The following is a 243,793-nucleotide window of genomic DNA, read 5'->3' as shown; positions in this document are numbered from 1 at the left end:
GCAGTCGCTGAATGTCACTGCTCCCTCTTCCTCCAGATCAGGGTAGAGACAGCTTCCGAGGCATCCCCTACCCCAAAACTGCCGCGATCGCCCGAGGGTGCAAGGCCCAGTCGGAAGAAGTTTGGGGCCCACAACAGCGGGAGGGGGGGCGCGTTGGCGAGGACCGCACCTCACAGTCCCAGCCCTGGCGAGCACACTCCCCGCCCCAAACGGCCCAGGCGTCCCCATCCTCTCGCGGACACCGGCATCCCCGCCCTCGGGGCGGTGAGCGGAGCCCCCCAGGGCGAGGCAGGTACCCCTGGGGCGGGGACTGGGGCGGGCGGGGTCCAGGCTGCGCCCCCGGCCGGGCCGGGCGGGCTAGCTGGCGGCGCGGGGGGAGCGGGGCTGGGCGGCGCTGCCTCGGGCTCTGTGCGCTGCAGCCCCGAGACGAGGAGGAGGAGGCGGAGGAGGAGAAGGAGGCGGCGGCGGTGGGTCCCGGGCGGGGGGAGCGCGGCGCTGCGGACCCGGGCGGCTGGCAAAGAACGAGGCGGAGGCTGAGGAAGGCAGCGGGGAGACCCAGGCTGCAGCAACAAAGGGCAGCAAACGATTGGCCGGGCTGCAGGCGAGGTTAGCCGGGGACCGGGGTGGCTGGAGGCAGCGGCGAACGGTGCACGTGCTTGCAGACACGGGCGAGTGTGGAGCCGGGGGGTGCACGCCCGGCGGGTAGGCGCTTGCTCCCCTTCGGCATGGGATGGTAAGGAGGCTGCAGCGATATCGCCCTGCCTGCATTCGGCCTGGGGCTTGCAGGTTAGGGGATGTGTGGGGGGTAAGGATGCGAGCCAGGGGGCGGGCGACTAGTCGCCCGGGACGGGACGGGGTAGGGTGGAGGAGGGGGCGGGATGGAACGCTCCGGGCGGCGCGCCCGTCCGCGCGCTCCACCGCAGGAGCTGACGATTGAGAACCTCGAATTTTAACTTCGCGTGCCCGCCCGCGCGCGCCCGCCCGCGCCCACCCCTAAATCCTGCGGCCGCCGCCAGCGATCAGCTCTCACACAAACTTTAGCTGCGGGCTAGGGGGTTTGGGGTTGAGTGGGGGGGGGGAGAGGGGAAAAGCCGCCTGATTGGCGTTGTCTTGCAGCCAATAAAGCCAAGTGCCTTTCCTGCGAGTAGACCCAATCCATTTCTAGAGGTAGAGGGGGCGGGTAGGTGGAAGTAGAGGTGGCGTGGTGTCTTGGAGAGAGAAAAAAGGCTGGACCAATAAGTGCCCAGAAGAGGCGGGCCCGGAGGTCTGTCGATCGGTACTGGCTGTGAGCCCTCCCCCGGGGTGGTGCCGGAGGGGGGGATGCTGGGTCGAGGGGTGTGTCTATGCGGAGGCGAGATGACTGGCAGGAACCTGCCCCAATGGGCTGCAGAATGGTTAGTGTATGGGTGACGGACAGACCCGTAAGCCAACGAGTGGCCTTAAGTGTCGACGGGCTCGTCCAATGGAACAGCGCAGGGGCGGAGCTACGGCCCGGGTTTAATGAGACTCCATTGGGCTGTAATCAGTGTCATGTCGGATTCATGTCAACGACAACAACAGGGGGACACAAAATGGCGGCGGCTTAGCTCCTATCCCTGGCGGCGGCGGCAGCGGTGGCGGAGGCGACGGTACCTCCTCCAGGCGGCAGCCGCAGCTTCTTTCTCAGGCAGCGGCAGCGCCCCCGGCAGGCGCGGTGGTAGTGGCGTGTGGCCAGGTCTGTCACCCACTCCTCGCGTTCCCAGGGGGTGGAGACTGAGCGGGAGGGGGCCGGAAGGAGGGGAAGAAGGGTACTTATGCCCCTCCCACAGGCCTGTGCGGGAGGGTCACCACGGGGCCGCTTGGGGTCAGGCTGCCCCTGAGCGTGACGGTAGGGGGCGGGGGAAAGGGGAGGGGGAACAGTCCCCGCCCCTCAGCGGGGCCTCCAGGGCAAGGGGCGGGGCTCTAAGGTAGAGTGGGCGGGGCAATATCAGAGTGGGGGTGGGGCTCCGGTGGTCGGTAGGCGGGGGCTTGGAGGGGTTTTCTGAGTGGGAGTGACTTGGTAGGAACCGAGCGGGGGCGCGGCTACTGCTTGGGAAGGACTGGTGAGGGAGTGGTTGGGAGGGGAAAGTGGAGGTGTGCAAGCAGGTGCAGAAGGGAGAGTATGAAGAAGTGCAGTATTGGAGATGTGGAAAGGAGACCGAGGGCTATTATGTGAGGGCAGGTGAAATGGTGCAGAAGGGTGAGATTGCAGTTATCTGAGGCCAGAGTAAAAGTGGGTTTGGGTGTGGTGGATATGGAGTGGAGTTGAGAGAGCAACGCAGAGTAAACACTGGATTGGGAGAAGTATTGAGGGAATGTGAAGAGCTGGTACAGTTGCTGTGGTGGGCAGGTGTTGGAATGAATTGGCATGTTGGAATAGAAAGGTTTGCTAGCTTTGGAGTATATGAAGCATTAAAAAAAACATGGCAGGGTGGTATGGATATGCTTGGGAGAATCTCAGAAAGATGGTAAGGCAGCAGAGCTGACATAAATGTGAAGGGAGGCTACTTAAAACTTGTAAAATATACTTATGGCAGAAAATCTCATGGGGATGGGGGATTCAGGAGAGTGAGAAGAGGCAGAGGTGTGAAGAAAGAGGAGTGGGGTTGGGCAATAGGTCTGGGTGAATGTAATTTGGGGGACTGCATCAGGAGTGAGGATGGGGAAAAGAAAGGTGTTAGTTTGGGAGACAGGGTTGTTTGATAGGCTGGATTTCTTTGGTGAAACCTGAGCTGGAGTCTTGAAGGTGGGGCAGGAGAAGAGGAGCAGGGTGTCTGTCTCAGGGAGACTTTGGTATAGCAGAGTGCAAGGAGTGCTGGGAGACTGCGGGTAAAGGCAGAGGAGGGGCTACAAATCCCTGGTGAAGGAGTTTAAACCCTGCAGATGGGAGGGGGTTTTGGGATATGCTAAAGAAACCAATGAACCAGGTATGTTTGGGGTGGAGGTACCAGGAAATTCAAGGTAAAGAGTATATGAACACTCTTTCATTATGGATAGGAGGTGGAAGTAGCATATGGGAATTAGTAACGGTGGGATAGAGTTAGTTCTGTGACACTCAAAAAAAGGTGTGTGTGTCATTAGTTTGTTTTTGGTATGACTATGAGTAAAGTGCACTCTTTCTGTCTTACTTGTGTACCCTAGATTTTCTGGGGTAGCCCTGAAATAAAACACCCCATTCTTTTGCTACTGATAAATTCTTTACACCTGTATCAAAATGAATTGGGACAGTCTTTTTATGTTTTTAAGAAGGAAAGATTAACATTACATGTTTTAGTAAAGGATATGATTTTTACCTGTGAACTTCTACTTACAGTTGAAAGTTGGGGGTGGTGAAGGGATGGTTAAAAAGAAAAGAAAAGATAGAGACAGAGGAAGGTTTTAACATTAAAAGAGGAACTAAAGGGAATGACTGGCTGGTCAGTAGAAGTTTGCCTCCCAGCCATACCCAGGACTCAGTAGAGTGGATATTGTGTCATTGCCGTTATACCAAATGTTTCTCTCGAGCTATTTGTGAAGATAAGGTGGAAACTGTCAGATGTGAGGCAGAACGTGAAGGAAAGCAAATAGAGTGAGTATTGGAAGATGGTTGAGAAAGTTTGATAAATAATTTTAATGTACTTCAGAAACTTTCATGACTTTCTAATACTGGTTGGAAGAAGATTTTACTAACCTGATTTTGTTAAATGCCAGGATTCCTAACAGATGGCTTTTCAGTCTTTTAGATAGTTCTTTGCAAAATACCTTCAGTTTTCCTGTATACAGATGCCTGTATTAGTATAAAGTGAGAGAAAAAGAAATTGTTTTATGAAAGTAGGGATGTTGTGAGCTGTAGGGGTAATTAATTTGCTTGTAGAATAGTAAATGATACATGATGGGAGAAGTGTGATGGAGGGAAATTTCTTATAATGCTTTAATTTGCATTTCCAAAGCACCTTTAAGCATCTTTTTATAGGACTCTCACTGTCCTGTACAACTTTTGTATTATCCATTCCATTGTTGCTAGATGTTTGAGTTTTTCCTGGTTTGGGGAAATTGTGAACAAAGCTGCTATGAGTGTTCCCATACCAGTCATCTGGTGCACATGTGTATGTGTTTTTCTAAGTTGCACACCTAGGAGTTGGAATTGCTGGTTCATAGGTAGGGTGACCATTTATCATGGCTTAAGCCTGTTGTCCTAGTGTAACCATTAATATAACACCCTTAATTCTCAAAAATATCTGGATTTGGATGATGCGTTGTATGGTCTCCCTAGTCACAAGGTTATGCATGTTTTCGGTTTTACTGCATACCAGTGAAACTTTTCTAAAGTGTTGTATCAGGTTAGATTCCCTCCACTCATATATGATAGTTCACATTGCCTCTTGTCCACTCCAACTCTGTCTTTGAGCTCTGTCTTGTTAGCTTTTCAAATTAGCTGATCTGGTAAACTTTGCATCTGCCTGATTAATTATCAAGTGGAACAGCTTTTCATGTATTTGTTGGCTATTTGAGTTTCTTCATTTGTGAAGTTCCTGTTCAAGTCCATTATTATTTTTTTAATCAGGCCATGTGTCTTTTATTGCTATTTAGAAATTCATTATTTACTCTGGAACCAAATCCTTTGTCATGTGTGTATGTTGCAAAATGCCTTCTTCCATTCTGTGGTTTGCCTTTTCACTCTCTTTACAGTCTCTTTAAATGAACCGAAGTTCTTAATTTTAATGGAGTCAAATTTATTGGTCTTTTCTTTCTGGTTAGTGCTTTTTGTGTCTTGTTTTAAGACTTTCCCTACCCTCAGGTCAAGTAGATATTCTATATAGTATTATCTTTTAAAAACTTCATTGACCTTAAAAGATGTGTGATTATGAGTAAAATATACTCTTCTTGACCCCATCCTCACCTTTATAAATCTATTTTTATTTTTCCTCACTTTCTTCTGTTTTCTGTCTTGATTTTTTACTTCTCCACAGCTATAACTAAGAACTACGTGCTGACTTCTGTCTCTTAGGAGAAAATGGTCACATAGACAAGTTCAGCCAGATTAGATTTTACAGGTCTCCAGCTGACTGTATTGCCCTTTTTCCTTTTATGAACTAGCATTTTATTGTGCTCCTGCTATGTGTCTGTCACCATCCTTGTTTCTTTCATATTTGTTATCTCAAGTATTCCTCTTATACAGTTCTGCAAAAACAGATGGGAAAACTGAGACTTAGATTGCTTAAGTAATAGGTCCGATACCCACAGCTTAGGTAGATAACAAAGTGAGGACTTAATCCCTGAACACTCTGAATACTTCCCATCATAGCACACATCCTTGTGGAATAAGATTTCAGAAGCTTATTTGATAACACCCCAAATCGATGGGGCCCTGGCTGGGTAGCTCAGTTGGTTAGCCCATCGTCCTGATGTGTCAAGGTTTGATCCCCACTCTGCACATATAAGAAGCAAGCAGTGAGTGCATAAATAGGTAGAACAACAGATTGTTGTTTCTCTCTTTTCCTCCTTCTCTCTAAAAAACAAAAACAAAACCAAAGCGATGAAAATAGTTTTACTTTTAGTGTAACGTGTCCTAATTAAAGCACATAGAGATAATTATGTATTGTAAAACTGGATAAAATTATTGATCTCTCTGTGTATAAAAAAAATAAATTTAAAATGGGTAGTTAGTGTAGACAGTGGACCTCAAGGGATCCTCTTGGATGGGCAAGAGAGGTTCTGAAAGCCCTTGAAATTGTCTGCAAATGTCTGTATGTACATGTGTTCATTTAAAAAACTAGATCCGTAATTTTCTTGAGAGTCTCAAAGGGGAACCCTATTTTGTTTCCAGGCTGTACTGGTTATCCTGTTTGAAGACATCTGTGATAAAGTTAAATGATCTGTGTTTTCAAGATCATCTTTCACAAATTTAGATGTTAGATTTTTTTCTTAATATATTCTCAGTCCTTGTCACTAAAACCCAGCTGAAGCTAATTTGTGATGAGGACAAAATCTAGGATTGAATGGGAATTTTGTAAATGCCAAAGGAAAAAAAGACTGTAAATTTAGTTGATTATTTCTTAAGCGAAAGTGCTTAGTTATAATATCATCATTACTAATCAGTGTATCCTGGCTCCAAAGGCCTGATGACTTTAAATGACTTTTCATCTTGCTTCTAAAATCCTCTGTTTTACCAGGGATCAAATTTCCTGTGAGGTTCCTAACAGTGTGATTAAACTTTAGAGACAAGCTATTGAGCACTTAAATGCAGGGGTGACTATGCAGACCTAATTCATGGGCTTCACTAGGAGATTTGGGACATGTCTGTACTAATTTATGATGATGATGTTGAAACTAATCTTTGCTAGGGATTATAGAAGCCATAATAGTTTATTGATGGTTCAGTTATTGTTTGTTGAAGCAGATTTACACAATTATCATTTAATGACATAACAAGGATATTGTCAACTAGGAGAGCATGACATGAAAAATTAAACTTCCAATTAATATAATATGTATTAGTTGAAATGATAATTTTCATGGTGATTTAGCCTTTTGGAAATCCTTGGGAAACATTATTAGCTTATGAATTAAAAAACTCTTTATGTTAATGAGTAGTGAGAAAGAATTTAGCATTATTCTGAAAAGATGGGGAATTAAGGATTCAATTTAGCTAACATTTGTTGAGTGCTTATCCTGGGCTTGCTGCTGAGTTAGACTTACAAGTTGAACCAGATTGATGTTTGAAGAAATGAAATACTTGTTGCTTTTGTTTGTTCCTTCAGTTATCCTTTCCTCCAACCTGTACTGGGTGGGCACCAGACCCAGAGCGATTCAAACGTTCAATAGTGTGTGCACCTGCATGCATGTGCACTTGTGTACTCCATTATGTCCTACTGTGTCACTGCTCCTGCAGTGGCTTTTTATCACCTCATCCATTGTGTTCACATGCCTCAGCCTAGCTTTTGTCATGGCCAACTTTGTTTCTTACTCACCTGTAATGCATACCCTCGGTAGGCATGCACATGGACTTAGTGTCCCTCTGTCTGACAGCTCATTCTCAGCTTCTGTGCTTTCTAGATTTCCTTCATTCATTCACTGATTTGTTCATTTAACAAATAGGAAATGAACCCCTCTTACATTCAAGTTGTGGGCCTGGGAAATCTTGGGACATACAAAGATGAATCAAACAGTCCTTTTTAAAAGAATTTTATATAGTCTAGTAAGGGAGATGAGGTCAGTACACAAATAAGCATAACACAAAGCAGAAAATAAATGCCAAAATATTAAGAAAGCTAAATTCCTATTTAGCTTCCTATTAGACAAAGAACACTAGAGCTTCTAAGAAGGTGTTGTCTGCGTTGGGCCATAAAGGATTTGAATGTGGGTGAAGAGACCAGGCTGCGATCCAAGTTCTGCCTTGTCTTTCAAGGTCCAGTTTAAGTCCCATCCGTCCAAGGGGTGTTCTCCTCATTCACACTGAGCAAGGTAGAGTCACAGTTTTTTCCAGACTTTTTTCCTTCTGTAATCAGAGGAAACTTTTTCTTCAGAATAAATTTTATGGAGAAGCCCACTATAGACAGAACAGGTAAGGTGGAGGTGCTTGCTTTGGTGCAGGGGTGGTGGCCCCAGTGTTTATCCCACATGGGGCACTTTCTCACAAGAGATCCTGGGATCCCAGTTTGAAAACCAGTGGAGAGAGGGGGAAAGTGTAGGTTTTAACATCTGAATCATAATCCTTCAGGACTCAGTGGCCTGGTGTCCATTTTTCTTTTGCAAAACAATGCTATGCAGGTACTGTTACAATACAACTGAAGTGTTTTATTGTCGTTCCCCCTCTTTAAAACAATTGATGCATAACTATCTCTGTCTAGCACAATTCCATAGCAAGACAGAGATGCTTGGTCTCAAACATTTGTAAAAAAAAATGCTACCCCACAGGGTTATTTTAAGGTTTATTGATAGTATATGGAAAGTAACTGGTCCACAATACTTGTCAGAAAATGGTTTGTATTATTAAAATTTAGTGCTTCTTAAGAAAAGTAACTTATTGAGGCAAAATTCATATAGCATAAAACTAGCCTTTTTAAAGTGAACAATTCAGTGACATTTAGTATATTCAAAGTGTTTTGCAACCACCATCTCTATCTAGTTCCAAAACATTTTCATCAATCCCAAATAAACCCCTCCGCCTCCTCCACAGGCCCCACTGATCTATGTTCTATTTATGGGGTTATCTCTTCTGGATGTGTCATATAAATAGAATTATATGGTTCATAACCTTTTGTGTCTGACTTCTTTCACAACATGTTTTTGAGGTTCATCCACATTATAGCATGTATTAGTGTATACTTTATTCCTTTTTATGACTGACTAATATTCCAGTGCATGGATCTATCTATCTATCTATCTATCTATCTGTCTGTCTATCACATTTTGTTGACCCGTGCTTCTGTTGGTTGACATTTGGGCTGTTTTGGCTTTTTAGTTGTTGTGAATAGTGCTGTCATGAACGTGTGTACTTTTACTATTTGAGTACCTGTTTTTATTTCTTTGGGTTGTATACCCAGATGTGGAATTGTGGAGTCATGTTAATTTTATGTTTAATTTTGGGGGAAGCCACCAGACAGTGCTTAGTTGTGCCTCATCCCCATAGCAGCTACCGTGGGACTGCCCTCCAGACCAGCATCTCCAGAGGTATTTGTTGGTTGTTTTGATTAGTGTTTATGACCTTACCTCCCAGTTCACATGTTCTGGGCCTCGAGCAGTAATTTTAGGGAAAACAGATGCATCTAGGACCCGAAAGTTAACAGCTATCACCTATGGATGTTTGATGTTGTCCGACAGCAGATATTTGTTGAGAGAGGATGCTGTTTTGAGCAACTGCCAATAGTCTGTACTAGATGGTTATAGAAGCAGTTAATGTCTTTTTCCTTAAGCAGTGTATTTTCTGTTTCAGAAGATACTGTTAAGATTTGTGAATCCTCACTCAGTTACATAATAGGCTATGAAAAAATCCAGGAGCATATAAAAGTGAGAGCTAAAAATAACTTCTAGCAAGTACAACTTGGGATGAAAAAAAGTAGACTCTTATTAATCTTTATTTTTTCTACCACTGTTTTTGGCTCATCCATAATCTCATGACTCGAGTGTTATGACATTGGCTTTGAACAACACATAGCTTTAGTAAAAGCTTGGAGTAAGCTTCACATAATATTTATGATCCAGGGTATTTTGACTCTTCTTATGCTGACATGAATATCTCTGAATAGTGTTGATATTTATATAATACTAATGAAGCCAAAAGCTTAGTGTTGGACTAAGCATTTCTCTAGATCTGTTTAGAATGGTTTCTAATGAGTGGTGTAAATAGTGTTTTATTATAAGGCTGTATGATACAACCATATAATTTACTGATATTATTTGGTAGTTAAAAATAAAATGATTCACAACCTCAGAAGATAGAATAATTTAATTTGATGTAGTATGAGTCCCCAGAATTACTTTGGAATGATTCACTCCCTTTTTGATAGCCTTTTGGTAAACTTTCAAGTTTTTATAGAAAAATGAAAGGAGAATAATGATTTTTGGGGTTGTACTGATAGAATATCCTGTCTACATGTGATACAAACCCTAGTGCTCTAAAAAGAGAAGCCGTGTAGATGATTCCAAATCAGGAGGAAAAAAAGCATTTCTGTTTGTCTTGTAATGAATTATGCATTTTCTTTCCTGTAGATTTGTCTTTCTAGTTAGATACTGCTTAGACCAAAATTAAATTGGTGTTCAATCTCTTTTCTTAGGGTACACCAATTTACAGTGGAGCCAGTGGAGTCAGAAACAAACCAGCCTAAGATTAAAAAACTTGCAGTGGATGATATACATGTGTTTAGTTGAGAATTGGCTACAGAAAAGAGACTTCTGATTTTGCTCCTCTCCTAAGTAGGTGTGTGTGTCTTTAACACTGATTCTGCTTGTAGCAGAGAGCTGCTGAGTTACATCTGCTTCTGCCTAATTAGCTGTTAGTTGGTGTCAGGTGAGAGCTAATTTTGAGATTAAATTGAGGAGTGGGGTGTGTGCCTGCGGCTGGGGGAGGGGAAAGGAGGATCTGAGGTTGCTTGGTTTTGTATAAGATCAACATGCAGTTATTCAGTGTTGTTTTAAACTTATTCACAGTGTTTGCCTTTGAAGTAAAAATGATCACTGTCCTCCAATGGAAACTTGTGCGTCCTTCTCTTAGGCTCAGCTATAGGCCTGTTCTTGATATCAGTCAGTACCTAGATGCCAGGTGACCTTTGGGACAAATAGTGAAAATTGCCTGGGAAAGTTAATACTGACTTTTAAACAATGTTTGACCCTCACCTCCACCCCTCCCCACTCCAGATAAAATGTTATACTTGCCTGGCTATTTGAGTAACAGCAGGATATTTTTTTGCTTGGTGAGATTCTTTCTTAGGCTCTATCATAAACTGATTTCTAACATTTGAAGAGCAGGTCTGGCCTTAAGAACAGAATTTATGTTTTTAGTCACTTGCTTTGGGGCTTCATTTCCTTTCCCGAATTCCCTGTTCTTAATTATGCTTTAGTAATTGGAAGAGTTAATGCATCACCAAAGGTAGTGTATTGGGTTGGCCAAAAAGTCTGTTTAGTTTTTTCTATAAAATAAAAGACTTATCTTTCATTTTTTTTTTACCAGTAACTTCATTGATTTGGATATTTTGAGTGCATCAGCTATCTCCTGCTATTGCCTTCTAATGGGTAGAAGCCAGGGGTGCTACTAAACATCTTCCAGTGCATAAGATAGCCCCACAGCAAAGGATTATTTGACTGAAATGTCAGTAGTACCAAGAAACTTTGCAAACCACTTTCAGCACATTTGATCAGTCACAGCACCTTCTCCATACGTAGCACAAGTCTTTTATTTTGCATTTCAATTGCATTTTTACCTTACTTGAAGTAATAAAGCATAATACACTGAAAATGTGTGTTTTCTTCCATCTTATGTATTACAATGGCTGCACAAAAATTCACCAATTTCGATGTTTTTTAAAAAAATGCATGCTAATATAACAGCTGTCACAATACAGTCTAACAAAATAGTTTTGCATGAAGTTAAAGACAACTAAGCACTACTAGAGCCATTGTTTGGAAAAAAATAAATTGACTTCTTGGTCAACCCAATACTAATAAACTCATTGTAGCTGAGTATATTGAATAGTTGTGGAGAGCCATAGTTGGTTGCTGAATTTAAGGGATGTCCTTGTGCCCAAATTAACATTTACTTTTTTTTCTTTTGGCAGATTTTCCTGAAGATCTGGACAATCTTCTTTTTCTGTCATGAACTATTAAAACATTAGGAGTTCCAATTCTGGTATTTTCCCTTATTTTCTTATATTTTTCTATAAAATGTCAGTCTTACTGAAATGTGTTGGTAATGGATATGAATGATACTTTTGATTGTGGGTAAGGACTCTGGTAACAGCTTGTCATGAAGGTATATTCTGGGTATTTATTAGTTATGGTCTATGTTTTGTTTTAATCTGTGTTCATTTGCTTTTGTAACCAAGATGCCTGAAAGCAACTTTGCAGTACTGAATACTTTTCTGTGACCGCTTTTCCTGCTCCTCCATTTGTATTTTTGTGCAAATTATTTTAGTTGATTCATCCTGAATTAATGATGAAAGATAAAATAATTACTGGGACACAGTAAAATGTCTTCTGATGAAATTTTGCCCCAAACCATTTTACTTCGGAAAGATCGGCTTCCTGTTCTAAGCTTTCTAATACAGAATGATTCTGGTGTTTTTCCATGAAAGTGGTTGCACTGTGATTTCATTCCTAGACACACCATGTTCCAAGTCTGTGATTTATACAATGGCACAGAGGGACGTGCTTATTATATTTGCAGATAGACACTGATGATAGGATCAAACAAAACAGTCTTTAATAGGTTGGAAGATAGATTCAAACTGACAAAATGAACTTGAACTGTAATAAAATTTAAATCTCAGCATTTAAATTTGCAAAAGGAAGGGAATGGAAAGACTCAGCTTGACAGCAGTTTTGAAAGAAGATTTGGGATTTTTAGTTGGGCTGCATGCTTAGCATAGCCAGTTGTATGGCATGCCTGTTAAGAAAGTTCCTGTAACCTTGGATTGTATTTATAGTTGGATAATGCCTGAACTGCCAGATTTTGAGATGGGCATGAGCCACTAGTGAGCAATAAAGAAAGAGGTGTTTGGAAGCCATGTGATATGTCGAAGTGGTAAGGAACTGGGATGTGAATGGTCTAAAGTGAGGCTGGAGGTAGAATTGGTTTTGGTTGTAGTGGTTTTCAAAAGATACTTGTTTTCAAATATGTGAAGGCCTGTCATATTAAAGAATATTAAGAATTCTTGAGATCGTTCCATAGGAACTAGGACTACTGGGTAGAAATTACAGGAAGGCAGATTTTTGGCTCCTTTGAACAAGAAATATATTACAACTAGAGCTGTCCAGTAGTGGAGTGAGCTGCCTGAAAAAGTGAAAAATTCTCAATCACTTTTGAGACTTCATGGTCCATCTGTTGGAGATATTAAACAAGGGATCTTCTTACGGGATAAGTAAAGGTTGGGCTGACTGACCTCTAACAGTCCCTTCAGCCACAAGTTTCTGAATCTGAGGGGGGGGGGGAATGAAGTGGACATACAGTCTACTGCAAGGAGGACAGTCCTTTTTAAATGGCAGCTTTCAAGCTGACTGAATAAATATATGGGTCAGTGGCTCAGCTGTTATTCAGCAATAGAATCTTTGCGAACAGATGTTGTATTTTTCAGGATATCTGGCTAAAGTTTTGAGGAAAGCAGTAATTTTCTTTTTAAGGTACATTAAATCAATAAATAACCAGAGATGACTTTAATTTTATATATTATGAGACATTTTTCAGTGTGTAGATATCACATTTGATGGAAGTGATGACTGTATATCAAATATTAGATACTATGCTCACTTATTTTTCTCAATAGTTCTGTGAGAGATATGTTATTATTACCCTACAGATGAAGTGGCTGAACCGTAAGTCACTTACCCAGGGTTTCTTTCTTAGACATTGGTAGAGCTGGCATTCATTCGGTTAGTCTGATGGCAGAGGAAGAACTAGCTAGAGCAGGCAACTGTGGCTCAGTAAAGATAGTGCTAGACTTAGAATAATGGCGTTTGAGCCTTAAGTCAACTATTGACTGTTACCTTGAGTGAATTCCAGCTTCCCCTTAGCCTCAGTCTCTCCATAGTGTTGTCCTGGAGACAAATGATAAGTTATATGGGAGCACAGCGTTAAACTTTAAACTATAAAAAGAGTTAAGATGTGGATGGAGCCCAGACTTGACCCAACTCCTAGGCCAGGTGCTCTTTGCAGGTACACTTAAGACGAGATTAGAAGTCCAGAATGGTTCTTGTGTATACCAAGCGGCTCTCACAGAGCAGCACCACTGTCTGCCTGGAATCAGATTTGTGTGAACCTTGCATGTACTGAGTTTCATGAGTTAACTGGGTAGTAAGGTACCTAAAATGCTACATTATTTAAAAGGTAAAGGGTTATGTTACTATATTCATTTCAGTTTTCCAACCTGTGGGTTAGAAAGTGTCACAGACTCTTTAAAGGGATGGGAGGATATGATTCTATAGAAGTGGCTAGATGGGAAATTTTCTTATGTGTGAGGCTTGAGAAATATCTAGTTGAAATAGAAGAATCAGGATTATTGTTCTTTTTTATATTTAAAATTTCTTAAAGTTAAGTTTAAGTTACTTCCATCAGACTTTTTGTATCATAGACTTATTCTTGGTGTTGATTTTATGTTTATGATAGATGTATTTTGAACCACTTTCGTGTAATTTTATTACTTTCAGTAAAGGTTATCCATTAAACATGTAACTTAGTTGTGATCTTTCAAGTGCCCCATAAGTGACCTCATGTAAATAACAAGTGAAAAGTCTTAAAAAAAGTTCTTTCTCAGACTGAGACCCAATTTCTGTTTGGAAAATATTGTCAGTGAGAGTTGGTTACATAATACTTGCCTGTCATTACTTCTGGGGTCATTTTGCATTGGAAAAAGTAATACTGTAGAGTCTTTTAATTTATTTTTAGAAGTCCCTTTATTAAGAGCCTTCTCCCCTTTTTATTCTTCAAGGTCTTGATTTCCTACTTAAAGATGTTCTTCACCCAAATGCAGTCTTTCCTGTTGGTCAAATAAGACAACTATCAACATTGCCTGTTATATCTCTTTTTAATCTCTTAAGGATGGATGGATGTTTGTAAGATGTTGCTTATTGTGTTCTGGAATACTCTGCCCATTCGTTAAATTGTAAATGACTTTTAAATGTGCAAGTTCTGTTAAATACAAGGAGAACCTCTATGGGTAACTTTTGTATTGAAGAAGTCATTTGTCAACCATGGTAAAACTTGCAAACCCACTTTATACAGAGTGGATTCTTGAAGCTATACAGAAAATTAAAAAGCAAAAGCAAAGGCCCTCTGAGGAGAGAATCTGCCATGCAGTCAGTACTTCCCATGGGTTGGATAAGAAGACAGTCTCTGAACAGCTGGAGCTCAGTGTTCAGGATGGCTCAGTTCTCAAAGTCACCAACAAAGGCCTTGCTTCCTATAAGGACCCAGACAACCCTGGGCGCTTTTCATCAATTAAACCAGGCACTTTTCCTAAGTCAACCAAGGGGTCCAGAGGAACATGTAATGATCTCCGTAATGTGGATTGGAATAAACTTTTAAGGAGAGCAATTGAAGGACTTGAGGAGCCAAATGGCTCCTCCCTGAAGAACATAGAGAAGTATCTCAGAAGTCAAAATGATCTCACAAGCACCACCAACAACCCAGCCTTTCAGCAGCGGCTGCGACTGGGGGCCAAACGTGCAGTGAACAATGGGAGGTTACTGAAAGACGGACCGCAGTACAGGGTCAATTATGGGAGCTCAGATGGCAAAGGGGCTCCCAAATATCCCAGTGCTTTCCCATCCTCGCTTCCACCTGTCAGTCTTCTTCCCCATGAGAAAGACCAGGTAAGTGAAGAGAGAATGTTAATGCATTCTACATATTGCCCATTTGACTTGTGTAGTTTCAGTTAAATTTTATGTGGACAAAAGTTCTGAGTAAAGTTTGATCAAATCAAATGTTTTTGCCTTAGAGCAGGGTTTTATATTTTAGAATGTATATATTGTCTTACAATATAAAGTATTTTATATTATTTTACGATGTATTGAGGGCTTCCTCATTGTTTGATGAAGAACTTAATGTGGTGATTGTGTGATCTGTTTTTTAAACTCGAATTGCTGACATGCTAGCTGGAGAGTGCGTGGAGTGACCGGGGAAGATAGCTTTGATCCTCCACCCTCGAGGCAGGGTCACATGTGTTTTTAAAAATGTAAGGAAGGCCACTGTATGTTTTTCTTTTTAATTATTTATTATTTATCTTCATTTTCAGCTTTATTGATGTATAATGTATATTTTCCTCTTTATTATTATTTTCAGCAAAGAATTTATAGAATAATTATTTTAATACTGATAGTCTATGCATTCCTGTAATTGTTTTAATATGTGACATAAGTCCTGCCTGTTTCAATTTGAAGTCATTTATTATTGCCTGCTTCTCAGAGGGTGTTTATTTTGAAATTGAATGTTTATTTTGTTGCATAATGTTTCTTTTCTTATACTCTTTGACTTCTCTGGGCCTTATGTAATTTCTGGAGTATTTATACATATATGGCAGATTTCTCCATAAGTTACTCTTTCAAAGCTACTGAAATTATGGTCCAAACTACAACCAAAGTAGAGCAACAGCAAATTGTTTATAATAATCCAGATCCTTAGTTTTGGGGCTTGTTGTCTGTCCTTTGGGCAAGTGGATACATTTATATGAGTTAACTTTACATCTTGTAAACATGTATCATTAATCATTGTTGATAGAAAGGGTGGTTGTAACATTAACTACATTTTTCAAAGTGATAGAAACAAATGTACCGAAAGTTGTACTGATGGCGTACTTGTCTCTTTGGATACTGCCAGCCTTTAAGGTAGACCCTGCTTCCCTTAGTGGTTTATGCTGATAGGAACCCAGCTTGAGAAACTGGGTGGGACCAGGTGGTTTGCCTTCCCATGGACTAATCTGAACCCTAGCATTTATATCTTAACTTCATTTTCATTTTATCAGCTTTTCTTAACATTTATTTTATCCTTTGGTGGTATTTGTCTTTGTCTTTGTGTAAGCAACTCCTAAGTCTTCGTGAGAGAATGTGGGCATAAACAAAAAAGTTAACCTATGAAAATTTCTTTTTAATAACATTTGTTTAAAAAACACAGCAAGTAATTTAAATACTAATTCCTGTGTCTGACACAGCCACAGTAAGCACTTCTGTTGCTCATTAAATATTTTTATAAAAACTTACAACATTAGGAAATTCCTCAAGGGAGTGTAGAGCCATTTCTTGATGGATTTGGATATCTTTGTTTTTAAAATATATACATTACCCTAAGGTATATTAAGGTTTTATAGTGATCAGGTATGTGGACTAATTCAGGCAGCATTAGGCAATTTGATAGTATGTTTCAATAGTTTTGTCATCCAGGGGATATTTTTACTCGTGATAGAGGTGTCAATACAGATTTTCCATAGTTCCTTTTCTGTCCTTCTCTTTCACCTTGCCCACCATTTCTTGCCAACCTTATCATATTTTTTTCTTACAGCATCTGTACCAAAGTATTTTTAGTCTAAAGGAAAATTCATCTCTGAAAGTGTCTTGGATTGAGAACAGTGTAATTTATTGCTTAGCATGCAATTGCTACTGCTCTTTTTGTGATGACGATCTTTAAATTGTCCGGTTAGCACCATCATATAACAAGGAAAGCTGAGAAAATGTGTCCTAGAATTTTTGCTTGATCAAATTCGGAGATCAGTTGTATTGAATAGTTATAATCTACTTCTTAAGAATAAAAATACATGAAAATGAGGTTAAGTCATTGTGGCCACAATGTATTATGCTGTTTGTATTGTATGATACCATTTTTCCTTAACAAAATAGAATAAAAATTACATCATAATATATTGCCCTTTGAGATTGCAAGTGGTAAATAGTTGAAAACCATGCAAACTTGAGAAGTAAATGAAATAAAAATTCTTAACCTGGTTCTGTGAATGAGTGTGGGGAAGGTATACCACAAACCTCCTGAAATCAAACAGTTATGTGTATCTACATGTTTGTCTAGGGTCAAGGTCTAAAGTTTTTATCAGATTCCCAAAGGGATCCAAAGTGTTAAATAGCCAGTGTGAACATTTTCTTATACTGTAGAAAATATTTTGAATTTCTTACTCTAAAACCATAATACGCTAATGATTATCTTGCTTTGGCTGCTGAACTTGGATCTGTATTGGTTGGTTGTACTGTAGTTTCTTGTATACGGGACTTTAATGTATTTGAAAGACAGATTATCATTGTTTTTGTGCTAGAAGTCTATAGAGTTTGCATTGTGGGAGGACATTTATGATATAAATAGCAGCTGTTTGTACAGAAAGAGTAATCTCAATTACAATTTAGTCAACTGATGTCTTTTGGAGAAGCTGTTATTCTAGTTACTTGGCTGAGCAGTTTCATTTAACTGTAAAAACGAATAAAAAATAGTAAAAAAAAACCATTTCTTAAGGTTTAAATGCCGGTACTATTTCGAGTGCTTTATATTTATTATCTCCTTATCACAATAACTGTTAGGACTGTAGATTATTGTCCTTACTTTACAGATGAAAAACTGAGGCTAAAAGCCTAAGTAATTTGTCCAAGGTCACTCAAAGAGCTGGTGGGTAGTAAAGCCAAGATTCTAATGAGAGTCTGACTCCAGACCTCTTTACCGCTGGGCTGTATGCTGGTCCACAGCAGTGACTTTTCACTGACAGTAAAAGTATCTCTTCTAGTTCCACAGACTCTTAGAAGCAATTTTCCCTGAACAAATAGATTTCTGGCATTTTAAATTTGGTAGCTGCAAGGAGCCTATTACAGTTTTTAAAGCACGTATTATTTATAATATCAGCAATATGGGAAAGCAATAGGGAAAATAGTAAATCTGTGTCTAATTAGATTTAACATCATCATCATTCCTATGCATGACTGCTAGGAAGAATACAATGCAAGTTAAAATAGAAGGCTGCTTTCCTTTCTGAAATGTAATTGCACATCTTCTGATAGAGAATTCAAATTGGATATTACCACACTGGCTTCTTAGTGGGACTTCTTTGTATTTATTTAAGAAAGCTCTCTTTGGTGAGGTGATATAGAAATGAATTAAACCACTGAAGATAACACCCTATCTTTGACTTCGTGAGGGAACTCCTAAAGGGTAGTATTAGTGTTTCTCATTAAAAGTGGTAAAGCTCAATTAGGTCAGATTATTAGGACTTTGGAAAGTCAAATATTCTAAGAGAGACTTCAGTTATCACCACAGACTTTGTAGCATTAAGGTTCCATTTGAACATTTGGGCTTTAGCATTTTTATAAAATCGACTTAGTTCAATTTTAAATAGATTCCTTGGTATTTCACTTTATTGGGAATACCTTCCTAAAATTTATTTCGTGTCAAATCTTGGTATGTTTCTAGTACAGTACTTAATAAATGGGACCTTTCATTCTAGACTATGTAGGAAAAAGGGAGATACTTCTAATATCAAGTGGGGCATTTGATTTTTTTAAAGAAATGAAATGACTTACATTTTACAAAAACATTCAAATATAATTACAAAAACAATGATGATGTCAATAAGAAGAAAAGATGGGTTTAAAAAGAAGCACAGATGATCAGAGGTGAGGCTAAGAAGCAAGTGTGTTTCATTTTTTGTGATCTTGGCTTACTCAGTTGTTTATTGTAGTTGTCCCCACGCTTTTTAGGGTTTTTGGCAGTGTTATTAGTATGAAATATTTCCATAAATAGAAGATGAATGTCATCATGTGTCAGTTTCTTGTGTTGTAGAAATGTCATAAATTAAAGAAGTTTAGATTTTCCTTCCTTCACTTTGCTCCATTCGTCCTCTAATCTCTCATCCCATTATCTTTGCCCTAGAGAGAACCTCCTAATCTCTCTGGGAATTTTCCAATTGCCTGTGCTCTCTGCAGCACCATTCACTTGGCCATACTGTTCTTTGATAGGGCAAAGGCTTCCAGAAGTCTCTCAGCCCTAAGGGGAATTGTTCCTAGTTTCAGACAACTCTGCATCTTTTTGGCAGAAATGTGTGGTATTTTTTACCTGCTAATTATGTAGAGTTCAAATGTCCTCTCAGTTGTCCTTGTTTTCCTTTGAATTGGTGTCCTTTGTATTGCAGATGTCACATTTCTCAGAGAATGCTTAGCTAAGTGTATTCAACTGAAAGTTGGATAAAGCCCTGAATATTACAAAATATATTCTTCCATATGACCTGAATTTTGGAATTGGTATGGATGGAAGTCAGTTTTAGAATGACTACAGTCAGAAACGTATTATGATGTGAAAGAATAGGTGAATCAAATGCTTGCTATTCCAGGGTCAGGGAAGGAAAAAGACTGGTTCGTGTTGCTAATTAATTTCCTGAAGTTCCTCAAAATTAGCAGAGTATCTGAGGACAACTTTTGTGAGCAGATAGTAGTAGTTGTGGAGGCATTGTTGAGAGAGCCCTAGGATTGTCTCAAACTAGTTAGTTGAGTCAGCGGAAGATAAAATGAAGAGTGAATGAGTTCTCTGTTGCACTCTGGGGCATGACAGCTTATTCCACTTTAGAGCTTTTATCAAGATGGGACTTGCCTAGAGTTCTAATGAAATAGGCCTCAGGTAAACTAGAAACATAATGTAAGAGGGTTTTGACTCTTAAAATGAGTGTTAAACATTCCTTTTTACTCTTCGGATCTTAGATGTATTTGATACTGTAGTTGCATTTTCTACAACATGGAATCCTGACATGAATGATCAATCTGCTCTCTGATTTCCTAATGGTATTTCCTTGCAAGCATTAAGGATGCAAAGGGTGTGGTTCCTTGACTAACTTTGGATATTTTCAGCAGTTTTCAGGAATTTACTATTGTATTCCATATACGTATTTGGATTACTACAGCTACATTTGTTATACTTTCAGTCAGTGCCAAGAAAAGCTGTACTGTATAGCTTCAAAGTTATGTAACAGTTAAGTGCTATTTGCTAGTTTGTTCTAATTGTATTTGAGTGGCAAAGATATTTACCCTTTCCTTTCTAGCTTTATTTAATAAATAGCACATTTTAATGTTTCTTAGAGTGAAAAGGTGTTTGTTTTATGTATTCTATCTTTGTATCATGATAGCGTACAAAGGATGCATAAGAAAATGTTACTATTTTACCATTGCAATAGCAAACTTAGCTTTAAAATTCATGACTTTTTGTTTTGCTTATAAACTTAATTTCTTGGCCTCTACATTAAACTACAATAAATTTGATGAAACTATTTTCTTTAGTTAGTTTTTTTAAATAGTGTTGTAACTACTATTTAAAATGTGAATTTGCATCTTCATATATAACTTTGATCTCTCCAATCTATTAATGTTTCTAAGTACATAAACATCAATTAGCTCACTAAATTAAAGTCAGCAAATGAGTCAGCCATGTAATTTGTGGCAGGTTGAGTTAGCAGGGCCATGAGGAAAGTATGTTTTATTTGTGTGTGGGTGCTCTTATCGCATTGTCTTTATACATGTAAGACAAGGAGGTATGTAGTGCACTTGGTGATATGCTAACCACTGTTGTTATGCTTCTGCTTGGGACTGGACTGCTTTCTCAGAGCAGTCTTCAGGAGTTCCAAATGTATACTACTGTTGTTCCTTTCATAAGTGAACCTTTAATTAGCAGGATGTTAATGTAGACTGTAACTGTTTGGGTTTGTTTTATGAAAGGTAATATTTTGAAAAATCTGCAAAATGAACTATATAGACAAAGTTCTAGAGTGAGTGCAATTAGAGTTAAACTGTGAGGCTGGGCTCTACAAAGCTATAAAATAAATACTAATCAATGGTCTAAGTAAAATCCAGGAAGGATTTGTGTTAATTTGACAAATGGGTTTAGAATTCTTTAGTCATTATTTTTTAGAAACCAGCTTTGTTCATACATCCTTTCTCTAATTTGCCTCACTTTTGATCTTTGATAAAACCAGCTGCAATTTTGTTTCATTAACAAACTTAACTGGTTAACAGATGTTTGTTTTGGCTTGATTGTGTCCTTTCTATTAGAAACAGCATAGCACACACAGAAACCATGCTGGGCCTTTTCCTGTCTGAGGTTAGACAGGAGTTTCAGAAGAGCAACTTAATTTTATTTACAAGTTCAATTTTTGTGCCTCTGTACTATTATTGTAGGTATACTGTTGCTGTATATGCACATATTTTAGCTCTTGTTCCCTCTGTCAGGGAGGTCTTTTGTTCTTAATCCTCCATCTGTTAGTCCACTATATTCCTTCCCTGCTCCCTGTTCCCACACAGTTTTTTAGCATTGCAAAATCTTAGCATGCACGGAAAAGGTATTGCAAAAAAGGTAATTGAGATATCAATGACTCTTCCACAGTTCTAGGGAGGGAATGGGACCAGCCTGCTGAATTTAGATAATTTCTTCCATCTTCTTTGATGTCAGTAAGCTACCATATGGAAAGCAATGAGGCCTACAGGAAAGGGGTAAGCTGTGGTCTGGGCTGCCTGTGATACTCAGAGTGATGTGGGCTGGGCGCCAGAGGCGGCACTTAAATGTTTCTGTAATAGTTTCTGATGCGGCTGGTCGTGCTTTTTGCCCATGGTTTATGGCCATGCTTGTGACCCTCAGATCATGAAAGGGAGTGATGAAGTTCAAAAACCAAAGATTATATGAGGTAAGAGAAACAATAGTAAGAAAAGCAAAAAATGCCCAGATTAAATGTCAGTATTAAGAACATCAAATGATGATTCCTATTTGATATTTAATCAACTTGTTCCCCCAAACTGGTATTTTAATACCATGTAGAAGCTTCTACCTTATAATCAAAACCCATCCCTAGCTATTGAGCTTTGAGATGTGAGTAAAGCAGCCCCAAACAGGATCTGCTAGTAGAAGAGTATGGACTGTTTGAAAAGCATAAGCTCTTTCGTGTAGTTAGACTACTGAGATGTGAGGCGAGTGGGAAGGGCAGGCAATGGAAGGAGCTAGGAAGATATTTCCCCTTTAACTTCGTAATTTACGAGATTGTAATATTTCCGAAAAATTGAAAGAGTAGTTTAATAAGTGTTGTGTTTCTTTTACCTAGATTTACTAGTTGTTAACATTTTGCCGCATTTGTTCTCTTCCCTGTGTGTATGTTTTCATGTGGGTATTTACACACATACACAAATATACTCATATTTTGTGGCTGAACTATTTGAAAATACATAGCGAGCATAATGATATTAAGATATCATTGTATTAAGTTATAATAACTGTATACGAGGTTTGTCCATAAAGTATCCAGCCATGTAATATGAAAAATAGAAATATTTATTGAAGAAGATAGAAGATACAAGAAACATTGTACATGGGACAATGATGCCTCAGTCCCCTTCAAGGTAGGCACTTTGGGATCTTACACAGTTCTCCCAATTGCCATCAGCTGCCCTATCACATTTTCCTGAATCTCCTTGAAGGTCTGAAATCTCTTCCCTTTCAAAGGTGATTTTGGTTTTGGGGAAAGCCAGAAATCACAGGGCGCCATATCTGGGCTATAGGAAGGCTGAGTCACCTGGGTGATTGGATATTTTGCAAAAAAACTCTGCACAAGACATGATGCATGAGTGGCCACATAATCGTGATAAAGCTGCCAATCACCAGTTGCCCAGGGCTGCAGACTTCTGAATCATCTGAATAGTTTCTGTAGAGGAGTGTTCAAGCTTAATGCAAAATTTGATGCAGATGCGTTATTCTACTCGCTCAGTCATTTTGAATGTCACAGCCACACAGTACACATGCTCACTCAACATGACATCTACCTCCCCCACTGCCTAGGACAGTAAAGTCTTATTGTTCACACATGCGCATTCCAGTCCATTCTCCTTGACTGCCAGGTTACACAATGTTTCGCAAACTGTTCTCGTTATATTAATAATGGCTGGACTTTTTCCAGACAGACTTTGAAACATTCTCTTGTATAACCACAATACTATTATATCATGTGAGAAATTCAACAGTGAAACAAGAGTGTTATCTAATACTCCATATTGCCCCAAATGACCCCAAAATGTCACTTCAAATTTTTGTTTTTGATCAAGGGTACAGTTAAGGATCACACATTGTATTTGGTTTTCATATCTCCTTTAATGGAAAACAGTTTCCCTCTTTATTTTGCTTCTCTTGTCAGTCACATTTTTGAAGTCTTTAGGCCAATTGTCTTGTAGGATGTTCTACAACACAATTAGTGATTGCCTGATTGTGTCCTCATGATTGGATTCAGGGTAAACATTTTGGCAAGAATACTGCATAGGTGATGTTATGTATTTCCTCTTTTATCATACAGGGAATACATCTTTTTAGGTTATTTTGTTATTGGTGGTGCTTTTTCATCAGTTGGGTAAGGTGGTAACTGCCAGATCTCTTACTAAAGACACTTTTTTTCCCTTTTGTAGTTAATAAGTAATCTGTGCGGTGACACCTTGAGGCCATGTGAATAGCCTTTTATCCACTGTGTATTAATTTCCTGTTACTGCTGCAAAATATTACAATAAGCGAGTGGCTAAAAACAATGCAAATTTATTGTCTTACAGTTCTGTAGGTCTGAAGTACTACATGGGTCTTACTTGGTTAAAATCACAGTATTAATAAAGCAACATTCTTCTGGAGGCTCTAGGAGAGAATCTGTTTTCTCATCTTTTCCAGCTTCTACAGGCTGCCTGCATTCCTTGGCTCCTGGCCCCTTCCCTCCATCTTCAAAGCTAGCAACATCACATCTCTCTGATTTTCCATAGTCACATTTTTTTCTAACCACAGCCCGTACAGCTTTTAAAGAATTCTTGTGATTAGGTGGGGCTACTTATACAATCCCAGATAATCTCCCCATTTCAAAGGTCTTAATTGCATTGGAAGGTCATTTTGCCATGCAGGGTGACAGATTTATAGGTTCTTGGCATTAGGAAGTGGACATCTGTGTGTATGGTGGAGCGGGGGGCAATATCCTGCCTGTCACACAGTGGTTTCAATATCCTCATCTAAACCAATTTTTTTGCATTGGGGGTTGCAAATCTCTGAAGATTTTGGGGCTGTGGCATACACTGTCTAAGTCTGCTTAGAAAGGAATGAATCATAGTTTATGGGAGTAATGCTAGTTGAAGCTGGGAATTAAGAGGCCTGAGTTCTAGTTTCGATGATATATCCTCAATCATTTCCATGGGGGCAGAAGCAGGGACTACCTTTTGCTTCCATTTTGAGTCTATTTACTCATCAGTCAAAAGAAGAACTTAAAAATGGATTTGGCATGATTAGCTTGAGAGTTTTTAACAACTGGAGTTTTGATATCCAAAATGTTTTCTGAGAAGTGCCCATAAAGTTGTAGAGGAGGGTCTTTCATTTAAATGTCCACAGATGCATGTAAATATCTAAGACAATTTAATAAGGTAAGCTCTTTGGTGACATTTTAATGATTTAAGTAACATTTGAAGAATTTTATGTCTATTATTTAAATGTGAATAATCTTTAATTAGAGAACTCTAGGTAGGCTGAAAAATAAAGACTTATTTGGAAAAGAACAATATGCTTACAATGTTATATGTAAATTATATCTCAATAAAGTTGGGCAAAAAGGAAAAATATCATGCAGGTGGATGTATATGACATTCTTTCAGCTCTTAGTAAAAACTCAGAAAAACATAAATATCAAACCAAGATTCATAAAAGCAGTTAACCTTAAGAATCCTCTATTCCCTTTCATTTCACAATATTTTAGTAGGATCTTTTGCAGTAGCTGCAGTTAGTTGGAATGCTTTGGAATACTGTTGCAATTGTTAAAGAATAACTGTTTAGTTATCAGTCCATAAACATACTTTTTAGAGCTGATAAAAAAGATGATCTTCTCATTTGATGAGCTCTGACCCTCTGTAAACCTTCCATCTTATCTCATTTTCCACCAGCTATGAAATATAACACGAAGCCAACAATTACATCCTCACAAAACATTCATACCCACTTATAAAATCACCTCTTTATTGGAAAATTGTATAATATCTTGATTTCAATTTACCACGACATGTTGTGCAATAAATCTTGTTTGGATATGAATACAAGCCTGCAGGCAGTTTGCAGAACATTGATCAGGTGCAAATTGTATGTATTTTTCTAGCATCTAAAGATTTCACAGCAAAATAAAATAAATTGTTATTATTGAGACCACCTCTTTATAGGTTGTTTTTAAATCTGACGTAGCAGAAGAGCACCATGCATCTTATCCAAAGTGCCTTGACTCTCCTGAAATCCATGATTTGTGTTTGTGACCATTTTAGTTCACCATCTCCTCTTTTGTCATATCAGGAGATGTGCTATACAACAAAAAGCAAAAGAACATGTTAAAATATGTACTTGTGTCTTGTAAATGTGTGTATGAACAGTGCATATTAGACTTGAAGGCTGTACCAAAGACATGAAAATAGAGCTATTAGTATCATGTTAACCTAGTGCTTCTGATGTATTAAGTAGTGTTTTAAGTATTTAATACATACAAAACAATTTTATATAAAACCTGAGATATAGTACTGTTACTAATGGAATTTTACAGATGAAGAAACAGGCCAGATAAGGTACCTTGCCCGAGAGAGAGTACACAGGAAGTGTTGGGGCTGGTATTTCAGTCCTGGCACTCGGGTTGGAGCACAGCCACTTCACCACCCCCTAGGTGTCTCATTTATTTGGGTGAAATCAAAGCATGTCTGTTGAATTCTTGTAACATATAAAAGCACTATACTGAGCACTTTAGAAGTTACAAAATATAAACTATATTTAAGTTATAAGTAAAATTACCATTTGAAACATACCAAGATCTGCAGCTATGTGATTCCTCCTTAAATGACCAGGGCAATGATCTTCTTTTTCAGGGTGAATAAAACGTTCTTTTTTTAGGAATGGGTAATAACAGCCAGCATTTATATAATGCTTACTATGAGTCGGGCACTACTTAAAATGCTTCGATTATGATAACTTGACTGTGAGGTAGTACTTCTTTCCATTCTTGGTTTGCAAAGGAAGGGACTAAAGCACCTGAGGTGAAACTATGTGCCCAAAGGGACACAGCTGTTGTGCAGTAGAGCCAGCATTCAAACCCAGGCATTTGGCTTCATAGTCTGTGCACTTAACCATTATGCTACCTGGCCTCTTATTTTTCTCCTGAAGAAAAAAATTTTAAAGATAAGAATTACACGCAGGTTCTTATAACCTGGACCTCTAAGTGACTAAAAAGTGTTTATAAGCCCTGGCTGGGAAGGTCAGTTGGTTAGAGTGCTGTCCTGATATGTTGGGGTTGCAGTTTGGTCCCCAGTCAGGGCACATACAAGAATCAACCAATGAATGCATAAATAAGTGGAAAAACAAATTGATCTCTCTCTCCCCGCCTTCTCTCTCTCTATAAAGTAATTTTTTAGAAAGTGTTTTTAATAGGACTCATTGAAAAAAACTTGTTAAAATTCATTTAAGGTGGCTTTTCCTAAATGGTGTTCTGAAGTGTAGAAGGAAGTAAAGTTTTCTTTAAGATGTTAATGGTGCTGCCCTGGCTAGTGTGGCTTAGTGGATTGAGCATGGGCCTACAAATGGACAGGTCAGTGGTTCAGGTTCAATTCCTGGTGGGGTCACATGCCTGGGTTGTGGGCCAGGTCCCCAGTAGGGGGTGTACAAGAGGCAACCTGTCTATGTTTCTCTGGCACATCTATGTTTTTCTCTTTCTCCCACCCTCCTCTCTGTCTAAAAGTAAATAAATTTTTTTTAATTGACCATCATAGGTCTAGTTGTCTGTCCTAAAAAAAAAAAAAAAAGATGTTAATGATGCTGATAACATTCTGAGATTTCAAGTCCCAGAGACGTTCTGAAGTTTAGCTGGCTTAGCCCACACTTTCCCAAGATGATTCAATGATGGGCCCTCTCCTGTCCCCTTCTCACAACAGCCATTCACGAAATTTTTGCATTTGGTAACATATTTTGGATTGTGTTGTGATATAAGATTATACTGCTAAATCCCTTTCCTCATTTCTTCCAAATATACATCCCAAAGAAAATGAATACACATCCCAAAGAAAACAATTGGTTAATTGAACTTGGTGCTTGTGCTTCAGAATAGAAAACCAAAAGTCATCAAATCCATACCTTGTCTGTAATGAATTAATTTAATAAATGTTGAATGATCATTTTCTTTTTTTTAAAGATTTTATTTATGTATTTTTAGAGAGGGAAGGGAAGGAGAAAGAGAGAGAGAGAAACATCAATGTGTGGTTGCAACCCAGGGCTGCAACCCAGGCATGTACCCTGACTGGGAATCGAACCTGCGGCACTTTGGTTCGCAGCCCACGCTCAATCCACTGAGCTACGCCAGCCAGGGCTATATGATCATTTTCAACTGGAGAATAACATTTCAGTTGCAGGTGATTGTTGAGGTGACCAAGTTCAAGAGTTTTATGCCGATGTCCGATGACTCCTCAGGGGTTTGTGAACCCCTGAAATTGTATTCAGAATGCTGGGCTTATATATTTATGAGTATTTTTCTGGACCCTCTAGCCTCTCCCCTCCTTTAACAGGTCATTTGACTCAGACCAGTGGTTCCCAGACTTTGCTGCACATTTGAATCATCTGAAGAGCTGTTAAAAATTTCAATTCCCAAGTTAACCCTTACACCCATTAAATCAGAATGTATTAGAATTTTTTGAATATCTTGGGCAGTGCCACTGTGCAGCAAAAGTTTGGGAATCACTGCCTGAGGCTAACTTTCATTTTTTATAGATGAGCAAACAGGGTCTGCTTATGTGGTCCAGGAAACAGTCTAGATGTGTTAATTGGGCAGGGCCCTAGTTCTTGCTAGGGATCTTAGAGATCCTTGTAAAGGAGGCTTATGAGGAAGTGGCTCTGGAGCCAGAATTCTTAGGTTCAAATCCTGACATTTCCCCTGGGCAAATATAGTCTGTGTCCTAGTTTGCTCAGCTGAAAGACACATGGAGATAACAATAGCACAGCCTGCATAGGGACAGTTGGCTACAACCACATGGGCCTGAGATAGCAAGGTAGTGTGAGTGAGCTTTTTCTGAACCCCGGTAAAAGGGCAGCTGAGCAGAGTCCAGGGCTCTGGGAAGGGCAGCAGACCCTGGCACCCTTTCCCTGGCCATCCTGCTCTTAAAAGTGTAAATTGATGTCCTTATCACTTGCTAATGAAGACTTCCTCTCCTGTTGAAGACTTGCTCTGATCACAGACCCCATGAATGGCTAAAGTCCTCCTTTCTGTGTTGTTTTTTCCTTCATTTTTTGTTGCTTAAATAGTCAGAAAAAGAACCTGTTTTCAGAGTAACACATGCTCGTTGTACAGACTGAAAAATACAGAAGGGTTCAGGGGTGATAACACTATGACTGAAAATTTCACCCCAAAGATGCCTACTGTTAAAAGTTTATTTATTATATTTGTTATATTTAGATAAAAAGAGGAATATGTTAGCTATATAACTTTGTAGTTTGCTTTCTTATACTTACAATCTGTTGTGAGCCTTTCCCCATATTCTTGATTATTCTTTGAAGTGTGATGTTAAATTGCTGCTAGGATTTCTCATGTCTCTGTTTAACATTTAGGATGTTCCTACTTTTTTAACTATTACAAATAATATTGGTACTAAAAATTTGTGTATGCATGGGTAATTATTTCTTCTTGGATAGATTATTAGAGGAGGTATACTGGGGCATAAACATGAACTCTTTCTTTAAGACTTTTGGAACATACTGTCAAAAACTGGTCCAAAAGGTAGCACCAATTTGGTACTCTTGGGCAAAAGATGAAATCCTTGGGCATCTGCTTGCTTCTTAGCCCTTACTGTACCTTGCTAATGGGGTAGAGAGAAGAGTGCATTCCTGTTACTTTCTTTACTTTGCATTTCTTTGATTATGAATGACTTGAACATTTTTAATGTTTAATTGTTGTTGCTTAGTAACTATAGTTTTGTAGTTATCTCCCATCCTTCATTCCTATGTCCCAGAGGCAACTATGTTCAACTTTCCAAGTATATTTAGTTATTTTTTTCTGGAAGTTAGAGTTCTGTTGTTTTTTTTTAATCGTCACTTGAGGACATGCTTTGAGAGGAAAGGAGAGACAGAGAAAAAGAGAAACATCAATATGAGAGAGAAACATTGATCGGTTACCTCTTGCATGTACCCAGACTAGGAGCAAACCCACAACCCCAGACATGTGCCTTGACCATGCATCTGACCTGTGTCCTTTTGGTTTACCGGGTGATGCTGCAACCAACTGAGCCACACTGGCCAGGGCACAGTTCTGTATTTTTAAACAAGAGTCTTATAATGCTGTTTCCTGAATTTAATTTTGGATATTTTCTATTGACTTCTTGCCAGGAAAAATAAGGATAAAGTTCTCTTATACACATAAACCCTTTTCTTTCCCATTTCCCTTCTCATCTCAGTGTAATTAAGTCTTCATTTTTGCTTAGGTCAGTATTTTATTGTGTTGATATTTTTGGGAATATGCAAATAATCAGTTGAGCCACGAAGTATACTATTATCAATTTTTGTGATTTTTCTTGGTTATTTTTAGAAAGATCTTCCCCATCCTTAGTTTAGAGAAGCATCTACTAATATTTCCTTTTAGTTTTTTTTTTAAGATTTTGTTTATTTATTTTTAGACAGAGGGGAAAGGAGGAAGAAGAGAGAAACATCAGTGTGTTGTTGCCTCTTGTGTGCCCCCCACTGGGGATGTGGCCTGCAACCCAGGCATGTGTCTTGACTGGGAATCAAACCAGTGACCCTTTGGTTAACAGGTGGCACTCAGTCTACTGAGCCACACCATCCAGGGCATCCTTTTAGTTTTTTGTTTGTTTTTAGTGATATGTTTAATCCTTAAAATTATCTGCAACTTTTAATTTTGGTAAATGGTGAAAGCAGTTTTTTTTTAGATAGCTGACTGATTGTTCCAAGATCATATATTAAAATTCTTACTTTCTGCCCTGGCTGGTGTGGCTTGGTGAATTGAGTGCTGGCTTGCAAACCAAAGGGTTGCACGTTTGATTCCCAGTCAGGGCACATGCCTGGGTTGTGGGCCAGGTCCCCAGTGGCGGGTGTGCGAGAGGCAAACATTGATGTTTCTCTCCATCTCTTTCTCTCTCCCTTCCTCTCTCTAAAAATAAATAAATAAAATCTAAAAAGAAAAAAAATAAAATTCTTACTTCTCCCACCAATTTAGAATGCTTAAAAAAATTACGTAACTCTATGTCTGTTAGAAATCTGGATCTCTCTTAATACTTGGTTTTACTTTTGCCTTTGAAATTTTAATTCATTTAACTTTCCAACTTTTATTTTATTTAACCTGATTTAACCTGAGGTGGTGTCTCCAGTTTTGCTTTGGAGTGTAGGGAAGGAGGAAGGGAAGAGGAGGGAAGGGGGCAAGAGGCAAGAGGCAAGTGGCCTCCCTGGTACAGTATTCCCATTCCCCAGAATTTCTGGATTCTATGCAGACCACTTGAAATTATTTGCCCCCAAATTCTGTGGGTCTCTAGACAGTCTCACCTAGCTATATGTCAGCCTGTGTTTCACTAAGTTCTTATGATCATTTTATGAACCTGAGGTTCAGAAAAGGGTTTATTTTAGCTGATTAGCTATTGGCTTTAATGGCATAAAAGTTCATTGTCAGACATCCTTGCTTTATTAAACCTTACACAGTTGGAAGAGATTGGGTTACCTGTTAGGCATGCCTTAAGCTGTTGCCCATCAGACTTTGGTCAGTACTGTGCTGTCTGACCTCTCCAGCCACCTGCTTCTCATTCAGTATTGACCAGAGGTTTACACTGGCCTGTGAATTTCCTAAATTCACTTCTGTTACTGGTTTGTAATTTCATTCCATTGTGGTTAGAGAACAAAGTTTGTATGATTTCAGTCCTTTTACGTTATTGAGGCTTGCTTTTCGGCCTAACATATATGGTCTAGCCTGAAAAATGTCCCATGTGCCCTTGGGGAGAATGTGGATTCTGCTGCTGTTGGGTGGACACACAGAAATGTTTGTCAGGTCCAGTTGGGTTTGTAGTGCTGCTTGAAACTTCTGTTTTCTGACTGATTCTTCTGCTTGGTTATTTTATTATTAAAAGTGTAATATTGAAGACTCCAGCCATTACTGTTGGCAATTGTCTGTTTTTTCTTTCAATATTGACTCTTTTTCTTAATGTATTTTAAGGCTCTGTTTCTAGGTGTATATATATTTATGATGTTATGTTTTCTTGATGTATTGATGCTTTCCTTATTACACAGTGTCCTTTTTTGTTTCTAGTAACAGTTTCTATGTTAAAGTCCTTTATCTGATGTAGTATGTCCACTTCACCTTTCTTTGGTTACTGTTTGCATGGTATATCCTTTTTACTTCCGGCCTATTTATATGTCTTTGAATCTAAAGTGTCTTGTAGACAACACAAACAATACTGGTATGAACATGCATGAAAAAGTGTTTGTTGGGATATGTGTTTTTAATTCTTTTGAAGATAAACCAAGAGTGGAATTGTTGGATCATATGGGGATTTTTAACTTTTTGAGAAACTCCCTAACTGCTTTCAACAGCAGCTGAAGCATTTTATATTCCTACCATCAATGTATGCGGGTTCCAATTTTTCCATGTTCTCACCAACATTTGTTACCCCCCTTTTTGGTAGGCTAATGGGCCCTTGTTTTCTTTTTCAGATTCTTCTTGACTAATTGTGTTTTCTTGCTTTTCCACATAGATGTTAGAGTCAGCTGACTAGTATTCAAAAGATTTTGTAATTTTATTGGAGTTTTCAGTTTATAGAATGGTATTCTTGTAACAGTGAGTCTTAAATATTGAAGAAGAGGTATATCTTTCCAATTTTTAATCTATTATTTTACTTAAATTTTTAAATTATAACACATTTTAAGCATATCTAAAAAAAAATCAAGAGCAGTGCTCACTTTCACCATCTGTGACAATAATTACCTCATGGTAACTGAGTACCCTGCTTCAGTCACACCCCTACCCTTTCCCCCAGCCCCTGTCACTACTGAATTGTTCTGAAGGAAATCCCAGGTATTACCTCATTTTATTTATAAATATTTTTGTAATATAACCATTATCATTCGTTAAAATCTTTTGTATGCGAGTGTAGGTGTATAGAGTGTGGGTAGTGTGTATTGAAAGATTTAAATTTTCTGTTAAATTAATTCCTAGGTATGGTTTTTTGGATTGCTATTATAAATGGACTCTTCCATTATACCTTCTAATGGCTTTTTTTTAATACAGGAAAGTTATTGATTTTTGTATATTAATTTTGTGCCTAGCCACCTTACCAAACTCTCCTTTGATATATGATACTTTTTAGTGTATTATCCTGGGTTTTCCAGGCATGTATGTAATGCTGTGATCTGTAAATAATGATCACTTAAATTTTATTTCTCCTCTCTTACTTATGTGTCTTAAATCTTTTTCTTGTCTGAGTTTTATCTGCTCTAGTACCTCCTTAATGATGTAAAAGAATACTGATGATAGTGGGTATGTTTTGAGGGAATTCCTCAATATCTTCCCCACTAAACATGATGCTGGCTTATTTATTTATTTATCATGTTAAAGTTTCATTAGGTACAGATTTTTTATTTTATCAAATATCTTTTCAATACTTATGGAGATATAAGATTTTTCTCCTTTGATCTTTAATATGATAAATTATAATAACTGGTTTATTTAAAATTTTTTTTTATTGATTTTAAGAGAGATTGGGAAAGGAAGGGAAAGAGACATGAGTTTGTTGCTCCACTCATTGATGCATTTGTTGGTTGATTCTTGTGTGTGCCCTGATGGGGGATCAAACTCACAACCGTGGCGTATTGGGACGACACTCTAACCAACTGAGCCACCTGGTCAGGGCAATAACTGATTTCTTAATATTCAACTGTCTTTGCTTTCTGACTTTGAATCCCACAGTTTCATGGTGTATTATTTGTTTAATGAGCGACATCCCTTTGAATAGATTTTCTCAGCATATTTAAAAACTGTAGTCTTAATAAATCCACCTACAAAATTTTAGAAGCCTGTCTATTCAGTAAAAAAGTGTTTGTAAGTTATTTCTTGTTGTCTGTCCTTTTGTTCTTATGTTCACATTAGGGGACCAGATTTGTGTGTGTGTGTGTGTGTGTGTGTGTGTGAAAGAGAGAGAGAGAGAGGGAGAGAGAGAGGGAGAGAGAGGGAGAGAGAGAAAAGGAAAGAAAGGAGAGGGGAGGAAAGAGGGAGAGAGAAGACAGTCTTGTACAAATGACATAAAACACATTATTGGATTTTAGGAGCTATAATGTAATACATTTAATGCATGGTATATCCAAATTTTTATTGTAACAAGTTATAATAGAATGTTTTTTTTAGTAAAACAATGTAGACAGTATTTTTTACCTAAAATTAAAACCAAACATATCTAGTGGTTGATAGTACTTGAAACATACTGGTGGCAGCGTGATTGAAATAATATGGGCATTTTAAATTTAAAATTTGCATTTTTGACTTTTACAAGAAGTAGTAAGTCATACATGCCTAATGTCAAGAATTTAAACATATAAAGTGAAAAATAAAAGTTGTTCCTCATTGGCTGTGCATGTTCTTCCCCTAAAACATCTTTCCAAAGACAGTTATAGTTAGTAATTTGTATGTATTCTTCCAAGATCCTTTAAAACACTGGTAAGTAAATATCATACAGATATTTGTATACACATTTTAAGAAATAACAGGTTTATACTTTTGGTACTTTTTCTTTTGAAATTTATTTTTTTAGATATATGAGAAATGTATGAACCTCAGCTGGTGTGGCTCAATTGGGCATCTCCCCACAAACCGCTGGTGCGATTCCCGGTCGGGGCACATGCCTGGGTTGCACGTTTGGTCTCCAGTTGGGGTGTGGATGGATGACAACCAGTTGATGTTTCTCTGTCACACTGATACTTCTCTCTCTCTCTCTCTCTTTCTCCTTCCCTTCCCCTCTCTCCAAAAATAACCAAAAATAAAAATAAAATTAGCGAAAGAAATATTTGAGTATATTCTTCTTGAAAAAATTCTAGTAGAAAACAAAGGGCCATTAAACTCCTTGAGCCTCAATCATCTCATCTGTAAAATAGAAATAATAAAATATATTTCATAGGCTTGTCAATTAAGAGTTAATGGGATAATGCATTTAAGCACCTAACACAGTCACTGGTCACAGTGCCTGTTCAACAAAAGAGACAAGCTAGTTATTTGAACTCTGAAGCACATTTTGGCATATATTTGTATGGTCTGACAGTGATCTTTAGACTTCATCCCTTTTAAGGCCCTGTACACAAAGAGGTCTTACATGTTTTTCATCAGAGTTTCGTGTGCTGTAAATGAGTTCAATAGCAGAGGTGTTCTTTGTTAAGTATTTAGATGATTTCCCCCATACTTCCCTTAAACTTTTAGTTAGTTTGGTGTTTTTCAAACCAAAGTGTACCTCCCTCACAATTTTTGCCAGTTTATATAATGTCTGTATTAATTTTTTTCCAGACTGTTCTAGTAAAAAGGCAAAACAACCAAATGCCATGCATGGACCTTGGTTGGATTCTCTACCAGAATTGGGGGGGGGGGGTCACTAGGCATATTTGAATTTGGACCAGATATTAGGGGATGTTAGTGCATTTATGTTAATATTCTTTGTATAATGATGGCATTTTGGTTACCTATAATTATGTCCTTGTGAGTTAGGAAATGCCCTCTGAAGTATTTTAGTGGTGAAGTGTCATGCTGCAGCAGTGTACTTTCAAATGGTTCAGCAGAAAGCATAGCCAAAAGTGTGCGTATAAATATATGTGTATAAATAGACACAGGTGTAAAGATGTGAGGCAAAAGTGTTAACAATTGGTGAATCTGCCGAAAGGGAACTGTATCATCACCATAAGTGGTAATCAAGTATTCGTTGTCATAAACAGAGGTAAGTGTAAACATTACTTTAAAATGTTTTATTAAAATGTGGCTGGATACTGTTACTGTGAAGGTTTAGAGCCTGAAGTCTGCTCTCTCAAAAGGAAGATCAGCAAACATTAGAGAGGTGTTAAAAACACACCAGCACCAAACCAAGACTTTCTCCTGAGAGGAAATCAGAAAGGGAACAGCTTTCTTACTCTTTTTCAGATTGCCTCAAATATCTCAAGTCTCACCTCAAAGCTTCTTGAACCCCCCCCCCTTTTGGGAAATACCACATCTGCTGATTTAAGTGTAATGTGTTTGAAAGAATATGAACTTCTGTAGTAAATTGTGTTTATAGTGCCCATTTTGTCTTTTTTTAAACCTTCGATGTTGAATTATGATCATTATTATTATTTGGTAGTTTTGATCACTACAGCATGTTTAACTGAATGGTATCCTGGCCTAAGGTAGATGTCAGATTTTGCAATTTAAATTGTTACTGATTTCTTTTTCTGAAGTTGCTCTAGTATTGGGTTTTTGCTGTTGTTTTTCCCCCTTTGTCTCTTTTCTGCCACATTGTTCCTGCTGTTATTTAGAAGCCACTAGGTCGCTTTGCCTTTTGAACAATGAAAGGATCCAGATCGTGTGTGTGTCTCACATTTTGTTATCTCAGGACAAGACTCAATTGAATTAAACAAATAACCCATCTGGCCTGGAAATCTCAGTAGCACTAAAAATAACTTACTAACAAGTTGTTGGATCATGATATCTTGAAATTTTCTGAAAGTTCAGCTTCTTTTTAGCCGTTGCTAAGAGAGAAATTTCATTGTCATGAGGGACATTATATTGACATGAGGGACACAAGGACATGTCTGTATGCTGCCAGTTGTTTTATAGACATTTGGCTCTGCCGCCTTGCAGATGGTTAGACTCTGGGTGGTGGGTAAATGTGTGCTGATTATCTTATTGAATTAAGGTAACCTTTTGTCATTCAGTGAGTTCTGCAGACCAGTTGGTCAGTGAGCAGCTGCTCCAAGTGAGCTCGTTTGGGTTTCGGAGTACACAAAGACTGTCTTAAAGGGTGGTCAGTCTAATCCAGGTATTCAGCACAGCAACAGTGAAAGTCTTCCTCTTTTCACACTGCTCTCTATTCCTATGGAACTCAATTAACAGAAACATTTTTACTTTTTGCCCATTTAACTGAATGACTTAAAGCAGTGATTTATTGAGTGTGGATGAATGCTTGAAAAAAAAATTTTTTTTACGTAATGTTTAAGTTGAAGAAGATAGCATAATATTTAATGTTAGAAGCATTCACATTTTATGACAGAGTCTGTGTTTAAAGATGTATGATAGACTAATGGAGTTGTTGTTTTCTTAGTTTATTTTTTACAAATACTCTGGAAGCTAAAAGCATGCCTTCGTGATACGATCTCTTGGCAAATTTCAGCTGTATAATTTTTGTTTGTAGGGCTATTTTGTTTTGAATCTGACATTCTTTTTATATGTATTCAGTCCTAATTTCTGGAAACTGTTTCAAGAGGTTTTATTTTAATAAAGAGGTTCTTAACTGTTTTCAGTAAATTGCCAAATTGTGTGGCTCATTTTTCCTTTAGTAGAATTTTTCTTGGACTGGCCTTTTTGGTTTTGCTCTGGGTACAGAGTAGGTGGCCTCAGAGAAAATGACTGTAGCCATTATTTGATTTACTTATTGTCATAAAGAAATAATTTAACAGTGATTGATGAGGAGCCATCTAATTTCTCTAGTTCGGTCATCTGTTTGTTCCAGGAGACTTTTGATTCAAAGCCCACTTTTTTATCCAACTTTATATGCTAGTAATGATCATAATGTTTGCCTAATTTGATTATGCACATACTCTGTGCTGGCCACTGGATTTGGCCCTTCACAACAACTTCACGAGGCAACAAGTCTTGTTAGCTCCATCTCAGAGGTGATAAAACAGCCTTCCAAGGTGGGTAAATAGCTTGTCCAATATCACACAACTAGTTAGTGCCTGGGCTGTATTGTAGTCAAGGGCTCTCAGTCTCCAAAGCTCACACTCCATTCTGCCATGCTGTTACTTTAATGATGATTGGCCTTGTTACTAAGCCACAGTTCTTCGGTCAATCTTAAGAGTAAACTGAAAGTTTTGACCTTCAGATTCTATGTCCATGCTTGTCTTAATTATGGTAAAAATAATATAATAGGCAGTTGGGTTTCTTATACACCTGAAGTACCTGATTTATTTTAGATCTTACTAATAATCAATCTATATCCCACAGGGTTATGTATAATACACACTCTCTTCTGTTAACCAAATTCCAGCCTAAGACATCAGATTCCATGTCTATGCTCGTCTTAATTGTGGCAAAAATAATATAACAATATTAAAGAGCAATTTTGAAGTGTGAACACTGTCCATAATCTTAACCACTCTTAACAGCTGTTTCGTTTTTCTCTTCCAGATTTATGTGTATGTCCTTTACATTAACTATAGTCTATAAAGCATATAGATTAAAGCATAAAATATATAACTGCAAAGCATATCTGCAGCTGTGCATTCTGCTTTTTAAAAAGCACACTATTATTTCATCATTTTGATGACATCAAATGTCATCAAAAATGACATTTTTGAATGTCATTTTTTGAAAAGGCTTTCCCTAATTTCCTTGAACCTCTCAATCTGAGTGATGTACCTTTAGTAATTCCAACAAAGTATGCTATACTGCTTATTAGCAGTTATTATAGTTTATAGTTACGTATTTGTCTGGTTATTTTTTAATTTCAGTTATCCCTTCTAGATGGAAAAGTTCCACAAAGACAGAGACCTTATCTCTTTGCTCACCTCTGTTGAATTAGTACAAGTGGTTATGTTATCAGCTAAAATTAAGTTTCCATGTATTACTCCATCGCAGAAACATACAATCTGTCCAGAAATAGTTGGACAGATTTTTATAAAACTTGGAGAGTTTTTGGATGATCGTATGTTTCTGATCCTTTGTTGAGGGTAAGAAATGTACAGAGGTTTTAAACATGAGACTGAAGTTGAAAGTCCAAGGGCAGGTTACTGGAATTGTAGACCTTGGTGTGCATTTTGCAGTTGAGTAGGTTGGGCTACTCCATATTTCCATCTAGGATGAGTGGAAATGAGAATCTACATATTTACTGATCTCCCCACCAGTTATTAGCTAACTTCAAATAGAACCATGCGATCTTCTCATTTTCGTTTTGCTTGTTTAATCATAAATTGTCTATTGAAACAGATAATTTTAATTGCTTTCTCTTCTGTGAAACACTTTTGTGAGCTAATGAAAGAAATTAAACAGTGCAAATGTTTGTAATGGAAGAGACATGATCTATCGATGTCTTAGGCTAGCATTTGGTTAAAAGAAGAGCCTATGTTATATAACCCTGGGGCAGATACTTGAGGTATATAAGAAAGCCAATCACCCAGTATTATAAAAATATTCCTAAGGTAATCTGTAGACATCTACAGATGCAAAAATGTAGAACGAATCAAATAAAAACAAAATTTGTTTTCAATCTCTGGCATTTTAAAAACTAGTTTTGCACTTCTTAGGGTTACATAATTTGCCTTTGAGTCCTTGGGGAGCAAATAGAAACTGGAGTTAATTCCCCAGTCATTTCCCTCTTTAAATCTGCAGTCTTCGTTCCCTGTACACTCTGCTTCTGGAACCTTATTGTTTTTCCTGCAGGCTCACCCCTCTCCTCCAGCTCTCGTAAGGGATTCTTCCACAGTCCTTCCTGTCTCCTTTGCACTATCCCATGTTATCTTGCTCTTTGTAGCACAATTTTTGCCAAGTAACCACATGCCTTTGGAGCCTTGTGGTGGACATTAAAGCAATACTTAGATGTGCTGTCTGTCCTGGAGATGTCACTTCATGGCTGTGTGTGTCACGGCAAGGCCAGATCAGCAGCAGCAGCAGCAGCAGAAAATTACCACGAATGATAATTAGCAGAGAATACACTCTTCAAGTAGGTGTGTGTTACATGGCCTCCACATCCTGGTGGACTTTTCACCTCTTCTTTGACAGTCTCCTAGCCTCTAGTAATTTGTCCTCTTCTGAACCACTACAGCATTGTGATCTTTATTGTCTTCTTGTTCATTGGTACTATGTGTAACTCTTCTGTTCTTTGGGCCTTGGCATTCTAAAGCTGGTTGTAAGTTCCTTAGAGATAGGGGCAAGATCTTAAACATATTTATATTATTTATACTGCCTACCATAGGGACATACATAATTCAGTTAAAAGAGTTATAGAATCTTAGCCCTGGCTGGTGTGGCTCAGTGGATTGAGTGCTGGCCTGTGAAACAAAAGGTTGCTGGGTTGATTCCCAGTCAGGGCACAAGCCTGGGCTGCAGGCTGTGTCCCCATTTGGGGGCGTGTGAGAGGCAACCGATTGATGTTTCTCTTGCACATCAATGTTTCTCTCTCTCTCTCCCCTTCCTTTCCCCTCTCTCTAAAAATAAATAACTAAAAAAAAAATTATAGAATCCCAGAGTTGAAAGAGACCTTAATGGGTCATGAGGCTGAGCCCATGCTTAAATTGCTTCTGCGGAATTCTCACAATGGTCATGCAGCCTCTCCAACCACTGCAGGGATGGAAACCTGTGTGCCCAGAAGCAGCTTATGTCCACAGGTTTTGTTAGCATTTACTTGCTTATTTATTTATAGTTAGACACTTTCTTTTTGTATTATCAAGGGTATTATTTTGCATACGGATATCATTGTTGCTTTCTAGAGTTACACTTTTAACACATAAGCATAAATAAATGAATTAAAACATCTATGAAATTAGTACTATCCATGTATAATGTACACCCTTATTTTTCCCTCAAAAATTTGGGCAAAAAAGTACGCATTATGCACAGCAAAATATGGTACCTAGTCTGTGTCAGACATGATACCGGGCATTTCACTTAGGTTATTGTTAAAAAGAATAATTTATTATTGCTCAATTTTGTGCCATAATTTACTTCCTCCTCACTTCTGTTAAGAAGCCTGTTTTCCTTTCAGTTTTAAAGGGCCTGCCACCCACTCTTTTTCTTGCAGCAGTTTTTCCTCTTAGATGGGTTAAGAGGTAGGCTTTATCCTTATGAAACATGAGGAAACTGGGGCCTAGAGAGAGTGAGAGGCCTACAGATGGGAGTCAGATGCTGTCTTCTGACTCCAGAGCCACTTCTTTATAACACTGTGGACTTGTCCTCTTTTGAGCTAAGAGCGTAAATCTCTCTAGCACACTAAACCACCTTGTTTGGCATGCTAAGCCATCTTGTTCTTACTCATTTTTGTGGCCTTCACAGTGCTTACCTAAGGGTGAATGTTAATGTTGAATGTAGCCGGCTGTGATTGTGCACTGTACTGTCCTGTGGAAGAGAAGGGGTCTTACTGACTTGTGCCTCTCACTGTGCAGCCTTACACACTGATGCCCTTGACATGGCCACTTGTTGTTTTTATCAGTGTGTTTACTTATTCTTTCATTTGTTCATTCAAAAATATTGAGTGCCTACTCTGGGTCAAGCACTGTTCTCACAGACACCCCTGCTTTCATGGAATTTGTATTCCATTGAGAGAGGTGATGATGATAAGCAAATAAACCAACAAGGTAATTCCAGTGTTAAGTGATACAAAGGAAATTAAAAGTGAAGCAAAGAGAGAGAGAAACCAGGTGTGAACTGTACATGGTGCTCCGGACAGTTCCTGAGGAGAGATGAAAGGGTCAGAGAAGGGGTCAGCTGTGGGAAGGGCTGATGGGCTCAGTGAGGAAGGGTCCAGTACTGGTGTTTGTGGGAGAAAAGGGAGGTCCATGTGGCTAGAGCAGAGAGAACCAGGTCAGAACAGCAGAGAGTTTAAAGTCGGGGAACAACACAATCTGATTTGTGTTTTTAACATCACTGAGAGACATCACAGCTGAAGGAAATGTCTGATCCTAGTATTGGGGGGAAATTGCTATAAAGGACAGTATTGGGATAGATGGTAGAATTTGAATATGAACTGATTACTGGATAATAGTATTGTATCAGTGTTAAATTTCCTGCATTTGTTAACCATTATGGTTATGAAAAGAATGTTCTTTTTCTTAAGGGGGTAAGGATCTTGACCTTTGCAGCTTCTCAGATGGTTCAGAAAAAAAGAGAAATAGAAGATGGCAAATTGTTGAGGTCATGTGGGTGTTAATTGTACTATTTATACAACTTTTTTGTAGGTTTAAAAAATTTTCAAAATAAAAACTTCAAGGTCACTGAGGCTCCTGTGTGCGGGAAGGGTTATAGGGGATGAGAGGAGAGGCAGGCAGGCAGGCCTTTGAGAGGAGACTTTTGCTTGGTCTGCTGCTTCGGCTTGGAACATTCTTCCTGGAAGCAAAGATACATCTTCAGTTTCACTCAGGTCTGAACTCTGATGTCACAGTTTCAGACAGGCCGTTCCAGACTAGTACTGTGAAATCTTTAGAGCACCTATCACTTAATAAACTGAAGCGATCATGGTTTCACTTGGTAACATGTTTAAATGTAAGCTCTCAAAGGGTCATGTTTGTTCTACTCACTGCTAGTGCCTAGAAAAATGCCTGGCATACAGCAGGCACTCAATATGTTGGCTTCAAGACTGGACGTAGAGGGTGACTGAAGTCATTTAAGTGTTTTCTTAATGATTGTAGTCTATCAATCATTAAAGACATAAAGAACACAGGACAGCCATCAGTAACCACCCAAGTGAGTTTATCTTTTGCTTTCTCATTCCCACGGGGACTATAAGACCACTGGTTACAATACTGTGCATGTCTGCCTTTCCAAGTTTTGATGGTAACTCAAAGTAAATAACATATTTTACATGGCCTAGAATGTACATATATACATGTTTAACTAAAACAAGTTTCAGGGAGAGGTGACTCAGTTTTTGAGGCCCAGACCTACCAGTAGTAAGTGAAGTTACTTATTTCAAGAATTTACTTCTCTGTGTGAGGTATATGTACTTTTAATTTAAACATTTTTCATTTGATAAATTGAGGATAATAGTACTCATTTCCCAGAGGTGTTTGGTACATTAAATTAGTTGACACACACAGGCTGCTTTGAGCAGTCCCTGGCACATAACAACTAACTGTTGGTTGTTTGTGATGGTGGTAGTTAGTATTAGAAATCAGTTCAGGCTTAAGGTCTAGATTCCAGATTAGTACAGAAGTAAACAGTAGCAGTGGCTGTTCCTCTATTTTGTTCAGCTAGTTGTCTGAGTAGCATATTAAAACAGTGAGGAACTTCCGGCCAAGATGGAGGCGTAGGTAGACACACTGTGCCTCCTCACACAACCAAAAGGAGGACAACAACAAATTTTAAAACAAAAAGCAACCAGAACTGACAGAAAATCGAACTATATGGAAGTCTGACGACCAAGGAGTTAAAGAAGAAATATTCATCCAGACCGGTAGGAGGGACGAACGGACAGGACTTGCGGGAAGGCAGTGGTTGGAGGCCTGGGGCAGGCGAGGTGGTGGCTGGTGGACTGGGTGGTCCCACATTCACATGCAGATAAACCTGGAGGAACAACTCAGGAGCGAGACAGACCACTCAACTCAGGGTTCCAGTGCGGGGAAATAAAACCTCAAAACCTCTGACTTAAAAAATCCTGTGAGGGTTGAGGCAGTGGGAGAAACTACTAGCCTCACAGGAAAGTTCGTTGGAGATACCTACAGGGTCCTAGAACGTACACAAACCCACCCACACTGGAATCAGCACCTGAAGGGCCCATTTTGCTTGTGGGTAGCAGATGAAGTAACTGAAAGCTGGTCAAGAGCTGAGCAAGCAGCACTGTTCCCTCTCAAACCCCTCCCCCACATACAGCATCACAATGCAGTGACGTGGGTTGCCCCACCCTGGCGAAAACAAGGCTCTGCTCCTTACTACGTAATAGGCATGCCAGGGCCAAAAATTGCCCAAATGAAAGAACAGATCAAAGCTCCAAAAAAAATAAGCAATAAAGAGAAAGCCAAACTATCAGATTCATAGTTCAAAACACTAGTAATCAGGGTGCTCACAGAATTAGTTGAAAATTAGTCACAAATTAGAGGAAAAAATGAAGGCTGTGCTAAGTGAAATAAAGGAAAATGTACAGGGCACCAACAGTGGCGGGTAGGAAACTGGGACTCAAATCAATGGTTTGGAGCAGAAGGAAGAAATAAATATTCAACTGGAACAAAATACAGAAACAAGAACTCAAAAAAAAAAATGAGGAAAGGCTTAGGAACCTCCAGGACATCTTTAAATGTTCCAACATTGGAATCATAGGGGTACCAGAAGGAGAAGAGGAAGAGCAAGAAATTGAAAACTTATTTGAACAAATAATGAAGGAGAACTTCCCCAATCTGGTAAAGGAAATAGACTTTCAGGAAGTCCAGAGAGTCCTAAAGAAGTTGGACCCAAGGAAGCACACACTAAGGCACATCATAATTACATTACCCAAGATTAAAGAGAAGGAGAGAATCTTAAAAGCAGCCAGAGAAAAGGAGACAGTTATCTACAAAGGAGTTCCCATAAGACCATCAGCTGATTTCTCAAAAGAAACCTTGCAGGCAAGAAGAGGCTAGAAAGAAGTTTTCCAAGTCATGAAAGGCAAGGACCTACATCCAAGATTATCCAGTAAAGTTATAATTTAGAATGGAAGGGCAGATAAAGTGCTTCTCAGTTAAGATCAAGTTCAAGGAGTTCGTCATCACCAAGCCCTTATTATATGAAATGTTAAAGTGATTTATCTAAGAAAAAGAAGATAAAAACTATTAGCAGTAAAATGACAACAAACTCACAGCTGTTAATAACCAAACCTAAAAAAAAAACCCCCAAAACAAACTAGGCAAACAACTACAACAGGAACAGAATCACAGAAATGGAGATCACATGGAGGGTTATCAGTGGGGGAGTGGGACAGGGAGAGAGGGGGAAAACATACAGAGAATAAGTAGTTAAGAATAGTATGGGAAATGTAGAAGCCAAAGAACTTACACGTATGACCCGTGGACATGAACTAAAGGGAAGGAATGGGGGTGGGGTGTGTGTGTGCAGGGTGGAGGGGAATAAAAGAGGGGAAATGGGACATGTAATAGCATAATCAATAAAATATATTAAAAACAAACAAACAAAAAATCAAAACAATGAGGGAACCTTGTTACTAGATTACCAGTATGGTGATATCAATTAACCCTAAAATCAAAGTAATGAAAAATTGTCTTCCTTTTTCTCAGTTTGCTGTCTCTTCATCATATATCATTCTTCCTTACTTTCACGGTCGGGGGAGATTAATTTTTACTATACTGCAACATATTCTTGCAAGTTATCATCTGAAGGAGCTCTTACATTTGACAAATGAAATCTTATTTCCTTCCCAGGAGGAACTTGGTAAACCAATAAATTCAAAATTTTAATTCCCATTTCTTTGGAGTATGCACCATTTTATGAATCTCAAATAAATATACAACCTCAAGCATTCTACAAGGTAAATAGATTCCTTTTTAAATAATGGTTCTACATATAGAATTTTATCATCATGAAACTTATAAACCAAGAAGGGAACAAATATTTGTATTTACAACATCATGTCAACATTGCCCACTATTTTAAAAGTTCTGAAAATGTATATCACATTTTTTTATGATGGCAGTGGAAAAATAGGGTTCCATATCTTAGGATGATGTCTGTTCTGTTATGTATAGAATGCGAAAGATAATAATATGTGTTCTTTGTGACTGACATGACATTTTTTCATACAAAGACTTGTTATATTAAACGCTAGTCTTCTTTGTGCTTTTTGGAGTACTATTTCTCAGGCATCTTTAAATACTAAGGCAAAATTTTATTTTGAGGAGTTATGCTTTAGTAGTTATTATACAGAATTATTTCACATTTAAGTAAACCTTTTATTCCAAGGCAAAATTTAGCCAACCACAAGGGTATCTGGGAGCAGAATAATGTAGAGCTAAGGTTTTGTGTGCCTGTGTGGGCAGTTGAATACTTTACAAAAGAATATTTTTAATGATGCTTAAATATGTGATGGTTTAAAGACCCCAATTGAAATGAAAAGCTCGTTAAAATACATTGAAAAAATTTAGAGGAGGAGGATGATTTGGCCAAGATTGGAAGATACGTAATTTTTTTCAAGGCTTTACTGCAGTTTTGGTGTTGCAAAAAGTGTCCCTGCCTAATTTAAGCTGTTATAGTTGGTGGTTCTACAATGCCCGCATCCAAAACTGATTTTGGGTCACTCAGGTTATTAGGATATATTTAATACACTAATCTTTTTTAAACTTTCAATTACAACTGACATACATTGTTATATTAGTTCCAGGTATGCACCCCAGTATTAGACATTACATAACTTACTAACTTATCATCCTGATAAATCTCACACCCATCTGATATCATGCATAGTTATTAGAATAGTACTGACTATATTCCCTATGGTGTACTTTATATCCTCATGACTATTGTGTAACAACCAACTTGTACTTCTTAATCTCTTCACCTTTTTTCACCCATCCTCCAAACCCCCCTCTAATGTGGCAACCTGCAGAACATTCTCTATATTTATGAGTCTATTTCTGTTCTGTTTGTTCATTTTGTCTTGCAGATTCAGTTGTTGATATATATTTATTGCCATAAAAAAAAAGATTTCATTTATTTATTTATTTATTTATTTATTTATAGAGGGGGAAGGGAAGGAGAGTGGGAGAGAAACACCAATGTGTGGTTGTTCCTCAAGCACCCCTACTGGGGACCTGGCTTGCCACCCAGGTAAGTGCCCTGATTGGCAATCGAACCAGTGGCCCTTTAGTTCGCAGGCAGGTACTCAATTCACTGAGCCACCCCAGCCAGGGCTTTATTGTATTTTGTTGTTCATGTTTTTAAACTTTCTCTTCTTAAAGAAGACCGTTTAACATTTCATACAATACTAGCTTGGCAGTGATGAACTCCTTTAACTTTTTCTTGTCTGGGAAGCTCTTTATCTGTCTTATGATTCTAAATGATAGCTTTGTTGTGTAGAGCAATCTTGGTTATAGGTCCTTTGCTTTTCAACTCTTTGAATATTACTTGCCAATCCCTTCTGGCCTGCAAAGTTTCTTTTGTAAAATCAGGAAACAGTCTCATGGGAGCTCCCTTTCAGGTAACTGCTTTTCTGTTGCTGATTTTAAGATTCTCTATCTTTAACCTTGGGCATTTTTATTATGATGTGTCTTGGTGTGGGCCTCTTTGGACTCTTCTTGTTTGGGACTCTGTATACTTTTGGAGTTGTATGTCTATTTCCTTCACCAAGTTAGGGAAGTTTTGTGTCATTGTTTTTTCATATAGGTTTAATTTTTTGCTTCTCTTTCTTTTCCTTCCAGTACCCCTATGATGTGAAAGTTGGTATGCTTGAAGTTGTCCCAGAGGCTCTTTACACTGTCCTCATTTTTCTTTTTGGTTTCTTTTTTCTTTTTGCTGTTCCGATTGGTTGTTTTTTGCTCCCTCATGTTCCAGATCCCTGATTTCCTATAATGTATTCTTTTAGGTTTGAGTATCTTTCATTTCTGACTGGTCCTTTTTTATGCCATTGAAGTATTCACTAAGTTCCTTGAGCATCCTAGTAACCAGTGTTTTGAGCTCTGCATCTGGTAGATTGCTTATCTCCATTTTGTTTAGTTCTTTTTCCATAGTTTTGATCTGTTCATTCATTTGGGCTATGTTTCTTTGTCTCCTCATTTTGGCAGCCTCCCTGTTTATTGTTATGTATTAGATAGAGCTGCCATGACTTTGCCTTGGTAGTGTGGCCTAATGTAGCAGGTTTCTTGTAGGGTCCAGTGGCACAGCCTCCCTCTCACTAATGTTGGGCACATGAGGTGTGCTCCCTGTGTGGGCTGTGCACACCCTCCTTTTGTGGTTGATCCTTGATTGCTGTTGGTACATCAGTGAGAGGGATTTATCTGCAGGCCAGTCAGCACAAGGACAGGCTGAAACACTTGACCACCAACCTCTGACGACTGTGAAGGATCAGCTAAGCAGGGGACCACCCCGCAGAGCAGTACTTAACTTCAACAGTGATCTGGTGCCTGCTGCATCCACCCCTTGAGTGTATTGCTTGTGGAGGTAGTGCTTCAACACGTTCTGAAGCTCTCCACTGGGTACACTGGCTCTGTTTCTTCTCAGGAGGTGCAGGCCAAGGTCGGCTACCACCTTTGTTCTGCTTGGGGCTACAAAGCAATCTGCAGGTGGCTGCTACTTGTGCCAGGCTTGGAGGTGCTCAGTTGAAGCCAAGCTGTGAACCAAGGTTGTCTGCTTCTAGCACCAGACAACCTTGGGTCTACTAGTGAGAGGTACTGGGCATGCTGAGGCCAGATGCTGCTTGTTTGAGAGATTTTAGGAAAATCTGAAGCATGAGCCAAGACGGGGCATTCATATGGAAAAGCTACTGGAAACAGCTCAAATGGACCCAAAAGTTGGATGGGACAGGGCTTCAGGGAATCACAGAGTAGGGCAAACAGTATGAGTCAGGTTGATGGAGTCTCAGATATGATGCTTGTCCGCCCGCTCTGCATGGAGGGCTCATGAAAGGAACAACGGCCTCTGCTAGCACCTCTGGCAGAAAACTATCTCCCACACCACCCCCCACCTCTTGGCTTGATGCCAGAAATTTCAGTTCCTCCTGGTATATCTCTGGTGCCTTTCAAGCTGCTACCCCCATGCTAGAGCTCAGAGGGAGTGAGTCTGAGTAAGTTCATGTGTGTGTCCTTTAAGAGGAACTGCCTGGGACTTCAGAAGCCTCCATCTCCCTCGGCCTCAGTCTCAATCCCTGTTGGTTTTTACAGCCACAAGTTATGGGGACTTACCTTCCTGGCACTGAAACCCTGGCCTAGGGGGCCTTGTGCAGAACTGGGATCCCCACTCCTTGGGGGGACCTCCACAGCCAAGATATCCCTCCCACTTTTTATCCACATATAGGTGTGGGACCAGCTCATTTTCTCTGCCCCTCCTGCCAGTCTCAATGTGGCTTCTTTATATCCCTAGTTGTAGGTCTTCCATTCAACTCTGTTTCAGATGGTTCTGAATGATGTTTGTACTGTAGTTTAGTTCTAAATTTGATCACTAATTTTTTTTCAGAGCAACAAAAATAATGTGATGAAAGCAGACAAATCCTACGTTTAGAATGAATAATTTAGTTCTAAAACATCATGGAAGCCAAGGAGAAAAGGGAAAGTTTGGTTTATAAGATTCTCACTGTTAGATATGGAAGCATATAAGTTAAAGTAGGGATAATTTTTAAAAGAAAAAGTATTTATTGATTCAAAATGGGATATCTCCAAGAAAGCTGCATGAGATTTTGAGGTCATTTTAATGTAGACTTGCCATTCACACATATTTCCTGTTTTGGAAAACAACCTGTTAACCTTTCAGCTTTTAAAAGATTACCTAGTTACGCACCCAGCAACTCCCCATCCTGTGTTTCGCTGAGGCCTTACTCCATCCTTGAACTTTTACTTATTTTTTGGTAAAATACATATACTTGCTATTAAAAAGTGCTTTAAAATATGACAATAGTTTATTCTTTTTAAGTTGTTTCCCATGGCTACTTTTAAGCCTGGAGTGGCCTTCTGGCTCTTTCTTAAGAAGTTTCACAGATATTACAAGTTAGGAATATGTTCAAGTCAAATAATAGAAAGCTTCAGCGGAGATTGGACAATTAGCAAGCAGTTCTTTGTCTCCCACAGCAGTTAAGAATAGGCGCTGCAGCCAGGGCTGGTGTAGCTAGCTGCTCTTGATGCCACAGCACCATCGGGACTCAGGGTCTCTGCATCTTTTTGCTTCACCATCCTTAGCATAGAGGCCTTCATCATGCTCTTCTCATTCTCACAAAATCACTTTTCCATGTCTAGGCATCACTTCTTTGCACCAGCAGGGAAAAGAGGGAGGCAGCCAAGGGTAGGCCAAAGCTTTCCTTTGGTGAGGTGTTTTCTTTTTATTCAGGAAGTGGCAGCCCTATTCTCCCCAGGGGCTTCTGCTTGTATTTTATTGCCTTGAGCTGAGACACATGGCCTCACTAGCTGCCAGTAATCTGAGAGGTCAAGAATTTAGCTTTTCAGTCTGTTTGGTTAGAATGCAAAGGAGAAGGCAGTGGCAATGAATGGGTTTGTATTAGTCAGCCTACACAGTGCCTTCCCTTGTTAGGATGTCGTCTTGGTATAGCTAACCAACTTTGGGATCTTACATATGATGACCACCTGTTTTGGTTTGCCTGAAACTGAAAGATTTCCCTGGATGCAAGGCTTTCAGTGCTATAACCTGGACAGTCTACTTTTCTTCTTTCAAAACACAAGAACCTGGCTTGTGTGGCTCCGTTGGTTGGAGTATCTTTCTGTAGACTGAAAGGTCGCAGGTTTGGTTCCTGATAGAGGCACATACCCAAGTTGTGGGTTTGAACCCTGGTCAGGGTGTGTATAAGAAGACAGCAGATCGGTTTCTGTCTCACATCGATGTTTCTCTCTCACATTGATGTTTCTCTCTCTCTTCCTCTCTCAGAGCAGATGAGAATAAAAAAATCCACAAGAATCTGGTATCATTCACTGATACTTCTGATTAACTGATTAATTATACTAAAAACAACTGTATGTTGTCTCAAACAGAATTTACACGTTAAATGCTATGTTGCTAGCATGCACCATCTAGCACACATATCACACCAGGCTTCCTGTTGAGGAAGCAGTCTTGACCTCGAAAGCAGTCTCGATCTAGACCCTTGATGGGTGACAAGGGATGGGGGAATGGGTCAGAACTTTCTTACTCATTCCCTACTCATTTGCCTGAAGCTGTGACCTGAACAGGATGTGTCTGCTGGGGCTGTGGAAATGGGGATCCTCTTCACATTACTTAGAGCCTGGAGCTCTGCCCCTTCTTTAAGATTTCCTCTTCTGACCCCCTTCCCTTTTTGAACACATTCCTCTTATTTCTCCTCTTACTGTTAAATTAACCTAGCTCACTGCCTCTTTTCCTTAACTTCATCCTACAGCTGTCTGGTGCAAATTTTATATTTTCTTACATGTTTAACATTTAGTCAATATTTAACAATAATTTCATTCTACACTGATCCTCTTATCTGATATCCTGGAACTCATCCCTGTGCCTTTCAATTCTAGTCTTTGATAATTAAATTTTGTTAAAAGAAATAAAAGTATGATATTTAGACATATTCTCTTATTAGTAAAAGTATTACTAAATATGAAACTAATGCTATGCATCTATAACAAGTTGTTCCACTTTATGAATACTGATAATTTAGAAAGAAACCTTTCTTTGTTAAAGACTTTTTCTACCTGGGCCACATGTTTCCAGACCTGTTTCATAGTAATTTGTGGTGTTTGGGTATGTCAACAGAGATGCTGTGCCAGTGTGCCTGGATTCTGTTACATAAACAGTTTGTAAGATTGCTTACTTTTAAAAATTGTCTGCGTTTAAAAAGTTCATTTCTTTTCTAATGTCCTGATAAAGAAGTTTTTAGTAAATCTGATAAATTCTAGTTAAAATATTTTGTTTTTAATGTTGTAAGCCTCTTTTCTGAGGGTTAATATGGTAATGCTTTTTTGGCTTACATACTTTCTTCTGAATTTTAAGAAATATATACCAACCCTGACTCATGTGGCTCAGTGGGTTGGTCACTGGTTCGATTCCTGCTCAGGGCACATGCCTGATTTGCAGGTCAAGCCCCCTGTGGGGGCGGGGGTGGTGGTGGTATGAGAGGTAACTGATTGATGTTTCTCTTTCTCCTTCGCTTCCCCACTCTCTAAAAATAAATAAATTTTAAAAAGTCTTTAAAAAAAAAAAGAAAAATCTGTACCAGAATCTGTAACATGCTTATAATATACTTTTGATGATCATGTGGGTTTTCTTTATTAAAAACAGCTAAATCAAAATTTCAGTGAGTTATAGTGTGCATATGGTAATGTATTCCTCATCATTTAAATACTTTCAAGAGAGTGACTCATGCACTGTTTTCATTTGAGTTCCTGAGAGTTTATTAAAAAAAATTACAAGCAATTGGCAATAGAGTCGAAGTAACGAATGTGTAGAATGGAAGGGGAAAGTTTTCTTATTTGTTCCTCTCTTACCTTGATGCAAGTTTTACCACTTAAAATTTTCAAATAAACTCAAGGTCAGTATGTGAGCCCAGGATTGTTCTATCCACCATGGTCTAAGGATTCCTGTCTTATCACAAAACATGTATGTTCCCAAAGGAAAAATACAGTTTGATTTCATGATGATGAATAGCTCTTCAAGGACACTGGAGTCAGGTATGAAAAGGATGTTCATTGTTTTTGGGCTGTGAGATGGTGTGGAGGGAAAAGGGTGACATCACCGAGTTCCCACTTGTTGGCTGCCCTTAATATCTCCAGCTGCCCTCCTGGCAGTATTTACTGATGTCAAGTTGTTTGTGACCCACTTGAATGTATACCTATGTAAGGTAGAGCACATCTCAGTAAGAACTGGCGAATGACTGTGGGTGATTAGAGCTCAATTTATTAGACAGTTTGGTGCACCTCCCAATAAGAAAAGCACATCGGAAACATCAAAAATGTGTGAAATTTAGACCTTAATGCGCTGTTTTATACCTTGACACTCCTGAATAAATTATCTTTATCTTTTACCTCCAGGCTTTCCTTCTGTCCTTCATTATCCACCTGGGTTTTTTATCTATTTTTTATTGTCATTTATACCTCTCATTGTCTCACTGTGAGGGGAAGACTTTTCTGTTGCAGTGGTAGAACTTTTCTTCCTGGACTTTTATCTTAAAGTCTCAATGTTCCTCAAAGTCTATAACAGAAATAGAAAGATCTCTTTTCTCTCACTCCTTATATGTGTTTATCTGTTAAGGAATGTTGTCGTTTAGTAGGGGAGGGGGATGCCTCACATAGAGTTTTCCTTTGTTCTGATTTACATACTTAATGTATTTATTGTAACTTTTCTCTTAGCTTCAAATTATGAACTCTAAGAAAACTTAGATATTTTTGGTTTTGTATGCATACATTTTGAAATCCCTGGATTGAAAAGTTTCTAGATGCTTACATGCTGTATTTAAGAGTTATATAAAAATTAGTTACCTAAATGTCAATTAACCAGATTTTTTTTTTCATCCAGAAAGAGGATTCATGCAGCTCCAAGTATACATTGCCTCCTGCATAGCATACTAATTTTGGTGACCAGAGATAGATGAGAATTATTCTGTGTTTAAGTTTTTCATTGTGATGAGACAAATCTATAAAAGCTCTGCTCATCTGTGAGAGTGTTTCCTTTTGTTGTTTTAAGTAAAGGAGCAGTGTATTTTTCAATTTAATTATGGCACTTTGATGATCTGATATTTATTGGCTACAAGCTAGGAAATTTGGGGTTTTCAAGATTTATAGTGCATCCTGAGCAGTGCTGACCGAAAGAATGATGGAAATATTCTGTATCTGCCTGTCTAGTATGGTAGCCGTATGTGGCTGTTGAGCACTTAAATGTGGCTAATGAAGCCAAGGAATTAAATTTTGAATTTTCTTTAAAATTAAAATTTAAATAGTTGCATGTGGTTGGTGGTTACCATATTGGATAGCACAGATCTAGAGATTGTAGAAAATCTCTGTTTAGTATAGTGGAATCCTTGGCTCTCAAGTTTTTAGTTGGGAAGTTGAGGCTGGTTAAATTTGAAGTGAATAGTAGATAGTGTTCTGTTAGACACAGGGAGAAACTCCTTTCACAAAGATCTAAGTTTATCAGAAGTTCATTAGAAATGAATTTCTTTGAGAAGGCAGGTATTCATTCCAAAAATAATTCCGGTATAATTAATTAAGCAAATGTTTAGAAAACGTTTCCTATGTGTAAAGAACTGTACTAAATGTGAAGGCTAGAGGTGAACAGAGCTTGGGTCATCCCTCAAGGAACTTTCTATTCGAGTCTTCTTCGGGACTCTTTGATAGCCCGAGAGACGAGCTCTGTCCAAGGGGTACCTTTTAGAGCACAAAATGCCTAGTGGGGGTAATAGCATCAGGCTGTTAACATCAGGATGTGGCTTCAGTACTTTGCAGGATGGCTGGGGCTGTTACAGCACAAGGAGGAACTGTTCGAATCTGGGGACATTGAGTTGTGTATCAACTCTGTCTTTCAAGATTAACTTGGGGTGGGAGAGGATTGGGGTGGGATTGGGATTTCCCAAGGTGTGCATTTCGGGACACTTTGTTGAGAGTTCCAGATGTGTTTGAGCACACCCCTCAGTCTTCACCACTTCTGAGAGGTGGACTTTCCCAAGACTCTGGAAAGCTGGAGGTAGAGACCTTGGATACGGACTCTCCCCCCAGATACTTCCTCTCACCTAAATAAGGAGGAATTCTTGCTAATGCTGAGTTTGGCTCAACAAGCAGGAGTATCTAATGTATATAAATATTCTGTTAAACAGAGATTGTTAGGTAAGTCAGATTTTTAAAAAGTCGCAACAAGAATTCAGCTTTTTTCAAATTGGCAAGACCCCTCCTGATTCAGTTGTCTCTGTTCTTAGTTGGAATCCCAAGGACAACAGAAAAGCCACAGAAAACAGGTTGCATTTTCTCCTGCTCTGTATAGCCACCTTATTTACCACTGTGTTTTGTGTTTTTTGCTAAGTATGAACTTGTAGCCCCTTGTCTTCCAACCAAGCCACTAATTGGAGGTCACTTCGAGCTGCTTGGAGTCAGAGAACTCAGAGTCTAACTGTCCTGGGACCTCTTTCTGGCAATTGAGTGAGTTATGAGGACCTGGATGATAAAGCCTAGACAGGCGAGGAGCAGTAAGCTATGGAGTTAGAGAGAAGAGCTGGACACAGGAATTCATGATCTGATTTTATGGTGCATGTGTGAAGGGAGAAGAGCTAGCCCTTTTTTCCCTTTGGTTCCCTGGGGACAGGGTATTGTGTCATGTGGACTGTGTCTTGACAGCGGGGTCTGTCAGGATCTAGTCACCAGAGTTACCCAGTGCTTGGGGTTTGTTTTTCCCTGTTGCATTGAGACTGAGGGAGGTGGGGGAATGGGCTGGCAGTGTTCACACAAGGTGTCCAGACTGTTATGGCTCAGGAGCTCAGCCGTGGGTGGCAGCATGCCATGCTTGCCTCTCTCTGTGCCTGGTCCTTGGTCTCTGGCCTTGGGCCACAATGTCAGGCTGACCAGGCTGGTTCGGTACACATAGCCTGGAACAGGGTAGGCTTCTGTCTAAGACATTAAGGAAGGGAACTGGCTAGTCCTTCCTGAAATAGCGCTCACAGGTTGGCAGAGCACTGGCTGGCACCTGTCGTTTTTAGTGGTGAGCTGTGTGGAAATTCTCCAGTGTGTGGCTTATGGGAGTATACAGCCATGTCCCCCCAAGCACAGCCAGAACCCAGTGGGGTTTGCAAAGAACGGGTCACCTGTTAGAATAAAACATTACCTATATGTGAGTAATCTTGGGTACAGATGGGAAAGGGTGAGTAAAGTTGACTTTCTAAAGATTTTCAATGTCTGTATTATCAAAGATAAAACCGCAGATATAATTAAAAGACAAACAGGAGACCAGGAGAAAATAGGTCATGTGAATAGACAAAGGATAAATATAGAGAGAACATAAGGAACCTTCTGCAAAACAATCAGGTAGAATATTCTCCCATTAGGTTGGCAGAAATTAAAAAGATCAATAATACTTTGTTTTGTCAATAGTGAGGAAAAATGGGTGTACTTTATATATAGTGAGTATATACATTATTCACACCTTTTTGGGGGCAGTTTGGCAGTATCTGACAATAAAGTCATATACTTTGATTATGTAATTTTGTGTTTAGCAAAATACATATGGAGACACACTTATTCCAACATTGTTAGTAATGGTGAACTATTGGTATAACTACCTGCATAATGGTACAGCCAACATGTGCAATATTGTGCCATACCTGGAAAAAGTGTGGTAGATCTATATGCAACTGCTGTTGGAAACTTTGTCCCAGATACCTTTTTAGTAAGAAAAAGAAGTTAAAAAATTATCACATTTGTGTAAAATAGAAAAAGTTCCTCAAAACTAGATATGTTTCTTTCTAAATGTATTGCATTTTATAGAGTCTATATGATTATGCATTGAAATCTATTATAAAATAATTTCAATTAGATATATTATACAATACAATATATTTCATAGATTCTAAAACTTTAACATCTTTAAAATCAGTGTATTTAACAATTAGTGACATAGTTTAGTAACCTTTTTTCTTAGTGAAGCATAAACATAAGCTACAAGATTTTAGATTTAATGAAAAATGATATGTAAACAGAAAGCTGTACTTGAACAACTATTAAAATAAAACTTAAAAAATGATATGTAAATATATTGACAAAGGACTCTAGGAAAGCAATGGGATGGGACTAAGAAGGTGTCAGTAGAGACTTGATTTCATCTATATCATCTGTATTAAAATTTTAACGGTGAAATTGTATTCACTTATTGTGTAATGAAGTTTATCTGTCTATAAATTTATCTATGTTAGAGGAGATATAGTTGGACATCTGTGTAATCTGAACCATTTTTCTACTTCTGCTATTATACTTGATACTCAGCTTTGTCTGAGAACTTTAAGGCCTGGATGCCTGAGAGATTGTTCAGCTCCATGAAGAAGTTAAAGTAGCTGTGAAGATTCAATGGGAGAGAATTGAGCACTGAGATCTAAGAAAAGAGGGAGCAGCACTTGAGCCCAGGGCCAGTTGCTCCATCAGTTATTTTCAATGTGAAGAAATTGAAAGTCTCAGTCAACAAGGTGGCACCAGGTCAGCCAGGGGTAATTACTGCAGGATTACCCATTCACCAACTCAGGGTCCCCTGGGGCAAACGTGTTTGGTGGTGCCCCTTCCACTGTTTGGACAGAAAATTGTATGGTGAGGAGAAAATAGGTCCAATCAAGTAGCATTAGCCAACACCATTAAAAGGAAAATGTATTGTCTGGATAGAGAACTTCCCCTAATGGGGAAGAGCCAAAGGAGTAAATGGGCTTTTAAATCTGAGGGTTGTAGCAGGCAGGTAGGACATGAGGTTGGAGGCTGGGCCGGGTCTGCCCTGCTCTGGAGACCTGATCATTGTGTGTAAACAGAGCACAGTGTGGGTGTGTCTCCGTTAGTAAGAGTACCTTTGGAAGACAAACACGGAGAGTTCAGTGATGATGCTATAAAATACAAACAAAGATAACTATTAAAAAGGTACAGAGTGTATCTCACTGTAATAGGACTGCCAGGTCTGTGGGAGCTGGAGGAAGGAAAGAATGCTCCCTGGGAAATCCAGAAAGAATTTTTAGCTAAGATATCATTTTGGGTGGTAGAATTTGGACCTGTGACTTTTAAGAAGGGATGTGGAAGGAGAGGAAGGAGGATTCACCACTTTGGACAAAGGCACAAAGGACAATGTGTGGAACTGTGGACAATACAGCCATATAAACAGGTTCATAGAACAGATATGGAAAGGGAAAGCAGTAGGAAGTATGGTTTGAAATGGTGGGTGATGGGCAGACCACAGAGAACTGAGAATGTCAGGTTTAGGAGTTTGACTTTGATTCGGTAGGCTCATGCTTTATGTTTAATTGTTTGGTTACCAGGTATTTTTGTACCATCATTAGTTTGATTAAAAAAATTGGTCACTTGAGGTTTGTTTTCTAAGGGTTTTATGATATATATTAAAATCTTTTGTTAAGTATATAGAACACTGGGCTGGGTTGTGTGGGGGTTTTTTTTTGGCACATAAATGTTTGAATTTCAAAATTACCTTTATGCTATAAACTTTTTTTTTTTACTATATGCCTGCCAACATTTGCAAATAACTACTTCTCTTTCAAAGGAGGTCAGTAGGAGGTCCTAGTATTTATCCCCATGCAATGGATGTAAGGAACCGAGCCCTGTATGAAGAGGTTAAATTGAACATGAAAGATTTATTGAGTAAGATTAGTGGGAGGTGAAAATGGGTGAATTGTTTAGGGAAAGCTGTGGTCCTTGTTGTGTTTGCTATGGTAGGCTTGGAACAGCTTTTCTTGTCCTGGCACTCCCTGACAGCCTTGCTTTTAAACCTGGCCACCTTTCCGTTGCCAGCTTGACCTCAGTGTTAGCTGGTGCTGCTGCTCCAGTGCTGCCTTTGGCTGGAAGCCTGCAGTCAACTTCTGGGTTCTGGTTTTGGCTGCCCAGGTGCCTTGCTGAGCTGAGCTGACCTTAGGAGTTTGTAATGCAGAGGGTCAGTTTGGGATAGGGAAATGTGGCAATTCTTGTCTTTTCTATCATAATGTAACTCATCAGATCCTTGTGTTTTGTCCTAAATAGTAGAAGGGGTTGCACTAAAATGATGATTCATCTGTGTCTGTGATGCTTTAAGAAATAATAATTTCACTAATGTTACAATATGTATTATTTATTTTAGTAAATTGTTTTTGAACAAGTAACAATTTATAGATTTAAACATGACAATTAAAATTATTTGATATAAAAAATTAAATAATCTTCTGGTGTTATTGGCATCAGCATTGCATTAATGATTTTAGCTCTTCTGAGAGCTTTCATTTTTCTTTTGTTGACTCTGACTGATGATGGCAGATTGCAGTAGTGATATGCTTTTATAAATTATTTTTTGTCAGGATGATGCCGACATGCAATGCGGACTGGCAGAAGTAACATTGTTTATCATTGTCAGTGTTGTTTTGACCTAGATGCTGCGTTCTTTAAAGATGATAGGGAATGTCTATAAGTGGACATTTGCTGTTCACTGTAGGTTGTCCACTCGTGGGCAGTGGTAGAGTCTACCTTCTGCTTGGAAGCTGGTGCAGGTCAAATGGGCATTTCCTGCTCTTGCCTCCTAGGGTTGGGCTCACTGCTCAGCTCAGCTTGCTGATTGCTTTTACCCTGGAATTTGAATCTGGAGGGGGGCAGTTAGTAATGGCAGCAGAGTTACTAAAACTACCAAGATTTCCTTCCCGGAGAGTTCTAGTTGCACACATCAATATTAATACAGGTGAGCTTAGCCTTTACTTTTGTGCATTTTGCACTGATACCTCTAACCTTTTGTGCACATAACCAGAACTTTAGGCATTGGGTGACATATACTTCAGGCTGTTGTATGGTGATGCTGCCTACCGACCAACAGTTTGGGTTCAGACATCCTTTCCTGTGCAATAGGGCTTATTTGCATAGTTATTTAAATGTTTAATGGAGTTGAATTGCAAGTTGTCCTCTGAGGAATTTTAGACTTTGTGGTAGTAGCTTGGACACCTGATAACAGCACCTCAGTTTGATGTGCTCATTATTTTATCCTATTACTGTACAAATATATACACTAGGTTAAATTGGAGTTGTCCTGTTGTCTAAAATTTTGACCAGCATCCCAAAGCTGTAGTCAATAGGTGGTAAGTACCCATACACTCTGAAGAAAGGTTCTAGAAGCATCCATTGTAGGACTTGTCAAGAGATGGCCAAATGGGTCTAACAAATATTGTACCTTCCATCCTTTAACCTATCAGTGTCATGAAAACTAGAAATGGATTCCATGCAAGGAGCTCCTAGGAGTAGAGTGCTCTTCCTTCCCTCTATCCCCCCCCGCCACAGTCATTTGAGAAAGGCTCCCAGAGAATAACACAGAGATTAGAGTTGACTGCAGGAAAGGAGAAGGATATCTTTTTGAACTGCAGGCACCAGCCAGGTGATGCTATGTGTTGCTTCTGGAGTTTGGAAACATCTCCACACACAGAGACTGGTATCTTCCCCTCACCTGAAAGTGTGAAAACAGCCATGTGGCTGCTGGAACTGGGAGTGGAGATTGTGAGGAGGGGCATTGTGTGACTTGACATTTTCTGCTGCCAGCAGGTCTGCCTGAGGGCAGCAGCTGTGAACCATCTTGAAAGACTTTTCCCTGTCTCCCAAGACTGGCAGCCAGGTGTAGGAAAGAGGCTGTAGGTGAACCACAGGGGCAGGAGCTGATAGGAGGCTGTGAGAGATGAGCCAGAGGACCCCCATTGGCAGTATCAGGCAGCTTGGGGGTCCCAGTGAAAAGGACTCAGCAGAGAGAACCAGCTATTGGACTCCTGCAATTGACAGATATTTTATAGACCAGAGGGCTACAGACAAATGGATAGACTTTTCTCTGTCCTTTTCCTCACATTTGCCTCTTTTTATGCTCTGGCCCCTCCCCCTTTTTTCACTGTTGGGCTCAGGGGAAGAGTTTCATATGGAATGAAATTAGTTTTGATTTGGACTTTTTTAATACCTGAAGGTTTGGCTTTATTTATTTAAGATAATGATTTCTTTTTTAAACTCTAGTTACTTATCAGTAGTTCTAAGTTACTGAGCCTTGAAATATCCAAGATGGCATAGTCACCTTAGCACCAGGTAGACTAGAGCTCGCTTTTATAACTAAGGGCAGTTTCACTTATTTTGTACCCTGTAGATTTCAAGTGTACAGCTTGCCAGCAATTACTGTGTCTTCTTAAGCTGAAATTTTACTATAAGCTAAACACTGTAAATTTGCTAACTCAGTACACAGCTAATACAGGATGTGTCTCCATCCATCCTGGCATTGGGGACCGACCCCTCATCGTTTAGCCTGAAACTTTGCAATGTTTAATTGTAACTTTTTGGTTTTATTGTTACTGGTATATTTGTATGTTTATATTTATTTATTATGGTAAAAAACAACAGAATTTACCATCTTAACCATTGTTGAAGTGTAAAGTACACTATGTGTTAAAATGTATAGTACAGCAGTGTTAACTCTGCACATTTTTGTTTCCCCTCCCCTCTTCCCCATCCCCCAAACTCCTAGAGACCACTGTTCTACTCTCGGTTTCTAAGTGTTTGATTACTTTATAGATACCTCATATTAAGTGTAATCATGCAATATATGTGTTTTTGTGACTGGCTTATTTCACTTAGTGTAATATCCTCAAGGTTTATCCATATGGTAGCATATGACAGGGTTCCTTCTTCCTTTCAAAGCTGAATAATATTCCATTGTATGTATATACCACATTTTCTTTACTCATTTTTACCTATTGATGGTCAGTTGGGTTGCTTGTACCTCTTGTAAAGAAGGGTGTGCAAATATCTTTTTGAGAACCTGTTTTCAGTTCTTTTAGATACATTCCCAGAAGTGGAATTGCTGGATAGTATGATCATTCTACTTTTAATTTTTTGAGGTTCTTCCACCCAGTTTTCTATAGTGGTTGCACCATTTTTCATTCCCACCACCAGTGTACAAGTGTTCTGATTTCTCCACATTCTCACCAACACTTGTTATTTTCTGTTCTTTTGATAGTGGCCATCCTGATGGGTGATTTCTCATTGTTGTTTTGATTTGCATCCTTCTTGAGATTAGTAATGTCGACCTTCTTTTCATATGCTTGTTGGCCATTTGTATATCTTCGAAGAAATAACTATTCAAGTCCTATGCCCATTTTTCAATCGAGTGTTTTGTCATTGTTTAGTTGTAGCAGTTCTTTACATATTCTTGTTATAACCCCTTATCAGATCTGATTTGAAAATATTTTCTCCCATTCATAGGTTGCCTTTGTACTTGTTTTTTAATCATATCTTTTGCAGTTAAAACATGAATTATAAGCCCTGGCTGGCGTAGCTCAGTGGATTGAGCGCAAGCTGCGAACCAAAGTGTCGCAGGTTCGATTCCTAGTCAGGGCACATGCCTGGGTTGCAGGCCACGGCCCCCAGCAACCGCACATTAATGTTTCTCTCTCTTTCTCCCTCCCTTCCCTCTCTAAAAATAAATAAATAAAATCTTTTAAAAACCCCGTGAATTATAATGATCAAATATTTGGAATACTGAAAAGTCTAGGAAATAATATGGCAGATTTTGATTAGGTGTACGGTAGCTCCCCAATAAGCCCTATTGCATAAGGCATAAAGCTTGAATTAATTCCCATAGTGTGATTGAAACAGTCTTTTACAGTTTTGCTCCCATCTTCCTTTCCAGCTGTAGGTACCCCATCATCATCCCCCATCATCATTCCCGCTTGTCCTCCCCCACTCTTTCCCTGTAGAAAGATTCCCTACAAATATTTTGTTTCATCCCCTTGAATCCTTTCACACACTGTTGGTTTGTTTTTGTTTTTGTTTTTTTAACCTGGAATATGGAATGCCTTACTTTCCTGCATTTTTCAGGCTCATTCTCCTCCTCCTTTAAGACTCAGCTCAGATGTGAAGATTTTCCAGTCAACCAGCAGTTTCTTTTTCCCACAGCTTCTTACTTCCAGGCCAGGTTAGACCTCTTCTCGGAGGTGTTGTGAGAACTGTTGTAACCCTGCTCTCCTCCACTCTGGCAGTCTGGCACTCACTCTGGCACTCTGTAAGCTTCTGAAGCACTCAGCTTGGTCTTTTCTTTTGATTTCTTCGCTTCTGTGGACCTACCACAGTATCTGGCCCATACTGTTTGTCTGCTTTAAATGATTATGGGTAGAAAGAAAGAGCAAATGCCTTTTTAGAAATAACTTTTTAAAAACCAATTGTACTTCTAATATCCTTTCTCTTCTAATTTTATCTGGTAAGATTTTGGCAGCTAATTGTAGATTTTATGAACTTACTTTGGGTTGCCTTTGTCTTCTGTTATAAAAGCAATAATTAGAGGAAATGATCCTTTTGAGAGGTTGCTTAATGAATTCTGCTTCTTTTAAATGTCTTCTTTCAAGTAAACTGTACTAATGCCCAAATTATTTCACTGTAGATCAGTATTGAACCAAAGTATTATGATGATTAATTTCCTTTTGTTAAATTCCTTAACTGCCTTTGGTGGTGGTTGGCGGGGGTGGGGGACTCAACAATCAAAACAGAAGTTATTGACTTTACATTTAGTGTTGTTTACTTAATTATATTGTTCAAGTGTGAATTTGTATGTAGTATAAGATTGTGCAGTATTGGAATTCTATTTTCTGTTAAATTACTTTGTGTTTTATTAACTACCAGTGTTCAAATTTAATGGTTTAGGATTTCAAAAGCCTTTTTCACAAGTATTCAAATGATTTTATTGTAATCCTGCAGCCTGACCTTCTGGTTTTACTGCATCCTTCTCCACCCTTGAAACAAGCCCAGGCACGGACCCACACTGTGGCACGCACCCCAGCAGGTCGTTCCTTCCTTTTCCCTCCTCCGAACCCCAACCTGACATAAAATGTCTGTCCCCCAGGTAGTCTGACGTGTACCTAGTGTAGGGCACCCACACCAGCGGCCCAAGTCTGTCAGCCATGTGCTGCAGCTCCCCTCCTCCCTGGAGGGTCCCACAAGCAGACCTCTTATCGCCCATCCTACTAGGTTGACTAGTTACTTTTACTTTCGTTAATCCCTGTGGGCAGGGGAAATCCAGTAAGTCCTGACTACCTAGAGACTGTTGTTTTCTCTTACCTCCTAACAAGGCATGTGCTTGCATCCCACAGAATGTGAAAGAAGGCTAGCATCTATTTTGTGTCTTAGTGATCTTCCTCCAAGGTGGATTTGATTTTTAAGTGATGTCAGCTTGCATCAGGATTTAAATCACAAGTCAGGAAGTTTCTGCTTTTCTATTAAAAAATCCTATTAAAAATTTAAATGAATTCATCACAGTTTACATTCAGTAAATGAACACTATGAACCTATAAGTAGGGATCTGTGTTGCTGTTATTGACACTGAAAATTGCAAATTTTGGGGCTATTTTGTCCTTTAGAACTTGAAGACTTCATAGCAAAGGCACTATAATTCAGTTGCAGATATTTTTGCCATGTTAAATTAGGATTTTAACCGTACCAAGCATGGCAGACAGATACTCTAAAATTATTTTCCTCAACAAAACACAATAACCCCTTGTGTATGTTTGCTGGACAACAACATAGAATGCTTATTATAGAATTTTTATCTTTCGACAACATGAAATGCATTTGTAAAAAAGGCAAAGTCACCTAGAGTTAGTTTCCTTGTGAATTAGGGTGTGTAGCTTCCTTGTCCCTCAGTTGGCTCATTCAGGGTTGGGACCGGAAGGCTGTGGGCTATGGACTGACCTGCTTCTTGTCCCTGCCCTGTGGCTTTGTGGAAATCAGGTTTAACTCTTTTGAACTTGGTTTTCTCATTTATAATCCTGGAAGATTAAGAACATGTTTGTACATAGCACATGATATTCACTAATTTATTTTCTCTAGACAGCAATTTTTATTTGTGTTTTGCTTTCAGACCATGCTATCTTTTTAAAACTTCATCTCATTGGGTCTTTATTACCCACTTTTAAATCGTGGGTAAGGCAGGCATTACTCTTGTGCTGCTAGGACAACAAGTTCCAGAGAACTTGTGCCTTGTGCCTTGTCTGTTTTATCTTCACACAGCCAGTGAGTGACAGCAAGAACTCCAGCCAGGGTTCCTGGCTCCATGTCCCATGGTTGTCTTACTGAAATGCTATTTAATATTGTACTGTGGCAGAAAAAAGAAACATAAACAGTTTTCTGCTTTTGGTCAACTTTATTTTCCAGTGTAATTGTATCTTTAGGGAAACAAATGAATCTTTGATTTGTCACATCTGAAATCATTCCTTTATATATAGTCAGTTCGTCTCAAGAAAGAAAATGTTTTCATATATTCATGGAAGCAACTGCTATTTCTATGAAAAGTTAGAATATATTGCTGTCCTAAATGGGTTTTAATAACTTTATAATCCAATAAATGGTTCTTGAATAATTTTTCCTTAGCCTGAATGTTTAAGTTTGATTGTGAAGGTTTTATTACTCAGGACTATGCATGTCACACACTTGCTTGGGTGTGAAATTGACCTCTACTCCGAGTGAGTGATCTTCTCTTTCCTTGAACATAGACCTGATTATGAGTTATGGCAATATCACAATGAGACTGACTCTACAAGTATTTGTGATCAAATACTGCAAAGCTAGAATTTATCAACCTTATTCTAATGTATATTGAACTAATTTAAAATATCTTCTATTTAAGCAGCCTTTATATTCTTTTTAATATGTAGCAGCAAGAGATTTAAAACTTTAACTCAGTTATACATATGAAACAGTAAGAAACCAATGAAAGATAAAATCTCTAAATAATGTAGAAGTTGAAGTTCTGGAGAACTTCAGAAGCAAGACATCAGTAGGATCCTTAGAGGAAGTATGAGTTTAGCTGCCCTTTATGTTATCTTATTGCTAATATCTAACCACAGATAAGTCTAACATTAACTAATGTTAGTATAATCTAAAGATACATAATGTTCAAGACAAAGTAGAAGTGGATTAGGTGCAGTTGGCTCCACTTGCTCAGAGGATGTGATCAGCGCTATTTCTCTGCATCCTGACCTCTGCTCCCTCTGTATATGATGTATGAGCTTGTTTGAGATATTGGCTTCCTCCTTGGGAATGGCAAGATTGCTGCCCATATATCCTGCTAGGGGAGCAATTCCATCCCCCACAAAATTTTTTGCTTCTAATAGGCATATACAGACAGCCTATCTGAGGCATGTGCCTAGCCCTTAGACCAGCCACTGTCACAAGAGGCCTGGGAGCCGTGGTTTGGAGGATGTGCCCATCATTTGGCTAGGGGTCAGTGGTACTGTTATTGACAGTTCTCCAGGACCAGGGGTGGAAGTGGGGTTCCCCAGAAGAGAGGGGGTGATATACTAGAAGAAATGATAAAATGTACATAGCAGCTACCAATAATAGCTATTTAGCTCACAACATAGATAGTATTGGGTTGGCCAAAAAGTTTATTTAGTAAAATAAATAAAAGACACATTTTTTAATTTTCATCAATAACTTTATTGATTTGGATATTCTGAGTGTGTCAGCTCTGTGCTGTGTGGTATAACATTAATTGTTCTCATTTAATATCTCGATTTGATTGCTATCAACTTCAACTGGTCTACCCACTGTGGACCATTGTCCAGCAAGAACTCTCCAGCACAAAATTTCACAAACCACTTTTGACACTTTTAATCAGTCACAGCACCAACTCCATACACTGCACAAATCCTTTTTGTGTTTCAATTGAGTTTTTACCTTTCTTGAAATGATAAAGGTTATTTTCTTCCATCTTTAATATTAAAATGGCTACATAAAAATTCACCAATTTTGATGCTTTTTTTAATTGCATGCTGATATGATAGCTGTCACAGTACAATCTAACAAAATTGTTTTGAGCGAAGTTAAAGACAACTAGCTGCTGCTAGAGCCATCTTACGGAAAAAACCAAAGGAACTCTTTGGCCAACCCAATACTACAAACCAGTTTTAAAATTGTTCGCTGGATTCAGGTATGGGGCCATTAAAAACAGAGAAATACTCTTAAGTACTTCTAGATTGTCCAGGTATCATTTCCTGTTGTAGGAGTTTTTAAAGTACCAAATCTTCAACTACCCTTTTACCTAACATACCGTGAAAGTATATTACTCTGATTGTCCCAAATGTTTGTGCTTTGAAATATTTATATATACCTTTATATCTGTGCTTTTGTAAGTTAAAAAATGCAACAACTGTGGCCATGCACCATTTTTTTTAGACTATAAGACGCAGCCCCCCCGCCAAATTTGGGAGGAATAATGGTTGTTAATTGCTGCTGTTGAGTTCTGTTTACATTTATATTCGTGAAATGTTATGTTATTTATGTTATTAAATATTTTACCACATGTTTTACTTCAAAAATTTTTCCCTATTTTCCTCCTCTAAAACCAAGATGTGTCTTATGGTCCAAAAAATACGGTACTTAGATGTGACAACCCTCTATTTTATCAAATAATTACTGTTGAATCAAAATTTTTGCTCAACATGTGCTATCAAGTTACCTATCAAAGCCAGCTGAATGAATGATTAAAAGGTTCAGATCAAAAGCAACTGACTGAACTTCATGAAGGTTTTCATCCTTTAAAATGTGTCTATGTCTAACTGATTATCTCTCACATTTTATAAAGAAATATTGACGACCTGTAAAGTATGCAGTGACCTTACTTCTGGCTGTGTGGGCAGATTTTTACTGCACGCCTCTGAAATAGTGATATTCCTGCAACCTTTGAGGCACGACGTGTATATCGTGTATTAATGAGCTGGTTGAAGTGATGTACAGTAATTTCATCCTTGGGTAAAAACAGATGTGAAAGATTCTGTTTTAATATTTAATCAGCCTCCAAGCCTCTGTTGGCTTGTTTAAGTTGACCCTATAGCATTATACCTGGAAACACTTTGAATTAAACTCTGAGGGCTTGACCTTGTTCAGACTGTTGTAATTTAATAAGGCTACTATCTTGGTGGAGATAGTGTGGCTAATAGGCAAATCCTTTTCTGGCTAGGATTGTTCTGTTTGTGAATGCTGGGGGGATGGGAGGGGGGCAGATTCTGAGATTCCCAGATTCCTACCAGCTTTGGGGAGGAACTAGATTTGAAGAATTAAAAAAGAAAAAATTGAGAAATCACCTTGGAGAAGATCTTTAAAAACTTGTGTTTTTGTTTTAATTTTTAGCCTTATGAAAGTAGTGTTTTTAATGTAATTTTACTTGGGCTTATTTTTTGTTGAATGAAAAGTCATTTATTACAAAGGGGGGCTGGAAAATCTTCAGAAATTAGAGGAGTCCTAGGAGATGCTAGCCTTGGCTCTCTCTGTTTGTCTATTCATTCCTTTGTGCATCCTCCTTCTGCACACCACCTAGTCCACCGACCCATCCTCCCACCTACTCATCCACTCTCCTCTTATCCCCGCTGGTCTCTCTCTCTGCTTGCTCTGCTCTCTGCATTCATCAGTTAGCTTCCTCACTCTCCATTCCATATCTTCTCCTCTCCCCCATAGCTGCTGTGTACTGGTCATTTCTGTTCTTTCATGCCATTAGTTTGTCTGGCCCTTATTAGTTTAATTTTTCTTGTTTCTGCTGGTAACAAGTTTGTTTCCTCATTCGGATTCCACATAGCAGGGTCTCCACTAATGTTTTTTTGCTCTGTGTCAACTTGCTTGTGTTTCTTGAGCAAGGGGCTGTGCACAGAACAGGTTTTGGTTTGAAGGAAAGATTGGTTGAACCCAATACCATGACTTTCCAAACACACACACACACACACACACACACACACACACACACAGTCCAGCAGAAGTAAGGCCTGCTTGAGTGTGGTTGGCAGGGTAATAATATGGGTGTAATAATTTATAGTTTTAATTTGAACATTTTACCTAAAATGTCATATGGTGTGCTTGAGTGTGATATTGTCCTACTACAGAATTACATGCTTATGATTTTGTAATAACAAGATTTTATAATAAAACAGGGATGTTATTTGTGCTGGACCCTCTATGTACGGCTGTGTGTGTATATATTTATAAATACATATGTATAAATACACACATACATTTATATATAATTATTTTTCCAGTTATAAAAGTGCTACATGCTTATTGGAAAAAAAAGAAATTTTAAAAAATAATAAAAATACAATTAAAATCTGTAATTCCACTATTCAAATAGCTAACCACTTGGGTATATTTCATCTTACATTTTTTCTTGTTTACGCATAAAAATTATATACACATTAAACACCTCCTAAATTTAAAATTGGTAATATTTTAAATATCTTCATACCTACTTTTCATCAGTGACATTTATAGGAAAACTCTGTCTTTGAGACATGTATTAAAAGCTATGCAGTTTGGTGTGAATATTTTATTAATTCTTAGCCTTCTGACTAATATTAAGTATGGAACCATTACTCATTTTATATTATCTTCTCTTTGACTTGCATTATTTATCAATCCCTTTGAGAGGAGTTAACTTGTATATAGTTCCATCTTTCACAGTACTTAATATAGGGCCTCATGCTAAGTAGATGTCCAGTAAATATTTGGTCTGTGCTTTTTGCTTAATTTTTGTGAAACTTAATTTTTATGCCTTCAAAATGCATTGGTGAGGTTCCAGTTCAGAAGAAATAAAAAGTAACAATATGTAGCTTTATGGAAAGGAATCGGGAAGTACTGTAATTGCTTTAAAATTAATGGGAATTTTGACAGCCTGTGTGGTCTATGAGCTTGTCTCCTGTAGGCGATTGAAGCTGGCTGGTTCTTTTCTCTTAAGAGCCCTTCCAAGGTAGCCCTCATTATCTTGTTGCATATGTCAGTGTCCATTGCGGTAGGCAGAACTCTAAGAATGACACCCGATGTGTCCTTGCTCCTTGAATTACCTCCCTCTCCTTTGAACATGGTCAGAACCTGTGAATGCACTCAGACAGCACTCATTCCCATCATGATGTTGCCTTGTATGGCAAAAGGGAGAGTGTCCAGGTGGGCTAATCAATCACCCCAGCTCATTAAAAGTGATTTTTTTCTGGGTAGTGGGAAGAAGATGAGATTCAAAGTATTAGTAGGATTCAATTCAATGTATCATTGCTGTCTTTGATGATGGGGCGGGGGACTGTGGGCCAAGGATGGAGGTAGCTTCTAGAAGCTGAATGTAGCTCCCAGCTGACAACCAGCAAAGAAATGGGGACCTCAGTTCTACAACCACTAGGCACTGAATTCTGCCAACAATCTAAATGAGCTTGGAAGTAGATTCTTTCCAAGAACCTTCTTGTAAGAGCCCATCCTGGCCAACACTTTGATTTTGGCTCTCTGAGACTTTAAACAGAGGCCCTAGTCGAGTCTGCTTGGATTGCTGACCTACAGAACTGTGAGCCAGTAAGTGGGCGTATTTTTAGCCACTGTGGCAACAGGAAACTAATGCAGTCAAGGAATTGGATGATTCTTGACTTCATCAAAGTTTATCCTGATTTTCACTGGGTATCAAGGGCGGAGCTCTCAGACAGACAGACAGACAGACAGGCTCATAGTAGCCTAGCTAAAGAAACTGATATATGAAATCAAGAGACCACTATATTTATTTGTTTATTTGCCTGAGAAGTACCATATTTTGCCATGTATAATGTACACTTTTTTGCTTCAATTTTTGAGGGACAAATAAGGGTGTACATTATACATGGGTGGTACATGAAATACCTTGTATCTGTTCTTGTGTTTTATAATTATTAGTTACATAAAATTTCTTGTGCTGTAACATGTTAAAAATAAATGCTAAAATTCCTTTATAATACAAAAACAAGTACCTAAATATAAATAAATAAGTAAATAAGTAGATGGATAAATAAATAAATAATTGGATTGAAAAATTAAAAGAAAAGGTATTTTCCCCTGAAAGTTTGGGCCAAAAATATGTGTGCACACTATACATGGAAGTGCATTATACACAGCAAACTACAGTAAATTGTCCCAGTTACTGAGATGATCAGTTCGAATGGTCAGTGTATTTTCTCTTTAAAGGCAGACCAATGTAGAAAGCCAAGATTGTACTATTGAGCATGGTATCTTAAAAAGAATTAGATGTTTACAGTATCTCTGTCTTGTAACAGGAATAGCCTTCCCTATGACAGTATTTAAATTGGGCATTTGCCAACTTGTCTGGAGGCTCACTGTATTAGTTTTTAATTTAACAGTTTAAAACAGTGCATTTATTATCCACAGTTGCTGTTGAGTCAGTGGTCCAGGCTGGAACTGGTGGGTTAGTGGGGTCCTGTGCTCGTGGTCTCACCAGGCTATAATTAAGATGTCACCTGGGGCTGTGATCTCACCTGAGGCTGGTGGTCCTTTGCTGAGCTCACTGGCTGTGGACAGAGTTCTGTTCCTTGTTGTAGGACTGTGGCCTTCTGCTTCTAGAGATGGGCCTGTGACAGGGCCCCTCTGAACAGCATAGCTTTTGCTTCTTCAAGGTCAGTTTGAGAATCTCTTACACATTTTCTATCTTTCTAATCTCTGATCCTTTCAAAAGAGTCAGTCTGATTAAGTCAGGCTCACTCTGGATGATCTCTCTTTAATCGGCTCAAAATCAATGAATTTGGGAACTTATTTGCATTAGTAATACTTCCCCACCTTTGTCATGCATGTAACATAACCTAATCATGGGGTGAAATCCTATACTCTAGGTTCTGCCCACATTCTAGAGGAGGAAATTACATAGGAGGTGTATACAAGACTTGGGGGCCATCTCACCTTAGTCCCTGTGTTCGTTACTGACCTTTGCTCTCTGGTACCCTTCTTTAGCTGTGTTAGTATTTCCAGCATTTGGAAGTCCAGGCTTGGAAGCTATTTTGCATCTCTATAGTGACTACATAGTCTACTATAAAGTGGACTAATTATAGATCACTATATTTAGTATGTATTAATTTTAAACTTTCAATTTTGAAAGGAATTTTGTTTTTCTTATCTCTTCCCCTTTAGTAGTTGGGGGATAGAATGGGGGGTGGGGATGTTTTCCCTGTAGTTTCCAAGGTCCTGACTGCAGTGGCCTCTGTTTGTAGTTTTATGGCTTGAAAATTTTAGATTGTTAGAGAAATTCTACCCTCACTGAACTTTTGAGGATTGTTACTTAACATTCTACCTAATAGATGGAGAAGGTAAGAGAAATGAGTTACTCACAGTTAAATTATTAGCCATTGAAGAAATGCCAGTTGTTTCTTATTTATCTCCTGCATTCTCTCAATATGACTTTCAGTAAAAGGTGTAGCCTAAAGTTAAAGCAATTAAGAAAAAATCTTCTATTATGGGAATTTTGACGGTACATAAACATGCATGCCCTTGCTTATTAAAATGAAGATTAAGGAGTCCAGAATGTTTTTATAGGGTAGCTTTTTACCCTTGCCCTTGTGTTGTGAGAGATCATTGCCTCAGGCCACAGTGGCCAGGGATATGGCAGAGTTAAATTGTCTCACTCTCTAGGGAAACTGTCAAGAAATAGGCAATGAATTAATAGGTAAAAAGTATTCTCTAAGCTATAGGCAGTCAGTTGGTGATTGACTGATGGAAAAGGTAGGAGGTAGGCTAATGGAAGATGACATTCAAACTCAGCTGTTGACTCTCTGAGCTGAGCTGAACTGGGGGTTTCTGCTGTTTTTTGCTCATTTTCCCTGAGTAGTAGTAGCTTTTAGGTTAAACATGCATGCCTGGGAATCAGGCTGCCTGGGGTAAATCTTCATTCTGCCATTTACCTCAGTCTCCTGTGTGTCTCTTTTCCTGTCTGTAAAACGAGGGTTAAAAGAGAGTATCTGTAAAACACTTAATATGATGCTGAGCACCAGTACTAGTGGTGGACCAAGGAGAGGTGGCTGTGATGGGAGCCATCAGCCTCAGCAGGGAGGAGTTAGAATTGGTTAGAATTGCCAGTGCAAAGGGATAATAAAAAGCAGACTGACTTTTAGTCGGTTTATTACTGTTTTTAAATTCTCTACAAACAAATACCCCCTTATTGCCTGCACCCTAGGTAGACCACTCCTTTCATGCACCCCTTGAAATGCCACTGCCTTACACGTAAGTGCTCAAAAATGTATGCTGTTATTGCTCTTCTCACATTTGAGGTGAGGTGCATGTTTTCATTGGAGAGGAAATAATAGGTAAACCTGGTCTAATAACATTTGTGATAAAGTGTATAGAAAAAATTGGTGTAGTAAAAATAATGAGACATGTTTAGTATGGTTTATAAACCATTAAGAGTAAAATGTAGCAAAATCTGACCTAAAAAATAGAAAAATGAAACAAAACTGATTGTTTAAAAATGTTTTTGCTGTTTTTGTCTAGATCTTAAAAACATTGTGTTATTATTTCAAACAAATACATGAACATATGAAATATCTCCTTCACTTTTCAGCCTTCCATTTTGTCTGTAACTACACTTAAAAAACTGTAGTGAACAAATTTACAGTGTAAACCTGAGCTGGGAAATCAAGATGATTCCCAGCCTTGGCCTCAGCCCACTTTCCCTGACTCATCACCCAGACTGTCTGTTCCAGCTAAATTTATTGTCTCCTGCTCCTGCTGGGCTTCTTGAGCTTCAGCCCCTGGAGTGCTCTTGCTATGCCTGTTCCAGACTAGCCATCCCAAACCTATCTGATCGCAGTTGTGCAGTTTAAGTCCCTCTAGCTCAGTGATGCCTTCCATTCCAGACCCATTTACTGCATTTTAGTGGTGTTAAATTCTTCCTTTACATTTACAGCACTTACATTTCAGGCCCATACTTCCTGCTGCCTGCAGATGTTGGCTGAGCTGTCACTTTGATAAAGGCAGGACTCTGCAGAGGGGGAGCTGAAAGTGGCAGAAATGGTCATTCTTTTGCCTTTGTGAATTTCTCTTTTCCCCTTTCTTTTCAAGATATATTTCTTTCATATCTACCTGTATTATTTACTGTAATTACAGACCGAATCAAACCCACCAGAATTTGCTTAGACTAAGTGGACATAGGGTTGGAGGAGGAGGAGTTCTAACTTCCAGTAGACTTTCTATTAAATAGTCATTCAGATATATAATTCCTGTATCATGAATCTATTTATGCAAAAAGTTCGGCCATATGTCTTGTATTTAGTGCTCTGCCTATATTGTAGAAAGGTTATTTATTATGTGAGCATTTTGTTTTCTCCTATTTCTCTTGAACAACAGTTGTAACAGTGGTGAATGCAGTTTATAATAGGGGCAGCCATATCCAGTTTTTAGATTTTCTAAATTCCAAGAACAAAGGGGGCTATGATATATTGTCCTGTTTTTTTTAATACACATATTGGGACACTTTCCTTCATGTCTTATTTTGTGGTGTTGCCTAATTACAGTCAAGTTCATTAATGACCCATGTGATTTAGTGTTCTACCTCATATCCGTGTTTCTGTGTTTCTGTGGTGGAGCAGAGTGATCTTGTCACATTGTGCCAGCCTGGCAGGACTCTCTAACATGGTTCCCCAACGTCAGCCCCAGGGGAGCTAGCAGCTGGAGCAGCTGTCTGCTTTTGACAGCAGAGTGTACTTGTTACTATTGATTGGGTTGTTCAGTCAAGTGGGGAATAAAAGGGTCTAACCATAAATGGTAGTTACATGATAATCCTGGGGATAAATAAGTGTCATGTGAAGTATTACTTGAATTTGGGTGTGAAGAGAGGGATAGGCGAGCAATTGGAGGGAGAAATGTGGTGTAACAAGCTATTCAGTGCAGTTATTTTATGTGTTAGGGAACTCTGCAGATGTTTTTTGTTAGGGAAATCTGAAGTTAAGCCTCCCCCTGGTAAACTTTGAAGTAGATTTTTAAATATTCTCATAAATGTTCATTGCTTCTAGAATTCACAAAGATTGAATTAGACTTGGATCTTGCTAAAGAAGCACATTACCTGACATTAGTCAAGCAACAACTTGTATTTTAGAAATTTGCCCTTTGCAGAGAGAGTGCACAAAGGTGAAAGAAAACTTGTATGCCCAAGGCCCGCTGACAGATCTGCTTCCACAGACAGGAAGCAACGTGACCTGCAGGAATGACTTTGGGCTTCCCCCGCAGAGAGCTGTGCCCAGTACCTGCATCTCCTGCTTACCCGTTTTTTGGGGGGAGTACAGTGGACCTGTCCATAAGCCAAGCAAGAGCTTTAAGCGTCCTTTATTTAGCAAGTCTGTAGCATTCTCTTCATCTAATGTTCACTGTGCTTTCTTAAAGTATAATTAGTTAATCCAGAAATTAAAAGTCTTGTGACAGAAAACAGATGCTCTTCTCACAAAAAATGAGAAACTAAATACAATCATTTATAATTTGAATGAATTCTTTTTAAATTGAAGAATTATTCTGTGGGTAGCTTTCAACATAATTTTCTCAGTATTAGATGCTTAGAACTAATTTGGATTTAGTTAATTTCATATTTATCATTTAATTCTTATTTACTGCAAAGGTTAAAGTAATTTATTTCTTCTGGAAATTTTTGGATCTTATGAGTGAGGGACTTGAGCCAGCTGCTTGAAAAATTTGCCAGCTTTGGCTGAAGAAATTAGGAATTTCTTTAATAATGAACCATCTTTTTAAATTCAACAATTTAAGAGGCCCGCATAGTTAGTTAGGTTATGATTCCAGTGTACACTCAGTGCAAATTGAATTTTTCTGTTGACACATTCTACTTTGTTTTCAAAGTCTAGTTTATTACAGTTTCCCTAAAAGCAAGGGAAACATCTTTTGAAATACAGCTTTTCATTAAAACGCTCCTACCTTGGCAAAAGTAGGAATAATCATAATGATAAACTATTACTATATGTGATCTATGGGAATAGTTGTCTAAAGGATCTGTGTAAGTCTGTACATGGATGTTTGAGGATCATGCTCCATGTACTTTCAAATCTTCCTTCACACGGTGCTTCACCTGCCAAGAATCCCACGTTGTACCTCTACTCCCTTATCTAGCTTACTCCCTCCCTCATCCTTTAGACTTAAGTTTAAGTGAAAGTAGACTCTGGGAGGCCCTCTCTGACTACTGTGTTCTGAGATTCCTTCCATTGCCTCCTATTTTTCACTAAAATAACATCATTACATTTATTAGTATTACCTCAATGGAAAACCCAATGAGGCAGGAACTGTATCTCTGTATCCCCAGCATTACCACAGTACCTGACACATTAAGTTGCAGTGAATATCTGTAAAGAATGAGTATTTCCTTATATTGGTCTTTTAGGTAAAGAATTATCCAGTTACCTTTGTCTTAAATTAAAACAATTTAAAAAGGTTACATGTGCTGATGGATCAATTCAAATCCATAGCTCCAGCATGGCTGTGCATAGCCACTGTTACCAGTGTTCCAAAGATTATTTAAAATCCACTTACATTGCTTATAATGATAGTATTTAAAATCTATTATTTTTTTTACATGTATTGCCATTGTAGTAACTCTGTGAGACATCATAATACCCTAAAGGTAACTTGTTTTGCAGATCACTTTTGTGCTCTTCACTTGTATCTATAGTTCTCAATGTCTTATTGAATGGTGCTTTCTTTAAAAATTCATATTTTTTTCTAAGTTAAAGTGACCTCTCACATTTGTATTTTTACAATCTCAACAATTTTATCAGAGACATATTTTTTTATTCTATTCTTCAGTGTGTCACAGTACTTCATATAGAGCTTGATTTCAAGTACAGCTGTATGTCAGAATGAAATACCTGTCCAGTAGTACTGGATTTCATGTGTTATGATTTACATGTTCTTGTGTATGGCACGGACTTTACATTATCCAGAGAGTGCTTATAGTGTTGGCTTAGAGCCGTGTGTCTTTATTGACTGCACTGCCGTGGCCACACTTGCACGTATATTAAATTTGCTTTGTACTCTTCACATAATTTATTTTTTTGGCTTTGTTTTTCTTTTAAATTTATGTATTGATTTTAGAAAGGGAGGGGGAGGAGGGAGAGAGATTTGTTGTTCTTTTATTTATGCATTCATTGGTTGATTCTTCTATGTGCCCTGACCAGGGATCAAACCCACAACCTTGGCATATTGGGATGACACTCTAAGCAACTGAGCTACTCAGCCAGGACTTGGCTGGTTTGTTAAATTATACTCGATACATGTTGTATATGAATTCATTCTTGGTAAAATTGAGATTCTTTTGACTGTCCCATTCTTTATTTCATTGCATATCTGAGCACTTTATATAAAACTGAACATTTCTTTGTGATATTTTTACAATTTGATAATTCAAATACTTTAAAAAATTATTTTGAAAATGCTATAGAAAAGTTATAAAAATAGTTACATTTATATAAAAGGTCTGTCTGGAAAAAGTCCAGTCATTATTAATGAGAATGATTTGCATGGCATTGATGTAACCTGGCAGCCCAAGGAGTGTGGACTGGAATGTGCATGTGTGAACAATGCTGACTTCACTGTACTAGTCAGTGGGGATGGTAGGTGCTGTTGAGTGAGCATGTGAACCATGTGGCCATTGTATTCAAAATGAGCGAGTGGAGCAACGAATCTGCATCAAATTTTGCATTAAGCTTGAACATCCTCCACGGAAACTATTTGTATGATTCAGAAGGCCATGGCTATGGGCATCGGTGATTGGAGCGTCATCACAATGCTCATGAGTCATGTCTCACGCAGTTTTGGTGAAACAATCAGATCATCCAGGTGACTCAGCCCCTCTACAGCCCAGATTTGATGCCCCACAACTTCTGACTGTCCCCAAAACTAAAATCACCTTTAAAAGGGAAGAGAGTTCAGACCTTCAAGGACATTCAGGAAAATATAACAGGGCAGCTGATAGCGATTGGGAGAACTATATGAGGTCCCAAGGTGCCTACTTTGAAAAGGGAATGAGGCGTCATTGTTCCTTGTACAGTGTTTCTTATATCTTCAATAAATGTCTCTATTTTTCATATTACAAGGCTGGATACCTTCTGGACAGATCTCGTATACTTTTTACCCAGCTTCTAATAACATTAACCATTTAACCATAGTACAGTAATTAGAAACCAGAAATTCATTGGTACACTACTATTTACTAAACCACAGTCCTTACTTGAATTTTATCAGTTTTTCATCTACTATATTTTTTTCTTTCCCAGGATACAATCCAAGATCCCACATTGCCTTTAGTTGTTGTTTCTTCTTTGTTTCATCCAGTCTGTTATACTTCCTCATTCTTTCTTTGTCTTTCACCATCTTAGCAAACAGGTTTGGATATTTACTATGTTATAGTCACTATAATTGGTACTTAAGGGTAGGGAGATAAAAGAGTGGAAGACATGGCCCTTATTTTCTAGCTCTAATGAGGTAGACAACACGTATACAGGGAATGTACACACTGTGTGATACATTCTGTAAGTCCTTTGTAATTGAGTAGAGAGGAGAGAGTTACTAAGTCACTAGTTGACAGTGTTGAGGCAGCTTTTACAGAAGAAATGACATTTGATTCTGGGTCTTAAAGAATGAGATTTTTTGGTGGGGGAGAGAACTGGGTTGGAAGAGAAGGATGTTCGACAGTATTTGGCGTGAATACACAAAACACTGGTGACACTGTGGAGGGGTAAATTACTTAGTAGGAATGGGGCACAGTGGTAGAGAATATAATGAGAGATTAAACTAGAAATGTAATTAGAAACCAGCTTTTTTTCATTGCTCTTTTAATAACTACATCCTCATTGTATAAGGTAAGTTTTGGCTTTATTTTTTTCAATTTCAAGTTAACCATACTTGTGAGCATTTAATTTGTAGTGAATGTTTCTAATTTTAGAATGTACATCAAGATTTTCTTAATGTCCATTCTTTTTTGGAGAAATAAAGGGAACAAATAATTCTGTTCACTTGTTATATTATTGGGTTGGCCAAAAAGTTCATTCAATTTTTTTAGTAAGATGGCTCTAATAGTGCTTAGTTGTCTTTAACTTCATTTGAAACAATTTTGTTAGATTGTATTGTGACAGCTGTCATATCAGCGTACATTTAAAGAAAAACTTAACACAAGTGGTAAATTTTTGTGTAGCCATTTTAATATTGAAGATGGAAGAAAATAAGCAACATTTTTGGCATATTATGCTTTATTATTTCAAGAAAGGTAAAAATGCAACTGAAATGCAAAAAAAAAGATTTGTGCAGTGTATGGAGAAGGTGCTGTGACTGATTGAATGTGTCCATTGTGGTTTGAAAAGTTTCATGCTGGAGATTTCTCACTGGACAATGCTCCACCACAGTGCAGTTGAGGTTGATGGCAATCAAATTGAGACATTGAGAACAAACACATTATACCACGCAGGAGAAACCCAACATACTCAAAACATTCAAATCAATAAAGGTATTGGTGAAAATGAAAAATGCCTTTTATTTTATGGATAAGACCAAATGGATTTTTTTTGCCAATCCAATAATAGCATTAGTAGCTTTTTATTTCTGTTAATAATAAGAATATGAATTTATTTTATAGTATCTCTTGAGCACCTGTTATGTGACAGACACTCTTTAGGTGAGATGGAAAGCAGCAAAGAAAACAGAAAAATTCCTGCTTTTGTTCTAATACATTCTAGTGGTTCTAGTTGTAATATATTTGCACTGATACAGCAATTCAGTTCAGCAAGCATTATATCCAGGTTCTCAGAGAATACAAAAATGAATACATATATGACTGGGTCATGGAGGAGAACAGAATTTCATTCAGTACAAGTTTGCCAGCACAAATAAGTTTATCTTTATTTCACATTCATGGTTGAGGATTAGTTTTGCAAGGTATGGAATTCTGGGTGGTTGTTTTGTTTGAACACATTGAAGATATCTTGTTGTCTTCTGACTTCACTTATCAGGCTAAAGCAACTGCCTCTGGCTGATATTTATATTATTTTCTTTGGTTTTTATTTTTGAAATTTTGCTGTGATGTATCTAAGTATGTTTGTCTTTTTATTTATTCTGCCAGGGACCTGAGGATTGTAATCTTTAAATAGTTCAGGAAAATCCTGAGCCCTGATTTCTTCACTTATTATTCCTTCTTTACCCTCTTTCAACTGTCTTTTTGAGTTTCCAATTAAACATGTTAGAATTTATCACTGTGTGACCTATGCCTCTTACCCTCTCCTGTATTTTTTATTTTTATTCTTTCTGAGCTATACTCAGAATAATTTCTTCTCAGTTGCAGTTTATCAATTCTCTCTGCAACTATATGTAATATGCCATTAAATTCATTCATTGAGTTCCAATTTCAGTTACTGAATTTTTATTTAGGTATTTTTTTAAATTTGTCACATTTTATAGTTGACAGTTTCTTGCCAGATTTATAAGCTTGTTTTTTAAAAATCTCTGGATATAGTAAAGGTAATTTTAAAAAATCTTTGCCAGTATTTTCAATATCTGAAATTTCTGTGGGTCTGATTGTGTTGATTATTGTTTCTGCTGCTTCTGACTCACATCTTATCTCTTCATGTGACTGATTATATGTTGGATATTGTTTATGAAAAAAATTACAGAAATAATTTGAGGTCTAGAAATTTCATACACTTCTTCCTTCAGCTTAGTTGAGCAGTTTAAAGCCTCTTTAAGCTGGTTCATGATTCAGGTATTGTGAGTTGGGCTGCAAATCCATGGTATTGGATTGGCCAAAAACTTCTTTCAGTATTAAAGTAAAAATAAAAGATACATTTTAATTTATTTTTTAAAAGATTTTAGTTATTTATTTTTAGAGAGAAGGGAAGGAGAAAGGAAGAGAAAGATTGTTGTGTGGTTGCCTCTTGCTTGCCCCCTACTGGGGACTTGGCCTGCAACCCAGGCACGTGCCCTGACTAAGAATTGAACTGGCGACCCTTTGGTTCACAGGCTGGCACTCAGTCCACTGAGTCACACCAGCCAGGGCCAAAGGACATATTTTTAATTTTAATAACTTTAATGTACAACATATTCACCATTTTGTTCTACTACCTTCTGCCATCTCTCAGGCAACTTCACAATTCCATCTTCCCAAACTTTTTTTATATTTCTGAGCAAAGAAGTGTCCCAATGTACCTCTTGCAGTCTTCCAGAGAATTGAAATTTTTTTCCATTAGGATAATTTTGTAAACACCAAAATAAATGGAATCCAAAGGTGCAGTGTTTGATGAAAACGATGGATGAATCAGAACTTCCCAGCCAAGCTGTAACAGTTTCTGCCTGGTCATCAAAGAAACATGCAGTTTTACATTATCCTGATGGAAGATTACGTGTTTTCTGTTGACTAATTCTGAATTTTCATTGAGTGCTGCTTTCAGTTGGTCTGATTGGAAGCAGTACTTGTTGGAATTAATCATTTGGTTTTCCAGAAGGAGCTCATAATAGAGGACTCCCTTCCAATCCCACCATATACACAACATCACCATCTTGGATGAAGGCCGGTCTTCACTGTGGTTGGTGAAGGTTTATTTCTCTCTTCCCATGATCTGTTCCGTTCCACATTATTGTAAAGTATCCACTTTTCATTGCCCGTCACAATTTGTTTTAAAAATGGGACATTTTAATTGCAGAGGATTGTATGCAGAAATACAGCCAAGAAGGTCCCCCCCTGCCCCCCACTTAACTTATGTGGAGCCCAGAAATCAAAGTGATTAACATAACCAAGCTGGTGCAAATGATTTTCAACACTTGATTTGGATATTTTGAGTATGTCAGCTATCTCCTGCATGGTGTAATTATCATTGATTGTTCTCAATTAATGTCTTGATTTGATCGCTATCAACTTCAACTAGTCTGCCTGCCCCACTGTGCAGCATCGTCCAGCAAGACATTTCCAGCATGAAGCTCCACAAACCCCTTTTAACATGTTCAGTCAGTCACAGCACCTTCTCCATACACTGCACATATCTTTTTTGTGTGTTTCAGTTGCCTTTTTACCTTCCTTGAATAATAAAGCAGAATATGCTGAAATGTTGCTTATTTTCTTTCATCTTCAATATTAAAATGGCTATAAAAATTCACCAGTTTTGATAAGATTTTTTAAAATCCAGGCTGACAGTTGTCACAAATACAATCTAACAAAATTGTTTCGAATGACATTGAAGACAACCAAGCAAGTGCTACTGGAGCCATCATATGGAAAAAACCAAAGGAACTTTTTGGCTATCTCCACCTTATGTGAGGCCCAGCTTATGGTAGGGATTGGCTTATTAGAGACCCCAATTTATTAGGCTCCAGAGGCTACCAAAACTTCATCTCAGCTTCTCTTCCTGGGTTGGTGAATAACCTCAGGACCAACTTGGCTCCTGAGTGTTGAAGTTACATCTCTGGCCTCCTGTCCTCACCAGTCTAAGATAACTCAGCCCTATCTCCTTAGATCTTTGGTGCTTATATAAAGATATATTTTATATTGTCTCCATTGCTGTTCCACCCCAAAGTGGAGTAACCTGAATCAAACTAAGCACTAAAACCCTGGCATAAAATGACACCCAGAGATCTTTCCTCAATTTTAATGTGTAAGTATTCTAAAAGCAAAGACGATTTAGATGTTTTGGAAATCCAATTCTGGTAATGAAAATATTCATATTATGATTTATTTTGAACTTGATTTGCTTTGTATTTATTTTTTTCCTTGCATTATGTCTTAAGATTAAATGGTTTTCTAATGTAAATGGATTACTGTATTCTTAAGTATTTTAGAGTATAATTTTTAAATCTTTTAAAAATCAGTTTTAAAAGGAATTCCCAAGCATAAAGTGCCCCTTTCTCTTTTTTGTGTGAATCTGTCAAGTATGTTCTAGTCACTCATTAAGAAGGGTATCACTTAGGAAGTTGTAGAAGTGCTTTTCTTCTTTTATCTTTTGTAATGGACTGGCTACCTGATACATTAAAAATGGACTTTCTTATTATAGTCTCACTCCCCTTCCAAATGCATGTTTGCTTTACAAGGGGTGGGGGAGTTCCTGTAAACTAGGACTTCAAGACCCCTGTAACTCCTCCTCACTATTGGTTCTTCTGTATTTTTGGCAATTCTCTAGTGGCTGCTTGAACTATTGGCTGTCAGACTGACCTGATTTGTTTCACTTGTAAACAAAATGGCCTACGCCGCTGTTGATTTTTGTGGCAGCTCAGTTGCTTGGAGCAAGGTGCTAATGAGACATGGGTCATAGGTCCAGGCTCTGAGTGTGTTGGTAAGCTTTGCTCTGGCCCATGGCCACAGACCCTGACTCCCCCTTGCCAGCTGTCATGCACATTTATGCCATAGCTCATTATGGGGACAGAGCAGGGGGTGTAGATAAGACAAGGCAAATCTATCATCTCTGCCAGAAAAGACAATTCCTGCTGATAGGTCAGTGACCTTTTCATTGGAAGAACAGCACATTAGTATTAGCTCTCAAAGACATGTCCATCTGAGTCTTTTAAAAAAAACTTAGTTGTGTGGGTTGCTGCAGTTAGTTTAGAATACTGCTTACATAAGCAGTATTAAATTAAAACATATTTGAATATGAGGATGGCCTTTTAGTTTGTAAAAGATCCCTTACTGTTCTCAGTAAGAGATTCTTAATATCATTCTCTAAAATAGGAAAGTAAGCTTTAGAAGTCAAATTTGGTAAAGCACTGGAAATAAACTACAAAATTGCTATTATGAAGAAACCTATCAAGTTTAGGAAATGTTTCTCAGGTCCCTTTACCCCAACCAGCCCCCTCTTAAAAGCAAGGAAGAAAGAAGGGAGGAAGGAAAGAAGATAGACAGACAGACAGACAGACAGATGGATAGATAGACAGTCATATGGATGGACAGATGCTCAAAAAAGCTAGGGGCTCAAAAAAAGAATTTTTCTTGAAAAGCACACAAGTTTGTTCTTTGACATAGCATTTTAGCTAATATAATCTTGCAAAAGGACCCAAAGCAAATTGAACAGATTTTTCCCTTAAGAGCTTAACTTTGGCCCTGGCTGGTGTGGCTCAGTGGATTGAACGCCGAACTGGGCAAAGCAAAGGATTACTAGTTCGATTCCCAGTCAGGGCACATACCTGGATTGCAGGCCAGGTCCCCAGTAGGGGGTGCCCAAGAGGCAACCACACATTGAAATTTCTCTCTCTCTTTTTCTCCCTCCCTTTCCCCTCTCTCTAAAAGTAAATAAATTAAATCTTAAAAAAAAAGATCTTAGCTTTGGTGATCTAAATTAATCTTACGAGGAATTTAGACAGTTCTTACCATGTAGGTTGAGTCCTAGAGGATGTGATTCTATTGTGACTTGAATTCTTAATTTACATGGTATAAAGCAGAGAGAGAGAGAGAGAGAGAGAGAGAGAGAGAGAGTGTGTGTGTGTGTGTGTGTGTGTTACTTCCTGAGGGTATTGCAAGTCCCATGGTGAACTTTCCGGCTTCTACCAGTGAGTTCCAGAGTATGGTATTATACCATTGGTAGTGAACTATGGACAAATGATTTGTTTCTATAATCATACTTTTGTTTTAATACTAGAGAGAAAAACCTGCCCCGGACCTTTCATTTCGTGGATGTTGTTGCTTAAAATGAGATTCTTTTTACACATATTTTTAAAAAAAGAACAAAAGTGAGCCAAGTTAAAAAGTATTTTAAAAGTAATAGCACAGATTAAGCAAAATTGCTGAGGATGATCTGGGAATGACTGAGAATTGGGAAACACTGCCTAAATTTGTGCACTGTGGCAGGAGAAACTGCAGGTCCTCAGAAGCAGACAGAAGATTATTGGAAAGAGTTAAGTCTCTAACATTTAGCTAGATGTTAATTTGGTTTTGTAAGTTCCCATTTGTATATGGGTGTGGGCTCAGGTAGGTTAATGAGTTATGTTTAAAACATATTTGAGAAATAAACTTAGGAAAGCTTTACTGATGAGTCATGGGCAAATTATTCTGTTGTTAAAAATTGTACGGAGAAGAGAAGGAGATGTGAAAGGGAGAAGTCTGGCATTCATTCATTTATTTACTGATTAATTCAACCAATATTTTCTAACCACCTGCTGTATGTCAGGCACTATTGTAGGCATTGGAGATAAAGCATGGAACAAAACAGATTTCCGCTCTCATGAAGTTAATTTATATTTTAATGGGAAGAGACAATAATAAACAAGTGAGTGTATAGCATGTCAGCTGGTGATAAATGTTATAGAAATAAAACAGAGGTAGGGAGTGACAGGCTTGGAGAAGCAAGATTGCTATTTTAAATAGTGTGATTAGGAAAGGCCTCCTTGAAGAAGTGACATTTGATTCTGAAGGAAGTGAGGGAGCATGGCCATGCACCGGAAGGAGTATTCTAGATGGAGAGAAAAGTGCAAAGACCCTGATGGACAAGAGTGTGCTCTGACATGTTTGAGAAGCAGAAAGGAGGCCAGAGTGGCTGGAGCACAGTGAGGGGGAAGTGGTAAGAGGTGAGGGCAGAGAGGGGAAGGCTCATGCAGGGCCTCAGAGCCCCTGCAAGGCCTCTGGCTTTGCTGGGAGTAAGAAGAAAAGCTGTTGCAAGATTTTGAGCAGATGAAGGACATGAGCTGACTGACTGATATTTTAACAAGATGTTTTGGCTGCCCTGTTGAAAATAAACTGTAGGGCGGCACCAGGGAGGCTGACAGGGAGGGTGTTGCTGTAAATCAAGCAAGAGATATGATGACTTACACTAGGGTTGGTGGTGGAAAAAGTTGTGACAAGTAGACAGATTCTGGATATATTTTGAAGTATAGCCAACCAGATTTTTAGACTTTAATGTACAGTCTTAGAAAAAGAGAAGACTTTCAAGGTTATTGGCCTGAGTAACTGCAAGGGTGAAGTTATTCTTACTGAGATGAACAGAGATAATAATAGGAGAGTAAGGGGCAAGATGACACATGATAGAAGGTACACTGTACCTTTAAATTTTTTAAGCTTACTGTTATTTAAAGTAGCCCAGTTCTCTGCTTTGATGCACACAAAGGACCTGTACTTGCTTTTATTCTGAATTTGTTACTGTAGATTTCCTGGAATACTTAAAAAAAAAACACACCTATAAATAAAGTAGTAATAATATAGGCTGTTTTGCTCAGTTTCTTTTTTTAACTTCCTTCGTAAACTGTTGGCTTCTAAATAGCAATGTATTTTGCCAATTTGGTGACTAACTGGGTTATAGGTTAGTAATAAGACATTCTTATAAACATCAATAGGAGTGATGAAAGCTTATATTAGGCAAAGATTCAAAGAATGGAAGGACTAAAAAACATATTCTAAGCCAAATAGATTTTAAGAGGTTTAACTTTGAAAGGAAAGGACATTACCCTTGGTAATGACTGTCTTAGTTGGACATTTCCTACTTAATTCTCATGTTTTTTTTTTTAATGAAAAGATATTTATTACCATCAAAATATCACTTCTTAACCCTGAAATTGACTTTTTAAAATTAGAAATTCTGTGACTTGCTTCCTACTGTGCTGATCAGACAGTCTTTCTTTTGCCAAAACAAATGGAAAGCTGGAGTTTTGGCCTTCCAACCCAGGGAACCACTCTTGTCCTCTCCGTGGGCCAATAGGTGCTCCCTGCTGCTCTGGGATGGAATCAGGCCATGGGACCTGCCAGTGGGTTCTATTGAATTATTTTTTTCAACTTTGTTTTAATTGAGCCTTTGGGCCATAAACTATTTCTAAACATCCGAAAGGTAAAGGTCTAATATTGAATTTGTGGGATGCTAGAGACTTTCTAGTCTCTGTATCCGAATCAAAATGTTAAATCTCTTTCTTAATTTTTTAAAAAAGATTTTATTTATTTGTTTTTAGACAGAGGGGAAAGGAGGGAGAAAGAGAGGGAGAGAAACATCAATGTGTGGTTGCCTTTCATGTGCCCCCTACTGGGGACCTAGCCCACAACCCAGGCAAGTGCCCTCACTGGAAATCGAACTGGCGACCCTTTGTTTCTCAGGCTAGCACTCACTCCCACCAGCCAGGGATAATCTCTCTCATTTTAAAAAAAAGTCCTCACCCAAGGATGTCTTTATTGAGAGGAGAAAGAGAGACAGAGACAGTCAGACATAGATGTTGACGTGAGAGAAACATCCATCAGTTGCCTCCTGTATGTGTCCTGACCAGGGATCAGACCTACAGCCTAGGCATGTGCTTTGATCTGGAATTGAACCCAGAACTCTTTGGTGCACCAGATGATGCTCCAATCAGCTGAGCCACGTAGCCAGGGCTAAAATCTCTTTTTTTATTGTGGAAGAATCATTCCTCAATTCCCCTTTTTCTTACCTTCCATCCTCTCCCCATCCACAAAATTTTCAATAAAGTGAATTTCCTAAGTTAGTCTTATTCCAGTCTTTCTTTATAATAACATTATTTTTTTTGTAATTATACAAAGGCAGTGGTAATCATAGTGGCTGGCAAAGAATAAAACATTTTTTGAAACCTGTACCTGGAAATTGAGTCAGTTTTATTGCTTAAATTTCCTTCACAGAATAACATAGGTTCTGTTGGATGAGTATTTGTTATAAAAGCAAATTAGTAAGGGGCAGTATATCTTAAATGGATTATTTGCTCCTTTGTTCTTTGAAAGCTTTTTAACAATAACTCATAACACTATGCATTGTTATTATTAATACTAATTTTAGGTGTCATTTTATTCTGTAGAGTGGGAATTTTTTTGTAACACAATGCCTGATACAGTACATTCAGTCATTCATTGAAAGAATGTTTTGAGTGTTCATTATTTGCTGGACATGGACACAGCATGTGCTCAGGAGACAGAGCGATAAGCAGAACAGATGCAGTTCTTACCCTATGGAGCTTGTAGCCCAAGGCAGGGTAGAGAGCAGGGAAGCCAGTAAACAAATAATCACACAGATAATCATGCAGTTACAATGGTGATAGGTACAAGGTGTAGTGAGTAATTGAGTACCTAATAGGTATATTAATATGTATTTTGTGAACACTCAGGGAGCTCTGGATTCTCTCAGTAGCTAATCTCTCTAGTCTCTCACCTCTCACCCTTCTTTAGATTTCTTTCTCATGACTTGGAGTGGATACTGTTTTTCCCACCCACTTGCCTTTGTTGAAGTCCTGTGCCGTTTACAAGTATCCAGCACCACTGCAATGCTGTCAGGGAATAGTCAGCTTCCACAGTGATCTTTGCCCTTCTTGCCAGCCCGGGAAGTATGCACACCTTGTGCTGCTCTCCGTGCTCGTAGGCAGAGGAGACCCTCTTAGCTGTCCTAAACTTGAGAGGACCCCACAGGCCTATGCAAGCTAACCCAGGTAATGAGCCAGACATCTGAACTTATTGGCAAAGAGCATCCTAGGAAAAAGGAATGGTCTTACCTGGCATTTTATGATTTGGAAATTTCTTTTAATTGGCAGTTCTCTATTTCATCAAGGGTAAGGGTATACAATGCAAAATTTAAGGAAAAGTAAGTTGTGCTTTGTGTAGCTGTAATACCACTTTTTTTACTTTGCTCACAGTTTGTGAAATTGTTTATCCTGCTTTATGAACAAGGATATTTGAATAATGCAAATATTGGTTGTTTGTGCCAGATTCAAGAGTATCCTTTCTTCCCTGGTTAAATGATCACTACTTGATAGACACGTCATTTTTTGCAAGTCTATTGTATCCCGATGGTACATTAGGCCCTGAAGAGGTATTAAAAAAATGTGAGACCCTTTGTCAAGAAACTAGTGGTGTGATTGGATGACTGACATTTATGCACATGAAACACTGCTAGATATTTTGAGCGGTAAGGAAGTATAGTGGTGTGATTTCAGTTTTAAGTGGTATGCATGCAGGAAGATAGAGAGATAAAAAAGTGATGGCATTTAGCAAAATCCACTCTTACAGAAGAAATATGTATTTGTAATATTTCTATTCTGTCAAAAAAAAAAACAACACAACTTGAATCACTGATTTAAGTGCTGGTGGAAAGCCTGGTAGCCTGGTTTTTATTTTGTATTTTAAAATTCTTAGCTCATTTATGTTATTTGACATGAACTTACCTTTTTGGAGAAAGAAGACATAGTTGTTAAAATTTTAAAGGTTTCTTAGCCCTTTTCTTGAAAAATTAAGACATCAACTCAACAAGTATTTATTGAGCACACTGACCTTGGGCCAATGTACATACATTTTTTCCTTTCCAGACAATAGTAAAGTAACCCTGGAATAATGCATTTTAAGATGACTTTGATAAGTACAAGATGGTGAGCTGAGCTTTTGGCCAAGAACCATTTTTTCCCCTTGCTGAATATTTTCCTCTTTTGTTGTGTAGAGTTTAGAGTTAGAAATATTCAGACTGTCCAAGCTGCATTTTCATCACTGTCAGGATTTGTTTAGTGATTTATAATTAATTAGATAAAAATTTGCCAAGCTTTTGGGGCTCTGTAATGGGAAATGCTACATAATATGAGGTGGTAGTGGTTTGGGCCTCGTCTCCTGTATCTGATTTGTCTTTCACGATGTTATGCCTACCTCTGCCACGCAGAGATTTTCTCCCTGTAGTGGAATTTGAAAGTAATACTTTATTTTGAATGAAATTGGTTTCTTCTACCTATTGCGGGGGAATTTAGTTTTCTAACCAGAATGTCTGATCTATTTTATGTGCCTGCCAAAAAATATCCCCAAATACTGGCCGCCTGAGTCTGGCTCATGTTCCCAGGCGCTCTGTTTTGAAAACATTCCGTTTCTACCCTGTGTTACAGATGCTCTTGCATACAATGAAATCCTGTGATAAATATTTTTCACTGAACATAAAGTATTTGAAAAATAAACGAATGGCAGTGTTATCATTAGTCATACATTGACTGCGCGCCACCAGTGTATTCATCATGTACAGGACGCAGTCCAAGACACAGTCCCTATTTAGTGGTTTTATAGTCTAACTACTTGTGTAATGGTCATGTCAAAAAAAAAACAAGGAGCCATCAGCTGGGCAAGTGGTTTGCAATTACGACTAATACCCTGATCTGGGTAATTAATGGGAAAACACATGTGGCTTCTACTGGGCTGCTGGTTCCGGATATTTAAGCAGTAATTGTGTATTCAGAATAATTCACAGTAAATAAAATAATTCTTATTAATATATCCTAGGTTTAGTTCTAATGTGTGTTTTAAGCTCTTGAGAAAAAAAGTGAGCATATCTACCATTCCTTATGGTAATATTATTTTAGTCTTAAAATTGATTAGTAGTAGCCCTGGCTGGCGTAGCTCAGTGGATTGAGCGCAGGCTGCAAACCAAAGTGTTGCAGGTTTGATTCCCAGCCAGGGTACATCCCTGGGTTGCAAGCCATAACCCCTAGCAACCGCACATTGATGTTTCTCTCTATCTCCCTCCTTTCCCTCTCTAAAAATAAATAAATAAAATCTTTAAAAATTTTTAAAAAATTGATTAGTAGTAAATTATATTATTTAGGAAATGATTGCTTTTTACAGACTGATTATTCTTGCAGTTTTTTTTCCTTTCTTGATTGTTTTAAGATACTTTGAAAATATTCACTATTTAGACTTTTGTACTCGATAGAAAATGTATAAAATATTTCATTTTGGATTAGCTAAAGTGAAAATAATTAAGTTTGGGTCTACACAATGCAAATGTCTATTTATATTCAGTAGTCATATTGGAGTCTTGTGGGCGCAAAATATTTAACAAAGTTTTTATTTAATTATTTTGACTCATAGGCTTAGCTGAATTGAAATATAGTGTGTATAGATGATAAAATTTATATATTTGAATAAGATTTTCCACCTATATGCAGGTGCAGTTTTGGGTAATTTTCTTTCAAGAATGATTGTACAGTCTACATAATGTCATTATAATAGAAGCTTTTTAATTTGATGTGATAAAAATTGATTAATAAAAAAAGTTGGTTAAAAGTAAGGAATAAAAATGATACATTAACTTTTAAAAATATTTTAAAATAAGGTATATATCAACACTTTCTGTCTCAGTTTCTTTAAAGGCACTTGTAAAGCAGTTGGAATGCAGAATTCTTCTAGGTTGTAATTTCCTTTAAATTTTGCACAGTTTTTTTGTTTTGTTTTGTTTTTATTGTTAGTCAAGTCTGCCTCTAAACATCCAACTAAGTGTCCATAGAGACTACAACTCTTTTTTTGTACACATGTTTTATTGGATGTTGGATAACAGTACAATATTTAATTAAGGCATTTAATTATAGTAACAGGCATAACTGACATAAACAGATTTGAAAACAAACATAATTAAGCATAGAACTCAACAGGTGGAAGCAGAAGTACATGGACGTCCTAGACAATAGCCTATTAGCTACTCGTGGTGAGCATTTTGTAGGGAAGTAAAGAGCTCTGGGCTAGTGAGGGTGTTATACGGCGGTCACGTAGGAGAGCTTTGTTGTTGTTTTTTAATTTGAGGCTCTTGCCAAGTTGGCTTTCCATCTAAAGAACTTCCTTTCTCTTTCTCTTCCTGCATGAATCCTTGCTTGAGTCCATGTCCTTTAATCTTCACAGTTGTTACCCCTCCCCTTTCCACCCATGTCTACTACTGCCCTTAACCTCTGCTGGTTGTTTCTAATTGAAATCTCTCCTGTTTTCCATTTTGACATTTGCATCAAAATTTACCTTCTTATGGAAGCCCCATGGATTGACTACCCAGCTTTTATACTTCTGTTTATACTTTATGTTCTATCCACACAGCTTTGAAGAAATAAAACTTCAAAAATTTGAAATTTAGTATGATAGTATCCTGTACATAAGTGCTCAAATATTTCTTTAGCCATATGAAGTCATGGAAGAAAATAGGTCATTTCTTGTTTTTCCAGTTTCATTGAGATATAACTGATATGTGAACAGTTCTTGAGATGCTTCATTTTCAAAACTGTTCACCATACCCTTTTAAAAGGGGTAGAGGAACTGGCTTTTTAGAATGTGAGTTGCCAACTTTTCACAGAATATACTATTGAAGAAAGCAAGAAACACAAGTGATTATGGGATTATGTCACCTGAAAGCATATTCCTAAATTATATATATGTGCTCTCTCCCTATGTAATTTGTAAACTCTTCAAGGCATGGGTCATGTGTTCTCATTCTTTGAATATTTTGTGGCATCGTGGATAGTGAATCTGCCCTTTGCAGTTTAAGTAGTAGGTGCTCAAAAAATGTGGATTGGCCAAAGTATCTACATCAAGTATAACAATAACTCACAGCTGCTAACCTCTTTTGAGCAGTTACCACATGCTACATACATCATCTTCAGTGCTCTATGTATGTGATCTCATGTAATTTGCACAACTATTGTCATTCCCATTTTACAGACTAAAGGAGTCAAATATGTGACTAAGGTTACAGAACTAGAAAATGGTAGAGCTAGGAATCAAACCCAGGAAGTTGGATTCCAGATTCTGCCCCTTAATTCCTTAATTACTACAGTGTGGGTCAACAACCTTTTGGATACTTTCCAAAATGAGTTCTGAAAACTTACATGAATTATGAATTTTCTCTTAACTAAACTAAATGGAAAACTAAAAAATAATCCTTAGATGAAATGAATTTATGTTAAATAGGAGGCCTTGGGCAGGCTTCATTAGAAAACGAGAGAATAGGAGACCAAGCCTGGTATCGTCTGCCACTCAATGAGAAGAGTATCTACTTATGCTGTGAACACTTTTATTCTATACATGTAACACCTGAATGAGAATGTGTATTTATCAGGCTCTCACATCTCATTGCTGGGTGACATGAGGGAGCTCTTTCTTTTAGGACAGCTGTCCATCTGTTCTCCTCCAGGAACTCCTGGACCTGTGCCACACCGCCACTTGGCTGCTGGCTTCAAGAGAGCCTGAATCAGTGAGTTGCTCACACCACGGAGAACAAACAGGCTCTTCTCCTTCAAGTGTCTGTAATTATATGACCATAATTAGAAATAAAACATTCTTTGTATAATTTGTAACTCATGAGAAAAGACTTTCTGCTTACACACCATTTTCCCCAGTATTGTTTCCCACGTTGATAGGCAAACTGCTTACTTGGAGTAACAATAGACCATTGAATCCAGTGGAGAGATCCAGAGTCCCACACCCCCTAATTTTGTTGTGGGGCCTTGGGCTTATCCCTTGTCCACTGCCAGCTTTTGGGTCATATGTGCATTACTAATACAACAATATAGGAAGTGTTGCATGTGACAGCCTTAATTCCTGCTATTACTTTTCTTGGAAAAAAACAGATAACCTAGAAAGAAGTAACTTTTAAGTAGAGTAGAGACCCTGGTTTTGGTACATGTGGTTAGGGTTTGAGTTTGTTGTCATTATTGTAATGATAGTTCATTATTTGGGTGGTTCTACAGTGTTCACAGGACATGTAGGTCACTGTTCATTTTTGCCTGATGGCTTGAGAAGATGTTGATTATCATGAGCCCCAACTACAAGGTAGGGATGCTCAGTATTGATTAGACATACTCCCCTGGTTGTTTGCTGTTAAAAAGGACTCAGTTCTGAAATCTAAATCAATAAATAAGCCACTAAAGTTGTTTTCCCCCATAAATGTTTGTGTTTTATTACTTTACCTAAATGAGGACTGTTAATGCTTTCTGTGACCTAGACTGTTAAGAAAACTTAGCTGTGTCTTTGGAACAGTATGGTCATATGTTAACCATTCCAGGTGAGTATAACTTACTCATATGTCCTTTTTAGCTGAGGATAACCCTGGTTTAATGAAGGAGGCAATTTAAGTTTTCTTTGAAAAAGTATCATCTTTGTTTTGGTGATACAGCTAGAGATCTTTGCTTAGAGCATGCCCAAATACTAATAAAAATTGCAAGGGTTTTGAGGTATAGTTCCTCACAGTATAAGAGTTTTAAAATGTCTACAGTGTCTGTTATCATGGCCAGTAAATGCTAAGCAATTAGCTGTATACTAGGAAGTTTTCTGCCTTGGCAATTTTTTCTGAAGACTTCATTGAATTTAAAGCTATTTCTGGTTGACTTTTTTCCCCTCAACATACAGATTTGTCCAGAATAATATTAGCCTTTATGAAATCCACTAAACTCAGTAGCTTCTAGGCCTGTTGTTTTCCTCTCCTTGCCCTTTCTTCCAAGGTCCTAGAATGGGCTGCTACCTCCTGCTGTGTGGACTTCCTGATCATGCCAGGCCCTTTCTTAAATCTTTACAGTGGTCTCTCATTTCCTTTTGCATCTACTCTAGCTGTTCGCCCTATACATCAAAGCCAGCCACCAGCAGGCTCTGGATTATCTCATTTCCCTCATCTGCTGTTTAGGTGCCCAACGCAGGAGCTCTCGCGCCTGCGCCGGCGCGCTCTCTCTCTCCATTCATTTTAAGTCTCCCTAAGTAGCACCTTCCTTGTAAACTCATTAGTCTTTTGGGCTATCTCCCAAGCACTGTCGCTGTCTTTGACTCACTTCTCAACAACCTGTCCTTTTTTCTTCTGTTCTAAACAATTTCTGAAATACCATCTTCTGTAAAAGTCATTTTGAATTAAGCAGAGAATTGCTGATGGTCTTTTTCTCCATGTACTCTGACATAATAGACCTCCTGTGACTTTTTCCTCTAATATCCACCCCTATTATAAACAAACCACTTCCCACTCCCAGAATGACCCTTGCCCTTGACTTATGTGTAATATGAGTATGTCCCATCCCTGTTCTGGTTACTGTTCCTAATTTAGAGACTCACACAGGGGTAAAGAAAGCAGGTACTGAGGTCAGCCTTCTGACTTGGAATCTGAGCTCTGCCACTTGCAGCTATGTTCCTTTGGGCCCATTATTTAACCTATGTCACAGTTTCCTCCCTAATAAGACTGAGATTGTTGAAATAATTCAAGCACTTTATACAGTACCTGGCACATGGTAAGCATGCAATAAATATGACCTGTTATTATGGGGAGAGAGGATGAAGAGCACACTCATATGTTTTATACACACAAACATACAGATACATGTGTACCACACAGTTATGTGGTTTGGAAAAACATTCAGAATTATGATATAATTTCTTTTTTGGAAAATGAAAAAATGCACTTTTTAAATGCAAAACAGTAAAGTTGAGCAAAATCCTGGCTGGTGAGGCAAGGATTTAAACAAAGGTGAGAAGCACTGTGCCAGTTTTTTCTACACACCTACTAGAGATCTGGCATTAGTGGTTTGTTTTGGTCTTTTGTTTAAAAGCACCAGAGCCCCTTATGTATGTAGAGGTGCTAGTGCTCTGTGCAACCAATTTTCCTTAGGAACATTTCAAAAGCAGGCAGCAGTCCACCCAATTTTAAGGGAAATTAATTAAAAAACAAGTAGTGGGAAGAACATCCTTTGAAACAATGACGGTAGAAGGAAGACTGTTCAGACAAATCTGTCATGAGTTTATGCATAGTCCTTTAAGTCTGTTTTCCTCAGTAGAGCATGAGGGTAATTAATTGTTTTCTAAGCTTTGTTACTTGTAAATATTCTGTTAAGGAATTTTACAAGGATGCTAAAGGTAATCCTGGATGGGTAGGTTTATTTTCTAAATAGAATACTTACCAGACTTATGTTGATTATTTATATTTGAAAATGTGGACTGTAGATATCAGTAGAGTGCTTTCAAATTAATCACTTATTCCTGATTTCTCAGGGATGTATCAGTGAAGCATTTACTTAGAAATAGAAGTAATTTTAGATAGGAAAATCGAATCTTTTATAAATAATAATAAATGGTTTAATATAGCAATGTTTTGTGTGTGTGTGTGTGTGTAACAGTGGAGGACCCAGAAGTATGCAGTGTACATAAGAGTTCATTATGTGTATTTTTAGTGCCATTAATCATATCTTAGAGGTTGTTACTCTTGTAAATGTAAAATTACTTCGATTTTTCCTCTTTTAATTTATTTATGCAATTTAACAGCTTATATCATTTTAGGTTGTTTTACTAATGCCAGTTTTGTGAAATAAAATTATTAGAAATTATAAGGGAGGGTGGCATGAAAGAGATGACCAGAGTTTTATACTGTTTTATGCTTGTAACTTTCATTTCTTTTCAAGTGTAGATTTATTCCTAGTGATACAAATTGCTGTTTTCTTTGGCAGGCATTAGAAGCAAGTCCATGTGAAATTATGTAATGTCTGAAAAGTTATATTCATGATTAATTGGCCTATCCTAGAATGGTATTTGTATGTGTGGAATAAGGCGATCATGCTTTTTATTTGGCAGGGAGTTAAAGTACCCCTGCTCAGATCAGGTTACACTACAGGGCTTTGTGACTGAGAGCTGTATATTTAGCTTCATCTCTAAAAAGCATAAAATGTTGCATCAAAGCCAGAAATGTTGGAATTAATATTGTAACCAAACTTAGTCTTGAGATAACTTCAAAAGCAAGCTATTTCACTCCAACACACCTTAGTTAACAAATAAAGCCATGAGATTTATAACATTACCATCTCTGTGGCTCTGAACACGTAGCAGGTCCTGATTATCCAAGAATAGATTGTCTGTATTGTCAAATAATAGTTTTAAATTCTTCCTGACTTTGACCCAGACTGATCAGTTACAATGGTCTGTTTAGTTATTTGTCTAAGCTGGACTTTACAGGAGCTAGATTACAGGAGCTAGAAAATAAGGCTGTTAAACAATTGCCCCTCCTATGTGTACTTGAAAAATGATGACATTAATTGTAAACAATGTAGTAGTAGTGAACTTGATAACCAGAGAAAAAGTGTAGCAGTGATCCTGAAGCCTGATGTTTTGGGAAAGGTAACTTCAGTTTTCTCATCTGTAATGTGGAGATAATAGTAACTACCTTCTGGCATCTTAATGATTCATTAAGTGCTTACCTGAATATCATAAGTGCTCCTCAAATGTTTGCCCCTGTTGCTACTACTGTTACATATGTTCCCACACTGTTACTTCTACTATTATAACAGCTCCTCCTGCAGGACATTGACTCCAGGGTTTTTCCTCTTCGGTGAATCATTATATTGAAATTGTAAAGCATATCCCAAAGTTGAATGTGGGTAATTTTGGGATTACTTTTTGTGGACCAGCCATCAACTAGCAGCATCAGTATCACCTGGGAGCTTGTTAAAAATGCAGAATCCTAGGGCCTCATCCCAGAACTGTTGAATCAAAGTTTGAGAAGCACAAGTTCATCTACGTCATTTCCTAACCACACTACCCACATCCTCAAAATCATCTGAGTAATTTGGAGGTTACTACCAGCTTTATTCTTATTATCATACATTAGAAGATAAGGAAAATTCTGTCAAAAAGGAAAAAACTCCTTTTGATTCAAAACATGACCTTTGAATCCATTTTTTAAAAGTTGATTGGAAAAACAAATTTAAGTTAAAATGTGGTATAGTTTTCAACTATTAAGTTGACAAAGAAAAAATTTGATAAAATATGACTATACAGTGGTACAACCCCGTGTAGATAAAAATGCCAGTGTTCTGAAACCCAGCAATCTCATATCTAAGAATTTCTCCCAAAGGTATTGTAACCAAATAAAAGTAGGGCTTGACTGTCCGCTGCCACATACAGACATAAGATAAAGGTTGGTGGGGAAAGAAAAAGGTCTTTATTAAAATTTTGTACCATTTGAGGGGACAGGGGATACCCTGACTCCAGGCCACTGTCATACAGACACACCCAGCTGCCTGCAGAACCAGAAACTGTGTCCAGAAGTCCCGGCCCATCTTTATCTGTAGTCGAAGGCTGCTGAGCTGACAGCTCCATCTTCAGTCTCCCTCTCTGTAGTCCACACATGAGGGGCCTCCACTGCCATTATCACTCTGTAGCTTCCCACTCTGGTAGCCCAGGGCCACTGCCAACCATGTAGGGGCTCTGTCTGCTGGCCCTTACCCCCAAGGCAGTGAGTACTCTGGCCCACACGTGCTTGCATCCCAGAGGAAGAGAAAGGACAAGTAAGGGGAAGAAGAAGGCACTTATTTCTTTCTTCCCTCTGTGTAAATCTCCTGGCCCAAAATTCCATGTGCTTCTGACCAGTCCACCTCCCCAGCCAATCACATCCTTTTCAGGCTAGACTGGCAGGCCTGCACCTCCCCCTGCCTCCACAGTCCACAAGGGACTAGGGAGCCTTTTCACTTAGTCCATCACCCTTGCAAGCCCTCGAAGACTCTGTGCAGTCCTCTCACCACTTCTCAGGTCGGGGTGGTAGGGAAATCTGTCACTCTAGCAGCTAGCCTCACCTCCACTGCCTTACGCATTTTCTGCGACCCCTCCTTCACTGGTTCCCTCTTCTGCCCCGAGGTCTGACCAGGTCTGATAACAGATCTGTTAGTGTTAGTATATTTGCACATGCAAATGTACCTCTGTACATTTTGTAGAAGCAACAGAGTGCCAGTAACCTCAATATCAATTAGAATGAAACTGGTTTCATGTACCTCAACATTTTTTAAAGATGTTGCATGTTTATATGTGCCAGGTCTATCAATGAAAATGTTTCAATGAACCTTTTAGGAGATTTGAGTGTCCAGGAGTTAGACATAAGAAGAAGACTTATTTTCCATTCTGTATATCTTTGTACTATTTGAATGTTTTTTTAAAAAACGAAATGTATATATTATTACTTTAAAATCAACAAAATAGCCCATGCATTGAAGAGATTTAAGCCATATCTTTTACACTCATGCTTTTTCCCCTCACTTTTGAAGTATGTTTTTGTATAGAAACTGATGTCTCTGGAGCCATCAGACCCCTTGTTACTAAAAGTAAACAAAAAATTCTCATTAGCCTCATGCTCTGTATTGCCTCTCCCATTCCTTAGATTCTCCTGAGCATAAACTGCCTGATGTCCTAATTATTCAGAGCTATGATTTTCAACACGGGGCACCACTACAATCTCCTTGAAGCTCTTAAAAATTAAGATGCAGCCCAGGCTGGTGTGGCTCAGTGGATTGAGCATGAGCTGCGAACCGAAGGGTCACTGGTTTCATTCCCAGTCAGGGCACTTGCCTGGGTTGCAGGCCAGGTCTCCAGTGGGAAGCATGCTAGAGGCAACCACACATTGATGTTTCTCTCCCCCTCTTTGTCCTTCCCTTCCTCTCTCTCAAAAAATAAATAAATAAAAATTTTAAAAAAATGAAGATGCCTAAGCCAATTTCAGACCTATTGAATCAAAATCTGTGGGTGTGGCTTAGGCATATGCATTTTTAAATAGGTGATTCTGATGTTCATACCTAGTTAAGAAATACTGTCTGGAGAGCAGTTCTTGGTAGGGGTCTTCTGCTAAAGTATTAGCTGTTCTGCCCTCTGCTGCAGGCTCCCAGGAGTGATGTAGGTGTGGCATCAGATTAGAATGTGTGGATCCTCTACTCCATATCAAAGGAACAGGGAGTGTTACTGAATAGCCACATGGCTGTTATATTAGAATAACAGTGATAATGATAGTGACAATCATAACAAATCATAACAAATCAGGTTTCTGCATTAAAATTAACATGTTATGCAAATAAAGAACATTGAAAGTAAATAGAGGAGATTAAGAGCCAGTTCTTTGAAAACATTAATAAAATTCAGAAATCTCAAGCTAGACTGATTTAAAAAGGAAGGAAACCAAAATTATAGGCACCAGGAATTGGAGAAGAAATATAGAACACATAAAATGAATGTAAGGCCCTGCCTGGTGTGGCTTAGTTGATTGGGCACCCTTCCACCAACCAAAAGGCTGCCAGTTTGATTCCTGGTCAAGGCACATGCCTGGGTTATGGGTTCAGTGCATACAAGAGGCAGCCAATCGATGTTTCTCACATTGATGTTTCTCTCCTTCTCTTTCTCCCTAAAAATAAATAATAAAATCTTTAAAAAAGAATATAAGGAAATATTAGGCAATAGGAATATAAGGCAATTTTATGCCAATAAGTTGGGTAATTTAGATGAAATAGGAAAATTCCTTGAATGCCCATATCACTATAACTAACATGCAAGATAGATAACCTGAATAGCTTGTATCTATTAAAGAAATTGAATTCATAATTTAAAACTGTGCTACAAAGAAAACTCCAGGCTCAGGTAGCAGACAGTTTTAATGGTGAAATCTATCAAACATTTAACAATACAAATGTTAGGTAAGTTATTTGAGAAAGTTGAAGGAAACACATCCCAATTCTAAAACTAACCAAAGATATTATTAAAAAGGGAAGCTATGGAACAATATTTCTCCTGAATGTAAGCATAAAAATCTTTTAAAATATTAGCAAGTCAAATCCAGAAACATATAAAAAGGAGAATATATTACAAGATTTATCCAGAAATACAAGCACAATTAGTTTAATATTCTAAAATGAAGACAATTTATGATCATCTCAATAGATAAAGAAAATGCAATGGACAAAACCAAAAACCCATTCATGATAAAAACTCTTGCCCTAGCGGAGTAGTTCTGTTGGTTAGAGCATTGTCCCAATATGCCAACGTTGTGGGTTCAATCCCCGGTCAGGGCATACACAAGAATCAACCAATGAATGCATCAGTAAGTAGAACAACAGATTGATCTCTCTCTCTCTCTCTCTCTCTCTCTCTCTGTCTCTCTCTCTCTCTCCCCCCTTCCTCTCCCCCTCCCTCCCCCCTCTCTCTCTCTCTTTCTTTCCCTCTCCCCTCTTTCTCTCAAATACATAAATAAATAAAAATCTCTCAGCAAACTAAGAATAGAAGAACTTGTCAGCCTGCAAAAGCATCTAAAAAAAGAAAAACCATAGCTAACATCGTTAATAATGGTGAAAAATAAAAAAAAATTGTAAGGTCAGGAATAAGACAAGTATGTCCCCTTTTATTATTTCTAGTCAATATTGTACTTGATTTTCTAGCCAGTGCAATAAGGCAGGAGGAAAAAAGAAAGGGGGGGAGGAAGGAAAGAGACATACAGATTGGGAGAAAGAACTAAAACTGTCTATAGTTTCAGACTACATAATTATTTATATAGAAACTCTTAAGGAATCTTTAAGAAGGCTACTAAAACTAGACTGAATTTTACAAGTATTCAAGGTTAATATACAAAACCCAATTGTATTTCTAGATAGTAGCAATGAACATTCAGAAATTAAAATACCATTTACAATAGCATCAAACAACATGAAAATTTATAGGGATAAATTTAGCAAAATATGGACATAATGTGTCCTGAAAATTTTAAAGCATTGTTATAAGAAATTAAAGAAGGCCTAAATAAGTGGAGAAATAAGTCCACTTTTATGGATCAGAAGATTCAGTAATGTTACAAAGTAAATACTCCCTGAAATATCTATACAGTCACCAACAATCCTAATAAAGATCCCAACTTGGGGTGATCACTTTGCAGTGTATACAGATACTGAATTATAATGTTGTATACCTGAAACTTACATAATTTTAAAAAAGAACCTAGCAGAGATTTTTCTACAAATTGACAAAATGATTTAAAAATTTACATGGTGATGCAAAGGACCTAAAATTGTCAAAACAAATTAAAAAAAAAAAAAGACCAAAGTGGAAGGATTAATTCAGTGGGAAGAAGAAAATCTCAATAAGAGGCCCTGGAATAGCTCTATATACATATGGAAAACAATGAATCTTGACCCTCATTCCATATACAAAAATTAACTAAAAATAGATAATAGACTTATTTAAAAAAACTAAACCCATGAAACTAGAAAAAATGTAGGATAAAGCTTTTGCAACTTTGGAATGGGGAAGATTTCTTAGATTGGAAAAAAGTAAAAAAAAAAATAATGAATGGGACCTCATAAAAATTAAAAATGAATGCTTTTCAAAAGAAATTGTTAGGCAGCCCTGGCTGGCATAGCTCAGTGGATTGAGCGTGGGCTGTGAACCAAAGTGTCGCAGGTTCGATTCCCAGTCAGGGCACATGCCTGGGTTGCAGGCCATGGCCCCCAGCAACCACACATTGATGTTTCTCTCTCTCTCTTTCTCCCTCCCTTCCCTCTCTAAAAATAAATAAATAAAATCTTTAAAAAAAGAAAAGAAAAGAAATTGTTAGGCAAATGAGACAAGCCACCAAATGAGAAAAATATATATTATAACTCAATAATAACATGAGCAACCCAGTTTTTCAAAATAGGTGTTATAGGTTGTGTTCCTCAGGAAGCAGGCACTGAGATGTCTTGGTATCATCAACACCTAGGGAAATCAGGGCGACAGAGCAGCTCTGGGCAAAGGGAGAAGCTGAGCAGTGGTACAGCTTAATAGCAGCCTTGGCTAACTTCATACATAGCCCTGGGGTTAAAATGACCCTTCAGAGTTGAGGGGAGATCTGGGCCAAGAGTTGGGCCAAGATGACCAAACCTTTATATTTCTGCATCACTCAGTGATCAGGATTATACCACTTCAACATGTGCCACTCCAGGAAAGGGCCTGTCCTTGGGTTGACATGACTTTCTGTAGCTGAGGCAATCCCTGCAGGGAGAGGCAGCTTTCAGTGTTCTGAGGAGCTAGGGCAACAGCACTGTTCTCGCTGAAGCAGGTCTGGCAATATGTTGCAGTGGACCATGATGATGTACAGAAGAGTCTTACAGAAACTGTACAGAAGAAGGTATGAGCACATGAATGGCTATAAGCACATGAAAATATATGTGAAATTGTTAGTCATCAAGGATATGTAAATGAAAACCACAGTGGGACACTCCTACACACTCCCTAGAATGGTTACAAATTAAAAAGATGGGAAACACCAAGTGCAACTGACAGTTTAAAATGGTGCAGTCACTTTGGAAAAAACTAACAATTTCTTATAAAGTTAAACCTTCACTTATCATTGACCCAGCAGTGCCACTATTAGGTATTTACCAAAGAGAAATAAAACACACATATAAGGACACTTGTACACTAATGTTTAAATTAGCATGATTCATACAGCTCAAAACTAGTTAAAGAGTTGCAAATGTCCATTAACAGGTGAATGGATAAACTAATTTAGATATACTGATATAATATAAAACTAATTTGGGTAATATAAATATACTATGTAGCATTAAAAAGAATAAACTACTCACACATGAACAAGGATGAATGTCAAAAAGCATGCTGAGCATAAGGAAGCCTGAAAAGAGGAGTGTATCCTGTATGATTTCATATGTGATGTTCCAGAACAGACAGAATAATCTGCAGTGATAGAAAGCAGATAGGTAGTTGGCTAGACTGCAAAAGAGGTAGAAGGGAACATTTTTAAAATCATCACTCTGGTAGATGGTTATTGATTTTAGGGGGGGAGAGCAAAACATCAATGTGAGAGAAACACCAATCAGTTGCCTCCCATACTTACCCCAGCTGGGAACCCAGCAGCATCCCAGTTCCTGTGCCCCAACCGAGAATCAAACCCTCCGCCTTCCTGTGTGTGGGGACAATGCTCCAACCAACCAAGCCACCTGGTTAGGGCACTAGAGGGAACGAACTTTTGATAAAAGGGTTCTGTTACTTGTTACATTGATTATATGGGTATGTATGCTTGTACAAACTTTAAAAGGGCACTTTTTATTTTATGTAAATTGTACCACAGTAAAGTAGATTTTTTTAAGTAAAATTTAAGAGGAAAAACAAATAGGGATTTATGTTTATGAGGGATATTGGTTGTTCTTTTAATACTCTCTTTTTGTAATGTTTTTGTATCAGAATTATCCCAACTTAATGAAATTAGTTGAGAAATATTTCCTCCTCCTCTTCTGTTTTTTGAAACAGGTCCTATAAAATTGGTATTGTATTCTTCATAAATTCGACAGCAAACTATCTGGGCCTGGGGTTCTTTGTAGGGAGGTTTTAAATTAGGAATCATTTTGTTTAATGGATAGAGTTATTCAGATTTTCTGTTGCCTCTTGTGTTAGTTTTGTTAATTTGGTTTCTCAGTGAAGTTGCTCATTTTATCTGAGTTGCCTAATATATTGGCATAAAGTTCTTTATAATATTTCCCATCATTTAATATCTTCAAGATCTGTAGTGATATCCCTTCTTATTTCTAGATGTTGATAATTAGCATTTTTTAAAATTAACCTAGCTAGAAGTTTCTAGTAAAGTAAAGCATCTACATACCATATGACCCACCAGTTACACTCCTAGGTATTTACTCAAGAGAGATGAAAACACATATCCAAAGAAATACAAGTATTTCTACAAGAATGTTCTAAACAGTTTTATTCATTTTAGTCCTAAACTGAAAACAACTTAATGAAAGAATAAATAAATGTTTGTATATTTCACAATCAAATCCAACTCTGTAATAAAAAGAAATGAATTACTGGTATGTGTGATGGTATAAATGACATCATGGTGAGTGAATATGACAATATGGTGAGTGAAAGACACTCATTTAGTGTCTGGTGGCATTTATGAAATTTGAGAACAGACAAACCAAAAGCTATGGTGGTAGAAATCAGAGCAGCGATTACTTGGGAAGGAGAGTAGCAAAGGATTGACTGGGGAAAGGCAGGAGAGAACTTTCTGGTTATGGAATGTTCTTGGTAGAGGTGTAGGTTATGTGACTGTATGCATTTATTCAAAACTCTTTAAAATATACCTTAACTTAGTTGTACAACAGTGTGAATGTACTTAGTGCCACTGAACTTTATACTTAAAAATGGTTAAAACGGGCCCTGACTGGTGTGGCTCTGCTGGGCATCAGCCTGCAAAGTGAAAGTTTGCTGGTTCGATTCTGGTCCCGTACCTGGGTTGCAGGCTCAGTCCTAGTTGGGACACATACAAAAGGCAACTGATCCATGTTTTTCTCTCACACTGATGTTTTTCTCCCTCTTTCTCCCTCTGCTCCCCTCTCTAAGAATAAACAAAATCTTTTAAAAGGTGGTTAAAATGGTGCATTTTATGTTATGTGTATTTTACAATTTAAAAAATATAAGTAGGTAGATGTGAAGGTCCTAAATGGGCAAACATTTAAAGTGTTTATTTTTCTTCTAACCATGTGCTGTTCTATTATTTCTTTACTGTTTACATGCTAAGGTAGAATATAATTTAGAAAATGATGAGAAGGTACAAAGTATGAGAATTAATATCACTTTTATTGGGTTGGCCAAAAAGTCTGTCTACTTTTTTCTGTAAAATAATAGACCCATTTTTCATTTTCACAATAACTTTGTTGATTTGGATATTTTGAGTATATCAGTTATCTCCTGCTATTGGCTTCTAGTGGGTAGGGGCCAGGGCCAAGATGTCTTATACATCTTCCAATGCATAAAACAGCCCCACAGCAAAGAATTATTTGGCCAAAATGTCAATAGTACCAAGAAAAATAGCACACCACTTTTAACATGTTTGAACCTTCTCCATACACTGCACAAATCTTTTTTTGTGTTTCAGTTGCATTTTTACCTTTCTTGAAATAGTAAAGCACAATACACTGAAAATGTTGCATATATGATTCCATCTTCAGTATTAAAATGGCTGCACAAAAATTCACCAGTTTTGATACATTTTTAAAAAAATACACCCTGATATGACACAATATAATCTAACAAAATTATTTCAAGTGAAGCAATTTAAAGACAGCTAGCTCGTACTAGAGCCACCTTATGGAAAAAAACACAAATGAACTTTTTGACCAACCCAATACATATTCAACAAATGTCAATCAAACATTTAAGGTTGTGTATAGTTCTTTTTTATATGTGGTGAAGAGAAACCAGTCATGTATCTCCTTCAAAGACCTCACAGTGTTGTATTAAGCTTTGACTTAAAATATGCCAAAAAATAAATGATTTCACAAAAATAAAGAGCTTTCTTTCACCTACTATGTACCCTTTAGTAGGCTTCTCTACATTCTTACAGCTCTGGGAAATTGAGCTTAAAAATCCTTGCCCTGGCGGGAGAGCTTCTCACCTCTGGTGTTTCTTTTCTTGACCTTGCTCTTGCATTGCACTAGCAGGAGAGGGTCTTCTGTGTTGTGCAGCTCCCACACTGCCTGCACCAAAGAGCAGTGTTGCCACCAACAATGTCCACTTAAGGGCTGGGATGGCGCCTGACCTAAAACTCTTTGTAGTTCTAGAACCTCCATCTACCACAAAGAGGTTTAGGGTAGAGTCCAAATAACAAGGTCTTGACATTCAGGCAGCAATCATCCAAGCAATCCTCTTTTCCTCCTGCTTATGACTATTGTAATGGAAAGGGTCAAAGGTAGTCTGAAAGTGAGGGAAACAAAAACAGAAAGGTCAGGGGCATGGGAATTCTGTATATCAGAGGTTTATGTGGCCACAGAGCAATTGAGAATTAAGGGTGGTAATGGAATTTCACTACTTTTACTGGTTCTGTGAGGGCAAGCACTTGGAGTACCAATTATATTCTACTTGGCATACTTGGGTGCTGAGTCAATATTAGTAACTTATTGAATAGTGCATGCATTTCAAATGTCATGTAAATCTGTAAATGCTGACTATTGTCAGGGGTGGTGTGGTATTATTGAGAAGGTAAGTATGATGTGACTTTTCTAGCTTATTAATAATGTCCACCTACCTATGTCTCAACTCTTCATTCTATTGTACTTCCCTGTATGGATATAATTACAATCAAGTTGCCCAGGTCTCCTCTGAGTGGTTAATGGAACTTTCTCTTGGTGGATTTGGTAATGAGAACGTGTGCATTCACATCATGGCCAGGTGGGCTTGTAGGCACCACATCTAGGTTAAAACAAATGCCTTGGGGCAACCATGGAGGCCAGCTATATGATTCTATGTGCCATTCTGGAAAAGGCAAAACCTATGGACACAGTAAAGAAATATCAGTGGTTGCCAGGGGTTAGAGAGTGAGAGGGAGAGGTGAGTAGATGGAGCACTGGGGTTTTTTAGGGCAGCGAAAATACTCTGTACGATAAAGATACCATAATGGTAGATATATGTCATCATAGATTTGTTCAAACCCATAGAATGTACAATGCCAAGAGAGAACCCTAGTGTGAACTGTGGACTTTGGGTGATCATGGTGTGTCAGTGTAAGTTCATCAGTCCTTACAGATGTACTGCTGGCGGGGGGTGGTGACAGTGGGGGAAGCAGGTATATGGAAAATTTCTGTACCTTTCTCTCAATTTTGCTGTGAACCTAAAATTATTCTCTCAAAAAATAAAAAAAAGAAAAACCATTACAGATTTGTGACACTTGAATATGAGTTGGTTTAAAAATTTTATTTTTCCAAATCTAGAATAAGGTTTATATTATTTCCTAATATTGTGACATGCTTGCCAAAGAGAATAGTTTATAAATCCTAAACAGACTTAGTGTGACCATGTGTTGAATTTCCAGCTGTGTTGAATCAGACTTTGATCCCTTTTAAGAAGATAAATGCAATATCTACAGTTTCTAATGGTAGGGGTGGAAGAGAGGCTTTTAAATGAAATCTTAAAAAGCCAAGTCCCTATCCAGATAAGAAATTAAAGACCCTGGGGGAGGCAGTTTTGTCTCATGATCTCCCCACCCCCCCCACACACACACACACTCCAGCCCTCTAAAAAGAACAGATGAGATGTTATTGTTAAGTGCAGTATACAGGGCTTAGGTTTGTTTCCTTCCACGAGAAGAATCACTTTCTTTAATCAGCACTCTTATAAATGGCACACCTGCCTAATTAGAACAAGTTCTAGACTATAGGATACAATGCGAGCATTTTAATTAGCTCTACAAAATTGATAACTGTTGTGGCTGATGTTCTCAGAAAGTCTTCCTTCTCTTCTTTTTCCTTTGTGGCTAAGCATTTTTTGTTTTATACTTCTGAACCAGCTTTTGATTGTGGAAATTTCCTGGTATGCAGTCATTGATACTGTTTTTGTTTCTAAGTGATTTTTTAAGTGAAAAAAGAAGTGACATATTTATTGATATGGGTAGGAATGCTTTTAAATATTTTTATTTTATTAGATTTAATTTACTCATTGTCACTCTTAAAATACAAAGATCCCTCTTCACTGTGACAAGGAGGTAAAATACAGCAGCCACATTCAAGATCTCCATACATTAGCAATAGTAAATCCTTTTACCCAGAGCAATACAGAAACTCAGTTCAGAGCCAGTGGGAATGATGTAGTGCTCCCTCACAGAACCAATTACCCACAGAGAAGTATAATGAGCAGGGAAGGTGATACAATAAAAATCTATATGGTGAGAGTAAAATTATTGTAAAATTGTTGCCTGTGAAAAGCCTTATAATAAGTATATCTCCAATTATCTTCTGGAAAAAATTATTCAGGCATCTATTTAGGTCAAAATTCATGACAGAATGGTAAGAATAGCCTTGGAATAAAACAAAAGCATACATGAGTGTAGAGAAAATGGCGATGGGCATGCTGTAAACAGAGTTCTGTTGTGCCCTGGAGGATATGAGTAGCCCTGGGTGCTGCTGGGAGGGCTGCTGGTCAGCATCCCTCCTGTGGAGGAATGACTGCACTGACCACACTTACAGCACGTGCCGAAGGGAACAAGAGAACACTCTTGAAAAAAATATGATGATTTAGATCATCACAGGAAGTCTCTACTTTTAGAGTTAGTGCATTTCCAAAGACTGCATATCAGCAGATTGCTATGGAGGAAAATCCTGTGTGTGCATGATCTCTGTCCTAATTAGGAATGTGCTTGATCTGTTCAGACAGAGATCAGTTGAATAAGTGGGTTAAGTGGCAAGAAATGAAGTCTAGTTCTTTATTAGATACGTGTCAAGTGTAGTGCTGAAGTGGCAAACACACACACAGTGTTACCGTGAAAACAACTCGAACAGTTTCAGCCTCTGTTGTCCGGTGCTATCAGTTGTGCAGTTCGTGGAAAGTGATTCATTACGGATAACAAAGCACCAAAATTTGTCAGATGCTTTTAAAAAAATAGATTTAAGAGATTTGCGCTTCTGTTATAATTTTGTTACTCTCACTACAGTGTATTTATCTTCCTTGACTTCTTTTATTTTTTATTTTTTTTACTTGTATTCTTTCTTGAGAGGGAAAGAAAGGGGTCACAATTAGGTACTGCTGTTAAGCGTGGCCCCAAATCTCATTTACATGCAGCCTAAAGTGACTATTACTGAGAAAGCCCTAATAGTTAATACTTGTGGTAGTAGAGATAATTTTCCTCCCAGCTGATTTCACATTTTTAATTCTATCTTGTTAGAGCATACTCAGGGGAAGTGCAACTATGTCCAAACATAAGTGTCACTCATTATAAACAGAGTAGAATAAAGGTCTTCAGATTAGACAGCGATGGAACCCACCCAGCCATTAATAGTTGCTTCACACAGCATCCCACAGTCATTAAGGATACTTAAAGTAAAGAAAGTAGCCCTATTTTGGGATCTGTTGAACCAGAGGAGCCAGTTCTTAACCCAAAAGCAGTTTATTAATTTGTTCATTCATTTATTCAACAAATGTACTTTGAGGCTGCAACTACAGCATTGAGCAAAGTACCCTTCTGACGGAGCTTTTATAGTTTAGTTAAGTGAAATAAAATAGAGAGATAAATGATACATAGTATGTAGGATAGTAGTGACTATTGTACAGAAAAGTAAAGCAAGACCTGGAGGATCCAGAGTAGTGCTGGTGGAATGCAATCTCAGAGGGAATGGTAAGGATAGCCTCTCTGATAAGGTGCTATCTGAATCAAGCTCCAAAGGAAATGAGGGGCCACCTTGGGGAAAGTGAAAGAGCAAAGGGCTTGGAGTCAGCAGGCTGGGGTCCCTCTGTCTTAATAGCTATGTGACCCTATGGAGGATTTAACTTACCTGTAAAATGGAGACAGAACCACCAGCCCTGTCTCACAGAGTTTGTGTGCAGCACAAGTGAGACACTTAAGGAAAGCATTTTGGTAAATGGCACAGCATTACTTAAACTTCAAATGTCAGTGCAGAATGATAAAGGGGTACAAATTAAAAAGAGACATACAGAAGACTCTTAAAACAGTCCTTTCAAATAACTTCTTTTGGAATCATTTAATTGAGTTGTCTGAGATCAAGTGTAGAAAACATTCTACACTTGTTTGATACTTGAGTGTAAAGGATTTATATTCTTCTTTGTTCATTTTGTGGTATTATTATTCATTTATGATTTTATATTTGTACTTTTCTTTCTTTGACCTCTTTTTCTTTTACATTGAGCTTTCCTTTTATTAAATCAGTTACAGGCCTCTTGATTCTCATTGAGGCATTTTCTACCCTGTTCCTGTACTCCCTGATTAATTCATTAAAAAGAAAAAAACCCTTTAAGATTAATATTTATTATGGGAGCTCACAGAATCAAAGTCTTTTATGGAGTAATTCAAAACTCCAGAACAGTTCATTTGTGCTGATCTTTATTTATTAAGGACTTGAAGTGGTTTATTTGCTCTTTTTGTTTTTATAGCTAAAGTGAATATTGCAATAATTGTAACAATATTTGGATAGAACTTTATAGTTTACAAAGTACTTCACACACACATTTGAACTTTAGTAGCCCTGGAGCTAAACAACCATGGACTTTATTGTGCCTTTTTACAAATGAGGAAATCTAGATGATACAAGTAGGAGTAGATGAATGAAAAATGCTGAATTATTTTTAACACTTGCAAATACTAAAATGGTACTTTTTATAAGTAGATTCGAGACCGTCGTGGTGACTCAAGATGAATCCATAGGGTGACACCCGTGTTCACTGTGAGTGGAGGCCATGGAGACAGAACCCCTTCTCTGGGCCATCGTCAGGAAGAGAATGTGAGCCCCGACTCCCCCGGCTCTGATGGAGTGCATGGGCTTAGACTATTTTTGTCCAGTTACTTTGACTAGCAAGACTAACAAACATGTTAGTTTCCTTCATGGCACAAACAAAAGTTAACCATAAACAAATACGTAACTTCTTAAAAATGCATTGGCTTGAATTTAAAGACTGCTTCTCAGAGAAGGCTATTTTATTTTGAGATTGAGGGTCCTGAAGACTCTTTAAAATATCTTTTTTAAGTAGAATCAATAAAAAAATTACAGCTGAGCTGGGAAAATCCTTAGAGATTATCCAGCCACGAAACCATTAAAATATTTAATCTGGATAGGATCTTTGAAGGGCCCCAGGTCCCCAGTTTGTGTGAGTGTCCTTTGCTGCGTCATCCTTACCGCCCTGGAGGGGCCATTCAGCCTCTCCATGGTCTTCTGATTACTGGAGCCTGCAGGTGCCTCAGGAATCATTTATTCCAGAAAGGCTGTGTGATTCCACTTATATGAGGTGCCTGCAGGAGTCAAACCCGGAGACAGAATGTAGAAGGGTAGTTGCCTGGGACTTGGGGAAGTGGGGAATGGGGAGTTAGTGTTTAATGGGGACAGAGTGTCAGTTTGGGAAGGTAAGAAAGTACTGGAGATGGATGGTAGTGAGAGTTGATGATAGTTGTACAATATATGAATAGGCTTAATGCCACTGAATTGCCTCCTTAAGACTGGTTAAGGTGCTAAATTTTATGTATGTTTGGCTGAAATTTTTGAAGTGAAATAAATACATTAATAAAAGAGACAGACAAAAACTATCCATTCTATTGCTGGAAAGTTCCATTGAAAAGTTTAACTCACTTCAGTAACCTCAGTTGGTCTGTATTTTGTGCTCTGGAACCATGGAGAACAAATCTGACCCTTTCCCCTGGATGAAGACATCTAGCTTGTCCCCTCCCAGCAGCCTCTCCAAGGCTGACTAGTCCCAGTTCCCTCAGTAGGGCATGCAGTTTTGTTTACTTTTACAGTTTATTTGTAAATTATCATGATCAAGATAAGGACTATTCATTATGATTGCCTGATAAGCCTTGCTTACTCACTCTGTCTCCCTTTTAATTTATTTGTTGATGAAACTGGGTCACTTCCCTGGAGAGTTTTGGTTCTCATACCCCCCCCCCCCCATAAACTAGATAGACACCCTTCTCTGTCCTCTGTATTGCTTGTGAATTGGTAATTGGATTATTTTATAAATGCTTGGAATCCAACTACATAATAATTTGTTCTAGTTTTTGTTTTTGTTTTTGTTTTTGTTTTTACGGGGGGTAGGCAGTGGAAAGGGTAGGCTTTCTTCCTCAATGTTTTGTCTGGAAAGTTGCAAACATTGAGAGAATGGAAAAATTTATATAATGAAAATACCCAAGTACCCTTTACATAGACTCACCAGCCATTAACATTCTGCCATATTTGCTTTCTCTCTCCTTTGCGTGCGCGCGCGCACACACACACACACACACACAAATACACACAAATACATAGTGTTTTCCCCCCTGCATCATTTGAACTTCAGTTAATAGACATCATGGCACTTCACTTTAAAATATTTCCGTACTCAACTCCTCTGAGAATGCTTGCTGTAAGACATTCTCCTATATAATCACAATTGTGTTGACTCAAAAAAGTATTATATCTAGTTTATATATTGTTTACTATTTAGTGCATATTTCCACAATTATGTAAATAACCTCCTTTATACCAATGGTATTTTTAAAATTCAGAATAAAAAAAATAAAATAAATAAGATTCAGAATCCAAGCAAGAATCATGAATTGTATTTGTTTTTTGTTTGTTTTGTTTAAGATTTTGTTTATTTATTTTTGGACAGAGGGGAAAGGAGGGAGAAAGAGAGGGAGAGAAACATCAATGTGTGGTTGCCTCTCACATGCCCCCTACTGGGGACCTGGCCTGCAACCCAGGCATGTGTCTTGACTGGGAATCGAACTAGTGACCCTTTGGTTTGCAGTCCAGTGCTCAATCCACTGAGCCACACCAGCTGGGGCTGTATTTTGTTTTCATGCCACTGTAGTCACCTACATAAATTTGTTCCAAGCTTTTTTGGGTCTTATCTGACACTGACATTTTTGAAGAGTCCTGGCCTGTTATTTTACAGAATGTCCCTAGATTTGGAATTGCCTGATTGTTTCCCTATGATTAGATTCAAGGTAAATATTTCCAGGAAGACACTGCATGGGCAGTGCTGAGTCATTCAGTGTAATGCTCTGGAGGCACATGATGTCTGTCCCATATTGGTGATGGGTTTGATCACTCGGTTAAGGTGATGTCTACCAGATTTCCTCACTGTAAAGGTCCCTTTTCTCCGTTGTAATTAATAATCTATTGCATATTAATAGATGCTTTTAAAATAGTTTTAAAAGCTTATGCCATTGGTAATGGGGGAAATTAAATGGAAAAGATTATGAGCATATTAGTAAAGAGTTATTGTTGCTGATGGAAAGATAATTTTTAAGTATTTTCCTGAGAGAAGACAAGGGTGATGGTGGGTAGTACAGGTGAGGAATGGTCTTTAGAGAAGACTGACGTGTTCAAATCCCAGCTCCGCATATGAACCTGTGCAATTTTAGAAAAGTCACTTAACTTCTCAAATCCTCAATTTTCTGACTAAAATGAGTGTAGTAATATACATTCCTGGCAGGATTGTTAAAATGATTAAACGAGATAGTGTATGAGTGGCCTCTAACCTTGCAGCCACCCCGTGACCATATTGTGGGAGGTAAGCAGGGCGTCCTTCCTAAGCAGTCTTCGGAGTTTAAACCTATCCATGGGTGTTCACTCTCGAAATTAGCTTGAAATATTCAAGCATGTTGATAGGAAAATGTGATCAACAGGTTAGGTGACTTTGTGACATTTCAAAGAAAGGAATTAAGAATTGGCAGATATTTACAGGCTTCTTAAATATGATTTGTCTGTGGTGGACTTGCATAGACTTGAGTTGCCATGTATTCAGACCTGTTTCTGATTGCAGTCCATTTTAATCTATTGCCACAGATTATTTTTGAAACAGTTTATATGTAGTCTGATTGAGAATAGTGAATCAATAATTCTGTGGCCCATTTACATTCATTACTATAAAAATTTCATTTCATACAAGTGACAATTTTTTTAAGTTAATTGACTTGGCTGTACTGAGGTTAGCAAAAAAAGTGCTTTGAATTATCAATAATTCAGCAGGGCAGACATTTCTGTATAATGCAGTGGTTTTATAGAATATTGTGAGATAGTTATCCCTAAAATAAATGGTGGTGAGCATTCATCAGCGTGGTGGGGTTCACTTGAATGTAGTGCAAAGTGATAGTATCTATGCTTTCTATTATTGGGCAGAGTATGGGACATCAGTCTTTCTGGTCATGAACTACTAGCAACCTTTGTCCTTTGTGTTACCTTTAGTTAAAAACGAAAAATGAGCATGAATGCTGGCTGATGGCCATGTCTTTCTTACAGCTAAAAATTCATCTGGGAAAGAAAAATGGGATTGCAGGTTTGGATTTGTTTCATTGCATGAATGATATGTGACATTTTGTAAATTATTTATCACTGTAAGGATGGCAGCAATGGCTTGAGCATTGTTATATCAAATGAAAGCAGGAATCCCATTAGTACAAGGACTTGGCTTTAGCTAGAATCTATCAGGGGAATGTTGTCATTTTAAAACCAGATTGTTCTTTTAATTGCTATTTAAAGGAACAAAAGTGTTCCCAAGGTACTGCAGTTGAGCAGTTGCAAGTAATAACTATGGTTCCATAATTATGCAGTGCTGATTATCTGGCATTTAAAAAAATTGTGGCTGGAGTCAGTGACCAATTTGTTGTAGCTTGTCTTTTTTGGTTTTTCTAATACAAAGTATTTTATACTCTGTTTTTTAACTGGGGCCTCAAAAAGACATTTGCATAGCTACCTCAGAAAGTAAAGCCTGTGCATATTAAAAGAGCACATTCTACTAAAAATAAGGGCAAGATAATGAACACAGATTGTATGATGAAATTAACAGTCATATTCAACAATTTTACAAATGCTTGGTCATAAGACAGATTCTGGTTTTTGATGATGTGTTGTCACAGCTAACCAAGACATTTGTTGGAATCATAACCATTTGAAATATCTTTGAGATGAGGGTTTTTTTTTTGTTAAACTAGCATATGTTTCTTTCATTTATTCAGTTAGCAAATACATTTTGAGCGCCTACTGTGCATCAGGCAATGCATTAGACATTTGGGATAGAGTAGCTGAACAAAGATGTTTATTCTGTACTGATGTATATTTAAAAAGACCTAGCAAAATCTTGTTTTAGATTTACATTAAAAAAATTTGTGATTATACTAAGTTTTCTTGCCTTGAATTTTTGATTCATGAGGTTCAAATATAAATACATTATAGTTGCATTCAGATGGCTGGCAGACAACATGTGTGAAGGCTTGGAATATGCAAAAAATTTTAGTTTTCATACAGTTTTGGTGGTTCAAAATAAATGTGACCATATCTGTAGGCACAGTCAGCTATTCATATGGATGGGAATACTAGCATTGCTGGTAGTCATAAATAACAGCGGAGACACAAAATGTATGCAGATTTAGGCATTGTTCACAGCAATTTCCTCAGAGTTAAAAGGTGCTGGGGGGTTAGGCAAATGTTTTGTTATTCTTTTATTAAAGTGGGAATGTCAAAGACTGAGAGGTCGTGTCCTTTGCATGGCATGATGTGGTTTACTTTTGAGTATCTCAGTGCCAGGAAGGCCTTGTTCATGATCTTTGATCTTTTCAAGTGATGCTACAGAATTTTAAAGTTCTTGCTTAGTTTTAATTCTATTATGTCATCTCAAAATACCAATATTTTCTATCAAGTGTTTGATAGATGAATAATTGTTTTTTGATAATTTTGATAAAGTTCAGCTCAACAATGTTGCCTAAATAGAGGATATTCATAATCTAGAATACTGAACATGTAGATAAATCAATTATCATAAGCAAATAGATTGCGGGAACTATATGAGATTTCAAGTGAATCCTTAATGTTCATTAATGGAAAGTTATACAATATATAGAGATTTCATTGATTTAACAAGAATTCTGAATCTCATTATTATACTTAAAAACATTATTCAGGTAATAAATAGTATTAAATAATTTAAGAGAGTTTTTATTAGCAGAAAATGTTGATTTGAATATCTTATTCAGCAGTTTTTCTTTGTTAAAGAAATAGGTAAGAAGCTTTTGACTTTAATGTTTTGTTTTTAATTTTGAAGTGGAAAACTAACAATATTTTTTCATTTTAATTTTCATAGCCCCGTGCTGATCCCATTCCAATATGTAGCTTCTGTCTGGGGACTAAAGAATCAAATCGTGAAAAGAAACCGGAAGAACTCCTTTCTTGTGCAGATTGTGGCAGTAGTGGTGAGTTGGTGTTTTTTGTGTTTGTACAATGGCTCCCCATTGTAGCTACAGGCTATTTCTCTATCAGAACTGTGTTCTTCAAAGCAATTATTTGGTAATAGCATACATTTTAAATTTTTAAAAGTAAGTACAGAAATGGAGAAAGAAGTATAAGTATATTAGCACTGACATAAAAATATGTATGTTTATATAACACTTTATATTAATATTTATAATTAAGCTTTGATTTCATACCAGCATTGGTAATTCATTGTAGAGTATTGTACTTTGCAGGCAGATTCAATGAGGAGAAGTCTAAGTTTTCGAGTTGGACACACTAGAATCACGTGTTTTCTATAACCTGAAGTCTCAATTAAGAGATATTTGAGTTGGAAAATATAGTGTTTCAGGTCATGACACCTACTGGTGAAATATAATATTACATCACAACTCTGTGACTGAATGAAAGGGACAGTCTTCTGGAAACTGCAATGATAGAATCAAGAAATCATCAGGCATGAAAGAAATTCAAATTGCCTAGAATTAGATAGGAAGAGTGGTTTGTGTAGAGGGTGATGTTGAAATCAAGGAATGCTGGGTAGGGACACTGGATCTCTGGCAAATTGCAGTACCCCCAGATGCTTTCAAGGTAGCTGTCACTTCTGCCACTATTTCTCAACATGACATTTTAAGACCACACCTCTAGTTTTATAATGGAAACTAAAGGTCAAATTGCTTACATTAAAAGAATTTGTCTTACCAAGCCAGTCTTCCTTCTTCTTAAGCAGGTGATAGTTGTCTAGCTGAGATGTATATATGGTTGTATGTTATGTATCTGTGTATGCACATATATACATACTCATTTTTTAAAGATTTTATTTATTTATTTTTTAGAGAGAGGGAAAGGGAAGGAGAAAGAGAGGGAGAGAAACATCAATGTGTGGTTACCTTTCTGTGTCCCCTACTGGAGACCTGCCCTACAACCCAGGCATTTGCCCTGAGAATCGAACCGGTGACCCTTTGGTTCGCAGCCTGTTCTCAATCCACTGAGCTACACCAGCCAGGGCACATACTTAAATACACACATATCAACAGATTGAGTGGTATTTATTGGATTTTTAAAGTTAATCTTTGTATATTAATCTTTAAATTTTCCCCCTCTCAGCTTACTGAAATTTTTCCCCTTAAATTGTTGTTTTAAAATTCATAACCAACTACTATTTTTGTAGTGATAGTTATCTTTAAAAACACCAACAAACCTGCAAAACATCAAGGAAATCAGTGTTATATAGTGGTTTAGAACAAACTGGAGAGCCAGCAACAGCCCAGCCCCTTTACCTTGAATTAATTCATTAACCATTCTGAGCCTCAGTTTTTTAATTAGAAAATTAGCACCTACCCTCTTTCATTTTGTGGGAGTTAAATGTGAGGGCACAGGGTCCACAGCAACTTTGGTAAGTGTATTGTAAATGCTAGCCAATTATTTGGCATGTTTGATATTGTTGTCCTTAATTGCTGCAGGTAGTTCAAAATCTTATTGCCACTTCTGACAGCTGCTCGCTGCTTGAGTGGAGGGAATGTCTCACGCTGAGGCATGGCCGTGTTGTGTAAGAAGGTTTTGACTGGATGGGCTATATGTGACTTCACAGCTCTCTGGACCTGACTCGAAGGGGAGAGCCTTGGAAATAAGACATTTCAAACTCTGCTTGAGAAATGCATTCTGACAGTCTTTTTGATGGGCTTTACAGATTCATTAAAACTCTTTTACCTGCCCCTGTTATCATGGGTAGTGACAAAAGGGCAGGGAAACATTATCTGTATGTTCAGTTTAATAAATTTCAACCCTACAATCTCCCTCTTTTATCCCAGTGAGGTAGTGCCTCACTCATCAGTTCTGACTCTGTAGCTATCTTTTGGGTTTTCTCATGAGGCTCATTCTGAATGAATTATTCTTTTGTTTAACTGCCTGATCAATTGAGTGGTGTTCACTTGTCCAGGATCTACCCTTTGTGATTTTTAAGGTGGTACTTTGAAAACACTCTTCACTGTTGAATTTCATGAGTATGTATTTGGGTGCTTAGACAGATTAAAAACACTCTTAAGTGTGGGAAGAAAAGTTCCTTTTATATATTTCCTTACCTCTGGTGATACACTTACTTGAGTTGATAAGGAATTCGAGATCATTATCTTCTAGATCATAACTTCAAGGCCTCCTTCACAGGGTATAAAGGTGTAATTCTAAACAGGTAGATCTTAGATTTTCTGATGTAATCAATCTCCCTTTGTCTTTCCCAGGTTTGAAGACCTGCCAGAGGAGAGGTTTGATCTCCCTTATACTTAGAGGTCACTGAATTTTTTCCCCCTAAAGCTTCTTATTTTTCTAGGGTTGTAGGTGTAGTGTTATCTCTTCTCAAAAATACCCTCTTGTTTTCTTTTTTAACAAATGGAGAAGAATGGACTGAGGATACTGTCTAGAAGGTGTACATAGCTAGAGTCATTTTGTAAGTCACTTTCCCCCCTCCCATCAGGTAGAAAGAGCCAGAGCCTTCAGAGATGAGGTATAGGTCACAGCAGAAATTCAAGCCCTGGGGTCATCATCTTCCTTTGTGTGGGATAAAGGATGGCTCAGAGTGCTTCTCTGGACTCTGCAATGGGATCCGGCTCTCCTGTTGAGGTTCACTTAATCTCCCCTTGAGTGCTGTGCCAGTCTGGATTTAGCGACGTTAGTCAAAAAAACTATTGTTCCTAATTCGGGGACGTGCATTGTAGGCATTTACTTCTCTGGTAGATCAGATGAGTGGACTTTGTTATTTGGTAGTCTTTAAATAGAAGGATCAAAATAAAATATGGTTCTTCTTAGAGGGCTTAGGGAGAATCTTGTAGTTATAATGCTCTGTTGTGACCCCTTGATTATTACAGGAAAAAGGAATCAAGTCGGCTCGCATGGCTCGACATTGCCCTTTGACAATGGTGGGAGCCCGTTGTCATGGTGCAGCCCAGTTTCTCGAGTGGGAGTTACAGATTGGTTTGTACCCCTAGTTAGTCTTATGGAAATGGCCACTGTCTCACACTCAGAGGAGTCCATTGGTTCTAGGATTGAATTGAGACCGTTTATAGTGATCAAAGAAATCCCTCCTATAAGATGTTTATGTGAAAAAAAAAATACCCATAGCAGTATAAAACCAAGAAAAGGAAATAAAGATGGCAGCCCATAAGGATTATTCTTAAATGTGTTTCCCATATGTGCCTGTTGGTGTTTAGCCACCTCTATCTGAAGTACCATTTGTATGATGTCATATTTAAACTCTGCTTAGATTTCATAGGCATGAGTAATAAATGGTTCTTTCTCCTTACATCATAAAGACAATTAGAAATTTTTTATTTTTAAGATGGCTCAGTGCCAAAATGGGCAGTGTTTTCTTTAACTTGTGTGTGTATGTTTTTGCTAAAAGTTCTTTTGAAACAATGATTCAAATTTACAGGTATTAAAAATATAAGGTGAGGTGCATAGTGTAAGGAGCCCCAAATGTGGTTGTCCAGTTCTCTTCTGCTTGCCAGCTGTGGAACTGCGGTTTCCCGTATCTATAAAATACAGAGGGTAACATCTGTGCCCTGTATCCACAAGCCTGTTGTGAAGATCCAGTGAGATAATGATGTGAAGATTATCAGTAACTATAAAACATTCCACAAATGTGAAGGATTATTCTAACCACTGATGTGAATGTGGGAATCATCAAATAGTCTTCAGGTCTATGGGAATGTTGGGACTAGAAAGTGATTTTACTTGACTTTCATGGATCAGCCTATTTTGAAATTAACACTGTTATATTCTCTTTGCCTCATTAAGACCAAATTATCTTTAATTAGCTTCACATAAGTATTAGATATTATACCAAATGAAATTTTGTGTCTGCTGCTCAGATTGCCGGGTGGTTAAATCTTACTTACAGATGAGTTGTGTGCATGTGTGTTTTCAAATTAGCAAATCTAAGATAAGTGTACAGTTCAAAATTACAGCATCATTCTAAGTGGAAGCTCATTGAAACTAGAGACAAAGAAAGGCTGCTGTGATGTAGCTGGGAGAGTAAAAAAAAATCACCTTTGTACATTAAAGGGGTCGAGTATCGGTCCACCCTGAGGACACCTGAAATCTCTCCTGGCTTTGTTGCCTCCGTGTAGCAAAATCTAAAGGTCACTTTTTAGTCTTTGTCAAATATCTAATGGACATCTTTCAGTTCATACCAAATACTCCTCTCAGCCATGTTTGACCTGTCGAGAGTCTTTTTCTTTGAAGTTTTTTTTCTCTGGCTTCTGTGATATCATATTCTCTGTGTTCTCTCTCTACCAATTCCTTCCACACTTTTGTTAGCTCCTTGGCTTTTCCCCATCCCTTCAATGTTTCTTTAGACTCTGACTGTGTTTTTTACTTTGCTTCATAGCTTCTCACCTCCAGACCCTTAGATGTAAATGCATTGTCCATAGCTTCTCCATTTGGATGCCCCATAGGCTCCTCAAAGTTAATGTCCCAACAGCTTATCAACATTGCACTGATCCCTCCACCCAAAAACAACCATCAAAGCAAGAGCAACAGAAATATCAGCAAACATACACCATCTTGCTTTTCCTCAGGGATTTACCATTTTAGCCAGTGGCATACACCAGCCAGAAATTTAGGGCCATGCTTTATTTTATTCTCTTACACCAAAGAATCACCAAAAATCCATTGATTGTTGTGCACTAATACATATCCTACATTTTCAGTATATCCACACACTCCCACCAAATCAACTCAGATCTGCTATTATAATAACCTAAATCTGCAGCCTTAGTTACCTTTTAAAATTATAAATCTAGTAACAGAATTTTTCAGTGACTATCAATTACACTTAGGGAAAAAAATCCAAAATTTTTAAATATGTTCCCAAAAAACTCTTCTGGATTGGGCTCTTAAATGTATTCCGCATCACTGTCACCTGTTATGTGTACTAGTTATATTGAACTTCTTTCCTCTCCTTGAATGTAACATGTTCTCCTCTCCCTCTGCATGTGCTAGCTTCTCCCACCCTGTCCCACCTCTGGTCCCATCCAAGCTCACTCATCCTTTGGGTCTCTTCTTTAGGAAGGCCTTTATCTAACCTCCTGCTAGATTCTTGCATATCTTTAAGCCATCCCATTGTCATGAGTTCATTCTAATTCTTGCTTAATTCTTGTCTGTCTTTTCTGCTAGATTACATGGTCTGAAACATGTGTTCTTTTTTACACTGTGTCTCAAATGGACAGGTGGTTGGTAAGATAGCTAGTTCAAGAGACCCAGTGTTTGAGTTTTTATTAGTTTTCTATTGCTGCTATAGCAAATTCCCACAGACTTGTTGACAGAATTCAGTTTCTTGTGTTTGTAGGACTGAAATTCTGCCGCCCCCTTCCTTTTTTTTTTTTTTCCCCCCAGCTGTCAGGTAGATGACATTCCCTGCTCCTATAGGCCACCCGGATGCCTTGCCCTTTCCCCCACCCCTCTTCTTCCATCTTCAAAGGTATCAAAGTTTGATGGAGTCCTTCTTGGCTTTGAACCTCTCCTCTTCCTTCTTTCCTCTCATCTCATTAACCCAGCTGGAAAAGATTCTCAGCTTTTAAGTACTCATGATTAGATTGTACCGGACCAGATAATCCAGGATAATCTCCCTATCTCAAGGCCTGTACCCTTAGTCCCCTCCGCAAAGACCCTCTTGCCACATCAGGTGATGTATTTACAAGTCACTGTGATTATGGCCCAGACATCACTGGGGGCCAGTACTCTGTCTACTGCAGAACCCACATTTTCTCCTCCCACAGTACTTCCTCCAAAAACTATTTCTACCGGTTTGTGGTTTCGTTGTTAGGAAATTATTTAATTTTAAGCAGTATGCCTTTGGTTTTGCTGGATAAAACTATTAAAAGCTTAATATGTTTGTAATAAGAATGAATAGCTGAATAAATATATGTATATATATTATGATCTCAAATCTGATAAATTGCAAATCACAATACTAAACCAGTCTCCAAAAAGACACCATCATGACTTGTGTCAGCAGAGAGAACCTGAGTTTTAAAGGAAATTGTTGAGCAGAATGAGTAAATCGGAGATAGGAAATTACATTATCAACTGCATTGTTGTGCTACATCTAATTACTATAGATTATGTATTAGTATATCAAGACTCTGATATTTTAAAGTTAGCCATGAGAAAATAAAATGGAAATATTTATTCATTCCTCAGCATCCCTTACAAATTTAGAGTTGGCAGGGATCTATGGCCAATTCTCTTGAACTAAATAAAGGTAAAATTACTGTCTAAAGGAAAGACTGGTTAAAGATTTTACAATTTGATAGTGTAGCTTAAGTGGCAGTGGTTGAGATATAATATTGCTTGAAGTGAGTGAAATAAGAGGAAGAATATTCTGTACTCTTGATTGAAAGTGGCTGAAATCCATTAATTTTTAAAATATATAATTATCAAAAAGTTTTCATGGATATCTGTGAGAATAGTAAGCTATAAAATGATGTGAAATACTTTAGTTGCTGAATATTAAGCTACAAAGTACAAAAGCAGATTTTAATGTAGAGAAAAATTTAGGGCATGAAATTGAGGTCATATGTTCTAGTGATGTATGACTTACAGGAAGTAATAAAAGGGGGAAAAAAGAAGTAAATGGTATACTTTTAGCTGATGGGACCCATTTTAAGGGTGGAATTTAAATTGCTGTTCTTTAAAACTTTAGTTTTTACCCCCCTCACTATATAAAGGGGGAGAAAACCTTGATCAAAGTAGACCTCTTCCGTCCTCCTTCAGAGTACACTTCTTAAAGTCGACAAGCAAGTTGCCTTTGTTTGCTGCTCCTGAGCAGAAAGAGGTGATTGATACCATTTTTATATATTTAAACTTCTCCCCGGCGTTTGTTTGAATGAGAGAAGCCCTTGTAAAAGAATGGTGTCGTAGGTTAAATGCATCTGCCTGGGTGCCTCTCCTGCCTGAAGTCATACTCCTGTGACAACATTTTATTTGCTCAACATCTTAAATACAGATGTTTAGAATTTAAAAAAAAAAAGCCCCAGGAATAGTATGCTTTTATTAACGGTATTGATGATTGATTTTGAATGTCTTTACTTCAAAAAGCTAAATCTCCTGGTGGGTGGAATTTTATGAAGCACCTGTTAAGCTTTAGGGAGGAGGACCTTTTTGGCAGCAACCCAAAATATATATTTAAACAATGAGCCTGCCAAAGTCAGGAAATTATAAAACAGTTTTGAAATTGCAGAATCTGCTTTTTTTTTTTTTATTACCCCTCAGGTTTCTTTTGCAGCTTGGTTATAAGTTCTTTCACATGGGATTTACCAATGTTCTTAACTATTTTAAGACCAGATTTAGAAAAATAAAATTAAGTTTGGATATGCCGGGTTTACATGATAAAAGACCATCAGATTTTAAACTGAATTGCCTTCTCCAGGATATAGGCTCACACTCCCCAAACCTTTTGGAGGAATTTATTGTTTATTATCGAGTGTAGCCTGTCTGGCTTCCTTGAAAGGTGCTGCCCCTCGGGGTCTCAGGTTTTCCTCTGTGCAGGGAGAGCTGCCAGATGAAAAGTGTGCCCAAAACAGTATGGAAAAGCTGAACGAACACTCATAAAAATGGGGGAAACCTGCTGAGGGTATGCTTCTTGGTGTATTCAATTTGACCTGGATCTTTCAACATCTTAACTTTCAAATTCAAATCCACTGTTTCTGTTCTTACTTATAGAATTTAAATTAAGAGACTAGGGTCAAGATGGCAACAGTATCTTCTCTATACATTCTAGCAATGGGATATTCTTTGTATAGTATTGGGTTTTGGGGTTTTGGTTTTTTGTTGTTGTTGTTTTTTTTTGCATTTGTAGTTGTATTATGTTAAGCAGCCCCAATTTTTTATTTCGCAAACACTTGGGTTTTATGATTCCATCACACAGAGAGAGCAGGAATTATTTTAACTTCAGTCCTTCCCTCACAGTTTGGCAAACCAGAAAACACGGGGTAAGTGGCAGTTGATGGTGATTCCGAGGGCAGGAGACTAACCAGAAGGCACAGGAGTGAGAACACAATCTAAGCATAGGTTATCTTCAAGTTCTCCAAGACTCGAGATTAGAATTGGTGTAAGTTTTCCCAGTTTCTCTTAGGAGAGACCTTTGTACAGTCACTGTTACATACAGAAAAAGGCAGACAGGAAAGTGTAATTTGGATTCTCTTTTTGTATTTTCAAGTTCTTAAGGTTCTTGGCTGGTATTATTACTATCTATTAAATGTTAGGGAATGAGAGTTTAAAAATATGCAAGGCGGCACCATTTCCATAAAGCAATTTGCTTTCATGCTTGTAGGACACCCATCCTGTTTGAAATTTTGTCCTGAACTAACAACAAATGTAAAGGCCTTAAGGTGGCAGTGCATCGAATGCAAGACGTGCAGTGCATGTAGAATCCAAGGCAAAAATGCAGTAAGTATGGCTCTCCGTATCCCTCCATCTCCAAGTAAATGGTTAGTTTTCAGTGTTAAGGTTTTTATTTTCTGTAGACTGTTGCTATATTCTTTTGAACTTTTAAATGTACAGATGCCAAATTTCAACATTGATCATAGTGCTCCTTCATTATACTTTATTACTGTTGATTGGATAACATAAGAATTTGTGGCCTATTACAGTCAATTTCAGTCTCAATTAGTCTCTAATATGTTACATTACAGGATAATATGCTTTTCTGTGACTCCTGTGATAGAGGATTCCATATGGAGTGCTGTGACCCCCCACTTTCCAGAATGCCAAAAGGTGAATTTTTAAACCATATTTAAAATGTGCTTTATTACATACTTATTAGCTTTGCCCTGCTATCTTGACAGCTCAGAGGTATGCTGGTTCCTTAAGCATTTTTGCATTTCTCCCACCTTCCTCGTACTTACAGATTTGACACAGGTTATAACCAGAGGAATGTAAAAGTGTTTAGTTTGAAGGTAACATGTATAATAAAGACTCTAATTCAGACACAGGTATAAAAAGACCATTCCTCTCCTGAAACTATTTCTTTATTAAAATAGGTTTAGATTAGGTAGGTAAAAAGTTAAAAAAACAACAACTCCCTATTATTGGTACTGTGTTCATAGGTAAGACATTACCTGTTTTCAATGATGGAGCAAAAGCTGTCACCATTTTCTTGACCCTTGGCTGCTATTTTGAATGTGAGCCTCTGAACTGTTTTATATGAATATATCCGTACAGGATCAGGGTGTTTGGTTTTTTTGTTTGTTTGTTTTGGTCTCTATTTATTGTGTGAATAAGCCTAACTCAGTCTTCTTTTCCTCATTTTGTTTATTTATGTATATAAAACATATATTTTTAAAAAGATTTTATTTATTTCTTTTTAGAGAGAGGGGAAGGGAGGGAGAAAGATAGGGAGAAAAACATTGATTGGTCGCCTCTCGCGTGCACCTCCACCAGGGACCAGGCCTACAACCCGGGCTTGTGCCCTGACCCGGAATTCAACCAACAACCTTCGCTTTGTGGAACGATACCCAACTGGCCACCGCAGCAGTCAGGGATCATTTTCTAATATATTAAACATTAAAAATAACTTTGCCTTCTTATTACAAAGTTTGTACATTTTCATTTTGAAAGATTTAGAAAAGACAGATTGACAAAAAGGAATAAAAAGAACCACCAATTAGAAATTCCTTCTCTGCCCCCACATGCCCTTTTAAAAAGAAATAGAATATTTTATGTATGTTTTTGTAACTTCCAGCATTTCCACATTATTAAATGTTCTCCTAAACATAGTTTTTAATGAATGTGTAGAACTCCATCATATATAGAGCGGGGGTTACAAACCCCATGACTGTGAGCCATAGATATGCTTTGTTGGCTATAGACAAATAAATACAAATATTTAAGACTTCTCTAAATGCATTACAGAGGAGCTGGTATGATATTTTTTTAAATTTGAGTTCTTTAGATAAGTATGCATGCTCCAATTTGCCCACTCTCACTACTCTTTGTTGTGTTACATTCCAGCTTGCTTTAGTCACATGTATTAATACCTGGGTGGCTCCTGAACATACTTGATTTTGCAACCCCATGTATAAAAAACCCATAACTTATTTAACCAATCCCCTATGGTGAGCATTACAAATGTTTTCAATTTTTCCATCCACAATTATTGCCTTAAGATAGATTCCTAGGGGAGGAATTGCTGGATCAAAGGCTATGTACATGAAAGGTTGTATCAGTTTTCAGACCGACCACCAGTGTATGAGAATACCTGTTTCCCTGTGTTATGACCACACTCACCATTACTTTATTATATCAAGTCTAAGACACACTTAAAGAAAAAAGACATTTTAACATCTTTGAAATCAGATGCATCTTTAAGTTAGTAGTGTCTTAACATTCAATGAAATAGTGTTCTTATTGAATACTTTAAATTACCAATTTGGTAATAGAAAAAAGTCTGATCATTTTCTTTCTTTAAGTAGTGAGTCGAACATTTTTGTGTTTGATTATTGGCTGTTTGTATATCATCTTTGTAAAGTGCCTGTTTTATCCATTAATCATTGTTCTATTGGAGTTTTCACTTTTTTTTATTTGCAGAAGCTCTTATATTTTTATTGCAGTTAAACCCATGGTCTTTTTCTTTATGGCTTCAGTCTTAAATGTTAATAATGCTTTAGATGATAGAAATATCCATGTATTTTTCCTGGTACTTATAATATTTAATTTTTTCAAGTTATAATATTTACTTGCCTAGATAGACAGCTGTGTGTTCCATTGCCATACTGAATCATTTCATCCATTTGCCACCGATTTGAAATAAAACCTTTTTGAAATGCTGACCGTTCCTATAGGCGTCAGTGTTCTGGTCTTTCAGTGATCTATGGACCTCTTTCCCTATGCCAGATGTGCAGTTGTAATTATTATAACTCCATACCACTTAAAATTTTTAAGTTTTAATTCAAATATTTTTATACTGATAGTTTTTTTAGTATGGAAAAATTCTAGAAAGAGATAAGATAAATATTTTTTTCAGTTGTTCTAAAAACTGATTAACTTGAAAATGTCTTCCTCAAATCAGAAGATCTATAGTATCTGACAGGATCCATTTCCCATGTGTGTTTAGGTAGCGGGGGGAGGCTTTGTGGCACGTTGGGAACGCCTTATTGGAAAGGTTTTGAGACAGGAGCTGCCCTCTGTTCTCACCACCTTGGCGGGGAAATTGACCTTTGATGATGGCCTCCTGAAGAGACTGACAGAAGGGAAGGATCCACCTTTTGGAGTTACATTCTGTATATAGGCATCCTTGGGCAGCTTTTAAAGCTATAGTTTATATTTCATACCTCTCCCAAAATGAAACATTAAAATATTTTTTCATATATGTATCAATTCAGGGATGTGGATTTGCCAAGTCTGCAGACCAAAGAAAAAGGGAAGAAAACTACTTCATGAGAAAGCTGCACAAATAAAACGACGATATGCAAAACCCATTGGACGACCGAAAAATAAATTAAAGCAACGATTGTTGTAGGTTGAGATCTTATCAAAAAGAATACTTTATGTTGTGCTTTAAAATATAGGTGATTGTCACCCCCTTAGGTTCCATGAACTTTTTGCCATTATTTTTACAAACTCAAGGGATGGGGAATATTTCTCCTTTTACATATATAAGCTGTGGAAATTTGTTTGAAAATAACATTTTTAATTACAATTGGCGTTTTGGGGTCTTCTGTTGGCAGTATCTGTGATGTGAAGTGACATTTTCAAGCAGCAGGATGGAAGCAGAATGTAAGAACTTAAAACAGTTGTTCAGCTACTTTGTTACTGGCTGAGCATTAGAAGAGCTTAAATACATGAATATTTATATTGGTGTTTTAAAACAAGAGAGGGATTTGTCTATAGTGAATTTCTTTTGTTGCTCCAGATAACGTTTTAGAAAAATACTTCTTTTTTCTGGTGCTAACTTAGTATTATAACTTTTAAAGATCTTTTTTATGAAATATGACCTTCTGAGAAACCTGCTAATGACTGTCTTCATGTTTGCCTCCAAAGAGTTAGACAGCACCATTTGGCATGTGCATATGTGTGCAGGTGTACAATGCACACAAAAATAACAATTTGCTGTGGCCTGCAGGTCTGCTGTGATAGGCCCATAGTCCCGTTTCCACTAGCCTTTGCCACATTGTTGTGCATGACAGCCCAGTAGAACATTAGCAGGAGTTACTTGGAAAGGTAGAGAAAAGATTAGAAGTGGATTCATGTGTTTTTATAGAGTAGGGGTATATTTTCTTTTAAATGTATATTTTTTATTTTTCAATTACAGTTGACATATATTAATTCCAGCTATACACCCCAGTGATTAGACATTACATAATTTATTAAATGGTCATCCTGATAGATCTCCCATCCAGCTGACACCATACAAAACATTACTGACTATATTCTTGCTGTACTTTACATCCCCATGACTGTTCTGTAACAACCAATTTGTACTTTTTTTTAATCCCCACCTGAGGATATGTTTATTGTTTTTTTGGGGGGGAGGGGGGTGAGAAGCAGAGAGAGAAACATTGACATGAGAGAAGCATTAATCAGTTACCATCTGTACACAGCCTGACCAGGGATCGAACCTACAACATAGGTGTGTGCCCTGACCGGGAATGGAATCGGATACCTCCTAGTGTAAGGGATGATGTTCCAACCAACTGAGCAACCCAGCCAGACCCAATTTGTTCTTCGTAATCTGTTTACCTTTTTCACCCATCCTCCCAACACCCTCCCTCCCACCCAGGGTTTTGACTATCAATATTAAATAAGGTATTTAGAAATGAAATCAGTAGACCTGCATATTGATGTGGGTCTATCAGTAAGACCAAGCCTAGCTCTTGAAAGGGTCATTGTGATATAAAAATGACCTAGGTATTCTTCATGCACACTGCACACACACCAGATATCTTACTTGCTCACTCTTTTCTCCCCTAATTTTATCTGAAGCAATTCACTATATAAGCTGCCCTCAGAAAAACATATCTTCCTGCCTCTGTATCATCAGAGGAGAAATAGAAAAATGTGTGATCTTTTCTAGAGTTTTCTGTGAATCTTTATGAAAACCCTTTAACTGGTAGACATTTTTAAGTGGAATTTTTGTTAATTTCTGGAGGCAAACTTGAAATGTATTTATGAATAAAATCTTTCATATTAGCGTCATTTGAAGTAGAAATTATATGTTTTTGCATTCATCCTGTGTGAGCATTGTTCTTGAAATGGGACTGTATCCTCAGGGCCCAATTTAAAAAAACCAAATTAGGATATAAACTTTCTAAACAAAGGACACAGCTGAAAATTGCATCTGGCACCAATCCTAACTTTTTGTTTGTCCAAAATTGTCCTTTGAGCTTAGGAATTTTTAAGACAGTCTAGGGAGTATTCCTTTGTACATGCTTTATAAGTATATTATCCTTTCTGGGCAATCGATTTTAGATACAGTCCAAATACCAGTTGTAATGTGAAACATATTAGCCTGGTGAGCTGTTTATAGGTGGCCCTCACCTTGACACTAGAGATCTTCAGCATTAACCTGATTTGGCTGAGTAGGTGGAGTCAGGCAAAAAGCTTCTGGTGGCTTAGCTGCCCCAAATAAGCCTGGTAGTTCATCCAGTTAGTTGATCTGCACCAGCCTCCCCTTCTGCTGACTGCTGAAATTGTTCATTAAATCTTTATATACAAGATGACCCCAAAATTGTGCTCTTCAATTTGTAATTAATTAAGATATTTTTATAATTCTATATCGTATCATTTTCAGGCTTCCATTCTTCATTATTAGCCTGCAGCTAAATTGATAATTTTTAAAGTGCATTTTCGGGCCCTGGCACAGCCATAATTCACATGCAGATGTTTCTATTGTGTAAAATTCTGCTGCAAAATGGGTAGCTTTCCATGCTGTAGTCTGAGGTGAAGGCAGGCAGCTGTGTTGACTATAAGCAGCTGTGTCAGTGGAGTGACCTCCAGTTTCTGTCGCCCGCACAGCTGTATAGGCAGAGCCAGCACCAAAGGAACCGAAATGGCAGTCAGAACCAGTGTTTAAAGATTCTGACTCCAGGTGTCTGATAATGACCATGGTAAATGTGCTGCTTCTTCACCAGACTTTCCATGTCATGTCTGACCTGCTGTAGCTTTTCTTTAATCATTTCTTCAGTTTTTTGCTATTGTTGTCCTTTTTTCAGCAATATTTTATACTGTAATTAATTGTCTTCTTTATTTAGAGAGTATTATTGGTTATCTTCCCATCCTAAGCATAAACTGCTGAGAGGAAGAGGGTATCTTTTAGTGTTTTCTTTAAAGAACAAAAAAAGACTACTAATTCCTAGACATACCCAAATTCTATTTATATAAATTTTCCAGTTAAAATTGCTTATAACTAGAGATTCAGTAAGCTTATTCTTTTGCTTTTATATAATACAACTTATTTTCTTTAATATTTTAAAAAAGACAAATCAGGAAATCATAATTACTTACGATAACACCAGGGTAACATTTTTATTTAATTATAATGAAAGCATTGCGTATTCTTTCCGTTTCTTCAGAAATTTACTTGCCTCTATCCAGTGCCCTTGGGTGCACAGGGATTCTTCCAGCACCTGTTGGACGGGCCCTAGGGGAACAGTGACATGCAGATGTAGTTACTGCTGACTGTTTCAGCAGAGAAACATCTAGGTGGAGGCACACATATGAAAACTGTCAAACAGTTTTTAGGGTTGCAATTCAGTTTCTTAAGTTTAAGCACATTGAATGCATCTACTTGCTATAAATTTGTTTTAGATACCTTTATAATTCTATTCTTAAATGCTGATACTATTCTCTAAATTTCTGCCTAGGTCTGTAACCAGTGATGAAGGATCCATGAATGCATTCACAGGAAGGGGGTCACCTGGTAGGGGTCAAAAGACTAAAGTCTGTACCACACCTTCATCTGGTCATGCTGCATCTGGGAAGGACTCAAGCAGCAGATTGGCTGTTACAGACCCCACTCGGCCTGGTGCCACCACCAAAATCACCACCACCTCCACCTACATTTCTGCCTCTACACTTAAAGTTAACAAGAAAACCAAAGGGCTCATTGATGGCCTTACTAAGTTTTTTACACCATCACCTGATGGTCGCAGATCACGAGGTGAAATAATAGACTTTTCAAAGCACTATCGTCCAAGGAAAAAGGTCTCTCAGAAACAGTCATGCACTTCTCATGTGTTGGCTACAGGTACCACACAAAAGCTAAAACCTCCACCTTCTTCACTTCCACCCCCAGCCCCCATCTCTGGTCAGAGCCCCAGTTCACAAAAGTCCAGCACTTCCACCTCTTCTCCCTCCCCCCAGAGCTCTTCCAGCCAGTCCAGTGTGCCCTCCTTTAGCAGCCTTACCAGTAATAGCCAGTTGAAGGCACTCTTTGATGGACTTTCTCATATCTATACCACTCAGGGACAGTCTCGAAAAAAGGGACACCCAAGTTATGCACCGCCCAAACGTATGCGTCGTAAAACTGAATTATCTTCCACAGCAAAATCTAAAGCTCATTTCTTTGGAAAAAGAGATATTAGAAATAGGTTTATTTCTCACTCCTCCTCCTCTAGCTGGGGGATGGCTAGAGGACGTATTTTTAAAGCATTTGCTCACTTCAAGCGAACAACTTTCCTTAAAAAGCACAGGATGCTAGGCAGATTAAAATATAAAGTGACCCCTCAGATGGGGACCCCCTCACCAGGGAAGGGGAGCTTGACAGACGGAAGGATTAAACCTGATCAGGATGATGGTAAGCAAAAGGTCAAAGCTCCAACCAAACCTGCGTCCCATCCCTTTCTCCCCAACCCCGAAAAGAATAAATAAATCAATACCTATTTTTCACATAGGTCTTAGCTATTTCTCTTGTTCTCACTTCACTTTCATACAGAAACAGTGAAACTTTGACCTTTTTCTAATGCTGACTAAACCTCCAAAATGTTGTTTTTTCCAACTAATACTCTCCCACCTTTTATTATTTATCTCCATTTGTAGTGACACTAGGACCCCCAGATGCCTTCATAGCGTTGCTTATGGCTTTGTAGTCCCGCATGAGTAGCCACTGTCACGCCTCTGCCATGTCCTTTCCGTGCCGCCCCTTCAGCCGCAGTGCTGTGTGGCTGCACGCTGTCAGTGCCTCCAGCAGGGGGGATTGCCACTCCTCGGTCCCCTCTGCTCCATTGCTTTCTCATGACCAAGTTCATCCTGCTTCCTTCTCAGCAGAGCCTGATCTGTGATTCTGTGAGGTGTGCTTTTGGGTGCGAGTGTGTCTGTGTGTGTATTCACTTTAGGAAGAAAACTGATTTCATAATTTCATTTAACAAATTGGCCCATTACATTTGCTACCCTTTATAAAACAAAAAACAAAAAATGTGTCGTTTGGAAAAATGGTAGATTTTATTATCCCGAAAGTGGTAATGGGAATTCTTTAACTAGACTTCTAATCTTGGTTGAAAAGTCTGATTTTGCTTTTTGTTGCTCTTACTTTTCCTCATTTATTTATTGAGGCTATGAGAAGATGACAGTGATTATTCAAATAAAAATTTGGGTACAGCAGGGAAAGGGTACTGCTGGATCTTTGAACAGTGCTTATCTGTAAAAGCTTTAAAGCTTTAAAAAAAATCCCTATTTGCCCACTGTACTAATTTGGTGCCGTTTTGGTGATATACAGTGGTTATTCATGATTCAAGTCAGTGAGTACACTTTTTGCTGGTTTTAAATGACAGATACCGAAATCAAAATAAGCATCAAACAAGAAAGTACAGATATAAATGTGATTGGAAACAAGGATACCGTTACTGAAGAGGATTTGGATGTTTTTAAACAAGCCCAGGAACTTTCTTGGGAGGTAAGGCCAGGATACCGTATTTTCATACCAAGGATAATATGTGACTTTTCAGGATCTGTTTATTATGAAATTACTGCTTTGATTTTATAGACACTCCCCCTCAAGCTCCTTTGTGGTTCTTTAACCATGACCATGATCATTCTTGTTGACTGTGCTTTCAGAGACGTCTCTATTCTTAAAAGTTGGCACACACTCAGCTGGTCTCACAAACTAGACCAGAGCAGCAGTAGTTGAGGCAGATTTTGAAAAACACCTTCTAGTTGTGAAGGAATAGACTTCTGATTATTTTTGCTCAAATTTAGAAAATAGCAATTTAAAATCATGAACAAAAAGAAGAATATCACTTTTAAATTTACCAGTGCTTCTGCCAACACAGATGGCCAGCCATATGAGAAATGTCTCATAATTTTAACTCTTTGGCATTGATAAAGGCAATATTGTGTTGTATGATTGGTGACAGTCACTTTTATTTTTATTGTCCAGTAATTTTTTAAAATTATTCCACTTAAAATATTAACTCTACTTAGCTGTTTTCACCAAAACATTGAAAGATAAGGCTGTTGGATTTCTCAGAGACAAATTTATTATGGATTGTGAATTTTGTATGTTGGTAGACCGCATTCAGTTGGCACAGTACTCGGGGATAAACTCCCTACCCCACCTCACTTCCTTTTCTAGGAAGGGGAGGTATCTATAGGCTCTTAAACTTTATTTTAGTAACAGCCCTTTGGGCTAAATACTTTGATGGTTTCTATTTTAGGGGTTATTGAATATTTCCATTCCTAATTCTACCCCTACAGTATGCTTTGTATTGTTTTTCCTTTGGCTATGATAAATGTCAAAACTGTCTCTAGTCCTTAAGATTCTAAGTCCTCAGATATAACCGTTTTTTAAGCCCACTTCTGACATTCATAGATAAACAGGGTGAGCAGCAGGCCATTATCTGAATGATACTATAAGTCTAAAGCCCTCTCTTCCCAACATGCTAACACTGGCTTTTTCATTTAAAGGACATTTCTTGTCTGTCAGGCACTGTGCTAGACTTGGAATACCACAGTGAATCAGACGGACAAAGTTCTTAACCTTGTATAGCTCACTGCACAGGAGAGGGCAGGTGTGAAACTGCAGACTTCACAGTTGATTATGTCATTACAATTGGAATAAATGTTACTTCATGGAGGAGCAGGGGACTGTAAGAGTCTATAAAATAGCCTCATCATCTTTTAATTTCCTCAGTTTCAACATATTGCAACAGATTATTGAATTCAGTTCAATAGACATTTGTATTTATATCATTCTATCTTGCTGATACCCTTTTTTAGGGTATTTGTTTATGTATAAATCTAATGCAAAGTTGATTATTATTTCACAAGGCCTTTAAAGTCTTTCCAAAAACATGAAAATATTATTGAGATTAGGGTTCTGGTTTTGATAGGTTTTCATATCCGGTGGTGAAAGAACAAAAATGTAAGTAAGGAGATCCTCTTCTGATACTTACATTTTACTTTTTTTTTAAGATTTTATTTATTTATTTTTAGAGAGGGAAGGGAGGGAGATAGAGAGAGAGAGAGAGAAACATCAATGTGTGGTTGCTGGGGGTCATGGCCTGCAACCCAGGCATGTACCCTGTCTGGGAATCGAACGTGCGACACTTTGGTTTGCAGCCCGTGCTCAATCCACTGAGCTACGCCAGCCAGGGCTACATTTTACTTCTTTTCTTTTCTTTTTCTCTGACAGAAAATAGAATGTGAGAGTGGAGTGGAAGACTGTGGCCGGTACCCTTCTGTAATAGAATTTGGGAAATATGAAATCCAAACCTGGTACTCCTCGCCTTACCCACAGGAATATGCAAGGTAATGGAATAAGCCTGCAGGTACATAACTTTAATGTCATATATGTGAGGAAGGAAAAATCTTGATTCTAAAGCAGTTATTTATTATCTTCAGAACATAAATTTTGATAGTAGGTTATAAGTGCTTCCAAAACTATTTTGCCAGTGTCTGTTTTATAATATTCACTGTTCTATGTAAGCTTCTATCACTCCTTAGTCACATAGGCATTGTGAACTTTGCCTTTTAACTTCTAGACCATGCTTTCTCTTTTTGGTTAATTGGGTAAGTGTTATTTGCACATGAAACAAAATCAGGGAAGAAAAATAGCCATTGTAAAATATTTGGTAGTTTCTCCTCAGTTGCCATTTTCCTAATAAGTTAAGAAAAGTAATTTGTCTCATCTATGATTTTGGGCATTTTATTTTTGAGTTTTTTACTGAAATGTAGCAAAAGAAGGAAAAATGGGAGAATGTAGGTCATTGTGGGTAGCCTTAAGAGACTGTTCCCCAAATCTTCAAAGCTGTCTGTGACTAACTGGTTGAACGTGAGGAGAAAATAATGGTACTAGAGTTTTCATTTGTCTTGAACTAAGATTCATTGTGAGATTGTCCTGAACTAACATATTTTAAAATGGGTATCATGAGAGCAGATTTTTTCTTCAGGTACATCACGGTGTACTTTATTAGTATCTTCTCAAATTTTTTAGCCTGCAAAGTTTCTGGTAATCACACTCGTGCTTTTTGTGTATAATAAATATTGTCCTTTTCTCAACCATGTGGGCCAGTCATCTAACTGGAGAGAATGGGGAGCGTGTTCTAGAAGTTAAGTGGCAAACTGTCAGGAGTCTTGATTTCTCTTTCCAGGTTATGTCACTCGTCTCTGTGTTCGTGAACAATTTGTTTTAAACCACCAATGAGCTTAAATTTGCATGGGTAATCAATCACGTCATTGTATTCTGAGAGCTTCAGATAAGATGTGCATACAAGTCCAAGATTTCTTTCTTTTTTTTTTTTTTGATTTATTTATTTATTTATTTTTAGAGAGGGAAAGGAGGGGGGAGGGGGAGAGAGAGAGAGAGAGGGAGAGGGGGAAAGAGGGAGAGAGAGAGAGAGAGGGAGAGAGAGAGAGAGAGAGACAGAGACATCAATGTGTGGTTGCTGGGAGCCATGGCCTACAACCCAGGCATGTGCCCTGACTGGGAATCGAACCTGCGATACCTGGTTCGCAGCCCGTGCTCAATTCACTGAGCTACACCAGCCAGGGCACAAGTCCAAGATTTAAAGTTACATTTATCTGAGTTTGTACCTAACTGTCCTCAAAAATATTTCTCCTCCCTCTTATACCCCAAAGACCTTGAAAGTGCTTCTAAACATCCACTCAAGTGTGATAGGGTCCAAGTGAAATATGTTATAATTTTTTAAAGTTCTTACTTATTTTTAGAGAGGAGGGAGGGAGAGAGAAAAAGCGAGAGAAATATTGATCTGTTACCTCTCACACGTGCCCTGACTGGGCACCCAACCCACAACCCATCCATGTGCCCTGACTGGGAATTGAACCAACCACTTCTTAACTTTGCAGGACCATGCTCAACCGAGTCAGGCAGGTTAGCGCAAAATATGCTACAGTTTTTAAGGAGAAAAAGTCAGCAGGGGAAAGAAATCTATTTGTCTAATGTTACTCAAAAGAGTCAGCAGAATTGGTAGAAACAAACAAGATCTTTTGACTTCCCTATGCTTACTGCTTTAGACTATATAAAACTATGATAATAACTTTAAAGTTATCTCATCCTTAAATATAAGTGGAAACAGCTATATACTAGGACTCTTAAGCCTTTTAAGTATGAAGATTACTTTTTAAAATAATCACTTCTTTCTGAGTAAAAGGTTATTATAGTTACATCACTGACCACATATACTATTGAAATGTGAAATTAAATGTGAAATTTGATAAGTACACATGGCCACCTGAAGGATGCTGTCCTATGGTTGACTTTTAGAGGAGTGGTTTCAGTTCCAAAACCTTTCTTTCTTTAGGACATTTCTAAGGAAACAAATGATTTGTTCACAAACTTAAGGCAACAAATATTATGTTGAAAAATAATGTAAGGTTTGTACATTCTCTTACTTTTTTTTTGTAATTACTTCTTTCAAGTGCTATTATACAGCCTTTCTATGACTTAGAGAAAATTGAACAGTATTTATTATTTTCCCCTGAACAGAATAATTAACCTGAAAGACTCTTTGATTTTTAAATTTTAACAGATTACCAAAGCTTTACCTGTGTGAATTCTGTCTTAAATATATGAAAAGTAAAAACATTTTGTTAAGACACTCAAAGAAATGTGGATGGTTTCATCCTCCAGCAAATGAAATTTACCGAAGGAAAGACCTTTCAGTATTTGAGGTAAGCATGTGTAAATAAACTCAGCTGTTGAAACTTAGTATTTCAAATTGTTAACTATGTACTGAATTGTTTGTAGAAGGTGCAAAGTATATTCAGTTGTGACATTGAAATTCAGACTGCTCTTTAAAATATCTCCACATTTTGGAATGTTTAACCATATTAAGGGACCATTTAGATAGATAATAAATTCCTACTTTATCATATTAACTTTTTTTGTCTTCCTCCAAATCTCTCTCTGCACCAGATATAGTCACCAGTGGATTTATGATCTCCTCATCGCTTTGTAAATTCTCTCTCCTTTGGCAGGAGACATCAGCTATGCTCTGCAGCTCCAGCCAATGTCTGGCAGGTGCTCACTCTTTCAGGGAATTGAGCAGCTGTACATATCTCCTCAATACACAGCCACCTGTGTTTCCGTCATTTCTTGGCAGAGTTGGTAATCCTTTTGGTGAGACCCCAGCAGATGTTCGACACCCCCCCCCCCCCGCCGCCCCTCATCTAGGTGGATGGCCACCCCTGGAGAACTCTGCTGTTCACAGGAACCCCTTGTGGCTGTGGCTGTCGCTGTGGGTCTTGACAATTTTGTGTTTTCAGAATTGATTTAGTAGCAAAAGGTTTTTTGCCTCTATGTCATTTCATTGTTTAATCATCCTCTACTGTCAGTTTAAGGAATCCGATTTAGCTGAGAGAGTTGTACCTTGAGGAGACCATACCTTTCTTTCCTGTTATTGCCTCTTCACAGGGCTTCTTTCTTTCCTTTATTCTCTGCACTCCAGTCAAGAATTTCCTTCTCCCTGCTTTATTTTCTTCTCTGTTACCCATCTTGGTGCATTATTTCCATTCCTGGGTGCTCAGAACAAGCCTTCCTTGCACAGTAAACACGATATTTTCTTCATCTGAAATACAGTTTTACTTTAGGATTCTCTTTTTCTGAATTGTTCAGACTGAAATTTATTATTCTGCCCCATGTTTCTCTTTAGTTCTGGCCTATAATGTCTTGCATTACATTTAATATAGGGAGGGTCATACATAGGTTTCTGTCGTGGATCAGCCTTCCCCTCTCAGACAAGCTTTGGCCCACTTTTTCCCAAGACTGATCGGAGAATACAGCTAACTCCAGCTGTGTCTTACAGATTTTTAAAGGCCCTCTTCCTGGTTATATCAGGCTCTTTTGGCAATCTTAAAGAAAGAAGGGTATTGTTGCTTAGAAGATTGGATGTTAGTGCTTACTAAAGTATAGGTACAGGGTTTCCAAATTTGGGCACTATTCATATTTTAAGCTGGATATTTTTTGTTGCAGGGGGCTGCCTTATGAATTGTAGGGTGTTTAGCAGCATCCATGGCCTCTACAACAAAATGCCAATAATACCAGCACACCGCCCCCCCCGCCGCCAGTTCTAACAAACAGAAGTGTCTCCATATATAGCCCATGTCTTTTGGGGGGCAAAATCACACCAAGTGAGGATGACTGGGCTGGGGGAAGCCTAATGCGAGTTGCTTGTCCTTCCTGTTGTTAGTCTCAGGGTGCCACCCAGCCAGCCCCAGCCAGCTGAGACTGCAGAGCTATTCTCAGTTGAGGTTTAACTCACATTCAACTTTCCTGTTGGCTCCTTCCTCAGTGCCTTGGATCCTTTCTTTTAACCAAACTAAAATGAAATTACTGTCTCATTGTTCCCCTGTAAAACAGAACAGTTGTTGGCTTTTAAGTCATTGTTAAATAAATTACCATGAATCTGTCTATGGGGCTACAGTTTTCATAAATCCAGGAGAGTTTTCTTGAGGGTAAGAGAATCAGTCTTGTCAGGCTGGTGATAATGGTCTGTTATTTCAGGGCAGGTGCTTTTGGAATACACAGAGATGAGAGGGAGGAAAGTCAGAAGCAGGTCTGTAAAGCTTATTTATAAAAATAATTGAAGGAAGAATTCTGGTCAAGATGGCAGCATAGACAGACATGGCTTGCCTGCTTGCACAACCACATCAAAATTATAACTAAATTGTAGAACAGCCATCTCTCGGCACTGTCAGAAATCCAGTTGAATGGAAGTCTGACAAGTATGGAATTAAAGAAACCACCTCCATGCAGACTGGTAGGAGGGGCACAGTTGCAGAACGAGCTGGTCCCACATCCACATGCTGTGGATGAAAATTCAAGAGGGAAATCCCAGGAGTGAGGAGTCCCAGCCCAGGTTTCCAGTCCCAGGAAGATAAATTCTCACAACTTCTGGCTGCAAAAACCAGTGGGAATTGTGTTGGTGGAAGAAACTTCTGGAGTACCAAGCAGTTCCTCTTAAAGAACCCACACACGGACTCACCTTTTCAGACTCACTCCCTCTGAGCTCCAGCACCAGGATGGCAGCTTGAAGGGCACCAGAGGCATACTGGGCTGAGGCCATTGTCCTTTTTCTGAGCCCTTCCTTCCTAGAGCCACAGAGCCTGGAGGCTGGTACCGTATCTTATGGAGTGATCAATCTGTCTAACACTGTTTGACTTGCCTTGGAGATCCTCAGAGACTCCACCCCACCAAATTTACAAGCCCACCCAAACTGCTTTTCCATATGAATGGCTGGTCTGGGCTCAAACTGCACAACTTCTAAATCCTCTCAAATAAGCAATAGCTGACTTCAGTGAGCCCCAGGCCCAGCTCTAGCAGCAGGCAGCATAGATTCTCAGATTGGTTTCACCTGGCAATCTCCAAGCTCAGCACAAGTAGCAGCCATCTCAAATTGCTTTTTAGCTCAGGAAGGCTGGCCCTGGTCAAAACACAGGTGGGGGCAGACCTTGGCCTGCCCCTGCACGGCTGATCCTCCACGGAGGGTGGAAGTTGGTGGTCAGTGGTCACAGCCAGTCCTTGCAGCTCATTGGCCTGGATTAATTCTTCCCATGGATCTGCCAACAACAACAAAGGTTCAACTACAAGAGCAGGGTGTACTCATCTCACAGGACACACCTCAGTACCTAGCTTGGGTGATAGGGTCAGCTGTGCCACTGGACCCTACAGGACACCTACTATATTAAACCATGCTACCAAGACAGGGAGTCATAACAGCTCTACCTAATACATAGAAACAAACACAGGGAGCCTGCCAAAATGAGTAGACAAAGAAACGTGGCCCAGATGAAAGAACAGATCAGAACTCCAGAAAGAGAGTTAAAGGAAATGGAGATAAGCAATCCATCATTTGCAGAGTTCAAAATACTGGTTATAAGGATGCTCACGGAACTTAGTGAGGACTTCAGCAACATAAAAAAGATCCAGTCAGAAATAAAGGATTCACTAATTGAAATAAAGAACAATTTACAGGGAAACAACAATACAGTGGATAAAGCCAAGAATCAAGTCAATAATTTAGAACATAAGGAAGCAAAAAAAAAAAAACCAATCAAAACAACAAGAAGAAAAAGGAATCCAAAAAAGTGAGGGGTAGTATAAGCAGCCACTGGGACAACTTCAAGAGCTCCATCATTTACATCATAGGGGTGGCAGAAAGAGAAGAGAAAGAGCAAGATGTTGGAAATCTATTTAAAATAATGAAAGAAAACTCCCCTAATTTGGTAAAGGACATAGACATGCAAATCCAGGAAATACAGAGAGTCCCAAACAAGATGGACATAAAGAGACCCACTCCAAGATACATCATAATTAAAATGCCAAAGGTTAAAAAAAGGAGAGAATCATAAAAGCAGCAAGAGAAAAGTAGTGAAGTTACTTACAGGGAAGTTCCTATGAGACTGTCAGCTGAATTCTCAAAAGAAACTTTGCAGACCAGAAGGGATTGGCAAGAAATATTCAGTCATGAAAAGCAAGGACCTACATCCAAGATTGTTTTACCCAGCAAAGCTATCATTTAGAATCGAAGGGCAGAGAGTTTCCCAGAAAAGAAAAAAACTAAAGGAGTTCATCATCACCAAACCATTATTATATGAAATGTTAAAGGAGTTTCTTTAAGAAAAAAGATGAAAACAAGAACAATAAAATGGCAAAAATATATATCTACCAATACTTGAGTCAAAAAAAGAAGTTAAGCAAATGAGAAGAACAGAGACAGAATCATGGGTACAGAGAGCATTTTGGTGGGTACAGATGGGAGGGTGGTGGGAGAGGGTGGCTGAAGAGGTGAGGGGATTAAGAAGTACAAATAGGTAGTTACAGAATAGCCATGGGGATGTAAAGTACAGTACAGGAAATGGAGTAGCCAAAGAACTTATAGAGACGACCTATGGACATGAACAATGGTGGGGGGATTGCCTGAGGGAGTGAGGGAGGCTGGGTGGGGGGAGCAAAAGAGGAAAAATCAGGACAACTATAATATCAAGATCAATGAAATATAATTTTTAAAAAATTAACAAAAATGGGACTTGCAGCCAAGATGGAGGCATAGGTAGACATATTCTGGCTCTTCACACAACTAAAAGATGGACAAAGGCAAATTTAAAAACAAAATACAACCAGAACTGCCAGAAAAGTGAACTGTATAGAAGTCTGACAACTAAAGAGTAAAAGAAACATTCATCGACACAGGTAGGAGGGGCAGAAATGGGCAGCTGGGGTGGAGAGGACTTGTAGTTAGGCGGTGGTTGGTGGACTGGGAGGAACAACTGGGGAGCAAGACAGACTGGGTAACCTAGGGTTCTAGCATAGTGAAATAAAGCCTCAAAACCTCTGATTAAAGAAACCTATGGGGGTTGCAGTGGTGGGAGAAACTCCCAGCACCACAGGAGAGTTCGTTGGAGAGACCCACAGGGTCCTAGAACACACCCACCTGGAAATCAGCACCAAAAGGGCCCTATTTGCTTGTGGATACCAAACGAAGTGACTGAAAGCCAGTCAAGAGCTGAGTAAGTGACATTGTTCCTTCTCTAACCCCTTCCCCACATACAGCAGCACAACGCAGCAACGTGGGTTGTCCCACCCTGGCAACAGGTGGGACACTGCCTTTTGGCTTACTATGTAACAGGTGTACCAAGACAAAAAAATATGGCCCAAATGAAAGAACAGATCAAAGCTTCAAAAATAGAACTAACTGATGAAGAGATAGCCAGCCTATCAGATGAACAGTTCAAAACACTGATAATCAGTATGCTCACATATATGGTTGAATATGGTCACAAAATGGAGGAAAAAGTGAAGGCTATGCAAAGTGAAATAAAGGAAAATATACAGGGAACCAACAGTGATGGAAAGGAAACCGGTACTGAAATCAACAATTTGGAGCAGAAGGAAGAAATAAACATTCAACCCGAACAGAATGAAGAAACGAGAATTCAAAAAAATGAATGAAGGGTTAGGGACATCTGGGACAAGTTGAAACGTTCCAATATCTGAATCTTAGGGGTGTCAGAAGGAGAACAAGAGCAAGAAATGAAAACTTATTTGAAAAAATAATGGAGAATTTCCCCAGTCTGGCAAAGAAAATAGACTTTCAGGAAGTCCTGGAAGCTCAGAGAGTCCCAAAGAAGTTGGACCCAAGGAAGCACAAACCAAGGCACATCATAATTAAATTACTCAAGATTAAAGAGGAGAGAATCTTAAAAGCAGCAAGAAAAAAGGAGATAGTTACCTACAAAGGAGTTCCCATAAGACCATCAGCTGATTTCTCAGAAGAAACCTTGCAGGCAAGAAGGGGCTGGAAAGAAGTATTACAAGTCGTGAAAGGCAAGGACCTACATCCAAGATTAGTCTGTCCAACAAAGCTATCATTTAGAATGGAAGAGCAGATAAATTGCCTACCAGATAAGGTCAAGTTAAAGGAGTTCATCACAACGTCCTTATTATATGAAATGTTAAAGGGACTTATCTAAGAAAAAGGTGATCAAAAATATGAATAGTAAGATGACAACAAACTCAGAGCTATCAACAACCGAACCCCCCAAAACAAAAACAAATGAAGTAAAAACTAGAACAGGAACAGATTGACAGAAATGGAGATCACATGGAGGGCTATCATCGGGGAGAGATAGAGGGAGGGGAGGAATGCAGGGAAAGGTACAGAGAATAAGTAGCATAAATGGTAGTTTCAAAATAGACAGGGGGAGGTTAAGAATAGCATAGGAAATGTAGAAGCCAAAGAACTTACATGTATGACCCATGGAGATGGATTGTGGGGGGATGCAAGTGGGAGGAGGGTGCATGGCTAAAGGGAAAAATGGAACAACTGTAATAGCATAATCAATAAAATATATTTGAAAAAATAACAAAAATATAATTGAAGAAATTAAATAAGGACCAGGTTCCCAATTCTATAATCTAAGTTAATACTTATTGGAAACCATGTAGGAAACTTTTCTTACTAGTTTCCTAAGTGTCTTATAAAATAAATAAAGAATAAACACAGATTACTACTTTCCTGTCTTCTCTTTATCTATCACTCTTGAAAGCATGCTATATTATACCTTTCACAACTGGTAGGATTTTGCTTCAGCATTGTCATCTCTATTTTTCTGGTTCACAGATACGTCTGTGTCCTTTTTGTAATGTACTACCATTTCCAAAAAGACCATACTCCCAAATACATAAAACCTTTCTTTAATTAAAGAGAGAATTGTATCCTCTGTGCCCGTTGCCCATATTTGATTATGTTGCTATGTGTGGGACCTAGGTTTTATCCAAGGGAAATAGTTATATGAAGTCTAAAAATAATTTGTGCAATATGAGAACCTTTATGGTCCACAGGAGACTCAAGAACAGTCAAGTTCATTGTTAAAGAGCTCTGGTTAGCAAATACCCATTTCCCCTAAGAAAAGTGCTGGGGAAATTCTTCTTGAATCTGCTCTGATTTCTGTTTTCAACAAGTAACTACATTTGATCAAAGAAATTGGCATCTGTGCTTAGCCTCCTGTCTATAGCCATCAGTATCACAGCTTGACTCTTTTATTTTCAAGAGAAGTAGACTGTAATCATGGTACTTATTGTAGGCTGAAATTCATCTCACTTTCTCTGTAAGTATTCCCAACATAGAAATTTTATCTTTTCCAATTATATTTGAAATGATGCTTGGGATAAAACCAAAATGGAAGAAGCCTCTTTTGCTAATCCTCACTTGTGAAGAGTCAGAGTAATACAGTTCATTTATTTTATTTTTATGTGAAGCCCTTTTGAAAACAACATAAAGTTTAACTTACTTGAACAGTATTTTGATTTGTTTCCATTTCTTAATTCAGGTTTACTTGATTGAAGCAGAGAGGTTCATGCCTGATTATTTTTTACTCATAATAATTGCAAATAAAAATTACTCCTTTGTTAGTGGTTTGGCCTTTCTTCAGGTAGCTTAAAGAGAAATTCAAGCTATCTTAAATTTAAGCTATCTTAAATTTACCCCAATTTAAGGGAGAAGGTGGAATTCTGATTTGCCAAGTGACATTTATTTTCTGTTTAACTTTATACTTGTTTAATATAGTGTTTTAATCTCTTAGTTTGGGATTTGGAAATAAAACTATATACTTTCCAAACACCATATAAAAACAATTTTAGATTGAGTGGTATTTCTGTGTTAAATAATGTTGTCTGTTTCTCTTTTCTAGGTTGATGGAAATATGAGCAAAATTTATTGCCAAAACCTTTGCTTGTTAGCCAAGCTCTTCCTGGACCACAAAACGCTGTATTATGATGTCGAGCCATTCCTTTTTTATGTCCTAACAAAAAATGATGAAAAGGGCTGTCATCTGGTTGGATACTTCTCTAAGGTAAAACAAGAGCCTGTGTGACCTTTGTTGTCTTTTTCAGAATGTTTTTGGTAGAGCCCAATGCTCTGAATAGGATGAGCTTTTTATCACTTTAATTTGAGTAAGTGACACATATTCCTCAAAAGCTCAGGTTCTTGTTCAGAGCTCATTAAAAAAATAAAAACAATATGAACATTGTGCCTACGAAGTGTGCAAAGTACCTCAGCACTGTTTGCTCTCCTGATTGTCAGCCTCTGTATAATGTTGTAATTGCTGCTTACAGACCATCTAGCATCTTTGACTTTCTAAATGTTAAGGCTATTTCCTTTTTCCTCCTAAGCGGTGTCAACATGAAGGTCTCAGTGTAATGTAGCATTTGAGAGGTAATTCTCATTTATACTCAGTGCATTCCCTCTGTGGTCATCAGTATCTCAGTGAATTGGAACATTGACATTTGGATAGTCAGGCTGATATAGTAACTGGTTTTACTCTTTCATCTGTTACTCTCTGTGCTATTGTTTTAAGATCTGAAGTAGCCTCTGCTTTAGAAGGCCTAAGTATCTCCAACTGTTAATGTAGGGAAGCCCTTGCTTTATGGAATGTGTATAGTTTCCTCCCCCCCCACTGGTTCAGAGCGATTCTCTCACATTGTTCTGTCCAAAGGCTTTTGAGAAACAACTCATATGTAGTAAAGGAAAACTTGAGTTTGGAGTACTTACTACCAGGTAATGACCTTAACTATTCTTAGGCATATAGGAAATAGTTTAATGTGCCAGGATGATAATTATTCAGGCAAAAGGTAAAATGATCCAAACTCTGTGTTTTCTTTCTTTTATGTTATATTTTTTATATTAGGTGATAAGTGAATTTTAATGACTCTACTCTTGTATAAGTGGAATGCTTTATAAAAATGTCATTTTCAGGGAACAACTAAAGATAGAATATTAATGCAGATCCATTACAGACTGAAAGATGACAATCAACACAAAACTTTAGGAAATCTACTTATATAATTTATAAAACACCTTACCTTTTCAATAGGTAATAAAGATCTTTTTCTCTAAAAAGTTGAAAAGAATAGTAGTAATGATTGTCCTTCCTATTAGAACATGGTGCTCTTTAAATGCATATGAGTTTAAACATCGATGGTTAAAGGTGCCCACTGTCCCTGTCCTGCTCAGGCTGGCCCCTGGGTATGGTTGGTGGTGACTCTTGTGGTTTGAGTCTCTGCCTTTCTTCCTCCTTGAGGGCCTGCATTTTACTCAGAACAAACTAAACTTTTTCTGTTTTGTCCCATTTCTTTTGTAGTATAGCAACAACCGCTGTAATGCCTTACCATACTTGGAATTCCTTTTTTCTTTTTTTTTTAAATAAAGTATGAACTTTTTTTTAAAGATTTTATTTATTTATTTTTTAGAGAGGGAAGGGAGGAAGAAAGAGAGAGAGAAACATCAATGTGCGGTTGCTGGGGGTCATGGCCTGCAACCCAGGCATGTACCCTGACTGGGAATCGAACCTGCGACACTTTGGTTTGCAGCCTGCGCTCAATCCACTGAGCTATGCCAGCCAGGAAATTCTAGTATTCTTTGACAGTGTAGTGGAACAAAAATTCACCTGAAAATTAACCACGTTAAAAGACTAGATACAAATCAAACTGTATTCTAAATGTCAATTGAAATGTGAAGGATTATGGCCCTTTGGAGTTATACTTAAAACCAAATTCTAGAGGTTACAGCCAAAGTGGCCTAGATGACCTAGAAAAATTCATTGTAAATTGTTGCATGCATATGACTTTCCAAGCACATAACAGACTGCACTAAACAGGAGAGAGAAAAGGAGCAGTTATTTTATCCGAAGTTCAGGAGTCAGCTGTAATAACGTGTTAAGGGGAGGCATCGGTGGGGAGAGGAACACTGTTGAACTGGATTTCAAAAAATCTCTTAGGAATAGGAAGGCATACTTTGGCATAAAAGAATGGCATCAAGGATAAATCCTTTTAACCTGTGTAGATTTCTTTTTAGATAGAATGACCAATTTGCCTAACTTGGCAAAGTAGACTAATTATTCAAACCTTTGCCACTGATGCTCACAGTCAGTGATGGACAATCCTGTTTTTGAGGAAAACTGATGTGTGTAGTTCTTCCTCCTCATTTCATAGAGACTCCACAGATAGCTACAAATGTGCAAAAGTTGGAAACACATCTTTTTCACAAAGAAATCTTTAATTCTGCCCTGTAGGATTTTTTCCACAAACATTTCCTGTGATCTTTCAAATAGGTTCATTAAAGATCTGGGTGTTCTGAAGTAATTCTTTGATGTGGTTAGTACCATTTGCGGTCAATCTTATTTGTGGTTTTTATTTGGCCAGAGCATTCACAGCCTCAAAAGCCCTTACCAGATCTTCTCTGTGTAGGTTTTGGCGGCTTCTGTGTACTCAATAAAATATTGCTGCTCTGATGCCACGGAAAATTGCAACTCTTCCCTAGCTATAAGAACATATTCTTCCCAATCTTCCTTTTGGTTTCAGGCTGTTTTTGGCCTCACTTTTGTTTGGAGGCATCGGGGTTTCTTGTTGCTGTTGTCTCTTTTGTTTTGTATTCCTGGTTTGAAATGCAGATTAATTATTTCTCTAGCTTTTTACTTAGACTTTTTATTCATAGGAGAAATGTATTTGTGCAAATCTACCCCCACACATGCTATTTCAGTTTCATTGGGGCATTTGCTCAAAGGCAGGAGACATAACTGCTACTGCAGAGTTGTAAGTTATTTAGCAAGGTAGCCGGCTAACTTACCGCTCTGGGTCAGCTGTGTTTTGTTTTGTTTTGTTTTGTTTTTAACCTGTCCCCCCAAGTTATTTGAGCATTTCTTCCATACTGCCTGTGTTATTTCATTCAGCTCATATTTCCTTGGATTCTTTGTTCATATTTTATGGTACTGACTTCCAAGAATAAAGACATAAATGAAAGGCATGCCTGGAGTTCATGATTTGTCGTTAGCTGCTGGTTTGGTTGATTAACAGTACGATTATTCTGCTTGATCCTTACCTAACACTTCGGCTCACCTAAGTGGACTATTGTACAAGGACAGTGGCAGGTGCAGGGAATTGCCCACTTCAGCAGAGTTCTGACATACTTGATCTGTTTCTCCTTCCCGCAGGAAAAGCTTTGCCAGCAGAAGTATAATGTCTCCTGCATAATGATCATGCCCCAGCACCAAAGGCAAGGATTTGGACGGTTTCTCATTGATTTCAGTAAGTGAAGTGCTTTATTTACTTTCCTGATCCAGCGAGCTGATGGCTGTGAAAGGAAGGAGTAACATAAAACTTTATTTAACCTTTGTTGTTTTTATCAATACATAATGGGTTTTCTATTTATATTTACATAGCTTAGAAAATCTTCCTCAAGTGAAAAATTTACTGCTGCTCACTTCTGTACTCCAGGAAATTGAGACTAGATCTCTCAGCAGAGTCACTAGCTTACAAAGCCATTACCCTGAATGAACTGGCAGAATTGCATTCCATTCCACAGTGTTCATGCTCATTAGCACCAAAAGAGGCAATTATTTGCGATTAAAGCCAAAGAAAGTGTTATTTAAAAAGATTTTCAGCTTTCTAAAATTTTGCCTATGATCTTCTACAGCACAGAGCAGGAAAGGAATATTTCTCTTTAGAAAAACAGTTCTTTAGGTAGCCTGTTCTTTGAGCCTCTCTAGAAGAAATAACTGTCTTATTCACTTCCGTTTTCTGTTATGGAAATAATTACAATGTTTACATCTAGAGGTTGCCCAAGAAACATTTTTATACGTATTGGTATCTTCTGAGTCTCCTCAATTAAAACTGCAGTAATATATGAAAGTATGCACAGGATAATGTGAGAAAATGGTAGTGTTTTTCTCCTTCTTTGTATTACATTGCATGTGCAAATGTAGTGGCACTGCAATGCCTGGATAACACAGAGGCCAGGTATCCTGTGAAAATGCTTATTTCTGACAGTGTCAAAATCTGTCACTAAAAACCATTTGCTTCTTCTTTGCCAGATTGTAGTTTGTCTTCCTTTAAACTGAAAGAAGAAAAATTCAGGAAATTGTAAAATTCATTCAGGGCATCAAATGCAAAAACTACAATGTAAATGTACCCAAGGAAAATCGTGAAGGAATATGTTGAGTCCAAATCTGTATTATTAATCATTGAAATATTAAAGTCTGGGTGTAAAATAACTGTATGGCAGTTTTAGACTGATCTGTATGATTTATTGACATTGAAGGATATTTTTTGAAGTTTTTTTATTGATTATCTTTGTATTTTGGATAATATTTCTAGTTATTAATTCATTACCCCAGTCTTGTCCTTTTCTAATCTAGTTTTCCCTTGGAGGGCCATCTTATCAGGACTCACCATTTTTATTTTAGAGTCCTAGCTGTAATCACTTCAAAGGGCAAATCTGACTGTCTTGTTCTAGTGTGTTTTTGCAGCCAGCCATAAGTTGTTCGTAAATATTATAATTTCTGCTATGTATAGCAGCCATTCAAGGCTTCAAGTATTGATACTCTGCATGTCTAGAGAATAAGGCAAACTTCTCAGTTCAGTGTTCAAGGTCTTCCAACATCTTCCATCTTTTGTCTGTGCAGCCCCTTCCCTGAAATGACCACTTCCTCTTTTCCATCCTCTGTTTTTTCAAAACCTTAGTAGGACAATGTACTCAGTAATCTGCATGGTTTTTGTTGATTCAAATTGAATCTTCAAAGTGATATGGTCACTGCCCACAATAATTTTCTACCTAAAATTAAAAAGGGACTTGAACTTATCAGGTAAAAAATGCAAGTCACCAGATATATTAGCATCTTATTTGTACCAAACCAAAGATAAACTCCTTGGCTGCTAAGGTTTTAAAGAAGATAGAGTAGACTGCTGAAGAAATTGGTAGCATTCTTTGGAGTTACTTAAAATAATAGTAGATAAACATCTTTCTAGGATGATTTAGATACAATCTTTTGTAAAATGAGGAGTTAAACCCCCTCTCATAATTCTTATCACCCTCATAATTCAGAACTCAGAGTGAAACAGATTAACCAGAATTATGGGTTTTCTAAAATCTGCTGTTAAGGGGCCTTTTAGTAGTTATATTTATTTTATTTATATTTTGTACATGAGCCTGAGGGTCTTTGGTTAAGGGATGTATTTTTAATAATGCAATGAAAGTTGCAAGGCAGGAAAAATCTTTACTTTGCAGTTGCTAGTTTAGGAAGTTGAAACTACCTGTCTGCTTACACACTGGATCCTAGGCCTCGGGAAAATACAATGTGTGTGTAGTGTGTGTGCACAAAGAACTGGGAGTCCACGGCTGTGAATTGAACACTGTTCTCCAGGCCAGTCAAGAGAGGTGGAGTGGTCATCCATCAGGTCAAATACCGCTTTTGGAATAAATTGTCTCTCTCTTCCTAGGACAGCAGGTCCTGTCAGGGTTTGTCTGAGCAGGGGTCATTTGCAGAGCGTGGCCAGGCTGACTAAAGGACCCCGACTCCCAGCCTGCTCAAACCACCTCCAGGGTAGAGGAGGGTGCCAGTGCCATTGGTTGAAGCTGATATCTCTCTCTCCAGTCTTTGACTGAGAAGGGGAATCTTGAGTAATCTATAGTAACTAATTAGTAACTAAATTCAACATGAGTAATCAAGAATAATCTATGTTATAGATTATGGTTATGATTTTTTGACTTTACAGTAGTATGAAAGCAATACTTATTTCAATACAAACTGTACTTTGAATTTCGAATTTTGAACTTTTCTAGGGCTGCTGCCCTGTCCTCTCGTAACACTGGGCAGTGGCAGCAAGCCGCAGCTCCCAGTCAGCCACGTGGTGACGAGGGCCAGCCCCCAGTATTCCAGTGCCTGTGTTGTCAGGCTTTTTTAATTTTTTGGATAATGTGTTCTGAGTACATGTAAGGTAGAGCTAAGCCATGATGTTTGGCAGGTTAGGGATATTAAATGCCTTTTCAATTTATGATATTTTCAATTTATAATGGGTTTGTTGGGATGTAACCCCATGGTAAGTGTAGGAGCATCTGTATAGTTCTTTTTTTTTACTTTACTCTGATTATATTTAGTCAAAATACTGTGTTCAAATGTTACTTGGATTAGTTCTTTTTAATTTTAATATAGCCACTTTTCAGTGTGGTTATAGTATTCATCTGAAATACAGTTTAGGCACAGGTGGCAAACACAAGGCCCACAGGCCAAACCCGGCCCTCCGCCTTGTTTTATCCAGCCAGGCACCTTGTTTCTACCCGGCGGCAGCACCGAGCTCTCGCTTAGCTGTTAAGGAGTAGTTGCATTTATACAGTCCTAAAGTTACAGTCAGCCCTTTGAAGGCGACCTCGAGGCTGATGTGGCCCCTGGTGATAATGAGTTTGACAGCTCTGCAGTGAGGCTTATTTATTTCTGTTAGTTGTCCACTTTAGTTTTTTTCTGCCCTCGTTGCCTTCCTTTTTAGAGTATGAAACATTGACTTTTCAAGGTTGAAACTATATTCAGAGGTATACTCAGAGAAGCATCATCCCCTCTCTGGTCCCTCCACCCAGTCTCATTTCCCAGCCCTTCCCTGCAGGTCGCCAGTCTAATTGGTTTCGCCTTTCCTTCCTATGTTTCTTTTGTACAAATGAGAAGATGCATAGTTTCTAATTTCTCTGTCTTTCCTACACAAAAGGGTAGCATACTATAGACAGTCTTTTACATTTTGCTTTTTACCACTTAACAATATATCCTAGAAATACTCCATACTACTGCTTATTGTCTTCTATAGCTGCATAGTATTCCCTGTGTGACGTTCATAATTTATGCACTCATTCTCCTAAGTGTGGGCATATGGCTTGTTTCCAATATTTCACACTTTTAGAAGTGCTGTAGTGAATAGCCTTGGATGTATATTGACTGATGTATACTTATGTAATAGTTATTATAGTCTGTTATATATATTTGCAATTGTTTAGGATTCTGCTTGGCTGTGAGTTGGGTGAGCAGATAATGAGTTGTTTATTACTAAAGCCTGCAGAGCTAGACCCCTGCCTGGGGAGGAGGACAAAACCCATCCTCCTACAGCTGACTCAGCAGTAGGTTACAGAACACTGTGCCAGGTAGTGGTGAAAGAGGTCCGCATCCTCACTTGAGTGTTTTTGGAAATGCATTTATCTGATTCTAAACTAGATAATAAAGGAAGGTGAAAAAAGTTACTTTATTCATTATTTTTTACCTTTTCATTCAACCTTTGTTTATTGGAGCACCCTAGTCTATACCCTGACAAACACCAGTGACAAAAATGAAGACAACATAGTTCTTACTGGGTGGTCAAGTTCACTGACAGACAAGTCAACAGTTGCTGGACAGGATGCTTGTACGGTATACATATAGAGCTCAGAAGAAGTTGAAGTGGAGACATTCTAGGGTGAGGGAACCAGTATATTCAAAAGCATGACCATGTGAGGAAAAATGTTAGACATTTGGGAAACTACAAAAGTAACCCCAGGTAATGTAAATAGTTAGATGATTAACAAAAAAACCAACACACAAGACATCTGAAAAGTGAAAATATATTTAATTATTTAATCTTTGGATAATCAAGAACATCCTAAGCATTAAAGCAATAAAAGAAATCACAAAAGAATATACAGATGGCCATGGCTGGTGTGGCTCAGTGGATTGAGTGCCGGCCTGTGAACCAAAGGGTCGCTGGTTCGATTCCCAGTCAGGGCCCATGTCTGGGTTGCAGTCCACAGTCCCTGGTTTGGGGGGGGTGTGAGAGGCAACCACACATTGATGTTTCTCTCCCTCTATTTCTCCTTCCCTTTCCCTCTCTCTAAAAATAAATTAATAAAATCTTTTTAAAAAGAAGAATATACAGATGGACTTGACTATAAAAAATATAAAACTTCTACATAGTAAAAGGTATTAGTATTTAAAAGCAAACATAGTGGGGAAGATGTTTGCAGCAAATGTGCCAGGCAAAGGTTGATATCTGTAGTATTTTTAAAAAAAAACATAAAAAGAAAGATGTGATAGTGTTAAAACACAAAGCCTAATAGAAAAAAAGAGTGGAGGGCATGAATGCAGAATATGCAGAGAAGAATTCCGCATTCTTTCCTAATTTAAAATAATCAAACATACTAACTAGATTTGTAAGAATTCTAGTCTTATAATAACTTTTTCTTCTATATTTCAGCCTTGGCTTAATCTTGGAGCTATAAAAGGTAGATGACCATTGGGTCCAAGAGTCTACAAATATGGTTTTTTGAGACTAGTATACAAATGACAAACTTATCAATTATGTAAAATATCAGTTGACTGTACATTGAGGCATTTTTTAAAATAGTGCTTATTTATTTGTAAACTAATAATAAAAGTTTGTGAGCAGCTTAAATTCTTGGGTTTTTATTCAGTTTTAAAATATTGTGCAGGGTTGTCCTTCATGGAACAGAACTGTAGCTGGAGGAAGTAAGAGGCACTCGTTTCAGGACATTCCCTTTGCAGGCATTTTCTATGATCTTACATGCTGAGGAGTTTCACCTTGGCTTTCATGAGTTCTGTAGACTGTTTAAACCCTGAGTGTGTAATTAATGTGTGCTTTTAGATGGGTGCAGATGACCGAGTTTTTGTGCCTTCGAGTTATGAACTTGCTTATGTCCTAAGTGTGATTAGCAGTGTCCTTCATTTGTTCTCTTTCCTTAAAAATGACTCTCCCACATGTGCCAATGGATTTAAGAAAAATAAGATATACGATAAATGTTTAAGAAAAGATGCTTCTGGGTACAGTTTAATATCTTAGTTCCTTTCTCAATGAGAAGTAACTGGTATAATTTCCTACACCTTCAATCTTTCCCCATTCTGTTTCTAATGATTAATGTAATGTCTTTCCTTTAGCCTCTTCATAGCTTTGGCTGATTCTGGAGGAAGCCCCACTTAGGAAAAGAAAGCATCTTCTCTCTGGCTTCCTGTCCCCTTCTTCTGTGCCCTTCTAGGTCCATCAAGCTGATTTAGAAGGAAAGCCACATACTTCATCTCTGCCTAGAAGGGTGAGATGTTGAGAGGCTAATCGTGTAGACACTTTCAAAGGCAAAACTTCTTCTCCCACTAGATGCTAGCTGCTGGCTAAAGTGGTGATATCTCTGATATCTAACTACAGGGATGCACTGCACAGTGATTCAGGTGGCCAGTTAGCAACTGACCGTTTTAACAGCCTGCCTTCAATAGACTAAAAGAGTCTGTACAAGAGTATTTTTCAGCAGAGATTTAGAGTGATTTCATCCTACCTGAAAATTGTTGTTGTTAGATGTTGTTGTTGTTTTTTAATAAATATTTGATACTGACTAGCCTATCTGCTGTGGAATGGGTGTTTTAGTTTAGGAATTGTGTCGGTTGGGTCCAGCAAGCCATGTTTTTCCTATTTGTAAATGCTAAGGAACCAGGACTGTGCAGAAGTCACTAGCTTCCCTCAGGGGGCAAGTTGAGCATAATATCAGGGTAAGCAGATTCTCTCCAGGAGCTGGGCCCCAGCCTCACAGGCCCTAGCGGGACATCGAGAGTCTCTAGCAAGGGTCTCTGGGCATCTCTGTGCCGTTGTGGTCGACTTAGGGCTGCACTTTCAGCAGGTGACTCACAGATGCATACAGGCAGGCCTAGATTATGCTGCCTTCAGCCCCAGGGGGGCCAGAACTGTGGTGTTTGTCATGCTGAGCAGCCTCATCCTTTTACCCCAGCAAGACATGTGAATTCTGTCTTATCCATGATGGAAGAGCATTCATAAAGTGCTCTCTTAGGGCACACACTCTCTCTTGAGTGGGCTGCAGGTCTTTTTTTGGTGGCACTGACTATTAAAAAGTACTCTAGGCTGAGCAACTGCAAAGTCAATTAGAAAGTGGCATATGTCCTTTATGTATTTATTGTTTATTGTCCGTCTCTTTCACCAGAAGTGAGCTTCATGGGGTACAGACTTTGTTCTCTCCTTCAGTCTCACTTTCCAGAAGAGCTTGACTCTTAGTAGGATCTTATTATTTGTTGAACAAATATTAAATGAATTACCATGGGAAGAGCTTTCTTAATGTACTTTCTCTTCTCACATGTGGTTCTTAGGAAAAAGCATTTTATTTTATTAGAAAGTAATCGATCAGCTGTGGTTTACTTACTTGCAAATGATGTCGGGTGTGCTTGCCTTCTGTTAAGATGTGGTGTTTTTGTTCATGCGCAGCCTCTCCTAGGATTTAGGTTGCAGTCAGGAAGAAGATTGTCATTATCTACTACAAACCTTGGGCAGAGAAAGGAGAGCTGTGACAAAATTCACATTTACACACAGTTGATTGAAGAGACACATATCTTTTCTTTAGTTTTATCAGATAATTCATTTCCTTGTGCATTTATTTTGAAAGAAAGATTCTAACTTTAGTCTTAAGAAACTGTCAAGAAAGCTGCTCTTTGCAAAGCTTTCCCAGCATCTGTTCTTCCTGGGTGAGCGCAGTCAAGGAGGTTGTTAAAGAATAAGTTACGCTTTTGAAGTGGCGCTGGGGTCCTCCATAGCCTTTTCTAAGATTGGAACCCCTCCCCCGCCCTGCTCCAGTAGGGCGCTTGTTGGAAGATAGGGCCAGCAGCTGTATCCTCAGATTTTTGTTTGGTTTTGGAAGACGTGTTCTGACCTTTGTAATGAAGTATAATGATGATATATATTTTAATAGAATTCTAGTTTAATACAATCAGGAAAATGGCTATTTTTCCTTATTTTCTTATTATAATATGTTATACTAAAGGCCTTGTCATTACTATTTTATTACATTGGGCTTAAAGTACAATGTATTTTAATATGATAAAGATAGCATCAGGTTGAAAATTGAGCGCTCAGTGATTTATTCAGAAGTTGACTATTACTGAATGCATTGAAATGAGTTGCATGAGGCAGTGTAGCTAACGATTTATTTATGTATCTTTCTAAACTAAGCTTGTCATAAATAAGAGCAAATGAATAGCTCTTATAGAATAGTTTGTATTCATTGCTTCAATGAAAGCATTGTAAATATGAAACATACAGTCTGCAGCTACTGCTCTGCTTTACATAGCTCAGAATTTCTTCAAGTTTTGGAATGCAGGTAGACTCCCCCCACCCCCCCCCCCAGATCTTCTTTTGTCTGCTGGGATTTCTAACATTGACCAGAATTTGCAATGAGTCATTTTGAAACCAGCTACTGGGAAAATTTCATCATATGATTAGTATGAGAAAACCTAATCTTTAGCATTAAATGGAACCTTAGCAATGACATCATGAGGGCCAGGGTGTGTTCACTGCTGAACTCCAAGCCCTGGGCACAGTGCCAAGCACATAGTAGATGTGCCCAAGAAAGATTGGTCAAGGAGTAAAGGAGCAGATGAATGCCCAGATCTAGTCAGTCCTCTGTGTCACTGACAACAGCCACCAAGTTCATCCCCACCAGCTTGTGGCAGAATTGGTGCTAGACCTCAGATATTCTCTTGGTCTCCATTTTTTTCACTCATGTGTTCTTTAAACGGGCTTTACATAGATCGTGCCAGGGTCAGCCTAGGTGATGAGACCATAAGAATAAATGGTCTGGTCCTTGCCCGCAGAGTCGTGGACAAACACATAGAAGATTCATCCAGCCTGGCGAGCCTGGATGAGAGGTGCCCACGGGGCTCTGCCAGTGCAGAGGAGGAAATGCTTCCAACCCTTCTGTCCATTTTCCTAGTTAGGTATGTGCAAGGGAAGCATTTTTCCATTATTAAAACAAGATTAGGAAAGGTTTTGTTCTGATTGGTTGAAATTGGTGCTATACCTGGTTTTGTGACTATTCCCTTTAAACCTATTTTCCAGCTTATTGTAGAGACATTATGTTTGAAGTAGAATATTCTAAGATACAAACCTCCTCTCGTGGTGTTATTTCTGAACAACACATATCCGTATTTTTCGGACTATAAGATGCACGCCCACCCCCCCCCCAAATTTGGGAGGAAAGGGCATGCGTCTTGTAGTCCGAATGCAGCTTGCCTGGCTCATGGGGGTGGGGGGGGCAGCCTATGTTATTTATGTTATTAAATATTTTACCACATTCTTTTGCTTCAAATTTTTTTTTTCCTATTTTCCTCCTCTAAAACCTAGGTGCGTCTTAGGGTCTCGTGCATCTTATAGTCCAAAAAATTTGGTATATAATTTCAGCTTTTTGTAAAGTTGTGTTTTATTAATATTAATTTTTTTAGGTCAAGCAAAAGATTTTCTTTAGTTTGTTTAGAATTATGTTAGGAATCTGGCTTTTTTTTTCTCCCCCATAGGTTTACGGTTAACATATTTTTATTCTAATATTAGTACTACATTTTCATGTTTACCAATATAGAAACCTCTGTTTTATAATTATTTATATTGAGTCCTGCTCTGGATTAACATCATAGAGGAGCTCCTTTTTTCAACAAAATTGTTTTAAATTAATGTTTATAAAGTACTTAAAATGGTTGAATTGTTTAAAAGAAATTCAGTTATGCATGCAACCCAATTATCTATATTGAAAAAAATATGCAATGTGATTATACAATAGAAAGTATTTTTTGGAAGATAATAATAGTAGGTCAATATTTATTGTGTGCTTACTAAGTGCCAAGTACTATTCTAAAGTGATTTATATATGAAACTAATTTAGTCCTCATAATAAACATTTGAGGTATGGAAACTGAGACACAGTGAGATTATGCAGTTTGCCCGTCTGAGGGTAAGACGTGGGGTCAGGGACGTGTACCCTACCTAGCAGGCTGGGGAATCCAGGTCCCAGGATCCTAACATTTAAGGGAACATTTATGCAGAAGGGATGTAAGACTGGAACTAGGAAACCAGTTCTAATGCTGTTGCAATATTCGGATAAGATGTGAGGGTGGCTTGGACCCTGGGGGAGTGGCATGGGACAGAGAGGCTGGGTAGTGATCACTTTGTTCTGCTCTCAACTAATACAGTAGTTGTACACAGTAGAAAGTATTGAAAAAGTGTTGCTGAAATCTTGAGAAAATGTAACACAGGTTAATCTCACTTTACACGATATATTTGTGTATTTTGTGGGGGCAAATGGAATCATCATTTAAAATGAAGTGGAGAATTTGTTCTGTAAAAAGATGTGTTTGGGACATCAGAAGTCTAAAATGGATCAGCAGGGCTGGTTCCTTTGGGAAGCTTTAGGGGAGAATCTATTCCTTGTCTTTTTCAGCTCCTGGGAGGCTGCCAATATCCCTTGGCTAGTGGCCCCTTCCTCTATCACCCCATCTTCTTGCTTCCATAGTCACATCACCTACTACTTACTGCCTCTGCTTGGGAGGACCCTTGTGATTACCTTGGGCCCACCTGACTCATCCAGGACCACCTCCCCATCTCAGAGACGTTAACCATGTTTGCAAAGTCTCTTTGCCCGTGTAAGGTGATATATTCATGGGTTCTGGGAATTGGGGACCTTTCTGTGAAAGCAAACAGGTAAGGAAAGGGCTGTTAATGCTCCCCATACCCTCTCATGGGGACCTTCACCTCCAGGAATGGGGAGAAGTGGGCAGGGACCTTCCAATATCTACACATAGACCTTACAAACACACCCAGACATCCTCAGATACCTTTATTACTTTATAGAGACCTGGTATATTGTTATCAGCTCCATGTCAGACTTTACAGAACCAATTTTATGTGAAGAAAATGTACTGAAATTTGCTAGAGTCGTATCCTCTCAAAGTGTTAGTTTAGGTCTAGTCCATTAGTGAATAGCATGCCCATAACCTAGAGAAATATAATTTAAGGATTGTATGTTAATAGAAAGATGGTAAAATAGAGAATTCAGACAAGGAGTGTTGATGCAGAATAGGGGTGTACTGAAGAGAAAATATGGAACAGAGAGGTGGAAGAGATAAAGAAAAGGCACTGCAGTGTTGGCACTTTCCTTGTTTGTTTCTAATTCCCCTTTTCCTTCCTTCCTTCCATCCATCCACTCATCTGGCAGACACTGTAAGTGTAGGGAATTGCCCTTTCTTCCTCCTAAAATGGTGAACGTTAAGCAGTTCTAATATTTGGGGTAGATCTTTAAGGCACTAAAAACAGTTCTTAGAGAAAAGATGTTAAAAGTTAAATTTCAAGAAAGGGAAAGAAGGCTACAATGTCTTCCTCTTAAAATGAGGCTCTGCTGGTTATTTACTGCAAAATAGGCTTCCTGCTTCTTAAGAAGATTGTTTGTTCATAGATTAGAAGTCCTGCCCTGTGGTTTGCCCAGTGACGGAGCTTTTCCCTATGAATTTAAGGAATTTAATGAGATTTTTTTACCCCTACTAAAGCAGAAGATGCATCTGAAGACTCTGACAGCCTTCTGCCCCTGCAGCTTTTCAGTTGCTTCCCATTAAAAACTTGCAGACCATAATGAATGTTTCTGTAGAGGAAATAAAATGAATGATGCCTGTGAATATGTTTTAAATGTTGTTTATTTTACCAAATAATTTAGATAAATCTTTCTTCAGGAGGAAGAGAACTCATCAGGTTTCATTAATAATCTGGAGCTTTGCAGAGGATTACTTTGAAATAACTCCCTGCCAACTTTTCATAAATTAACCATACACTTTCTTTGACCTCATCACACATAATTAAATAGCTGTTGAAGGGTTAGGACCAACTAAAAAGTGATTCTGTGTCTCGATCTCCATCCTCCTGTAAAATTATACAGGAAGTTTCTTTTGGTTCTTAAGCAGGGTAATTACAAGAGACAGTTACATAATTTACAGTTTCAATCTGCTCATCCATAATCATACACTTCCACCAAGTTGTACATGCCCCCATGAGTATCTGCGTTGTACTTAGATTTGAAAATGATGATTACAGTGTGATTGATTACTTACATGTAGCATATTGAATTGATTCTTTAAAAGTGAACTTTAGCTGTTAACATGTCTATTTGAGTTCCTGTTATTTATGTAGTTTGTGGTTCTTGTGTTTAGCAGTTGCATACTAGTTAACAAATTAAACTCCCAGAGCTTTTTTCCTTATTAAATTTGGAAAATGGGGTATGTATATCCAGCGTAACTGGGAAAGTGACTACAGCAGGGTGGGCGCTCAGCTGTTTAACACGCTACTGAGCCACTGCAGTCCTTTAAAAGTTGAATGCAGATGCTTTTTGATTAGCAGTGACCACAGGGTATAAAGATTCACAGGGATAATGTTAGGATATTGTGACAAAAGCTGTATGAATACTAATGTATTGTTACTGAAGTCTCAACTCTAGTGCCAGTATTAGAAAGCCTATCTAAATAGTGGACTTTGAGAAAAGTATCACCTACTAACTGAGGGGGTGGTGATTGATATCTTTCAATACTATTAGTGATGATATTTTATATGATTTTGTTTTTCTAACCACTAACATCTAACTAGAGTCAATTTGGACTTTAAGATTCCTATATAGGATTAAAGGGTAGATACTTACATGATATCAGTTCCACTGGCAAACCAGCTAGTCACTAAATCGAGCATCTCATTTTACCCAGCCTGCGTGTGTGCTGCACACCTGTCAAAACAGGCTCACTGATCTCCCGGTGGGGACACCACCATTTATTGCCAGCGGCTCTTTACCTCAAAGCTGTGGGAGACAAATAACAAATAAATAAGAAGAGAAGTTTTCCATTTCTTCAGATGAGAGGAAGAAGATGGTTTATCAGATGACCTGAGGACAACTAGAGATAATCTGTCCACCTTACATTTTCAACCTGAATTGATCAGTCAGACTGGGTGAGGGGGCTGTTCTTTGATTTTAGGAAGTTATCGCAAAGACTGACAAATTGCCTTTTGAAATATACTTTGAAAACAAAAAAAAATCTTATATTTATATTCCCCCTTTCTTCCTTCAGTCTTGCTCTGTGAAAACTCATCATCCTGAATTGGAATTATAATATATTTTGTCCTATTTTTGAAAATTATAGCTAGTACACATATATATCCTCCCTCCGCCACCACACACAGAATAATTTAAGGAGGTTGTGGGAGAGTAAATGGAAAGGCACATTGCTCTTCTAAGCGTCCTGTCTTCCAAAGCTCGGTTCTGAAATCAGTGGCAGTGTCCATGCTGGTGGAAGTGCTTCCACCCAGTCTGCTGGCCAGGAGTAGACCAGATGATGAGGTACTAGAACGTCTCAGCTGTCCCCACAGAACCTCAGGCCTCTAAAGGTGGGCAAAAGAAACTACAGTTTTTGCTTTTAGTAGTTCATTTAAGGAAAACGTTAGTTGTAATGTTTTAGCAATAGGAGAATGTCTTGGAGGTGAAGCATTATAAGAACTTGTAGGTAATTGCTTGGAGCAGATGCTTTATTTGAAGTGTGTATGTGTTTAATGCAGTGTTTAAAATCTTATAACTTTTTAATGGCAAACTCTTATTACCAGGATTTTGCCACTTAAATGTGAAAATTTATCCATGTTTAAACTTGGAAGAATTAAAGTAGTTTGTGAAATAGTTTTCCAGATTGAATCTCCAATATTTATAAGAGAGGAAATAATTATAAAATGTCAAATTACTTCATCTTAATTTTTTTTTTGGTAAATTTGTTTTTCATAAAACTTTCCAGAATTTAAAAGTGGTTTGACCTGGGGAGAATCAAAAAAGGTAAAAGAAGAGGGCTTTATTTTGACATGTTTTTCTAGTTTCTGTCACTTCAAAGGCCGTGGTACTGGTATTTTACCATTCATTACCTAACTAGAAATGCCTCTGAATGGTGAAATCAGAGCTCTACTTAGATTTGTAATAGGCAGTGGGCATCATAAAGAATCTTGGTTACTTATGAAGTATATGTAAGGAAAGATATTTTTAAAAATTCTTGCCTTCCTCAAATGATTTTAGTTTGGGAATAAGTGCTGTTAACAAAGTATAACATCTCTTACTCTGTGATCATTTTATCCTTGTCAGAGGTGCCTCATTTTTCTAACAAGAAAATTGAGAGACCAAATCAATACCACACATGGTCATCTTCATAGAAAGAAAATCATACGTGACGCACATAAGCAGACCTCCCTTCTTTAAGTGCTTAAATAAATGAAACTTCTGTGGAGTCTCAGAGTTCCGTTTACTGAGTGACCGTCTTCTCCACTCTTAGGTATCTTTGTTCCCCCCAAGGTTCACCTTCTACTTGGGTCTCTCATTATGCACCACTGCTAACACCGCAGCCCTTTGGGGTGGCAGAAATGGAGAAGTTAGATTGGTGTTGCACCCCCATGTAATATTCTGGCCAAGGCATAATCCCCAAGACCCTTTGCTTAATAGAACCCATAATAGATCTGAACCCAAACTGGCCTGAGACCGGTAAGAGTTGAGATTGGGTGGGATACAGAGATCCACAGCTTTTAAAAGCCTTTTAAGTGATTCTGATGTGCAGACAGAGTTGAGAATCATTGGGCTAGATTAGAGGATAGAAAAAAGAGAAATAAAGAGGCATCCTCATTAGTTATATTATCAATTATAAAAATACCATTGACTCATCTTTGGCCTGTGGCCGTCTCACAAGGGTCTCTCTGGCCCTGATCACCACCAACTTAGGAGGTTGCTGCAGAGGGAGGAGAGTCCCCTTTCCTGCTGCTTGATGCCCTATTTGTGTATCATTATTGTGAGTTCATATAAGTACCTACCTTTTCTCTGGGTGACTGACACAGAGTGACACCCCCTTCAAGGAAGTCCACCCCCACACTCAGAATCATGGAATTCATCTGTAAAATCCTGTACGGTCTGTAGGTTTGTAAACATATACATACATACATACATACATATACATACATCCCGCAGTTCTCCCTAGTGGACTTGGGAATGGGGGCGAGGGGTGGAAGAGTGGAAATCAAGTAAGAAAGACCAGTGGCCTCAGCACTGGAGCCAGGAGCTCATGGGATCTTTGCTCAGAGAGATCTTAGAAAGGAGGCATAGAGAAACAGACTGGGATGTGACCCCAGGCAGCCAGCCTCCCTTCCCCACAGACCCACTGTCTCCATTCTCTGGGTTTGAGTGGCTCAGGCCAGTTTCTCAGGGACACATCTGGGTCTTCCAGAATATTTGGGTCTTTGTTTCATCTGTCCTGGGACTGTCTCTGGGTTCTACTGAAGCCCTCAAGCCGTCATTGTTATTGTGGTTTGACGGGCTTGCTGTGTACTGACGGTAATCCTTGAAGTTGAGGACTTCAGGACCAAAGGGAATTTGTGGGGCACGGAGCTGTGTTTGCTGGGAACTTTCAGTTGCCAGTTTCTTGAGATCATTCCTGAGGCACTGCACATGCATATATAAATTTTTTTCACGGCTTCTTCCTTCACTTAAATTTATACTTGAGTGGTTAGCTTCCGTGGGAGGGAGTGGTTGGAGAGGACTCCTGTTTGAGGTTTTGGGGTGAATGGAGTGGTTTTCAGGTACCTCAGGCTAAAGTAGGAAAAGCAAGGTAGCTCTTAATGTACCGTATTTTTTCAGACTATAAGACACTTTTTTTCCTCCCCAAATTTGGAAGGAAATGGAGGTGTGTCTTATAGTCCGAATGTAGCGTACCTGCTGGGGGAGGGGGCGGCAGCGGAGCGGGGTCACAGGTTATTAAATATTTTACCACGTTTTTTTTTTGCTTCAAGTTTTCTTTTTTCCTATTTTCTTCCTCTAAAACCTAAGTGTGTCTTATGATGTGGTGCGTCTTATAGTCCTAAAAATACAGTAATTCTGTAGTACAGGCTGCCTCATTTCTTCTGTCCAAATTTTATTTCCCCTACGTAAAAGATAACCTAGTTGCCCAAACGATCATCTTGAGATTTCATTTATTCACTATGTTGACTAGTAATACTCCCTAACACTCATTATAGGGTTTCTGTAATACACAAAGCACTGTTTATGTTTTGTATTAATTCACTTAATACAACAGCCCAAAGAGATAGGTATGATTATTCTCCACATTGTATGGATGAGGGATCTGAGGCACAGAGAAGTTAAATAACTTGCCCAAGGTCATGTAGCTGGTACATGATGGACCCTAGATCCCATTCCAAGCAGCCTGGCTTTAGAACCCTTGCTCTTTTAAGCAACCTATAGTGCCTCTGATGTGTCATACTGTATTCAATAAATGCTGTATTGTTTTACAATACTTGTGGCCCTGTTGCCCAACTTTTAAAAATTATTTTCATTTTTTATTTAATGCAGATGGTCTCAAAATATGGTCCAGGGATCCCTAGAGATCCCTACAGCCCTTTCAGGGAGTTTGCAAGGTCACAGCTATTTTCAAAGTAATACTAAAATACAGTTTGTGCTTTTTTACTCTCATTCTCTCATGAGTGTATGGTAGGGTTTTCAAGAAATTTTATGACCTGTGATAGCACAGCAGACTGAATACCAAAGCAGATGTGAGAATGTAGCTGTTTTCTGTTAAGCCACATAGTAAAGAGATTTGCAAAAATGTAAAACAGTGCCACCCTTCTCACTATTTTATTTTGTATTTTAGAAAATGCAATTTTTTCCATAAAAATTATGTTGACACATAGTGGGTTTATTGGATTTTTTTAATGAACTCATAAGTATTTGTCAAAATTCTCTATAAAATTAATAGACATATCCATTATAAATGGAAGCTCTTAAGTAAAAAAAAAAAAATTAATGTAAAGATGTCCTGCCCTGGCTGGTGTAGCTCAGTGGATTGAGCGCGGGTTGTGAACCAAAGCATCGCAGGTTTGATTCCCAGTCAGGGCACATGACTGGGTTGCAGGCCACGGCCCCCAGCAACCGCACATTGATGTTTCTCTCTCTCTCTCCTTCTCCCTCCCTTCCCTCTCTAAAAATAAATAAAATCTTTAAAAAAAAAAAAAAAAAGATGTCCTAAGACCAAACCTTTTGGGAACCATTGATTTACTGTGAAAACCCTTGCTGTTCAGGCATCGTTCCTGGTATAAGAACTTGTTAGATATGCAGAATCTCAGGCCCCAGCCGGAGTTTTCAATTGTAACTAGAGGTGATTTTTTGCACAGTGAAGGTTGAGAAGCACAGGTACAGCATCTGTGGACAAAGCCACGCAGCAACTCAGTGATCTCCAGCTAACTTTCAGGCTGGAGGGAGGGGCTTCAGAGATTCTTTTCCCCAGTTCTTTCTCACAAAGGGGCTAGGTGAGGTCTCCTCTCCTATCAGAGATTCTTCAGTTTCACTGTATACAGGGATTGGCAAAAGTAGTTTTACAGTTGTGAGCTCACAAAACAGAGTTTATTCTTGTATTATTATTTATTGATTGTTTTATTATCCATATGAACAACTGTAAACCTATTTTTGCCTACCCCCATATTTAGTGGCTCTCTTACAACACAAGGCAGTTTTCATGTCCTCATCCAAACTAGTGACTCCATAGCAGAGTTTACAGCGGTGGTCCTCAAACTGGTATGCATGAGAGTCACCTGCAGGGCTTGTGAAAGCACAGGTGCTGGGTCCTCCCCACCATATTTCTGATTTGTAAGTCTGAGACCCTGCAGTTCTACCAAGCTCCCAGGTGATGCTGATACTGTTGGACTGCCCACCGCCCCCACCCCGAAAACCCCTGGTCTGTAGCAGGTAGGCTGAGAAGTCTGTTGAGAAGTCAAGCCCATAGAAATATGGGAGAAATGTCTTAATCTTCCATATTTTCAAAACCAATTCTTAAAATAGATAAAGTCTAAAAAACTCAAAATTGGCATTTTTGCTAGGAGGCAACGCGTGAATAGCAGGGGTTTTCACATTAAATCAGTGGTTCCCAAAAGTTTTTGTTTCAGGACATCTTTACGTTAAAATTTTTTTTTTGCTTAAGAGCTTCCATTTATAATGGCCATGCCTGTTAGTTTTATAGGGAAATTTGGCAAGCAGTAAAAATTCAGGCAAGTCACAAGTCACTTAGAACACTCCTTTCCTCTTGAAACAATGGAAAGGCTACGATTCAGCTTCCTTTCTAAACTAATTGCAAAACTACCACAAAATTTCGGGAAGGAGACATGTGTCACCTGCCAAGTTTATGTATCACTGTTTAAACTAATTACATGCCATTCATCCACTTGGTCACAGAGCTGCTTAATGCCAAATACTAGTAACAGGTGAGTGTAGACCAGTGGATTTCCATCCCCAGTCATGAGATACGTGGTTAGAGCCATCGGATTTCCTCTGCCCAAGAGCTGCCATAAATCCCTGGCCTGGTGTCAGTTCCCAGGCTTGCAAACCCAGTGCTGTCTACTGAATTCAGTAGGTTTTGCTAAGCTAACAAACAGGTGTCTGATGAATGGTGTGTAGTCCTTGAAGATTATCTTCCTCCTAAAAGCTGCCAGCTACACCAAACACATAATCCAGACAGATGGGAGTTGAGAGTAGCTTGCCAAAGTTGACACTCTGGTATTTGAGGAAGTTCGTATGGTTTGGCTCCAGGTGGTAGAAGATGAAGGTGTGCAAGGCTGAGGGGGTGCCTGCCTTCGTGGGGGTAAATCCTTATCCATGACCACACCTTGCACAAGAACATTATTTCACTTCAATCCAGTCTACAGTCTTGAAATACTACTAGTTTAAAAGGAAGGAATGTTTTGTATTTTTAAAGGGTTAACTTTGCAGTTAATATGCTGGGAGTTCAATTAATTTGGGAACTTAGGTCTGCAAAAACAAAGCTTGACCTTGTCTAGATAGTTCCTTCCTTATCCTGAAGATCTGTCTACCAGAAGGCGTTTCTCCCCTCAGGTGGGAGTTAACCATTTCAAACACAAGGATCAGGGCTAGTTAATGTGACAATTGATTTTCTTACTCCAACTAGGTCAGCCTTAACAAAGGTGAGTGAGGTGAGTTTGGGTCTCCTGTGGTAAAACTTAGAAATGCTTACCTTTTCCAGACATCTCATTGTTCTCACCCAACCTTTATGCAAACACCTTGATACTCTTTTGAATTAAGTGTGTGGTCGGTACACTAAAACTCAGACCTCACCTTCCACTGAAACAAAAGAGGAAGCCCGCTTTCACTGGTATCAAGACAGTTGATGCTGGCTAGGTGTTTCCGGGCAGTCGGCTTTCAATTCCAAGTCTCCGATTACAGAGTAAGTGCCGTTCACCAGCATCTCTGGCTCAGACAATGTAAAGGGAATAATTTCACCAGCAATTAATTATACTGTAGCCACTGGGGTTTATCCTTCAAACATCACTTTGTTTTCAGTCTGAAGAGCCAGGTCTCCCCAGGGATAGTTCAGGTTTTCTGGTTGAAACTATCCTGAGTTAAGGAAAGGTGTCAGAGCTCCGTGGGAATCCGTTCACCAGGGGTGTACTGTACTTGTTTCAGATGCTTCAGGATAGTACGTCGGCTTCCAAGATAAGTGCTTTTTATTTCCCTGCATCTTAGATCAATTTGTTGGCATCTTTTTGGTAAGTTAAATTTCAGAGCTGTAATTTAAACCACCACATCTCTGTAACTACTTAATAAATAAACATTCTTACCAAAAATTATTCTGTCAGTGGGCTATGTAGTAATCATGATTTGAGAAGCCTAGGAAAGGTAGAAAGAAACAAAAAATGGTAAGAAATTCATTTTTTAAAATATTCCATGAAGGTCAAAGTAGTGACGTGTCAGCACCAGCTACAGCTTCTTTCTAGGGAAAGTGTCTGCCATGGGTAACATTTAAATTACATGCTACATCAGCCTCGTGCGCACACAGATGGAGTGGAGTAGACATGACACAGCTTTATCTTCTCGGCCGTGTATTTTAATGTATTACAAGTGATTTCACGTAACTAGTGAGCAATCAGAAATTTATCCTCCATCCTTCTGATCGTGGAACTTTATTCCTTTAAACCCAAAATTTATCCTTCAGGAGAAGACTTGGTGGACTTACAAATGGTCCTAAATGGTACTTAGTATGTAGAAGTTCTCTCCATTGTTGTAAGCTTCTTGAGAGTTTCACAAGGTCAGAGAGAAGGAACAACAAGCTGTAGGTAGGGCAGTGTCATTGGACAGTGGCATCGTGTGGTCAGGAGCATTGCTGTATATCGTCCCTGGAAGCCCATTTGGTGTTTGCTAGTGGTGTTTGCCGTGAAAGTCCAGTGGGCTCAGTGTGCATGTGCTCAGCAGGCTGCTGCCTCCCGCAGCCTCTTAGGGCCCCAGCACCCTTTGCGGCAGTGTCACTCACAGACTGCAGCAGACTGTGTCCAAGGGAGTGTCCCAGGGCACAGCCACTTAACATGGTGGGAGTAGCAAGTGCTGAAAGGTTTATGCCTAAGAGCTCTCGACAGACCCCAGATCACCTGGTAGCTCCACTGGCCTAACCAGTGTCAGCTCAGGCTCTGATAAGGTGTATCTGTACTACCTTGGGGTGTAAAATCATGAACAGCTGTGTGAAATAGATCTGGGGGGGATTCTGGCTGCTTCCTCTTAGCCCAGAGTAGGGACTGTGGGAAGAGAAGACAGAACAAAGAAGTACATGTGCTTCCAGAGTAAGGTTGCTCATTGTTGTGGGGGATACAAGGTAGGGAGGGCACATACCACCTTCTGACCATTTGGATTATACAGAAATGCTTCTGCCAGGCCGAGGGCTGGGGGTTTCTGTCCCCAACTGTGGAGCTCAGATGAGAACCAGCGAGGGGCTAGGGAATTTGACAGTCACTGCAGGGGACTTTTAATTGTGGGATCTCATGGACAAAGGGGGGATAGTTTCATATCCATGGCACTCTGCTTCTCTAACCCCCAGGAGTACAGAGCTGGGACCTCCAGCTGACTGAGTAAATTTCTCAGCGTGTTCCAAGCACTTAGGAGGCAGGTGACACATGTGCCAATTATCTGTGTTCTGAGATTTGGGCACCCTTTGTACTCTGGCACAGAGCTTTTCTCCGTATTGACAGGGCACGAACGGCACGGGCTGGAACCGGCACAGTGGCCGGTGCTGTTAGCATTCCTGACACACTGCTCTTGAAAGCCTCTGTGTGAAGCTGAGTGATGTGTGATCAATGATTTGACTGTAAAATTTTGTGGCGCTTGTTTGCATTCAATCAGATCTTTCCACTTGAACATGAGTTAAAGGCACAAATAGGTCAGAAGACTGGAGCAAAACCTAAAGTTCAATATATGCCTATTCTTTATAATGGCATTCAGATTAAAACCATCAAAACGCAGAATACTGTGTTATACCCCTCTAGGGTCAGGTTGGATTTCTTGTTCTGTATTTCCGCATTATTTATAGTGATTTTGAGAGGCAGGAAAATGCATCAGAAGCATTCCTCCTTTTAACAAAAAATCCAAAATCGAGAAAATTCTTTAGAATGCAGCCATTTTGGAAATGTAGATAAAGGAGGAAAATGCTGAAGATTTTGGGTGGTTTACACAGCACCATGATTTTGTAATTGCTGCCACCTACTGTATGTGGTTGATGTTTGTTTAAATTGAGGAAGTTTGTGAAGGTGAAGCTGTTGAAATAGATAATTAGAGCAAGGTAGACACCATTAGTTTGTAGCATTTCTTCTCTACTCCATAAGTGGCTCTTAATTACCGAGACAGCCGCCGGCTTTCATTTATTACCATCAAGTGGATTTAAAGTTTTTCTCATTTGAAAGTTCCTTTGCCAAGGAACCTTCATAGTAATGCTATAAAATGCATGTTCAAAAGCTTACCGTGCTCAGGGATTTTCTGAGTATACGTGAAACAGTTTGCTTAAGGAAGTTGTTTTGTTTTGTTTTAATTTGTAGGAACAATGTTCTGGGTTTGGATTATGAATTAATTTCCATGAAAGAGGTGAAAATAGAGCTAGTGGAGCTGATTTGAGTTGTAGCAGTTGACTTAAAAGACATCCTTTCATTAGTCCTAAAACAAAGCTGCAGAGCCCTCCAGTTAAATGGAACAAGCAATATAGTACCTGAGTCAACAGAGGCCTTTCTCTTTTATTAAGACCCAGCTGTCAAAGGGTCATTAGGTCCTTCCTGCGGAAAACAACTTGCCCATTAATGTTTGGGGTGGTCCCTCGACAGGATTGTGAGTAAGTGCCTGACATTTACTTTTTGAAAGAATCTAAAGCTGGTGTGAGACTTGCATTCTGAGGCTTATCAGAAGTAACCTCTTCAGCCTTGGTTTTGTTACATATGGGACAGCCTCTGTGTGGACTGCTACTTCCAGCTATGTGAGTTCCCTTACAGCATCCCTGTAAAAGGTTCAGAAGCGCAAACTTCGTGGAGATCAAATCACTGTAACTGGGAAGGGACTACAGACATAAAATCCATGCACTTCTCTGACATGATGTTTTCACCTTGTTGCTACTTAAATTATTTTGAGCTGCCCTGTTCCGGTGTCTGAAAGCACTGCAGTGAGGTTGACTTTGCTTTTTCTGCTCTAGGCTATTTGCTTTCTAGAAGAGAAGGCCAAGCAGGGTCCCCTGAAAAGCCGCTCTCTGATCTGGGCCGTCTGTCCTACCTGGCCTATTGGAAGAGCGTCATCTTAGAGTATCTGTACCACCACCACGAGAGGCACATCAGCATCAAAGCGATCAGCAGAGCTACGGGCATGTGCCCACATGACATCGCCACTACTCTGCAGCACCTCCACATGATCGACAGGAGGGACGGCCGGTGAGTGCTGGTGCCTGGGCTACCCCAGCTACCTCTCACGCATCTTACACCAGGAAGGATCCAGGAGTCGGGCAGATTCATTCCAGTTAAAGAGGTTTCCCAACAGTATTATTAAAACTGTTCTTTTAAAAAGAAAACAGGAAATGATGCTTTTTTGCTGGTCAAATTTCAATTTGCTGTACCTTTTCGTTGATGAGCTTTCTGATTTTTCCTCGCCTGGGTAATATTAGTGCTAACATATGTCATTATGTGAAGGTGAAATGAAATTTTAGCTTTTGATTGCACTTTGTTCTGCCTCATCACATTACAGATTCGTTATCATTAGAAGGGAAAAGTTGATATTGAGCCACATGGAAAAGCTGAAAACCTGTTCCCGGTCCAATGAACTTGATCCCGAGAGTCTGAGGTGGACCCCAATTTTAATGTCTAATGCTGCAGTTTCTGAAGAAGAGCGAGAAGCTGAAAAAGAGGTAATGATTGGCTTCATCAGCCTAAGTTGTGAACCTTCAATCTTGTGGCATTCTTAAGCTAAGAAAGTCATTAACATCATTGTCAAAAGCTTGGTCGTACAGAGTGAGCTTGTGGAATGATTTGGCACTAATTTGTGTAACGGAGGTTGCATGGTAAGACATGATAATTTTATTGAATTGAGTATGAAAAATGAAACATTTATCATTGATCACAAAGCAGCATTTTTCAATACTGACAGCATGTAATCAGATCAAATTTGGTGCTGAGCTCCAAGGCTGCAGTGTCAATCGATTCTTTGTGTTTATGAACTTGCTTAAAGTGCTCCATGCCAGTGAGCATGTAATGTACTGATAAAGGACTCAAATCAATTCACTGCATCATTAATACTGCTAAATATCCCATGAAACCCAATCTTCTTTGATTTGTTATCCTAACTGATGTCAAAGAGTCCTGAGATGATGCAGCTGGAATGCTGCTTGGCTGGCTGACTGTCCTGATCAGAAATGACTTAGAGATCCTTTGCCTTTGATCCTTAGAGGTTCTGGCTGCCTGACTGCCCTCTCACCCGCCTGCCGTTTTTACCCTCCCCCTTTAGGCTGAGCGGCTAATGGAACAAGCTAGCTGCTGGGAAAAGGAGGAGCAAGAAATCCTGTCATCCAGAGCTAACAGTAGGCAATCACCTGCAAAAGTACAATCGAAAAATAAATATTTGCATTCCCCGGAGAGACGGCCAGTGGCAGGGGAACGAGGGCAGCTGATAGAGATGCCTAAAGAGAGCAGTGAAGAAGAGGAGGATGAGGAAGAAGAGGAAGAGGAAGAGGAAGAGGAGGAAGAGGAAGAGGAAGAGGAGGAAGAGGAAGAAGAAGAGGAAGAAGAAAATATTCAGAGCTCTCCTCCAAGATTAACTAAACCACAGTCAGTTGCCATAAAGAGAAAGGTATGTGCCTGTTTAGATTTTCAGTCTGAGTCAGTTTCAATTAAATCTTGTCATTGCATTCTATTAGTATTTGTTTCATTCTCTGTTCTTTAGATGTAGTTTATTTGTATCCTCCCACTGATCATATATCATCATCGTTTATCTTACAGTACTGATTGTGTTTATTTTTTGAGGTTTGTTAGTGCTGTGACAGGAAACCAGGGGTAGGCTGGCTTTCTAGTCTAGTAGTTACTGCCACCTGCTGGTTTGTGGGACTAGAGTAAGTCAGGCTATGGGAACAGAAAAGGACCCTGCCGAGTGGTCTTCAGCAAATTCTGTTGAAACTACCAAGGCCTAAAGAGGCTGGGAAACCTGTCCAGGGTCACACCACTCTGGAGCTAGAACCAGGTGCGCGCTCAGACTCCAAGCCCAGCACTCCTCTTGCTATTTCTTCTTCTTGTTCTTGGCATAGAATTTTTAGAAGCTATTTTAAGCCATTCATTTGGATGCCACTATTTTGTGTTTGTGGCCAAGTACCCATTACTGAAATTCCTCATTTCTTAGTGGCCTGGTGGTTTCTCTACATACACCCTGTGCAAAAGGTGAAAAAAAATTGATTTTGTCTCTGGACAGTTGCTCAATACAGATCTGATATCTTTGTCTCTAGTTTCTATCTGTGCTATAGAGGAAGCCAGATAATGTTAGGGCAGCCAAGGCTAGTAGTGATGACCCAATACGAGTTAAGAGTAAAGAACCTGCTGTTCTCATCCCCAGCTCAGTGCGCCTTCTTCAAAGCCTGGAATCTTTGAGTGGAAGGGCCACTGCAGGGAGGTGGTAGAAAGGAGTATCCCATAAAGTGGACTTTAGGCTTACGAAAATATTTTGATTTCTTACAAGGAATATATATTCATGTGTTATGTATATAACCAAAGAAATTTGTTTTAAAAATATGAAAAACCAGAATCATCCAAGGCATGATATGGATACCATCATATAAATGACTCAACCTAAAGAAAACCAGCTCTTTATAGGCTATACTCATGTTTGGGAAAAATTCTAGTGGATTAGGAAGGACAAACCAATTGGGAGAGTAATAACCGTAAATGTTAAATTATAGGATATGATTATCAGGCTTATATGTGCATTTTAGTGGACACTCAGAGAGTTAAAAATGTGAAACACAATAATTCTTGGATACCGTTTGCCTAGAGTTGGACTTGGAACCATCATATTGCACCCTTCTTGGCAATGTATTTTCAGTAATTTGGGGGGCATAGTATTGACAGATACACATTTTAGCAGCAAATCACTTTGTTATTCCAGCCCTGGCTGGTGAGGCTCAGTTGGTTTGTGTGTCTTCCCATAGACCAAAAGACTGTGGGTTCAATTCCTGGTCAGGGCACATGTCCAGGTTGTGGGTTTGGTGCCTGATTGGAGCCCATGTGAGAAGGTGACCAGTTGGTGTTTCTCTCTCACTCTATCTCCCTCCCTCTCTCTCTAAAAAAGCAATGAAAAAAAAAATGTCTTTGGGTGAGGATTAAAAAAAAACCTTTGTACTATTCCTATTTTTTAATTTTGTGCCATAAATGCATTTTGCTTGCAAAAATGTTTTATAATTGCAGTTATAGGGAGTGCCAACCTTTAGTGCAATTAGAAAAAAATGTATATTATAAATAAATAAGACAGATCTCATGTCTTTTATTTTTTAGGTGCCTTCTATATTAAAATATTTTGTAAAATTATCAATTGCTGACATCTCTGCAACCACCAATTAAATGAATCTGTTAACATTTTAATCCTTTAAGTACCCTTTTCATTGTTCCTTACATCTTAGGAAATGGGAACAAGGCTGGTCCTATACGCCATCATATTCCCTGGACTGTTCTGAATGTAGTAGGTGCTCCTCGAGCAGTTACCAAGTATTAAATGAGTGACCTAGTTAATTGTTGCAACATTTATAGAAACATTGCTGTTCATGTTGACTTAATGGCTATGATGTACAGGACACTGAAGCCAGCAAAAACCATTGGAAAACAAGTGCTAGAAAAGCAAACCTTAGCTTTAAAATCTACATTTTAAGCTTCTTGGATGTTCTCTCTCAAAGTGTCTGCTTGAGTAAACAAGTGTTTTGTTTGGGAAGCACTTGCCTATGTAGCTGGAGCCTGAGAGGGATGTTAAACATCAAATGGAAGGTGAAGTACAAAGGCAGTACAGAAGTCTTTATGTATGAGATTCTTAGACTTGCGTTCAGTACATGTTTGCTACATATTGACTCAACCATTTAATTTCTCATGAGCTCTGTGTATTGTGTTTGAAATTAATTTCAGAGGCCTTTTGTACTAAAGAAGAAAAGGGGTCGTAAACGCAGGAGGATCAACAGCAGCGTAACAACTGAGACCATTTCCGAGACCACAGAAGTGCTGAATGAGCCCTTTGACAACTCAGACGAAGAGAGGCCAATGCCGCAGCTGGAGCCTACCTGTGAGATTGATGTGGAGGAAGACGGCGGGAAGCCAGTCCTGAGGAAAGCATTCCAACATCAGCCTGGGAAGAAAAGACAGACAGAGGAAGAGGGAGGAAAAGACAATCATTGCTTTAAGAATGCTGACCCTTGTAGAAGTAAGTGGAGGAATTATAAAAACCTTACCCTTGTGAATATCTGCACATTCCTGCCAAAAAGCAGTCACCTCGAGTCATGCCCAGAGGCATCTCTGAGGATGTATGGACCCACCAGAAATAAGTGCTCATCTGTCCTTTCTCATTCATAAAGGTTCTGTCCCTTCTTCCTAGAGTTGGATTTTATGTTAAATGGCTTTCCTCTCGGTGAGTTCATCTTATGTTCCAGAAATTGGCTTGTCTTCAAAAACTTTGAAGTCTGTCAATAAGAAACACACAGCATTTCCTGATTCTAATATTACTTTTCCCCACATTTAATATTTCTGAAATCAGGGTATATATTATTATCAGTGTGAACATGGAATGCAATAGCTTTCTTTTTTCCTGCAAAACAAATATTAGTAAATTGATGGTGCATCTTAAAATCAGTGGTACCTCAGGATATATTATCATCAAGAATCATCTAAACTCACACCATCACTGTCAGCTTTGGTAACACAGGATAATGTGGAAATCAGGAAACTGCCCTTCCTTTTAAATTACTGTTTTACAGTTGTTGCTGGCAGGGACAATCCACCCTGTCCTCTTAAGAAAAAAAGAAAAAGAAACTAAAACACCATCTTTGATGTCCTACCCATAAGCAGCCACCCCTGGCCTTTTGGTCGGGGAACCCATGCTCCCATCTGGGCCAATACTGTGGGACAGGCTTTCGACTCGACTGTTGAAATGACTGTAGTCAGAACCTTACTGTGTTCCCATCTGGGGGACAGGCCGTGTCAGTTCCCTGGGCACCACAGGTTATCACTCTCATTTTTGAAAAGCCACGATTTTAAAAGCATGAGCAAGCATCTTCTTGACTTGCTTAATTAACAGGAATACTATTGCTGAGTACACTATTTTGCTGAGCAAATAGCATCTTACCCTTGGTATAGAGAAACCAAGCCTTGTTCTTTTGGTTTTTTTTAACAAACAAACAAACAAACAAACATAAACAACAGTAAGCTGCAGCAAGTTTTCATGTGTGGAAATCAAGCCTTATTACTACTTCTTTGCCATCTTCTCAGGAGCTTGCAAATGAATCATTACTGCTTTTTTCTCCACTTGGTGCCATTTACCTTTAAAAATTCTAAGTGGTGGTGCCCTAACTGGTGTGGCTCAGTTGGTTGGCTGTCGTCCCACTAATAGAAAGGTCGCCAGTTCGATTTCTGGTCAGAGCACATGCCTGGGTTGTGAGTCGGGTCCCCATTAAGGGCAAGGGCATGTCTGAGAGGCAACCAATCAGTGTTTCTCTCCCTCTCTTTCTCCTTCCCTTCCCCACTCTCTAAAAATAAATAAATAAAATCTTTAAAACATTTTTTTAAAAGTTCTGAATGGTCATGTTAACACCTGATTCCTTTCAGGATCTTCTTTCTTAAAAACTAATTATGAGAAAATTCATCTCCTGATTTAGAGAGTCCTCCTATAAAAGCTGGTAGGTCCAGCAGCACGTGGAATAAGAATGTAGGATCCAAGGGCACTGGCATGGCTATCTCCTGCCTGTGTGGATAGAAATGAAACCATTTGAACATCTTGAGATGTCTGTTAACTAGGTATTGTGCTTTGCACTGCTGAAGGCGTCCGTCCACGTCGCATGTGCCCTCTTCAGCTAGCCAATTTGAATGTAGTACTTGCAGGTAAGTTTGTGTGTAATCTTTTTACTCCGTAAATGAGCCGAAAGCTCACCCTACTCTGCGCTGTTTGGATTAGAAATCACTCCATTCTGGCAGAAGAGATCTCTCTCTCTGTTCCACATTGATTATCAGATCTTATTTTTGTTCCCTAAAATAAGTTCTCCAAAGTTTGATCTCCCAATAAGGTTATTTCTCTTTATAAAGCTGTGTCTTTATGTTGACCCTCCAGGAGATCGGTATGATCTTTAATTTTCTAAAGATCTTAAGACTTGGGTGTTTTATGTCTATATTGATTCATGTGTTTCCTTGTTTGCTTGCTTATATCTATGTAAATATATTTAGATACTTATATTCATATGTGCATACAGACACAGTTAAAATAAAATTAGCTGAACTAAAATGAACTTGACAATTATGGTTTGTTTCTTATTTACTTTAGTATTCAAACCATACATTTAAGCAGCAATTGATCCAAAATACAGTCTGGACAGAATTAGTGATAAAAAGAATACCTGTGTTTTGAATGTTCAGTAATTTCATGGTAAATACATTACAGTTTATGCCATGCAAAAATTATGATACTATAGTAGATTACAGATGTGTTTAGTTATTTATTCATTTGTTTCAGAGGTACACAGTTTATTTTTATGCCAGAAAGAACATTCAGTTGAAGTAAATAATGTCATATGAGATCATTTAAATGCAGTAATTGTCCACACACTGAAGTTTACTTTCTCAGGATAGATATGTGAGTTAGGCTTCTATTCATTTCTTCAGTACAGTGGTGATTTGGATATGAGCTAGTGCTAACCCTTTTCCCCATATTTCCTAGTTTGTAAATGTTCAAATAGATTTTTTTACAATGTGGAATTCTGGGCATTAGAGAATATCTTATTTGTTAAATTCAAATAAGTTTATTATAGTTGTCTGTATCCATCCATGTGCTTCCTATAAAAAGTACGCCTTTCTGTTGAGAGAGAGTGTGTGTGTGTGCGCGTGGGCATGAATGTGTGCCTCTCTGTGTGCGGCGTACATATTTTCCCAGGCCCAGGTGATTTACTCAGTTTATACTGCAGTATTATTCTACATTAGCCTTGATTGTGCCTTTACCATGAGCTCTTAAAGGCTAAATTGAAAGCAGTGTTTGCTAATTAATTTAGAGGAATGAATTCAAGTTGTTCGTGGTTATGCTTTCTAAGACTTTGTTTTTCTTCCTCCCCTTTCTCTCTGTCTCCTTGATAAGACAATATGGATGATGATGCAAATAACTTAAAAGAAGGCAGTAGAGACAATCCTGAACCTCTAAAGTGCAAACAAGTATGGCCAAAAGGATCAAAGCGTGGTCTCTCTAAGTGGAGACCAAGCAAAGAAAGGAAGACCGGATTTAAACTGAACTTGTACACTCCTCCAGAAACACCCATGGAACCTGACGAGCAGGTAACAGTGGAAGAACAGAAGGAGACTCTGGGAGACAAGAGCAGCCCCACCCCCACCAGGACTGAGGAGGAGGTCAGGGAAGCTGCAGAACCCCTGCTGCCCCAGGATGAAAACAGAAAGGAGGAAACATGCGCACCTGTAAGTCCCAATAAATCACCAGGAGAAACACCAGAAGACGATCCAATCAAACCTGAGGAGGAAGAGGAGGAGGATGAAGAAGAGGATGAAGAGGAGGAGGAGGAGGAGGAGGAGGAGGAAGAAGAAGAAGAAGAAGAAGAAGAAGGAAATGTAGAAAAAGACCTAAGTGGTACTGAAAGTCAGGAAAAAGAAGAACCGGAAGTCTGTATGGACAAAGACGACCCTGTGCGTTTGGATGATCATGAAGAGGAGGAAGAAGAGGATGAAGAACCGTCTCACAATGAGGGTCATGATGCAGATGATGAAGATGACAGTCACATGGAGTCTGCAGAAGCCGAGAAGGAAGAACGCCCCAGAGAAGCCTTCAAAGAAGTACTGGAAAACCAGGGGGCTTTTTTAGACCTTAGTGTCCAGCCTAGTCATTCAAACCCAGAGGTCTTAATGGACTGTGGCATTGACCTTGCAGCTTCATGTAACAGTGAACCTAAGGAGCTTTCTGGAGACACTGAACCTGCACCTGAATCTGATGAGGAACCCCCTGATGAACAGGCACAGAGACAGGACCCAAAGAACAGTGACGAGACGGATTCTGAGTTCAAAGAGGGAAGTACAGCAACCATGGAAATCGACTCTGAGACCGTCCAGGCAGTTCAGTCTTTGACCCAGGAGAACAGTGAACAGGATGACACCTTTCAGGATTGTGCCGAGACTCAAGAGGCCTGTAGGAGCCTACAGAACTACACCCACGCAGACCAAAGTCCACAGATTGCCGCCACTCTGGACGACTGCCAACAGTCAAACCACAGTAGCCCAGTTTCATCCGTCCACTCCCATCCTGGCCAGTCAGTACGTTCTGTCAGCAGTCCAAGTGTCCCTGCCCTGGAAAACAGCTATGCCCAAATCAGCCCCGATCAAAACGCCATCTCAGTGCCATCTTTGCAGAACATGGAAACCAGTCCCATGATGGACGTCCCATCCGTTTCAGATCATTCACAACAAGTCGTTGACAGCGGATTTAGTGACCTGGGCAGTATCGAGAGCACAACCGAGAACTACGAAAATCCAAGCAGCTACGATTCTACTATGGGTGGCAGCATTTGTGGAAACGGCTCTTCACAGAACAGCTGCTCCTATAGCAACCTCACCTCTAGCAATCTGACACAGAGCAGCTGTGCTGTCACCCAGCAGATGTCCAACATCAGCGGGAGCTGCAGCATGCTGCAGCAGACCAGCATCAGTTCTCCCCCGACCTGCAGCGTCAAGTCTCCTCAAGGCTGCGTGGTGGAGAGGCCTCCGAGCGGCAGCCAGCAGCTGGCCCAGTGTAGCCTGGCTGCCAACTTCACCCCGCCCATGCAGCTGGCTGAGATGCCCGAGACCGGCAACACCAACATTGGCTTATATGAACGAATGGGTCAAAGTGATTTTGGGGCTGGGCACTACCCACAGCCGTCAGCCACCTTCAGCCTTGCCAAACTACAGCAGTTAACTAATACACTTATTGATCATTCATTGCCTTACAGCCATTCCGCTGCTGTAACTTCCTATGCAAACAGTGCCTCTTTGTCCACACCATTAAGTAACACAGGGCTTGTTCAGCTTTCTCAGTCTCCACACTCTGTCCCTGGGGGACCCCAAGCACAAGCTACCATGACCCCACCCCCCAACCTAACTCCTCCTCCGATGAACCTGCCACCGCCTCTTTTGCAACGGAACATGGCTGCGTCAAATATTGGCATCTCCCACAGCCAAAGACTGCAAACCCAGATTGCCAGCAAGGGCCACGTCTCCATGAGAACCAAATCGGCATCTCTGTCACCAGCCACTGCCACCCATCAGTCGCAAATCTATGGGCGCTCTCAGACTGTTGCCATGCAGGGTCCTACACGGACTTTAGCGATGCAAAGAGGCATGAACATGAGTGTGAACCTGATGCCAGCCCCAGCCTACAATGTCAACTCTGTGAACATGAACATGAACACTCTCAATGCCATGAATGGGTACAGCATGTCCCAGCCGATGATGAACAGTGGCTACCACAGCAATCATGGCTACATGAATCAAACACCCCAATACCCTATGCAGATGCAGATGGGCATGATGGGGACCCAGCCATATGCCCAGCAGCCAATGCAGACCCCACCCCACGGTAATATGATGTACACGGCCCCTGGACACCATGGCTACATGAACACAGGCATGTCCAAACAGTCTCTCAATGGGTCCTACATGAGAAGGTAGGCAACATGGGCAGTCACAAAACCCCTGGGCGTCACTATTGGATTGATCTGCACAAATACCTTCGAAGAGTACGATTTCAAAACCAGCAATTGGTGTGAATGCAAAAACATTTGTTGGCACCATTTATTTAAAAAAAAAAAAAGCTGTATGCAGCAGAAAGCCTTATACGAGTTGTTTTTCTTTTCTTCCTTTTTTTTTTTCTTTTTTGGTACCTTTGTTTCTGTTACTTTTATATGAAGTTCTCTGCAAAGGAAGGCCTCTCTTTGGACTACAACTGGAGGCAGCCACTGTTGTGCCTGCTTCCATTAAACAATGTGGATATCAAGCCCCGCACCCCCAAATCATCTGTTTTAATACTGAACCTAGAGCTTTTTGTTCTTCCCTGTCCACTCCATGTAAATGCCTTTAGCATTTCAGTTACTGTATATTTTGTTTAAGGTGACACTCCAGCATGCCGCTAATGTCTTTGTTAGTGACAGTGCGTTTTGTAGTACTGTACAAGTGTTGTGCTAACGGTAAGCCATTTCTTAAGTTTTTTGCCTTGATTAGGGTGCCCTAATTTGAGGGTTTAAAAAAAACTATATTTTTGTTAATTATAAAACTGTAAAGAGCTATAAAAGCTATTCCCATTTGGTTAGTCAAAAGGGTTTTATTGCTAAATGTTTGGTGTAAAGTTGAAACCCTTTTCCATTTTGGTGACAGATTTCTTTGGGGAAAAAAAGGCAGCTTTCTGTTTTATAAATGCAGACTTCTGTTTATTGAATGAAGCATATCTCAGTGTTTATCTGTCAGGTTTTGAAACATTTCATATATGTCCAAATACTTGGCAGGATTTAAAAAAAAATAGTGAATTTGGTGTAAAGTTGCTATTTTATGGAAATGCCTCTAACTTTACATTTTCATTCCATCTGTAGATTTTCTATCTTTATAAAATATTGGAGTTATTTTTAAAGGAAAAATAGAGAAGTAGCTTGTGAATAGCTCAAACTAAGCTTACAAATCGCATGTAAAAAAGCAAAAAAAAGTTATTTGTGTCTGTTTATATTGCTTCCTTTTTTGTAGCCTTTGTACCTGTACAGGGTGACTGTAAGGGCCAAGCAGGGGAGGCGTAATCCTTGTATAAAATAGGAGCCAGCGACACTCTTGTATTTATCTGTTCTCTTTTTAGTCAGTCACTTCCAAAAAAAAAACAAAAACAAAAACAAAAACAAAAAAAGCTGTACATTTTAACATAAAATAAATTATGATGAGCCATTTTTAGCCTCTTGTGTCCTGTCATGTTATGGTCGGTAGAGAATGACCAGCCGGACTGTATCATGGTCGCGTCTCAGAACACATACACATCTGGGGAAAATAAATTATTTAGTGTAAATTGGAATTAAGAGATTTTCTGATTTGTTTTGACTTTGGGGGAGGGGGTTGGCAATAAATAAGAGTGATATCTAATAAAACCATCACATATACCAAATACCTATTTAATAAATTAATTTATAATGGATTTTAATGCTTTTCATGAAAGTTTATTTTGTGCTGGTGCATACCTTCTGTATGCCAATCATTGTCTAAAATAAAGTGAATTTGTTTTTTTCTTTTTGACTTTGATCTTCATTTGCAAAGGGATCCTGCACAAATATCCATCTGTCTCAGTTTTACTGTCCGTATAAACTCCCCCCAGGCCCTAGTACAGTGGTAGCAAACTTCATTTCTCTAAAGATTAATACCAAGCTCTGGCTGGTGTGGCTCCATGGATTGAGTGCCAGCCTGCGAACCAAAGGGTTGCCAGTTCGATTGCCAGTTAGGACACTTGCCTGGGTTGTGGACTAGGTCCCCAATAGGGGGTGTGCGAGAGGCAACCACACAGTGATGTTTCTCTCCTCTTTCTCCGTCCATTCCCCTCTCTCTAAAAATAAATAAATAAATAAATCTTTTTAAAAAATACAAAAAAAAAACCAGCACTCACATTGGGATTGTATGTTTGAAAAATTTCTTTTAAAGAATGTGAAAGTTTTGCTCTGTTGTGAATGAATGATTGGATGTTTTCTTTAGTGTCTAAAGTTTAGACTCCCCCCTCCCCATGTCAAGTGTTATCAAATATTATTTTACGGAATTCAGAGAAAGTTCTGTCTTTTAAAACAGTTGATTATTCAAGCGACGAGCCTAGAAGTATATGCTTGACTTGTCACGCATGTGAAACCCGCCCCATAAGCTCCCAAAGAGTCTAAACCTGGGTACGCACAGCTGTCCTGCGAAGCCAGTCACAACTTTTATTCGTCTTGGAGGAAGAATGTTGCTTTTCCACTGCACACCCAAAAGCAATCAGATCATAGACACAAACTAAAGGAGGCAATAAAACTCTGAAAAGGCAGGATGGTGCACACACCCCAGAATCACAGGCCTGACAGAGGGAGGGTGACAGCAGGGGTTTTACCTTGTACTCTCACCCTTATTTTTATTTTTTTTTCTCATAGTTACAAAGCATTCTGGGCTTAGTGTCAAGAGTTTATCTTTTGGCCCCTTCCTTCCACACTGCAGTCAATGGGGGTGAACCTGTAGTGACTGAGGGAGGGTTTCCAAAAACACTTCTGCAGGGGCTGTCATCTCAAAGGGGAGAAGAGAACCTTTCAGAGCTGTGCTGGCAGGAAAGGAAACCTAATCCACTTCTGGAGTGGGAGGTGGCTGTGTGCCGCTTGTTTGAATCAGCTGCTGTGTCACTTCAGGAGCAGCCAAGACCTTGGCTGCTCAGTGAGTCCACACATCAGGCAAGAGGCTGCCTGGACCTGGGCGGTGGGGTGGGGTGCCTGGTGACCATCCAGTCGGAAGCCACGTGGGACTTCCCACAGGCCTCACCTTGAAACCTTCACATATTTGGTCTCTTTCCTCTTATAAGATTCTTTGGCTTGCCAATCACACCCTCTAGTCTGTGTGATACCCGGGCTCTACCAGCCCCACATCCTGCCTGCCTCTCAGTCCTCCAGAGAGCTTGTGGACAAGTCTCAGACCTGCCCGACCAGAGTCGAAGAGCAGAACTGGGACTCCTTGTGTTTCCCAGGCTCCCTGGGGATTGCGGCAGAGCCAGGTACGGAGCGCCTTGGCTGGCCCCAAGTCCCAGCGTTCATTGACATAACATAAGGACTTGGCGTAAGAGGTGAACTGCTGATCTGAAGTGGCCTCAGAACACCCAGCACCCTCCTCATTGACCCACTCTCTCTAGAGACAGATTCAGACCGAAATGTGGCCCCAAGGATCCTGGAAAACAGGAACTTAGACTTATCAGACTGAAATGTCGCCATTAGGTGGAGATCCGCTAACAGGCCCCATCTTCTAAACCCAGCGCTGTGTTCTTGCCTTCACACGAGGTTGTCAGCTGGTAACCGTTACTTTTCTGTAGGGCAGATGGTGCCTACCCAGTGCGAAGGCGTGGGCCTTCCTCGCCAGCCTTTTGTTTCAGAAGTAGTGACAGTGTTGTCCCAGCTTTCACAGACAGCGCCCCCACGTGGTCCGCGCACACACCTGGGTAGGAAACGGGGCTTTTGTCTTCAATTTACAGATGAGATTAAGGCTCCACAAACCCGCTTCTCTCCAAATCTCAGCTTTTTCCTGTAGCACTTGACTCTGTGAAAAGACCATAACTTGTCATCTCTCTGATTTAAAGGTTTAGCTAATAAATATATGATACTTTAAAAACAGTTCAGTGCTGTACAAATTACAGGTTACTTTGTTGTTCAGGCAAGTATGGGTCTACAGTCAGTGCTCAGAGCCCAAGGGCAGTTGCATTACAAAGCAGTACCTGCCGTTCCTTAGTACCTAGGCTTTCCTAATTCCACACTCCGGCTTTTTCTTCTCCCTTCTCTGTCCCCTTTCCTGGGGCTCCCTGTCTCTTTTCTCATCTCAGTACAATGATCCAAACTCCACCTCTGTACAGACAGCGTCCACTATTATATCTCCGGTCTGAGCTCTCTCTAGATTTAAGGTCAAATGACATGGGACACATTTGTGTACCTTAACAGGCATAACAGAAGTGGTGATCTTCATCCCCTGCTCCCGTTTCTGCCCTGTCGACCCCATCTCAGTATTGAGGCACCACCAAGAAGTCGAATTGACAGCTTTCATTTCTCCTCAAGGTTCTGCTGATTCTCCAGGATAATTCCAAAATAATCTTGAGTACTCTTCCCCTGACCCTGCATTAGTCCAAGTCACTTTCCTCTTTCCTGTCAACACTTCCAACAGCCTAACTGGTCCTCTTGCCTCCCTTCTCAACTTCCTACAATCCATTTTCCATACTTCAGCCACCGTGATTTTTCCTTCCAGAGTGATTTCCTTAAAACATGGATAATGCCATTCATTCTCCTGTTTAAAAACTTTCAGTGAGTTTTCTTGCATTTGGAATAAAATCAAGCATCTCTGCCTCTCTCCTTCCACTCCTTGCCTCATCCACGAGCTCTAGCTTCACTGATGGGCAGTTCCACAAACACACGGTGGAGGGTTTTCCCCCAAACACTCTTCTTTGCCACCTCAGAGCCTTCACCTTTGCTGTTCTTCAGCCTAGACTGTTCCCTCCCTATTTGGACGGTGTGCTCCTTCAAGACTCGGCTGACCCCAGTCTCAGAGAGGTCTTCTTCCACCAGCCTTCGAAAGTGGGTTTCTCCCACCTCCACCCCCAGTTGTTCACTCGACCAGCTGTTTTCCTCATTGTACTCGATCACAACATGTATTTTTTTTTTACTTTTGGCCCTCCTAACCCCACTTTTTGGCATACGGTAAATTCTCAATAAATACTTGTTGAATGAATGAATATTTGACTTCTGAAGACTTGAAACACTTTTGCAAAAACTTCTCTTTCTCCTTTCTCCTACCTCTAGCTCCCAGGAACCATATTGAAGAGGCTGGACCTCCAACGTGGAAATTCTCTGATTCCGCTGTGCTCAGAGGGGCGGGAGCATGTAGGAAGGGGCAGGAACCCGAGAGAACACCAGCGGGGGGACTACAAGTGTTCTGTACTGTCCACATATTTTATTAGAATGGAAATACTGATTTTCTTCCAGACAAGGAATAGATCAGACTTAGGAGACAGGTGAGTTTCAAGGCAATTATTAGGATCCTTTGATTGGAAAAGTCTAGGTAGGGGCTACTATGACCCTAGAGTTTGTGTGGGGGGTGTTTATTTGTTGTTGTTTTGGTGTCTCTTTCCCAAGAGCTTTTGCGGCTTCCATCACACTCCAGTCTGAGTCATACGAGGACCTGATTCCTCCCAGGCCAGGGTGACTCGCCCAGAGCAGCCCTGGGCAGTCCCAGGAAGCCAGCCCAGACCCGGCGCAGGCCACAAGTCCTCCCCTCTGGCACGAAAGCAGGGCAGCCCACCAAAGTTCACAGGGTTACCCTTGGGTGGCTTTGCACAGCTGCTGAGCCCCTGGACACTATCCTTCATCACGAACCTCTTTCATTCCACTGAAAACCACAGCCAGATTGGAAGACTGGGCCTCTTCACATTTTCCCCATAGGCCTTTATGACACTCCGCTTTCCCTAGGCAGTTTTGGTTTCTGGTCTTTGACCACCAGCATCTCTATCAGTAACCCTCTTTGGGTTCGTCTGGTTGCTTGTTCCTAGTTCTAGAAGCCATCCAACCCGCTTGGTGCCTGCTGTTGTTCTGTCCTCAAGAATGAAAATCAGAGTCAGGGGACTGGCTTGAACTTTCAAGGAAGGGGGAACCCCCCCCCCCCCCGCCTGAGCTCACCTGGATGCCTTGTTCTCCCATTCCAGAGCAAGCACATTGGCAAATACTTTCTGGTGGGACTGAAAACAAATCAAAATGCAAGGAGCTTCCCTGAGTTCTTGTTCACTAAAGAGTGTCTCTTCCCTCTTTTCCAAAATTTCAAATTCCAAAGTCAAACTCTTGTGCAAATTTAAATTTACCACAATTTACTGAATTTCTCTGGGTAGTGGCAGCTCTGGCTAAAAGTTTGAAAAGCCCTGGCTCCCTGGGGAAGGCGGGGAGCCCAAAGCAGGGACTCTGTGCTGGGTCCCTGGACCCCACTGCCCATCCCACCAAGTGAGGTGGTCTCTGCAGCTTTCGGAGAACAGCACGTCTAGGGGAGCTGACTCTGGGGATCCCATTGGAAACGGGATGCGTGAGGTGGTAAGGAAACACGGGCCGCAGAGACGATCTTCCTAATGAGCTGTGCAAACTCTCCTGAGGAACAGCACTCCCAGGCACTTTTCTGTGGTTAGAAAACATGTTTATATTTCAAAATTATTTTTTTAAGAATGTGACTTTCAGACAGCCACACATTTAATCACAGCACAATGCCTACACATTTTAAAATCCTTGTCTGCTCCCACCTTACAAAAAAATAAACAGTAAAAAACACAGGCACCTATATGCAGAACTGTGTTCATCTGCAACCATTTCTGCTGGGAAGCCCATCTGCCCCATTTTGCTGTGAAGCCACATAATGGACTCGTCCCAGAGGCAGCCTCCCATCATCTGTTCGTCAGCGTGCACCCAGGAACTTTAAGATGACTTGGAAGAAGTCGAGCTTTGGTCTCACTGTCCCTTCTCCATGACAGAGAAGTCACAGGCCAGAGCTATTTCAGCCGTCCCTCTTCATTCCCAAGTGTCTCCACTCTCCCATGTGGGGCCCTACAGCTCCTTCTCGCTGGCCCTCTCGCCATTATTGCTGTGCTGGGCCTGTCGCCTCTGCTGCACCAGCTGCTTGTCCAGTTCCCGGAGCTGCTTCAGAAAACCCCGGTTGGGTAGGACACAGCGGTTCTTTGCCACTTGTTGAATGGCCTCCACCAGCGTCATGCTCCTGTGGATCATCAGGTAGGCCAGGACCAGGGTGGCAGACCGGCTGCGGCCCATGGCACAGTGAACCAGGATCTTACCTGAAACAGAGTGGGCAGAAGAGGCACCAAACTAACTATACCAGTAATCATTGCATTCTTCCCCACCACACACTCTCAAGGGGGGAAAAGCCAGTTTCCCTTGGAATAGCCTTGATGAAGCAATAAATCTTAATTTATCAAATTTCAGCCCTTGGTTACAATATTCCATGTGATGACATGGGACCTGCGCGTAGAGTGCTTGGGCTGCGTACCAGGCTGCGATGGTTATCTCGGGGAAAAGCACTGGTGGATTGAGTTGCAGGCTAAATTAGCCACTGTTGCATGAAACACCATTTTTACTTAAAAGAGTGAATGACAGGAAAACCATGGTCATTCAAATGTGGGTATTCGGCACACTTTTTCTCAAAAGTGAACAAAATCAGCCTGTCGCATCAAAGAAAACAACTGATGGTATTTATTGCCAGTGATAAAATGCAAGCTTTTGAGCAGAAATTAGAATTTTGGAAAACTCGTATCTATCATCGCAAAGTTGACAGTTTGCCAGTACTTTGAAGATTTTTCTGCTAAGATCAGCAGTATAGTTAACAAATGTGTTTTTTGATAATGTACAGTGAGGAGTGTCAATATTTGGAGGATCTACATAACTTAGTAAACCAATATTTTCCAGATGACCAATACAGGATGTTACAGAACCATGCAGGGGTAAAAAATCCATTCACAGTACAAGACAGACCAGTGGATTTTCATGTAACTAAGTATGAAGTTTAATGATAGGGTGTCGATCTCACATCACAACTAGTCTCTGAGAAGTTATCATTTGCCAAGTTTGGGTGTAGTATTGAAGAAGAATATCCATAGTTATCTGAAAAGTTTCTTAAAGTATCTGTCCTTTCTCCAACTACATATCCGAGTGAGGCTGGAGTTTTTTCATCTACATAAACCAAAACAATATATTACAACAGATTGAATACAGAAGCTAATGAGATTCCAACTGGATTCTAATAAGCCTAGTATTAAAGAGATTTGCAAAAGTGTAGATTAATGCCACTCTTCTACCTAACTGTATTTGGAAAATATAATTTTTCATAAAAATGTTATGTTAATATGCAATGGTGTGTTTCATTATTTTTAAATGAATAACTTAAAATTTTCCATTTTTCTTTCCATTAGGGTAAATGTTGATAGATATAACATACACAAACAAAAGCTCTTTGAGGTCTTCAGTAATATTTACGAATGTAAAAGGGTTCTGAAACCAAAGAGTCTGAGAATCAGAGATCTAAAAGAATTTTCACACATACAAAAAAAGCTCCTTTTGGCCACTACCAGGGCAATAGAAGGGCCCAACTCAGATGCCTTGATGTGAAGCTGTTTCCTCATCCTCCATTTGGTGGCGCTCTAGAGCTCACCTAGTGAGCACCCACCCTGTTACCTCATTTCATCCTTAATACAACCTTCAAGGCTTCATTATCACCATCCCTGCTTTACAGAGAAGGAAAACAGGCTCAGAGAGAGAAATGACTTGCCATGGATCACTCAGAAAGCTGGTGCCAGCACTAGAAGTAGTTCAAAGCAACATGTTATTGAGGCCCTACTGTGTGCTGGACACCGGCCATTATAATCTTGGGACAGAGAAAATAATGAGATTAGGCTCTCTGGCTTTACCCGCCACTGCCATCCCGGTGGCCGCCCTCTCCCGGCTGTGCGATCGCTCCGCTGGGTTTGAGCTGGACGAGGAGGCTTGAGCTGTGCGGCCCCAGTGCTGTCCCTGCTCTTCGTCTCAGGCTCAAGGCCTGGGAGGATGACCAAGAAGACACTCGCGGACATCCCCAGGTTTCTGGAGCATGTTCAGAGTGTGAGAACAGCTGGGAAAGAACACTTCTGAGTGGATGCGGGTCTCCTGGGTCCCTCTCGCCTTCCTCAGGGGACCACGTTCAGGACAGCGGAGGTAGCAGCCACGGCCCGTGAGAAATGCAAGAGGCTTGAATACCAGGCCCCAGGTTCTCTGTCCGCAGCCACCCTGGGCGGTTGGGCCCGCACACCCTGCCCAGCAGTCAGGGCTCTGTCGATGGCCTCTCACACGTAGTGCTGACACGGAGAGGTATTCCACGAGAGCTGCTCGCTTGATCATAGTTTACTTGCACGAATCTCCACAGGCTAACCCGGAGCCCCCCACTCCCACCCTTCATGTGGCTGAGCTACACGAGTATGGCCAGAAAGGAGACCAAGAAGCAGGGCCGGCTTCTTTACCACTGGGTTGGGTTGGGTTGGGTTGGGTTGAGTTGGGTTGGGTTGGGTTGGGGGGAGGCTGGCCCCCGCGTCACTGCGAGCCTGGGGTGGAATGTCTACCTCTGGCATTCTCATCGCCACAGACTGTTCCAGAGGCCGCCTGGGCCTGTGCCAGCTCTGCTGATAACTAAAGCGTTTCTTCCTCTCCTGGCAAAAAGGGTAATTCTTTCTGTCATGACTAAATGCTTGAAACAGACGAAAGCTGTAGTTCATTAAGTCTTTTGGGAGCCTGAAGTCTGTTAAGTGGGGGGAGGGGGGAGAGAGTGAGAGAGAAAGAGGCAGAAAGAGAGGGGCTGGGGTGGGGGTGGTGCTCAGCTCCAGCACGAACTCCTGGAGCTACATTTTGTTTTTGTGGCAGCAGGCATTAAGGCCATCAGCCACGTGAGTTTGGTAGGTCTCCCTGGGGTGAAGGGCCTGTCCTCTGACTCTCAGGGCCCTTGCACCCTCTTTTGCTCTATGGCTCTGCTAAGCACCACTCTTGGAGGCCCAGCATCGTGTGGTGAGAAACTGCTCTCAGGAGAGTTCAGAAGAGAAGGCAAGGAAGGTTGCATTTGGCCTGTCCCAGAGTGGCTGGTTCCCGCGTGGCCCATGCCAGAGAAGCTAGGAGGCTCCCTGTGAGTCGGGCACCAGCCGTGGTTAGGGCCCTGAGCATTGTCAGGTTGGCGTTTTCTAGATCCGACTCGTGTGTGACTCTCAGAAGCACTGTATAAAACTCACGCTGACCCGGACACCACCTCACTTCACCCCGTATCTTGCAAATATGTTGTAATGTATTTTTATGGTAGTCAATCCTCACAATAGCCTGGTGAGGTAGATAAAACAATTGTCACCATTTTTCAGAGGGTGTAGCTGAAGTGCAAAGAAGCATCTTGTTCAGATCACATGGCTAGGAAGCGGCAGAACGGTGGTTGGAGCCCAGGCCACTCGACGCCAGAATCAGAGCTCTTAAATGCTACGTGATATCGAAAGTGTGAGTGTACCAGACAAGGGTTTTACACAATAATACATACTGGTATTACATGAAATGCCTGCTGATATTTTCTATTGTTCTCTAATTATTCAGTTTTTTAAAAGAACTGCTGGTTGCACCCACTACACTGTTGTTTTGACTCACTATAGGTCACAATCATGTCTGAAAAATGGTGATTTCAGTGAAATAGTTCCCCTTAGGCCTTCACTAGAAGTTGGATTCCCACAATCTTATGAAGAAAACCCGAATCCAGAATTTCTATGGCTTCCCAATTACATACTTTCTGACCAGAATGTAGGCCTCAGACATACAGGCCAAGCCCCCCAGCCTACACCCCCTCACCTCCACCACCCCTGTCCCCCACCAGGGGTGCGCTCTCTTAGGTTGGGGGTGCCCTGTGCCTGTCTCTCAGTCACTAGCTTGGAGCATGCTTTTTTCAGCAGCATGCAAAGCCAGAGCTCGTCCTCCTCCCCAAACCATCCTGGGCATTTGGAAGTCCTCAGGAGAAGGGTGCAGGGTGTGTCTGGAGTGGCCCAGGGGCAGGCCTGGGAGTGCTGCAGTGGGGCACGAGGCCTTAAAACACCCTGGAAGTCTGATCTGGTTAAAAGTTAGAAACATCAGAGGATCAATCTCCTGCTCAAAAGCAGACTTCCTTTATTTATTCATACCTACGTTGTCCATAACATATTTTAAGATGGTTTCAAAAGCAGGCTGTGGGCTGTTTGTTTAAGAAAGAGAAAGAACAAAAGGAGAGCGGTATATAAGACCTGCTCTCTAGAGAACCTCACGGTGTGTGCCTGGGATTCCTTAGAAGATCTCATCAAATTAAGGCCACACTGGTTCAGCTCCGAGGACGCGGCACGAGGTGCAGTTGCGGCCGTGCAAACAGGCTCCCGTGGCAGCATTTTGTCAGCGCTCGTTTTTCTGAGGAAGATGACAAGTTCAGTTGTTTTGAACCCTATAATCAGCTGGAATGCCTCACCTTCCATAATATTTGGTGACTTCTTGCACAGCAAAGTCACCAGATGCTAAAAATAAGGGCAAAGTGTTGAGCGACAGAAGGAATTCCCCCACTGGCCTCTAATGAGCTCCGTGACTCTGGGCATGTGACTTGGCCTCTCTGGGCCTCTGTTTCCCTAGCTCTCAGGGCAGGACACTGGACTAGATTATCTCTAAGATTTTTCAGGAGTGACTGAGGTTCCCTGGGGAGTTCTTTCAGAAAGGGCACATCAAGCTAGCATAGGGATGGGAGCAGGCCCCATGGGGCTGATTACAGACCACAGGCACAGCTCCACAAGCAATGCTTTTCAAACAGAGTGCACAAGATGAGCTGCAAGGGGGAGCCAGGGGAAACAGTGTTCACTCGGCGGAAACCGGCCAAGGAAGAAGAGGAAAGACAAGACAGAGGAAAGGGAGACGCCTTGCCTTTTGGCCAGACTGTCCATCAACACCTCTTACATCAAGAGTATAATAAGAAACATGCGAGTGGGCCTGGCTCTGAAACGCTATCGACAGTCATGCCCCTTGGTTTCCCAGAGCACAATTAGACACGGCCAGGCCGCCCCCTGCATGCAGCAGGCAGGCCAAGCACTTGCCATCTCCGCTGTTCGGGGTCTGTGGCAATGCCGTTGCTGAGTTACCCAGCATTTTATTTTGTTCCTTTTACTACTCAGGTTACAGACTGACAGCCATTGGGTTTCTTTTGTTTGGCCTTCACAGCCTTTCAAGAAATTTTCAATTTGTTGCCAACACTTAAAAATTGAGTGATATTACATTAAAATCCAGATTGGAGACATTTCCTGAAAAGTCGGATCTACCACATTTGCGCTGATTCTCACAAAACAAACGTTGGCTGGGACGGAGCAGCAGCTGCCCCCTTTGGAAGGGATATGAGCGCTCCACTTAGCCACATGCACCCCCTACCCACACCCCATTGGCTTACGTGCAGCCAGCTTCATGCATTCCCGCTCTCTGCCTGGTAGGAAGGGTTGGCCTTTGAGCACTCAACTCAGGGAGGTCTTCAGATACGCAAGTGCAAAGGGTAGCCCAGCCTCCCACCTGGCATATGGTCATGTCCTGATCCCCACCCCCCACCAACTGTCTAGTCTCCTAGCCCCTGCATACCCTCAAACCTGGGTATATACTTCTCCCTCCAGCCCCTTTCTTTGCTGGGTGCTGTCCACCACCTGGTCACCAGCCTGACATCTCGTCAAAGCTCCATGGTCTGCCCAGGCCTGAACTGGACTTGAGACCCCCATTCTTCCCTAGTTGGGCACTGGAGAAGCAGACTCTAAAATCACGTGCCGGGAACCAAAAACAAGCTGTCATGCAAGTGTATCGTGCTAGTTCAAAGCTGGAATGTCTTTTTCTCTTCGGGGACTGGAAACTTTATTACGATGATGTGCCTGTGCTGGCTGGTCACGTGCTTCGAGGTGCGTGACCTCTCTTTATCAAACACATCTGAGAGCCTGCTGTGCACCAGGGTCTCCGTGAAGTGCTTCATATCGGTGACTGCTGATCCTCATTATAACCTTTCAAGATAAATATTTTTATCACCAGATGGAGAAATCAAGGCTCAGAGCAATCACATCGTTAGGAAGTTGCGAATCTGAACCCAGCCCTGTGTTCTCCAAAGCCTGCCAGGCCCGTTTCATTAAGGGGAAGGCCAAAGATGTAATAACGGCAAGTGAAACTGAAGGATTGGGTAGTTGTACTGTACCTTTTTGTTTTTTCATGTCAAATATGTTTTTAGTTAACTTCAAATACTCTAAGGCGAGTTTCACCTCGTGGTGATGAGTCAGAGTCCAGTTGCTTTTTCATCCTGCTTGGAAACCCGGAGTGTGCATAACACAAATGCTGGCCCATAAATAGACTCATCAAAGAACAACTCTGAAATGAGGCATCTCCAAATACAAGCACTTCAGCTTCGTAGGTTTCTTTTTTCATCATGACATTGCTTTGTGAACCAAAAGAACGACAAATTGTCAGCGCCTATGGCTGACCATGGGGGCCAAGCCCACCTTGGGATGGCCATCAGGGTCTGGGGCTGCTCAGCGGGCATGGCCCCCGCCCAGCCACAGGTCTCAAGTTCCTGACGCAGGCTGGTCACTGAGCCTTGTAATCCCAACCTCTCGTGATAAGAAAGGCGTTCAGTGCAGCAGTCCTTCCTTATCTGCAGCGAATGTGTCCCAAGACCCCTAGTGGATGCCTGAAACCACAGATGTTACTGAACCTCTCAACTTCTTCAACTCTGCTGGAAATGTGACCATGGCTACTTTATTGGCAGACACAGCCTCTCCAGTAATTTTTATATTTTTCTGTCCAAACTATTCCTGAATCTGTGTAGCCATCTCTTACTTGCAGTAAATGTCCTGTGTCACTCATTTCAGGGGATCCCCTGCTGAAATCTTTATACAGGCTCTAAGCTTTCTGGTACAACAGGTGGCCATCAGTCAGAACACATTTTCTGTTCCATCTTCCACCCACAGATTTAATGCTTTTCCCACCTTTACCCTTACACACTATGGCTGTAACTTCTGTGGTTTAAGGTGTGTCAGCAAAACTAGCACAAATTTTTTCTTCCATCTTCATAGTTTTATGGATAGAAGATTCCTTTACTGTAAAATCAGCATATAATTTATTTTTTCTTTCCCTATTAACTCAAGAACTTTCACTTTTTCACTCACAGCTTCCCTTTGGCATATCTGAATTGCCAGTGTCACCACTCTTGCGCTCTGGGGCCAGTAAGTAAAAGAGGGGTGGCCCCAACCCAAGCACTGCGATACCGAGACAGGCCGTCTGATAACTGAGAGGGCTGCTGAGTGATGGCCAGGCAGGGAGCGTAGACAGTGTGGGTCCCCTGAACAAAGGGACGATTCACATCCTTGACCAGATGGGTCAGGACACTGCAAGATTTCATCACACTACTCAGAAAGGCATGTAATTTAAAACTTATGAATTGTTTATTTCTGGAATTTTCCATTTAATATTTTCAGGCCACGGTTGACCGCAGGTAACTGAAACAAGGAAAAGTGAAACTGCAAATAAGGGGGCACTACTGTAACCAGATGCCCCGCATTATGCGATGGTCCCATAAAGGGCTGTGACACACGGGCTGAAGTCAGGGCACAGATTCAGGAGCTGCAGTCCCTCTGGCTTCCATGGAATGCCACCGAAATACACGTTGCAACAATAACTGCGTATTGTCTTACCTGACACATTCCTAATTGTGCCCTTCTCTCCAAAATAGCCATGTAGCCTTTCCCTGGAGGGCAGCTAAGCCTGCATTTTGAGCACAAGGTCTAGCACTGTGATTTAAAAGATGAATAATAAACCTAGGGAACCTTGGACATGACGGGTGCCAAGCTCAGCCTCAAATATAGCCAGCCACATAGGAAGGCTAGGCCGTCAGCTTTCTACAGGGGGCCTTACTAGGCCATTGCTTGGGGGGAGGTTAAGGAGGTAGGGAGGTTGTGAGCCTGGTTAGTTGGCAGGAGAATTTGAAGTATTTCCACAGATTTCCATTCGAGTCAGCTGCCTGAGGGTTTTCTGGCGTCGAAATCCTTGACTGTTAGTCCGGTTTGGGCACGGGCACCATTTGTGTCTCTGGGTCATCCCAGCTTTAAGGGCTGCCACACCACCGCCCCTTTGCAAGGATGGCTGATGTGCCTTAGGGGAGAGAGCTTCGGGCCAAAGGCCTCTCCTCTGACCCCTCCCGACGCCGCCAGCAGCACGCTCAGGGGGGCTTAGGGCCTCCAGACATTTCCAGCTCATCCACACGAAACCCTCGCAGGGCCGGCTTTGAGAGGGGAGCGGACTCGGAGTGCACCGACACCCCCTCCCCCCTGGGTGAGGGGCGGGGCCACGGGCTGGGGCCGGGCCCCTGCTGGGCTGCGGGCCTCTTACTGTGATCTGAGCGGAGTGCAGCATCGATGAAAGCGGCCGCTGAGTAGAAGAAGACGCTGAGGTCGAAGGTGGGCAGGTCGTCGGCCTCCACTCCGTGATACTCAATGGCCATGCCACGGTAGTAGTCGGGTCCTGTGTCCACGTTCCAGCGGCCGTGGGCAGCGTTCAGCACGTGCGTGAAGCCCGCCTTCTGCAGCCCATAGCGGTCCAGCGCTGTTGCCCTGGGTGCGAAGGAGAGAGTGTGGTTCGCGGTGTCGCGCCTTAGCCTGGAACTGGGGCAAAGCTAGGGGGCCGCCCACTGGTTTCAGCAGTCGATTCCAGCTTCCAAAGTAAGTCCTAGTCACTGAAATGAAGGACTTCTTTAGTCCAAAGCCCTGCTCTTATTATTGACTGGCCCCTTGAGCATCTGTGCCATTTCTTGTTTATAGCTAGGATGCTTCAAGAAGAGAAGGAAGGTGTTGGAAGGTAGGGGAGGCAACTATTCGTTTGTGTGCTTACTCTTTCATCATTCACCACATACAGAAGAGCTTGGTGCTGTACACTGTGGTGGTCACAGAAGTGGGCTGTCACAGCCAAATCTGCCCCTCACACCCTCCAAAGGTCTGCAGAATAACGTGTTCATCAGGAAAAACCAAATGCAGGGCAGAGGGCCCCCTTCACAGAACCTCAGGAGACCCTTTAAAGCAGCCTCTCCTCTGAGAGGGCTGGGTTTGAAGGTTGGGGCTCAAATGAAGGTTTAAGACCGGTATGTCTTTTAGTACAGGATTTGACTGGGAGTGGGCAAAATTCTTGATGTTGATATTCATGGGATCAGTGAACACAATGCAAAACCCTTGCTTTGGTGAGTGAATCATTGTCTAGTTGGGCAAAACAACAATCTGGGAAGGGGAGGTATTTGAGCAGTCAGTCCTTTGCATTGATTTGGGGGAGTTCCTGAAGCCAACAGTGAAGTTAGTTTCTGGTGTACAGCTTTCTCTTTCTAGGCAAGAATGTCCAGGAACAGGGTCAAGTCACATGGAAGGAGGTGGCCTTGGAACATCAAGCGGAGGAAGCCGGGGTTGTTCTGCCCAGCGTGGACAGGGGAGGCTTTATGGGAGAGGGGCTTTACAGCCTGCTGCACTGCAAGCGCCAGTCCTGGCGATGGAAGGGCAGAGGGAGGCAAGGGCATGTCAAGCCAAGGAGACAGCACGACATAAGGAATGGAGGCTGGAGATAATGAAGGTCTTTCTGGACATGTTTATTATCTCCTATATTTGATCATTTATCCCCAAATAATAATTTAGATTCTATTGTGTGCCAAGCATTGTCCTGGTGATATAGCAACAATGAACAGATTAGTCAAGGTCCCTTAGGAAGCTTGGATTCCAGTAGGGATAGCAAATTACCAACCAATGAGTAAACAAGATAATCTCAGACAGGAGCTGCGAGTTGTGTAGAACAACTATGGTCCCGCTCTAGGGAAGGTGGTCAGGGGTGGCCGCTGCAGAGAAGTGGCATTTAAGCTAGTTTTGAGGAATGAGAAGAAGCTGGGCAGGGGAAGAGTTGGGGGAAAAGCATTTCATCTAGGTAGAAGGAACAGCAAGTGCTAAGAAGAGAAGGGAAAGAGTGTGGCTGCAGTAGTGAGGGGAGTAGAGGTGCAAGCAGAATTGGAAAGGTAGGCAAGCGCTGTGTCCTGGTGGGCCCTGCAGTCCCTGGGGGAAAGAGTTGGGTTTTATTATGTGTGGTAGAATGCCCCATGCCACAGACGATTTTTAGGAAGGGCTGGGCATTGTTCACTTGTTTAAAGATCAGTCTGGCTGATGTGTGGAGATAGGTTTGGAGAAGGGCAAAAAATAGAAGTGAGGAGCTCTGTTGGAGGCTGTCACAGTTGTGCAGCCAAGAGCAGAAGGTGGCCTGGACCAGAAGGCTGTCACAGCAGACTGGCTGAAGGGCTGAGAATGGGGGAAGGGAGAAGGGGAATGGTTTCTCCAGAGCATAGGATGTGACAAAACTTTTGGAGAAGGAGGATGGGCTCTGGTCATGGAAGTGCTTGGCTGCCAGGATCTGTATTTGGAAGTCAAGGAGAAGTAGACTTGAGGAGGGGTGACCCAATCTGGGTTTTGAGAGGACACCTCTTTCCACATCACAAAGACCAGTTGTACAGCTCAGGGAAAAGGCGACAAGAATCTGGAACCATAACAGTAAGAGGCCAGAGGTGGCATTGTGCTCCAGCCGAGGACTCATCTCAAGGCCACTGGGAAAGGACCTGGACAGAAGTGGCCATAACAGATGCCAACATGGATCAACACCTTGGCCAAAGGAGCCCTGCCGCAGAATCCCGTGCCATGGCCTCTCACTGAGGCCCTCATCAATCGCAGGTCCCCTGGAGCTTTGTTTGCCGTGAGAGAAACTGCGATGGGGCCCAGTGTTTGGGAAAAAGGGAGATGAACTCAGGCATTGAGCTTTTAGGAACATTTGCCAACAGCCCATTAGAACCAAGGCGTAGGGAAGTGCGGAGTCCAACCAAGCCCCCCAGCTGGCCCTTGGTGCTGCCATCCTGACTGGGGAACACACTCTGCTTTCAATTTTTCCTCAAAAAGGTCTGTTTTTCATTTTTCTTCTTGTTCCAAAGTATGTATACAACAAACATTATGCTTTTGGGACATAGATCTGCCCTCAATTAAAGGCTCCACTAATGCAGTCCATCTTGCTGAGTAGCAATCAACCTCACTTTGAGGTTGAGCTCAGTGGAAAAATTAAAATTAACTGTCCTTGACAGGAAGTTTCTACCCACCAGAAAGACAGTTCTCTCTGGGTTCAGCAGCTGGGCTTCAATGTAATCAAATGGCCGTTTGAGTAAATAACTGTTTGCACTTTGCTGCTCTTGGGGTCAAGGATCGGGGTAGATGTACAGCCAGACTCACTGCGTGACACCTCTACATTGACCCCACAGAGATGGTTTTGCCTGGTGTCCGAGGGAGAGAAAAGGACTCCTGGAGAGGGTTGGACCCGGCAGGCCCATCTGAGGCCCACCGCAGGTTTTCAGGGTTCTGTGGCTACCTGGGCTGGGGAGGGGAGGTAGTGTCCTCGCATACCACTCTAGAGATTTCCCCCTAGGTTGGCATACTCAGAATCCAGCTGAGGGCTCAGGAGAGTGTGCATGGCAGAATGGGAGTCCACACATCAACAGAGGGACTCAGCAGTCAGGGACTGTGATGGGGGCAGATCCCTAGCTGGCCAGGGAGCCTCGCTCAGTGATTAGTGGGAGTGAGGCAGGGGGTGATGGAGAGTGCTGCCTGGCATTGTTTTGTTTTGTTTTGTGTTAAGGCCACCTGCTCAGATGTGTTATATGGGAAACAGACCAAGAAGTATGCCTCTGCTGAAGGAAAAAAGCTCAGAAGAAAAACAGATCTAGAACTTACTTCTAGAATCTAGATGATGCAACAGCCTTAGTTTTTGGTTCTTTAGGAAAAATCCTAGATGTAAGCAGTCTGTTCATTTAAAAAATATGTTATCTAATTACAAAAGTAATATGATCAATGAGAATGTGGAAATTATAGCCCCTCGTACACACACAAAATCACCTGTATTTACCGCCCCCAGAGATAAAGATTATTTGCTTTTTGCTATAATATCCTCCAGTTGTTTTTATATTCATAGATTTGTATATTTTATATAGAGATTTGTCTGTGGGTACAATACTATATAGTTGTAAAAACTTTGACATGGTGGTGATATATTGTAAACATCTTTTAAGTGAACCTATAATCTTCAATAGCTGCATGCTGTTTCATCCTATAAATAAATCTCAATCCCACCTGGCCCAGCCCCAATTTTGGACATTTTCTTACCTCTATCTATTTCCATCCTTATCTCTATCTCTGTCCTGGAATGAGACTGGCAGGTATTATAAGAAAGACTATAAACAAAACTTTGCTTTACTTCTTTGGGCACATATCTGATTGTGTCTTTAGGAGAGTTTTTTTTTTTTAATTTTTTTAAGTGGAATTGCTGGGTCAATGGGTATGAGCATTTTTAACATGTTTGATACTGGTTACTAAATTATTATCCAGAAATATTGCTTAAATCATTTTGATCTTTATTCTTTGCTATTTGCTAATTTCATAGGCAAAAACAAAAACAAAACACCACCAAAAAAAAGAAATGGTGTCATTTTCATTAATTTGTTTTAGCAATGAGATTGGACATTTTTTCACCATTTGTTGGACTTGTGTAAGCAGTTCTTTAAAAAATCTCATATCTCCCCCTGGCTGGTGTGGTTCAGTGGATTGAGCACCGGCCTGTGAACCAAAGGATCGCTGGTTCGATTCCCAGTCAGGGCACATGCCTGGGTTGCAGCCCAGGTCCCCAGTAGGGGGTGTGTGAGAGGCAACCACACATTGATCTTTCTCTCTCTCCCTTCCCCTCTCTCTAAAAATAAATAAATAAAAGTCTTTTTTAAAAAATCTCACATCTCTTCAGGAAAAGAGCACTGTTGAGCATCTATTACATACTATGAAGAATTTCAGTCTTGGGTCCCAGTGTTAAGAGCTGCTGCAGTGCACTTTTGAAGATGTTGTCGTATATCTGTGTTTGACCCAGTTCTCTCCAGTGTCCCTCCCTCTCTGTGAACCTCACCTAGCTCTGGATTCTGACACTAGGTCCGAGGGCTAAGAGAGTGACTTCCTTCTTGCACAGCCCAATTTCCTCGGAGACCTTCCCTTCCCTTCTCCTTCTATAGCCTGGCCCGTTCCTTCCAGCCCCTCTGGAGTTCTGGGAAGTTTGCTTCACCTCCCACCCTTAAGAACAGTGAACGGAGCACTCCGCATGGGGCAGTTTCCTTGGGCAGCACTCCTGTCATTGCACTTTCTCAGACTCCTTGGTGCTCTCCTGATTCTCAGCCTACATACCTCAGTGTCCACCTGAAAGCCCATTCTCCCCAGGTGTGGGAGGGACATGCATATACATCTCTGCACAAGCCCCACCAGCTTCCTGGCAGAGAAACCATCTGGTCCCATGTTGCCAGGATTCTGCTGGGGGCATTGAAGAATGCCAACTAGTGATCAGGTGGTTCTCCACACCCTCGTGTCTGTGAGGACCCACTGATTTCTCCCTCCTAATTATGGATTCCTGTTTGCATATGGCCTGTATCCTGCAATCTGGCACCTTGCTTATTCTGATGGATGTGACACTGCTGTGGTCGCATTTCATGGACCGGATCCTGCTGGGGACTTCTCCTCCTTGACCACACCTGTTCCTTGCAGGCAGATTTTAAAACACCAGGTATATTTCTAGCTTTTGATCTCGGTCAGTCCACCTGATAGGAAGTGAAATTCACTGGTTTCCTTTTCTTGGGTGTTCTTGTTTGCTGATGATGAAGCTGTTTGGTTTTGAGTCCCCCCCGGGAAGCACAGGCCTGACAGGTGCTGTTTATAATCTTAAACTGCTGCATGCACTGACACAACTGAAGCTCTGGGGCCTGGTTTTCTTTTTTTTTTTTTTAAATGGAACCAATTACACTGGCAGTACTTTCCTTAAAAGATTTTTGTAAAGTCTAATGATCTTATATTTGAGGGTTTTTTTTTTTGAAAGGTTAAAAGATAAATTCAAGAGGAAAAAAGCAGTAGAAATGCACACCAAAATGTGATTGGTGGCTATCTCTGGGTAATAGATTATGGCTAATGGGAATTTTAATTCCCTTCTATTTGTTCATCCATATTTTATAAATTTTCAATGGCGAAGATATATATTTACTTGATAATATAAATGAATACCATGATTTTTACTGATGTTATTTCCTTAATTCTCAGGAGAGACTGACTTTTTAAAAGACTGAAGCTGGCCTTGGCATTTTTAACTCTTGTTAGAAATCTCCTCATCATCTGCCCACTGCCCCAGACTCCCGTCCTCCAAGGATGGAGGCTAACAGGGGGAATACATGTGATGTCTGGTTTTGAGAATGAGGTTGCATTCATGATGGACTGGGCATCTGGCTGACAGTGAAAGGAAATGGTTGATGCTGTTTGAGGTGTCATTGAAAAGCTGTCGCCCAGCACAAGAAGCCCAGCCAGGCCAGGGCCTCCAGCATCTCCCCATTCGCCTTGCCTATGGCTGGGGCTGTCATACGTAAGTCACTTTACGTATTTGGAGGTTAGAAAACCAGGCTTTCTAGTTCTTTCAGGTAACATTTGGACAATTGTCTGCCTTCGCTGTGTTTTTGCTGGACCCTAAACTAGCCATGGCTCACCCTGAAAGCAGGTCAAGTTTTAGCTCTACTAAGTGTCTTGAGGCTGAATTAGTCCCTTCTTTTGGTGGGGGTGGGTGGGGCACAGCTGCCCTGGTGTCCCAGTGAGAGGCCTTCTCTCGGGCTGAGGACTATCTCAGCCGATTGGCCTTCACCTCACTTCCCCACCTCCTCAAGGACAGGCCAGCGCTGGAGATGCCTCTGTCTTTTGAGGCTATTGGTCTAGTTAGGGGAGCAGAAAGGCCAAAAGAGACACCTGGACAGCAGCTCAGGCTGGGTGGGGCTGGCCACAGGCATTTGAAGAGTCAGGCTTCATGGGGAGGGGCCAGCTGTTGATGACCCCAAAAGCCAGACCTTGGCCGCAATTGTAGTTTTAATAAAAATGGGGAACTGCTTAGGGCTCCCACCATTCAAGCAGCAGCACAGCCTACCAGCGCCCTGGTGTGGGTGAGAGGGAAGAGAGATTTCTTAATCACCCTGTTTCAGCTGAGCTTTACTATTGGCATCTATTCTGCCTAAGAATTTGCAATCACTTCCACAGTAGGCAGGATATTTCCCCTCCTGCTGACTATAGAAGGGGAAAAAAAGAAAAAGAAAAAAAGATTTTGCTAAGCAAATGAAAGATGTCAATGAGATTAAAGTGAGAATATTTAAATTACAGAAACTTAGTGCTTTCAAGCATACTCAAGCACTTTGGAAGCACCCATTTAGGGACTGCTGATTGATAAGAGGTGATGAATTATTCTTATCTCATCATTGATGCCAGTCCCTGGATCTCTGGAGGGCAACACTTGGTTAACCTAATTTGAATCTAATTTAAATGACTTAAAAGTAATAAAACAAGTATGTGCTTGAATCTAATAAAGCCTAATTTATTTAATAGGACATTGCTTGAAGAAATTTATCGTAGAGCTGGAAGGGACCTTCCATTCAAATCATCCCTTTATTTTACAAATGAAGAAACTGAGTCCTAGAACAGTAAGATGTTTGAACTGAGGGCCCTGGATCCTGCTTGATGGCTTTTGTCCTACTCTATGCTGGCCCTACAGTTCTCGCCTATGGCAGTCAGACTCCCCACCAAGTTACAGGAAATGTGTGGGGAGAGGGTAGCTGTGGGTTGAGCGAGATAGACCCCCTGTGAAAACATCCAACAGGTGCCTGCCTGGTGGGCCTGGCCCAGCGTCTCTGCTGATCCAGCATTCTGAACACCAGCCACGCCCCCTCCTGTCTGTGACCTCTTTTTACCTGACTGTAGTGGTGGAGCCACCTCTGCCCCCTGCTGGGCTTGGCAAGCAATGGGGATTTAGAGTCACCAGGCTCCCCACTTGGGGAATCCTCTTGGAATAAGCTGGGATTGAGAAAATGCTTTACAAATTCGGAAACCCACAGTCCCGTGGGGCTTTGATGTGGCATTGCCTCCTTAGGCCTTAGGTCACCTGGATCCCTGGAAGGCCAGGATGGTGCCTGTGGGGGAGTTGGTGCACAAGCTGGAGAAGGCCCAGTAGGAGGGACCTTCCAACCTGGCCTTGGGTTCATGACAGCATCACCTGGGAAAAATTGAACCAGGGGTGTTTAATTAGCCCAGAGGGACCCTTAGTGGCAAAGCGGAGTAGCCATTCTTTACCTTCCTCTCACTGTGAGTCAAACTCCCAGAACCGACCTGATCTATAGTAGTTATTGGGTGTGCCAGGCATTGCACTAAACATCATATGTATTAACTCACTGAGTCCACATCTCACAGGTGAAGAAACTGAAGCTCAGAAAGCTTGAGTGACTTGCTCAAGGCCATGTGGAAACCAGTATTTGACCCAGACACTGTGGCTCTGGAGCAGATGCCCAGCCATTCTGCCTGTCTCCATAAAGAAGCCCTTGAGGAGGGAGGACAGGGAGAGAATGGGCTGCTTTGTGTGGGAAATCTGGTCCCCAGGGGGTTCCAGGCATCATTTAGGGTCCAGGATCAGCCAGTGGCTCTGGCTGCCCTAGGACATCTGCCCTCACTCCTGGGTCCTGACCGTCCTAACTTCCAGAGCCTTGATACTCAACTTTCAAAAATCTTGGGTGCTTTTAGGGAAAGGAACAACCCAACCTAAGTGCAAATATCAAATTAAAACTGAGACTTTATGCATGAGGAGCCAGCTCTGAGCTTTTTGCTGCTTTGGGCAATACCTATAAAGAGACCAAGGCACACAGCCCTCCATGCCTGCTCCCAGCTGGGCCCCAACCTCTGTGTGGTCGCGCTGGTGGTGGAAACGATTGTTCTCTCACTAAGATCTGTGAGTCTCATCAACCTTGTTAAGTGGGTACCTTGGAGGGGCCCTGAACAGAGACGGGGATGAGCACCCCGTCATACTGACTTTAGCCTCCTCCCCACACTGTGCACGTGGGCCATGCACACTGACTGTAGAGCTTGCCTTGCCCGTGCACATGTGTATCTGTCTGCAGGCTCAGTTAGGCAGAGCTGCACTGAAATGAAAGGGCACTGCCATTTTCTTGGCAGAAGGAAGCAAGGTCATGGTCAGATGTCGAGGAGGCAAGCATCCCTTAGTGCATCGAATTGTCTGGCACTCTGGTAACTAAACATGTCTGTCCTGCTCAGATACTCTCAATTTAACTTCCCGAATAAAGCATCTCGGCTGGCATTCAGCCTTCCACAAGCTGGCCCTGACCTATCTTCCCAGGTTTCTTTCTCACTAAGTAATAGTAATAGTATTTTCATCTGTCTCTTATTTTATAATTTATAAAATGCTTTCACATTCCATACTCCTTTGACTCTTCTCAGTAACCACTTTTAGAGATGAGAACATAGACAGATAAAAGGACCAGTGCAAACCCACTACACCTGCAGTAGGATGTGGCCATGATAGATGGTGTGATACCGTTTAGGATATTTGCTGTCCTTCACTAGGGGTAGGTTACACTTTTCTGCCCTATTGATGTGAGGCTTTGGCGTGGACTTGCTTTGGCCAATGGAATGCAGACATCAGCCTGGATCCTGAGTCCCAGAGTAAAGTGGACACACAGCACCGTTAGCACTGGCCCACCACGAGCACGTCGAGCATGTCACGCTCGTGAGAAAGAAGCCACAGTTGGGGGAGGCCACCGAGACGCTGGGGTCGCCTGCCGTTGTGGCACAGCTGTCTGTGTCAGCCTCGAAGTGGGAGGATTTGGCTTAATCCCAGGTCTTCTGAAAGTGCCCTTCCTGCCACGTCCACCCCCTACGTTCCAGATAAATTACCCCGTTTGTCCTTACCTCTCCATCTTTTATCACCCTGCTCCCTCTGCCTAGAGTTCTGTTGAAATCCTACCCATCTTCCAAAGTCAAGCCTGGAATTTACCTCTTCTGTGATGCTTACTCAGATCCAAAGCACAGGCACTTTGTGAGCATTTACCCTGTGCCAGCTAATATTCTAGCACTTTGTTTGTTTTAATTCATTTAATCCTCACCCTTTGGGGTAAGCCAGAGTAACTTGTTCCAGATCACACGATCGGTAACTGGCAGAGCCAAGACTCCCACCCTGTGCTCCTTCCACCCCACCACCTGCCTCTCTCTGCGTTCCCTGGGACAGTTCCACACATCTCCTCTCCTCAGCTGTAAGTCAGCTTTTTTATCTCACTGACCACATTTTCTCAATTTGGGTTTGAGTAAAAATCCTATCACTGATTGGTTGTATGACCTAGGGCTGGTCACTCAATTTCTCTGGGACTCATTTCCTCCTCGTCTGCCCCACAGCTCCTAGTAAGATGCCTGTAAATACTGACTGACCAACGAAATGCACAAACTCTCTGAGTCTCGGTTTGCCCGTTTGTAAAATGGGAGTAATAAATGGTACCCCCTTCCTAGGGTTGTTATAGGGTTTAAATTATGCCATGTGCGGGGCACAGTACATGGTAAAAATCCAGTGCAATTTAGCCATCATTACTATTATAAGCTACAGGAAAGGTAAATATGCTGTATAATATACAGAGACAAAAAACTTACTTCTCACATACAGGGATTTACCTAGCTAGCTTCATGGTGGAAGAGTGCGTAGCATCTGGACACAGATGATATGAAGGAAAGGACATTTTAGGTAAAGGGAACAGCATAGGTAAAGACACAGAGACGATTTAAGTTGAAATCTTAAACCACCTCCTCTCAGATATACCATTATTAGGGTCAGATCTGAGGAAATAACCCTAAGCACGAAAAAAAAAATTATGCATAAAGATGTCCCTTACAGCATTTATAAAAGTGAGACCATAAAAATAACAATATGTCCAATAATGGGGAAGTAGTTAAATGAATGATCATGTGTTCATCTGATATGCTATTATATTTTATATTTAAGATATAGTAATTAATATTATATTAAATACATGAAGAGTATGTAATAAGGGAAAAATTTATGAATGATGCTATGTGAAAAAGGCAAAATAAATATTCAATATGGTTACAACTATGCAAAAGTGAATTTTGAAACCAAAAATAATATATAGAAACCTAGACAATATACTGAAATATCAATAAGAATAGCTCTGGAGTAATGGGCTTTGGTGATTATTTGGGGAAATTTAAGTTTTCTTTCTTACATGAATAACCATTTTATTATTATAGTTAAACATGTATTGAGTACTGTGAATTAGGCACTACACTGATATTTTACATATATTATCTCACTTAATCCACACAACACTATGAGGAAAGTTCTGTTGTTAACCTATTACAAATAGGAAAACTAAGATATATATTTATTCAATGAGTATATATTACTTTTATAATGGGAAAACCATGTATTTATTACATTTATTTACTATTTTGTTATTAAAAGATAGCACATATGTCTTTATGTATTGGCACTCTTATTTCTGTAAATTATACTTCTTTTTTGTAAGTCATATTTTTTAAAGTGTACGTGTGGTTGTTTTATTCTGAACTAATTTTAGACTTATAGAAAAGAAGCAAAAATAGAATAAAATATTGATACATGCTACAACTTGTATGAACCTCCAAAACATTTGGTTAAGTTAAAAAAAGCCAGTCACAAAAGACCAAATATTCTGATTCCATTTATGTGCGATGTCCAGCACTGAGATGGAAATCCTGAGAGACAGAAAGCAGACTGGTGGTTGCCTGAAGCTGGGGAAGGTGGGGACTAGGGGAGGCCACTCAACCGGTTCAGGGTTTCCCTTTGAGACGATGAAAATGCTTTGATGTTGCATAGTGGTGATGGTTGCACAACTCTGTGAATAGAATAAAACCACTAAACTGTACACTTTAAGTGGATGAATTTTATGGAGTGTGAATTATATCTCAATAAAGCTGTTATTTAAAAAAAAAACACAACAATATATACCTCTCACCTAGGTTCCCCTAATATGCACAACTGGGAAATGATTGGATAAACTGTGGTACAACTATACTATGGAATATTAAAGATGCAGAGTAGCATATATATAATATGATTTTTTCCTAAAACTTATTAAGAGAAACAAAAGCCTTTTATATGTTTGTATATGTTTCCCCATGAAGTAGCAGCAGTATGCAAACAGCCGTAATACTGGTTACTTCGTGGCAGAATTAAGAGGAAAAAGGGAGATTATGCAGTTTGTTTTTATAACCCTATTTAATTTAGTGTGAAAGGTCATGCATTTTTGTAACTTCTCAACTTAAAAATGTTAAGAGAAAAAACAGACAAGAAAGGCTGTCCCTGGGTTTCCCATGACCAGACAGTTATCTCTGAATTTTAAGCAGCATAACATGCGTGCCAAAATCACATGTGCAGAAGTGCCATGCCGTGCCCTCCTTGGAGAGATGGGGTGTGAGCTGGAATCCTGAGGAACGGAGGGAGGATTTAAGATGACAACTTCTGGGATGGACAAAACTGCATTTGAATCCCAGTTCTCTGCCACCTACTGGGCAGTGGGCCTTGAGACCATTAATTTACTGCTCTGTGCCTCAATTTTCTTATCTTTGAATGAGAATAAGTAGATAACCTCTTTCACTGGCTTTAGTAAAAATAAAATGAGATTATGTATGCAAGATACTTATTAGCACAGTACCTGGCACAAAGTATTCAATAAATCATAGGCATTATTAGTAGTAGTAGTATTTGCAGTAGGAGTTTCCCAGTTGTGTGAAGAGTGGGGAATGGTGGCTATAAAAATCTAGAGAAGGAGACAGCCACTTGAACTTTTCTGCATTTTGCTTCTCCACACATACGTTGATGTGCTCCTCTACCACCAACCTGAGAACTGACTTTATTCTTGCTGGTATTGCACCCAGCTAAAATAAAAGACTCCCAGCCTCCCTTGCAGCTAGGGGCAGGGGTTGTCTTGGGTGGTGGGACTTCTGTTTGGAAAGATGCCCTTTTGCTCTCACTTTCCCTCTACCTTCTTGCAGTCTGGACCCTACAGATGATGGCTGGAACCCTGTCAGCCATCTCAGCCCACGCAGAAACCTTGAAGAAGAAAGCCACATCCTCGGGATGATGGAGCAGAGGCACAGGAGCCTGAGTCCCTGATGACCCTGGAGACCCACACCACTCCCAGCTTCTGTCCTCTGTACTTCTTTCATGTGACAACAGAATCAACCTCTATCTTGTTTAAACCCCTTTACTGAGTTTTCTGAAATATGAAGATAAACCCAGCCCTAACTGATAGAGTTCTCACAGAACAACTAACCTGAAAAGTAAAATCTCATGGCCAGGAGGTGGCAGGAGGTGTGACCTGAGGGGCTGGCTGCCTTCTCCTGGGCTTGGCCTGGGCACTTACTCATCCCCGATGTAGAGCTGGGGCCAGACCTCGTTGACGTGGGTGTACTGGGGACTGCCCTTCCAGAAGAGACGCTCCAGCTCGAAGGCTCCGGGGGTACAGTAGTCCTCTGCCTCCTCCTCCTCCGCCTTTGGCAGCAGTCTCTTGGCAGATGGGTAGGCGTTCTTGAGGCTTGTCTTCGGCTCTCCGGATGTCATTTTGGAGCCAGCGAATTTTCTCCTTTCTGCAGCTGGTCATGAGAGAAGGTTGAGATTGGGGTTAGTGGGGGACAGAGGTAGGGAATGGGCTTTACGAGAAGAGGTGGGAATGGGAATAAGCTGATCTCAAAATTCGGCAGGCATTTCCCAGGCCTGCTCTGCTTTTGCTCCCTCTTCCTGGGCCACAGAGGGAAACGAGGCAGGCTGTGAGGGCAGCTAAACAGTGCGCCCTCAACATCCCAGTGTCTCCAGAGCTAGAGTGCTCGGACCCTCCGGCCCCGCGCAGGTGAATTTGCAGCAGACTCTGGACAGAAATCCCTCAGGCAGTCAGCCCCTTGCCTCCTTTCCTTTACTCGCAGACTCTGCCTTGCTGGTGTCCAACCCCTGCCCACAGGCCGCATGCAGCCCAGGATGGCTATGAATGTGGCCCAACACAAAATTGTAAATTTACTTAAAACAATAGTTTTATTACTAAGTTTTATACTAAGTTTCATTACTTAGTACATGTACATTTTCTATGTTAGTGATATGTACATTTTCTGTTAGTGATCACAAACTTGGGAACTGTGTGAAGACTTTAAAAGATTGTTGAGACCTAGCTGGTGTGTGGCTCAGTGGATTGAGCATGGACCTACCAACCAAAGGGTTGTCGGTTCTCAATGCCCAGTCAGGGCACATGCCTGGTTTGCCAGCCAGGTCCCCAGAAGGGGGCGCACAAGAGGCAACCACACATTAATGTTTCTCTCCCTGTCTATCTCCTTCCCTTCCCCTCTCGAAAAAGAAACAAAATCTTAAAAAAAAAAAAAAGATTATTCAAAGGGCCGCTGCATATGGTCTTTATGTGAGGACTTTTTTGCTCACCGGTGGTGGCAGATATCATGAAAATTATGTATGGATCTTTTTTTGTTAGTATTTGTGTATTTAATGTGTGGCCCAAGACAACTCTTCTTCCAGTGTGGCCCAGAGATGCCAAAAGATTGGACACCCCTGTTTTACTCCTTCTTTGGTGCTTATTTTTTCCTTTATCTGACTGGAATCTGCTGACTTGGGACATTTTGAACTGGAATAGGAAGGCCCAGAAGGCCCCTGACCTTCCGGGCTGTGGTACTCAACACCAGCAGGGAGCTGGTACCCATGGAAAGGGCATACCTGTCGATCCAGGGCCTGTCTAGTCTGGGTCACCGTGCACATCCTCGGGGCTCCGGGAGCCTTGGGGTGTGAGTGCTCATCGACTCGTTAGGACAGTTGAAGCCAATGTTTGCAGCTCTCATGCTAGGACACTGGCAGGCGTGTTAACTTGCCAGGGTGTCAGAAGAAACGTCCCTAATGGGAAAGCTGTGGGGGTAGATTGCAGCATATGTTTGGAGAGCTTGCCTGGCTCTGCAAGTGGAATGGAAGAGGTGAGTTCCCAAGGAACCCAAGGAAATGAGCTCAATATGGAACTGGCCAGGGTTTGCTCCCTGAGCTGAGTGACTGGTGCACTTATGCTCAGACAGCCTGGAAGGGGAAGTTATTCTCAGGCTCTCAGAAGAGGATGGAGGGACTGAGAGACATGGAAGTGAGTGACAGGGAAGGGATGTAATTTATTTTTCTTATTATTTTAATCCTCACTTGAGGATATGTTTTTATTGATTTTTAGAGAGATTAAGGAAGGGGGAGAGAGAGAGAAACATTGATGTGAGAGAGAAACATCGATCGGTTGCCTCCTGTACATGGTCAGTGATTAAACCTGAGGCCTAGGTATGTATCCTGACCGGGGGGATACTGGGGGATCAAACCCATGACCTTTTGGTGTACAGGATGACCCTCCAACTACTGAGCCACCTGGCCAGGGCAGGATGTTATTTATTAACAAATATTCATCTAGCATGTACTTTGTTCCAGGCTCTGTTACAAGTGCTTTATAATTATTAGCTCATTTAATCTTCTTAACAACCCTGCGAGGTAGGTGCTATATTGACTCCACTTTACAGATGAGGAAAACTAAGTTGAGAATGTTTGTAACACTTGGCCTTAGTATTCTGAGAAGAAGTCATTGCTGAGGGTTGAGGGGAGGGAATTTCAGCCTGAGGAGTGGCAGGCAGGAGGGTTCGAAGAATATGAAAAAGGGTTGGTAGCCTCAAACACCACCAGCTCTGCCAAAAGGACTCAGAACACAATTGGAAGAGGCAACTTGAACATGAAAAATAAAAATAACTGTAGTGGATTGAAACACATTAAACATTTAAATTGTAATGCTGCACAAAACAATTATTCACTCACTGTTAGAAGATGCTCTGGAACCAGCTCATTACTTTGAAGAGAGATAAGTAAAGGGGAAGAATCTAGCATTATTTATCACTCCTTTCTGATATAAACTGTACTGCTGGGCCTGTTTTCTAAAGTATTGCAGGTAATAAAAAGGAGGGAAGCACCATCTCACCACACCTGACGAGCCAGCGGTGTGGGCGTGACCAGTGACTGCCAGCAGCATAAGGCCAGATGCCCAGGTGTGCGGGCCTTCTGATGGGAGGGCACACCCCATGACGGCAGTCCAGCCAAAGGAAACCAGCCTCTTTGATCAGAGTCCTCAGAGTCTAGCTCTAATGCCCAATGTGCAGGAGATTCAGAGGACAGTCAAATTAGACCAGAGGGCCTGGTCTGAGAAACACAAATGCAATATTCACATGTGGAATAACACAATGTCTGAGATTTGCTTCAAGAATAATACAGTTGGAAAAATAGAATCACATATTGTTTGTGGGGTAGAGGGTACCAGTGGGGTGTGATGGGGAAGGATTGGCCGTGGGCATGGGTGGTGGGGGTTGGGTGACAGCTGGGAGGTAGTTACTGTTTTTCCTTGTGTGTTTGTAACTTTCCATTAAAGAACGTTTTGAAAAGGAAAGAGCTGAAACCACTGCTCTGGGAAATTCAGTTCACCCAAGTTCATAGCAGGTAAGTTGAAAAGATCAATAGCTAGCAGTGTGTGTCTTCAGAGACCATGGGAAAGCCAGGACTGGTGACTTCCTTCTGCAGAATCCTGAGTTGGGGGACGGGAGTGAGGGACAGCAGAGGTAACCCTTCTCCAGAGTCTGTTGAAGTGTGATCTAAAGACCCTCAGAATCACCTGGCATTTGCTAAAAGTACAGGTTCCTGGGTGGCACCCTGGACTGTGGTAGGGGCCTAGGAGTCTATATTTCAACAGGCTACCAAGTGAGTCTGAGACTCAGAAAAGTTGTATCATTTCCCAAGAGTGTGGCTAAAAAGTCAAGGAGCTTCTGCATCAAGAGAGGGGTAGTTTGGATGCTCGGTATGTTTTCCTCTTCTCACTGGAGTGGAGGCTAGATCTTTACACTGGAACAAGGGTGTGGACTGGGGCAAGGCAGGAGCTGGGCTTCTTGAAGATGGCTCCTTAGTGGTGCTTATCTCTGTAGCCTCAGTGTCGGACACGGAGGAGGTGCTCAGAAAGGATTTGTTGAATGAGGAAATGGCTTAGTGAGTGACTGGAAAGAGTGAACGGGGGATGGAGGGGATGGGTTAGTGAAGGACTGTGAGGCCTGTTCTGGGGACTCAGCCAGAGCTGATGACACAGGACAGAGCCTCTGGGCTACTTTGGAGGAGGAGGGAAGGTGAGCAAAGGAGGGACAAAGCCCTGTAGTGGGTGGTGGCTCAGGCCTGAAATTACTCTGGGGCCTGCCTGCTGGCATTTCCAGTCATCAAGGAAGGAGATGTTTCAAGGGATGACCAGAAACTTCTGTGGTGGGCACCAGCACAGACACCTGTCTCCTAAGCATGTAGTTATAGCTCTCTTTGCTTCAGGCCTTGATTTGGGGAGGTCTGGAGCTCAGCCCATCAGGGCACCAACTCTTCTTATTTCAAAATGAGTAGAAGCTGGGCACCATATACCTACATTTGGAGGTGCAGGCTGTCTCAAACCCTGCTTGCCACTAAAGGAGGCTTCAGAAGAGGTGATTTCAGGGAGATGCTGGAGTGAACGGCATTCTGAAACCTCTGCCTGCCTCCTTTGATCACTGAAGCTGACCTCACCCTGGCTGAGGCCGTTGTTCCAGTATTCTGTGGAAGGAGCCATCCCCATCCCCATCCCCATCCCCATCTCCGTGCTGAAAGCCCCGGCTGGATTTCCAGACAGAAGAGGAAGTGGCGCGGTCTACCCAGAGCAGCTTGGCACGCAGAGGAGCTCTGGGATCTATTATCCTCCAGCGTGCAGATTGGATGGGGGAAGAGAACAAAGCGCAGAGCCGGCCAGAAACCACAGACCTGTAATCTTTCCAAATCCTGAAGGCGGCTTGTGTGCATCCCTCTCTGCGTGGCTCCCAAATCTCCAAATCTCAGAGAGGCCAGGACCGTCTGTTTCCCAGATCACAGCCAAAATGGAAGGGGAAGACAAATCTGTTCTGTTTGGTTTCCATAGATTCGACCCAGAGATTAACTGCCAAGGTCTCAATGACACACACAATATCAATCACAGACTAAATGTCATAATGAGAGCTGGGCAGGTTGTCAAGAGAGGCCTCCAGATTCCTGTTACAGCTTCATATTTAAAGGTTTGGTCCCAGGAAACCAAATGCCAACTTGACGGCTACTTGGCCTCTGTGCTTCATCAGCCTGCCTCTTCCTCAAAGGGTACCAGACTCGGCTCCTTCCTGGAGGGGTCTGCCAGGTTATGCAGAGGAGGGGAATGGCTTGGGTGTTAAAGAATAAAACAAACACACAAAAATCTAACTGTTGACCTCAGGCAGGAGACATCAGGGAGTGGTGGGGACTGTGGCACATGGGAGAGCATATGCCCCCCATCCCATGTGGGAATGCAAGCCCAGATCATCTGACATTCTTCTGAGGATTCAGAAAGGCAGCGTTCTGTGAGAAACCTGCGGGTTTGTAAGTGTCGGAAGCTGTGGCAGATGCTCTCCTTGTCCTGCCTCAGGCCTTGGTCAGCTCACTGCATTATAAATGGACAGTGTCCTTAAACACAAAAGGCTTCCTCTCTCAAGCCCTGGTATTTCCCTACTTCAGAGAGTTTTCTAGTATTTGCTCTGATCAGGCCTAACATATTGAGCATTACTCCCAGAAGTCATTGCAATGAGGGGCAGGAGTTGGTGGACAACCAACCCAACTTCTTCCACCCTGAGTGGGACCATTTTGAAATCTGTTCTCCAGCCTCTTGGAGGCTCGCTGGGTTCTCCAGTGCCACTCGCCCAGAGTGGCCCCCCTGCTCCCTCACGCGTCCTCTGCTGGCTCCCAGTCTAACTTATCCATTTCATACTGTGCTTCCCAGAGCACCTAGCAAATAAACAACCAGCACCCAAACCCTGGTTTCAGGGTCTGCCTTTGTGGGAAACTAACCTAAGATAGAGCTAATTTTAAAACAAAGATACTGTGACCACAGAGAATGCAGGGGCCAAGTGGTACTTGACCACTAAGGCCTGGAGTGCCATTTCCTCTGTGAAACAGTGGCCTTGCCCTTGAGGAGTTATTTCCAGAAATAACACAGGGACCCCTTGTTAATTCCAACTCCATTTCAGAATTTTTGATGGTACAGCTAGCATTTGGTTAAAGGTTTCCCTTGCCCAAGGAGGAGAGGTTTTGATCTGAATTCAAAGCTGTTAAAAAATGGGCAAAGGAACTGAACAGACACTTCTTCAAGGAGGCCATACAGAGGGCCAGGGACATATGAAAGGATGCTTAATATCTCTAGCCATCAGAAAGATGCAAATTAAAACCACATTGAGATACCACTTCACACCAGTCAAAATGGCCATCGTAACCAAATCAACAAACAAGTGTTGGAGAGGATGTGGAGAAAAGGGAACCCCTGTGCACTATTGGTGAGAACGCAGACTGGTGCAGCCACTGTGGAAAACAGTATGGAGTTTCCTTCGAAAACTAAAAATGGATCTTCCTTTTGCCCTGGCAATACCACTGCTGGGACTATACTCTAAGAATCCTGAAACACCGATTCAAAAGAACCTATGCACCCCAATATGCATAGCAGCACGATTTACAATAGCCAAGTGCCGGAAGCAGCCTAAGTGCCCATCAGTAAATGAGTGGATCAAAAGCAATGGTACATTTACGTGATGGAATACTATGCAGCAGAAAGAAAGAAGGAGCTCCTACCCTTTGCAACAGCATGGATGGAACTGGAGAGCATTATGCTAAATGAAATAAGCCATGCAGTGAGGGACAAATACCATATGATCTCACCTATAAGTGGAACCTAATCAACAAAACAAACAAGCAAAATACAACTAGAGACATTGAAATAAAGAACAAACTGACAGTGACCAGAGGGGAGGGGGGAGGAGATAATGGGGGAAAAGGGGGAAGGGTTGTCAAGGAACATGTATAAAGGACACATGGACAAAGCCAAAGGGGAGGTAGGATCCAGGATGGAAGGTGGGGATGGCTGAGGCTGGGGGGAGTGGTGGGGAGAAAATGGAGGCAACTGTACCTGAACAACAATTAAAAAAAAAAACAAACCCCAAAACCTGTAACTTTGACACCATAATTTGACTCCATGTCAAAAAAAATACATAAATAAAAATGTCAGTACTTTGGGCAAATGTCAGGGAGATTTTCTTTCTGTTTCCTATTTTTGGATTCTTTTAATAAATAATTATACTTTATAATGAATAACTGTGTCTTTATTCTTTTAAATGTGTTAGCCAGGCGGAATAGTCTGGACAGGAAGCTGCTTGTGACTTCTAATTTGTGATTTCTACGCTATCTTTCTTGCTCCAGGGACCTGGCACTTCCTTGGGGCTCTTCTACTTCTTTGTCCCTCTCTCCCTCCATTCACAGTCTGGTGGCCCTTCTCTGCTCTCACAGCTCAGGCCGCCACTGAGGACTCAGGTGTACACGTATGAGCTTCACTTCCTTTTTGATAAAATGGAGCTACAACAAGGGGATAAAGATGCTTTTTAAAACAGAAAAACAAAAAACCTAGCCTGAGCCTTTTGCTTTCTAAGGTGGAAGATGGAAGGATCTGGGTAGATGAATTATTCATTTTAATGGGACAATTAAATCCCTAAGGGGACCCCTTGAACCTACAGACACTGGCCAGGTAGCCATGCCCAGAAATGTGAGCCAGAGAACAGGCCTCCTGCTTAATAAAAAAATATCATTTGAGTATACTTAAAAAATTTTTTGTATCCACACCCAAGGATATGCTTATTAATTTTATAGAGAAGGGAAGGGAGAGAGAGAGAGAGAGGGAGAGAAACATCGATCAGTTGCCTCTCGTGCACACACAAACCCACAGCCTAGGCATGATCCCTGATCGGGAATCAAACCTGCAACCTTTCAGGTTTACAGGACGACACTCCAACCAACTGAGCCACACCAGCCAGGGTTCATCTGAGTATACTTTTGATGAGAAAAAGGGAAGGCTTAGAAAATAGTGGAGAGAAACACAGGGAGCAAACCATTCTGTGCAAGAAAGAAAGGGGAGTTCTGCGCTCTCTAGAACATTCCCAGAGCGGGTGTCAGGGGCCCTGCTGCAGGGTGGAGGAGGGAGGGCTTGTGTCCAGAGACAGCCAGGTGAGGTGTGTCAAGGGGGCACAGCCCCAGGACTAAGCATAGGGATTCCCATCAACTTTACAGTGCCCCATAGTTATGTCAGTTCTCTGTGTCACCCCAAACCTGGGGTGATGCTGTTAAACATGACAGATGGCCGTGTTTGTGGTGGCTTTGAGAAATCAGAGGGAAGAGGCCTGCACCAGTGGAGGGAAGAAGCCAGAAACTTGTGAAGCAGCACGTACAATGTGATTCTGTTCTTATACAAAAAACCATTTCACCAAAATAGTAACACTGGCTATATATTTATTTTAGGGTGATGAAATTATATGTGACTTTTTCTTCTTCTTTTTACGGAAACATCTTTTCTAAAATTTCTATGATGAAAAGGTATTATTTGAGTATATGGAAGGGGGAAACCTATGGTAGTTATATTTTAGAATTTTTCTGGCACAGTAGATTCTCACCCTAAACCTGTGGGCTGAGGCACAGGAACGTGGCCTTCAGGACAAGGCCTGACCAGGTGGTCCTAACATCCAGAGTGGCACTCAGTACTCTCCCAATGAGTGTGAGCTCCCTGAAGGCAGAGATGTGTCCTCCTTGAGGTCTCTGGTGGGAGCAACCAGGCCTAGGTCATATCAGAAGGTCATTCTAGTCCCTCAGTGCTTTTCAGGAAACCAGAGGGAACTCAAGTTTTGTGGGTCCTGAAGCTTCCACAGTATCTTTAAGAGAAAGAACACCAAATAGCGACAGGGCCTTGGAAGAGGCCAGTACAGTGTGGGGTTCTGAAGCTTCAGGGTAAATCCATGTCTGAGGGCAACTGTCTTTCCTTTTGATTGGAGACAGATGTCAGGTGAAGAGGGCAGTACGCCACCTGTCCCCCATGGTGTCAGAGTCAGTGTCCCTGACTTGCCTTAGCCTGGCCTGGGTTCAGTCTAAGTCAGCCAGCATCGGGGTGCTCTGGTGGGTCACGAGTGGGGTTGGGAAGTGGCCTCGGTTCCTCTTTGGCTTCACCTCAGATGTTAGGCCCACCCCCAAGTTATATTCACATATCCTGTTAAGAGCCAGAGATGGACTAACCCAGAGAGGTCTCTGCCTTCCAGAAGTTTTTGGTTTAATAGAGTGGTTTATAATCTAATCTTTTTTAAAAAAAATCTCCTGTTCTGTATATGTGCATATATGTGCACTGCATATTTATGCTCCTAATGCATTGGGATCATGGGGGAAAGTTTGTGTTTAAATGCATGCACACCACATTTCTTCCATGACACCACCCAAGGTGGGCTTGGAAGGGGCCTGGAAAGAAGTGGGGACTAGAAACATTACTGTGGTTGAGTAAATTACTCTATTAGGAGAGTAATACCTACTGCCGGGGTATGTGGAGGGATGGAATTTGGCAGCAGGGTACATATAAAAATATACATATTTTTAATTTTCTACAAGTCACTGCTTGTCTTTTGCATCTTAAATCTACAAAAATGATCCCAACCAGGAAATAAAAGTTGTGGATCTTTTAAAAATTAAAACTTGGACATGAAAACCCAGGAATTTTTTTGTTGCCTATAATTTAATTCTTAATGTATCAGACATAATCCAAGTTCAACAGATTTCTTTTTTTATTCTGGCAAGAATGTTAACAGGAGGCAATTATGTGAATTAATATAAACTTCTTTTATTAAAAAAACAAAAGCCTTCATTTAAAGAGGTAATTTAATATTCCTTCTACAATGGTGTTGATGTCATTAACTTGTTTGATTAACTCTTCAAATGGTTTCAAAGTGCTTCAGGGTGGTAATTTATGAACTCCTAATTGATTTCCCCAATCTTGGTTTGGCAGGGTTGGGCCTCCGGGAAACTGTTGGAGGCCCACACTCGGCTTTTTTCTCAGACAAGGGGGCCGACCAGCCGGGATGGACTTTCCCTCTGTGGCCTGGCCCTGAGGGGCAGAGGAGACTCTGGTACAGGGGCTGAGCGGCTGTGACGTCTGATCGGGCCAGTTGTGGTTCCTGACTCCTGAGCAGCTGAGCCTTCGCTTCCTCTGAAGACGTGTGGGAACACTGCCGGCAGTCTCACAGCTCGTGAATTCAGGAATAGATGGCCTTTCAGTGCAGGTCTTTCAAGCACCATTTCCCACTGTGCCTCCCCTGGGCACAGGAGGCTTTTTTGTGCAGGGAAAGATGGAGGAGGGTAGAGTACCGCGGTGTGGCCCTCACCATGGGGCCCCACCCCTCCATTTCCCAGCCGGGCTGCTACTCCTCACCAGGCCTGTCTCTTGATGCTGAGCAGCGGAGGCTCTGGGCCTTGGGAAGGCTGGGGGCCAAGTGCCCACCTCTTAAAGCTGCCACAAAAGTTCACTGAAAAATCAAGGGCCTGGCAAGACTCCGAGAAATGATCATATGGTTGGTTACTTTTATCATATGCCCAGTGATTATCTACTCTCAAAACCTCCTAGACAGGGAATAGCTGACCCCGCTTTACAGATGAAAAAAATGAGGGTCAGAAAGGTTGTTAGTAACACGACAACAAGCTAGTAAGTGGAGAGGCTGGGGTTCTACCCAAGCAGCCAAGTATCCCAGCCCATGCTAATGGACAGGTCACTCCATTCTTGGTCACCAAGTATGTGCTCCTGAGAGCAGGCCTGGGCCTCTCAAGTTTGAGTCCTTCCCCAACGGGGAGCACAGGCTAGTGTGAAGTCCAGGAAAGGACTCTCATTGGCCTGAGTCTCATGTATGTGGGCTTTACGGTAGCTTCCTCATCCACCAGTGGTGATAATGGCCACCTCTCTGGTTGTTGGATTAAATGAGACAATGTAAGTTCTTGACACATTGCCATGGGCTCAGAGAATGTTTCATGAAGGGGAAGCAAGGAGGCAGGGGGAAGGGTGGGTGGAGAGTTCCCAACTGTGTTGGGAGCTAACTTCTGAACCAAGAGTAGGGAAGAGTGAGCAGGGCAGTTTGAATGGGGATGAGGGTCTCTGGGGGTAGCTGTGGCAAACCGGATGGGGCATAAATAAGGCTGAACATTCTGCAGGTGATGGGGCTCAATTGCCCCCGTATGAAGTACAGCAAGGCTTTGGGAAGAGGAGAAAGGACTCTCTCCAGATGTTAATATCCGCTGGTGGTGCCTGGCAGATATTAACAACTGTGGAATTGGTGGGCCTGGAACCATCAACGGTCACCAGAAGTGAAAATTCAGTCACCACCTGCTCTGGGGTCAGGCTGAAGAGGACAAACAGAGCTATGACCTCTGGCACCAGGCCCTGGAGTGGCTGTTTCCAGGCCCCAGCCCCCAAAGAGGCCTCAGGGCCCACTGACCTCCCCCTCACTCCCCAGCCCACATCCCACCTCTCATCCCTTTGCCCAAGGCTTTGGACAGGACTTTGCAGCCCTTCAAGTGTTGTTTATAAGTGTCATTTGGTAGGACCACGATGACTTTTCATGAAGAGGACAAGGAGGGGCCCCAAGGGAAAAGTCAGGGCAACAGAATAAGCTCTGAGTACCAGGGACCCTCGGGTGCTAGGGCCTTAAGGGAGGAGGCCTCTCTACAAACACTCCTCATGCCCCCTCCCTTCTTACTCTGAGTTTTTCCCTTGGGATGTTTCCAGCTTTCCGGAGCAGTAAGAGCCTCCCACTCCCAACAGCTCTTGCATTCCAGGCTCATGAGTTGCCACTGGGGCCATAGGACAAGGGCGCCAGGGTCTAAGGGAAGACCCCTGGTCTGAGACACAGGACGCCCTCCCATCTTGCTACCCTCACACACGCTGCTATCTTGGTCCAGTGGCTCTGTCCCTCTGTGACTCAGTCTCCCCATATTTACCAAGGCATCACCCTCAGCCCCATCCTCCCAAACAGGATTAGAAAAGCTTGAAAATATTGATCCCCACTCAGGGTACATACCTAGGTTGTAGGTTGGACCCCTGGCCAGGGCATGAACAGAAGGCAACAACAGACTGGTGTTCTCAAATCGCTCTTTCTCTTTCTCTTTCTTTCTCTCCCTCTCTCTCTCCCTCCCTGCCCCGACCTCATCCCACTTCCCTTCCTCTCAATAAAACATATTCTCAGGTGAGGATTTCAAAAATATATAGTCCTTCTGTCCAAATGATGCGTAGGGAGAATTCTCATCTGTGGGGTTTGGGTTTCTGGTTTGGGTTGCCCTACACATGATGTGAGTCACTCTGGTGCCTCTACCCACCCCTCCTGCTGAGACTTTCCCCCCTCCATGGGCTAAATGGACAAATGCAGACCTTGCTCGAATGTGATACAATGCGTCCATTGCCTCTGCTGAGCTTTAACCCTCCCGTTACCCTTTAGAAACAGGCATTGAGCTGAAGCTCAGATTTGGAGGGAGGCAAGTAGAGAAAATTCCATGAAGTCTCTAGAGAAAAATGGGTAACAAGAAGCCTTTCACACTAAAAGGATGTCAGCTGTTCTCTATCTCTCCAGAAATAGGGTGGGAAGGGGGCTTCTAATTTCTATACCCAGGCCCCCGAAGAACATTTGGCTGGACCCAAGAGATGCCAGCCTCGCCACCCCAGGGCCTTACCTGTGCGCGCCGGGGCCACGCTGGGTCAGGAGGTGCTTGTCCGCAGGGCGTGTGGCACCGCACACCCAGCCACCCAGACTGGCATCTGAGGGCCTATTTTTAGGGTCCGATCTGCTGACGCCGACCTCGTGTGCTGCCCAGTCTGAGAAGAAACCCGAGGCGACTGATTCACCAGTGTGACCTGAAACCCTTGACTTTGGGAGTCCTGTACCTGAGCCCACACACTTGTCCCTGGCTGGGCCACAGAGACAGAACATGTGGCTGCAGGGGCAGGGGCATGGGGGGGGGGATGGTACACCGGCAGGGGATTTTCCAGCATTGTTTTCTTGGGACGGACGAGACCAGGTGTCTGTGGGGCCCTGCTGGTGTCTCTGTCCTGGAGCGTTGGGACAGGGAAGGTTTCCGTGCTGGCCCAGAGCCTGTGGGAGGGTCGGGGCGCTTAGCCTGGAGAAGAACTCTCCATTCCACTCTTTTCTGGGAGTTTGTGGGGCTATTTCTGGGGGGTGGACGCAACAGATGCCGCATCATGTGAGACAGTCTATGAAATGCCCCCAAGAAAGACTGTAAGCTTGGTCCATTCTCAGTGTGGCTTCCCATGAGACCTCTAGTAAGTGCCCGACCCTTCTGGGCTTCAGAGGGAAAAATAATCATAATGCCTTCCTCTTGTGCTTTTATGTTGTTAGGGTTAAATGACATAAAGTATGGAAAGTACTTAGTGCCTGGCACGTGCTACACATTTTAAAATGCTAGGTGGTGTTAGGATGCCAAAAATATTTCCAACTCAACAGTCATTCCCAGGCCTCTCTGTTCTTGGCAGCTCCTTCTCTCCATCTCCCGCCTCTTTGGTTCCAGGATCCGCCCCCAGGCCCGGCCACCGTGGCCCTCCTTTTCAGTGCTGAGGGCTGTAGACCTGCACAGGCTTCTCTGATTTCCCAGTAAAATCTTTCCAGGGATTCTTAAAGTTCCTTGTAATGAATGGTGGGGTTTTCCATCCTTGTCACCCCTTTTGGGGCATACACTAATGTGTGAAGGATTGGGGGCAGTGGGGGGTCACCAGTCTCCCTACATCCTTCACTTAACAGGGTCTTCTTTTTTTCTTTCTTTCTTTTTTTTTAATTTATGCTGTATTTACTCTCAGCTTTTTAAAAAAATATTTTATTTATTTATTTTTAGAGAGGGAAGGGACGGAGAAAGAGAGAGAGAGAAACATCAATGTGCGGTTGCTGGGGGCCGTGGCCTGCAACCCAGGCACGTACCCTGACTGGGAATCAAACCTGCGACACTTTGGTTCTCAGCCTATGCTCAATCCACTGAGCTATGCCAGCCAGGGCAACAGGGTCTTCTTGAGTCGGGTCATTATACTGTTCTCTGCAACTCTGTATTCTGCAAACCAAAGATCTTCCTCACAATTTGCTTGTTTAGCACCTGCCGGATTTATTCTGAGTGGTTATTTCTAGTAATTTTCATTGTGAAGCTGCTCAGAGACTTAGCTTTTATGGATTTCTTGGCACAAAAAATATTCACAGAGCAGAGACTCCAGACCCGATTGTACACAGAGGTCAAAACGAGGGGAGAACTAAAGGAGTCAGAGCTGCTGGAGCTGACAAAGCCTGAAGACAGATTTCCATCTCACTGGGAGCCCCACCCCAGCCCAACTCAAGGACTAAGGAGGCAAGAAGGGCCTCTGAAGACATAGGCTCAGCATGGGGCAAAAATCAAACATCAAACATCTAAAGACACATGAGATAGATAGATGATTGATTAGAAAGGGAGATAGTATTTCACTGCCCTGTCTAGTAGGATATTCAAGTAAATAAAGCCAACAAAAGAATTAGGTGGGTTGCTGGGTCATCCCCTTCATTCAAGGACACCCTAAAAGTGGTTGACCAGAAGACAGGTGATGCTCTCTCCACATCCTCCTCCATTCCTCAAGCCTTCACACATTAAAAGCATACCCCAAGAGGATGACAAAGGTGGGGAAGGGTGGAAAACCATGTCATTAATTTTGAGGAGCTGTAGGGACCCCTGGAAGACTTTATTGGGAAAGAGCGGTGGTGGTGACATGAGATGCCTGATCTGTTTTCTAGCAGCTGAAGGGTTCACCTGTGACTGAAACGATCGTGTTCCCTGTGTACTAAGGGCAGAAACTCGGGCCCTGGGTAGATCCCAAGAGCTTCTGTGTGTGGGCACAGCATACACACCGTTCTATCGGGGTGGGAGTGAACCAGGCACTCACAGGCTGTGCTCAGGGATATTGCCAACTGTTCCAGACTCCAAGGACAGTCCGCCGGGACTCTGTGCCCCAGCCGCCAGCTGCACCAGTGCAGGTGAAGGATGATCTCCAGAAACAGCCGTCATTATCATCGTAGCTGGTTAAGGGCTCACCTGTAGCAGCATTTGACATGGTGTCCTCCCTCCCACCGCCACTTCTTTAACCCATGTTATTTTCATTAGCAAAATCCTTCTCCCCAGAATCTCCCTCTACTTTTTCCATTTTCAGGTACAGGTGGACACCGCTCTTCCTTTCAGCTTCCCTGGATCAGAATCCCACTTAGGCCCAGTGTCAAAGTGTGGCAGAAAATACACTCCCCAAGAAGATGTCCACATGCTAATCCCTGGGTCCTGTGAGTACCTGTCAGGAGGCACAGGGGAATTAAGGTTGCTCATCATCTGACCTTAACATAGGGAGAGTAGCGTGGATCATCCAGGTGGGTCCGATGCAATCACAAAGGTTCCTGGAAGAGACAGGCAGAAGAGGATAAGGAAGCTTTGTATCGTGAGGACTCAAATCCCCGCTGGCTGCCTTTGAAGATGGAGGAAGGGGCCGCAAGCCCCTCGCAGCTGGAAAAGGCAAGTAAACGGATTCCCCCCTGGAACCTACTGAAGGAATGCGGTCCTGTCGGCACCTTGATTTTCACCCAGTGAGAACCACATCGGACTTCCGACCTACAGGACTGTGAGATGATAAATGTGTTGTTTTCAGCCACTGAGTTTAATTTGTTAGAGCAGCAATAGGAAACGAATGCATGAGGTTTGACTAATACATGACTTTTCTGAGTCTAAAAGACCCGGGGTTCTCCAGAGCTCTGTGGACACCTGAGATCACGCGGCTGGAGCGTCCAGCTGGCCCCCAAGATTGAAGCTGCACTTTCAGACGCAACTCACAGGGCCACGACCACATCCCTCTCTGAGGCAGACTTGTGCAGTCTGATGGCTGTAAGTCCGCTTCACCCCTAGAGGGCTCTCTTTTCTTTCCTATTAAAAGAACAAAGCAAAGCAAACAGACTGAGCCCCATGCTCTGCAGGAAGCCCAGAGCTCTCCACACTATCTCCAAGTACCGTTCTGTGGGAGGGGTCTAGGCCTGGTGGCTCTCCTTTCTCATGAGCCTGCTCTGCTGCAGACCTTAGGCCTCTCTACCCCCAAGGAAACCCTCTGGCCTCTCACTCCTTCAATCTCACCCCAAGCTTGACACCACCCTCTTCTGTTTTTTCTCTGAAGCACATCCACCCCATGTCACAGCACAGAGCAGGAGACAACTCCGAATTCAATGTCTAGCCTCCCTATTATAAAACCGTTGGGTGGACCCCATGCCTGGGGAATTTCGCCCTCCAGAGGTTTCTGTCTCTGTACCTGCCACGTTCACAAAGCTCCTCTCTGTCCGTAAAATCATCACAGCTGCCCTTTATCCGCATTCTTGGCCTCTCACTCTCTTCTCTGGAGCTGTGTCCCTCAGTTGAGAGGTCCTTCCCTTATGATTATTTGGAGCAAGTCAGCTCCTTCTTCGTCTCTGCCTCCCCAGCAGGCTAAGTCCAGGGGGCCTCCCTTTTGTGTCAAAAAAAGCCCACCAAGGACTACACCAAACCAGAGTTTTCGCACAGCAAAGGAAACCATTGGCCAAACAAAAAGACAACCTACTGAGTCGGGGAAGATAGTCACCAGTGACACACCTCATAAGGGGTTAATATTCAAAATATATAAGGAACTCACACAATTTTACACCAAAAAAACAAAGTTCATTTTAAAAAAATGGGCAAAGGATCTAAATAGACATTTCTCCAAAAAGGACATACAGATGGCCAATAGCTGTATGAAAAGATGCTCAACATCACTAACCATCAGGGAAATGCAAATTAAAATCACCACGAGGTATCACCTCACACCAGTCAGAATGGCTGTCGTCAGTAAATCCAGAAACGACAAGTGCTGGTGAGGGTGTGGAGAAAGGGGAACCCTTGTGCACTTTTGGTGAGATTGAAAATCGGTGCAGCCACTATGGAAAAAAATATGGAGGTTCCTCAAAAATTAAAAAATAGACCTACCATATGATTGAGCAATTCCACTTCTGTGTATTTATCTGAAGAAACCCGAAACACTAAATGGAAAAGACATGCACCCCTATGTTTATTTCAGCATTATTACAATAGGCAGGATGTGGAAGTAACCTAAGTGTCCATCAACAGACAAACGGATAAAGAAGATGTGGCACATATATGTAAACAATGGAATATTACTCAGCCATAAAAATGAATGAAGTCTTGCCATTTGTGATAATATAGAGGGGCCTAGAGAGTATTATACTACGTAACCTAAGTTAGACAGAGAAAGACAAATAACATATGATTTCACTTATGTGTGGCATCTAAGACAAACAAACAAAGAAGCAAAACAGAAACAAATTTACACAGAGAACATATTGATAGTTTACAGATGGTGGTGGGGGAATGGGAGAAAAAGGAGGAGGGATTGATATGTACATGTTGCCAGACATAAAAACAGTCACAGGGAGGAAGTACAGCGCAGGGAACGTAGGGAATAATGCTGCAACAACTGCACATGGGGTCGGACGGCTACCGGATCTACCAGGTGACCACCTCACAAGGTGTACAAATGTCTAATCACTACATTGTGCACCTGAAACTAATATAACATTGTATATCAACTGTAATTGAAAAATTAAATTTTTTTAAAAGGCCTTCCAAGGCATTTTCTTAGAGAAGTCACAAATCCAAGAGGGGAATTTTTTGACCTTCCTAGATAATATCATCCATAGAACCTGGAAACCGGAACCCCTGCCCTAAGCTTCTTTTTTTGAGGTCCCCACATACCAGAAACACACAAACATTGAGATACTGCTGTGCATCTGTTAGAACAGCTAAAAACAAAACCCAGCAATGCCAAACCTGGTCAGAATTTTGGGAGTTGGTGGAACTGTTCCATTGTCTTGGCCACAGTGGTAGTTGTACATTTATACCCATTTGTCAGTAAAACCCAGAAGAGTGGCCTTTGCTCTATGTAAATTTACAAATAAAAAGGATACATGGGTGCCTCCTTCACCTGGGATCTGGCTTTCCGTACTGGCACCATTCAACCCACAACTCTGACCACTTTGGTAACTAACTCCATTTAGGCCACAGAGAATGTGTTTCCCTTCTCTTCTCCTGTGTCCTCAGACAAAAGATAACTGAGTCTGAATTCCGTCAGCGTCGGTGGGCTATGTGGCTCTAAACCTTGGAGCACGGGGAGGATTGGAACTGCGGAAATGAGAGAAAAGACAGCTTGTTGAGTTTATCCCGTCACAAGCTCAGTAGAAAAACCAGGCACATCGTGCTGAGCGTGGTTGGGCCAGTGTTCCGCTTCAGGGTTCCGGGAGTGAGCTGGAGTTAATAGCAACAGTTGCAACAACAGCTGAGAAACATTTGTTTCTTAAACAATGTGAAGGGCTCTTTAAAGCATAGACAATGGTACCTCGGTCCTCATCGTTAGTTCATTCCAACGAGTGGCGAGCCAGCGACAATGGATGAAGCATGTTCTCTTGCAGGGTGGCTCGTGACTCCTAGAAGTTTTGGCAAAAGTGACAAGTGGTGAGCAAGTGCCAAGTGCTGAATCTTTTTTTTCTCACTAAAACGCGATGAGTACCAGGCTGGACAAGTTCTGAAGCTGTCGAGTACTGAGGTACCACTATGTGTATATATAATATGCACTGTATATGGTGTATCTGTATACATACAAGTACATATATCTGTATATAGAGAAACATGTGCGAAGGATAATGCCAATTCTTTACATCGACTACTAGAATTGTCAATAACTTTTTTGTAACAGTGGTTTATAAAATTTAACAAAACTTTCAAAGAAGTGAGTTAATATTTTCAGGTTCACTCATATTATTTTTATTTAAAACTGATATTTGATAATTACATAGTCCCTTTTATTTTAATAAGAACTTTGAATGTTTTAGAAAAAGAACTCTGGAAAATATACATGGACATAATTTAAATTTTTTATGGTTTTCATTTAATTTACATTTTGATAAAAATAACATTTACATTTGTTCACTTTGAATTGTTACATTGTATTTTCAAGCCTTCAGATAAGCTCTGTCCAGTAGAAATATAATTACAAGTCATGTGTGCAATTTTAATTTTCCCAGTAGTCACATCAAAGATTAAAAACGCCCTGGCTGGGTGGTTCAGTTAGTTGGAGCATCATCCAGCACACCAAAATGTTGTGGGTTCAAATCTTGGTCAGGGCACATACCTAGGTTGCAGGTTTGATCCCATGTTGGAGCGTGCACGGAGATCACCAATCAATGTTTGTCTCTCACATCAGTGTCTCTCTTTCTTGCTCTGTCTTCTCCCCTTTCTCTCTCTCTAAAATCAATAAACATATCCTCGGCTGAGGATTTAAAAAAAAAGATAAAGATTCAGCTTTTTTACAAAAATAGAAGAAAGAAAGGTGAAATTAAATTTGAAAATGTATTTTATTTAACTGACTATACCCCAAATATTACCATTTTAATATGTAATCAGTATGAAAAATTATTGAGATATTTGGCATTCTTTTTTTCATACTAAGTCTGGAAATCTGTGCATGTTTCACACTTACAGCACATCTAAACTTGGAGCAGCCACAGTTCAGCTGCTCAATAGCCCCATGGGCCTGCTGGCTCCCACTCAGACAGCTCAGGTCTAGGTCACTGGAAACGGGACAAGTCAGTGGGGTGACAGGAGCTTGGGAAGGGGGTTTCCATTTGTCCTACTGCCTGGGCCCGACCTACCTACTTCCCACTGGATGGCCACAGATCTTCCCTCTTCCTGTGTCTGGGCTGTCCGCAGTTCTTAAATCCTGTTTTATGGGCACCTGGCGGCTTGCTGGCAGCTGGCCAGGCTACATCTGCTGTGGAGCTGTCACTCTTGACTCTGATAGCCTAGCACCTGAGGTCATTGTGTTTGAAGAGAAGGCCCCAGGGCCAAGGATGTTTCTCTGAAATCGATACCTCTGTGCAACATCCTGGCTGTCAAAATACTGGGAGTGCTTGCTGCCAGCCTCCTGCTGGGGGCTCTGAAACCCGCAGGACCCAGGGCGTGGGCTGTAGGCTGTGTGCTGGGGTCCCCTCAGAGCCCCCCTTTCCCAGGAGACTGAGTGCCATTTGAGCCCTGCTCCAGTCCGTCAGTGATCTCAGCAAATGGGTCAATTGTGTCTCTATTAGCAGCATCTCTGTCTTCCCACCAGGACTTATTTATTTTACAGATAGATATCTATTTCCTCTTCATGGCTTGTTAATGTATCAAAGTGACATTGATGAGGCCTGACAGGGTGATTAGTTGTGTATGTGGGAGGCAGGAGAGCAGAGGAGTGAAGGGAGGGTGCTTTGAAAACATAAGGACTTGGGTGCAAATCCTGCCCCTCTACCTAGCTCTGAGTTGGCACAAATCTCTTAACTTCTTTGAGCCTGTCCTCTTGTCTGTACATTGGGAGCAGTAACGTCTACTATAGGGTTTTCGGGAGGATTAAGTAAGATCTGCACGCAAGCTCTTGGCTTCCACTAAGCAGCCAATGCATACTAGCCATTACTGTTCTTTTTCTCACTCTGCCTCAGCTCTGGTTAATAGTTTATGTCCCACTGGATGGATGAAGAAATCCCTAAAGAAGGTTAAATTAATAGACCGCTGGGTTGGGATCTGAAATCTCTCTGTGAATTCAGCAGACATTTGCTGAGGCGAGGCCCTACTCTGCGCCCAGGCCCTGTTCTGGACGCAGACAGCTGGACAGGGAGGCAGGAAATCAGGGCCTGCCTTGGTGTCCTTACTGCACAGTGGGGAAGCAGACCTCTAAGCACACACTGGCAGCCCAGTGGGTGAGGGCTGTGATGGGGAGTGCACAGAGGCTGCCAAAAAGGCCAGGAGTCCCAGGAAAGACACTCAGAAAAGGCCCACCTTGGCACTGGAGGAAGAAGACTGGATGGGCGTGTCAGGTGGTAATGTGCTATCAGCCGTGTACCCAGTAGGCACTCAACAAGCACTTGTACGGAGAGCGATACTACCCGAAAGTGCCGTGGACATTTTACTCACAGTTCGATGATAGGCATTAACCAACCCGTGTTTGTTCAGCCAAGACAGGGACCTTGCGCCAATTCCGATTCCATTTCAGAGGCATTGTCTGGAAGGGAATAATAATAATAATACACAGGTGGGGCTGAGCTGGACCCTGGACTGATTGGTCAGGGCCCAACATGTGACAGAATTCACCAGCACATTTTATATGAAAAGATGTTAATAAGAGGACTACATATAGAGTGTGAGCACGGTTAAGGGAACCACCGAGGAATGCTGAAGCGCCCAGGAAGTAGACACAGTGGACAGCCTGGGGACACAGATGTGGCAGCGACCCAGCTTCAGCCTAGAAGATGAGGAAAGCCCTCTCAGGAGTGGCAGAGCAGCAAGGTGGAAGGAACCTGGGACCCTCCCTGCATGACCTCTTAGAGTTGAGTCACCTCACCGGACTGGACTGTCCACCTATCCCTGTACAGTGAGGTGAGAGAGAAATAAGCAGCTGTCTGCTTAAGCCACTGGGTTTTAGAGTCTCTGTTACAATAACCTAGTCTGCACCCCAAAGCATTCGAAGGCTTGTGTGGTTGAAACAGAGAGAGGGAGAGAATGTTAGCAGATGAGGGTCTAGATCCCATGGGGCCTGGTGGCCATGGCAGGAGCTTGGATTTTTTTCTAAGAAGGATGGCTATGTGACCTTATTTGCATTTTAAGAAGAACATTCTGACTGTTACCGGGGGAACGGACATGGTGAACAAAAATAGACGTAACTTTTCCCCCACACGAGATATTGGTGGGTTGCATTAGGAGAGAAACTCACGTGTTATTAAGCGACTCACCACTTCGGTGCCTGTGCACATGGCCCGGGCCTGTCACCGAGGTTAGTCTCAGGGAGGGGGGTCAGGACCCAAAGGGACCCAACAGTTGCAGTCAGTCCGGCTCCAAACAGACAGAAAACGCACTCGCTCTGCCCATCCTGGTATGGCACCTGTATGGGCTAGGCAGTGTGGTAGAAACTGAGGGAGAAGTAACAAGACAGACCATGTCACTGCCCTCATGTTGCTGCTATTCTTGTCACTGGGAGGTCCAAAAAAAGTGTGTTTTTCTTTAGTTCTTCCAACCTTCCCCACGGGCCCCTCCTGGCTCTGCTGGGAATTGAGGACACTTAAATGTGACAAATAATAAGATCCAAGTCTCTTCCCAGTTAAAGGCTCGAGCTCTCAGAATTCTCATCTCTTGCCCAAAACAGCTTATGGATGCACATCAGGGTTTATTGCAGGAGCCAGGTTGGGGAGGGGCCTTATGCTGTGGGGCCCCTTAAGCCTGGCTGCTGCTCCTGTTGAACAAAATGACCTCCTTCCAGAGGCCTAAATGGGTAAAGCACAAAGCCCCTGTCCCCGCTACACACGCGTGTGCGCACACTTTTCAGTTTGCCCTGGGATGTTGTCTTAGACTCTGGACTTAGAGAAGGAAGGCCACCACCCAGAGGCCTCCCTGTCAGCCGCCCTCCTCTATCCCCTTCTTTCCTCCTTCACCCCTTTCTCTTTTCCTCTCTCACCGGAGCATGCTCGGGCCCTCCTCCTGCTGGATTTGGCCTCTTCTCCCCTCTTCTGTGGCCATAATGGAAAAACAACTACCAGGTAGGGCTGACTGACTTACAAATCCATTATGTCCTCTGAAATATTTGTGACATATCTATACTAAAAAAGTATTTGTTTCAAAAACAAAAAGAAACTGAGCAAACAACTAGAACAGGAACAGAATCACCGAAATGGAGATCACATGGAGGGTTATCAACAGGGAGGGGAAGGAGGGAAGAATGGGGGAAAGGTACAGAGAATAAGTAGCATAAATGGTAGATAGAAAACAGACAGAGGGAGGTTAAGAATAGTATGGGAAATGTAGAAGCCAAAGAACTTGTATATATGACCCATGGGCATGAACTAAGGTGGGGGAATGCCGGAGGGAAGGGGGGGCATGCAGGGTGGAGGGGGAGAAGGGGGAGAAAAAAAATGGAACAAGTGTAATAGCATAATCAGTAAAATATACTTAAAAATTATTTGTTTCTTAGCTGAAATTCAATTTTAACTGGTGTCCTATATTTTATCTGACAACCTTACTTCTGACGAACTTGCTTATGGGGGAATGGAATGAAAAGCATAACTGTTTAGTATTTTCAAAACATGCCCGCTATAGAGGCTTAGCCCCTGCTGGTCTCTTGGTCAGCAGACTTAGGGTGGCTTCAGAAAAAAGAATGCTGTCCCCTACCTCCCCAGTAAGGCCTATTGCCAGTCCCTTGGAAGAACCCAGCATGTGGGCCGTGTTGGGGGCAGAGGGGGTGGGGAGGAACCCACTCTGGCTTCCTGCCCTTCCCCCCCCCCCCCGCCCCCATCACACCAGGCAGGCCTCCCTGGGATGTGGGTAGCCCTATCCTGCTGGCAAAGCAATTGCTTACCTAGAACTTTTATGAGGACGTTTTTACTGAGCTGTAATTGAAAAGGAAAAAAACTCCAAGACATTCCAGACTTTTCTCATAAGCCTGCTTCGGCATCTGTGTGTGTGTGCCCGCGCTTCACAGACTGGGGCCAGACCACACCAGAGTTTTCATTGAAAAAATGAAGAGGTTTTTGTGTGTGAGAGAGGCATTCAACTTTTTTCTCTTCGCCCCTAAATTAACGATCAGAATAAAGATGAGCTGGGAGTCTGGAGAGCTTGTAAAACCTCTTTTCATTAAGCAAGTATTCCAGTGTTTGGAGAACCAGGGCTTTATGTAAGGGGCTGCATTTGTCATCACAGCCTCATGTCCTAATGTGAGCTTACAGCCGTATTTAAGAAACCTGTAATGGAATGCAGAGCCTCTTATGTATGTAAAACTGCTTGGCAAAAGTTTATAAATCATACACATCTATTTTAAAAGACATGGAAATGAATCCAGATGATGGCCTTTCAGAACCCGGCTGGTTGCGAGTGCCCTGTGACGCCCCGTCGCTGTCCTGGGAAGCTGCAGGGAAAGACGGGTCTCCACTGGGGTCTGTGTGACCAGTCCTCCCGGCGCCCACCTCCAGAAAGGACACAGCTCCAGATCATCCTTCCCAAGCCCCTGGTTGTCTAAGCAGAAAGGAAAGAAATTCAAATTTTCTTGAGCACCTACTATGTGCCAGGCACTGGGCTGTTCCTCTATGTCCATTCTCACGACAGACCCAAGCAACGCTGTCATCTGTCCAATTTTTGCACTGGAGAAATGTGAGGGTCAGGAGAGTTAACCATCTGCTGGGCCCAGGCATCCGTACAAAGGAGGGAATCTGAAAGACACGCTGACCCTGTGTGTCCATGACTCTTGTTCTTCCTGCCACTCCATTCCCACCCCCGGCAGCTCAGCTTGGTGGTGGTGATAGTGCACTGTGCTATCATCTCCTTGGCTGGAGATGTATTGCTACTTCCCAGGAGGGACAAGGATGGACGGAGAGGGACATAGGTCAGGCCAGGCACTTCTGTGTGGTGGCCACTTCTGAGACAGACCTGAACCCACTGACTGGTTGTTGTCCTGCCAAAGGGTCTCATTCTTGTCAGGTGATGCCTGTAGCCTGGCTGAAATTTGCAAGATAAACAGATGAGGTTTTTCAGGTGCCAAAAGATAACACAATCACATGACCTCAGAGATTCATTGTAAAACTGGATGACAAGGAGCCTCCTGGGAAATGGGATGTCTCCCAAGATACATTGTGACTCTGGTGAGCAGGCTGATGTGGGGTCTCGTCAGGCCCAGGCTGCCCCTCAGGCCAGCGCTCTGGCTCTGTGGGGACTCGGCTCTCCTCCATTCAGCCTCTGGCATTCCTATCCCTGCCAGCTGGCTCTTCGCACTCACCCTCCTCGAGATTTCTGCTTCTGTGGCTCCTGCTTCCTGACTTCTCTCCGGGTACCTCCCCACCCATCCTGCTACCTCCAACTCTGTTTCCCACTCAAACTCTCTAAGATAGAGGACCTCACCACGTCAGCAGTCTTGTTTAGGAAAAAGCAGAGTCAATGGCAACACTTCATATCAGACTTCCCCACGGGCCTCTGGCCACCTGTGGGTCAGGAAATTCAACACTTGAGACCACATTTGGCTGCAGGTAGCAGAGACCTGAAAAATAGTGACTTGGACGAGGCAGGCATTTCTCTCTCTCATGTCAAGAAAGTGAGGAGGCAGAGGTGGTCCAGGCCTGGCAGGGAGCCCAGCCAATGTCATTCACACTCCAGGCCGCACCATGAGGGGTCCAAGGACACATCACTTCCCCTTTAAAACACTCATCAGAAGGTTCACATAACTATAGCTTATTGGTTAGAACATAGTCACTTACTTGATCACATTTACCTGCAAGGGAAGCTGGGAGAGGTTCTACTGTAGCTGGGTGCATTGTCAAATGTTCTTTACCAAAGTAATAGGGGAAGAGGCACACCAGGAGCAAGTTGAAGTCTGAGCCCAGGCGCCCATCCTGATGCAGCCATCCGGGGCCAGGAGAGCAGAGCCACATGGCTGAGAGCCTACAGCACCAGGAACCCTTAAGAGCGGTGAGCTGGCACGATGGGGGCTTTACCAGGGTGCTACAGAGTGAAAATCTGGATCTGTAAGATGCGGTCTAAAAGGAACCAGAAGGTCCCCTCACGCCACTCCCAAGTTGCCCCTCAGTAGTCCTGCCTACATGTTGATCATTCAGGGGAAGCAGTGCCTTTCCCAGCACCCCTTTTAAAGCACTCACGTAATCCTGGGAAAATTCGCCTGTCCTCGGTTCTGTATACTTGTGTGTATATTTTCTCAGGTCTGCCTAATCAGCAACCCTCTTCCCCGGTCACTGCTAAAGTCAGGATGGCCCTAGAGGTCATAAGCACCAAGCTAGACCCCTGGGAAGCTTGAAAGCTAGTCTGACGGGGTCCCAATTGAGGACCCCAGGAGGCCCTTGGTCGGCCCAGATGGTACAGGAGGCCACGCCAGAATGACTGTACAGCCATGTAAACGGGGAGCATTCTGAGGGAGGGAGGGCACATGGTGGACCGATGGAAGGTTCTGAGGTAGCAGCTGGGGAGCAGGAATTCTCAGAGGAGGGGAAATTCTAGCGGCTCCCAAGGAGAGAGTGACCAAATGTCAAATGGCTCAGGAGGCATAAACCTGGGGAATAACCCGGAAAGAGCAGAGTGATCTGAGAAAAGGAGAATAGTGGCAGCTGGTTCCTCCTGCCAGCCAGGGTGGGCAATACCTGGGTATGCAGGAGTGGGTGGGATATTTCCCTCTGAGTTTTCCTCAAACCAAGGTTCCCCAAGATCCCAGTGGCTGCAGAGTCCATACTGTGGCTGCTCACCCCAGCCTAGATGTGGGAGGAGATGGCGGTCAAGGGCAAGCTGGGAGCTAGAGGTCAGCAGACCTACAGGGGTCTCCTGGTGCCTGGGAGTCTGTTGGCCAGGAAGGTAGGGTCGCTGGGGCTTAAGAGAGCACTTGGGAGAGAGGCAAGGAGCTGGGCATTTCCTTTCTGGTAGCCTCTCTACCCTGCTCACCTCAAGAACTTTGCCTCTAACGTTTTCCTTAGGCCCCTAACCCTCTCCCAGGCTCCAGGAAGGCTCTGAGCAGATAGAAGCCAGGGCTCTACTGCCACCTTCATTCCTCTGTGGATGTGGAACCTCATCACCATGCACTCAGCCTGGGTGTGGATGGAGGCAGCTGCTCTGTTCTTTTCTCATCCACCCATCCCTCCAAAGGTTCACTGAGTGGTTGAAAGTCAGGGCTTTTAATCAGAACTGGTTCTTCCACTGTTCTGGTTATCTACTGACATGTAACAAACTACCCCCAAATTTAGTGACTTAAAAATTAGAGCATTTTCTTAGATCCCGTGGATTCCTGGGTCCTTAATTCAGGCAGGCTGCATGGGCGGCTCTTACATTTCACACGGCACTGACAGAGGTCACTTGGTGGTGTTCGGCGGGAAGATGTGTTGGTCTGAGGAGCCAAAAAAGGGTCGCTCAGATGTCTTGTGCCTTGGCAGGGAGGCTGGAAGGGTGGACTCAGAGGAGACTGTCAGCCAGTTGCCTCCCCGAGGCCTCTCTAGCATTGCGGTTTGGGGGCAGCCAGGCTCCTACCTGCAGCTCGGGGCTCCAGAGAGGGTGTTCTGAGAGACCGCAGTAGACGCTGCAAGGCACCCTGTGAGCCAGCTTCAGAAGTCCCTGGATGCCGTGTCTGTGGCAAAATCTGATGGCAAGCAAGTCACTAAGGTCGACTCAGAATGGAGACTCAGGAAGTGTTTAAGAAACAGACTTGCTGACTGAGCTTGTGGTATGATTCTATCACGTCTAAGTAACCTTGAGAAAGTTTATTTAAACTCCTTGAGCCCCGGGTTTCATATCTGTAAGATGGGAATGTTAATAATAGTATCTATCTCTTATGCTTATGAGAATTAAATGATTATTTATGTCTCATATCAACACCTGCTATGGAAAAGCAGTGATCATCACCAATGCTCATGAGCACCAACATTTGCCGTTTCCTCTTCCTGGGCCCCTGCTGGACCACCTTTCCCAGCCTCCCCTGTAGTTAGGTGTGGCCATGTGACTGAGTTCTAGGTCATGGAACTAAAAGAGAAGTGATATATCTGGCCTCTTATATCCCCTCCGTGTTCACTGCCCCCACATTACACCAACCTGTGTTGTGAGGGAGAAATAAAGTTGCTTCTCAGAGCCATGAGCCTACCGTGCCTATGCACTGGTACATAATAAACTCTCAGTTAAAGCCGGCTGCTCTCTGGCCTAACCCCTCTGCACCTGCGTTCCCACCCGTACAGTGAGGGGATAAGATTAAATGAAATAATGTGTCATCTGAGGTACTGGCTTAGCTTCCCTTCGATCACAGACATTTCATCTAAACACTATAAGCTGGGTCATCATTAGCTTTTTCTTGAAGCAATATTATCCACAATGAAACCTTTTGAAGGCTTAAATTCACATGTCAAAAGGATAACATGTGAATTTGCAATATTTTAGATGCCAGTTCTAATGCTACCATTTTAATTCAGAATACTTCCTAAAATACATGATGATGAATTAGATTAGGGTGTTTCTAATTTTAAACATGAATCAATTTATTTTTGTTTTTTAAATTAGGAAATATTTTAAAATACAAAAAAAGGTAAAACACTTATTTTCCCACAATTCATTATGGTCAAATCTTAACATTCTGTTGAATTTGTGTTTTTCTAAAGAAATGACACATTATGAATGAAACTGAAAAAAAGAATGAGAAATGCTGCATCTAAAGCACTTAATATAGGGCCTGGCAGAAGCGAAGCAGTCGGTAATTGTCGGTAATTTTTCTACAACTTTATTTTAAACAAGTTCACACTTACAGGGAGTTATAAGACAGTGGAGACGTTTGGTGCACACCCGCCACCCAGCTCCCTCGGATGCCCACTGCTCACGGGACCACAGCGCGTGCGCCAGAGGGCGAGCCCTGCTGCCACGCTGTTCCCTGAACTGCAGACTCACTTCAGGTTGCATCGGTCTCTCTGCTTATGTCCTTTTTCTGCTCTGGAATCCCGTCCGGGATACCATGCTGCATTTAGGTCAGCTGGTTTTTAATTTTTCATTTATTCAGCACACTGAGAGTGCTACCAACTTTTAGTCCGAAAGCTGGGTTAGTCCAAGAGTACAAGTCCGAGGCTCTGAGTAGCAGGCGATGCCAGGATGCCCGATACTGTGTACTGACGATCGCCACAGATCTCACTTCTGAAAGCTTGCCACGTGTTGTACAAAGAACCTTCTATCTTCTGCCATGTAACCTTTACAACAACTCTATACGACAGCTACTGTTACTCCCATGATGCAGTTGGGGAAATGGAGGTGTGGAGAGACTGAGGACAGAGGGAGGGTTTGAATCTAGGTAATCTGGCTCCAAAGTCATGCTCCTAACAATACCCCACTCACGAGGCTGCTCCAGAAAAGAGGGCAAGTAGACACATCATCACAGGCTTCCTGGGGCAAGTGTATCAGGCAGGAAACCTTCCTGGTAGACATACCCATCTGGAGTTCAATCTCTGTTTTGTGGGGTATTCTCAAAAATGTCTGACTTTCCCCCACCTGCTTTCTCAGGGACTTCCCTGTCTCGCTCCCCTGCAGCCGTAGATTCTGAGCCTCACCCTCAGAGCCCCAGGGAAGTGGCCTGTTGAAACTCAAGTCCCAGGGTGTGGCTCAGCCTCTGGGTGCCTCACCCCAGCCGGCAGAGGCTGGTGGCCCACACTCACAGGCCCGGATGCTGATTTATAGGTTGGCTTCTGGAGCCACTATTCTGGGCCCTGCTGACAGTGCATGAGCAAGAAATAGCAACAAGGGCTGAGCTGTCAGGCAGAAGGGGGATCCAAGAGAATTGGGGGTGGGCAGATTGAGCTGCTCAGTGGGGACTAGCTTTGTCTGCTCCAGAGATTTACAGTTCTCAACAACCAGAGGACACACTGAAAATGGTTTTCAATTCCTGGATTGGAGAGGGAACCCACTCTGTTGGGCACAGCAGCCGCAGCCCTCCTGCCATTGTCCAGCTTTGGAAAAGGCTCAGAGAGCACCTGCGGCAGCCAACAGCCAGCCGGGATCAGGGCCAACCAAGTGCTGCAGGGAGGGGAGCACAGGAGCTGCCTGGGCAGCACCGGCCCTGTGAGCCAGAGCCCAGAGATCCCAAATCCAGGCCGCAGCATTCCAGCCCCATTTCATCTTGTCTGCATCTCAGTTTGTTCATCTGTAAAATGGGGATACTAATCCTTCCATCCCAAACCAGACGGCCTGTGTTTGTATAGCTTGTGGATTGCAGGAGGAGGGAATGGGGGCTAAACCACCTCATGCCCTCAGCTCCCTCTGTCCCTTGAGCGCCTGGACTTGGAGCTCTGTCTGCTTGGGAGGAAGAGGCACTTTTTTCCTGACCAAGCCCAGGAGGGCTTCTGCCAGAAAGGCTGCTTTACTCAGAGGGGGGCACCTTTTTAGTTTCAACAAAGGAAAAGCACTTTCTCTCTCAAAATAGACCAGGTGGCAAGGAAGGGCAAAATGTCCTCCAGCCCCCAAGAGAGGACAGAGCTGGCCCCAGAGAGCCTTGGTGAGGAGTCAGGGCAGGCGGGTGGGTGGAGTGGGTGGCTGTCAAAGGGACCCCAAGGGAACAAGATGAGCTGGGAAGAGAGTGTCAAGGTAACCAAATGATGAGATGCATGCAGAGGGAGCTGGAAGAGAACAGACACCCTCTGGAGGAAGGCCAGTCCTGGGCCAGCTGGGATCCACTCCCCTGGTGGCCTCTGTAGAGAGGACCAAGTGGCAGTGGCGCCATCCTGTGGCTGCTGTCCTCAGAAACACAGGGCTGTGCCTGATGCAATGTCATAACCAGGGAGTGTGGGAGCCATGGGGAAGGGATGCCGAGCCCAGGAAAAGCCTGGTCAGAGACAGTAGTTGGAAGATAACCACAAGGCACCAGGCAATTTTAATTCAGAGTGAATATCCTAAGAGGTGGATGGACATTTTGGTAGCCCGGGGAGGAGCACTTCTCTCAGACTCGGGGTGTCTAGGAGAGCTTTCCAGGAGAGAGAGCTAAACTGAAACTTCAAGGAGACCGCAGTGAAGGGCGGTGAGAGTGGTGCACTCAGGGGGTGCAAGCCGGAGCATATGCAAATCATCAGAGGTCGGAAAGTGTGGTGCACGTGGACCTACTGTCTCTTGATTACGTGGTGTGCGTGAGAGCAGGACTGCAAGAAATACAACGAGAGATACAAGGAGTTCTCAGATAATGAAGCATCGTTATACTTTGTGAAGATGTTTGTACTTCAGGGGCTGCAAGGAGAGGAGGGACGTGATCAGATTTTCACTTTAGAATGCTCAGTAGAGATGGGAGGGGCCAGGCAGGAGAGAGAGATAGTTGTAGGAGTCCAGGTGAGAGGTGAGCTTGGCTTGAACTTGAGTAGTCAACAAACATGAAGTTAAGTGAGGAGATCCAAGCTGTATTTAGAAAGAGGAATCAAAGGCTAATTGGATGAGAGGCAGGAGTCCAGGGAGATACCCATCGCTGATGTGGGCAACAGTGGCTGTCACACTAGGAAGAGAAGTGGATCTGGGTGGGGAAGGGTGATGAAAAGCTCAGTGGAATTTGAAGTTCAAGGGCAGTATTCAAATGGAGGTGGCTGGTGGGGTACAGAAGCTTTGAGCTCAGAAGAGAGAACTGGGCCAGCTTTAGGGGCCAGGGAGTCACCAGACTCGAGGTGTGAACTGAGGCTGTGGGAGCAAGAGAGTCCCCCAGGAGGGCAGGGGCCCTAAGGGAGAGAAAAGGCAGAGGACAGAACCTGACAAACCTTGACCTTTATGGGTCAGCTGGAGGAGGCAAGGGCTGAAAAGGGGCAACCAGAGAAGAAGAAAAGGCACCCCATTCAATCCTTGTAATACCTTGTACTACGTGCAGGCGAGGAACCTGCAGGCTTTTATATAGTTTTATTAGGGCACAAGTACAAAGAAACTCAGAACTAAATATTTCACTCCATCATATAACCTTCACCTGGGATTTCCTATCCCCTTGTTTAATGCCTCTGTGTTCTAGGTGTCTGTAGTTTCAGGCAGGCCTTCTGAAAGGAGAGCGTAAACAAAAAGGTTGACTGGATTCAAGAGGCACTATATCTGTGCACTATAAGAGGCACTATATCTGTTTTCATTGTCCTTTTTTGATAGGGTGGCCTGGAGAGGACAGTGATGCACCAAACTCTGGTCATCGTCCAGGCATCGCCCAGGCATCGCCCGAGGGTGGTGGTATGAGGACAACAAGATGAAGAAAGGCCAGCTAATTCTGAGCGCTTGTACCCCCCACCCCTTCCTCTTGCACCAGGGGCGGGGTCACTGACTGGCTCTCACGTGCCCTCCCCCCTCACGCAGCCTTGACAGGGACTCGGGCCCCTTCTCCAGGCACCGCCACACTGAGGCAGAGCTGGGCAGAGCTGGCCAGCTTTCTGGAATATCATGGCCTCCCCTGGAGTGAGCCACCACCCCACAAACCACCAGAAGGTCTCATGTTTTTATGATGATGAACCTTTTATTATAGAGACAGACTGAACTCTTTTGCATAAAGAATCTCTGGATTGGATCAGGGAAATCCACCCGCTAAAGGTTGCCCCCAGCTCTCCCTGCCTCTGCCTCAGCTAAGCCCACTTGCTATGTACATCTCAGGGTGACTGGAAACGGCAGAGGCTGCCATCCCCAGGGCCAGGCTGGTTGGGTTGGGCCATGCTGGCCAGAGGGTCAGGGCTCCCGGCTGTCCACCAGGTCAGCGTCGCTCCGTCTCCCGCCTGAGGCGGTTGTCCAGAACTTGGAGCTGCCGGAGGAAGCCCGAGTTGGGGCAGATGTCACGGTGGGCCTGCACCGTCTGGATGGCCTCCACCAGCGTCAGGTTCTCGTAGATCATGAGGAAGGCCAGGACGACCGTGGCCGAGCGGCTCACCCCCATGGCGCAGTGTACCAGCACGCGGCCTGCAGAGAGACAGACCCAGCCTGGCATCAACTAGCTGCCCTCCTGCCACCCACCCATCTGGGCAGCAGAGACACTTCTGGATTTCCTTCAGCACCCCCATCACGGTCCTGGAACACAGACACGGTGTTCACTGCCGGCTGGGGCCAAGGAGGCCCAGAGAGGACCTGGCTCAAGGTCACACAGCAAGTGAGCAGCTAAGTCAAGGTGCTTCCTCCGGCATCCCCTGCAACTCTGGTGAGTCGGTGGGACAGAGGCGAGCACAGTACTACTGGAATCCCCTGGTCTGTGGCAGATTCCAGGGGCTATGTCACTTCCCCCGGGTTCTGCCCTCTCCCGGTCCCTGCAGGCCTATGCCAAAGCTTCATTTTAGAGGAGCCAGCTCAAGAGGCTTTCCTAGGTCCTGTAACCTCTGTCCAACCCCAGGTCTCTCACTGAGGGATGTGGTTACACCAATGACCACTCTGGACCTTGCTTATGTCTGTGGTTGTTGGTTTCCAGTGTCTCTGAAGGAGATGCTCACTAAGTGGCAGTGGCTATTTGCCCCATGGGGAGGGAGGGTTGTTGGAGAGGCTTGTGGCTCAGGACACTCCACCTATCAGTGCTACTGGAAAGATGGAGAGCCCGAGACCCCACCCCCAACCCTCGCACCTCCACCCTGGTCCCTTCCCCAGCAGCTCACCTTGGGGAACGCTGAGGGCAGTTCGGATATATCGAGCAACAGGCAGAAAGTAGACACTGAGGTCAAAGAAGGGGTTGTCTTCTGCCTCAATGCCGTAGTACTCCAGGGGCATCCCGTGGTAGAACTTGGCGCCTGTGTCCACCTGAAACTTGCCCGCAGCAACATTCACAACGTGGGTGATGCCCAGCTGGGTCAGCTTGCTCCTGTCCCGGGCTGCGTGCCTGGGGAGTGGGCACCGGGTGGTGGGAATTGGGAGGTGGGGACAGAGCTCCATGTCTCAGTTCTGGCTGGGCCGGAACTTGTCCCCTCCCCTCCTCTGCCGCCTCTCCCAAGGGCAGAGACTGGAACCAGGGAGCCGGCCTGGGGGGAAGGGACTCCTCTAGTCAGAGGTCAAGAGTCCCTTCCACTGAGGCCGACTTTTCTGGAGAGCGATGCGCCTGCAGGCATCAAAAGCCTTAAAAATGTAGATAGACTTTGTCCAGCAAATCTCCTTCTAGCCACTTAAAGAATCCGAACTGTGCCCACAGATACCTGTAAATTGGATCTAATGATATTTAAGATGGTGAAAACTTGGGGGAAAATTACTACATGTCCTCCAGTAGAAGACTATGTGCAGGTAAACGAAATGCTATGCAAGCGCTGAAACGTGGTATTGGATAGAGGTGAACAAGGAGGGCCATTTGTGCTCTGTTAAGAACCTGTGAAAAATGCAGAATGCAAAACAGAATGGTGTTCAAGGAGGTTTGAAAAACATGCGGTTTGATTCCACTTAAAAAGCTTTTTATATAAAGCAGATTACAAAATAGGATTATAAAGTGATACCGTTTTTGTGAAACAATGTGAAAAGCAGTTACATATGTGTGCGCATGCATTTTTTAAAAGTCAACGAGGATTTTGTTACTGGTTACCTGAGGGGGGACAGCCTGTCTGCCGTGTTGTTATCACGATACTGATCCCTAGTCTCTAAATATTAAGGAAAATTTCTAAAATCCACATATATTGGTCCATATGTTCTAAATTTTAAGAAAAATTTTAAGAAAAAATGCCTCCGTCTTGCTGTCTGTATACACCCTAGAGAAACTCGCGTGCGTATGCCCAGGACACACATACTGGAATGTCTCTGGCATCACGGTTCCCGAAAGTGGGACACCTCGCGTGTTTGTGTGCGATCAGATGGACAGACTGTGGGGTGTCTGCGCAGTCGAATAGTTACAGCAATAAAGAAAGGAATGACCTTTCACTACATATAGTAACATGGGTGAATCTCATAATTCTTAGTGAATTATGCCAGGCACAAAGCACATACAACATGGTTCCATTCACCTGACTTTGACAGACAGACAAAACTAACTACGTTGTCAGGTGTATGGCGAGAGTTCGGAAGGGAGAAGGGGCATTGCAGGCACAAGAAGTGCCCTGTGTCTTGACCTGGGTGGTGAAACTTTTCGTATAAGCTCTATGTGCTTTTTTCACGAGGGTTCTACTTCCACAGTTAAAAGAATAATTTCTGTAGAAGGGAAGAAACACATGGAAAGAGATCATGGGAGGCAAAGAGGGTGTCACCTGTGCCCACAGAGAGCTCTGGGAGAGAGGCTCCCCTCCCGCTCCCCACCCTCCCACAAGGGTCGCACTCACGCATCTCCCAGGAAGAGGTTGGGCCAGACCTCGTTGACGTGGCTCAGTGTGGCGGCCCGACGGGCCCACAGCAAGCGCTGCAGCGAGGACAGCGTCGGCGGCTGGTAGGGGGACACTGGGCCTGTTCTGTGGATCTTGGGCCTTCGGAGGTCCCGCTTTTGCAGGGAGTCCATCCTAGAACAGGGTGGACACTGCTGTGGCTGCAGGCATGCTCCCGGAAGGTGGGTCCACCTGACCCAAAGGCCCAGGAGTGGTGCAGAACCCAGGTGGCAGTGGGATGAGGCGGGAAGGGCCTCAGCTAGTTTGTATGAGGTTATTAACCAGCTCAGCTGCGGCTGAGGCCTTGACCCTTTCCCAAGGAACAATCAACCCCTTGTTACTCTCTCTCCTGCCTTCTCCAGAGGCTCCTGAAGTCAGAAACTGGCCAAGGGGTCCTTGGAATTCCTCGTCTGTGGCAATGAGTCAGTGCAGACCCAACCCCTTAAGTTGCAGGTCACTTAAGACTTTGTAGCACGGAGACCTCAGATGGCTGTGGCTCCTCACAATGGGGGAGGCTCATCTCAAGCCCCCTCCTCTGCTCCTTCCAGGGCTGGCCCTCAGGTCCCCACACCCTCTCATTTTCAGGTGCTTGGAGAGCAGAGCCCCACCCTGGAGTGAGGAGCCTGGGCTATGAATGACATTTGTTAGCATTCCCATCCTGGGTGAGCTAATGCCTTTTAGGGGCCTAGTGCCTCACTTGTGGCACTAGGAGGAGCTGAATGAAGCTCAGGGGGAAATTTTTTAAGTGATACCCCAAACCGTATGGCTGATATGTAGCAAACCTGTGGTTTTAATCCAGTTCTGTGGTCCTGCAGTTCAGTCCCCAAGCCTCCCAGTTTCCATCCTTGGGGACTCCAGAGAGCGGCCACTAACCCACCACCCAGCTCCTCAGGCTCCTCAGGGGAGCCTGGTGTTGCTGTTACATGTGTGCCTGAAAGTCCTGGGCCTTCCCTCCTTACCCCCTCGACTCAGGCCAGCGCTGCAGGTCAGGTCTCACTGAGGTGGGGTGGGCGGTCTCAGGAGTCTGCTGGGTGAGGGAGTCCGGGACCCTGCCAAGCTGGGATCTCAGGGGCACCAGAACTTGGGTCTGGTGCCGTGCTGGGAAGGAGTGCCTATCTTGGCTAACAGTCCTTGGCCCCCTCAACCAGTATCTAGGGAGGGCACAAACTGGAAAAAACATCTTTTCTCTTTGGTAGGCGGTGCCAGGACCGGAAAGAGAAACAGGCACCCAGGAGGCCACTGGCTTGGCCAAGCTCACACAGCGGGCAGCCGGCGGGCAGGGCGGAAGTGAAGAGCCAGCGTTCCCCCTCATCCCACACTGTGATCTCTCAGGGCAGGCTGAGTGGCCTGCCGCCTACCTAGGGCATGGTCTAGGGCCAGGAGTAGGGGAGTAGGGACAGGGACAGGACTAGCACTGGAGCGGAATGGGGCTGGGGTGGTTCCGCCCAGAACACAAATGCTGTGAAGCGGCTAGAATTCCAGGTTCTCCTCTTGGATCCCATGGGGGTGGGGCCTGAGAGCAGACCTAGGCCTCTATGGAGGGAAGCACAGCCCTGCCAAACCACAGGCTTTCTCTCTGCGGGACAGCTCTTTGGGGTTAAAGGCTCTTGGGCCTAGAACTCCCCATGGAGTTGGGAGGCTGCCACCTGAATTGGTGGGAAGAGACCTTTGGAGAGAAGGAGGAGAGTCCGGCCACCACCTATTCTGTGGCCTCGAGCAAGGCTTTGCTCCTGTCTTGGCCACATTTCTCTTCTCGTGTTAAAATACCCTGGTCTCGCTTGACTTGAGGAGTCTCTGTCTGTCTGACCTGAGAATAAGAGAGGAGTGGCTGGGTATGCAGCAACTACAGGGTAGACAGCCCTGTAGTGTGTTAGGGTGGGGTAAGCCCCAGGCCCCAGGGTCATCCAAAAGCCACACTGGTCTTGAGCCACCAGCTGGTGCTCAAGCCTCAAGCAGAGCAGATGGGACTTTGGGAAGCCTAGCAAGCGTGGGCTCAGTCTTCTGTGCTTGGCATGGGGTAAGGCTGCCCTCCAGTGGTCAATAGGTGCCTTGCAGGCTTCAGTTGAGAGCTGGACCTGTCTCCTCCCCGGAGGCTCCTGGGCACAAGAGGAGATAGCAGAGGGATCAAGGATTGAGGGCTCCTAAACCGGGGGCTCCTAAACCACGGGCTCCTAGAGGACCTATGCCCAGGTCTGAAAGATGGCGCTTTTCCATTGGATTAAGGGGTACTCCTTGTCAGGTCCCATCTGAGCCTCCTTCCTGATGCTCATGGATGCATCCCCCACCTGCTGCTCCATCCCACTTTTGCCAACTGAGTCAGGCCCTTGCCCTCTGACTCATCCTTCAATCTCCATGCACACCCAAGGAAGGAGAGTTGGTGGCTGCTGCAGCTCCCCTGGTTTCAGCCACCCCACACACCTGGACTGTCAGGGACCCTGACCAACACTTTCTCCCACACCTCCTCGGCCACCTGAGGGTGAAGCAGGGCCCAACCTTTAGCCCGGACAGGGCTGGCTTGGCTTTTCTCCCCATTCACTCTAGCCCTCATTTGGCCTCCTTCCTGCATCTCCCTCTAAGCTGAATAGCTGCCTCCGTAGGCAGCAGCTTGCCTGCTGTTGTGCTGCTGCGTTGCTGCTGTGGACAAGTTCAGACACTTGTTTTCTGTCTCTGTATCTCTCCTCCTCTCTGTGTCGCTCTCCTGGCTGCCTCTGCCTGCAACCCTCTCACGGGAGGTCCTGCTGCTCCAAGCCTCCCAGCACATCCTGCATGCCGGTGGGCTCAGGCCAAGGCAGAGGCCTTCTTGGAGGGGCCAGCTGTTTGCCACCCACCTCCTCAGCCCCAGAAGATACTCCCCCGGCCTCTTCCCTGCTGCTCAATCCCTCTGCCTCCTCCTCCCCAGGCAGATCAGATGGGACTGTCAGCACAGGACGGAGATCTTTGGTCCAGAGATCTCTTGGCTCCAGATGGGGCCAGAGATCTCTGAGGAGTCTGGCGAAGGAAGCCTTGGGGAGGGAGGCAGGCAGGCCCACTGCCCATGATGACCTGCCAGTGGGTGTGTGCACTCGGCATGTGGACCTTGGAGGAGGGCAGACCTGGGCAGAGTTCTTAGGTCTGGTGTTTGTAGTTTGTA

At 41.2% G+C, this 243,793-nt stretch overlaps 3 protein-coding genes and 1 non-coding gene across 19 annotated transcripts in view; 2 read left to right on the top strand and 2 right to left on the bottom strand.

Moving 5' to 3' along the window:
- Nucleotides 1–219: 219 nt before the first annotated feature.
- KAT6B (lysine acetyltransferase 6B) lies at nt 220–179,838 on the top strand. Of its 10 annotated transcripts, XM_045841882.1 has the most exons (20): nt 1,513–1,714; nt 9,774–9,916; nt 11,271–11,341; nt 14,136–15,018; nt 114,279–114,387; nt 122,751–122,866; nt 123,112–123,193; nt 125,800–125,932; nt 129,280–130,211; nt 131,185–131,306; nt 133,044–133,159; nt 135,400–135,541; nt 143,060–143,221; nt 146,357–146,450; nt 168,533–168,764; nt 169,075–169,234; nt 169,831–170,172; nt 172,479–172,770; nt 174,357–174,440; nt 175,681–179,838. In XM_045841882.1, exons 4-20 carry the CDS (start codon nt 14,398–14,400, stop codon nt 178,248–178,250), a joined length of 6,309 nt encoding a protein of 2,102 aa, XP_045697838.1. In that variant the 5' UTR covers nt 1,513–1,714; nt 9,774–9,916; nt 11,271–11,341; nt 14,136–14,397; the 3' UTR covers nt 178,251–179,838. The 10 variants fall into 10 exon arrangements, with proteins under 10 accessions (XP_045697839.1, XP_045697837.1, XP_045697838.1 ...); XM_045841883.1 differs by lacking the exons at nt 1,513–1,714; nt 9,774–9,916 and adding an exon at nt 220–292; XM_045841881.1 differs by lacking the exons at nt 1,513–1,714; nt 9,774–9,916 and adding an exon at nt 464–606.
- On the top strand, nt 7,762–7,888 carry LOC123821243. The gene has a single exon (XR_006786092.1). It is a non-coding gene; the product is annotated as a small nucleolar RNA SNORA63 (small nucleolar RNA).
- A 4,555-nt stretch (nt 179,839–184,393) lies between the features above and the next one.
- DUSP29 (dual specificity phosphatase 29) lies at nt 184,394–218,595 on the bottom strand. 2 transcript variants are annotated; one of them, XM_045842191.1, is made up of 5 exons: nt 218,486–218,595; nt 210,686–210,775; nt 206,232–206,460; nt 193,259–193,479; nt 184,394–185,133 (listed from the first exon to the last, which is right to left on the bottom strand). In XM_045842191.1, the coding sequence occupies exons 3-5, from the start codon at nt 206,426–206,428 to the stop codon at nt 184,889–184,891; spliced, it is 663 nt and encodes a 220-aa protein (XP_045698147.1). In that variant the 5' UTR covers nt 206,429–206,460; nt 210,686–210,775; nt 218,486–218,595; the 3' UTR covers nt 184,394–184,888. The 2 variants fall into 2 exon arrangements, with proteins under 2 accessions (XP_045698147.1, XP_045698148.1); XM_045842192.1 differs by lacking the exon at nt 210,686–210,775 and having other exon boundaries at nt 218,486–218,568.
- A 19,260-nt stretch (nt 218,596–237,855) lies between these two features.
- DUSP13 (dual specificity phosphatase 13) overlaps nt 237,856–243,793 on the bottom strand; it is a 13,225-nt gene continuing 7,287 nt past the window's right edge. For 4 of the 6 annotated variants that reach the window (XM_045842457.1, XM_045842458.1, XM_045842460.1 and 1 more), the window contains 3 exons: nt 240,625–240,798; nt 238,990–239,210; nt 237,856–238,309 (listed from right to left, as the gene is read on the bottom strand). In XM_045842457.1, coding sequence (XP_045698413.1) covers nt 238,107–238,309; nt 238,990–239,210; nt 240,625–240,798 — 598 coding nt within the window. In that variant the 3' untranslated portion in view covers nt 237,856–238,106. Of the gene's footprint in view, nt 238,310–238,989; nt 239,211–240,624; nt 240,799–243,793 lie in introns of those variants that run through there. The other 2 variants (XM_045842461.1, XR_006786060.1) reach the window with 2 other exon arrangements.

Source organism: Phyllostomus hastatus, unplaced genomic scaffold, assembly GCF_019186645.2.
Source record: "Phyllostomus hastatus isolate PE091 unplaced genomic scaffold, TTU_PhHast_1.1 phas_contig_38, whole genome shotgun sequence".
NCBI lineage: Eukaryota > Metazoa > Chordata > Mammalia > Chiroptera > Phyllostomidae > Phyllostomus > Phyllostomus hastatus.
Note: the sequence above shows the minus strand (reverse complement) of the source record. Positions and strands in the feature narration are given on the sequence as shown.

What these genes read in the sequence shown, in the direction of transcription:
- KAT6B (XM_045841883.1), top strand. Translation starts at nt 14,398, where the DNA reads ATGGTAAAACTTGCAAACCCACTTTATACAGAGTGGATTCTTGAAGCT. An exon ending in AAATTAAAGCAACGATTGTT is followed by an intron (nt 125,933 to 129,279) that starts GTAGGTTGAGAT and finishes ATTTCTGCCTAG; the next exon opens with GTCTGTAACCAGTGATGAAG. An exon ending in GAATGCTGACCCTTGTAGAA is followed by an intron (nt 172,771 to 174,356) that starts GTAAGTGGAGGA and finishes TCTGTTAACTAG; the next exon opens with GTATTGTGCTTTGCACTGCT.
- DUSP29 (XM_045842191.1), bottom strand. Translation starts at nt 206,428, where the DNA reads ATGACATCCGGAGAGCCGAAGACAAGCCTCAAGAACGCCTACCCATCT. An exon ending in CAGCTCTACATCGGGGATGA is followed by an intron (nt 193,480 to 206,231) that starts GTAAGTGCCCAG and finishes CTTCGCACCCAG; the next exon opens with GGCAACAGCGCTGGACCGCT. An exon ending in TGCACTCCGCTCAGATCACA is followed by an intron (nt 185,134 to 193,258) that starts GTAAGAGGCCCG and finishes ACTCTGTTTCAG; the next exon opens with GTAAGATCCTGGTTCACTGT.